At 41.7% G+C, this 224071-nt stretch overlaps 14 protein-coding genes, 1 non-coding gene and 1 pseudogene across 22 annotated transcripts; 7 read left to right on the top strand and 9 right to left on the bottom strand.

Annotated features, from left to right (window-relative positions):
- Positions 1-11993: 11993 nt before the first annotated feature.
- trnae-cuc (transfer RNA glutamic acid (anticodon CUC)) lies at positions 11994-12065 on the bottom strand. Its single transcript has one exon. It is a non-coding gene; the product is annotated as a tRNA-Glu (tRNA).
- A 241-nt stretch (positions 12066-12306) lies between these two features.
- Positions 12307-27279, top strand: ncoa7b (nuclear receptor coactivator 7b). 3 transcript variants are annotated; one of them, XM_075458984.1, is made up of 17 exons: positions 12307-12348; positions 13298-13477; positions 17773-17909; positions 20345-20415; positions 20559-20666; positions 20752-20853; positions 21668-21793; positions 22082-22266; positions 22701-22855; positions 23155-23721; positions 23856-24027; positions 24208-24355; positions 24515-24640; positions 24796-24948; positions 25203-25298; positions 25393-25466; positions 25567-27279. In XM_075458984.1, exons 2-17 carry the CDS (start codon positions 13440-13442, stop codon positions 25700-25702), a joined length of 2394 nt encoding a protein of 797 aa, XP_075315099.1. In that variant the 5' UTR covers positions 12307-12348; positions 13298-13439; the 3' UTR covers positions 25703-27279. The 3 variants fall into 3 exon arrangements, with proteins under 3 accessions (XP_075315099.1, XP_075315101.1, XP_075315100.1); XM_075458986.1 differs by having other exon boundaries at positions 22734-22855; XM_075458985.1 differs by lacking the exon at positions 12307-12348 and adding an exon at positions 12426-12776.
- Positions 27280-27941: 662 nt separating this feature from the next.
- On the top strand, positions 27942-31946 carry LOC142374961 (adenosine 5'-monophosphoramidase HINT3-like). Its single transcript, XM_075458844.1, has 5 exons — positions 27942-28116; positions 28742-28859; positions 29150-29219; positions 29868-29994; positions 30233-31946. Exons 1-5 carry the CDS (start codon positions 28015-28017, stop codon positions 30311-30313), a joined length of 498 nt encoding a protein of 165 aa, XP_075314959.1. The 5' UTR covers positions 27942-28014; the 3' UTR covers positions 30314-31946.
- A 2047-nt stretch (positions 31947-33993) lies between these two features.
- Positions 33994-38997, bottom strand: LOC142375461 (uncharacterized). The gene is made up of 12 exons (XM_075459485.1): positions 38670-38997; positions 37753-37815; positions 37447-37549; positions 37240-37356; positions 37002-37153; positions 36661-36801; positions 36333-36390; positions 36084-36212; positions 35833-35928; positions 35444-35538; positions 35251-35293; positions 33994-34508 (listed from the first exon to the last, which is right to left on the bottom strand). The coding sequence occupies exons 4-12, from the start codon at positions 37261-37263 to the stop codon at positions 34239-34241; spliced, it is 1008 nt and encodes a 335-aa protein (XP_075315600.1). The 5' UTR covers positions 37264-37356; positions 37447-37549; positions 37753-37815; positions 38670-38997; the 3' UTR covers positions 33994-34238.
- A 365-nt stretch (positions 38998-39362) lies between these two features.
- On the top strand, positions 39363-68738 carry ppp1r13bb (protein phosphatase 1, regulatory subunit 13Bb). 3 transcript variants are annotated; one of them, XM_075458501.1, is made up of 19 exons: positions 39363-39731; positions 40011-40182; positions 48917-49064; positions 50530-50649; positions 51946-52016; positions 56757-56858; positions 59036-59210; positions 59472-59671; positions 59778-59918; positions 60146-60338; positions 60781-60909; positions 62680-62813; positions 62982-63432; positions 63541-64325; positions 64448-64585; positions 64676-64809; positions 64908-65074; positions 65211-65410; positions 67725-68738. In XM_075458501.1, the coding sequence occupies exons 2-19, from the start codon at positions 40174-40176 to the stop codon at positions 67764-67766; spliced, it is 3339 nt and encodes a 1112-aa protein (XP_075314616.1). In that variant the 5' UTR covers positions 39363-39731; positions 40011-40173; the 3' UTR covers positions 67767-68738. The 3 variants fall into 3 exon arrangements, with proteins under 3 accessions (XP_075314616.1, XP_075314615.1, XP_075314617.1); XM_075458500.1 differs by having other exon boundaries at positions 39364-39731; positions 59778-59942; XM_075458502.1 differs by lacking the exon at positions 60781-60909 and having other exon boundaries at positions 39365-39731; positions 59778-59942.
- A 3995-nt stretch (positions 68739-72733) lies between these two features.
- LOC142375695 (disheveled-associated activator of morphogenesis 1-like) lies at positions 72734-112139 on the top strand. Of its 4 annotated transcripts, XM_075459839.1 has the most exons (27): positions 72734-72868; positions 73104-73257; positions 95111-95404; positions 97235-97324; positions 100855-100926; positions 101130-101224; positions 101453-101786; positions 101871-101981; positions 102091-102194; positions 102754-102820; positions 102917-103034; positions 103925-104063; positions 104294-104352; positions 104449-104636; positions 105003-105314; positions 105406-105513; positions 106254-106283; positions 106511-106608; positions 106701-106785; positions 106947-107053; positions 107755-107843; positions 108050-108218; positions 108357-108464; positions 108752-108812; positions 108942-109073; positions 110345-110515; positions 110687-112139. In XM_075459839.1, the coding sequence occupies exons 3-27, from the start codon at positions 95216-95218 to the stop codon at positions 110897-110899; spliced, it is 3249 nt and encodes a 1082-aa protein (XP_075315954.1). In that variant the 5' UTR covers positions 72734-72868; positions 73104-73257; positions 95111-95215; the 3' UTR covers positions 110900-112139. The 4 variants fall into 4 exon arrangements, with proteins under 4 accessions (XP_075315954.1, XP_075315953.1, XP_075315952.1 ...); XM_075459838.1 differs by lacking the exon at positions 73104-73257; XM_075459837.1 differs by lacking the exons at positions 72734-72868; positions 73104-73257 and adding an exon at positions 84898-85321.
- Positions 112094-116729, bottom strand: l3hypdh (trans-L-3-hydroxyproline dehydratase). Its single transcript, XM_075459841.1, has 6 exons — positions 116606-116729; positions 114938-115422; positions 114691-114860; positions 114059-114181; positions 113613-113750; positions 112094-112825 (listed from the first exon to the last, which is right to left on the bottom strand). Exons 2-6 carry the CDS (start codon positions 115413-115415, stop codon positions 112700-112702), a joined length of 1035 nt encoding a protein of 344 aa, XP_075315956.1. The 5' UTR covers positions 115416-115422; positions 116606-116729; the 3' UTR covers positions 112094-112699.
- Positions 116730-118140: 1411 nt separating this feature from the next.
- Positions 118141-134869, bottom strand: LOC142374676 (voltage-gated delayed rectifier potassium channel KCNH5-like). Its single transcript, XM_075458421.1, has 12 exons — positions 131331-134869; positions 129883-130006; positions 129443-129549; positions 129169-129297; positions 128392-128507; positions 127841-128233; positions 127489-127581; positions 126226-126655; positions 123459-123658; positions 122233-122485; positions 121897-122093; positions 118141-120209 (listed from the first exon to the last, which is right to left on the bottom strand). The coding sequence occupies exons 1-12, from the start codon at positions 131401-131403 to the stop codon at positions 119079-119081; spliced, it is 3246 nt and encodes a 1081-aa protein (XP_075314536.1). The 5' UTR covers positions 131404-134869; the 3' UTR covers positions 118141-119078.
- Positions 133708-141818, top strand: LOC142374677 (sphingosine-1-phosphate phosphatase 1-like). Its single transcript, XM_075458422.1, has 4 exons — positions 133708-133907; positions 134087-134772; positions 138831-138920; positions 139889-141818. The coding sequence occupies exons 1-4, from the start codon at positions 133895-133897 to the stop codon at positions 140438-140440; spliced, it is 1341 nt and encodes a 446-aa protein (XP_075314537.1). The 5' UTR covers positions 133708-133894; the 3' UTR covers positions 140441-141818.
- A 676-nt stretch (positions 141819-142494) lies between these two features.
- On the top strand, positions 142495-150119 carry abcd4 (ATP-binding cassette, sub-family D (ALD), member 4). The gene is made up of 19 exons (XM_075458497.1): positions 142495-142856; positions 143154-143272; positions 143558-143685; positions 144419-144558; positions 144714-144830; positions 145153-145278; positions 145682-145732; positions 146265-146359; positions 146466-146587; positions 147150-147241; positions 147348-147437; positions 147618-147823; positions 148127-148218; positions 148406-148442; positions 148563-148612; positions 148717-148769; positions 148861-148937; positions 149090-149205; positions 149552-150119. The coding sequence occupies exons 1-19, from the start codon at positions 142768-142770 to the stop codon at positions 149651-149653; spliced, it is 1902 nt and encodes a 633-aa protein (XP_075314612.1). The 5' UTR covers positions 142495-142767; the 3' UTR covers positions 149654-150119.
- LOC142374724 (acetyl-coenzyme A synthetase 2-like, mitochondrial) lies at positions 149963-160547 on the bottom strand. Its single transcript, XM_075458496.1, has 14 exons — positions 160077-160547; positions 159531-159627; positions 159254-159453; positions 158410-158585; positions 157804-157956; positions 157541-157688; positions 157283-157420; positions 155191-155283; positions 151909-152021; positions 151228-151354; positions 150989-151116; positions 150759-150822; positions 150548-150669; positions 149963-150455 (listed from the first exon to the last, which is right to left on the bottom strand). The coding sequence occupies exons 1-14, from the start codon at positions 160453-160455 to the stop codon at positions 150291-150293; spliced, it is 2103 nt and encodes a 700-aa protein (XP_075314611.1). The 5' UTR covers positions 160456-160547; the 3' UTR covers positions 149963-150290.
- Positions 160548-164531: 3984 nt separating this feature from the next.
- Positions 164532-166948, top strand: LOC142375663 (serine/threonine-protein kinase pim-2-like; annotated as a pseudogene).
- A 13767-nt stretch (positions 166949-180715) lies between these two features.
- Positions 180716-185956, bottom strand: LOC142375307 (visual system homeobox 2-like). The gene is made up of 5 exons (XM_075459292.1): positions 185521-185956; positions 184932-185019; positions 183795-183918; positions 181752-181932; positions 180716-181038 (listed from the first exon to the last, which is right to left on the bottom strand). The coding sequence occupies exons 1-5, from the start codon at positions 185954-185956 to the stop codon at positions 180716-180718; spliced, it is 1152 nt and encodes a 383-aa protein (XP_075315407.1).
- Positions 185957-202970: 17014 nt separating this feature from the next.
- On the bottom strand, positions 202971-206503 carry eif2b2 (eukaryotic translation initiation factor 2B, subunit 2 beta). The gene is made up of 8 exons (XM_075458794.1): positions 206222-206503; positions 205743-205863; positions 204746-204897; positions 203836-203999; positions 203650-203745; positions 203434-203571; positions 203291-203357; positions 202971-203159 (listed from the first exon to the last, which is right to left on the bottom strand). Exons 1-8 carry the CDS (start codon positions 206391-206393, stop codon positions 203002-203004), a joined length of 1068 nt encoding a protein of 355 aa, XP_075314909.1. The 5' UTR covers positions 206394-206503; the 3' UTR covers positions 202971-203001.
- A 693-nt stretch (positions 206504-207196) lies between these two features.
- Positions 207197-212872, bottom strand: tmed10 (transmembrane p24 trafficking protein 10). The gene is made up of 5 exons (XM_075459003.1): positions 212636-212872; positions 211623-211743; positions 211221-211294; positions 208681-208807; positions 207197-208481 (listed from the first exon to the last, which is right to left on the bottom strand). Exons 1-5 carry the CDS (start codon positions 212810-212812, stop codon positions 208360-208362), a joined length of 621 nt encoding a protein of 206 aa, XP_075315118.1. The 5' UTR covers positions 212813-212872; the 3' UTR covers positions 207197-208359.
- A 5146-nt stretch (positions 212873-218018) lies between these two features.
- LOC142375361 (protein c-Fos-like) lies at positions 218019-220474 on the bottom strand. The gene is made up of 4 exons (XM_075459360.1): positions 220165-220474; positions 219528-219755; positions 219312-219419; positions 218019-219193 (listed from the first exon to the last, which is right to left on the bottom strand). Exons 1-4 carry the CDS (start codon positions 220300-220302, stop codon positions 218534-218536), a joined length of 1134 nt encoding a protein of 377 aa, XP_075315475.1. The 5' UTR covers positions 220303-220474; the 3' UTR covers positions 218019-218533.
- Between the last annotated feature and the right edge of the window lie 3597 nt (positions 220475-224071).

Below are 224071 nucleotides of genomic sequence, written 5' to 3' on the forward strand. Positions count from 1 at the left end.
CCCAGCCCAGCTCGACCCAGTGGCCCCGCACGTCCACCACAAGAACACACAGAGGAGGACATGAGGATATGTATGACAGCATACTTTTATTTTTCTTCTTACAGTGTGCCTAAAATCAACATGTCAAACCACTGAAAACGCACAAAAAAACTGAAAACCCAACACATCTCAGGAACATTTCAGAGAACGAAAATATTTCAGAACGTGCAATATTGTACAGCATTGAAACAACAAATCTAAAAACGCAACATTTCTTCATTCTTAAAAACATGTTCTGCCTTCACGTTTCGGTGTTGCGTTTCCTGAAATATTGTTCTCTACATCTATAAATAGCGTGTCGCTTTTCCTCCAGGCAGTGACATTGCTGTTATTTGTTATCTTCCATCCTCTTTTGTCACATTATTTCACTTGGAAATAAATTGTACAAATTCAGAAAATCAGTAAACAATGTTATCAGCTTTTAGATTGTCAAGCAACATTAATCTCAAGCCCCTTTTCGGTCCTAATGAAACTGTAGATAATCTATTCAAAGTACAAATAAATGGCAGTGATAAAGCTGAGTTGAATTTCTAGCATTCATCAGTCCATGTGTCTCCAAAAAAGACAGCGTTGCTGCCATTTACACAAATACACAAATCAAGAAATGAATTTCCTCACATAAGGTTAAGGAGATACTTAGCCCAGAGTGGTGCAGTGGCAATTGTCAGGCCAGAATTTTTCAAAAAAGGGGTGTCTGTGTGAGAGAGAAAAAATTGGGCCCTAGAGAGAATGTGTGTACTTGTTGGTGCAGGTCAACAGGTGCAAGTTGTGATGTGAGGGGAGTGAGTGCAGCGTGGATGGCTGCAGCAGATGAAGTTTCCCATCATTAGTTGCAGGTGCAGCTCTCCCAAAACATGCACATACTCACACAGAAACACACACACACACATATCTCATGTCATCTAAACCTTGTTCATTTTCATCCCTCAACATTACTATTCACACCAAAACCACTAAATGCACCTCTATTATATTATCGTTTGGCTTATTTACAGTCACGGGAGGGAGTTGAGCCATCAATCTGCCATTTACGCATACATATATTTCCACATTTCCCCATGAGTGTCACAGATGTTTTCGGAGATGGATCTGTCGGATGGGGAGTGGAGACACACTTATCAGTGTATTGTCCTCGATAAGGCAGAGAAGATTTGTAACCGTTGCCGTCGGTCAGTCCTGGATTTGTTCGTATGTGTGTGTGTCTGTCTCTGACCTCTTCTCTCTACAGCAAGTAGGAGGAAGAAACGAGCGGCCTTGACAGAGAGAGGGGAGGGGTGAGATGTTGAATAAGAATCTGCGAAAGAAGGAAACCGTTGTTTCTGAGCTTCTTATTACTTCTTATCCACCTTATACTGTTATTTTGCTATATAAATAAAATAAGTGATAGACTGGGGGTGGAGGAGAATGGCTGAGCAAAAGGGAGAAGCGAATGGTGAACTTAAAGTGCACTCTTACTGAAAATTACAGTTTGCCGTGATAACGCAGGTGACTGTGGGGCCGCAGTTTGTGACTTAGACTGTGAAGGTTGTGTGGATCCATCAAAAGGAAATGATTGGAATTATGAACAAATGCATTAATAATTATTCACAGGACATTTTTATGAGCTTTGGCTCAATTCAAGTCTGTCAATATGGACTAGACCTGATGTATTCACTAAATAAGGCTTAAAAGGATCAAATAGATTGAACATGTCTTCTTCCTTTTCTTCTTCTTCATTACATAACTTGGCAGCACTTGAGCTGCCATCACACAGCCTTCAACCAAGAGTATTGTGGGGCTGGTGTCAACAGCAACATTTTCTGGGCCTCACGAACAGATGATGAAGTGTTTCCTCATTTAATCACCATTCTCTTAAAACTTCAAATGGCAAAAATGTACACATTTGTATTCCACTAATCATCTAGCCACAATGATCCCCTGGAAAACCTTGAGTTCTGCCGTTAGTGTTGATGTTAATTTGATGCTAATTTGTGAATTATGACTGATCCCGCAGCTTTCGGATATACAACACTGGTTCCAAATAAGTTGTGGAAAATGTAAACAAAAACCGAGTGTGATGACGCGCAAATCTAGTAAACCAACATCTTATTCACATCGCATCTATTATAACAGCATGGCTGTTATACATACAACACAGAGTCCAGGTGCTTGACTGGCCTATCTGCAGTCCAGACGTTTCACCAACTGAAAACATCTGGCTCATAATGAAACATAAGCTACAACAAAGAAGACCCAGGACTGTTGCACTGCTAGAATCCTATATCAGACAAGAATGCAGTAACATTTCAGATATCACAGCTTGCAGACACCTTTTGTATCTCTTTCTGTTGTCGATTTGAAAACTTCAGTTCACTTCAAAGGTTTCAGCTCATGTTTTAAGATTAAGTCCAGGGTTTAAATTGGGGCGGAGCGATCCGGAGCGCAGCTCCGCCTGCTCACTTCGGACGGACCGGCAAACGGAGCTCCGCTCCGCCTGCTCCAGTGTTCATATTTAAAAAATATATATTTTTTAATGTGATTAAATTAATTTTTCAAGTCTTCTAAAAAAATTACAATTGTCAGGAAGGTTTGTCAATAATTACGCTGAAAATAAAAGCAAGTTTAGGTGAATTACAGCACTGTGCACATGCGCAGAGCCACGACATCACAGTTAGCATTATTCAATCCAGCCAGGCAGGCAGTGCAACATGCGCGTCCGAGATTTTCTCATCAAGTCGTGTCATTCTGAGTGAAACGAGTTTGCAGTTGGTCTGTGCTGTATCTTCGTGCTAGTTAAATATCACATCAGAATGTTTAAAAAAAGAGTTGGCTAACTGATTGAACGAATGCCTGCTGCAACGTAGCTTTGCGTATGGAAACTAGCAAACTTCTCTCTTGCAGCCTGGATAGCGTGCTCGACTCCCAATCCTATGAGTTTGGCCAAAGTTATGAGGTCGCTAAACTTCGTTATTCGTTACAAATGAGTTATTCTAATGGAAAGGATGAGTGGTAGCCTACTTCAGCACACATGGTAAAGGGGTAAATGGCAGTGTTGGTAGGGTAGGCTTTTGAAAGACTTTTTTTTTTTTTTTTTGCTTCGCTTGTTAATAACATCAGATGGATTCAGTGCCACAATGTCTTTAGGTAGCTCAATTCTTTTTCATTCTTTACTGTAGCTCATGTTGATTTTAACTACATTCCAGTTTGTGAGCCAGTGCATAGTGGACCACCCCCACATACATTGGTATTTAACTTGATTTTTCTGTTCAGACACTGTAACTCTTGACAATGAAGCGGACACTGAGGGACTTTTTCAGTGGGTTATGTTGAGGTCATTTTGGCAAAAAAAAACAGCCATATTTAATACATTGGATTATAAATTCCTAAAACCTGTGTTTAGAATTGGTAACCATCATATTGTATGCATTTAACAGTACCACTGTCAGGAGCAGCAAAGGAGTGAGTGCAGGCCCAGCTGCTAAAAATGTCTATTTCTAGAAATTCAAAATGGTAGACATGGAGAAGATTAATTTTTTCATGTATGAAAAGTGCAATTTTCCCAGTCATAATAAATACTTAGAATCTGATGGTGGTGGTGGTAAGTATTTGTGAAAAAGGTTAAAATTGTGAAAGGGCAGCATGAATTGACCACTGCGAGTGAAGGGCTCCCCCACTTTACAAAAGCCAATTTAAACACTGATTAAGTCTATGCTGGAGTTTGTGATCTTCATGCTTTGGATCGCTGTCCTAATGTAGAAGCTAGTCCCTTTTACTTTCTTGACTGAAAGCGCAAAAACTGCAAGAAAACTAGATATTTTATATAATCTATTCTTCCTTCTAGCTATGTGCTTGTTTTCTGTGCTGCACAACCCCAGAACATGAGCTTTAAATGTTTGACTTTCCTAAAGGTGATGTTTTCATTAAACGCTGCTTCTCCGAGTGCTATAAAACAGAGGAACGTACCAATATAATCAAATAACGCTGTCTAAATTTTTGCATTGAAAGGGTGATTGAGCTTGAAAGGCGTCGCTCAGACCTTTGTGACCGACGGACCTGTTCAGCTCTCAGACATGTTAGTAGTTTACATTTTTGCTTGTTCCACTTCAGCTTCAACATGATTCCATGCTGTCTACTGATTTTTTTTTTCTTTTTCTTAACCTCAAGAAAAGTCCGAAGATAGCAGATTACTCAAAATATCTGTGGGAAACTTTAGGTTCAGTCATGGTTTTGATGTGTATACACCACTGTATATGTATGAAGAGTGTGTCTGTTTGACAAGTTGCTCTCTCTGCTCGCCACCGCGTCGACTGACTCGGTCACCCCATCTCAACCCTCTGGGGAACATGATAAGTGCCGGGCTCATTAGCCTTTTTAATTGGTCAAGCGCGGTTGCGGTGGGCTGGTCTGTGGTCTGGCTACACGCCAAGCTTAAGTAAACCAACCCAGTGGAAACACTGTGCAGACTGACCAAAAGATCACATAGTGCAAAGACAGAATTTGACTCTGACTAAAGCAGATAAATTATCAAGTTAGGTTTATTCTTTGAATCCTGAATTTGATTCTAAAGTTTGGCTGAACTTTAATGGGTTTTCAATTAAAAAACTGGTTTTAATTAAACTTTCTAAAATGCCACAAGGAATCAATTTCTAAACTCCCTCCATATGACAGCCTGTTTGTTTCCCAACAAAACTGACTGCTTTATGTGAAATAATTTCAGGCACCTATTTATCAGCTGTTAAAAGATATTTCAGTCATTTAATTTCCTCTATAACCTTTGGCCTCTATCAAAAGTATTTATCAATAACGTCAAGACTGACATTTGACTTTAAATGTGCTTCTGTGGCTGATTTTTGAAAACTGGACTGATTACTTAAGAGTTTCTTGTCAAACATAGCTTTAACTTGTTTTTTCCCCCCTGGTGTGTTCGTGGGCGCGCATGTGTGAAAAACATTGTGCATGTGTGTGTGTGCACCGTGGCGTCTATAGCTTGTGGAGAATCCATCAAAGCTTATCATTATAAGTAAACATGACAGAGTGGACAAAATGTCTTGTGCGCCGCCAGACCTACTATCTGACCACAAGCCATATCTGTGATGATGGACTGATGTGGCGCTGGCCTGGACGAACCAGAGTCTGAGCCTGAGAGTGGGAGTGCATGTGTGAGCACACACAGACACACTTGAGAACGCACTTCAAAAGGTGCACACACATGAGACACAACAAGCACACACTTATGTTACCTTATATCTTTTGCATCTTGAAGGAATACTGCCCTTACAGTAAATGACAAGCTGACTTATTGCTCAGTCACAAATGGGCAGACACGGGCATAATTCATATAGGAATTTATTGCTGTTATTTATTAGCCAGTGTTGAGTGGGGTTCATAGTTTTAGCAATTAGTTGAACACAGACAGGATCCTTTTTTCTTTCTTTTTTTTTGTTTTTCTTCCAAAAAGAGATCGTTACTGTACAGGACAAGCCTCATTTTATGGCAGATGAGATCAGAGAAGCGTTAAGGAGTGCTGAGAGAGATTTATTAGTAATGTTAAGTCATAGTTCATGATCTGTGCTCATGGTTTCTTAAAGTGTTGGCACGAGCTGCAGTATGTCAAAAAAGATCATCAAAAAAAAACAAAAAAGGTTTTGGAAGTGAAGATACATCCCTATGCCATAAGGGTTTTAGAGCCTTTTCTTTTTTTTTTTTTTTTGCATTTACCAAAGGTGAGGTTTCTTGCATGTGTGTGCAAGTGTTGAGGTCAGCCTGTGTTCCTCTACTTGTTACAACACCACTGATAAGGAGGGTAAACAACCATGCACTGTTTGCTCCCCTATCACAGTCACATGATCCAAAAACCCTGATGACACAGACTGTGCATTTTGGAGGAGGTAAAATTCTGCTTTATGCCCACCTTTCCTGCAGGTTTCAGAGCTCTGCTCCTTGCTCGGAGTGCGGCCCCAGCACTGTCTGGGTAGTGAACTTTAAGAACTAGAACTCCAACATTGATAACCTCTCCCCTGCTGTTCAATTCCTGGGTCAAAGGTCATGGCTGCAGTGCCTCAGCTGACTTGGCAGATTGACAGTAGGTGTAGTGGCACTGGATGGTATACAGTACGGAGCTGTTTCAAGCCATGTCTTCATCACTTTCGTTCGCTTGTGTGTGTATGCAGAGGGTAGCTCTGTGGGTGAGGAGGGTCATTAACCTCACAGTTACCTAGAAGGTGGTCTTTAAAGCAGTCTGGGCTGTCCAAGACCACCAAGAGAGTGATGAATGTCTCACTCAAGTCTAAAATATTCAAGCCTAATGCATCATTTACAAATATTTAAAGAATTTTTGAGATATCTGTGTCTCCAGTCAACCTCAAATCTCTCTGGCACGGATTGGGTTGTGCGATCATATATCCATCCGTCGTTTTGGGGTGCTACGGTCTACAATGAAAGGCTGTAAACTGACATTTTAGCAATTATCATTTTCTTTGTTTCACTGCACACAGATAGAACTAGTATCATTCTCATGTCTGTATTGCAAGTGTGACCCAAGCTCGGCATAATGCAAACACCAAAACTGGCTGGACAGCTGGCTCAGTCCCAACAGGCCTACATAAGCACAGTAATGGCGTTTCTCATATACGAAAGTGTGAACACATAGAGATGTAAAATCACTGTGGTAGACTGAAGTCCGTCATGGAAAATAGTTGGAATGCTCTTCCACAGCTCTATCAGCTTGTTTGAAATCATTTTGCCAAAACAAACTCACCAAATAACAAAAGCTTCATGGTTTGCTGGTATGTCCAAAAAATTGTATTTGGCTTCGTCAGCTGTTGAGCCTGTCCAGCTTCTTCTTATTGCATTGTTAAGAGTAACTAAAGCCTTTTCTACACCAGACTGAAAACCCAGCAATATCCAATATCATCCGACCTTTGTCTTCAGTTGGAAAGTGTACAGCTGACTTTAGTTTGTGGGTTAATTAACTGTGGTACACACAAGTCATCTCCAGCAATGACTGGCACAGATAGAACGTGATATGATAGCCAAGTGGACAGTACCCGGTTAGAAAATCAGCTAAATCTGCTCAAGGTTTTAAGAAAGTTGACATCTAACAGAGTAATTGCTGTTGGTAATTCCTTCTTACAAACTTCACTTCTGGTAACCAGTATATGTTAGCCTGCAAAATTAAGTAATATTACAAAAGATGCAATCCTGCATTCTCGGTAAAAGAGCTAAAGTTAGGATATTGTATGAAAAATAGCACTGTCTTCGGGAAATTGCTGAAAGGACTGGAATGCTAATGCGGGGTATTTTTCATACAACTGCTGAAGTTAAAAGGAAATCGAGCTAATAATTTTGTTTTGATTATGTGTCAGAACAAGAGTTCTACCTTTTTGTTGTTGTACTTTTCCCAGTAAATAATAGTAGAAGATCCAGTATATGTACACATTGGTAGTCATGATTTGTGACATAGTCTGTAAGTGCAGGAGTCTAACAGACTCAACCACTTTGGTAATTGGTATGATGCTACTGTCATCATGTAGGTTAGTCATTTCCGCCTCTTTGACTCTTTGTCATCTAAGCCACAAATCCCATTTGTTTTTGCTCAAGCAGCACTCTTAACAGTGTTTAAGTGGCAGTGAGTTTGAAGTGGTGAAGGATATTAAAAAGTAAGTCTCATAATACCAAAACTGGGATGTTAAATGTTGAACACATAAACACACAATTAGAAACACCTTTTTTTTGAGTGGGTTGGATTTAAAAAGGTAGCTTTTGAAACAAGGATGAATTTGGAGGAAGTTTCAAAGTTACAGTAGACACAATGTTTGATGTCAGACAGGTATGACAATAATGCCAGCTGGGACGGCAAGAAATCAGCTTCACCGATTACATTGAAGGTCTGAATGTCACAGAATGCAACATTTACGTCATTAAATCTTTAATTCAGTTGAAATTGAATTATACTTTGTTAATCCCTGAGGGGAAGTTACACTGTCGGAGTAATATTGCGGTGCAGGAATGGCCTCCTGCACCTGCGGGGAGAGTGTGGTGGCAGACAGATCGAACACATCAGCTGTCCTCTAATAGAACTGAGCCTTCAGGAAACTTGACTTTACTCATTTTAACTTGGATACCAACGTTGAATTCCCCTCTAGTTCTGCCACTGGCTTTTGTTCTCCTTTTTTAAACATCTATTCAGTTATGTATTTGTATCAAAGCCACTTTGTTAGGTTTAAGAAATAAATACCTGGTTATGGTTAGGGGAAACAATACAGTTAGACATGAAAATCAGGACTTGCACAACGCTCATGTCGCTCACAAGCTATGTCTATGTGACTATGTATGTCACCTGCTGTCAGAGACACCGGCATCTTTGGACTGGTTAATGTGCACATGAAATGTAAAAGAAAAAAACTTTGCAGGGGACTGCAATGGGCCGCCGAAAAAAAATTAAGCCAGTATAGAATCACCTTAAACCTGTGGTCTGTCTGATGGCCAGCAGGAGGTGACTTCTCTGTTACAAAAAGGAATGTCCGATTGTATAAAAATCCATGGGAAAAATGACCCTATTTCTATATTCTCAGTCACTGTCTAGCCCTCTTCAATACAGTATGATACCTATTTTGCAAATTGAATCATTTTCACATATAAACATTGGAGGTTTTCTGGTTCTGACTTTCTCCACCGTTGCCTTTCACACACGCACTTCACAGTCTATGGCTCAATTGCTCCCTTGGGCATATATTCTAGGATGAGGACAGTGGCTCAATTAAAGATCCAGGTCCATTGCTAACTTAGCTCAACTCGACCGTATATGTAGACTTACTGACTGTGGTTTCATCTGTCTTTCATGCAAAGTGCCTATTAAAGTTTAACATCTTGTTTTATAAAAGAAGTTGTTTGGTGTGTTTTTAAGCTTGCTCTGAAGACTACTTGAAAACAATTTTTTTTCTCTCTCCAGATATCTTTGCTCTGAAACCTTGTGCTCGCAATAACTTGATAATTATCACAAAGCAAAATAAGCAATTTTCCCCCAAAACATTGAACTATTCCTTAAAAGAAAGGGAACGTCTTCTTCACTAGTCAACACTTGCAAATATCTGTTCAGCAGAATAAACATGATATTTAGTAATTTGATGTACTTTTCGTTTCTTTTTAATGAAAAGTAACCTTAAAAGTTTAGATAGTTTTTAAAAGCATCATTTTGATAATGAGTCATATCACAAGTTTAATTTCCACTGACTATCTTGACTCTAAAATGGTCAAATTAGTTCATTAGTTCACTCAGTTAGCGACAGAAATATTTAATTTGTTAAAAGTAGGATTAAAGAACTATACCAGTGATATTATCTTCATAATTGATAGGCTGTTTTTATTTTGACAGTTTTAATCAGGTCCGAAAATCCCCATTGTAAACACAACTGAATCCTTCCAATAGTTTTAACCTTCTGAGACATTTGTTGTAATTCCAAACTAGCAAGAAGTGATATTCAAATATTGATGATTTAGGAAGTGGCTTAGTGATGGGTTTGCAACCTGTCGTGGGTGTAACCTGCCTTTTACCCACTGGCAGCTGGGTTAGGCCCAAGCCCGCCCCTAAACATGAAGCAGTTGGATAAAGCAGGTGCAGAAGATGAATGGATTGAATCCCAATGATGCAAACAGTAACTATAGATAGATTATACTATAATATGTGAGCTTTTGCTGAATCATTTCCATCTGTTTTATTAGCCTTTTAGGATTAATAAAGTTTCATTTAGTTCAATTAGATTTTTATGCCAACCACCTCGACACAAAGCTGAAATCTATCAAAGCTCTGAGCTGTTTGTGAAACCGTCCAACAACTGTTGTGTATTTCAATGACTAACTCTATTTTAAAGATTTCTTGTCCTAATTGGTTTATTGCCCGGCACACTCTGTCAGCATTCTTACATCAGCCTGTAAGCTTACAGATAAAGGTCACTTTTCTTTAGAATACATCTGCTCTTCTGTTACACATTTTGGCTCATTATAATGAATTATGAGCCCCATATTCTCTATCAATTATCATTTGTGTGACATCTCCTTTTCTCAGTGTTTAGGTTTTGCCTCTCCTTGCTGGCATGGTGTACTTGAAGTTATCAGTGCTTGTAGTCTAAGCAAGAAGTGTGACGTCTGAGCTAAAATGATTTTAAATCAATCCAAGGCCTGAGCGGGGTCAGACCTTTGTGACAATGGCTGATTAGGTAGATATAGGCGCCATATCTTTTTCATTTGCACTGGCTTACCAAAACAAGGCAAGCACCGAACAAAACAGGGAAGTATTTTAGTCTCTGCTCTTGTTTAGGATTTCCAACTCCGACACCAGACACAAGTGCAATGTGATAATGAATGTGCTGATTGGTATTCTAGTAGTTGGCAAAAACATTTACAGTTGCATGAGAACTTAAATGTGTTTCATATTTTTGTTTGTCTGTGCACATGTGTTTCTTTTAAATAATATTACTTTAAAAAAAAAAATTATTGACAGGCACATCTATCCTATTTAGCTCTTGCGGGTCATGAAAAGATTACATTGTAAAAATTGTAATATCAGAGGCTGAAATGAAATTACATGTTTTCTATACAGATCTTATATGACAGGAAGACCATAGACAACACAAGCTGGACTTAGACTTAATATTATAGCTCTGTCTAAGGCACACATATTGAAAATATTACTCTGTAAAGAGTCAAAAGTTTACTGTTGCTCGTCCTTGTCTTTTTTTAGTGCTCAAAGTTCTGTTACAATGTGTATCTTTACTCTCGGGGGGGGGGGGGGGGGGGGGGGGGGGCATACTTGTAGTAAAAGCTGAGGGCATAAAAAGGAAGACAGACTGGAGGTAGAAAAGAAAGAAAACCTAATTCAAAGACCGCATTTACAGAAAACAAGGGGGTGGAGGGCCACATTTTGAACTATCCTATATCCGAGTCACATGGAGGTTTTGATGGTCTCGAAAGAGGACGATGAGACCCAGAGCCACAGGGTCCCTGCCAACACAAATCCTGCTCCCCACCACCACCCCCACCCCACAATCCTTTGCTCCTTGCAGGGTAAAGAGAGGAGGGGGCAGAGGAGGGCTGACGAGAGTCTGAACAGGCCGGAGGAGGGACACACCGGCGCCATGGCGATCCCTAAGACAACTTATCTCCTCTCTCACAATGATAGCGGCTGTCAAAATAACTGCCAAGATACACAGCCAGCCAGGAACTGGTTAACTCGTAGGCTGCCCAATCAGGCAACCACTGCCGGGGTCTCTGTCTTTTCACAACAAAGAGGGTTTTCTATCATCTCACTGCTCTCTTAAACTCAAATTAACTTGGCTGACTTTACTGTGATGAATGCCAAAAAAACACTAAATTTAATTCAATCTAAAGTAAAAACAACTATTTAAAGTGAATTGTGAGTGTGTCCATGCAAGCTTTAGACAGTATGCAAAACAAAGATGTTTATCAATGTCCATTAATATTGACATCTGTACTCGTCTAGCAGACACCGCTTTGAAAGCACGTTGCTCGGAAGTTTCACTTCATAAAAAGTCCATATCAAAGTTTTCCCCAAGGGTTGATGGTGTTTTTAATCTGTAGGATCTTTTGATAGGGCTGCTCTTGCCGCTTCATTTTGCATGACATTTGTAGTGAAATGTCGCCATCTGGTGGTTACAATGGCAAACTGCCAATTGTTACAACTGATGGCAAATTTCTATTCCAACCGCGGATCAATGGTGAAACAACAAGCCCCTCGGAACGGATGTGTAGCCCTCAACTTCAGCAGCCAGGTGCCTCTCCTCAACTTGGCCAATATAAGAGCAAGTCAAATAGAAAGAGAGAAAAGTAAAGAAATTAAGAGAAACACAACCATGAGGTTAGATTTCACATCCATCCCTGCTGGGGGACTACAGACGTCAATACTAAATGTGATATTTTGTCTTTTACATCTTCAAATGATGAGAGGGAAAAAAGTATTGTTCCCTGACCGGGAATCGAACCCGGGCCGCGGCGGTGAGAGCGCCGAATCCTAACCACTAGACCACCAGGGAGGAACTGATGCCGCTTCTACCTAATTCGCATATTCAATAATCATTTAGCAGGAGAGAACCTGGTAATATGGTGGGTTTTTTTTTCTAATACGACAACTCAGGATACATCAAGGAAAGCTAATGTTCCCGAAACATTTGTCAGTGCTTTAAGAAAATGGCGAAGTCCCCTGTCTTTTTTTTTTTTTTTTTTTTTTTTTTTAACCCTGTAGGCTACGTAACACCAGAGGGCGTTTCAAAGGGAGGAGGCTTAATTTTCATGAAGCAGTTCGAGGATGCACGCAAGGTATGTGAGCAATCTCAGATACCTGTTTTTTAATGTTAAATTCAGCGTTTAACGGCATTGTTTCACATCGGGGTTTTTGGCGTCAGTGTTTTCGCCAGGTTGCATCAACAGGAATGCCTCGTGGAAGTGAGAAGGTTTAGGAACCGACCGCAAGATTGTTCCCACCACCGACACCGGGTTGCTATTGTCTGTAAACAAAGTGGCTAGTTAGCACGGCTAGCGTCAGCTGTCAAGTCAGCTGGAACGAGACATGGACCTTGTTCGATGTGTGCCTATATTTGCTCAGAACAAGGTGTCAGCCCACACGGCTTCGACACCAGCAGAGCTAGACATCAGTTTGTTTTGTTGGTGCTGCACCACAAAAGGTGGAGGAAGGCTGGTCAGCGGTTCGTGCATGGAGGAATTGCCATTTAGCGAGCTATTGTAAAGTATGGATTCAGCTAAATGCGATGATGTTGCTTGCAAATGTTGCCTCCCCCCCCCCCCCCCCCCCTTGTGTTTAGCCATTTACCTGTTATATAACGCAATGAACTGCAGTTGTCCAGATTCTGCTCCTTAAGGTGTTTGCTTGCGCACGACTGTTCGTTCAATTTCAGCTTAATCCTGTTGTGTTAGCGGGTATCTTACAGCTGGGATGACTGTTTACATCCAATGGATTCCCGTACGGTTACTGCTAATAATAGACACACGGGCTTCTGCCATATTACATATCAAAATACACATTCACCTCGAAAACTAGGAGCAGATGTGGCTGTATGGTGGTGCATTTCCACCCTTTAGGTTTGCCAGCTGCCCAACCTGGCGTGCTTATTATGGGATGCTTTCAACGCCCTCTACTTCAGCTGAGGGGTTTATGACTTAAGCGATCGGGCATTAGTCTAGTGAGTGCAGTTTGAGGGAGGAGGCAGCCTGAGAGCTTTCTAATTTGCTTATTTCTTTCTTTTCACAGGAGGAGAAGGAAGTGTGAGATCACAGCGTGAGACGTGATCTTCCCGAAGTTGTGTCCGCTGGCTTGGACACACGGAGTGGTTGTGGGTGGATGTTTGTATGGATGCACTAACCATAACTTTAAGATTTAGGACCTAGGCCTGATGGAAAAGAGAGACAGAAAGCCGGGATATTTTGCCAGGTAAGGGACTGTGAGTGTGTGTGTGCGTGCGTGTTTTTAAATTGCCACAGAGTAGTACTTTAGTCTCAGTATCTTTTGCTTTAATTTGTTGTTGGCTGCTACTTGTTTGTGCTTAAGAGCATGCACAGACAGTGACATTGATATTTAGTAATAAAGCGCCAGATCACATGCAGCAAAGGGATTATCTTTGAGTCTTTTTGCATTTTGTGCAACACGCAGCATCTTGAATTCGCAGCAGTCATGTGTTTGAAGAAGAAAAAGAAAATGTAAACATGGTCATTGTTATAGAACAGGATGCAAACCTTCATGCATGGTGCTCAGCAACCTTTGGTTGTATCAACAAAGCTGGTTTATCAGCACCAACGACAAAAAAAAACCAAATCTTGTCCTGACTCAGGTTACAGCCCAGCTGCAGTGTTAGGTTTCTTCCAGGATTATTCCTCCAATATATCAGAAGTTATCCATGACTCTCATTCCATTGCTGTAAATCTCAGTGAATGTCGGTGTGGGCATCAACTCTGGATCTCTCTGGATCTATGAAGCCTGCGGATCACATTCGGATGTGTAACCCTGTAAAATGAAATAAAAACAAACATTTATCTGGGCCATAGCTTGTTAAAGCGTGACAGCTTTTGGCTTTTTCATTGTGCTGCCTGGTCATTTGAGATACATTTACCACCGGTACATTCCCACCTCAATTAAGTTACCCGTCTCTGAGCTGCGCCCACCTCACAAGGCCTCATTAATCAGCGTAATGCATCGGTGTTCATGCAGGCACTGGGGCGATGCTGACTTTAAAATTGGATTTTGGCAGCATTGTGAAACGAGATATTGGGAAATGTGTGGAAAGAGGCTTATCGTGGAATATGGTGTATAGAGTGACAAGAACTCATCAGGCTATCAGCAAATTGCTGCCCTCGGCCTGTGACGTCTGCACAGGTCAGACGTCCTGTGCAGCTGAGTCTTTGAATGATCAAAGTGGATGAGTGGAACTTAGGGATGTCCTGCCGTGTAATCTTTCTTGAACGGGTGTAGAAGCCTTGATCCTCACTTCAGAATACAATAGGGATGTTTGCCTTCTGCCTCACATAATGGAACTAGATGGCTTGCTGTGCTCAGAGTGCGAAAAATTTCTGCAGAACTCGACATCACTTCCAATCCTCGCTGTGATCATCCACCTTGTCACTGTGCAGATGGAAGAGTGCATACTCCTGATAGCAAGATTTGTATTCCAAATGTGTGACGGGATGTAACCAGCTGTTTTCTCCTTCTTTTTTTGATGGTAATGTCAGCTAAACGGTCACAGAAGACCTGTCAGAAACCTGTCTTTTTCCATTTGTTTCCGTTTGAATCAGGAATCTAAAGCGATGGTTGTTACTGTTAACATTCCGCTGGCCATCACAAGCATGACGAGCAAAACAATTAGTTGCAACACAGGTTTTGGATTTCCCAGAGCAACTGGACCTGAATTTCTCTCAGTAAAGAGACCTCGATGACGATACGGAAAACATCTCCCCAGTAGATATCTTTCAAACTCAGCAACTGGCACAAGAACAATCGAGGTGTATTAAAGTCCTGAGGGTAAAGGTCGAAGTGCGTATCATCGGATTCATGCGGCCGACAGAAAGTCCGCTGTAAAGCCCAGCTGCCGCGCTGTGTGTTTGGACAGAGAGTGGATAGATCAGGAACAGAAATAGGCCTTATCGTCCGACACGGCTAACAAATGAACAACTATGTGTCCTGTTAGTTGTGGTGTATGCTGCCCCGCTTCATGGCAAGTAGATCAAAGGTTATACCGTTGAACTGAAAAGTGAAAGCGAGTTTCAACAATCTTATCTGCCTCAAGAATAAATGTTAAACACATTTTCTTTCTTTTTGCATTTGATCTCTCCTGCCACTCCTACGAGGCACTTTTTGATGTGCCGTAGCGTGAAAAAATGTCCGATCCAAATAAGGTTTGATGGATTTTTAGGGGAAACCAATGAGCGTCTGATAGGAAAATCCAATACGAGGCGTTTGGTTTCCATCAAAAACGACCCCGAAATAAACCGGGAACGGTCTAAAAACAGCACAGTTTAGGCTGAGTGCTCAACAGCATAAATATCAATTCACATGGGAATTAGTGGCATAGCTGGAACAAGACTACGTTTGTCCCGCAGCTTCGCTGAGCTTGAGCTTGAGAAATCACAGAACAGTGCAGACATGAAGAGCGCATGAAGACTGAAAGCTTGTTGCTGCCATAGCCGCTTGTTTCATAAATGCCACATTATATTCAGCCCGATAAGCACGTGCCAGGTAGTGTTTTTGTAAGCACTCAAACAAAAACGTTGAGTTTCATCTTCTCTTGGTCCTGGTGCTGTTTTCCAGAAAGTAGGCCTAACGAACTCCAACCTAACTGAGTCCGAACCCTGAAATCAGAAACTCGAGCTTTCAGTACCAGAACTGCTGATCCGGGTTGGCCGTGTCAGCTCCGTGTATGTTCCCTCTGAGTTAAGCCGAGTGTTTAGGTAATGGGAATAAGAAGTATTTGTGAAAAGAGGAAAATGGCAGTCATTCCTTATTTACACAACATGAATTTGCTGTATTAGAGGATTTGCTTGTGTAGATGAATCAGATTTTTTTTAAATTCTTTTATAGCTGTAACCTGGTGGAGCAAAATGCACGCTGCTGCATCTCAAACTGAAAACACATGGTCTACTCAAGGATCTGTGGTTGTAAAGTTGTAGTTTGACCCCAAAATAATGATGTGTTTAGTTTCAGACAGTCCAATTTTACATTTAATATGCATTTAATACGTTTGAGACATCAAATGTATACCGCCAGAAACTCGGCCTTGAGCTACATTTTGTCCTGTTATTAAAATCCTTGTTATTAAAAAGCACCACAGTCATCTTTGCCATGATTGTTCTGGCCCATGTGTTCAAGGCTTTTTTTAGAGTTTTGTTTTCTTTAAACGGTGCCAACTGTAGTGATGTACAATGAATGCATCAGTGCAGGGGAACTGGAGTTTCAGCAAGGCGCATGAAGGGGTACAATGTATATATCCTATTCTGAATTCTTATTCTGTGTTCATAAGATCAGAAAAGTGATGAGCAGTGATTGAACACAAATTTGTCTCTTTCAAGCTTAATATCATTCTGTTTGATTATGGAATTATTTCAGAATGACCCTTCATGTGCCACAGGAGGATCAGACGGAGTGACTTTGGCTTAGTTTTTTTATGAAAGTGAGGGAGTTTGTAGAAGCCAGAGATTGTTTTGGAGCTAGCTGCTGTATGCGGTAGTCCTTTTAAAGCACTTCCTCGTTGGCTTCATATTTCAAACCTGGTGGCTACGACAGTCTTTTCTATCTGGTTTTATCAGTTGTTTCACTCTCTGCAAGAGGGAAGAGTCAAAGAGAAAGTCAGCACGTTGAAGTGCTGACTGATCACGAGTTTAAGTTACTTTGTTTCGGGAACAGACAACTTAGCGTTACCTTTAACTCTGTAAAAAATCCGATGTCTGGAACATTGCCCTGGAAATGGATGAGCTGTTTACACACTGAATGTTCTGAGTTAGAGAAGAAGCGCTTAATAGTAGATGATGAGATGAAGGGGAGACTTTGATCTGAGATCTGAGAAATGCCCCCGAGTGAAACAGATGGTGCTGCGGAGAGCGTGTCTGCAGATTCTCGAGCTCACCACCAGATGCATGCTGCTTCGGTTAAAGTGGGAGAATGACTTAAGACTATGGGAGGGGACACCTGAGTTTCCAACCGTCTGCAGACTTATTGACCCAATCTCTCCTTCCATTAAAGCACTTCGACACTTAAGATGCTCCTCTTCAATTGTTCTGTTTTCGCTCTCTTTGCCTGGGGCTGTGTGCAGGGCAGCATTACCCCAAACCGTCAAAGTCTTACATAAATCATTAGGGGCTTGTCTTTCTTTGACATACTCGGATCCTCTCGGAGAGCACACAATAGCCCCAGCCGCACCACTAACCTCAGGTTCCAGTGCACTGCAATGCTCTCTTTAATGCACCCCATCGTTCCCTCTCTTATCAATGATTTAACAGGGGGAAAAAAGCCAGCCTGTGCAAACAGTAAAGCTGACGCAGCAAAATCAAGACAAACAAAAGTTTTAGATACCAGTCAATAAAGTCTGTGGTATTTGCTGCTTACAGAATATGTAATGAGAATCTGAAGATTTAGGTGAACCTAACTTCAGCCTCAACACTTGCAGAACGTTTCAAGTAGCACAGTATACAGTACTGATTTCAAATTAAATACATTTTTTGTTTTCTTCTGTGTCCTGTAAGGCTGAAAAGGCGGAAGCAGCTTAAGCAGAGCCAATCAGAAAAGAGTCCAAATGAGCAGAGCCCGGCAATCATCTCCCGTGACAGCGACCCCAACACGGACCCACAGAGAGTAACAGCAAAGTCACCTGCAGGTTTGGGTGAGAAAGTCTTCTCGTGCATTTATCGGAATCTGTACAGAAAATCTTATCTAAGATGTGGCTGTGAATGTATCCCTAAATTCCTATACGGCCCCAGATAACCGTCATATAGTCCAAAGTCTTTAATATATGATGTAGCGGATTTGAGGATTAATTAAAAGCCTCCTTTGACAGCTTGCTTTACCAACTCTGCTGTGTGAAATGGCTCTGTAAATGCTGATGTAAGCCACTCTGTTATCTCTGCTTGGGACACTTCTGCTGCAGGTTTCATTAAGTTAGTGGTTGGAAGAGGTAAGGTAATGAAAAAGCCATTAACATTCGTGACTTAGCTGACCACCGCAACTGTCCAGTTCCCAAAATTGAGATGATAAACCAGATGTATTTAACAGCACGATTCTCATTTTTTTGTAAAACTGCTGCAAAATCACAATGCAGCTCAGACAAAACATTCCATTCAATGCAATAAGAGTTAACTTTTGTGTCATGGCTTCATTTAAGCGTTAATGGACACTATATTACTTACTAGCATTGGTATTTTCTGTTCCCTTTATTGCTTAAAAAGAGAAAACAACGATCTATATTGAGTCTTCCACTCACTATCAATATTTCACATGTTCCTCTCTTATTTACAAATATTATTCTGTGACCGAGTAACACGGTACACTCCTGTGTTGGAAACAATCATTTGTGGTAAAACAACCTCAGCAGTTTTAAACGGGAAGTTGCATAACCATCATCCTGTGCTGTTTAACAATGGATGGGGACACCGAAGGCGCTTTATTCACAAGGTTTGTGGGCACAAAGATTTGCTGCAAGTCTTAAATCAGATTTAAAAAGATACACCCCTAGGAATATATATAGTCCTAGGAAGGAGGGCAGCCTCTTTGTCCCTCTGTATGATCCTATGAGGTGGAGAAGATAACAGCTCTAATTGGTCAGTAAGACTAATTTTAGATCGGCTATCTGTATCTAAAGTCTGTGGTTGTATCATTTTGTCGGTATGTAAGTGCAAGTATAATCTAAGCAATTCAGACTTCTGTATTTAGGGCTTGCTACATTATAAAATGTATGCACCGTGTTACTGAGATCGCTTCTAGCGTGTATTCTCATCACACGCAGTTTATTGACAGTGATGATGAACTTCAGTCAAATGCGCAGTGGATCAGCCTTCTGTGTAAACTGTGATGTAATGAATTGCAGGCTACACAATACACTTTATCACAATACACTGCCTGGTTCATGCTCTGCACTGCAATAAAAGACGGCTCCCTTTGCCATATCATGCAAAGCATGGTGTCAGACACTGCCCTGTACACACTCAATGAATGTAGTATAGTTTTCAGAGGAGTGGCAGCGGTCTTGTCTTTGATGCCGAGTACATTTGGGAGCTGGAGTTTTGAAGTATAATGCTTAGTCATGGCCTCTGATTCCATAGAGGGCAGCGGCATAATGAGGCAGACGGGGAGCGTGCACTAATAGCCTCTGTGTTCTTGTAGGAAAAAAAACACTGACTGTGAAACTCGTCTACAACAAGAGTTGTGTTATTTGTGTGTATTTACAATAACTGATTTGGCATTTGCTGTGTCTTAAAGTTGTATAATGACAGGGAACAAACTACTGGTACTGGATGAAAAGTATCCCAGGGGATTTAAGTCAAGTCAAGTCAAATTTATTTATATAGCACATTTCATGTACAAAACAAGTCAAAGTTGCTTCACATAAAATAAAAGCATTGCAGCAGGGAGTGTAAGAAGCATTAAAAATACATAAAAGAATATAAAGAGAAACAAATAAAATGATTAAAATGAATTTAAAAACAACAATCTAGATAAGTTCAAAAATACCGTGCAGATTTCATGCATAGACACATGAGAGAGATGTTTTTAACCTGGATTTAAAAATGTCTCCATTTGGTGAAAGTTTAATCTCCACTGGCAGTTTGTTCCACTTCTTTGCAGCATAACAGCTAAATGCTGCTTCTCCATGTTTAGTCTGGACTCTGGACTGGACCAGCTGACCTGAGTCCTTGGATCTAAGAGCTCTGCTGGGTTTATATTCTCTGAACATATCACAGATGGATTTTGGCCCTAAACCGTTCTGGGATTTGTAAACCATCCCAGAACGGCTTTTAAAATCTATTCTATGACTGACTGGAAGCCAGTGTAAAGATTTTAAAACTGGTGTGATGTGTTCAGGTCTCTTAGTCCTGGTTAAAACTCTAGCAGCAGCGTTCTGGATGAGCTGCGTTTAGAGGGATCGCTCAGTGAGGATCTTTCTTTATGCTGCCTTAGCCGGATGGTGATTCCATCTTTTGAATTACCAGATGGACAGAACTAAACAGTGTATTAGTTGTTGTTTTTAGCAGTTTTCCACTTTCAGTAATCTTTTTTTTTATTTTTGGTTTTTTTTTATTATTACATTCCTTGTTCACTCAGGTGATGGCTGTAAAAGCAACAATCAGACAAAGATGGAGAAGAAGAGGCCACCAGGGACCGTGGAGTTTATTGTAAGTAACACAACACTGATTGCACCGCTTAGTTAACATGCTGCAAACCGAAAGGTTGTTAATTGCCTCCTAAAGTGTTTTGATCTGTGTAAAAAAAAATAAAAAAATAAAAAAATCCTCAGAGACGGCATCTCTTGTTACAGGTGGGACCTGATGATTCCCTCAACAGCATAGCACTCAAATTCAACATCACCCCAAACAAGCTGGTGCAGCTGAACAAGCTCTTCACTCGCAGCATCTACCCCGGTCAGGTGAGAGTACTCTGACTGTATTGTACAGTGTTGTTTCATTCTCCTCATTGTGGATGTGCTGAGCATCGACTGTCCATCGTTACAGAAGCTGTTTGTTCCAGATTTGAGCCAATCCGAAACTGACCTAAAGTCTCCTAGTTCATGTGAACCCTCTTTGAGTAACGGCTCGTCTGACAAGCCATCACATGTAAGTAAATCCAGACTCGTGATGCTGCATAGAGAACCTGGTCTGTTGTGCTTTAATATACAGAAGACATTTAGGTCCTGGTGGCCTAATGCTCATATCCTACAAGGGGTTTCATTTTTTCTTCAAAGTCTGAATATCCTTTAAAATGTGGGGAAACTTTGCAGCGTCGGTGCTCTTTAAACTGATGCATCAGACTGTTAGAATTAGCGTGCCTGGTGATCCAACAGGGGACGCTTTAGTATCAGCCCGACCTAATACATACCTTACTAACCACTCATTAAAATAAGCTAATGTTGTTTGAAAGGGGCAAAGAAATTGCTAACAGAGCCATCCTAAAAGGACAGTTATGACACCACTTAATCTGAAAAGAAAAGTTTTTATTTTTTATTTTACACTATAAATGGTACAGTAATGATCGAAGATACATTTGAAGAATTTCTGGTTTATTTCAAATTAGTGTGAACTTCTTTTCGGAAAGAGTGACAGCTCTCTACCCCAGAACTGCTCTGACTGTTGGTTTTGATGAAATGTTTGATGAAACCCTGCAGTCATCTTGGAGCTACAGACAAGTAAAGACGGTGGAGCTCTACAAACTTTACTGAAAATGATCTGTCCACATTTTCTAGAAATCTGAGGCAGTTGTATTGACGTGAAGAATGGCTTTCATGTTCATGATTTCATTTCATCTTGAAATAGATTTTATATAAGGATCAAATGTTTTTTTCCCATCGTAGTTTGCTTTATGGGAAAAGTTATTCTAAAAATAACAAGCATGACACGGAGGCCTTTGATTTGTTCTTCCGACGTGTTTCAGGACAGCACGCAAAGCTGCCGGTCAGCAAAGTCCATCCGCCGTCAGCTCTCCCCAAACTCGGAGGACGAGAGCCCGGCAACGGTTAGATTCATCAAGATGAGCTGCAAATTCTTCACTGATGGCATGGTGAGAAGCTTGGATCATTCGGTGGTATCGGGTATTAATGTAGACGTAGATTAGTGATGATTTATTTTCACGTCATTATCTTTTACTGGTATTTACAAACAAGATTTTAGTACTTTTGTCATTTTATGTGCAAAAGAAGACACTATTTGTCAATGAATATTAAGTCTCATAATATATGATTAAAATATTGACCTGATTTGAGTTTGAACACTTTGTTTTTTTTCCTGGATAAAGTAAGCTCGTCGTTATCATTGAGTATTGCCTTCTCATGTGCCCCTCTCATTTCAGGGAGTGGTTGGAGGCGTGCTGATCGTGACACCCAACAACATCATGTTTGACCCCCACAAGTCTGACCCGCTTGTGATCGAGAACGGCTGCGAGGAGTACGGCCTCATCTGCCCCATGGAGGAGGTGGTGTCTGTTGCGCTGTATGACGACGTGTCACGCATGAACCTCAAAGACGCTCTGCCATCGTAAGGGCTCCCAACAACCTCACTGGCCACACTTCCCCTCTTCTCTAACCGTTCCTTCAGGCTTCAGCCCTTGTTCCTTCTTTCTTGTTCCTCGTTCCAGTTTCTATTTTGCTGGTCCGAACTGTCTGACAACCACTTGAATGTGCCACATTCCCCTCAATCTACGTTCTTCGCTTTCTTTGTTTACATTGAGAATCTCATCCACGCACACAAAAAAAAGTTTTAATCTCGTGTAATGCCGGTTTAACATCTTCACGTCTTCATTTTGACCTTTTTGATTTGTTCAGACCATTCCGTGTTTCATCACATTTGTTCTTTTTAAGTTATGTGACATGTTAATTTCTGTCGGACATTTTCTTTTTCTTTGTTTCCCCTTGTTCTGTTTTTTTTTTTTTTTTTTCCCCATCCTCGTCCTCGTCCCCGTGACCTCACAGAGATCTACCCCAGGATCTGTGTCCTGTGTACAGGCCCGGTGAATGGGAGCAGCTGCCGTCGGAGCGGGATCTCAACCCCTTCAGCCGATATGAAGCTATGGTTCCAAAGCAACCAATAGTTTTGGATGACATTGAATCTGCCCTCTCTGAAACTGGTGAGATGTCATCAAATGCTGATGTTTGAGATTCTGTTTCCTTGATTGGTAGTATTTCTGGGTTACATCTTTTAAGGTTTTCTTTAACAAGTAGATATTGGTGTTGATTTGATGACGGTTCAGCCTGAAGACGGGATGCTCTGATCGTAACATTTGTCCTCATGTTTCTACTGTTCTTTGACATTTTAAAGATGAGCCAATGAGTTTATTGTATAATTAGTGCTTATATTAATCCAGGGTCTGTCATGAATATATATTAACATCAAACAAAACCCATTCTTAACCCCCTGGGAGTACAGAAAACGAGCAGGCAGAGAAGTCTCCATCTGACGAAGGATTCACTGAGCTGGAGCCCACTGTTAATGGGAGCACAGAGGAGGCAGAGGGGACGTCCTCCACCACACTCTGCACTGTCGGCAGAGACCATCATGACATTGTAGGACCAACCGGTCCAAGCCAGGAAACAGTCCAGAAGAAGCAGATGCTTGGCCAAACTAAAGGGAAGCTGGATGATGAAGAGGATGAAGGCGTAGCTCAGAACAGCTCCATCGAGGATGGAGAGTCCATGCAATCCTCCTTAGAGACTGAAAAACAGGGCGGCGTGCATGATAAACCTGAAAGCCAAGAGGTAACTAAAACCAAAGATGTCAAATCTGAAGAGCTGCTAAATAGTGTAGATGACGAAGTAATCAGGAAGTTGAGTCTTAAGGAGGCTTCAGAGGTTCGTGGGAGGTCTGCACTGGAAAGACAAAGCCCAGACAGGCCAGCAGAGGGCGACGAACTCAGTGAGGAGGAGAAACGGAATAAAAACTACGAAGCAGAGATGAAGTCCTGGTTGCTGGAGAGAATGCAGGCTCCAATAGAAGGTACAGATTACACATTATATATGCTTGATTATACTGAGATATTCATATGTTAGATGTGTTACACAGTCCCAAAGTGTGGTAAATTCAATTTAATTTCTTTTCTCTTTTTTTTTTTCTTTCATATTTGTGATCAGACATGCTTCTCTCATCTGAGGAGAAAAGCAAAAACCCGCCTATGTTCCTCTGCTTCAAAGTTGGAAAGCCAATGAGGAAGTCTTTTGTCATTGGCATGACTTCCAGTCCTGCCCACTCATTCGGGAGCCGGGAGAAGCAGCCAGAGTATTGGTTTGCTGTGCCTCAGGAAAGGTGAGATGCTGACGAGACTCTATTCACAAATGAAGAAATATATATATATCTGTAGGTGCAGCTTTTTTTTGTTTTTGTTTTTTTATGGCGGTTTTGGTTCTTAAGTGAAATATGTTTGTGATACAGCCCTATCTATATATATATATATATATATATACTCTGTATGTGTGTGTTTTCCAGGGTGCACGATCTGTATTCATTTTTCGTTCAGTGGTCTCCTGATGTGTACGGGAATGAAGCTCGCGAGCAGGGTTTTGTCGTGGTGGAAAAAGATGAGCTGGACATGATCGATAACTTTTTCAGTGACCCTGCGTCTTGCAGCTGGGAGGTGAAGAAATAGAGCAAAGTCCGTCTCCCCCCCCATGTCTGTGTTTGTGCATAACAGAATAAACACTGTTGTGATTTGTTCGCTGACATTGTTCTGTCTTTTTTCACTTTGGCCTCGACCTTTCTACCATTGTTTACCTCTATACTTGTTGTGCTCCAGATCATCACCATTGATGAGGCTAAACGTAGGCAGAGTTTTGGCAGCTGTGACAGAGACTTGTCTGTGGACGCACTGCCCATCCTCATTGATAGCAGCGATCTGCTGCAAGACACTCACATTGAGAAGGTAATCATAAAATCCACGACACAGATTCCTAACCCAAGTAAATCAACCCCTTTATTTATAAGGACTTAGTTTGAATTCTGAGAACAGTTATGTCAAGTTCCCTTCTGTTTCTTAGTCTGAAGATCTCCTTTTCTTTTCTTTTTTTTTTCCTCCAGGTTGCCTGTCGCCTGCCAGCCCGCGTGCAGGGATACCCGTGGAGAATAGCCTACAGCACTGAGAAACATGGGACCAGTCTGAAGACTCTTTACAGGAACCTGGCAGAGGTGGACAGTCCTGTGCTACTGGTCATCAAAGACCTGGATCATCAGGTAAATACAGGTCACTATTAAAAGGGGCTTCCCTGTGGATGATGCAGTTGGTGAGTAGCCATTACATATCCTCATTAAAGTATTCTTACCTCTGGCAAGGAGGGTTGTTAACTTGTGTTGTTTAGACGGTTTTACTGAGTATTAGTTTTCAACACTGCAGCAGTTGTTATTAATAGCATATTAGCATGTTTAGATTATTAGATTATGATTTCCAGAATTTTAAATTTAATATTTAGATTTTACTCTCTTCACAGATATTTGGGGCATTCTCAACTCATCCCTTCAGAGTGAGCGAACACTGCTATGGCACTGGAGAGACTTTCCTCTTTAGCTTCTGCCCTGAAATTAAGGTTTGTGCTCCATCAGTTTAAGATCTCGGGTTTGATGTCCAACGGTATCTCTGAATTTCAGAAGGCGAGACATAATGTTTGAATATATTTTCAGGTTTACCGCTGGACGGGGGAGAATTCTTACTTTGTGAAAGGCAACACTGACTCTCTGCAGATGGGAGGAGGAGGGTGAGTACTTAAAGTGAAACGTGTCTCGGTTGTTTGAACCACGGAACAGCGAAGGGTTTTTCTAACTACTGCGTTCCTGTGTTTGCCTTCTCCTCTGCAGCGGTCAGCTGGGTCTCTGGCTGGATGCCGAGCTGTACCGAGGCACCACCACAAAATGCGCCACGTTCAACAACCAGCCGCTCTCCTCCCAGCAGGACTTCAACATCCACAGTCTGGAGGTCTGGACCTTCGAGTAGCCTCATCTGCTCATGCTCCTTCCACATTCACTCTCTGAATTCACAAACCCCAAAACCTTAAAGCACCCCAAGTCTATTATGCATCACTTGGAGGCCAACTTAGTGACCCACAAAAGACTCTGAGCATCATGTGAGACAGACGCAACCCGTGGAGCCGAGACGTCAGTATTCTGTGGGCTGTTTTGAGGTAGGCCTGATCATCGGGTAGGCTGACGAGTTTATGTTCAGTTCACAAAAAGGCAGAAGGGTGAGAAAAGGTCTGCTCTCAGTTCATTGGTTGCCTTAAATATCAGACAACAATTCCAGCTTCTAAAGCATGCAGGCTGCCTTACCACTAAACGCTTACAAGGAGATGAGATGAGAGGGGAGGGCTGCTTTTTCACTCTGTGACCGTCATCTGAAAAAGCCAAACTGTTGTTGTTAAACCACAAAGAGCTGGCTTTATATCTGTACCAAGGAATAAGGAGTCCCTCTGTGCTCTGAGCTTGACATGGCAGAAATGATAGATGATGTTGATATAGTTTGTATGTTCCACAGTGAATAGAATTATGTCATGAAGATATTTTCAATGGTAACCTCTGGAAATGACCAGAGATGCTTTTTAGATCCTCCTACATCAAATTGAGTCTCAAAATTGTTTACAATGGAAGCGTTCACTTCCGACCCTGAAAGCTGTGTTGTTGTCTTAGTTTGAGTTTTAGATGACACGAGTGAGTCCCATTTCATTTCCTCATTGTAACGTGTGACGTCTCTTCTCTCTGCTCAATCCAAAACAACTGGTGGAGCCAGAAAAAGTGACCAAATATCTTCTTTTTCACGTCATGTTTGTTATGAGCTCTTTGTATTTTATAGAAATATTTTTTCATTTTATTTTTGCATTCTGTTTTTACAAAGAATGTTCAGTTGTTTTTTTTGTTTTTTTAATAAACCTTATAGAAATGTTGTTCTAAAGATTTCATTTGTCTATTCAATATTTAATTCAAATCTCAACCCGCCCCTCCCCAACTGTTTTTTGGTCATTGTTCTTCAGCCAGCTGAGGTTGAACATGACTTCACTTTGCACTACAGGATGCAGCCCATGCTGTGTTTATGCCCTTAGTAATGAAGCGTTTCTTCAATGTAGAAATTGTTACTGAATGTTGTTGAATCATTAACTGCAGGAGGGAAGCTGCCTGTCCAAACCACAGCTCAGCCTGAGCTTTATACTTACAAATGGATGGAGAAGGGATCATCAGTTTTTTGCACTCTAAAATGCCACTAACTAAAAATTTGAGTATACTAACATGGAAATGAAACGTTCATTTATGTCCTTTGTATGTGATACAGGCTGGTAGAGCATGTACATGCAGAACAGCAAAAAAGTGCGACACCACTACCTGCCATACTCTTCACTAATGCCAGTTATCGCTTCATGTGAAAATGAGCTTTGTTGTTTGAAGCTGTTCAGTGTTGTAACTGTGAATGCTCCCTAAGTATTATTTCTTGTGAATCCAAAACTGCTGTGATCTGTGATATCACCAAGGATCTATTTATTGTGTTGTTATTGCAACCACATTTAAACCTAAATAAATGTTAAATATACATATATAACACTGGCTTGGTGGTTCTTCTTGTTGGTGGTCCAAACTGATGGGAGTTCAACTGGTCTTAATTTTCCTCCAATTCGTCAGCCACATTTAAGATGAGCACATCCAACGACTCCTTTCATTTGTAATTCATCTTAAGAAAGTTTTCAAAACCCATTCAAATACTGTTGAACATGTTCATACAGGGTTTATACCAAATCAAAACGGGAGGTAAATAATTTTCCATTCACTCAAAGCTATTTTTATAACAGGATTAAGTAGTAAATCCTTTTTTTTTTTTTTTTTTTTTAAATCTATATCTGAAATAGAAGTAAAAACTTGCCAGTCTGACACCACTAATTGTTACCTACATCAACTCTGTGCTTGTTCCCATGAAATTCCATAGAAATAAATGCAGGTCATTTTAGACCCACTTATGGAAGCTTGGGGTAGTAATACACAAAAAAACAATTGTAAAATGTATATGGGGTAAGTGGAAAGTTTTAAATGGCACGATATCAATAACATGATTTTTGAGGAATAGCTGGATATATGAAATGATAACAACTTTTTGTTACAAAGATATTACAAGAAAAAATTTTGGGTCATTTTTGACCCACGGTTAAGCGCGGAATATTCTCTCTTCGTTTTATAGACGATCTTCGGCAGAAGTGCATGACGTCACTCCAACAACTGTAGCGATAAGTCCAGAGTGGTTACTCTATTAGCTCTGGATAAGTCGTATTCATGGCGGAAAACGAAACGAACATTAATGAAGATACTAATGAGGAGTGTATTTTCTGCCAGATAGCGAACGATCAAGACAAAGAAGTGAATGTCCTTTATCAGGTATGGCGATTTAATATACCCTGTAAACTTGGGTTTCTTAAAGGGAACTCTCTGGATTCATCTAATCCAGGAAGTGTTGTAGTAGATAAATACAAAAATACAACAAATGTGTACGCGAGTGTACGCTTTGGGGTTTGACAAGAGTTCTCATTACGGGAACATTAAAGACACTTTAAGCAACAAAACCAGAAAGGCAACCCTTCAAAATGTGACCGAGGGTGGGGCAGAAGAGAACAGGAGGAGGAGGAAATCGGTTCTCACAATATATTTCGAGAACCGGTGTCCTCGTGCTCCCTAATTCCTACAGGGAGACCCCAAAAACTGACCAGGAAGCCGGAGCAGAATACAAAAAATAAATAAATAAATAAAATTAAAATAATAAAAACTAGTAATTTGATGTCACAAGTCGTATCATCATCACAGTGTTTGACAGCACTGTTTTCCTGATATCGTGCAGCCCCACTGAATGACTGAAAGGTGTACACACTTTCTATCACATCTGAAGCGCTGGGACACACTACACAGAGTGACAGTTTTGTATTTGCATCCTAAAGAAAATGTGGCTTGGATGACTTATGTGTCCTGTTCTGATGTCCCTCTGACCCACCCTCCCCGTTTGTTATAGAATAAAGAACTGGTGTGTTTCGAAGACATTTGTCCTGTAGCTCCTCACCACTTCCTGGTTGTGCCCAGAAGACACATTCACAGCTGCTGCTCGCTGAACAGGAGACATGTCAGCCTTGGTCAGTTGGAAAATGCATCTGTAACAATTCCTTTTCCTTCTACTACTTCTGTTATGGTGCTGCTTGACACTGGGGAGTAGACTCCTACAACTAGCGTCACTTGTACAGGAACTACAACCTTCTGCTGCTATTAACTTTCCATGTGTTATTTCTGAATATAGGTCAGTGTGTTTGGCTGCTATGAGTATCGCTTTGTTTACTGTCACTACTGCTCCCACGTGGTTTCTCCAACTCTAGTTTACAAAATTCTGCCTGTAAGACAATGCAATAACGAGCCCTGTATCCCACAGTTGAAAGAATGACCAAACTGGGGAAGGCTGTACTCCGTGACCGAGGCATCGCTGACATGGAGGATATCAGGTAGGTGTAGAGGTGGGAATTTGTTTGCATTTGAACAGAACCAGGCTCTCTTTTTCAAATCATTTCCATTCTTTATCATAAATATCACAGCGCAGTCCATGTGGACACAGGTTCAGGTACCCAAGGACTCAGGGAAGGGGAGGGGGGGGTTGTCCTGGTTTTTATCCCAGAAGTATTTGTCCCAGAAAGAGACACAAAACGAGAAAAATTATACAAAACGTTTACAGGTTACGAAGGGGACACAAAACCATAGATACACCATAATTCATGTCTGCATGTGCTTCAGTTGTGTCTGTTTCGGTCTGGGTGTCTTGGTCCTCTTTAGGATGGGTGGGGGGTGGGGGGGGGGATCTTTTCCATGTCTGTGCCCAGCTGCCGTTTATTTCATTAAGTACCGGTGGCGTCGATGATCAGCTGAGCTAACCAGCGTCAGTGTCCTCACTGGCATGAGAATGGCATCTGTCTTTTTCTCCAGAAAGCACGATTCCAAATATGTCACAGTTTTGCTATTTGTCATGAAAAAAATTGCAACTATTGCAAAGTATGAGAACATCAACAGTTAAAATAACTCATTTTAGTCATATGCTCATCATGGAGGCAGACGCAGAGACTTTGCTGATCTTTGCCTTGATGTGCTTCCCTGTCCAGGTTGGGGTTCCATAAGCCTCCCTTCATCTCAGTAGGCCACCTGCACCTCCATGTGCTCGCCCCCAGCAGCAAAATCTCGCAGTCCATGGAGTATAAATTCACTCCAGGGACCGACTCCTTTGTTACTGTAAGTGCTGATGGCTGCAGGTTCCCTCCTCTTCACTCACATTCCACAGCTGTCTCTTGAATACAAAGGTCCTGTTTTATGGAGGGGCTTGTTCCTTTTTTTCCCCTTTTATAAGTTGCTAGATTAAACCATCAGACAAATGACTCAACATGACATATAATGTGAAGCAGATCCAGCGATCTCTCTGTTCAGTGTCCTTTTCCCCACTCTGTTGAAATGAGTGTTTTTGTCCTTGCAGGCAGAATGTATAACGAAGCGTCTACAGAAAATGTCCCCAGCCGTCCTGTGTAATGTAGGCACTTGTTTGGGATTGAGGTAGTAGCTCCTCAACTGGACTGAGAGTGCCAGCAGAGCAGGAACGTGGCTGTGACACAGCGTGAGCTTTGCAGTTGTGAATCGAGCAGCAGGTTCGTAACCTGGAGAGAAGCCTGGAGAAAGATCAGTAGCACAGGAAAGTCAGGCTGTAAAACACACGCTCAGGGCAAAGAAAATGGAGAGCAATTGTGTTGAATTGGCAAGTTTTACCCCTGTTTCTTTTTTTTCTTTTTTTTTCCTTATCAGCACCTTAACAGTTGTGCTCACTGCATGCACTTTTTTTGTGTATGAACAACATGTAAATGAATGACATGGCTTGCTTTTATCTCATGAGAGACGGAGGAAATGTGGGGGAACATTGTAATAATGTGTTTGCTAGTTTGCGATGATACAATGAGGCGCGGGTGCAGGACACGTGTTGGAATATTAACTCGATCATTAAAAAAATTGAACACAAAATTGTTGTGTTGGTTTCTTTTAATGGTAATTAGAACTCCTTAAATGGTAAATTGACCGTCTTTGTAAAGTGCTTTTCTCTTCCTCGATGGCCACTCGAAGCGCTTTTATACTTCGATGCACTCGCCCCCTCGCACAGCACTTTTTACTCCATGCTGCTTTTTTCCTCTTTACTTGTGGAGAGCCTTTTCTCTACTACATGCTGACGAGTGCGTTGGATATGTGTAGGTGAAGTGTCTTGCCCGTGGACAATTCGACACGTCGAAATGTGGGAAACGGTGATCGAACCGCCGACCCTCCAATTGGCAGACGAACTTGATCTTCTTCCAGAGTCATAGCTGCGCCCAAAAACATCACCCAACACTGTTACACACTGACCTCAAAATGATGAGGGTTCAGCATAAAAGCATTCACACTTTTATTGTTTTAAAAGGTTAATGTACCAACTAGGACTGGGCGAGTTAACTCGTTATTATCGCGCTAATTATTTAATTAATGCGCGATAAATATTTTATCGCACATTAACGCATGTTTTATTATTTATTTTATTATTGTAAAAGTCTGTTGCTCACAGGCTTTTATTTTGTAAAAAGTCTGTCTGCTGCGGAACCGGAAAAGAAAGTAATCGGCGGATCCACCAAACATGGAGAAGGGTACGGAACTTTTACTCGGCCAATTTCATTTTAAAGTTCTTCCAGATGGCGTAGTCGACAGAACCAAAGTCATCTGTAAACACTGCCAAGTTGAACTGTCTTATCACCGTAGTAGATCCAGTCTAAAATATCACTTCAAGGCAAAACACACAATTGATACCAGCAAGTCATTCAAGGAAACAGACAGTACAGCGAGGCTTCTACATAAAAACTACATAAAAATGCTGATTAAAAGTGTGTTTGCACAACAAATGTTATGGCACTTTCATTCAAATGGCAGTACATTTAAAATAAAACTAAATGCTAACAGCTATACATTACTTTTGAATTAATTTTTGGATTTTGTGTACAAATGCGATTAATCGTGATTAATCAGGGAAATCATGTGATTAATTCAATTAAAAAATTTTAATCGTTGCCCAGCCCAAGTACCAACTATCTCTTAGACTGTAAAGCTTGATTTACAATGAATTTTATTTAATTTTGCTATTTTATTGTGTTTTATTGGTAGCAGGACAAGGAAGAATTTCACTGCACATTGTACTGTGTATGATTGTGTATGTGACAAATAAAACTATCTTGAATCTTGATTTCTCCAGTGTACAGTGTCTAAGTAAGGTGTGTCACCATAACAGCTTTATTGAGTGTTGATGTTAATTTTTCACGTAGTAGCAGTCGTAACTCATTGTCATTCTCATTTTTAAAAAATGACGCAAAAACAGTTAAGCAGCTCTCTTGGTATGTAGCACAAACCCTGTATGAACTTGGAATGTTTTTCATTTTACTTTTAATTTTAAAAAAAACAACTGTTAGCAACCAAAAATGTGTTTAAAAGGTCATTCAACTGGCAGTACTATTCACCCATGTCCTGACGGTGTTAGTTCTCTCTGTGAGCCACTTGATGTCAGCAATGTATTAACTACTCTGACACTGGAGGGCTCTCGTACAAAAAGGCCAACTCTTATATCACCAAAGTCTTAATCTGCGATGCTCATAAACAAAATTACACACATTGCCTTATAAAAACTACACATTTTAAGCTCTTTTAAGTGTTCCTTTGGAGGCTTCAACTCAGTTTAAAAGTTCATTTTCAGCTGTGATTGGGGCAAAACTAAGATGTGGATCGAATATTACTACCTTCTCTGTTTGAGCTTTTAAAACAGACAGGAACAAGGCCACATTTGCGTACATTTGAACGAGAATTTGAATCATCAATGCACTTTTTACATGTAAAGAGGCTTCAACAGAATGTGATATCTTTGCAAAAACATTTGAGGCTTTTAAGTTTGTGTGCTCCGAGTCTGAAAGAAACTGTCATAGACCACTCAAAGCTAATGGCATCATTTCTCAAAAGAGGTGCATTTTCATCTAAACCCTAATGATTCGAGCCATTGTCTCTGTTTTTGCAGATGTGCTCTTGCCTCAGCCTGGAGCCATTTTTCTCCTAAGCATCTGAAGATAATGATTTAAGTAATGATGTTTCGCGAGACAAAAGACTATAAAAGCCTCAAGATGGTCTAATGATGATCTAATCTAAAAAAAATAATTCAAAATATGCCTCAATAAGTCTGTTGAGTCAATCAATTTACAAACCCTTACCCTTACTTTGAAAATTCACCTGGTTGTGATCCCTGAGAGAGGGCTAGCGCATTCTGTGGCCGCGGCCGCGGCCACGACCGGCCATGACTAATCCGAGGACGCGGCCACGACCAGCCATGACTCTCCGTGGCCGCGGCCACGACCAGCCATGACTCTCCGTGGCCGCGGCCACGACCAGCCATGACTCTCTGGCCGCGGCCACGATCAGCCATGACTCTCCGTGGCCGCGGCCACGACCAGCCATGACTCTCTGGCCGCGGCCACGACCAGCCATGACTCTCTGGCCGCGGCCACGATCAGCCATGACTCTTCGTGGCCGCGGCCACGACCGGCCATGACTTTCCGAGGCCGCGGCTATGACTTATCGATGCAGCACTCACTATCGAGGCTGCAGCCATTACTGGGGCGGTACAGCAGAAGGTATTTTGGCACTTGCCGGTTACATCTCCAGGTGTTCACACAGCTGCCATTGAGTTGCCATGGTAACTGCTACTGTTTTACCTACACTAAAGGTGTCAAAACCTTAATATATTTGAATTAATTAATTTATTATTTTTCAGACCCAGATTAGTAGAACACCAGGAGGTCTAGGGCCAGAATACCACCTACAGGTACCGTACATTAACAGCAGAATGACAGTGTGTGATAGACTGGTCAGCTGCTCGTTGTCAGCTGACGCTGTTTTGGCAGCTCGAGCCTTGTCGTAATTTTGTGGTTTGAAACGGGTGTAATAATGAGAATGCAGCTTTGTTATATACATATGTATGTGTATATATTTCTAGTGTAAGGTAGAGGATGTTTGTTTTGTATGTGTATTTATTTAAAGATTGCCTATGGTGCCCTACGAATGAATGAGTAGGTATGTATACACATTGCTTGAAGATCATTCAAGCTGTTGACCTAACGAATTTTCCAATCATGTACTACAAGCTTTGTATCATTGAAGAGGAATAAAGACACTATACAGCTGTTAAGATTTGTATGTAACATCTTTATAAAATCTGTAATTAAATATTTCACAAAAATAGAAATACTATAATAAAATGTAAAATATAAAGAATATAAAAAACACTGAAGGTAGTTATATATACACAATTTTTAAATACGACTGCTAGATGCTGTATTGCATATTTTGGGAGGGAGAAGATTGTGTGGATATTGTGGATGTTGTGGACTATTAATAGCACAGTTATGGTCCACAAAGAAGAAAAGTCTGTCTTGTTAAAATCTTCCAAAAACTTTGTAGTTCTTCCCTTCTACGAGTTGTTCCCAGAAATAATCATAGTCCTTTTTATATTGAAAGATAAATGTGAACATTTCTGCTGGAGAATCCAGGTCATGTTCATCTTCCCAACTGTGAAGGTCCTGAAGTATTTGGGTTTGCTCCTCTTTTTCCATGGAAAGGACCTGTGGTATTTCCACTCTTCCTGTAAATTTTGTATTGCGACACCAGTCAGCAGCAGCTCTGCAGTCTCTCAAAAGAACGTCGCTCTGCATTAAACAAGAAGACAAGGTCAGAGTCTTCATCGTACATTGATATTCCCAAGTATTGATTGAAACTTGCTTATAATTTACATCAGAATAACAACTTGATCATATAAATAGAAATGCTTATTATTTCATTCTCAAAAAAACCCCTAATTTATAGATAATCTTTATTAAGTAGGCTAGGCTATCATTGTTCACCGTGTTGAATTTGCTATATTGCCTTACAATAAAACCAAGATTGTATATTTTATGTGAAAGTGGAATTCATAACCTTGGTTATGTTAACTATTTCAGTACTTCCTTCTGTGAACTGTTTTGTCTTTTTTTTAAGAAACGACTCTTAAATATTATTAAATTCAATTTAAATAAAATTTAAACCTCATGTATCTTCTTGGTTTGTATATAATGTAATTGTTATTTCTTTACATGCATGCAATCCATAGAAATAAAAAACCAAAGGGTTAAAATTTTACAATAATAAAGTTCCACCACAAGGTGTCACCGTTCTGCAAGTCAAGTAGGCTGTGCTGCAAAATAATAAGTTATAGTTGTGTAAAACATTGCACAATAAGAAGCCATGTTACTACCAGCAACAAAATATATATATTTTTTTTAAATGGATGAGATCATATATGCTTAGCTTTGTTTTTATTGTCTCGTGTAACTGAAGCCACTTTAATAATAAGATCGCACTAGCATTTAATGGGTCTATAGCTGTCAGGGTTAAGGATAGAAATGATCTTACCTCCTCCATGCTTTCTGAGTCATCCTTTGTTATGTCTTCAGGCCTGTAAAACAAACAAAAAAAAAAGATCTTTGAATTGCATTGGTGCCATCATTACAGTGACATCAATTTAACCTGCTTAGTACTTTGATCCATGACTGTCAGAATGGATTTATAGATTTAACACGTACACCTAAAACACAATGGCCTTTACCTTTTGTCATCCTTAGTTGGTGTGCTCTTCAGAAGCACAGATTCAGCTCGGTATCTGGAGATGCTGAGAGTTTTTTGCAGCCACTGAATCAAAACCTAACAAAGAAATTATGAGAAAAAATGGCAACTTACAAACAATATAGAATTTAGCCATGTATACATATGTTTATTCGTTATAGATTTAAGCACTATAATTTTGATTCCAAAAGCTACAATTGAATTATATTGAAAATGAATGGTACCATAGAGGAATAGATATATCTCTATATCTATATCCAAACTCTTTTGACATTTGCATCTCTAAGACACAAATACCATTACTCATAATTTCATGCTGTGAATTGTATTCTTGTACTAATAAGTATGTTGTTAAGGATCCTCTTAGCTCACCTCAGGCAAAATGACATTTGAAACGTAGAGCTGCTTCTCAGCAACGGTGCCGGGTATTGACAGGACTTTTTCGAGTCGCTCGATCATGTCTTCGGTCTGGTGTAGTAATAGACATTGGAAAAAAAAGATTTAGCTAACATTCTTAAATTGAATAACAAAAAAATACATAAAACCTGTGTTAAAGTGACCAATTTTAAACTTACAATGCTCTATTACTCCTTTCCTACATGCTATTTAAAAAGTCCACATACCTTCATGTCATTGAACAAAGTGAGATGTTCACTGTAGTGTTTCCGCAGTGCAGGATCTAGTCCTCTGTTTTTCCATAAATACATTCTGTTTGACAGAATTGTCCCACTCTGTAGATTTCTTTCCAAATCCTGTAATCATACATATTTAGCGGTTGATAGTGCTTTATAACCATGGGCTATTTATAGAGTTATTGAATGCCTTTAGTATATAAAATGCAGTACATCTCACAGGAGATTGTATGCTATTACCTTTATTTCTTCATCTGCCAGAATGTCTTCTGCTTTCACAGACTGCAGAATGTCATCTCTGTATAAAGAAAAGCATTACCTGAATGTTTACATGTCCATTTCGACAAGATACATACTCCCACTGTTAAGTCATACTCCATTGTCCTAATCTTGTCAAATGAAAATTATATAACACATTTTAATCTTTGTACATTAATGTAAAACACTGAAAATGATGAGAAGCATTAAGGGTAAAACCATGTTAATATTCTGTTTTAAACACAACAAAAACAATTATTATTTTGATCTTCATGGCAGGCAGGCTTCTGCAAAATGAAATTATTCTTACAATTCAGGGGTGCTGTTGCATCCACAAAAAAAATCCTTTGTGGTCCAGTCCCCCTCCACACCAGCACACTTGAAATGCAGCCAGCTTTTGCATGCTGTGCATTGTACCCAGGGGTACAACTTTATTTTTTCATGGAAAAAACTGTTGTAAAACACAAGTGGTACAATTCCAACAATAGTTAATAAGTTTTGATCTACTGTCAAGTTTGTACAGTTCAGTTGGGTCTCAAATAATTTTTTCATATTTCCTGTGTTGTTTGGATTTTCTGATATATAGACTGTGTTGTGTGTAAAGTACTATATAAATATAATTAATATAGTTTCTATTTATGTTGTACGTACCTGGTTGTCCCAGTTGCCCGTTGGAACAAGCAGGACCTTATTTGCCAGGCCAGGCAATGGCTGCTGGAGTTAGGTTTCTTTGCCTCTGCTTCTTGAAGTTTTACTTCTTTTTTCTCCATTTTGTGAAGCTCTTCAGCAGTTGGTGGGAAGTCCTGTGTTACAACGATCTGTTTTACATCATGTCTTTTGTTCATTGCAGATTTTGGTATAACATTAAAACAGAAAAAAAACCTCTAACCTCTGCGTTGACAGCCTTCAGCATTTCTGCAGCATGGTGAACACGAAGAGTCCTACACTGATTAAGGCTCAGAGCCTCTGCAGGTACCTTGCGGTTTATGAGCTCATTTTCAGCAGCCTATTTGTGAAACAAAAATGAACTTGATGAAATTATAAACAACATTTGCAAAGAAAAGGGGAGAAGCAGCTCAAATAATAAACAGCTTACAGAACACACAAAGGCTCCACAGTTAACAGTATCTTGCTGCTTCCACTGTGAAGGAAATGCCACTGTCCACCCTTCAAGGCCACCGGATGATTTGAAGACATTTCTGCATGAGAACAAATTTAATTAGTATATGTTATTTATTACATATAAGTAATTGTCATGCATACATGCATCCACACGCTTTTTACCTATTCATGTCGGCACCTGATGCACATGCACATGCACAGGGATAAATATTTCACCCCGCCCTGTAATTGATAATATTTAAATTTATGAATGCTAATAGCCTTAAAATGATACACCTACTCTTATTAGGTGAACCTGTAAGCCGAAGATGGAGGGAATAACATCAACTCTCAGTCGGACAATCTGTGGGGTGGGTATGAGACATGAGGTAAATACTTTTGTTAGGATGAAAGAATTACATGTGAATAATACAGGCATAATAAACGTTATTAATAAACCTGTGTAAAATCTGATGGTCAATGTTATAACAGTAATATTTGCATTATTTCAAAAGTAGCATTCTTGTGTTAGTTGTAATCTAAGCCTGTGTTATGGAATATATGATTTATGAAGTCTCCGTTGGCCTAATAGCCGTGTGAACAGAGGTGTTATGCAGAGAAGTGCATTCCCATTCACGGGAGCGCGCGTAAACCGTTTCAGGTGTGGATTATTACATTTATCCCAAAAAAATAATATTGAGCTGACAATGGTGTTTAATTCGTGCATCTTTTTTTCACATCTCTTCATTTAAATTAATAATAATACGTTTACAATTATGATAATCCGACAATTGTACAGTAGAGTATTCCTATTCCGAACTATTGTTATATCATTGGACATATATTCTAAAGTAAGGGCCGTGACTAATACTTTTGTAGTCAACAGAAAGACAGTTGGATACATTTTCTATTAACAATCTCAACTCATTATAGCCCAGATGAAATTACATAAAAATGAACCTGAAACTATGAAATTTGGTTATTTTAATTTTATATACAAATTTGGACTTGATCAGATTCGCATCCATTATATAAATCAGGTAAACAAATTATGATGTAGTTATATCATAGAATTCCATCACAGACTCACTTTAAAGTACGACCAGCAGGGGGTGCACTTCTCGGCATAACACTGGCTACGATATCGCCGGCAGACACAAATACAGTACAATAATATTCTATTGACACAATACAATCAATTATAATGTTGAATCCTACCTGTGAATGGTAATCCCCCGACTCCTGTTCGCAACGTCTGTCTCGGACTTATTAATGGCTGCTCCTTCAGTAATGGCCGCGGCCTCGGAAAGTCATGGCTGGTCATGGCCGCGGCCTCGGAAAGTCATGGCTGGTCGTGGCCGCGGCCAGAGAGTCATGGCTGGTCATGGCCGCGGCCACGGAAAGTCATGGCTGGTCGTGGCCGCGGCCTCGGAAAGTCATGGCTGGTCGTGGTCGCGGCCAGAGAGTCATGGCTGGTCATGGCCGCGGCCTCGGAAAGTCATGGCTGGTCGTGGCCGCGGCCAGAGAGTCATGGCCGCTCGTGGCCGCGGCCTCGGAAAGTAATTCGCCGCGGCCACGAAATGCGCTCGGCCTTGCTGTGATCCCTTCTCATTTTACCGTTGAAACGTGGCATCTGGATCAATCTCCTGTAAACAAATTCGAAGCCCAGTTAAACAGTATAGCTCACATAGCTAAAGAAAATAAAGTTTCTGTTTATTTCTGAGGCATATATGTCCGATAATGAACTCAACATGTAACACAGTGGGAGGGTTAGTTAAATTCAAACATCCATACTGTCAGTCAGTCACCCTCACAGCTTTATAACTGGTTTAATAAGCACGCGCTGCCTGTGACTACAGGTGTTGATGATAAATTCCTCACGTTCTACTTTGACGTAACACCGTCAGTGCTGCGGTTGAAGCCCCGCCCCTCCCGCCGTCAACAACTGGATTCTAGCTATTTGTATTTTCATCAGCTAGCATTGCTAGCTTGCTAACGACGATTCGTTGCGCTCGGGGGGAAAACACGAGTAAATTTATCTGGATGGACTTCTAGTTATTCATATTTGTTTGAAACGGGCTCCATATTTTGCTCGTGTTGCCTATGCAAGCCAAAGGACCGACGGCAGCGGAGAAATCGACTGGCGTGCTGTCTTTTAGCCATCTCTGAAACCAGCTAAAATTTATAGATAACGCTAGCTTGCTGGATGACAGTTGCCACAGTTAGCTTCGTGGCTTACCAGTAACATAGCCGAGAAACAATGAATCGTCCCTGACATTGGTGAGTATAACTATGAACATTATATAGTAATATCTGTTCATTGAAGACCTTTTAGTATGACACGCCTTAGCGTCGCTTCGCAGGCTAACTGTGAGTGGCTAATCATCAGCTTGTTTGTAGCAGCAGCTGCTCAGAGCCACGCCTGGGCCATTTAAATCACTGTTTGATCCCCATGACATTAGAAGAGATTTATTTTTTTTATTTTTTTTACAACACATCAAATACCTAACAGTAATCATATTGATAATAGTGAAAGTAATTGTGCTGTCTTGTCCACAGAAGGTACTGCGGCCCTGTTGGTTGACACGTTGGATTTATCAGAGCCCATTACTAGGAAGGTGGGTCTTGGTTGACTCTGCGTTGGTGCCATTGAAGATAAGTGGGGTTAGTCAAAAGTCAGCTTGCTGATGCACGCTGGTTTCGATCCACCAGAGCTGCCAATATGATGCCGGTAAGTGCACACAAACCCCGCTCCACTTGCTTAAAGGAATAATGTCCCTCCAAATGTATTCATTCAGATCGGTGGTTTAGCTGTTATTGATTTGACTGGCTCCTTCTGCACAAAATCCAAACTGTGTGCAAGGCGAAAATGTCACGTCTAGCCCTGTAGTACGTTTTTAAAATAATTATGTAATTTGGGAGTGTCTGATCTATCTTTGATATTTGCTGTTTGGTATCTGTATTTGATACGGGAAAGATAAGATTCTCTTTAACATGAACTCATGAAAGGGTTGATGATGAACACAGTTTGAGTCTTTTACAGTCCACATACACTGATGTTAAAAGTTCAAGCAAGATCTCTTATCTGTCCAATGTCCCTTGTCTTCTACAGTGTACCTAATCCAAATGTGATATTAGTTCCTAGAAATAAGAACTTGACCTTTTATCCTTTATCTCAGACCAGAGTCCATAGTTGCTGCACTCACATTTATGGCAGATGGTTACAATCATTAAAACACTGGAAACATAAAAAAGAATACAAACATTTAGTTTGTGCTATACTTCATGTCAGTTTGTAACCAATTTTATGTCCTCTAGCACAATATGTTTTATACTCTGCATTGAGTTTGTAATCCATTACATTAAAATGAAGAGCAGCTATATTTACAGTACTGCATGTCAGCTCTGAGCCTGTTGGTTTCAAACTTTATAAAAATAAATTCTTATGAAACAAAGTACTGGATATTGGTTGCTATACTTAACACAGTTAGAACACTAGGTATTGCTTTATGTCTAATTTTTCTTTCTATTGTTTTTCTCTGGACTTGTTCAAGACACTGTGTATTGAATGGAATACCTGAGTAGCAACTCTGCAAGAGTAGTGCGTTGTTGGGACCTCTTTTGTTGTCTCTAGGGCTCAGATGGCAGCAATGAATTGTGGGAGAAGCTAGTGCGTTCCTTTTGGTTGTCAAGGAGGGCAACGTGAACTCAAACACGGGATAAGTTTACAGTTGGCTCAGTAAGGCACCATCATAACTGGAGCTATATTTGCTGCAGTTGTCAAGTCCTCAGGATTGGCTGCGACCGTAGAGTCTGTGGACAGTTGTGTCCTGTGGCACCGACAGGCTTTGAGACTCAGAGAGTCAGTCGAGCAGAGATGCACTGCGTTCTCGCGTGACTCCAATAGCCAATGAGACCTTGGCAGATCTAGGTCTGTGTGGCTGCGTCGACTAATGCTCTGTTGTTAAGGGGAACTTTAGAGCCGAGTGGATTGTCAAGTGGCATTAATCTCACACTGTGGAACCGGGCAGAGCGTGACTTACAGGAAAAGTAAACATTGCATCTCATTGTATCGCTCCCATTTTTGTTGAGGCTTAAAATAACACCAATCAAGTCACCGTGGTTATATTTGAAAGTGCTTGTCATTCAAAAGTGAAATGGGGAGGACTTTTACTGTTAAGCCTTTCCCACACTCGATATGAGCATATTAAAAGAGCCGGGTATTGATTTTTTTTAACAACTCACACTTGTTTAAGACTCTTGGAGTCCTTTTTTTTTTTTTTCTCCTCTTTTCTCTCATGGATGTAGAAGTATAAATTATTAATCAGATTTTCTAAATGCTGTCCTCAAATGCACATTAGTCAGCTTTCACTCAAAAGGATCCTTTAATAACCTGCACATCAAATCTTCCAAGGCTCTGGTACTTTCCCATTAATCTCTTTTAGTGCTGGATTTTCTTTTAGTCGTTTCAACTCGAAATCAAATACTTTTCCCTGTGACATTTCACATTTTTATGTGAAATGTCAAAGGAGTTGCGGCTTGATGACGACCAAACCCGTTCCTGCTCCTAGACCAGTCTGTAATCAGCCGGTAATCATGCATCATCGTTCAGGTCCAGTTAAAGGGAAACATGCTTACATGTTTCTCTCTTGCTCATCTTTTAATACGAAATGATTACAGGGACCGCTTTTCAGTTTCAGACACTGGTTGGTCTGATGCTTCAGTCTATTTCACATTCTTAGTCTCCACAGTAGCTCCTCTTACCTTCACAATGTGCCACATGGGCAATAAATATCACATTTATGCAGCACTAAATGGGTGTGTTACACCACATTAGTTACATAGTTGTCAAGAATGTAATTTTGTCATGTTTCACTGAATGGTATTCTTGAATTTAGGAATATTTACGGTGTGTGTTTGAGTCTTGCTTGCCGACTGTGCCAACTCTTGGCTTTTACTGATTTGTTTCTCACATTTTGGACATCTGTCAGCTTGCTGCTATGAATACTCGAGATGTAATTGAATTGTAGGCCTTTAGCTTTATTTCTTTAGGTTCACCAGTGAAGAAAACGTGAACATAAATACAGATGCAAACCACTGCTAATACTGGTAATACAAGAACAGAATCACTAGTTTAGACAACACAGGAAACTTCTTAAAACTCTGCCTAGTTCTTGGACAGATGAAACCAACTGAATTTGAACCAGAGTGATAAGGAGACCTCATAATGGAGGCAATGTTATGGGATGATCATGTGCGGCTGCCAGTGGAAATGGGTCACTGGTCTTTGTGGATGATGTGACGGCTGATGGAGGCAGCAGAATCAATTCTGAATTTCTGCTCGGATTCGAGTCTGGAACTTAAAAACTGATCCGACAACGCTTCACAGCACAGCTTGACAATGACCCAAAACAAAACAGCCGCAGCAACCCACAGACTTCTATATGCAAAGAAACAGACTGATGAAAAAGAACAAAAAGAGCCTCTTCAGACGTTGCTCCTGGTTTTTTTTTTTAAACAATTGTGATTTGTGTCTTTTCCTTGCTTTTGTTTTTTTTTTTAAGAAATTCAATCAGCCACCTGACCTCAAATCACTGGAGCATGCTTTTCTTTTGCTAGAAGCAGAACTAAGAAGCCTGTCTGACATCAACAGACAATATGCAGCTTTATCATGTGGCCAAGACGTACTAAGGTGTGAGAGTTGGATGTAGTTGCGTGGCCATGGGTCATTAAAGGGAGGGAGTTGGATGTTTATGTTGTTTATGGCCACATCTTAATAAGATATGTAGATGTTAAAAATAGCATAAAGATATCTGCCTCTTGTTTGTGTTTCAAACCAACGAGATCTCAACATATGCTCGCAGAGCCACTTTGTTCACATTTCTACAGGTAATTACCTCCGCCAAGGAGGTTATGTGATCGCCCGAGTTTGTCTGTTGGTTTGTCTGGATGTCTGGATGTTCGTTCGTTTGTCTGTTCGTGCTGCAATCTTGCGACCTGCCACAAGGTGGCGCGACCTCAAGGTGCCACAGCCAAACAGAGCCAAAGCCAGACAGAATGCATAGTGCGCGGATTTGCTGTAATTAGCACAACAAAAGATTGCAACGGGAAGCCAGTGTGCATAACTGCATATATCGTCATAATAACGGCGAACACTGCTTCCTGACAGAACACTGCTTCCCCACAAAACATTATAATAATAATAATATTAATAATAACAATAATAATTAATAACGGCGAACACTGCTGTTCAATAATGAATAGGGAGAAGGGAATGCCTCTTCTGCTGACAGCGCCAAAGAACAAGTAGCCCACATCAGGAACGTATGTCCATACATGGCTCGCTATCCGTAGGTTGGCGGTTGGCGGAGGTCTGCACTCTCTGAGTGCATTTCTAGTTGATACATATTTTAACAGTTTTTCTTGTCTTTTTACACTATCATCTTCACATGCTATAGGATTAGGGTTTGGCTGCATGTACCCGGCAGGTTATCGCCCTAGTGAAATGACAGGCAAAACAAGAAGAACACTTGATAATGTATGCTATTTATGAGAGCGGATAACTGATACCTTTTTTTTTTAACTACTCTGACCGATTTCAGGATTTACCGGTAGTTCCGTTTCATCCCGAGATGAATATGAAATTAAATCAAATATATCAATGCTTTATGTGTGGAAATAGGTCTTTGGTACGGAGCTTGCTCAGTTTACTGCAAGACAGATACTATAGGTGGTCATGCATTATTAAGATGTGGCCACAGAACAATATGAAAAATGATTTTATTTTATTCCTAGAGCAGTTAGGAAACGTGTGTAATCGTTGAAGTCCTCGTGGACCTGTTTGATTCCTCCTGACTGGGAACAAGTCAGCCAAGATTTACTGTCACAACATCTCCGTATCTCTCAGTGTTTTACCTCTTGAAATCAATAATTAACAATAAAGGCTGAGGGTTTAACCTCTCAAATGTTTTAAATTGCAAATTTGAGATTTTGCCAGAGGCTGAAAAAGAGGTTGTAGTGAATAGCGAGAAGTCTCGAGTTTTTTTGGAGGCTGTTGTCAAACACTGTTTAGGTTTTAGAACACATTATTTTAAAATCAGCCTGCGGTCAGAAGGGGTTAAGACAGAAACAGTGTAAAACTGATCCCCTTCTTGCCTGTGCGTGATAGTACCTTGACCCGCCTGCCGGTTACAGCTGTGCCCAGACTGTTCTCATTAGCAACGAGCCACCAGCACATCCCAGGCGCACTTTTCCGATAGAGGCACTTGTCGTTACTCTCCAACGCCCACATCACCTCCTGGTGACTCTTGATGTTTTTTACACTAGCTCTCTCTCTCTCTTTCTCCCTCTCCCCCCTCCCTCCCTGAACTGCACATCCAGCTTTTTTTTTTTTTTTTCCTCCCAAGTCTCCTCTGCAGCACTTTTCTAATGATCACACCACTGTCGGGTTTAGAGATCTGCTCGGGATGGCATGACAATTAAGTCTCGTGACTGCAAAAGCAGCCTCGCTACGATGAAGAGGTTTGTGACTATAGTGCTACGTGGCCTTGTTAGCCTCTCCAAGGAGAGCCCAATGTGGGCAAAGGAGCATCACCGGCCACCAAAGAAGGAGATGAAGAGGAAACGGAGAGCGGTCAGGCGAAGCAAGAGCATGGGCAGACGCAACTTAGTGAGGGCGGTTGGTATTTCTCCGGTGGTTTCTGATAAAGATCACAGGAGATTCTGTTGTCTACGCTCTCATTATCTTGATGCATATTCACATCACTTCATATTTTGTCACTCTGTAAGGGTGGTGTTCAGTATATACTGTAGTGTCTTCCTTTTTTGGGGGGGTGGTTTACAATGAGCCCAAATTTGCACCCGTGTTGCCGGATTGGTTAGTTGGTTGTGTAATTTGATTAAGGTTTGTTGTGATGTGCGCTCGCTGATGCTATCTCCATGCAGATGTGGTGTTCTAATATTATAATTTCAGTAAAAGGTGAATGTCTAAGACTTGAGTGAAGCATATGTGTAAATATGAAAGCACAATGTTTCTACGCGTACAACCAAAGGCATCAAGCGTGTCTGTATTCTATTTGGCGGTCTCATTGGGTTGCTTTGTGTTTACTTAATTTTTTTTCCTGTATGTCTTTGCACTTTATTATGCTGCTGTTAGCCGCCCAGTGTCCTGTGGTTATCGGCAACGCAACAACACACCAGTAAAGACATAACTAGTGTCAAGCCTTTTGTCAAATTTTAAAATTTTAACTCTTTTACTTGCAGTAAGGCATTTTACAAATTGTGACAAAATAAATGTATCCCTTAGTTCTTATTGACATTGTAAGAAGCAGTGTGAGAGCTTGCAGGGAAATGGGTCAGATCTGTGAAGGGAAAGCAAGTTGAGGTGTCTGCATTTTCCTTGGCACCATTGTTTTAAAATCCTCAGCCTCCCGAGTTATTTGGGCTTATAGTCAAGAACAAAGCAACACAGGCTCCCAAGTGCAAGTGATCTCATTGTTTCATTTAGGCTGCTGCTGAAAATGTCAGTGAATGGCAGGGTTGCATCGCTCCAGAGCTTGAGTCACTTTCTCCCGGAGTCGCAGTCTATAGGTAGCTGAGTGACTAAAGCTTAATTATATATATGACAGTGATGTGCGCTGGCAGTAACTGCTGCTCTGAAAATGCAGCTTGCAGCTGTATGCAAAATGATGCACCTCACTAGTTTGGATGTGTGCATTGTTAATCATTTAGCTTTTACATTTTATTTTGTGTTTTGTTTTGTTTTTCCTTTTTAATCAGGCAAAGTCTTGAAGGCAACATGTTCCTGTAAGGTTAATGAGCTCTTCACTCTGGTATGTGGGTGTGTAAGAGTTGTTTGATGGCCCCATCCACACGTAGCCGGGTATCTGCTAAAACGAATATATTTTTCTACGTTTGGACCTGTCATCCACATGAAAACGCATAAAAACGCATCGTAAACGAATGTTTTTAAAAACGCCGGGCAAAGTGAAGATTTTTGAAAACTCCGTTTATGCAGCTGCGTGTAGACAGAGATAACCGGAGTTTTGCGTTTTCGAACGTCACAATATGCGCCAAAACAACAACAAATCTGCTCTAAAGTCTAAAGTGCGACCTTTGTTTACTGAAGAAGCATGGATGCCTTGAGAATTGTAGTGGTTATTATTGTGCAGGCGCTGTTTACTGCCTTGATTTTACACGCCCAAGTCGTACTCCCAGAGGAATGGCGTGACAATTTCGCATGTCCCGGTCCTCAGTCCTCTCGCTGTCGGAATTATTACGTCCTCATTTCGAGGGGCAGTCCACTGTCATGCAATCACCTGTCAGTGTGCTCAAAAAAGTTGCGTGCACACTTTATTATTTAGCTGACAAGGGCAGATTGCGCTAAACAGCAAATGCATTTGGGTTGTCAAGACAGGTGAAAACGCAGATGTTCGGTTATGTGTGGAAGGTGTTTTTTCGAAAACGAGGTAATGTGGATACAGATTATTTTATAAACGGAGGGGGGGGGAACATTCGGTTTTAAAAATACCCGGCTACGTGTGTACATAGCCTTAGGAACTTGTTGGTCTTTATCACCCCACCCCCCCTCTACATTCTTCTTCTGTGTTTTTATTTAACTCGAGCCTTCTCTGTTGACACTTTGTAGTGAAACTACACAGGTCTAACAGGTTAGTTCCAGTGAATTGGCTGGCAGAGATATGCATATTTCATTTTCCAGTGCCCAGTTTGCTCTGATTGGTCAGCAAAACCCGGCGTGAACACATTCTGTTCACTGTTTCACACCACCTCTCCTGTTTTTTTTTTAAAACCTGAGAACACGTTTCCTTGTATAAAAGATGACTATAACCCACATAATGCAGGATGAGTCAAAATCCTAAAATATGTCATGACCAATGAAACGGATTTGATTGAATTCGGGGTTTTTAGATGCAAATCTTACCTGAACTCAAATTGAGACACTTTTCAAATGCAGCTAATGTTTTTTCCCACTGACCAGCCTCCACAGAGTGCTCCGTGCCCCAGGAAACTCTGCCCTGCAGAGGGAAAAACATATTGCAATAAAATGACCTCCACTCTTAGTTTTCTGGTTTGTTTTCACCTCCCACAAGCTAAAACGTATGAACAATTTCTCATTGGTTAAAAAATATCTTGACGAAGACATCTCTGGTTTAAAGTTTAATATTCAGATCCTTTAACAAAGAACATTATTTCTCTGTGGAACTGAAAGCGGGGGTGCAGGTGTGTCAGCATTGCTGTTTCTTTGTCCATTTGTCTGCAAGATTACACGTAAACTGGAAAGTAACAATTTCATCAGACTTCAAGAGTTGCAGTTGGGCAAAGGGGGAGCTTTGAAAAATGTTGCTCAGGTTGGGATAATTTTTGTTAGAATTGTAAAATACAGGATTAACTAGGACGGAAGGTGTGTGGTTATTTATTTTTAATTATTTTTAATTGCTAATGTTTTACAAGCTAAATTCAAATAAGGTCTATTTCTCTAAGCCCCACAGATGTATTGAAATCAACAACTCGTTACTTAGCAGGGACTGAATCTCCTTAGATATGACATGGAAGCTTGGAACATCTGTCTTTGGTGATTTATTTATTCATGTTCATTTATTCATTGCCTGACTTTAAGCTCTCCTCATTTTAGGTTTATGTGCTCTCTGTGTGTGGGCATCACTTGATTAAACGTGTTTTCTTTTGTTTGATCTATAAACGATTTCTATTCATAAGTGTGTGTCAGTTTTGAAAAGCAGTGAAACATGAAGGTCGGTACCTGTGGGGTGACCACATGATGCAGATACACTCTGTGGGAATTGAAGCTTTGAATACGTCGCCTCGTTCTCTCTTTTTTTTTTTTTTTTCCCAAATCTTGCTTTGTGATTAGAAAATTAAACTCATAAGCATTACATTTGCAGACATTGTGCTCAGTAACCCTTCAATCTTAGGATATTGTCCAGTCCTTTAAATGTAGGGTAGAAAGAGCAGTTCAGACACTCGCAGGTTTTATCTAGAAGATAACTTGTCTGTTTATTTCATACTTTAACTTGACCTGTTATCACTATTCAGGAAGTTATGTTTGGGATATTGTTTATATCAAATTTGGAGTTACTAGAGACATCCACTGAGTAATTCAAACTGTTACTTGTTGAGAATTTGAAAAGAAGTCAATTATATATCTGCTTTCATGACTTTTATTCTTATATAAGTGAAGCAGACGCAGATGAGGGCACGCGTTGCTGTGTTTTTTTTGTTTTTTTTTTACCTTTTTTAGTCTGAACTAAATCGGGTCGAGAGTAAAAGCGTCTGCACAGTGAGCTTTGTACTCCACTGGATTGGATTAAACTTCATCCTTAAACAGCAATATCACAGAATGACGTATTTTACTCCCTGTTCTATATTTATTCTAATGTTGTGTCGTTTTGTTATTAGTTCTCCTACTTAGAGTTTTGTTCCTCACACAGATGATATTGACGGTGTACCTCAGTGACGGGGAACAGGCTGTGACCGAGGTGCCCATCACACCTGAGACGACGTGTCGTGATGTGGTCGAGTTCTGCAAAGAGCCCGGCGAGAGCGGCTGCCATCTGGCTGAGGTCTGGAGAGGCAACGGTAAGATCTGATGGGAAGCTATGCTTCGCTTGTTATGGAGCCTGTTTACCTGCTCATGTGCACACAGTTATTCCGAACGGCTTCTTTTCTCGTGTAGCGCAGCATCCAGTTACAGAGGAAGATGACGATTACATGATCTGAGGTCCCATTAGATGCTGAGCCTGATGCCTCTTCTTTTTTTTTTCTTTTTTTTTTTTTGCATAGTAATTTAATTTTGTAAAGCCTTTGGCTGTCTTTATTAATCTTAAAAACACACATTTTATTTATGAGGCATTAATTTGTTGAGTATAATGAACAGAGCATTATAAAGAGGAGGAAGGTGTGATGCTAGTGCGATCATTTACATCAAGTACGAATGCATAGGTCAGAATGGGGTTACGTTCCGGTACAGACCACAGCACTGTCATAACGGATTCAACTGGGTCTAAATGATTTGAACCCATCACATCGCTTTGCTGACATGTGTTCTCAGCGTTTTTTTGCTGAGGGCCCCACTCCTCCTGTTCAACAACATCCATCCCCGGGCTTTATTAGCCAAGTTATGCAATCATGTAAGGCCGGTGCCTGATAATGCAACTGCCTGACGCCCGAAACCTTGTTAAACATCAATATTTGTCTCCATCTCTTTTGATTGAATTGTATTCTCTTTGAATACCCTGGGCTATAATCCTAAAATGCTAAAAAATGTTAAGCTCTTACGGTTATCCGTTCATTTCAGCAGACTCTTCCTGACGGGTCGTGTCTTGTTCGCACAACAGCAGCCATACAGATGTGTGGCGTGCTGCATTGTGCTCAGAAACAGCCTAAAAATGTGAACTGTTGCATCTCTGCTCTTTGCGGTTGATGTGGTTCCATCTGCCTCCTCGAGTTGTGACCTTCAGCATTCACGAGGCAGTTCCCAGGCTGGATTAAAGTCCGCCCCTCCAAGTCTGAGCCCATGGTTCTCAACCAGAAAAGGGTGGAGTTCTCCCTTCAGTGGAGGAGTATCTCAGGATTTGTCCCCTTTATCGCCTCCCTTTGGAAGTGTGCTGAGCACATCCAACTGGGAAGAGATCCTGGGGCAGACCCAGAACTCGCTGTAGGGATCGTATATCCCCTCTGGCCTGGAAACAGCTCAGCATCCGCCATTTAGAGCTGAAGAGTGTTTCTGGTGAGAGCAACGTCTGAGTTTCTCCCCTGGAGCTGTTGCTTCCACAACCCAATGTCAGATAAGAAGATGGATGGATTGATGCTTTTTCTCATTTCAAGTCAGGAAAGATGAGGCTTGGCATAGCATTCGGACTGAAAGCTAACACAAAACCCTTATAAAAGCCCAAATGCCATCTTTACCCTTTAACTATTTGTATGAATTGAACTTGGCAGTTGGCAAGCTTCACTCTGCAACTAGGCTTTTAAATGTCACAAAGATCATAAGATCACATCTGATCACCCCGTTTCTTCTTTCCTAAACTTTTCTGCTGTTCAGAGCGAGCGATCCCCTTTGAGCACATGATGTATGAACATCTGCAGAAGTGGGGACCTCGGAAACAAGAAGTCAAGTTCTTCCTCAGGCATGAAGATTCGCCAACTGAGAGCAGCGATCAAGGTGCGTAGTGTGCAGAGCGCTTTCTCTGCTCTGTGTTGTCTCCTGATGCACAGGCTTGAATAGTTGAAGGTAGATTCAGTAGATGTCAGAAGGCCTCTTGGTGGTGGATACATTGCTTTCTTGCGTTCACTGCATCAAAGTTTTCTTCAATAGGGTTAAGATGTATCTCAACACCACAAATGGTATGTGGTCTTTGCTTTTTTCCCCCCCCATTGAGCCAGTTTCTAACTGTAAACAGTTTTAATCTCTAATCCTTTGCTGTTACGTATTTAAAATCAGTTGCAGAATGGGAGGAAAAGAAGTTTAATCGATGCTTAACAGGGGTCATTTGAAAGACGTTTAGACTCTCACTCTATTGACATAAAACTTTTGCAGTTGCATCTGATTGGAGCAAAGCCAGATAAAAAGGGCAGGTCAAGCATGCCTCCTAAATGAATAAAGAAAGCCTGCTCCGTACAAGATAACTACATCACAATCACTGATTTTAAGTTCCACATATAAGAAGTAGGGGTGCAGTAATTTGGCCACTAGCTGTGCTGGTGATTTATTTTCCCTTTTATTGCCAGGGAAACCATGAAATTTACTTTGTTACAATAAATAGGTCGTCCTTTTTTTTTTCTTTTTTTTTTCACACTGCTGCCACACCCTCTTTAAATGAACACAAATGGATTCATACAAATGTATTTTAAAAAGTTTTTGATTATAAATCTTTCACATGTGGAGATCCATTGAAGAAGAAGAAAAAACACTGTTTCAGAGGACTTTTTAGCTTGTTAAACCATTACTAAATCAGTGACGTCTGGACCAACAACATTAAATGCAAATCAATTCCGTCAGTTTCTGGGCAAAGTCGATGCAGCACAACCAGGACGTGCCAGATCAATATCGGTCTCTGCCATCAGTTGGTGTTATCCTATTCTGAATATATCTCAGTGCATCCCTAATAAGAACTGCACTCCAGGTTAACTGGTGACGGGTCTCGCAGATAAAAGCCTGGCCTCTCATTTCTGTGTCTAACTGAAGTTGTTTATGCACTGGAATTTATTTGAGAAATGTAGATTCAACCACATGGAGACTCTTTTTTAAGTGTGAAAACAAAACAAACGCTTGCGAACATTTATATATTTGCTCGCATATTTTCATAGACATCGTTCTTTATTAAAATCCTAAGTCCCTCTGACACGTACAGCCCTGTCATGATTCTCAGTATATTCCAGAGCGTGCTTGTTTTTGACCATGTTGTGTTTTTTTTTTTCTGTCCTGGGTTTCTAATGGCTAGTCTTCTTCTTTCGGCAGGGAGTCAACCAACTCAGGATCAAACAAGTCACAGAGGTGGAAATACTGGAGAGAAGCACAATGAGAATGGGGTGAGAAATAATTGTCTTCATTTTGTTATACACCGATGTCCTTATAAGTATGCCGTCATTATGGAGGACCCACCCACACTGTTGAGGTTATCTTTCACTCGTAAGCAAGAGGCATGAAAAAACTAGACCAACTTTCCAAGAGGAAGCTCCGCATTGATAACACCTGCTGTCAGCCTGAACCAATTTAATCCAGACATTACAATTTCAGTCTTGCCGTATGAACCATTTTTATGTGCCTGTATGCACAACGATAACTTCAGTCTCTGTTAGTGAAAGTGGCTGCATCAGTGGGCATATGACCCTGGTGTTTCCTGTTTGGTGTACCCGTTGTTTCCATGTTCAGCTCTTTCGCTTTAGGAACCGTCCACTAGAAGATGTGAATGACTCCTGATAAGAGCCGCCTCTGGCGCAGCGTTCTTTCTCTGTCAGACAAAGTGTCCCAGTTTTTGCACTACCAAAGTGTTGTGGTCAAGGAATTGTTACTAATTGAACCTTAAGGGGTTAAGAGAAGAAACACGGCTCAGCGGAGGATGGCGTGAGCGTAGTTTTTGTTTGAAGAAGAAAGAAAAAAAAAAGAGGAAAAAATAATCATGGCGCTGTGGTACAAGAGCAGCCAGGAGCCATTCCTTTTTATTATCCTAAATCTGAAACTTTCAGCTTTGTTTGGGTTGAGCTTTGCATTGTTCAGGTGCATTCAGTTAGAAATGAATTAATGGATTAAAAACAAGACTTTGCTTTATTTGAGAAATGTATGCGAGAGATATATATATATATATATATATATATATTTACGGCCTTCATCCGCGGGGCGCCCACTCACACAGACTCGATAACCAAGGGTTCAGTTGATTTCCTCAAAATGCAAAGAAATGGTGTGCCTGGAAAAACAGACGGGAAGGTTGTATGATATTAAAAAAGCACAGAGGTGTGAAATGAAGTTTGATGGACTGATGAAACGGAATCAAAATGTCAAAATGATCGGAAGGGACGGCTCATGACCCGAAGCACCACTACATCAGTGAAGGCCAGGGCTTCGGGATTAATTTGCCGCATTAGGATTTACGGAGGATTTCGCTACTGGCAGAAGTGCCAGGGTGAATTTAAAGGGGCAGTCTGTGTGCTCAGATTTAGACCCGTGCATTGAAAATCACTGGACGGCATTTCATCACTTAGCTGGCCAAAGATTATTGATATGCAGTTAAAGCAACCCAAGAGTATTTCAGGATGAGAAGGTGGACTATCCTTGAATCGCCGAGGCCTGTTAAATGATATGATGGTCCGTGAGAGGATCCTTCCTTTGGCTCTTCCTCAAGCCACAGAGGCCGTCTCTACACCAAGCAGAACTGAATATATCCACTGAGGGGATGCTGCTTCTTAACAGCAGACGGGGGGCCTCAATAGAGTACTGCATCGATTGTATGCGTTTGAATTTCATAGATCGGTTTCTGTGTTCGTAGATGTATTGACAACTCAAAAAAAGGTTAATTTTGAGGCTGGATTATTCATTCTGTCGTGTTGACAATGCTTTTTTTTTTTTGTTGTTTTTTTGCCCCAACAATAGAAGAAGAGATTCCAGGAATCAAGTCAGTGGGGTTACGTGGCACTGTAAAGAATCGGATTAATGGCTAAATTACAATAAGACTGAGTTATTAAGTTCATGTATTCACCTTAGTTTGACTAAAAATTGGACCGGATCGGGTTACTCACAGTTGGATTAAGGCCCCGAGAGAACTCGGTTGAAAGTCACACTAAACGTGCTTGTAGACGGGAAAGCATGTGGTGAATTGGACTTTTGAGTTCTACGCATGCTCAAGATTTTGTCCCGGGGTTGTGACCCGGAAGTTAAAGGAGACGATATTATTGTTGTTGTTGCCTCCGTCGGAAAGAAACAAACAACGTGATGGAGAATGCGCCTTTGTGCATCGCGTCTGTGCAATAAGCAGCTCACCACAAACAAAATGTAGAGGGACGTAGCTTCATCTTGCTCTTCATTCGCCATTTTCTCAAATCTCGAGTTTGTTGGTGGTGGTGAAGAGGTCAACCGGAAGTGGTTCTATTAGCAAATAAGGCGCATAACCCAATTATAGCTATAATCGAATTAAGCTCATCATGTAGACCCACTGAGTGACAAGAATGATCGACTATCAAAGGGCTATCGTGTGATCACAAAAACCTTTCAGGTGTTGGAAAATGTTTGTGTCTCAAAATGTTGTTGAAGAGTAGATCATGTTATCCACGGTTGGATCTTGGTAATAATTTGGACACAATTACCATTTCAGATATAATCCGTTGCACATCAATACACTTCTTAGATGGTTGTATGATCCCACAGAAGGACAACACTCATCAGTGGGCAAATGGAAGCTGAGTCTCCCTCCCTCGTGTGCTCATTCAGGTGCCCCCACCCCCTACATGCAGGCGTGTGCGTCTGTTTCTCCCTCGGGTGTATTGTCACTGATGCAGTGTAGCTTAAAGTGCATTTGAGCGTCCCTCTGTGTGTGTGTGTGTGTGTGTGTGTGTGTGTGTGTGTGTATGTGTGTGCCAGTAGCTTCCTCCTCTCTCCTCATCTCGGCTGCGGTTGATTCACCTCACCTCCCCCTTCAGATTCTTTCTAGACATTCTTACGTGAATGCCTTGAGTCTCGTGGGCGGGACTGCAAAGACTGTAAATGAAGCGTTTCATTCAGTTGAGGTGAGTCAGAGTAATATCTGCCTCCACTAATCAAGTTGGTGCAGTGCATAGTAGTTTTGCCCTTGCTTGTTTATCGCTTGTTTGGGATTATCTAAAACTGTAATGCATACACTTACACTTTGTAAGCCTCTTCTAAATCTCGTCACCAGTAAAGAAGGCTCTTTCTGAACCAGTAATAACCCACTCTGACTTTTCTGGCATCATCTCCTGCCTCTGAGTATCTTTTCTGAGAACATTTCAGTAATGCTTGTAGTTTAGAGGAGCGTGAAAGTTGTTTTTATCGGAAGGTGCCAGTGTACAAGACATTGGGAGGTCTGATTTTTAAAGGAAAAAGTCGAACTGAAAGCATTAGAGATGTCCGTTTCTCTGCAAGCTCTAAAACCTCATGTGGGTGCTGCAGTTTGGAAGGAGGGACCTTAATGAGGACTGTATTTTCACCTATTACGCTGGTACAGCTGAATGGAAGTGAGTTGGTCAGTTGTTTGTTTGTTTGATCATTCAAAAACTGCACATTTGTTCAACTAGTCCCAAAAATTGTATCTGGAATAATCACTGTTCAGTTTCACCACAGTTGTTTCTCTTTCTGAAAGCTCCTAATCTGGGGTAGGATTAAAAAAAAGACAAAGATAAATACATACAAAAGCAGATTTTTTTGTGACTTCCTTCAGTAGCTGGAACTACAAACAAGACTAAAAGCACCTAACCTGTTGAGATGTAGAAGGAATGAGCTGCGAGTTGACAGAGCGATTAAAACTGTCTCTTGACGGCAAGATGTCACTGGATTGCAACCTGATTGTCAAATAGAGCGTGTCAGTGTTGAGTTTGTGCCTGTGTGAGTGTCCTATGGATGCATCTGCTTGCCCTGCAGTTTAAAACATGCATGTTGGGTTAGTTTTATTGCGACTGGGTGCGGGCGTGCGCTTGCATGGCAGCCTGTCTCTCTATGCGTTAAGCCTGCACTGGCAGTTTTTATGTACTTTCTGTCCATCCCATCATCAAAATAATGCTGTACGCTGCTAATGGTGATCTTCAGTCTTCGGTAACAAAACCTTTACGGTCTTCTGGAGAACGTGGGAGAGCAGAAGTTTGTGTAGTTATATCTGATGAAGCTGAACCTCCAACAGGGTTCATGTTTCATTTTGGTGGATTAAAATTTGCCCTCTGGTGATTCTGTGCATTTGAATAATGCAGCAACCTTAGTCTGGAGGAAGCTTTGCTGTCCCAGTTTGGTGTTCTCTTCCCCATGTGATATGATATGAAGCCACCAAATGGCACATTGCACTCATAGGCTGAGATGTCTTGCTCACTGAGTCTTCATCAGATGTAATGTCTCCTACTTTTTGATCCAGAAGCTACTGAAATCAGACGTCTTTTGAAATAAAATTTCTGCGACTGGCTTTTGGCGCAACTAGTTTCTTTGTGGGTTTTTTTTGTTTTGGCACTTTTATCCTTATATAATGTTCTCCACTTATATAACTTTAGATGCCGGATGTATTATTTTGCTCTTAATGACCTCCAGATTGGTCTTTGACGTGCTTGCGTATCGTGACAGAGTTGTGCGTTGGCACGAAGAAGAACACAAAAATGCGGGACAATGACTCGGTGTTCAGAGGCAGCTTTTCAACTTGCGTAGCTTTTGCTCAAAGCCGATAAATGTTGATGTTGAGGTTGGAGGAAAAGTGGCGTATGTTCTAAAGTGCGTCATCCTACTTAAAGCTGTTGTAGGAGGAAACAAAGTGCCAGGTCACGGCCTTTTCAGAATCAAATAGCTTTTAGTACAAGCAAGATAAGCCCTAATTTTTAAACCTACTGTTCATAGTAGGAAGTTTGTTTGAGTTTTTTTTTCCCCCATCATTGGCGTTTGAATGAAGTCGGGATGACCCAGCACCAACAACCACACTTTTGACTGTTTGGAAGTCCTCATCCCTCTTCTGCGTTTCAGCATCTCAGTGGGTGTCAACATTAAGATCACTCTTTTCAGATATAACTCTCTTGACCAGTGTGTGTGTGTGTGTGTGTGTGTGTGTGTGTTGGTGTGTGTTGGTGTAGGTGGGGAATCAGCGTGTGGAGCTCACGCTGTCAGAGCTGCAGGAGATGGCCACACGACAGCAGCAACAAATCGAGGCTCAGCAGCAGATGCTTGTTGCAAAGGTAGCGCCTTCATTCTTTTATCTAACCCTTCTCTGAATGTTATGATGATATTTTAATGAAGATATGTGCTGTTTTATTAACAAAGGAGCTTCCTGCATTAATGTTTGATATATTCATGACTGTTCTTGGTTAGGCTCTCTACAAGTTGGAATCTCTTCCTTCTTTTCCATTTTATGTTATGAAATTAGATTTTCTTTTTACTTTAAAATGGATGTCAGTAAATTTGACATTGCTTTAAACCTTTAATGTTCTTATCTGCAGTTTTGGTAGAGCCCATTTTAAGTGGCTTTTCTGTATCGTATTAACAATGTTTGGAAGTCAGCTCTGGTTAGGGGTGTAATGCTCACAGGGAGTACATGTGTCGCCATTAGTTTTGAAACTTTTACAAATGAAGTGATATCTTATCAATTTTTTACAAACAACATAGATTCTTATTATTCTTACCTCAGGGGAAAAAAAAAGCTTTTTTCCACAAATTTTTTGTCTGTTCCCGCAGACAAAGTTTGGCAGGTGAGGTTCGAGTTCACATTTTAGAACATTTTTGAAAGGCTTTAGAAAAATAAACCTGTTTAAAGTTGTCATTTATGTTCACGTTGCTCCTGTCAGTCGTCTGGCAGGCGCTCTTCTTTGGGTGGTTTGTTTGCCCTTTTCTTTTCTTTTTTTCTTTTTTTTCTCACCGTGTCCAAGAAAATCTTCTTTGTCTCCGAGGGGATGATGAAGATTACCAGTGACGGTAAATTATAAGAAAAGTGCACTTCGTTTAGAAAATGAACTTAAAAGTGACTTAATTAAAAACCCAATGACGGTAGGGACAAACGAGTTCTTCAGTCTGTTGGTCCCTGCGTTTTGGCTTTATAAATCCAAGGCCTGATGGAAGCAGAGAGAAATGACCTTATCGCAGTATTTCCACAGTTGATGTGACAGACTCAGCTCTTTGCATTGTGGGAGACAATAGGCAAGCTAAAGTAAGCAGATGATTATTTTTGGCATACTGCAGATTCAGCATTCCCTTTTTAATCCCAAGTCTGTATGCTTCATTCTACATATTTGCTAAATCAGTACATAGAGCTAATGCCAAGCATGGCTTCACAGACAGCCAGTGACTGCAGTATAGAGTGCAGTAAGAGAAGAGGACGTTCTGATAGTAAGACCTTCTGGGTTCTACTGCGTCCACCAGTTCCCCTGCTGAAGTAACTTTGGGACATTGCAGATTGGCCATTAGTTGAGTTAATTTCAGGACACGGCCTTCAACAACTTTGTTGGATCCACTGATGCATTAGTCTCAGCCAAAGAGTCTGTCAGGACCTTAAACGGGGACAACCGATTCTGCGATAAACGAGCGGGGATGCAGTTTGAGTCATGCTGCTGGAATCGTCCACTCTGTCAGAAATGATCCTTCGGTCATGATATGAACACATACACGGATGCAGTGCATAAGAAGCACTCAAGCACGTCAAATCCTGCAATTAATTAAACTTTCACTTGGATTTATGTTTATTTATGCATATGTTTTTAGATTTATGATTTATGTGACTTACTAATTAAACATTTTTGATGATATATTAGTTATTTTAAAGCGTTCCGTCCTTTGGGCGTATCGATTTAGCTCTCCTGCTTTTATATTGTGGCAGAGTTGGGAGCAGACCTCCATATAAATTGTCTACGCTGTCACTCTGTGTCGCTCCAGTCTGACCTGCGTGCTTGTGGTTTGCTGATCAGTCATGCAAGATGAAGCCACTGTAAACCCGCTGATAAAGACCATTTATTGCCATTGTTATGGTGTCTGAAAAGTAGGCCCACTTGAAGCCCTGCAGTCATTCGGAAACTTGGGCCTGTCATTTCCTATTTTTGGACCCTAACTGGAGCAATTCTCAGTTGGGTTGAGATGAAGTCATTCGACCCTTTCCTCAGCCCTTCGACCGTCTTGACACAGCACAGAATATCATTTAATACACGCAATAAAACGATTGAGCCTAGTTAAAGGTGCGTCTGGCTTGGAAATATCTTTTTAGCTTTGTGGTGGGGACTTGTGCAGGTGTTGTCATTTTTGACTTGCAAATATCCAATTAGCAGCTAAAATTTGACCAAACTTGGCCTGATGATGTATCCTCTGAACTTAAAAGAGCACCTCCTTGCGTCTCCCTGTAAAATATCATTCCCCGTGTCACTATCTAAAGGAGCAACGGTTGCGCTACCTGAAGCAGCAGGAGCGGCGTCAGCACCAAACCGTGTCGGAGAGTGAAAAGCTGCAGAGGCTGAAGGAACGTGTGGACAGCCAAGAGGCCAAGCTCAAGAAGATACGGGCAATGAGAGGCCAGGTGGACTACAGCAAGGTCATCAATGGCAACCTGTGTATGTATACTTCAAATTACCGCCCTTTAGAGGCTTTTACCTGCTCATAATATTGAGTGGGAATGGGCTGATTCACAAATAGTTCACGGTTTTAGATATGAGCATCAGATTCTGGTGTGCAATTTTCCAAAAGTTCTGTTAAAACCTTTTGTGTAAGAATGATAGGATTATTCTTATGAATCACAGCTGTGATGATGAGATTGAAGCATTTCTCTAGCTGATGGAATTTGTTTTTTTGTTTTTTTTTTTGGTCACGTGCAGCAGCAGAGATCGAGCAAGTTAGCGGCCTGTTCCAAGAGAAGCAGGCTGAGTTACAGACAGCGGTGCTGAGGGTGGAGCAGCTAAGCGTGCAGCTGGAAGACCTGCGGAGGGGAAAACTCAATGGCATACAGTCCGGCCTGGGTGGCCAAGTAACAGGCGCTGCAGCCCTAGAGCTCCGTAAGCTGTACCAAGAGCTTCAGGTAATGCTCTGCCACTTCTTACAGATTCCATTCCGTTTTCTTAACCCTTGACCGCAGCGATGGCTGTGACTACACATTTGTTTAAGATCACATTCATTGTCCTCAGATTCGGAACAAATTGAACCATGAGCAAAACAGCAAGCTGCAGCAGCAGAAGGACCTTCTGAACAAGCGCAACATGGAAGTGACGCTCATGGACAAGCGCATCAGCGAGCTGCGGGAACGCCTCTACAAGAAAAAAGCTGAGGCACGTCAAAAAGAGAACCTTCCTGTAAGACTAGGACCACTTGACGCATCTTTGGTTGAAATGACTCTGACAGAAGTTCTTTCCTTTTTAAGAAATCAGTTTTGAAACATTTTTTAGCTCTTTTTTAATCTGTAGGTTCTCTTTGATAATATGAAAACGAGTTGTTTGTTCTCCTCTGTTTATTTCTCCTCACGTCAACATGTGAAATTGACTCTTTCCTCTTACAGCTGAATAGAGCCAATGGGCCTCCTTCTCCCCAGCCCGCTCCGGGCACTTTGGGTCGCGTTGCTGCTGTTGGGCCGTATATCCAGGTTCCTGTACCAAATCGACAGGATGGAGGCTACACCATGCCGCCCGATCCACTGAAGCCACAAACACTAGGTGTTAATAACCAAGCCAACCAAGGCCGCCCCAAATCAGGTTGGTAGCTGCTTTTATTTATAGGGCATCCGTTTCCAAAAGTTCAAGACAAACTTGAATACGTGCAATACCAGATGTAGACTTCTTAGGTCAGGGTTATGGTCTGTCCTTAGACACCTTAGATTGAAAAATGCAGTTCTTTCAGACCATAAATCAAACCTTTCACTACTATACAAGCAGCACATCCTGCATGTTTGACTGTTATCTCTTCATGGGCCCAAACCGTTTCTTTCCTACCTAAACTCAGTTGGCTCTCAACCAGGACTTAACTTCTGTGATTTCTTTTTTCCTTCCTCTCTAACCTCACTCTCTTCCTGTGTTGTGTTGACTGTGTGTTTCCTCCCTTTTCTCTCCTGGTGTCTCATGTGTCTGTGCTGTACTCTCTCTTTAATGTCTCTGTTTCAATGGGGGTGGGGTTGGGGGCAACTCTTCCCCTGGGCAGACGGTGTGCGAAAGCCTCCCGGCCCTTGGAAAGTGTCTGATTTAGACATCGTTGTGGACCCGGTTCCCCCGTCCCTCCCAGAATCTCACCCGGGCTCTGGAGCCTCCACTGGCTCTGACGGCACGTCCCGTGAGTGCACAGTGCTGCATAAGCAAAAAGACGGCACCTGCTGAACCTGTCTCTCGATTGTAGCACAAGATCCTCAGCATGCATTGAAGTTTTTACTTCCAAGTTAAAACCATGTCGGATCGTGTTTTTGCATCGATTAAATAATCTCAATAAAATCCCAATATATGACGAAATTCTGGCATTTGTACACTTTTAAGAGAACCGTGGCTGGATTCTTCCCAGTAGTGCCACGAGCCCCCAACACGATCCCTTCATGGCTGTTTTTATCTTCAGCAAAGTTGATTGGGCGGTAATGATTTGCTCCAACGGTCTCAGACAATATGAAGCTTACAAGCACAGCCGTGGAATCTTGACCGAATCCAACGACTGCTGACTGATGCCATCATTAAGCTCTGATGCCTGTGCAGCAGTGAATCAGTTTTTCTAAACTGGAGAAGAGTTCATTCTGTCATTCCTATCTGGAGTGTTTCGTTTGTTATGTGGATTGGCTAATGTCGTGCTGAAACACGTTGCTGCCACGTGCAGAAATGCTGCACGTTCGACTGCACCCGGCATCACAAACGTCTAGTGAAGCGCTGCTGATCCTGTGCGTGTTTGTACACTTTTGAGAAGGTTCGAACAGTTGAGTGCCTCGTGATTTTCCATACGCAAAGCAGTCCATAATCTTGTGGCTTTATTCTAATTTCATAACATTCCCAGGCTGTCTGTTGCAACCCTAACCCTTCACACAACATCCTCTAAACAGACGAGCTGTAAGAAGCACTCACAACTGTCGGCATGCACAAGTTAAAGTCCTCGTGCATGTTTAAAACCTCACCGGATTTCACTCCAATAATTTAAGAGTTATTTTCTCCTGATAATCAGTGAAGAGCCAGATCAAAATATTTCCTTTAAGACTCGCTTTAGTGTTGAAAGAGCTGCTTCATTCTACAGCTTTTCCAGTAATATTTTGGTGTGTCGTTGCAGCAAAAGCAAATGTAAAAGGAGTGCATTCCATGTAGATGTGCAATTTCCAGGATCCGGATATTGCACATGCTGGCTCACTGTCATGGTTGTCAGGAGTTATTAACGTTATTTCCCTCGACCTTTACCTGCCCTTTTAAGTCAGGCATTAAAAGATCTGTTAATGTCTGATCATATTTATATTGAGGACTTTAACACATCATTGGTCACCAGCATTACAGGTGTGTGACAGATTTTCTTTTTGTTTCAAAGCCCACCACATCTACTTTTGTTTTGTTGTCTTTCTTTTTCCACCCTTTCTGTTCACTCTATCCATTCTCTCAACAGACACAAATCCTTTTAGTAAAAGATCAAAATCTAAAGCAGTATTTGCTGTCTTTACCTGAATCATCTACTAGCTCTGTGTAGTTACTAATGGCATCTCAATTGCAACATGGCTCTGTATTAGTGCAGTAGCGAAATACTAATGCATATATGTGCATTACCATCATTGTGGCGAAGGCTCAGGATTTTTGTCCTCTTGATCACTTTTATAAATGTGAACGATGCACATAAACACAAAAGCAACCGGCAGTGTGTGCAAATGTCACTTTATGGTGGCTGGTTAATAGAATAGGCTTCTCAAAATCCTGAACCCTCCTTTCAATGTTGCATAGAGTTGTTTAAAAGTCCTCACTTATGTTCCACACCATATGGGTAATTAAATGAAAGAGGGGGGGCTGCTTATGCTTCCCACACCACCCCAGGCATGGAATATGATCTTCTGCTCTTTTGCAACACACTTACTTTGTCCTCTTCCTGCTCCAGCTAATGATACTGGTTGGCCTACAGTGGGCAAGGCCAGCACAACTCTAAAGCCTCCTGAGAGGAGAGACTCAGGGACCGACACCCAGGGCAAGAGCCCTCCCTCAGGCTCCCCCATCACTCCCAGTGCAGAGAAGGTAAGTCTTGTTTAGTGCCCTAATTTAACAAGACTTCTCCACAAAGTCAGCTAATTAAAGCAGATTTATTTAGTTGTTTAAGACTAATTGTTATTTTGAGGGCAAAGAATCGGTGTGGATTGCTGTTACATTATTTGTGATTTCTTGATGCTTTCTCTTTTTTTGCAGGTGCTCGACTCTAAACTTTCTGGCTCCTCCCCTGCCATAACCAAGCCACAGCCACCACCATATGGATCGCACCTCACCTCCTCAAACACAGCCAGCTCCTTAGAGCGCCGCAAAGATGCACCTCCCCCCCGCCCGCTCCCCAACCCGCCGGCTCCTGCGTGGCCCCGCGTCCCCCCTCCAACAGGCTCGTCCTCCCAGCAGATACAGCAGCGTATCTCAGTGCCACCAAGCCCCACCTTTCAGCCCAACGCACCACTTTTCCCTCCCGGGTTGAGCGAGCGTCTGGATCCTCCGCCGGCTGTGGCGGTGCGTCCCTTCATCCCAGACAGAGGATCCCGGCCTCAGTCGCCTCGTAAGGGCCCACCTACCGTGAACTCCAGCTCCATTTATCACATGTACCTCCAGCAGGCAGCACCAAAGAGCCAGCCGCTCAAGCCTGCGCTGAAAGCATGTAAGAGCTCCGAGAGATTGTTTGATTATTACGTTTGAGTAACTGAAAGCATAATCATTTGTTGAATTAATGACAGGAATTAATGTTGCCATATCTGTTTGCTTCTAGTATATGGGAAGCCTGTTCTCCCCTCTAGCTCGACACCTCCCTCGCCTCTGCCTTTTGTCCAGACAGGAGGGGCCTTCCCATTGCTCCAAAGCCAATCTGTTGGTGAAGATGCATTAGATGGAGAATTTGATGATCATGACGGCTTCCAGCACCTGGAGCCATCAGCGCCTCCTCCCAGTGTGGAGAATATCCCGCGACCACTCAGCCCTACGAAGCTAACGCCTATGGTTCATTCCCCACTGCGCTACCAAAGTGACGCAGACCTTGAAGTGCTCCGTAAAAAGCTGGCCAACGCTCCAAGACCGCTCAAGAAGCGCAGCTCCATCACAGAACCCGAGGGTCCCAGCGGACCCAACATTCAGAAACTCCTGTACCAGAGGTTCAACACGCTAGCAGGAGGTATAGAGGGGAACGGTGTCGGTGGATCAGGAGGGGGTAATGGCACAGGTACTGGGACACCATTTTATCAACCAGCTAATCCTCCGGGATATCTGGGAGGCGATACCCTGACTGATACAGACAACGGCAACCTCCTGTCTGAGACACAGCTGGCACCACCACCAGGGGAAGAGGAGGCAGGCTCTGAGGCTCCACCCACCACCACTGATGCCAATGACAATGAGCCAGTGCCCCCTCCATCAGAAGGACCTGTGGTGCCTGCTGAGGCAGAGGGACCAGAGGATGACAACAACAACAATGTGGGAGGCTCTGAAGCATCTTTGCCCAGTCCCGTTCCAGAGGTTAGCACTCCGGAGGAGAGCGGCATGGCGGTCTCGCAACAGCTGGTGAGAAACTCATACAAACAGATTTGTTTTATTTTTATAGATTTAGAAAAAAATAAAAAAAATTCTCTGTTTGATGAATTAGATTCTTGAGCGATTCATGCCTCTTCTCTGTGTTCTTAAAGGAGAAGCGCACAAACCTTAAGAAGCCAAACTCTGAGCGCACTGGTCATGGCTTCAGAGTGAAGTTTAACCCTTTGGCCCTGCTGCTCGATGCCTCATTGGAGGGAGAGTTTGATCTGGTTCAGAGGATTATCTATGAGGTATGTCATGACCGCACATGTCTAGGCACCAGTTATACTTGCATGCAGGGCAGTCATTCATCTTTTCATGGGGGTTCTCCCTTTTTCTAGGTGGAGAATCCCAGCACTCCAAATGATGAAGGCATCACACCGTTGCACAATGCAGTGTGCGCGGGGCACCACCACATAGTCAAGTTCCTGCTGGATTTTGGTGTGAATGTTAATGCTGCTGACAGTGATGGATGGTGAGGATGAGCTGTCTTGACACGCGAGCGCTGAATGACGTCTCCCGCTGCATCTCCTGCAATTACTGTGTTGTGTTTTCTTCCGTTTGCTTGAGCAGGACTCCTCTTCACTGCGCCGCCTCCTGCAACAGCGTTCATCTCTGCAAGGTGTTGGTCGAATCGGGGGCCGCCATCTTTGCCAGCACCATCAGTGATGTGGAGACTGCCGCAGACAAATGCGAGGAGATGGAGGAGGGCTACATACAATGTTCCCAGTTTCTATATGGTGAGAAGCGGGACATCAATAAGTCGGCATCTAAAACTTGGCGGGACTTGATCCCATCGAAAATGGCAACTCTTTGTGTTACAGAAAAAGTCTTTAATTGATTCATAAAAGTGTTGATTTGGACTGTTTATTGCAGGAGTCCAGGAGAAGTTGGGTGTAATGAACAAGGGGACAGTGTACACTTTGTGGAACTATGAAGCCCAGAGTCCAGATGAGCTGTCATTCAGGGAGGGGGACGCCATCACCATTCTGCGACGGCATGACGACAGTGAAACGGAGTGGTGGTGGGCACGGCTGGAGGACAACGAGGGCTACGTGCCCCGCAACCTGCTGGGGGTAACGACAGTTTTTATCAGCTTACCGCTTGTGCATCCCAGTTTAACAAGCCGTATAGTTAGTGTTTAGCTTTTCTTTTCCTATCTTTTGATTTGTTTGTTCCGATTGATGATAGAGAAGCGTCAGTAATAAAGGGGTTATTCACTGAAAAGCGATGTTTAACATGCTGGAAGTTTAAATCTCTCTTCCAGTCTTAATTCTGAGAAATGAATCAGCAGATTAATGGACAGTTGGACACTGGAAACATTAGCAAAAACAATCAATTGTTGCAGCACTTTGACAGTGTGACCTGGTACCAACACTTGATGTACATCACCGGTCAGAATTTTATATTCGTAATGAAAACGGTTTTGAGCAGCAGTTAAATGTTTTAATTGCATGGAATATAAAATATTTTGCACCTTTTTTTTTTGATTGATTTGAATCCGTTACTCAATCATGGCGCAAACTAGACTCACTTCTGCTTCATTTTTACTTTACATAACCTGAATTAACCAAAGAATGAGGGTTGTATTGCATAAAAGTGGGCTGATTTGTTGTCTGAGAGCATCAGAAATGTTAAGAGGCCACAAGGCAATCATCAAAACTCTCAGAATTCCTGTTTTATCAATTAATTGATTATGTTGTAAAGATGTTCCACAGTCATGAAACACTGATGATGCTTCCAAACACCATGCAAGAGGCGAAGAGCTTAAGGCTCACCCAGAGCAATCTGGATTGGCAGTCTCTGCCCGCACCATCTGCTTCACGGGCGCAGGCCAAGCAGGACACAGTTTAGGAAAGGAAAGCACAAAAAGGCAGGACTTAAATATGCAAAAATATTCATACATAAGCAACAGCCCTTTTGGGAAATGGTCGTATAGACAGGAAAACAAATTAAAACTCCAAAGGGAATGCTTTGCTTCACTTTGTTCCCAGGCAAAAAGATAGTTAAGCCTATAGAAAACCGAACCAACTGTAAAACATGTTGTGTTCCATCGTGCTGTGAATGTCTGCATAAAAGGAGCAGTGAAATCAGAAGATCACAAAGGTATTTTTAAATAAAATGTGTAATCCAGCAATTTACACAAGCTCACACCCAGCAGGAAAAGCCCATTTTCAAAAGGAAACGAAGGTGCGTTTCAAAGTAGCCTGGAAAGAATCCTGATTGTAAACCATAGAAGAGAAGCTTCTAAAGGAGACATTTAGTGACATTAAAGGGGAACTCCGGGGCATTTGAAGCGTGTTTCCATTGCTAGGGGTTGTCAAATACTGATAGTAGGACACAGAGAGGTGCGTATCTGCGCTCCCTGTGTGGAGATCGCTCTGTCCGCACAGCATGTCATGCGAGGCTAATACGTGGTGGCTAAGGGGCAAGCGCTAACCCTTCCACGTAAAACAACAACTTGCACACTGCAGAAACGTCACACCACTTTATAACCCATCCGACAATAAAGTCACAAGCCTTACCATCAAAACCATATGCATGGTTCTCACATTACTGGCATGGGGACGTTACAAAACAACTTTATAAACAGCATGTAACTCACCGGCTGGTTGTAGGCTCGCGCATGTGAAAGCCCAAAAGAGTCGATGGAGAATAATCCCATATACAAAACAATTATCTTCTCTAGAAAAACTGCGTTCAAGTATTTAAAACATTACAACAATACATGCCCAGTAATATTGTTGTAATGTTTTAAATACTTGAACGCAGTTTTTCTAGAGAATATAATTGTTTTGTATATGGGATTATTCTCCATCGACTCTTTTGGGCTTTCACATGCGCGAGCCTACAACCAGCCGGTGAGTTACATGCTGTTTATAAAGTTGTTTTGTAACGTCCCCATGCCAGTAATGTGAGAACCATGCATATGGTTTTGATGGTAAGGCTTGTGACTTTATTGTCAGATGGGTTATAAAGTGGTGTGACGTTTCTGCAGTGTGCAAGTTGTTGTTTTACGTGGAAGGGTTAGCGCTTGCCCCTTAGCCACCACGTATTAGCCTCGCATGACATGCTGTGCGGACAGAGCGATCTCCACACAGGGAGCGCAGATACGCACCTCTCTGTGTCCTACTATCAGTATTTGACAACCCCTAGCAATGGAAACACGCTTCAAATGCCCCGGAGTTCCCCTTTAAATGCTCTTTCTATTCTCTGTTAAGTTTTAGAATGTGATACGTTATCTATAAGAAAACATTCATTGTAAAGACCATGATAGAATTATTATGCATGTTATTATAAGTAATGGGACCTTAGTGGAGAGAGAAAAAAAAATACTGAAATGCAAATGAAGTTGGTCAAAGAGTTCCCCTCTGTTTGTTTTCCTTGCAGCTCTACCCTAGAATCAAACCTCGTCAGCGCTCCCTGGCGTAGTCTCGCGCCTCCCTGACCTGCGGCTAAAAGCTGGACTAGTGACACAACCAAGATCTGAGAACAACGAAGGAGCCTGGCGCTCCGTCTTCTCCCTGTGGCCATAACCCTCCCTGGCCTCTAGCTTTCACAAAATCCTTCTCTCTGAACCAGAGAACACTAAACTCCGATACATACTTACATCTGAACACACAAGCACTACGAAGTCACTCCAACAACCCCCATCCTTACTGCCCTGCCTCAAACCCCCACCTTCCAATTTAAGGCTCCATCGCTGTCTCGACAGATGTCGATTTGAAGAGTAAAACACTATCCCTTGTCTCAGTATTTCTCGCAGTGTTCACACTTTGTCAGCCATGTTCATCTCCCTATAGTGGTTCTGGTTTACATGAAACTATATAGTGACTGGAAGTTCATCTTTAAGGGTGAGAAGTTGCTGATTTTTGTCAGTGAAATGTAATTTGAGTTGTCGCATATTAAGTATTTTTTAAGGCCAGTTTGAAAAAAAGAAATGGATAAATCAATTGCAGGAAAACTGACTGTAGCCTAACCACCAAAGAATATAAATTTAAGTTTTAATTCTCTAACTCCCTAAGAGCTTGCAGACATTTTGAGGAGCGAGATAATCAGTTGATTTGCTGCTGTCTGTAATTATGAGTGGTTCCCAGGTGTTGAAGCCCCTTTAGAGATTCTCAAGTGGAGATTTGAGTGGGAAATGGACAATGTAAATTCTCACTGTTAGCCACAGAGGTTAGTCAAAAGAGTTCCATGTTTATCAAAGAAAAAGGTTATAGACGGACATCTCCCACATGGTCATGAGTTACATTTTACAAGCATCACTGCAAGATGTTCTCTTTCTTTCTTTCTTCTCTTTTTTTTTCAATTTGGTGTCATCTCTTCAGATTCTGGATGCAGGAGTATTGTGGATGTGTGGCAAGAACGTGAATAAATTGTAAGCGAGCCTTTGAACAATAAGTGTGTTGTGTCTAATGTGATTTCAATGTGAAAAAGCACTGTTTAAATGAGCACACCAAATATTCACAGAGGCTAGAATGCTGATGTCAAGTCTGTCTCAGTTAATCCCAGAGGAAATTGACTCATGGTGACTCAGGAAATCCCAAATTATTCATTCAGCTACTGAGGGCGAGTCGGATTTAAAATCTCTGAATTATTGACCGTTGGAGCTAATGAGGACGACTTTTTAAATATTTAACACTCGACCTTTTGCACTTGGGGACATGCACTTAATGTACATTCTAGCTATATGTCCCACGTAAAATGAACAAAAGACAATATTTTAATGTAAAAGTATGAATTGGAACATTATTTTGACTCATTTCTGATTTCTTGTATCCGACGGTAAATCCTACAAACTTTGCCATATCACCAAGCTCCTGTAGAACGAGTGCCTATCTGCTCCCAAAAGCAACACGTTGGCGTTTCTAAGAAACCTTATTGAGCTCCTAAACTCACTCGGTTATCACCAAACCGCTCTCAAAGTGGCTGTAACTTGAGTAATTATGCGTCGACAGTAAAATGTGTGATTTCTCCCCTAACTAGATTTATCATTTACCATTTAAAGAGGCCAGAAAATGCACGTTGAGTGACGGACTACACATCAATTTTCAACATTGGTAGGATTTTTTTTTTTTTTTTTTTTTAATGATGTGGCAAGAAGACCCTGCAGCATTATCTCTGTAAATAAGATCGTCTTGCAAAAACTCAATCTAGACGTCGCACCTCCAAAAACAGTCTTACTTTGTTTGCTCTGTGAGACGCTCTGATTGAATACTCAAATTCACAAAGTAATCTTCCCCCCCTAGCTGCTTCGTACCTCATCAAATGTTACAGTTGTGGGTTTTTTTTTTTTATTATTATTTATTTATTTATTTATATATATATATATATATATATTTGACAAACTCCACTAAAATATCTCAGGACCAGTGTAGTGCTGCTGACACATTTAATCTCAGTTTTGGTGTCGTATTCAAATCTGCTTCTCCATGCTGAGGCGGATTCTGGGCCGTCATCATCCATCATAACCGCTCCATCCTTTGGCTGTGCCATAAATACCTTCAAGTTAGTGTGTTGATATTTTTTAAAATGATCCTATTTGTTTGGGCTTAATGTTGCTGAAATGCAAATAAGACCATACTTGCTCTATTGAACGTTTTATGGTATTTTGGATCTGTAAAGCTCTTTCAACTCTTAATTAAGAGTTCATCTAGTTTCTTGTTTTCACTTATGTGTTACTGCAGTATAACGGCAGCGTTGATAACATTTCCCAGTTGTCCAGTGTGGTAGCAGATTGTAACATGGTCCCATACATGCCCATGTACGTGTTTTAGTGAAAACATGTTCTCAGGAGTGACCACTGTGGGATCTGAAATAGAAAGTTTTAATAGGATTTTTTTATTTTTTTTAATCTCCGAGTCAGTCCCCCCCCCTTTTTCCTGGAAATTATCAATAGAAGATGATGCTCTTTTAGGGAATAAAGATTTAATTTCCCCAAAGCATCAGGTTATTAATAGAACAGAAGATGCCATCTGTTCATGAAAACGCCACGTGGGCCATGCTTTGCATTAAAAAACAGATGATGTCGTGATGTTGGCGGCTTTTCTGTCAGTGATCGCCCTGTTGCTGGAACCTCGATCAGCTTTAAATGGTGTATCTATCTTATAGATCATATAGTTCTTCTGAGTTCCACCAGAAGGAAATCAATAACTGCTGTCCATGTGAACTCTTACTTCTTTGCAGATTCTACTTATGGATAGCAAAAGGATCACTTTGTCATCTCAGTCATCTGTTGCCAGTTGGATATTTTTTTTGCTTTCAATTTCCCAGACATCGCCACATCTGTCTGATGTTTAATTCCGACACAGTAGTTGTAAAACTGATTTGTTTTTGTCGCAGTTACAGCAGCAAACCAGTTTCCCTGTTAGTCACACTGCACATGTTTTTGTAGCGACGCATCTTTGGTAGTTCCTTTGAAAACTGTGGTAATAATATAACGAAGGCATTGTTGCTGTTCCGTCCTACCTGATTTTACGGGCTAAGTAGTTTGCAGCCTTATCAGTTGCCTTGCAGAGGATGCTGGGACTCATACAGAGGAATTGAATATGTAACAGACACCATCTCAGCTATGGGATTTATAGTTATAGGACTATGGGATTTGGCAAACATGGAATGTTTGACTGGTTTAAAAAAAAAAAAAAAAAACTGGCTTGTTGCAGTAGCAGCACGAGTCATCATGAAATTGATATGTTTACGCAGGCTGTCAAGTTGAGGGTTGAGCAAGCTTTGCGCTGTCGTCTGTTGAGCAATCAATTTTTTTGTTGCTGTATTATAATTAAAACATTTTTTCACCCCTTACCTCATCCCCATCTTCTAAATCTTTCTTATTTTTGGTCAGGATCATCAGTGTCTGCCTCACTGACCTCGGCCTGACCAGTGCACAGATCCTCAGGGTTTTCGTAGTTTTTGGTTTTAAACGGTCCTCTTGCCAACTATGTCCCTATCCTATCATCTTAACTAAGACGGCTTACAGTAAGTGGATGGCTGCGTCATAAATGACTAACACCTGCTTTGAGTCATCCAAGTTGAATGGTAAAATATAACCCTTGCCAAATACACGGTCCGCCCTTAATACCATGGTGGAGTGAAAAGTTAATCCAGATATTACCACCATTAAAACATTAAAACAGCAATCCTGTTTATAGCCTGAAGTCCCACTGATTTAAATGTCAGAATGTGCAACCAATCACCCACTATGGTTCCTAGTAGAGACTTGGCCATTGTCCACATGACCGTGTGCCTACAGAGCAACACCACTACTGCTGTAAGGCCTGAGCCTGGATTGCTGTATGTTGGTTGTGCCTTTGTTCCACTGCTGTGTAGATGAGAGGATGGAGGAGGGAGAGTCCTCTGATCCCGGAGAGGGCATGGCAGTTCTGGAGAAGGATTATGTTGATTTTGGATTTGATTCTGTTGAGAGAGGGAGGGAGAGAGAGAGAGAGAGGAGGACGGGGGTGAGCAGTATAGGAGCACAATGGCGAAACAGTCCATCATGACAGATACAGTAGCTCAGCTCTAATGTGGGTTTCAAATACTTTAGAAGTTTTTCTGCTAAAAAAAGAACAGGTTGGCCTTGTTCAGAGTGAAATTCCTGCAATGTTAGTTTGTGCTTTTGTTCCTGTGACAATGAGGACAAGAGAGATTCATATAGATTCCAAAAACAACAACATGAGCTGACGAATGAAGAGACAAAGCACATTTCTGTCTCAAAGCGCCGAAACTTAAATCCAACTCTTACTCAACAAAGTCTTAAAACGTTAATCATAAACACTAAACTATACCGACAGCATTGACAGTATGGTTTCCAGTTTGGAAATGACAGTCGGCTTTTTTATTTTTTTATCTTTGGCTGCGTTGAACTGTCACCCAGAGTTATTGTTTCCAGTTTCTCAGCTATAAAAGTAAAACGCTGATCACAAAAAGCTGCGTATGCACTGAATGTTTATACCCATTTAGTCACCAGATGGAGACATTTTATAGCTTTTTAGTTCTGGACAGGGTTATGTAGGATGACTAATAGCCCCAGACATCAAATTAATACCTGCTTAACAATTTTTCTTAAAGGAACAAATAATTTTGGCAACAGCATAGTCTTGAGCTTTCATGTCTTAGCTGACTTGACTGAAAGAACTTTAGTTGGGATACAAAATATTTACAACAAATGTTTAACACCGATATCTATTAATTATTTTCATTCAGGGTTTTTGTCCCTGACATGTCAGAGTATTTAAAAATCTAGCTGTAAACCATCGAGACTCTGCAACCTCACAGCATTTACACGCGTGTCCAAGGTATTTCGCGAAAAAACTGTCCCAGCACTACAACCTCCATCAGGCACTGGATTAAAGACAGCACAGCGCATGCGCATTACCTGTTCGAGTAAACTGATGACCTCACGCACAGCCCGGACCAACCAGTCGGTTGAATTACCTCCCCAGCCGTCTGGACTGTGTTTATCTGCTGCTCTAATTTCCTTGCCTGATGAACTCGTGGGCACAATTACCGAGAAAAATGTTCACCCTGACGAGGTAAGTGAGTACGCGTTACACGAAAATCTGTCACTACAACGACGGCAACAATAGTCGCGCGAGCAGCCACACCGGGCCGTTTGGCCGTTGTGCTGCTGGTGACCTCCGTACCGGTGTGGCCACTCAATGCAACAGTAATGGTAGCCGAGGCGAGCATTTGTTTTTATTTATTTGTTTCGCACGTCGTGTCTGTTGAGTTTCCTAAGCTTGTTTATTGAACTCTTGTGGATTTCAGAGGCATGCTTTGACAAAGACAAGAGTCGGAGGGGCAAAGAGTGGAGAAAATTTGCATGTCATTTGCAAACTGTTTTTGTGCGGTCGGCTCTGTGTGTCTCTGAAGTTGAACTGAGCTGACCTGACCTGTCCACACTTGGTGACACGCCGGGGAGGTAAGAAACTGAAGTCCAAAGAACTCCAAGGTCCTAGAGGCTCGTAGGGATCTCCCAGCGAGGCGAGGAGGAGTTGCACCATAATCTATATAAACTATGTTGTGATTGAAAAGATTTCTCATATACATGTGAGCTCTTTTAGATGGGTGTAAAATATCACACCCTGCCTGGACATTTACAGGCAGCTTTGGTAATGCATGTGGGTCATTTTGACTTAGTAGGTGCAGTATTGTCTGAGTTAAATTTGTTAGTGGTATGTATATATCAGTATTTAGGATTATGAGTTGTGACTTTGGCAAATCACAGTGACAATTTAATCTTATCATATTGGGTAATGCGTTGTAGAAAAACTGGATTTATGAAGTATGTTTGGTCTCAATGGACATATAGCTCCGAAGACATTTATGATATTGAATTTTTTTGTGTTTGCGTTACATAATTATTATTATTCTCTTCTTTCAAAAGCGATTTTCAAGCGAACGATGGGTGTTTTGGGACGTCAGTGCATCACTGGTCTTCCCAGGTTAAAGCTTTAAAAATAAAGGATTGGCATGTCCCTTTACGACAATAATAATAATAATAATAATAAAAAATAATCTAATATCTAGTTTAGTTTCGTTGAAAAATGTTTGATGAAAATGTTTGTTTTGTTTTTTTTCATGCCCGTAATCTATAAGAAAGCAAAGTATTCTGTTTTAAGCTTCCATTTGCCAAATAAGACACCATGGGCCGTTAATTACTTTACTGCTGCCAGGCTACCCTTTTATCAAACCAGCTGCTTTGTGGAGCTGTCAGACAGATGATGCTGCGCACGTTATGTTCACGTATCATGAGGAATAAATCGCCTCAAGGAGTTACAGGTCGCTCAGAGAGCACAACAGAGATTATCGGAAGTCTCGTACCCGGTTTGACACTTATCAGAAAAGCATTACATTCCAGAGCATTTAAAAAAAAAAAAAAAAAAGCTCTAGATCATTTAAGGGGCCTGTGTGTGCATGTAAGGCGGCTTACTGCTGTGGTGCAATCCGCAGGCGTGTTTTTACTGTAAACACGGGAGAAATCTGACATGATGTACCATGCTGTTATTTTGTCCACAGCTTTAATGCTCAGCTCGGGAGGTGACAGATCAGCGCTGACAGGTCGGGACATTGGAAATTACATGTCTTGTTTTTCCGAGTGGGCGCACATTGCAGATGACTAGTCCGTGTTGTAACTTCATTCTTCTTCCCCCAAAGCGCTAACCTGTTATCGGAGCCTGAACAATGGATGTCCACAGGGTTCGATAGGATAGGCTGGTGGTGACTTATCACAGGTGTAACTTCAGCATTTGCATAACATTTGGCAGATTGGCAGCCCGTGTCCTCTACAGTCCAGATTCATTTGAAATCGGCCTGGTCCTTTAAATCATGGCAGACGTCCATCTTTTCATGTTGAGACAAGTTGCCCCATGTGCCGAAAGGATGAGCAACTTGGCCGCAACTTTTAATGGCTTTGTTTATCTGTTTGTGTAAAGTGCTTATTGTGGGTTTGTTTTGTTGGGTTTTTTTGTGCTTGTGACATAAGCAAGCGCAACAGACAGAGCACGTGCCTTGACTGGTTTGTTGCTTTTTCGGTTCACCTTGTTGTTGTTGTTGCTGCCTGATACGCAAATAATCTTTGGGCAATCTCAAGCACGCCAAGTAATGCATCGTGGCGTTATTTCCTCGTCAAGCACAGCCTCCAGCTGTAGCAGCTGCCATGTTGTTTTTGTTGGCACTGTTTTTCTTTGTTGACGCTTTGTGTTCCTTTTTGATGCGGGACACGCGCACACGATTGATTGCGCTGTTGCAAACAGAAATTTGGCGAAGATCACCTTGGAGAAACTGTAGTGGGCGTGGTGGCTCGATCTCTGTTCGCTCTGGTGGTCAAACATTTACCGTGGCTCAGCTGTGTCTGACAACGCCAACACTACGCTGATGGGTTTATCTGAAAAGGATGGATTAGTCATCCCAAATAAAAAACTGGCAGGAATATTCAGTCGTTCGTGCTTCATTGAGCAGGGCATCGACATCAGAGTTGCCACTCCATAAACACGGACAGTGTATTGAATCTGCTACTCGTGTTTGTTTGCGCACACAACATGAACAGAGTGTAAAGTTTCACAGGACAGGCACTATAGCAGGGAGTCAACCTCCCTGGACAGCTCACGGCAGCACTAAACAGGCAAAGTAAATGACCGCCTCAACAGCAGGGGGGAGGAGTTGACTAATGATTTTCGCAATAGTGGATGTCATTTAGGAGCTGTTGTAACACAGCTGAGCCCATAACGCCACCATCTGTCTGCATGGCTTCTGGATCTGGGACGGTGGAATCAATATAGAGAAGCAGGTGTTAAACCACAGCCCTGTGGTGTCCTGGCAACAAAAACAAGCGTAGATCATTGTTCAAGGTGTCAGTTTTCTCCTGGTCTCGCTTAGAAATATTGCTCTGATGTAAATCACTCACTTTGGTTAAGCATTTAGTGGATGTGCACTAAAAAAAGCATGTTGGCCTCAATAGGTAAGGCTGCAAATCCAGTTGGTATACATACCATAGTTGCTTAACTTGGATTAGATATTGGCTCATACATACTCCCTCTGTCACAACTTAATGTCCTCTCTGTGCTGTTACCTGACAGTGGTTAGGAGTGTGGTTGTCTACTCACAGTAAAAATCTTACACTTATATACTTTATATCCTACACATAAAGCTGCAGCTCATTTTGTTTAGTAAATAACTGCATTTGCCAAATATTTAGGTTTTCAGCTCAAATAATCTCCTGTTTTGTGTCTAGATGAAACATTTGGTTTAAAGACTGTATGTTTGGCTTTGTTAGTTAGTTGACCATCAAATAGTCGACACGTTTTTTGCTGGCTGACGACTCTCTACTGTGATGAGCCTGAAGAGCAGAGTTTTCTGTCTAACAAAGAAATGCTGTGCAGTGTTTTTGGTTTATGCAGCTCCATATAACAATGCAACCTCCTGAATCAAATGACTTCCAGCAGCTGATTGAGCTGCAGCAGCTGCTTCCTGGTGGATTCATCCTGTCATTTTATGGATGACGGGACCTGAGAGGACCTTGAATAGATAGAGGCAGGGGTTCTTCTAGGTTAGTATCGATTCTGAGTTGAGTCGAGCTTCGGTTTAAGGTTTAGCGTGGCCATTAAATTGGACCACCATACTGCTTCCAGCATACATGCATGGGAGAGATATTGAGTGACTGACTGAAGGGTGCCAGATGTGTCGTCGTGGACTGTGTGAGAAAGTGTTCAGGACATTCTGCCTCTTCTAACTTTTTAGATTTTTATTGGAGTAGAGGGACAATCTGGAAATGCTTATAGTGACTCTCTGTCATGTTAATGCGCTGACTTTCAATCACAATATCTGTGTTTAGCCATCTGACAAAGGAAACAGAAAAATATGTGAATGAGAGCAGCTTCAGTGGGAATTTGGCTGCATTAGTACAACTTTACAATTTACTGTTTTAATAAATAAAAAGATTAAAAAAAGATGGAACCTTGGAGCATGTGTGAAGTCCCATATGAGTCTGGTTGAGCACATTGTTTTTGGATTGTTTTGATCCTCAGCCGAACTGTCTGGTGTGTTACTCTGGTTTTGAGAGGCTCGGTTTGGTATGATTTCGGTTGACGTGCGTTTGAAAAGTGCAGCATTGGTTGGACTAACACAAACATTCTATTTTTTTTTTTTTTTTTCTTGTGTCGTGTAAATGTGTTAATTCTCTGCACGATGAGTAGTGGATCCTGTGAGATAAATGTGGACCGGCAGCACTCGGCTGGACCGTCACAACAATAGGCCTGTATGACTGTTTGAATGTGCTTTTCTTTGTGCGGTGTGCTTCACTTGGGCCAGACAATAGCTTCATTTAGCATCTCTTCTCTGCTGAGGCCAGCTCTGTCACCATGGCACCCCTGCCATGCCACACCCTGCCCCCAGTCTGGCCTGGCTTTGCACTTGTTCTCACTATTAGGACAGCTGGGCTTAGATGACCATTGTTGGCCACACCCCCAGACCCAACCTCACATTTGGAGGATTGTTGTGGACATGCTGGAAACCCATTCTGAAGAGGGAAATATTCCAACCAATGTAATGCAATGTAAACCATTACTTTAAGCCTGGTGAAGACCTGCTGAACATCATTGATGGGATAGAAAATCAGAAGAGTTTAGAACGTTATAGCAGAGGAAAGCCACTTTCCATGAAATCTGATTTATTTTCTTTTTTTTTTTCTTTTTTTTTTTTTTTCTAAAGACGAATAACATGTTTTTAATACAGAAAGAACTGTGCTAAACATTTACGTTGGTGAGTGAGCTCAGATACCCACACACTGGTCCATTTCCATCACCGTTGACACTTGACCTTCCTGATTGTTCAGAGGTGAAAAGGCAGTGCACATAGTGTCCAGCTCAGGCACTCAGGGGTGGCAGATGTTTCATTAATGTGCTTTGTGCTGACAGACTTCAGACTTAACGCTGAGTAATGGATTGTTCATGGGAGGTTCTTCACTCCTCACTCGGTTCGATTAGCACTGAAAAATGCATAACAGCTCATGTGAATCGCATCTATGACAACAGCAGAAACTCTCACGATCGCAGCAGATGTTGCGCAGTCTCAGAATTTGTATTGAAATCAACAAGTATATAAAATCTGAAGATCCTAATGTTAGTGTTGCAGTTAAGCATATTTTGCATCAACAGCTTTCTCAGAATCCGTTGCGGTCACTGTCCATGCGGTGCAGACTTGCCTCCACAGAGCAGCCCAGCATCCAGAGATAAGAGTCTTGTGGTTCTATATGTAGAACTGGGTGACCCATCAAATTGTATTTCGGGCTATCTGAACTTGTTACAGCTGCACCCATGAGAGTATCCACAGTACAAGCTGTGCTACTTCTGATACATGGATAGTTTCCTCTTGGAGACTGTTCGAGAGGTAAAGACCTGTTATGTTTAAAAGGCATCGCATCATTTTGAACACTCATGAATGCATATTTCTGTTGAGAGGCCTATCCTCAGACAATTGAATGCAGCATTGCGATGATGTGATCTTCAGTTTTAATCTTTGAAAATGACTCATCCACATATCAAGGTGTTTCTTAGTTTGTACATTGTACCATTCTTTTATCAATTAATAGCCTCGCTTGGCTTGTTTTGGTGTTCAGTTATATTTAACTAAGTTGGAACGTTACTACTATCTTGGCAGACAGGATCAAATGAGGCAGCCCACAGATTATCATGACAATGAGCATAAAAATGGATCACTTTTGGGAGGAGAGGATGTGGCCATGGAGGGGACTGGAACAAAGGGAGCATGTGGGTCCTGTCCTGTATATGTCTGTGCGCACGTGTGAGGGGGAGTCCCATAACCAAGATGTTGGTTTGAGAGGGTGGGAGGAGGTTTAATAGGCCAGGAGGGATTCATGTTTCAGTCTGTGCTCGACCCTTATCCCCTTTGTTGGGTCACATCATGAATGTGAAATCCCAAAGTGCTGGGATGTAGAATTGTGTTGAGGTCAGAGTTTCTGTGGGTCTGTGAGCTGTCTGTTTGTTTTGTTTTTTTTATTTATTTTATTTTGGATTTGTTCTTGAAGCAGAGGTTCCAGCTGGTTGGATGCCAGCGTTTTGTTTGACAGCGCTTTCCATGGGTTCAGGTTGCTACTTGATGCTCTGGTAATTTTGGCTCAATTACTAAAAGCTGGCACATGTTACAGGTATCAAAGTTAACGATGGCATGCGCACCAGTGCACCTTCACTCTGTTCATATAACAGCACGTCAACCATCACATATTACAATTACCCTAACCCTCGAAAATATGATTGGAGCAGAGCTTTTTTTAAACACACTCCACAACTCCACCAAGACGACCTGACAAATAGTAGTTGTCTCATTTTAGGGCTTAAGGGTACATTTATATTTAATGGACCATTTCAGAAATGACAGGTGGACTTGCAAAATATGCCATGCATCATGTTTTAGTCTTTTCTTTGACCGGAATAGGTCGGATGTCAACACGTGTCCCTGTGTACACAAACCAAAAGACGTGCAGCAGGCGCTGATCGGCAGAGATACGAAGTTCAGCAGCAGACCGTGCCAGAGCCCGGCATGCTTTATCCTGCTCTTAAAATGCTGCCCTTCCCTCTTGAAAGTAACGCTCAAGTTCTAACATGTGGCTGAGCGAAAGAGCAAGGCCAGAGAAAATATGTTTAGACTATATTACTTATCTTTCTTTTATTCATGATTTCGTGAACCGAGGTGTGCTAGATCTAAGAATGTTAGATTGTTTTCGGCTAATCGAGGATGCACGTAGCGTGCCTTGATAATCCTCTGCACACTGTGTGAGAATAAATGCAAGCTTTGGTTTTCTTTGTCATTTGTGCACCTCTTACACTGAGATGTTGTTGATAAATTTACCATGGTAATGTAATTTCCTGTTAACTCAGTTGGCGTCTCAGGAGTCGGTAATGTTAGTCATGCACATTCTTATTGAATTAGAAGAATTTGTGATTGTTTAGAAAGAAAAAAAATATATCACTGTTGCTTTGTCAAGCCCATTGTTGTTTGTTACAAAAAAAACATTCACAAGAACTCAAAGACACAGCCTGCTTATGCAGTCTTCATATTTCCTGAAACGGTTCGTTGACGGGTGCAAAATGTTTTCTCTGAATCTGAAACATTGTCCTCCTGGAACTTGAGATGTTCAGGTTCGCTTGAACTACGCTTTAGGCTGCTGCTGGGACCAACAGGTTCCCACAGTATATCATATCTGTGTGATAGCATTTCTGAGGAGTAGCCAATGTGACAGCCCTGTTGTATGATGAAACCAGCTGCGTCAACAGCTAAATGTTCCTCAAGAGTGATTGTATTACAGCTTTAAGCAGCGACCATTGTCCACATCCATATTTCTTTCTTTTCTCACTCTTACGTAACCTGTTGGGGTTTATCCCAGTGTTAGGACTTTTAGGCGATCCGTTTTCTGTTTTCAAAGTCTAATTTGTTAGTTTTAATCATTATTTGGCAAAAATTCCGTAATATTTGAAAAATAATAAGTGATTAATTATTCGGCAAGCAGTCCCAGTGTTTCCATATTCGAGTGGAGTGCTGCTCTCAGCACACTGTTTGTGTCCCAGTCGTTTGCATTGTGCAGCTGATTGTTGCGACGCCGCAGGACAGAAGCTGCCAGGTCAGTCCTGTTAAACAGCAGGTGTCCTTGTTAACCTCGCCGAACATCTCCTTTCTGCCGTTTCTGTTCTATCATTTTCTCCTTTGAGATACCCAGCTTTTGGTTACGAATTTCCTTGTCTTTAACGTATTGTTTAGTCTCACTGTTGTTTTTCCTCTGTTGAGATTAGTACAGCAGATAAGCAGCTTGTATTGGAGAGGTTATATTTTGCGAAATGGCCGTGTACCGTATGACAACTTGGTTTCGCTTTAGACCTTTCCCCTGTACTGGTAAGTCAGTCGTGCATCCAGCTGGCCGTGAGCCAGTCTCACATCCGTGTAAGTTGTCAAAGAGGAGGTCAGAACCTCGCACCTTTTTCACATGGATTCAGCTCAGTGAATTTACTCGCAGAGCATCCGTGTATGACAGTAGCTAATAGGCACAGAGTGCTTTGAGGCTGTCTTCACCCTCAGAGCAAACAGGATGCTGATTGGATTATGTTGGGTTACCATTACTCTATTTGATTGTTTGTATGCTACCGCTAATGTAATGTTCTATACGTTATGCTCTTTCTGCTCAAAACCTTAACCACTGATTGTTTTAGTCCACTGCTGGCCTACATCTGGAGGTATCAGCAAGTTAAGCCCCAGCCTTTTAACCCTTAAAGACTGTCAGTCTGTTATAAGCACATTCACCACATCAGAACATTTCACGTCATGATGTTTTTGCATCCAGGAAGATCTTTTATCTTTAGCCCTAAGAACTCCAAGCTTCCGTGTAAATGCAGAGATCATTTTACAAGAAAAGCACCTTGAAAAACTGAACACTTCTTGGCATGACCAATAAAAATAGTAAACCTGTTTTAAATAATGATTTAAGAACACATTAAATGTGACATTAACGGTGTCATTAAAAGCTAAGGAATAGCCGTGCTTTTCTTTTTCACAAAACTAACTTGTGGCCCATTAAAAGTATTTTTGCTCTTCAAACCTGGGCCACTGTGAATTACTGTAAGTTGTTATGGGAAACGAGCTTAGTGAGCTCTGTGAGATAAGTGAAAACATCATGTGAGCACTCCAGTCATGATTTATAAAGTCACAACACTCACCCCTGCCATTTAGTTAATGTTATTATCTGCCTCTGCCTCTGAGCTTGCTTTGTTGGCCACGTTCTCTTTCAGACACATCTCTTCTTCTGTTGTTTTCTGCCACCTTTTTCTTTAACATCTAAACTGTAAAGCGTTTTATTCTTTCTTGGACTTCCTTTTCATGTTTACAATTGCTTAGCCTCCGCCTAGAGATTAGTGGATGCAGAAAGTTGTGTGGGCCCTCTGGGATGGACCTGATTCAGGGAGTAATTACAAGCTTTCTAAATGGTGGGTAGAGACCACTTGGACCCTTTTTAATCTTGGCATTTAATTTGTGAATGACGGGGTCTCCTACAAGGGAAGGGCTGCATGGTTGGAATTTATAGATATTGCCCCACCCAGGTTAAAACGTGTGCGGGTAGGGTTTAGCTCTTTTACCCTCCAGAACATGATACGAGCCGTAATTTAATGCGCTCCCCCTTTGCACATCACATTCCTGCGCTGTAGATTGCGGAGTATCTTAAATTTTGCTTTATTTTCCAGATGTCCTTTGAAATAGACCTCAGAAGAAATGTGTCACTGTTGTGCAGCTGAACATAAGGTCCTTTTGATCAAGCGTCTTCTCCAGGATTTCTGTCATCTCCTGTCTGTCTCTCTGGTTTGACCCCACATTTCACACTGTAGGCTGCACAAACAGATATTCACAAATGTCCTTTCATTTTCTGCATAACCGGAAGAAGTCCGTCAACAAGCTTGTTATCTTCGCTGCGCTTTTCAGGGACAAACCAAAGGCAATCACATTTCCATGCTGCCTGGTCTGACCATTGATGGATAGCAAACCCATTTCTAAACTGTAGTATCTGTAACTTTAAGCTTGATTCCTCATTGTTGGGACCAGTTTCTGTTGCCGCTCTGCCTGTGAGGTTAACATGGGATACAAAAGCATGAAAGTTTGTTGAGTAATGTTTATTTATTAACAGAATGTTACATGCTCTTGACCAGTACGTGCTACTCCCTTGGGAAAAAAGAAAAAGTCTGTCAAATGGAAAATGTATTGGTTGGTGGAGTGCTGTTGATCGATATCTTATCCAGGAATAGAGCCCACGGTGCCTCATCCAAATCGTTCTCTGGTTGTGACCATCCCGATGTCTTGCTGGTGAAAAAATGAATATTTTACTCAGCTGCGTTTGGGTGATTTGCAGAACCAGGCTCAGACAGTCCAACTTAGACTTATCTAGTGTGTATGAAACAGCCATGCGGGGCCACATTTGTGCTCATGAAAAATGTCCCCACCCTCTGTCTCCGTACAGTTTCTGATGTACCTGATGATTGTGAGGTCAACGAAATATCAGTCCTGCTTTTATTGACACAGGAGATATGTCCCACCAGGACAGAAGCCCTCCATGGGAACAGGTCCTGTCTGTTATTCCAGCTGCATGACATTCTTTTCAGAGGCAGCTATCCAGGACTGTACAGCTTCCACTGTTATCCATTCATGACTGCACCGGCGAAGCTCGCCACTGATCTCTGTAATATCAGCCCGGTTGAGATAAACCTTTTCACACAGGCCCAGTTATGTGCATGCACAGTGCAAACTTATACGTGGAAAGTTGCAGCACTTTATAGGATGAAGTATTATATCAGCTAGCCACAACATGTGACTTGGAAGTGGTTCAGTAATCTTAAAGCTGCAGGCAGCTTTACGTGCTGGCATCTCCAAATGGCAGGGAAAGGCAGCTGTTCCAAGTCTTTGAACTTTTAATAACCCAGAAATCATGGAAAGTGACATTACTAACCCCTCCAATCAAAAACTCCTGTGGAAAGTGGCGGTTTCTTAAGGAGCGGACGACAGGCAACATTTCTAATGCTTCTCCCGGTTACTCACAGATGTAAAGGAAGAGATTTTCATTCAGCTCTAAGCTTTGATTTGTGACTTCCTTTAGGCTGGCAGCGTCCGATGCCACACCTCTCAGTTAGTACGGTAAATCCGTCATCTCATTTACAGCTTTCCCTACAGGGGATGTGACACAACTGCGTCTCTAAAACATTTTTTGGAGGGTCGAATAACCAATGCCAAAGCTTTTTGCCATGATATTACGCAGTAATGTTTGACTCATTTCTGAAGAAAAAGAAGTGAATGACTGTTTGGATGACACCTGAGTTGTCAACACCTGCTTTGAAAACTGTAGGGCCTGAATCAGGCAGATGACATCTCTTCTCCTATGAGAACACGTCTGATTTTCTCACCTTCGAGATGAACAAATCTTGGCAAAATAGTCATTAGTATAGATGATGTGGCCTCAGTTCAGTTGTTACACCAACTAGATCCTTTCTTATATAGTTTTGATAATATAATGATATTGTTTTGGTTTGGATTGTGTTTCTATCCTAATAAATAAAAATAAAAAACCTGTCTTAACACTATGAGAGTAGTTAATGATGTATCTTATAGAAAGTTGGTCTCTTTTTCCATGAATCCATGAGTTTCACAACGATTTTTGGTAGCTGAATTGTCTGTTTCAGCAGTTTTATGGCTTAAAGATAATCTGTCCCGACACTTGGTTTAACTGACTGAAACCGTTTTTCATTTATTACATTACAGATTCTCCTCGGTAAGATATCACTGTGAAGGCAGATCACGAAGACTTTATGTGAAGAGATCTACCAGTTTGATGAGCGTAGCGCTCATAGCAAATCAAATTCCTTGCACAGTTTTATTGCTATGTCGTTTATACAATAAAATGTCAAAGTGTTGCTGCGTAGAAATGTTTATGGATTTTGGATTTTCTTTGTCAGCAATTAGCTCTGATGCATGTGTTGTAAATCATCTGGGAGTGTCTGAGATTGTATAGAATAAATGCCTTTGGATATTTCTCTTGCTGTGACATCATGTGTGACTGCTTAAGTGAATTCTGGGCAGTTTTATAGGCTGAGACTGAGAGTCTGTTATTGTGTGCAGAAGAACTTCAATATAGAGAATGAGACATAGCTAAACTCCCCGGTTTTCCTCCTCATTTATGTTACTGACATTATTTAAATTCCCCTGTAGCTTTGTTACACTTTCCATCTCTCTCCTACCCAAAGCTACATTTACCACACACATTTTACACCTTAGTTTTGTTTCCTCCCTGCAGCTTTCCAAACAAGAACTCTTCAAACAAACCTTCAACAAGCTGCCCAAACCATGTATAAGGGGAGGGGGGGAGGGAGGGAGGGAGCGGGGGGACGGGACGGGACTGGACTGGACTGAGCTGGGCGGTGGCCACCGCTCGGCTGCATCCTATTAGGACTCGGAGTGTTGAAAAGGGGTGTGGCCTGGAGCCTGTAACATCTGTGCCTGTCCCCTTTGCCCCCACGGCATTCTGCAGAGAGAGGCAGGGAGAAAGAGACTAGGGAGGGAGAAGATCTGCTGAGAGGGACTCGCTGGCCAGCTGGCTCTTTGCAAGATCTCCAACAGTTGCTTAGTCTTTATGGCGGGTTTATCCCTTGTTTTCCCCCCCAGCCATCAGAGAAAAACGTGCTCCATCTAGCTGGGATTTTCCTCTTGGCTACGTGTGACAGCCTGTGGAAAGGTATATCCTTTCTTGAACTTCCTTTTCTCCAACCCCTGGCAGATGACTGTGAACCTGCGTGGATTTCGTACCTTGCGCAGGAAATGCTCAGCTGTATGCCGTGTACAAGCATAGCCTTTTCTGTCGACTGTGCAGAAAGCTGGATACTGCAGTGAGCCCGGGATATAGGGGGAATGTCCAGAGCGCAACAGAGGCAGGCTCACTCCAGGACAGGGTAAGACAAGCTCAATGAATCTGTCTATTCTACCCTATAATCAAATGAATGCAAGGAAAAGGAGTGCAGGAACTGAAGCCGGCTATCTGCTGACTGGAATGTAAGTGTGTGGACTGCATGTGACCAGCAAATAGTTGGAGGCTATCAGTGTGAGAGTGTGCATGAAGGGAGTTGTGGCTCCTGGTTTGCTTTATCACTCCCCAGAACTTAAGCTGGATTCCTCTCCCCAATACGTAGGTGATTGTGTCATGTCTGTCTAATTAGGAGGTGTTGGTGCAGAAAACGGTGTTGCCGTAGTAACCGGGGGGAGGGGAGGATGACATGGATCTTCGACTGGGCCCTCGGGCTGATTTCACGGTGGGAGAGTTGTCCTCTGTATGCAGGGAATGCCCCGTAATAATGACAAGGCTGCTCTGGCGATAGGGTGAGGTGGTGGTAGAAAAATGTGTTCTCACATACACACAGGCTTCGAGCTGCTACCTCCCACCAGCTTCTCTCCCTGGTTTGGCGAACGCAGCCCATTATCAGTGTCAAGTGAGTGTGAGAGAGGGAGAGGATGGCATACTTTTTCCATGATGGGGGCGGACTGCGAATAATCAGGTCAATGAAATCAAAAGTCACCTTGAGCAGGGAAGGGTCTGCTCATTCTCTTCACTCATTTCCTGCCCCTGCCCATCCTTCTCAGGTTCCACTCTCACTTCCGTAGCCGTTCTCAGAGGGTTGTGTGTCCTCTCCATTGATGTGTTACAAAAGATTGACGGCTATTCTTAGTAATTCAACCGGATTTCATGGTGCCTCTCAGTGATGGCTGGCTAGAGTTTTCGCCCTGTAATCCTTAATGGTTTTGTTATTTGTTTTTGTCTGCTGAATTAGAGAGGCAATCCTATTTTCTTCCTTATAAGCATCCAGAAGAGATTAAATTGGAGGGTAATGTGCATTGCAAGGGGCTTACATTAAATCACCTACCCGCCCAGCTTCCACCAGTCACCCTCCGTTATGGTTACCATAGCAACTGAGGAAGAGGCAGGGATTTTTAAAGGACAAGCTGCAGCTAAAGGTATCCTAGAAAAGGTTACAATGCTCTTCGTGCTTCTTTTATTGACGATGTGTCGGGTTGCATATTTTATTAATTCGAAAAAGATCTGAGTATTGTTGAACTGTAAGCAGCTGCGCACATAGTACTGTTTACTATCATATTAACATTTGTGATGTACATTGTGATGACAGCTTTTTTGGAACTTCATGGTGTTTTCAGACATTCAAAGTCCAGGTTTTATTTTTTAACTCACTAAATGTTCTTTGAGCTGTCTCTTTTCTCTTTTTCTGTCACTGACTACCCATTTTCAGTGGTTCTGGCTATTTTTAAAGATGACACAGACAGCTAGGATAATAGTAAGCGAATGATGTTACAGCCTGGCTTCCCTTTCTAATCGTGGCTGAGGACATATTGATCCTCTAATTCAGAGGTTCCAGACCTTTTTTTCCCCCCCTTGTCAATGATATGCCGATAGCCCAATCAAATTTGCTAAGTTGCCCCTTCATCATCTGACTGTTGACTTAAGACAATGTTTTTTTCTTTATAACTTTAATATCCCAGCCGTAATGACCATACAAATCATCATGGTGTGTATGCTGAATCTGTTCTGGTTTATCTTGGTCCAAACAAGGCAGAGATGTTCGGACCTGCACATGCAGAACATCCACGACAAGGTGCGTTTAAACACCTGAGAAAAGCTGCATTGCAGTTTATGAACCAAACTTGAACCTGCCTTAGGAAAACAGGACTTAAAAGTTATCTGCTTTTGTAAGAGACGGGGTTGCTTAAAATATCAACCTTTTTTTTTTTTTTCAGTAGTTAGACGGGACACCATAAGAGCCGCTCATTCCTTTCTTTGAAAACTAAACTGTTCTTTTTTCTTTTTTTTTCACCTCATTTCTGGAACAGGGCCAGCAAGTAGTACTCAGATAACTTAAGTTGAAACCCTGGTTCAAGTATTTTCCTTCTTTGCCCCAAGTCTAACCTCCACTTGAAGGCCTGACCTGTGGAAGAATGCTAACATGAGTGGGGGGTTGGAGAGTCTCTCCGCAAAACAAGTTTGACAACCTTGCCTGTGAAAAGAGCAACAGCCTTTTAACCTGCTTTTTAATCTCTGTCCTCCCTACATTGCAGCCGCACACTCCCTTGCCCTAAATGTATATTTCTATGTTTTGCACTGTTTTTCTTTCACAAAGAATGAAAGGAAAGTGTCAGTAATTCTTTTAAATACCAGGAACGGCTCATCATCCTTATCAGAGAACTTTTGTTTATTTTTTCTAAAATGAGGCCTAAGGCAATTAAGACAATAAACATGTCATGGAAATTAATTTGGGAAAGAACTTCTTCATTTAAATCACAGTTTTGCTTATCTGTTTTAGATCTGTTCCCTCTCTTCAGTATATTTAAGTGTATTTAAAAAAAAAAACAATAGGGTGAGCCTGTCATCAAAGGGACTCTCCAAATCTATCTCACCAATGATCGATCTTTCCAAGGCAACAAACAAACAGCGTCACTGATGAACATCTACTCACAGCAGTGGGTTTGCATAACCCTTTGCTCATGCAATAATGATGCTTCCTGCCAGACAAAACATGTCAACAGGTCATATCACAACAGTCTGCTCTTCCGGCACTCGGTTTAACACGGACAGTGAACTCAGTAACTGAGTTAGCTTGTATCACAGTCCTTATCTTTTACCTCTTCCTCTGATGACTTTTGATCAGATTATGTGACCGTGGTGCTGTCTTCAAAGGAGATGTTCGAAGATCACGGGTTTGTGTAATGAGGAGAGATGTGGAACAAAATATTAGATTACCTTCATGTAACGTGGTCAATGGTGTTTCCTATTTTTAGCCACAGCAAACATTGCTGTTGTGCATTAGCAGCATTAGAGTGCAGTATGCGTTCAAATATAAAACCAAAACAGTTTTTTCCTGTCATTCCATACTATCACATGTAAGCCACCACACCAGAAAATGTATAATATATTCTTGCAATAGGAGCTTTGCGTTATGATTTGAGCTCAGGCTGACTTTTACTTTTACAGCTGTCGCTACCTCAAAGTCCTAAAAGAGAAAACATTTTTATAACCCCTCAGCCTCGTAGACAAAATGTATTTCCAGTTGAAGAAATGCTTTCTTTGTCTGCCTCGGTGCCGCTACCCTCCTCTCTTCGCCCATTCTGCATCTTTGTATGTTAATCCTGTAATCTGAGAGCCACTTCAACACGGCTCACTCGGCCATGTGGCATTAATGCTCCAGAGTCGTGGCCTGTGTCATGTCTCAGCACACAGACATGTTATTCAAATGCACATTAGCACATACATATCAGAGCCAAACAGCTCTACTACTGTAACAACGCTGCTCTCACAATGTGGACAGTTCTGACGGCTGTCTGTGGACTTGCTGCCAGTGAGAAGTGATGATGCTAATCTCCTTTTAACCTGCCAGTCAGCATTGCTGTCATGGCCCAGTTATTTTCTGATGAGTGTCCAAGTCTGCGAGTGTTTAGTCATTTTTGTATTTAGTCCGCCATTAAGTAATTGGCCGTACACTGGCTATGTTTGTTTTCCAGCTGTGCAAAACAATTAGGCTCCTCTTTGCCATTTGTACCACTGCTAAACCGTAGAAAATCGATCTGAAGCCCCATTTTTAACGGGAAAATGATTCCCAAATAAATACCACATTTCTATGAATTACCGTGGCTTATCTAGAGATCGGTTTACTTTCTTAATATCTGTTCTCATAGAGTGTGTGTAATACATTTATGCTTACATGTACTACAGAGTCGATTGGGGGGAAAAAAAATAAAAAAAATAAAATTTTTGATAATCGGTTTAACACAGAGGAGCGTGCTTGTACTTCATAAATTCATTTTTTGTGGCGACATGCAGCAGTGTGTGGTGGCTACTGCTGGTTACGCCCCTGTGGAGTTGAACATACTGTGGTGAGATGATGATCAAATCGTACGTCTGATCCATCCCAAATCCTAAATCAGAAAAGAAGATTAAACTTCTGTGCACCAAATATCTTTTTGGTCCGCCCATAGCTCAGCTACAGCTAGACTCTATATGCAGCTGTGTTTTTTCTACATGGACATCTCATGGAATTATTTGGATTTGATTTACCTGCTGAATTTTTGTGTTGGAGCAGAGCCCACAGCATGATGCTAAAACTGCTATTTTTATTTAGCCCGCCTACACAACGGGATAAGATATGTTTCTGAAGCATTTCAGTGTCCTGCTCAAGGACATTTCACAAAGGTTCACTGTTGTTAACATCGGTTTCAGAACACAAGCGAGATATTCTTCAGCCCTACTCAATCAAATCAATTATCCTGCGTATTATGTATAGCCGTTATCCTTGCTGTCTTAATACTGGCATTCTTCCACCTTTGACACTTCTTTCCTCTCTTTGAAACATTAGAGAGCTCTTCATCTGTATCTCGTTCCAGCCGATATCAATGCAGCCTATGTTTTAGGCAGATTTTAGTTTCTGTAGACGTCAAAAATTAAAACTACATCTCAGAGTCAGAAACTGTTGAGAGATGCCAGCTGGGGCAGAGGAAGGTATTTGATACATCTGTTTTTAATACACAGCTGTCCACTGTGTTTTCTTTCCAAGGTTGAATTTCTACTCCAAGTTTAGCACTTGCTGGATAACTACCGTCAGCCTGAAACTGACCTGTTAGTACTTATGAATTGCAAACACTAACCTGCTTATTTGTGACATAATCTCTGTTCGGTTATGCAATTTTCTAAGGATTTCGTTTAGGTTGAGATTACTTTTTTTGTTTGAAATTATTGGCAGTTTGAACTTCTTGCCCTGCACTTCATTCTCCTTTTGCACATGTTTAGTAATGTGAGCATCCCTGTGTTTAGTTTAAGACGCGCCTCTGAGCTTCTGCCTATCCTCCAGTGGATTTGACAGCCCTGCAGGTTTGAATGTAGAGTTTTTGAGCAGGCATCACGCACAGGCTCACACAAACACCGGGGTTCTTTTTACAGTCTGGACTTCGGCCAGGTCACCAACAAACCACACGTTCAAGAAAACAACAAGGCCATCTAAAGACCGAAATCTCCCACAAACAGAGAAGTGTTTGAATATCGGCAGGCGGCGTCTAATTATTGAATGACGGGAGTAGAAAAGAATGAGTCTCGCACTGTAATCAGAAGCCTACAAAAGGGATGATGTTTCTCCTGTAGTCCAGTCCAAGAGTGGAGTTATGGTGGTATAAACAGCATTCTTCTTGATTATATGGAAAGTGCAGCTGTTGCGTGGCATTATCATCAGCTATCAGACTGTTCATGCTTTCAACAGGCCTACTACAAGGGTAATTCCTGTAAAACGTCATTAATCCTAAGGCTCGGTGTGAATGGCCAGGCTGCACATTCGTGAACTACAGTTCAAGTTGATCTGTGTTCTCTTCAGTAACAGCAGGTGAGAGTGGGAGCTGTTGTTGCATGGCTGTTGTTCAGGGTCACAAGGCTCACCTGGGTATGAGTGGAATGTCCTCCTGTTGCAACAAGCCTCTGTTTTGTCGGGAACTTTGACCGCCTGACAGACAACCTGCAGGGGCTAATGTCGGGCAGCTCGGGTCTCGCATGTTAAACAGTTACAGCGCAAAAACAAAGTCTTCACAGCGACACAGCCTATGTGTTTTATGCAGACTTTCCCTTTAGCCTCCTTACACGGCGGAGTCGTGGTGCATCCACAGTTCCTGCAGCTGGATGGAGACCAGCATTGTCCCTCTCTGGCTCACAAGTTTATACAAAGTTTTACAGCCGGCTTTAGCTAATGGAAAAGATGGGCAGTTTTGTGGACTAATATGGTCAAAGAGGGCTTTGAATTGTTTCTTCCTTTCATGCAAGAATAGATGGTGAGTGTGAAGCCAAGCAGCTGCTGTTGAGGCCTCCGGTAGTCAATCTGGAAACATCAAGGATGTGTCAAAATAAATACACTATTCAGGGTGTAAGTAGGAACGAGCTGCTGTGTACTTTATTCCACGTGTGGCCATTTGGCCGCAGGCACCTCGTCTTTGTAGTACAGTGTGTTTCGTTCACTGCACCATGCATATACATTTGCCGTCTTTATTTAGAAGAGAACTTTTCTTTTTATTGGATATGTTTGACTATTTTTAGGTTTGTTTAATAGTTTGCCCAGTTATTATAAGTTTATTGACCACCCTGAAAGAGCGGTAATATTGACCAACGTCTACTGATTGTGATAAAACGCTCATTGCAGTTCACTGTTGATTCAGCCTGACTTGAGACCAAATAATACATTGTTAAATTATTACCTTTGTGCTTGTGTTTTTTGTTTTTGTAAGTGTGAGAGTCGTTTGGGCTTTTCCATTTCCACTGGCTATTTTGACTTTTGTAGCGTCTCAGTACACGTAAGCGTGCAAAGTTGCAGAGGCCAAAGTCCACACCAAAGGGAGCTTTCCACAGAAAACACTGCTCTTGAATTGTTTAAGGTTTAGCATTTACAAGTTCATTCTTTATGTCTCTTACTTGTTGACGTCATCATGCAACACAATCTCATGAAGCCTGCTTTGAGGCTAGTTTGGCATGTCCTTAAACAAAGCAAGTTGGAACAAACAGCTGCTGCAGTCTGCCGTCCCAAACTCTAAAATGTCTCAGCCATGAGCAAAGCTAACTGCTGTAACCTTAGAGAGCAAACGCATAACTCTGGTGCACTTGCAACCAAGTCAATTACTTTTACTATTGAAATCAATGTGTCCCATCCCAACAGGTAATCTTCAAATTTGGATTTGGATATAGCAGTTCATTCCAAGTAGAGCTCTCACGTACACTCATTCTTCTGTTTCTGTTGTCAGAAAGTAGGTATGAAATAGTCACTGAAACATGCCGCAGTGAGACCACATGTTAACCAGCAGTGAATTCTATTAGATATTTCATTTCTTCCACCGTGCTCCGAAACATCTCCATTCTCAAAAGCAGCGTTTTCTCCCATAATTATTCCTGTAAAATAATCACTCGGAGCGAAAGCGACAGAACTTTCCACATTTTCATGTAAAGTCAAAAAGCATTTGTCCCTTACTAACATTTTACAATAAATGTCGTTAACATTGCTGTTGGCTTTGGCTAATCCTTGCCTAAACAGCAGAGCCATGTCAAATATGATATGGGTGTGGGTCGCTGTGCTTTTTTAAAATGAACAAGATGAGACTATTTTTAGGGAAACGGTACTAAAACTTTAGAGGTTGTGTAGAATTCACTGTAGGGATTTCTTTGTTTTGATCCAGTTCTGCTTCAAATGTGTACAGTTTCACTGCTGGGTTTGGTGAGTTTAATTAAGGTGTAGTAGTTTAGCTCCACACACTGGAATAGGGCTTATGTAGCCAACCGAAGTGGCTCATTTTTATTTGACCTGTTTACCAAACAAAGTAAATCTAGAACGGGGCATTTTAGATGGATTTGCTGCAGCAACGTACGATAAGAGAAACTGAGATAAAATACAACTGTGAATCTGTATGATTTTGTAATGAATTGAAAAAAGTTGCTGGCAACGCTGAAATATGTTGGAGGTCATTATAAAAATGTTGCTTCTGGATAGAGGAAACTTCCACGAGCCAAAACCAGGCATCTGAGTTTATTTAGATGTTGTAGGCCGCAAAACGTACTCTTTATATTTGACTCTATTAAGATGAGGTTGCCACAGGAAATGTCCTCACTTTCTCCTTTGGTCGGAATAGTTGCAGTCTGTTGCCTCAGTTCACTGAAAATAGTGTCCCACAATTTTTGACTACAGTTAAGGACGTGACCTGACAAGACTAAATTTAGAAAATGCATCTCGCTGCTCATGATGCATTCTGTCTGGGTGCGGACGTTGATTTATAGGACATCACTGTAAAAAGGTCAAGTGAATGTCCTGCTCAGTGGGCCACCAGTCACCGGGAAAAAGACATGCAGAAGTTTCTGCGGGTCAGCACAGTCTCCGTGGTTTATGGCGGTCGGCTTCACGCTGCTGGTCGCAGCCAGGAGAGAGACTGTAGGGCTGTGCTTTTGATGTGCTGACGACAGCATCCTTGTGGATATCTGGACATCGCATCTTAACTTGTCTGACAACAGAGAGGTCTTGCGCACTTGATGCCCTTATTGAAGTAGAGCCAGCGGGCTGCACAGCACACCCTGCAGCTTTGTGTTTGCACAGGTGTTTTTATTTTTATCAAAAGTGTAATGGTGTTGTTGTTGTGTTTTAGATTTTTATCAAGTCATAATTGCGTATTTTATATTATATATGTATATATATATATATATATGTGTGTGTGTCCATTTGATGCTTTGACACAGTGGTGAAGCTGGAGGTAAAACAAGTGTATGTATCAAAATGTAATGCCAAATGCTAGATAACAAGACATTACAAGCCACAAATGTATTCTTCATATCATAGCTCTTCTTTTTGATTTGTTTCTGTCCTCGCCTTTAGTTATTTGTCAGTAACATTCCAAAATATACAGCAATAGTTAGCATTTGTCATTCTTGTCAAATATTGTTAGGCTTGCGTCTTCATCTGGTAAAATTAGCGGAATGTGCTCAACCCTCCTCGGCAATGCTGTTCATTTTATGACAGCTGAAGTATGTATTTTTATCCATCACATACAGGCTGGGCAGATGGCGCAGGATTTCACACATTTCCTACATTACTGGTGAAATTGCAGCTGCCAGAGGCCAAATGAAAGGTGTAGTCGTGTTGATAAAGAGAGGAGGAAAAGAAAGTGCTTGAGTTTGACCTGCTTTCTGAATGTTGCAAAGCTCACCCTCATTTGAACTGTATGCAGGGTGGCTTGCACTGTACGCTATCTCAGGTTTTACAGGAGGTCTTGTTTTGGGCCTTTTACCACATCGACCGGTGTCCAAAAACGACAAGAGGTCTCACACACCTCTCAACACGGTCATTGTAAACACACCCCCCTAATCATCATTACTCGTTAGAGCTGTAGCAGAAAGCTGATGCTGAATAGGAAGAACGGGGAGATGAGAAGGCCTGAGTGTACTAATCCAAGCAAATTATGGTCTCAGTTTCAAGCATCATGCTCTCATGGGAGGGCTCTATTGTATAAACAATAGAATTAAATCTTTCAGTCCCTGCTTTGTGATGGAGTTCATTGGACTCTTCCTTTCAAGAAATCTGACCCTGCATCATTAACCTTTTCCAAGAGCAGAGATTCAGGTTGTAGTTGTGCAAAACTCTTTCTAGACTTTGTGTTGTTCAGTTGGAATAAGTAGTATTTATGTGGGACTGCTGAGGAGCTCGTCTTTGCGAACAGAGCCTATAGCCTTTTGTATTTCGCACTATTCAGATGGTATGTCGTAAGCCGGCTGTATTCACCGTCTGAACTGCTCGTTGAATAGTTGGGTAGCTTTGGAAAGCGCCTTGCTCCACGCCATTCTGAAGTGGGATTAGCCGGCTTAGAGGCCATTTCTGTAATTTTCCAAAACCAACAATCTGAAATTCATACCAACTTAGCATCATTACCGGGGTGTTGAGTTTGAGCCTCTTTCACGTGCAACACTTTCTGTAGAAACCGTCTGAAAATGTCCTGGTCGGACAGCACATCCTGTGAACTTGTTCTCACTGAAAGTGAACCTGTCATTAGTATTTACAGACATTGTCTTCGATTACTCATTTGAGAAACCTCTTGTTCCTATAATCCGTTTTAGTGAGTATCTGTTTATAAAGGACAAACCAAACAGGTCTTGACTTGACAATGTTTCTTTTTTCCTTCAGGACTCTTTGACGGAGGCCAAACTCTGAGGTGGAGGAGGCTGTAAAGAGGCCCTGAGGGAGCCTCCCACCCCTCTCTACCTGACCAGCGATACACGTCAGACGGCCATGGCTCCTCGGAAGCGTGGGGGAGGCAGCGGCCGCGGTGGTCTCTCCTTCATCTTCTGCTGTTTTAACAGCAACGATCACCCTGAGATCACCTACAAGCTGCGGGATGACTTTGCCCTGCAGGCCATGGAGCCAGCGCTGCCGATGCCGGGATATGATGAGCTGGATGGCATGTTCTCAGAGCTGGTGGTAAGATGATATTCTTCTTTGTCTTGTTTTTCTGTTCCGTTTTTTTTTTCTTCAACATGGTTTCTTGATGAATACTCCATGCAGTACAGTGACTTGAAGGTTCAGTTTGTGTGTCAATAATGAACCACAAATCTGATGATGCGCTACATTTTATATTTTATACATTTTAAACTCTAAAGATTCTTCAAATGTGACCGTAGCTCAGTGTTTACACTGTTAAATTTTAGGAGATGAACCGTAAACTCCTCCCATCCCGTGAGTAACGGGGCCAGGCGGCTTTTCTTTCTGTCTTATTGTCACCTCTAATTTGTTTTGCCCTCCTCTCTGTTCTGGCCCCATTCCCGCCCTCGTAGTTGCCACAGTAATCTGAGCATGACATTTTTGCACATCAATAGGCCTCATTCAGGAGCTCTTTATGTCTCAGCCCCCTCCATCTGCTAATTGCTTGTTTTTGTCTACCAGTCTTTACGAAGACATAATTGAGTAAGTTGAATGTGACGACAAGGAGGCTTTCTGTTGCTCTGTTTACAAAGAGAGAACAGCCACGTGTTTCTCTTTTCACCCAGAAGCCATCATGTGCGTACGTAATTGTAATGGGTTTTGCTTGGGGGGGGGGGGGGGGGGGAGACTATCGGAAATAAACTCTGGACATCTGCTTTGTTACGGTCGGTTAAACCCAACCTTTGAACTTTACATTTTGACAGTGAGTCAAGCTAAAGCTTCTTTTCCCAGCCTATGTTACAGAGATGGTCATTTTCCCTCAGTCAGAAGACTAAAACCAACAAATCTGCTGCATCTGACTCAGAACTAATCCTTATGATCAAAAGAAGAAAATATAATTGAATCTAATACTCTCTTTTCAGTGCTAAGTACTTAGGCTGTGCATTTAATTGACAGAATCAATCAGTAGTCCACTTAACGATTGTTGGCGATTTGATCATTGCACATATTGACTTCCAAGTCTTGAGATTGCTTTAGCAAATGAAAAAGGCGCTCTATGATGTCATAAAACACTTTGCAATCAATCTATTGGGTAAACCATATCAACTTAATCACCAGTCGTTGCCTAAACAACTACAAAGCAATCAGCCTGTGTTTAAACTTTTATTTTATTCTTCTTAGTATATTGTGTCTCCTTGCCTTCAATTGCTTTAAGAGCCTTCTCATGACTTTCATCACCTACTTCACATGAAGATAATTTAGGTGCAGTTATCTCCGGTCTAAAGCACGCAAATATGTTAAATAAGCACAGAGGTTTTTCAGATGGGTTGCAGAACTTGTTGGTATGTCTCAGTTTCCAAATTTGCTCTGGTATTTAGTTCAACACTTCCCGACTGCACCCTTTATGTGCCTCTGTGAAGGTTATACATTGTGACGCATGTTGTTTCCAGATGTTTGTTACCACATGTCGAGCGCACACAGACCACGCCTTAACTTTTCCCCCCATTACTCACACGTCTAGAGCCTGGGAGACATCTGATTTGATTTAGAATCTTACTGAAGTTATGATGCCACCAACCAGAGATTATCAGCACAAACTCATCTCAAACTGAAAACAGAGATCTGTTAAGGCCTCTCTTGGCTCTTCTTTTTGTTTTGGGAACAAACCAAATTGATTTATGTCGATGTGTCTAAATTTGCAGCAGCCTGTCGGTGTTCAGTGAATTATATTTTCAGAATGATGCTCGACCGAGCGCTGGATTTTATCACCTCCATGCAGTTAACGATGCGGTTAAGGATTGTGAAGTGATCTTTTTTTTTTCCTCTTTTGAAAGCTCTACAGCAGCATTTCTTAACATTAAGCTTTTTTTTTTTCTTCCTACTTTACAGGATGAGCTTGACCTTACAGAGAAACACAGAGAAGCCATGTTTGCCCTGCCTGCAGAGAAAAAATGGCAAATCTACTGCAGCAAGAAGAAGGTAAAAGATTAAGTGCATCACTCCTTGTGTTGTCTTTCTCCATCATATATTTATCAATTCCTGAAGGAGCAGGTTTCCTAAAGCCCATCTTTTATCGTCACATCACTCTGCTCAAACCAAAGTGTAATTTTCTAAGTATATGTTGCTGCTTATGTGATAGAACTACAGTTTTTAACAGTGAGGTCAGATATTTGCTTCTCAAAGCTAGAATTCATTCAGTGCTCAAACTCCAGATGAATATTTTACAGGAGAATGTAATGAATGTATTGCCAGGAGCCTGTTCCTGTTCTCTCTTATGTATAAAACATATTTCTTTCTTTTTAAATCATTGAAATTGATCTTTTTAAATGACTGCACAGCATCCAGATTTTTATCGGAAACTGCCTGCTGGAAACCAGTTAGCTTAGTGTTGAATTTAGTAATCACATTCACAAAATATGAACTAGTAATGTAATTATAGAATAGCTTTTGTCATGCATATATTTAAAAAAACTTGATATCTAAACCAAACTACTCCCCCTCCAAAGGCACACTTTTCCTGTACCACTAAGTACTTCTTTATTACTTTATTCCCCATTCTTGGATTACAGTGACTTTCCTCACCACCGCATAATTTATGTTAACTGCCTGAAAAGGTTCTACCCTGAATAAGTCACTTAAGTGGTTGTTACACAAGGTGGATATGAAAAATAGTGATATTTAGAGGGACAGAGTGAGTATAAGGCTAAATCTGACATTTTCCATTTGATAATCCACTAACAGGCCAAAGACTCAGAAATTATAATGTACAGAAATAGTGTTTATTTTCAGACTGAAGAGTTCAAAAGTTGCATCGTGTTTGACTAAATCCAGACTTTGACTTCAGATTTTCTCCTACGCTATAAGGCAGTTGTTTCTCTGTTCTAATTTCCAACCTAATTCAAAACAGAAAAGTCCTAAAAACCACACTTTTTATAGTCCTGTGGTTATTCCTTTTAGATATTACACCTGTCCCCTCAGAGCATTCGTGTAGCCATAACATACACTACTGCTCTGTGACAGTGTCATGTTTCATTATCCCCCTTTTTCCTGATAAAAGGCGCCTCAGCTGTTCCTCTTTTCTCTGTGGATGCACTCACCCGCAGCATACAGGCAAAAAAAGACGCCTGTTCTAGTTTAGATCAACGCCAATCAAGCTTCCACTGAATTGTGCCCCTCATATTTTTGCAGCAGTGTTTCGAGGGCCTTAGGTATGAATGTGCAGGATATCCTGTCCGGACTAATATGCAGAAAGGACATGCAGATTTACTAATCTTTTCCTACATTTGGTAACAAACTGGAGGGTGAGGAGTATTGGGAGTTAGACTGAAGGATGGATATTCAGTGGATCAGCGTGTGCAGCATAAATATTATGTCGGCAGGTGATCTCTATTGTAAGTTTCTGATGACTGCAGAATATGACAATAAGCTTGAAAGGCCACATCACAACAGCTGAACACTCACTGTGTTCACATATAGATGCACTTATGGTACACTTTGGCTCTAGAACACACCCAATCGCCAGTAGAAACAAGACAAGTGCCTGAGAGCAGAAAGTTGAAATGAAACGCTTGTCTTCTCCTAATTCCTCTCTTCCCCTGTTAGTGGCCTTATTATAAATAGTCCCGGAGAACACAGGAGTGCTTTGAAAATAAACCTCAAAATGTTTTTTCTGCTTCTGTCCTGATCATGCAGGATTGTTTCGCTGTTGATGTAACGGTGGGGGAGGATTTAGATGAATCTGAGCTGTGAGTGCAGCAACCTGCAGAAGGGGGGGGGGGGAGGACAGATATGCATCAACATTGCTGACTCTGCATCAGCCTGCCTCTGGCTCTAGCCCAGACAGATACAAACTCACTATCTGAGCTCAGAGGGGAAGTGTGTGTGTGTGTGTGTGTGTGTGTGTGTGTGTGTGTGTGTGTGTGTGTGTGTGTGTGTGTGTGTGTGTGTGTGTGTGTGTGTGTGTGTGTGTGTGTGTGAAAGGAAGTGCTCAGTTGTCCAAGGTAAACAGGAAGGTTTTCGCTTCCACAGGTGCAGTTTTTGTATGAGAGCGGTGGGTTGGGGTAGCAGGGGTGATAAGGATTAAGGTGGGAGGGGTCACTTTGGGGCGAACATAAGTGATGAGAGTGCTCTTTTTCTCCAATTGTTTCTTGGCTTTAAAAAGCAGCCTGGATGTGGAGGAGATAAGTCTGTCGAACCTTCAGCTGTTTGCTTTGGCCAGACACCTAACTGATTAAATCATTCTGTAGAGAATCAGTCTTCTTCCTGCCTCTTGTCAAGCTTTCCTTGAGGCTACATCACCCGCCAAAGGGGAAGGTTTACTGATCCGGTTGTTAGCAGAGATTTTGTGCTCTGGGTTTTCATTTTCATCAGAAAAAGCAAAACTTTTGAGCTGTAACTCAACTTTTCAGGCACACTGTCCCGCTACAAAGCTGAAACCGATTCCTGTTTCCTCGGGGATCTTTGATCTTTATTTTCCTAAAGTGGAAAAAATAAATTCCCCTGTACGTGCACTCCCAGCTTTTCTCTCTCATCTTGACCCTAAATAAACTGTACAGTCTTTTGTAGACTGCTGACATCCAAGTGAAGAAAATCAACTCTAAAGAGAACGTGGTCCCACCTCTGTGTCTGGCACTCTCATAGATTGGACTCTTTCCAGCACCCGCCTGGTCAAGCTGGCGCTTGTCATGAGTGGAACAGCAGGATCAGGCCTTCCTATCACTACACGGCCCGTTCAGACCAGCCAAGGCCCACAGTTTCTCTCAGAGCAGCCAAGGCACTGCAGTCCGCTTTAATAACTGACGCCCAATTAGTTTCTGACGGTCACAGTTCGCTTGTGCTTAATGGAGCAAGAATTAAACTGAGAGCAGGGGAGGCCTTTTATGTACCAGCCAAGTTCAGGGCCAAGTTGCTTTCTCCTTTGTGTTTTTGAAGAGTTTCATTCAGTTAGAAATGATTTGTTTATGTTCTTTTTCATGCAAATGTGCCTGTGAGGAGATTAATGTTGCCACAAGTCGGGCCACATCCGTAATCCTCAGTTTTAGCAATCATTTGCTAATCTCTAGATGTTCACAAGCAGCTGTGCTCTCCTTTTCTGGCACTTCCACCACCTCCTGAAGCACAGAAGCGAAAAATAGGTTGAATATCTGTGTCGTCCTACTTTGAGTTCTTGCTTCATTTGTTGCTATTTGTGTCTGTTCCCAATATGTTTGCTGGTGTTTGTGTCTTTCAAAGCCTATTGATCTGACAAAAAATTGAAAGCAGGAGGAAAGAGGAAACGGATCTCCGTCTGGTTTGATGTATTCAGACATGTGCCGTGAAAAAAAGACGACAACTTGTTCTTTCTTTTGACTTTCTGACCCCTTTTTCCTGTTACAGATTCTCTTCACATCCAGTCTGTTCTGTTAAAAGTATATATCATCTTTAACTCTCGTGTTGTTTTTTCTCATATGATCTTTAAAATGGCTACTTTCAACACAGCCTTGTGCATTTTCTGTATTTCTGTTTTTCAGGAACAAGAGGAAAACAAAAGTGCAACTAGTTGGCCAGAATATTATATTGATCAGCTCAATTCGATGGCAGCTGTAAGTACCAACACAAACTTGATTTCTTCTTCTTGGCTAAAGAATGGCCTGGGAAGAAGTATCTGCTCTTCCTCAGGCTTTTTGTGGTAACTTAGTGAGAATATACAATTATTTTACAAATTATGCAATTCTGTATATCATCAAGAAAATGTCTTTATTTTGTCCTGCCTATTGATGATGATGATTGATGTCTTGCTGAGCAGAGAACGACACTCCTTGCTTTGGAAAAGGAGGATGAAGAAGAGAGGAACAAAACCATAGAGAGTTTGAAGACAGCTCTCAGGACCCAACCAATGAGGTGGGCAAATTCTTACAGCCGGTCCCTGTCCATCATCGTCTTGTCCTTTATTTGTAATGTCAGCTATCATCACATCTCCTTTCATTTAACCTCCTCTCACCTTGTCTGTCACTCTGTTCAATTCCTCACAATAGTATGGAAATGTGTCCTTTAAAAATGACCAAACGACTTTTCTCTGAAGCACTAAGATCAGGTTTCTTTAAAACCGGATGACTTCTCTCTCCACAGGTTTGTGACTCGTTTTATTGATCTGGACGGCCTGACGTGTATCCTGAACTTCCTCAAGAGTATGGACTACGACACCACCGAATCACAGATCCACACATCTCTGATTGGCTGCATCAAAGCTCTGATGAACAACTCCCAGGGCCGGGCCCACGTCCTGTCTCACTCCGAGAGCATCAACATCATCGCTCAGAGCCTGGCCACAGAAAACATTAAGACTAAGGTGGCAGTGCTGGAAATAATGGGTGCTGTATGTCTGGTGCCTGGCGGGCACAAAAAAATCCTGGAGTCCATGCTGCACTACCAGCGTTTTGCCTGTGAAAGGACGCGCTTCCAGGTGGGTGGGCGCTAGTGAAGCGCAGAGATAGATCAAGCAGTCCGTAAAGATGTTAAATACCTCTCATGGTTTGTCATTCCACAGACACTTATAAACGATCTGGACCGGAGTACTGGGCGATATAGAGATGAAGTCAACCTGAAAACAGCCATCATGTCCTTTATTAATGCTGTGCTGAGTCAAGGAGCTGGAGAGGTAGAGAATCGCCTCACTTCTTTTTATCCTGGGCCATTTAAATTTCATCCAGCAGAATTTGGAACAGCTTTTGGATATTTTTACATATTATTTGTTTTTACAACTATAGACCAGTCTGGAATTCCGTATCCACCTCCGATATGAGTTCCTGATGCTGGGGATCCAACCTGTGATCGATAAGCTTCGTTCACATGAAAACTCCACATTAGACAGGTGAGATGCAACCTCTGTCCTGATCACACTGCCTCACATGCTCTAGAGTGATGCCAATGCATAGTTATTGATCAGGGTTTGCACTGAAATATTTGCTACATATAGGGAAGAAGGGTTCTCACCAGAAAGAGGAGTCGCACTTCCTAAGTATGTGCTGCAATCCGACCTGTTCACTGTATTGATAGCCTAGCATGAGCTCCTGCCGTGTGGTCCAGAGCAGGCAGACTTCCAGGTTTTCCTCCACTAAACCATGATTTTTGGGGGGGTTAAATTGTAAATATCAGCGTCCAACAACCTGCTTAACAGGCTACAAGTTTGGCTTTGGTTTAATTTTTGGTTCCGTTTGATTTACAAAGAGACGCTGCTGCTCGGGTGCAGTGTCCAGTATCCTCCTGAGTTAAAGTTAGAAAGAAAAAAGATGATTCCAACTCTTCTTTTTCATGTAAATAAGATTAGGCATCATTATTGTCTGCAGAGGTGTTTCTAAATAAAACTACAAGTATATTAATGCTTCACATGTGCATGTCTATAATTCAGTCATTTCCTGTCACCCTTTCAGACATTTAGACTACTTTGAAATGCTGCGGAATGAGGATGAGCTGGCTTTGTCAAAGCGGTTCGAGTCGGTAAGGAAGAGACGAGCCTTCCCTTACTCCTGCACCTGACTTAACTGTTTTCCATGTAGTGATGAAGCTGTTGGTCTTCTTCTTCTTCTTCCTCAGGCACATATAGACACCAAAAGTGCCACGCAGGTTTTTGATCTCATCCGGAAGAAGTTGAACCACACTGACACATATCCGCACTTTATGTCTGTGCTGCATCACTGTCTTCTAATGCCACGTGAGTGTTTCTTTCAATTTAAATCAAAGACGGGACAAGATTTGTAGAGTATAAAAGTTAGTGGGAGAAATATTTTCAACATCACACAACAACAAAAAAAAAAAGTACATTTGTAACATGTGACTAAAATGTTTCTAAATACGCTGATGCTCCAAACTAGGCAGCAGTATTACTTCCACAAAATACACAGTATTTTCACCTTCCATTTTATTGCCAACATGATAACAATGTTGATTTTGTCCAGAAACTGAATAAGCACATTCCCAGCCAAACTGAACACTGCACTCTTTCAGACTCAAATATTTACTTGAACTGTTTTTCTGTAAAAAGTACACAAACCTGATTTCCCACATCATGTGTTCTCAAGCGAAAGAGCCTCTAAGCAAATGACAGCAGTATTGTTTTTCTCTACTACCCCTTTTCCCTGCCAAGTGGCTTTTTATTAAACTCCCCTCAATCCCTTTTTCTAAGGGATTGTAGGTGAGCGTAAGTAACCCACAACCTCCAGAAATGTGGTTGTAAATCCGTGTTAACAAGGTGCAACTTAGAAAGAGGGAACAAAATACTATTTCAGACTATAATGGGGTCCATTGGAAATTTTGAATACATTGTAAAGAGAGAGAAAAAAGTAAGATGCATCTTATCAATTTTGTGTTTCTGAGGCCTTCACTAGAAATAAAGATGCAGTGTCCCTGAATGATGGATGGAGTCTTACTATTCAGCAACAAAAACATGTATCTTATTGTAAACTGCTTGTAAAGTGTTTCTCTTGGCTTATAGAGTCACTGTGAAACCAACTTTGATAGATAATTGTAACATATCTATGTAAAAGAATGACTCTGGTCAGAGTATTAAAAGGAAACGTGCACTCTCTCTGTGTCTGTTTCCAGATAAGAGAAGTGGTAACACGGTGCAGTACTGGCTGCTGTTGGACCGTATCGTTCAGCAGATGGTCTTGCAGAATGATAAGGGTCACGACCCCGACGCTGCACCGCTGGAGAACTTTAACGTGAAGAACGTTGTCAGGATGTGAGTGCTCCGATCCCCCCCCACTCCCCGAACACGAAGACACGTTAACGAGTACATGGAAGAAATTACATGACTGTGAGGAGGAGGAATGTACAACAGTGTTGTTTGGTCAAAAGTTGAAAGCCATTTACTTCACAGTGTTGGCTGGAAATAGCTTCCCTTTTAAGTTGAGAAAAACAACCAGTTGGTGTACAGGCTGTGATTAATTATGTGTGTCATTCCCTCTGCAGGCTGGTCAATGAAAACGAGGTCAAACAGTGGAAGGAGCAGGCAGAGAAAATGAGGAAAGGTGTGTGCGATTGTAATTTACTCACCCAAGTTTGTTAAAGGGGGCTTTAATTTGACTCTTTATGATGAATCTGTTTCCTCTGATTTCCCACCGCAGAGCACCACGAGCTGCAGCAGAGGTTTGAGAAGAAGGAGCGCGAATGTGATGCCAAGACGCAGGAGAAAGAAGACATGATGCAGACGCTCAACAAAATGAAAGAGAAGCTGGAAAAGGAGAGCACCGAGCACAAAAATGTCAAACAGCAAGTGGCTGAACTCACTGCTCGACTGCACGAACTCAGCACTGTAGGTTGTCCTTCTTATTTGTCGTGTCAGTTTACAATTCTGATAGAAATTGGCAACTGTTGTTCTAGAGCAGTCACACAAGTAGATGAGGTGTGTAAAATCCCTCCACTTGCATGCAAAGGAGCTTTTTACATTTTTTCAGATGGATTATGATCTGAACATAATGCATTGAATGAGAACATAGAAATCACAGAAAACTTAAATGTTATGAAACGTTAAAGGTTGGTGATATTCAACAGTTTTTATTATAGTCACCAAATATAATGGAAATTCTTTTTTCTCTCAGCTCTCATCTGTTAGTGTAGGCGTGTAAAATGAGAAACTTGTATTTTAAGCCTCTGTGGTGTTTATAATGTGTCCCCACAGAGGCAAGCAGCAGCCGTGGTTCCCGGTGGTCCTCCCCTCACTCCCGGCCCCCCTGGCGGGCCTCTGCCTCCTCCACCAGTGCCAGCATTTGCAGGCATGTGTCCACCTCCTCCACCACCTCCTGGTGGTATGATGCCTCCTCCTCCTCCCCCACCACCTCCGCCAGGTGGCCCTCCACCTCCTCCTGGACGCCTGCCTCTCGGAGGCATCCCTCCACCGCCAGGAGCGCCCCTGGGACCATCTCTGAAGAGAAAGAACATTCCTCAGCCATCCAATGCACTCAAGTCCTTTAACTGGTCCAAGCTGGCTGAGGTGAGAACAGTCCGCACGCAAAAGGCGTAAATGTATTCCTGGCTTTAAATTCAAATTGGACTTATAAGATGACTAATTCTCCTCTGAACAGAATAAGCTGGAGGGCACTCTTTGGATGGACGTGGACGATGCCAAGGTTTTTAAAATCCTGGATCTGGAGGACATCGAAAAGACCTTCTCAGCCTACCAGAGACAGCAGGTACTGAGGAAGATAGAGTTTATCTGTCGGTTTCACCAAATGCTGCCGTCTATGATCAGAGAGTCAATTGGGATGAACCGAGGGGTCAGCTTGCTGGCGTTTTTTGGATTTAGACTGGGTTTGTGTTCAAATTTTCAAGATTTTCTTCTGTTCTGCCATTTCTGATTCTCAAACAGAGTTTGGGAAAGCAGAAGAAGTCAGATAATAGGATAGATAACGTGGCTGTTTTGTGCTGAACTTTGATGCTTGAATTAGGCTGTGGAATGCAATTTAGTTTTTTTGATCATTCTGCTATGTGTGGTTGAAAATGCATGAGTTGGCCGCTCAAAACCAGCTATTTCTTTCTTGTCGTTTTAAGATTAAGATTACCTTATTGCCATGTACACACGAATGTTAACACGAAATTACTCCTCCACATTTGACCCACCCAGGTTTAGTTTTATAGTATTGTGTTATTTTTGTAAGAAAACCATCTCGGCCTTGTTAGTTTAAACGTCACAGTGACGCACCGTAGAGAAACTGATTTCTTATGTGCACAGCATGTGACGGGAAGCACGTATTGATCAACTGAAAACCCACTTATGTCTCACTGCTGCTCACTTAACTACTGAATCATTGCCATTGAACTTCTGAATGAGCTTGGATTAATTTGCTGTCTGTTCTTATGGCTGCATTCACATAACTGCTTCACTTATTCTAATGAGTGCTTACATCTTCCCTGCTTCTTGCCTGCATTTTAGGACTTCTTAATGATCAATAACAGCAAACAGGTGAGTTCACTTACAGTACTGCATTTATACAGTCATTAATAAGACTTTGTATGAGTGTCTAATCCTTATCTTGTGTCCAACATTATACGCAGTCTTTAAGACTTTATTTGGCATCAGCTGCCTTTATTCGTGTCCATTTTTTTCGCATCTGTGGGAATCCCTTGTACTGTTTTCAGCCCTTCTGTTTATGTGACTAAAACACGTTGCCTGTTGATTACTCTCAACAGAAAGAGGCAGAAGATGACACGTTGGGCTCCAAGAAAGTCAAGGAGCTGTCGGTCATTGATGGCCGTCGGGCTCAAAACTGCAACATCCTCCTCTCGCGGTAAATTCAGTTATAACCCTCATGGAAAACTGACTCAGCAGAGCATGTGATGTATTGTATTGATAAATCGAATGGACTCGTCTGTTCTGTAGACTGAAGCTTTCAAATGAGGAGATCAAGAGAGCCATTCTAACTATGGACGAGCATGAGGACCTCCCCAAAGACATGCTGGAGCAGGTACGGCATGTAAACGCGTGCTCACATGTGGTTTGATTGAGGGAACTGACTTGTGCTGTTCTCTATAAAGCAAAGTAATGGCTGTCCTTCTACCGCATGGAAAAGTTACAGCTGTCTGGGTGCTCAATATGTGATCAAAGAGTCTCTTTCTGCCCCATCAGCTACTGAAATTTGTTCCAGAGAAGAGCGATGTGGATCTCCTGGAGGAGCACAAACACGAGCTTGATCGAATGGCCAAAGCCGACCGCTTCCTCTATGAGATGAGCAGGTAATGCGCTCTTCTGTGCTGCCTTTTCAATTCTGCATATTAAACAGTCACTAATCTCGGAGCTAAAAGCTTCAGGTCAGTGCAGCTCAGATGTGCTGACAAACAATAGCCTTTGTTTCAGGATGATAAATGCAATGACACATGGGTTTCTGCTTAGCAGGGAACAATAGCTGTTTGTGTGAATCTCTACTTTTAAATTCAGGTGGTGAATAATGTAATAAGAGTACTTGTTGGACAGTTTTGTAAACAAAGTGTTGGGAGATAAAAGGAAGGGAGACATGTTACAACTGAGCCACTAAGATCTGATGTGAAAGTCAGCCAAGTGGCACTGCTACAGTACAGAGGTTGTATAAATGTACAGTTTGCAGCACTTAAAGGATGAATTATACACATGGTTTCTAAATATTTTAGTTTTAATAATTTGCTGTAGTTTTTAGTATAGAGTATAGACTGGAAGACAGATGTTCCTGTGGTATTCATAAGCCTCAGAGTCAGTGGTTTTATAGGCTGCAGAAATCATGAACTCTGCCAAAAATAAGCTTTTTTTAACCACAACTAAACTTTTTTTAATGCCCTCAAGAAAGATCACTTGCTCTGGTTTCCTAAAGCACAGCGTCTGTGTTTGTGGCTTTTGTCTAAATTTGTGGATTTCCGTGTTTATAATTTATTATCTTTATCTGTTTTTTCCGTCCTCTGCTCAGAATAAACCACTACCAGCACAGACTGCAGTCTCTATACTTCAAAAAGAAGTTTGCAGAGAGGATAGCTGAGATCAAACCCAAAGTAGAAGGTGGGGAATCTTTTTTAAAACATTTCTTATTTTTACAGGCCTGAAACCATATATTTTTTAAAACCTGAAAAGTACATTTACTACACCACGACCTAGTCGATTGTAAGAAAGAAAAAAAAAAAAACACAATTTGCCTACAATCTTCGCTTTTGATATGAATCAAGTCTATTGAGTCTCTTAGAAACTTTCTTTTTTTGTTGTTTTAGCTCTGGCGAAGGCGTCCAAGGAGATTTTACACAGTAAGAACCTGAAGCAGCTTTTGGAGGTGGTGCTCGCCTTTGGCAACTACATGAACAAGGGTCAGAGGGGCAATGCTTACGGCTTCAAGGTGTCCTCACTCAACAAGATCGCAGATACCAAATCCAGTATTGACAAGTAAGAATGTCATGGAAGATTTCTAATGGATGGTGAAGCTCCATGTGGTGTTTCATGGCCTAAACTTTCATAATAACAGCAATGTTATGCAAATTTGACACTTTCTTAACTCATGATTATAAAATTTCGGGTTTGCAGAAACATCACCCTGTTGCACTACTTGATCACCATCCTGGAAAAGAAATATCCCAAAGTCCTGATGTTCCAGGAGGACCTGAAGAGTATCTCAGAGGCAGCCAAAGTCAAGTAGGTGAAGCTTAGAGCGTGGGTTGCCATCAGAGGGAATAGAATGTGAGATCATTCAGTCTAAAATTGATGAGGGGGGTTTCAAATTTTATTTATTTATTTTTTTGCCAACTCTGGTTTTATTTGAGAAAGGGCATCTCACCTTCCGAATGAACTGTTTGCAGCCTGACAAGTTCAAGAGGCTGTGAGCCGACAGTTTTTTAATTTTTGGGGGAATCTCTGCAGTGTTATTAAAGCTATTGCTTCCATTCTGTAGATGATGAACACCTTTTCCTCTTTCACTGTAGCATGACGGAGCTGGAAAAAGACATCGGTAACCTGCGCAGTGGCTTAAAAAGTGTGGAGAGCGTGAGTCATAAATATGTATTTTTTGGCCCATATTTATTTTATCCGTGGAGCTAAGCGGTGTTGTTTGCAGATTCCCCAGCTTTATTATTTTTTTTCTCACAATTTCCTCTCCTGGATTTCCGCTCGTAGGAGCTGGAGCACCAGAAGAAATGCCCGCAGGAACCGGGTGACAAGTTTGTGTCTGTGGTGAGCCATTTCATCACTGTGGCCAGCTTCAGCTTCTCCGATGTGGAGGACTCTCTCACAGAGGCCAAAGAGCTGGTGAGTCAGCGACACTGCGGGGTTTCAGCAGATAGAAGTGCACCGCTGTCGCTCGAAGATACGGGTGCTGAAAGCTTGCTTCCGGTTTCCCCTCCGCGCAGCTGTTTCTACATGCCTTGTTGACCTCTCCTGTCACCTCTATAGGAAAGCTAACAGCGGGGGTGAAGTGTTTCAGCTTCCTGCTGTAGTACCACTGACTCTTTATCGGTCAGCCTGCTTTCTGGCAATATGTGCAGGTCAAGAGTGAAAGCTGGAAAACAAGCTTGGATATCATTTCGCACAGTGCTGTACACGGTGTGTGAGTGATGGTTTAACGGAAGCTGATTACACCTGCTGACTGTGTTAATTCATGAATGCTTTTTCATACTTGGTTTGTAGTGCAAACACAATAACAGCGCTTCAGGAAAGGAAAAGACTGAGTTTTATAGGGAATGGACTCCATTAAACCACTTCTGCTCGAAACCTGAACATGTTCACCTTTCAAAGGATTTACACCCTCATGTTGACTTTATGTCTCTCTCTTCCTGTAAGGCAGGAAGAGTTTTTATCTAGAGCTTTGTGCCCGGCTGGTCACATGGCAACCATTAGTTTAGTTTAATCATTCACAGTGTCCCGTAGCTAAGTCTTTGAGGGTGTTTACAGTGGTGCTCCATCACTGGGAACCAGAGAGCCTGCTTTTCTTCTCAACAGCTCACTGCTTTTGCATTATCTGCATTTATATTTAACAATGATCTTTTAAAATACCGACATGTAAAGAAATAAAGTGACAGTGACATTTGAGCCTTTTTGTCATACATCCCTTAAATAATATTGCCTTTCCTTTTAGTGAACATGTAAAAAAAATGACACATTAAACTACGAAACAGGCGGTTTTTAGACCATTCAAATGCACCTTTACCCATTTGCGTGTCACAGACATAGCTGCTGTTAAGATAAACATTTTTAAAGGTATATATTCTCAGCATGACCTCGTATCTGGATGTTCTCCCTTTTTAACTCGCCATGAAAAAGACCCACCAAACACGCTGCCTTAATTTGGGCTCTGGCTCCAGTCTCCAACCTCTGCTACAATCAGCAGTCGGTCATATCTGGGTTAACATGGGCTTCAAAGCCCCGACTATTGCAACCCTGCTCTGATTTCAAAGAGCTGCAACCTAATGAGTCTCCTGTAAAACGGTAAAAGACGGGAGTAAAAGAGTTTCTGCTGAGTCCTGCTGTAAATCTAATCCCATGTGTCCCTCTCTGTGTGCCCCTTCTCTTTGGTCCTACAGTTCCTGAGGGCAGTGAAGCACTTTGGTGAGGACGCCAGCAAGATGCAGCCAGACGAGTTCTTCGGCATCTTTGACCAGTTCCTGCAGTCGTTCACAGAGGCTCAGCAGGAGAACGAGAACATCCGAAAACGCAAGGAGGAAGAGGAGCGCAGGGCCAAGATGGAAGCTCAGGTATGTACTGTATTCAGACATCTTCAGCTGAAATATATGAGAAGATTGGCCAACTTGTACAGCCAACAGCTTGTTAGCATAGCTCCAGCCATGGTAGTTTATCTTCTTAACTAACTCAAAATATTCGAGAGAATTCTGAATTTTGAATTCTGAATTTTTGTGTCTCACCAGCTGAAAGAGCAGAGGGAGAAAGAGCGGAAGGCCCGGAAAGCCAAAGCAAACGGAGAGGACGACGGGGGTGAGTTTGATGACCTGGTGTCAGCGCTGCGGTCCGGCGAGGTCTTCGACAAAGACTTGTCCAAGATGAAACGAAACCGCAAGAGGATCAACAGCCAGAGCACGGACTCGAGCAGAGAGCGACCGGTCACTAAGCTCAACTTTTAAGCTCGATTGCAGTCGTCATCCCTCCTGCTCCCTCCCTGCCCTCCTAGCCATTAGTTTCACTTTGGGTCGAACTGACCTGCACATTCCTCTGCACCCTCCTCCTCAGCCACCCAGCTCGGCTGGGATAAACCGTGACCCGAACCACACACAGCACAAAATGTTTAGTTCTTTCATCCTCTGAAATTTTGATACGAGGGGGAGCAGAAGCCAAAAGTCGATTAAAGTTTGACCAAATCAGATCAGTTCGTTCAGATGGAGCTGCCCTGCGGGAGAAGAGCTTCCCTCCAGGTGTGGGAGATGCTCGTGGCTGTTTGATAGAATCCTTTGTGTGCCGTTTTTGTACGTCAGAATCTATGCACAGAGGGAAATGTGCAGCTTTTAGACTCCTGAAAGGCTGGATGCTTCATCCAAACAGCATTTATTCCATTAAAAAAAGAAAAAGAGGGGCCATTTTGTACAGACTGATTTCATAAATTGAGAAAGGCTGCTTTCACCTGCCTGAACTGTCCCGGAGAGACTGAACCTGAACTTCCTCTTGACGCTGCTGCTCTCTTGCAGTCAGAATCGACACGGGACTGAGACGCTGCGATGTTAAACAAACGTGGTTTTAACTGCAAGTGACCCAGCTGAGAGGCAAGTTGTTGTTTTTTTTGTTTTTTTTCTATTCATCATCATTGACGAGCAGCATTTATATATAAATATATCTCTGATCACTGTACGTTTTATTTGAACTTTTTCCTGTTAAGAGCTGGCCTTAACTCTGTTGATTTTAATTGTTGAGTTGGTACTCTCACAGGCCAGGGCCTAACATGCGGTTTCTCAACAAATCTGGACTATCATGTCACGGATAACAAATGTTCAGATATAAGGGTGTGTGCTTGTTCTGCATGCACATAGCAACCTATAGTTATTATGCTAGTTATCATTAAAACCATACTCAGTTAAGGCAATACATTGTACCCGTGTCCTCCCTGAAGAGAGTGCCCCCCCCCCCCCCCCCCCCACTTTAATGTCTTTATTTGAACAGATGAAACATGTTTTCTGCACACTGGCTGGATTTACCCTGCATTTAAAAAAAACGAGAAAAAAAAACCCTCACATGTGGTGTGGAAGTTTAATTTGTCCTCCAGCTATGTGAATCCACCCAGTGTCGGGACACCTCCTCTGACCTTTTATAATTTAAATACTGCCTTCCATTGTACAATGACCTGATAATAATGAAAATAAATGGGAGAAATCAGTTCCGAGTCGTGTGTTAAGTTGCTCCACACGGTGACGTAGCACATTTATTCTGGGTTGTAAAGTCTCGTTACCAACACGACCGAATGGGAAGTTATAGAAAAACCTGACGGAGGAATCTTTTTAATTCACCTCTTGCGACCAGGCTTATGGCGCCATCTGGTGATCAGTCGGCCCTTTACAACAGTTTTCTACCAAATTTAAGTTATTAAATGAGTTATTTAATTCCACATACGCTCTACATCTACAGCTCTGTAACCATTTACTGATTCATACAAACAATGAGGATTTTAGTTGGTCTGATTTGAATTTCATTCAACTTTCTTCACTAACATCACATCACATCTTTGGTTGATGATTTCACACACAAGAAAATTAGAAAAAAAACAACTTTATCACTCAATTTAATACTCTGGTGTAAAAGAGGACGGGATGGCTCTAATGATCACTTGATTACACTGTAGATGCTCCAAGTCTCTTCTTGGACATGGACGTTTTTCTGTCACCACTTGTGAGTTAGCGTGCGACCCGCTTAAGATAAAAACTGTTTGCACTGGATGCTCATTTCAGCAGAAACCCGTGCTTCAGCTCGTCTTCGGATTCCCGGACAAAGCGGGAAACTCCGGTGTAAAAAGCTCTGCCAGCGACTTCCACCACGACGGCCTTGAAGTTTCCACATTTGGTCTCCTGAAGAAAAACGACAACAAAAAAATACATTTTTTTAAATAAAAAATAAATCACAAAACATACATAAGTTCACTTCTATCTGTTGATAAGGGGGTTTGTGGAGATCAGACATGAATTCATAGCACTTGATTAATTAATGCAGAGGCTAATGAACGGTGTTTGTGACAGTGTAACTAACACCTGTGGTGATAAATGCAGTCCAGCTGTCCATACACTACATGATATGATCTGATCTAGTCTAATTTAAGAAGGTGACAGCTTAAAACTACAAATGGAACAATTAAAATCTGTTTAAGGTTGGATTTCACTGTAAGGTTATTTAAATATTAGTTTAGATTCAGTATCAAAGAGTCATTTCAGCCCGTCTGCTGTGTTTGAGATCCCTTTGAATTTTGCGTGTCCACAACGGCAACAGGCCGACTTTATCTCAAACTACCCCTGACCTTTGGTAAAGGACACAGCTGACCCAGAGACCTTTTAGCTTCTTGTGCACACATGAGGAGGCGGGAACACGGAGGTGGTTAATCTGATTGGCCAAAGAGTTCACCGCACCACGGACCTGAGTTTCTGGGAAGTCAAACTCATGGATTTCAAGCGTGACACACATTTTGAACTTATAGAACTTTACTTCTTGCTATTTGTTATTACAAAGGCTGATACAATAATATTATAAGAGTCCTTATTGTCTACATTTTGAGACGCATCTGAAGTAATTTAACAAATGTGAAGCTCTTGCTCCAGCATGGGTCCCCCCCCCCACCGCGAACATCACTAAAGTTCCTGATACCTCAACAGCTTTTCCTGTGAACTGAGATCCCGTGGCCCCGCTCTGAAACGCCCGGGTCTGGTTCAGCTGGATGAGACCTTTGTGATACTGAAGAGCCACTCGAGCTGTGACACCTGAGCCGGTGGGGCTTCGATCCACCTGAGGACACAGAATTCAAACCCCTCAAAGCTACGCGTTTAAACAGCACTTTAGTAAGCAAATGGCCATTTTCGTGTGCTTTTGCATTTCATCTTTTACAAAAATCGGTGCCTTTACTGATTTATACAACTGTCAGTCTTCTCATAACTTCTTTATTTCTCTTTCCGTCTTCATTCTATAGCGTTCATTACTCACGGCTTTGTGCCATATGCACTTATCCAACTGTTCCTATTAGAACCTGCGTTGCTTTCAGGACAAGCATCACTGCACGCTGGGTGGTGCTTATCCAGGACCAGTCACTCACATACCTGAGCTTCTGCAAACACACAGATATTGGCGGTGGGCTCGGGAGAGTAATCGTCTTTTCCGTCTGTGAGAATAGTGCCATACAGGAAGGCCAGATCATCACTGGTTGGATGATGCAACTTCACCTACGATATGAAAAGAGAAGAAAAATCCCGCACAAATCTCAAACCAGAGTGCGAGTCGCAGCAGCGGTGTTGGACGCTTCTGCGAATGAATGAGAGCAGCTTTTTGCAGCCAGCTTGCAAAATGTGGCACAGAGCCTTTCCCAGGAGAGCTGGAGCTGTTGACCGTGATGGGGTAATATCAAACTGTGAAGTCATGTGGCGCTCAATTTTACAGCTACGACTCCGGGCTTTACAATCTTGCACCGTCTGCCACGTAAATATTACCAGATGTTGTTCTTGGTGAGCAACAGGCCTCCAAAACCACAGTGTATATTTTAGTCACTGATTTGTAGCTCAGTACTCCAAATGCACACTTGATTTATAAGAAACAGTGCTCCTGATTAAAAGAGGAGATCCTCTTTCATACTCTGAATATATAAGTAGAAGTGAGGTGCCTCTACTCATGCCTATACATTATTTTCGGATGGGTTTTTTTGTATGAAATATCAGTAGTGATGCGAACTTCCTACTTGAGATTTGACAGCTTTGGTCACTGCTGTGGCTGCATCTACCAGATCTCGAGTCCTGGACTTTGTCACATCTAGGCCAAACCTCTGGGCATCGACGAAGGCATAAAAAGCTCCTCCATAGCTGATGTCAACCGTCACTTCGCCGAATCCCTCCACCGTCACCGTCACATCTGGAGCAAAGTTATTCAATCAGTCCTGCAGGATGTAAAAACAGACAAAAAAAAAAAGGTCTCAACAGGTCTCCTACCTGTTGCGAAAGCAAATGCTGGCACACTTAGAAACCTCACTCCTCCCGTTTTGCCGTCAGAGTACTCAACAAAAGCCTTCACCAGACCACAGGGGCAGTGAATGTTCACTTGCGTCTCTGGTGACCGCGGCTCCTTCACCAGCTTGTAGTCTACAGCGAAGCGTCCCAAAGCTACGACGGCGTGCCCGCACATGGTGCTGTAGCCCTCGTTGTGCAGGAACAGTACGGCCAGGTCGGCCTCCGGGATCTCACTGTCCACGATCAGGGCCCCGTACATGTCGTAGTGTCCCCGTGGCTCATACATCAGCACCCTCCTGAGGTGGTCCAGATGGTCCCGGACGTAGCGGCGCTTCGATAGCACGCTGTCACCTTTGACCTCTGGGTAGCCACTGAGGATGATCCGCAATGGTTCTCCTCCGGTGTGCATGTCGACCACAGAGAGTTGGTCTCCCTCGTGAGGTGGAAGCTGCATTTCCATCTCCGCACTGATTTAACACAGATTAAAAAAATAAACCACAGCACTGTGCAACAGTCTTGATCCATCCCTCGTTTTTTTTTTTTTATTTCACCAGGAAAACAGGAAGTAGGTGCAACAATTTGTAGAACTGTGTGCAGACACAGATGGAAATAAAGCATAAAAGAGTCTAAACAGAGTTTGTAGAATTCTAATGAGCCTAAAAGTCAATATTTGGTATGAACGCCTTCATTCTTCAACACAGCCTGAACCCTCTCAGACAAGCCTTCTTCTAGTTTCTTCAAGTAGTGTTGAGGGCTTAATATTACCTTTTACTATACATATTTATGCATTGTGCTTATACAGAGTTGTTACACTCCTTTTTGATGGGAACAAGCATTGATCCCACAGTGTGAAGGTTTAAAACAGGAAAGAGACTTAGTTGAGTGTTGAGAGAAACTGCTACATGCTTACAGGGGGAGTCAAAACGGGTGGGATGAATCCGATGGTGGAAAAGTACCGGACACAGGGAGATGGGGAGGAGTTTTCCCCACACAGGGAGAAGACATCAGAATGGAGCAGGACCAATTGGACCAATCAGGGAAAGCAAAGTCTAAACCACTGCTTCTCCCCAACTTTTGGACCACTAATATTTACATCATATTTGTATGGAAATATAAAAGTTTATTTTGGAAAAGAGAGGTACCCTTTTTCTGATCGGACTGCCTGGCAGAGAGAGGTCCACGGCGCTGTGTAACTTGAACCATTTTAATAAATTCTGATCTGAACTTGGAGTTTGTATTTCCTCTCTCAGACAAATGAACACCACAGTAGAAACCTGAAAAGCTCCACAAACTACAGCTAAAAACAACAAAAGCGGGACACTATAACCTTCCATATACCGCTGCAGGAGTGCTGCACGAGATTTAATCATCTTTAGCAAAGTTAACTATTATTCAGACAGCTGATAACCAGAGAGTCTGCAACCAGTCTGCACAGAGAGAAATCTGAGCTTGGTGCTTGGTGATGTTTCCAATGAACTAAAAGACATTATCTGCATGGAGTGCGGCTTTAATTGAAAAGCTGCTCAATGGTGGTAAAAATCATAACGTGAAAAGTTTTGGGAGTTTCGGTAAACGGTGCGAACAGTTGCATCACGCAGTAAAACAGCCCCAACCAATCCATGCAAATCCACCAACGATGGAGGAGCTCACCTGATGTGAAGGGAGGCTCTCTGCGTTTTGGTCTCAAACTTCTGCACAGCTCCGTCTGTTTACTTCATTTTTCCCGTGAATGCCTCTGCGCGTGTTCTCAACGTACAGAGACGCTGACATGAAGCATGAGTGATCACATGAGTGCCCCCCTCTGTTCTGGAGGGCTGCAAGAGACGTTCCACGGACTGAGGAATCATTCGGAGAAACGAGTGAAAAATAATCATTTATCACTTCCTCACCTTTTTTTGGTTTGGGTTTTATGCTGAAATGTTCTCCTTTCTCTCATGCAAGTCAGCTATTCATTCACTTCCTGTTATGTATGGAAGTTTTTCTGTGCCATCAGAGTTTGAATACGAATTTCTAATATTGAATTTTTACAGCATCAAAATCAGACTTTGAATTTGAAAAAACCAACAGTGTAAAAATATATATATAAATTTCTAAAAACAAAAATCAGTGTAAAAAAATTCAACATCTAAAATAAAAATCACTGGAAAAAAAATTCAACTTCTAAAAATTCACTGGAAAAAAAATTCAACTTCTAAAAATTCACTGGAAAAAAAATTCAACTTCTAAAAATTCGGTGGAAAAAGAACCAGACTCAACATCCGGATAAACAGGGAGAAGCAATCGATCCCTGCCTCAACTCATCAGCCAATCAAGTTACGCTCCATTGGACAGAGCAGCCATGTCCACCAACGCGGGTGATGGTGCTTCGGTGAGTGAGTTTACTTTATTTGCCATTTGTGTTAATAAAATTGACTAATAGCTTTTCCTAATATCTACTGAGCTGATTTTATGATTTTTTAAAATTTATCTATTGAGGGATCGATTGCTTCTCCCTGTTTACCCGGATTTACCTGTTTGAAGTTTAATTTTTTTCCACTGAATTTTTTTTTAGATATTGAATTTTTTTACTCTAATTTTTGTTTTTAGAAATTGTTTTTTTTTTTAAACTGTTGGTTTTTCAAATTCAGAGTCTGATTTTGATGCTGTAAAAATTAAATATTAGAAATTCGTATTCAAACTGATGGCACAGAAAAACTTCCATAGTTATATAGTTAACTTTCCATAGGGAAACCTGATCTATCTATCTATCTATCTATCTATCTATCTATCTATCTATCTATCTATCTTGAAAGACATTTCAGTGTAGGCCAAGCTGTTTTTGAGATGATTGTGAAAACATAAACAGAGTAGTGGGAAGTATCAAGGACCATGATGTGAAGGTTCATGTTTGTAAGCCTAACGGATTTACCTGACTGTCATTTTTAAGGGATTTAAAGAGCAAAAGCATCAGAGCTTTTTTTGTGGCTTTGCTGCTTGGGACCCTGAAAAAAAAAAAAAGTCCCAGCAGGATTTACAGGCTAAAACTGCTCCTCTACTCCCCCTCGCAGGCGTGAACAAAGACATTCCCATCACTCATAATAACTGTGTGGGGGGTGTAGCTTTCAAGTCTTCTAATCAACATCCAATAAAGATGGACTGCAGTGTTGCATAAGAGACCAAACAACAGACGGTGATCGGTTTTCATTATTCATTTCACAGCCGACAGGTTCCCTGGGATGCATGCAAAGTGATTAAATGCATAGAACTGAAAACAGGTGTACAAAATCAACAAACAGTCGCATGCTGACATCCTTACAAGTTCGTATTGAGGTTATCTGTAGTCACACATCTACCAAACAAATTTACCTGAGCATTTCCTGTTATCACCTGCTGAGATACTCGCATCTTTTTCAAGAAAGTACATCTCGTGTGAGAAGGGAAAAAAAAAAAAAGAAGCTAAAATGACAATTCTTGGACTGCAATCCTATTCCTTGTTTACGTGCATGTGGACGTTAGTTTCTGAGCAGTTCATTAAATTAATTCATATCTCATAGATGTTTTCATTATCCTCTGGCTCTAACAGTGCTTTGGGGAAAAGAGGGACGACACCAACAGGATTTGCATTTGTATTATAAAACAGTTCAAAACCTGAAAGGGTTCGTTAATCTTATCAAAGTAAGGCACACATAGTTACCTGACTGTAAAGATAGTCGTTCCACTGAGCCAAAAAAAAATCAAAGACAAAGCGAGTCATTTGTTTAAAGTGAGGAAGATAATGAAAAGATCAGTTTTAACTTAAAAGTTTGTTTCCTCAGGCTAGCGTGTTTCAACAAGCACATTCGTACATTAAAGTTGTAGACGTATGTTCTATTAAAAATACTTCTAAAACATACCAATTTTCAAGCAACAGCATTATATTTGACTTGTTCATCATCTGTTCCTGCTCATTCACGGCATTCTCAAATGTAAAAAGCACAGTCATGAAAGTTAGAAAAATCCCTGGGTTTCTGTGATGTTGGGGTTGAATAAAGAGGATTTGTGCATGCAGTCAAGTTCTCAATGCAAGAAGCTTCTTCCATTCCAGCAGGACATGCAGGGCGCTTATCTCCATCAGTTCTTCTGACAGATCCCAGTTCTGAATCCATCAAAAACGCTCATCTTCTGTTGTTGTCACTGAGTCTTGATTGTTTATTCTTGCTTTTGAAGAAGTCGGAGGCAGTGAGAGTCTCCTTTTCATCGACAGCAACCTGAGGATTTCGCTCACCTGCGACTCCAGGAGCAACAACCGGCTGCTCAGTTTTGTAATGTCTCCCTTCAGCTCCAGCTTGGCTTCATGCAGCGCCGCTTGAAGCACAGCTTGTCCAGACACTGGCTGTACGAAGGACTGTCTGAGGGAGAGCTCAGTGTAAACGCCCGGACTGTGATCCAATAGATTTCTCTCCAGAGGGCTCCTTTCCATTGGACTTCGCTCAAATGAGCTCCGTGGCTCTCCGGCTCGGTCGATGCGCAGGTCACTCTTTGTGATGCCGCTGTCGCAGGAGTCCGTTTTGTGCAGGATGCTTGTTTCTTCCCCCGTCTCTCCTGCGGTGCTGCCGCCCTCTGTGCTCCCCATCTGTCCGCCCTCCTTTGTTTCCTGGTTCTTCTTGGCAGCTGCAGACTGCTCTGAGTGCTGCGATGCTTTGGGCCCCGGCACTGCTTTCTGTGGCTGCTTGTCTTCCTCCACAGCGGGACGCACCAGGACAGCAGATGTGGCGCTCTTGAACTTTGCCCACCCTCGGGCACCTCTGCTGCTGTGAACACCACCTGCGGCGCCCTCTGGACCTGCTTCTCTGCTGTTGCCCCTCTCACAGAGCTGACTCTCGCCACAAGGCCTTGATTTAGACTCCACAGTCACTTGTGTGCAGCTGTGCTCGGATTTTTCAGCATGGACAAACACTTCTTGAGGAGCAGCCACGCTGGAGCCGCTGCTTACACTCCCCCTTCCCGCGCAGGGTGTGTCGTTTTGCACAGGGGAGCTGAGCTCCTGCTGCTGAGAGGATGCAGACTGACGCCGAGGGCAAGCGTTTGCATCAGTGCGGTGATGACGCTGCGGCTCCACCCGAACGCAGTTATGATCAAAGAAGGTATTTGACTCTCCTGGTGTTTGAGAGTCTCTCCGCTGTCTGAATCTATGGAACAGCTTGCGAACTGGGTGATCTTCAGGGATGGAGAGCGCCACCTCGCTCCGCTGGCGCTCCGCCTCCCTCTTCAAATCAGCAATCTTTCTGAAGATGATCTGAAAGACAGTTTGTGTGTGCGGAAAGTGAAACATTTAAATCACAGAGAAAATGAGTGCTGAACTTACTGCAAATACATATAATGTAAGGTGAAGCGAGACAAATGTATATGCTACAATACAGCTTTACTGCAATGTCAACCATCTAGAGCTGCTAAGTACATTGAAATAAAGGTGACTGTGGTGCACAAGGGAAACTGTTAATGAAGCACATTTCATAATGAAGCTCTATTGAGGCCCTGAAGCAACTGAATTCCTGCTGAAGACAAAGACTTTAATAATGTTTGTTTCAACTATCTCACTCCTCTCATTTTGACATTTGACAAACATGCTGCTGAAACATGTCGATGCAAAACACTTCAGCTGTCTTTCCAAAAACTGTATTAGTGGCCAAATGTTTGGAGATGAACTTTTACTGCAGTTGATGTTTTCTATGTATTTGTTTTATTGCGCTGACGACGGGCAGTTTATCCCCAAAAGCTCCAGGGCATAGTTTTAAACTTGATCATTTGCTTTGATAAATATTACCAAGACAACATGTAACGAATTGAAACGAATTTTTAATGCTTTTGAAATCATACTAAATGCTCATTTAGACTGTGATGCCAGCAGCAAATCTTTACGAAGCTGGGCCAGAGGCATGTTTTCCACTCTGTTGTGTCACATCTTTATTTCACAAACTTACTTTTCATAAATTTATACATCCTTTTCAACAGGCGACAGGTCTGGAATGCAAGCAGGATGGAATAACACCTGAACTTTTAAGTAGAACCTTTCCAGAGAAAGACATCATCTGCATGGTCATGAATACTGCTCACACTTTATTGTGCCTTCACAGATGCATAAGTTACTCAGGCCATGCGTGTTAAACCATCTTTGCAGACTTTCTGCTGACCCTGCCACCGCTTTTTAAAACATGCTGCTGGCATCAAACTCAAAATGAGCGCATAGTTTAAAAAAACAACAACTATTCCCTTTCAAGATCTGACACGTTGTCTTTAAAGTATTTACAATTGAACATCAGATGTAAAAGGTTTGAAAGTCCTGCTGTTTTACAAAACGTGGTTGTTTTTCACACACAAGCAAAATGAGGCTTACGCATGCATGGACAGCTCCTAAAGCTGCTCGAATGAATAATGAATCATTTAATTTTCACAGAATGTATCTGAAGCATCATAAATCTTTCAACGAGAAGCTACAAGTTCTTTAGATTCAGAGCTGCTTCACTGAGATTGAGTTCAGGAAACTATTCCATAGTACTTCTTCTAAGAGAGTTATGTTGCATGAGAAGACAGGAAAATGAAAGTATGCAGTTACTTAGAGAATTTTAAATCACTATAAATGAGTTACTCTCTGTGTAGAGCTGTTTGTTTTAGTAAACTCACTGTTACTCGAGGAGCGCAGTTCTAATATTCCTGAAGGGCAAGCTTAGGTTGTTGCTCTTCGCACAATGGTTCTATTAAATAATTCTGAGTCTAATAAAAGTTAATGTTTCAAACAATTCAGAAGTTTTTCATATCAGCGAGTCCTGAACAAAGCAAACCACATGAGCTGGATTGATTTTGAAGAGAACATCCATTAAGAATGTATGAAATGTTGAACTCAAAGGTTGATATCACGCAAGTGTGCGAGCAACTTACACTAAAGGCTGGAACACAATACATCTCAGTTGAAGGCTCATTTTTACCCTTTTCCGTAGATTACAGGTGAGGATGAGGTTGCGGGAGAAGGAGTTGGCGAAGGCCGTGTAAAAGTCCAGCACCCTCATCAGAGCTTCTCTCTTGATGACGTGCAGGTCGCAGTAAGTCAGCGCTCGCACGTTTGCACAGGCTCGAGCAGGCGTGGTCTCTTTCCAGAACACATCTCCGAACACATCACCTTTACCTGAACAGGACCAGACATTGTCTGAAACTTGAATTATGTCAGGAGTAAAAGTGGATCTTTACTGTAGGGAGCATCAATTGGATCTTACATTCTTTGTGCAAAGACAATGTCAGAAAAACAGCATATTGCTCCGTATTACCGAGTATTGCGACGACCTCGTCGTCCTGAATGACTTCGAGTGAACCACAGACAACAAAGCAGAGCGTATCAACGCTCTCTCCGATATGGAAGATGAGGTCTCCAGGTGCACAGTGCGTGGTCTGAAACTCCACTGCGAGGGAGCGTAAACAGCCGTCACTCGCCAGACGAAAGGCCGGGTGGTCATTGAACACCTGTCTGTTGAGGTGCACACAGATGTCCGCACGCATGTCTTTGGGACAGATGGAGAGAACCTGAGAGAGATTTGACGGCAAACGGTGTATCTTTAAAGAAAGTGCATCTGATCTACAGCACAGTATCTGGTCTTTTACCAAATATGAGTAGACCTCTGTAAAAGTAACCACGTTGTTAAAGTTAGATTTCTATCAAAGCCGTGTAATCTCCAACTTTAAAGCAGGAATGCAGCTATCTCAAACAGAGAACAGTCCAAAACACTCTTTGTATCAGAACTAGAAATTCCATGCTGACATTAAATTTAGTACATCAAAACACAATGAACATTTTTTGAGCATCTGTGAAACCTTAGTATGAACCCAGCTGTGCACAGGGTGCTTACTTCCGTTATGCATGCACCGGTCACCGGCATAAATTTCACACAATGCAATGCAGCCGTGATGCACATAAAAACATTGGTAGGTGGCTCAGCTGTGAAATCAGTAACGCTTCACTTTAAATCTAAACGTAATGTTCCGGTTTTCTCGGCATACCGTGGTATATCTTCTGATTTAGTCCATCAATGGACGGGGATGCAATTTTGATTGGTTACCACAGCGGGTTAATTTGAACTGATACATACTGCTGTTAAGTCACACAAACGTATGCTGGACAATAGACTGAGGATTCAGTGACCATAATGGTATTTTGCAAGCAGTGAAAGTCTGTGAAACCACAATGTGCCATATTTACTCTAAGAACAAAGATGAACAAAGATGAACAAAGCAAACATTTCATAGACTCTATGTGGTTAATTAAGCCACTAGCCACTGTTACAGTCACTGGTTTGTGGTTTTCTTCTCTGAAGCCTCGAGTTTGACGGACCTGACTTCTGACAACGCAGATTTATATGGAGTTAACTGACAAAAAAAAAGGATCTATTTGTGGGATTGTTTTTTAAAGCAATCTCACTTCACTTTTACCTTTCTTCTTAATCTTTAACACTTAAAAATGAAACCATCCCACCCCGGCAGTGACCAGCACAAACGATACCTTGTCCGTGTCTATGCCTTTGGACATGGCCCAGGTGGAGACGATGAAATCCATGACCCTTTCGCTCAGACCTTTGGGAACCTGATACAGCTGGAGGAAGTCTCGCACGTTGTTGAGCATCTCATGGTAGCGGTTTGTGTTGGTGTACATCTGCTGGAAGATGGTGGTGACATTTCCGAAGATGGTTGCATACAGCAGAGCTAGCGAAAAAAAAAAAAAAAAAAAAAGAAAAGATGAAGGGGTAAACTCAAGTAACTGTGAGAGAAAGTCTGACGTGACAAACTGACATGCAGGTCAACATGAGAAGGGAGGATGCTTTGTTCTAAGGAAACCTTTTGCATCATAAGGGTCTGGGTTTATATGAAGGTCTGAAATGAGAAAAATGAGGTCAGCAGCACCATTAATTGTATTTGTTGGAACAATATTTAAGTATTCCTTCTTCATATTCCTGAAATCATTTTAAAAGTAGCAAGGTTTTTTAATGGATCATGTTTTGTGTTAGGGAGTTTGAAAGAGGCAAAAACACCTACAAAACCTCACACAACTGTAGAAGATGAGTTTTTATTAAGCCTTGCCAAATGGAAAAATTGTTTTATTGATAAACTAGTTATGAAACAATAATGCATTTTACCAGTATAAGGAATATCCATCATTCAAAAGGGACAAACTAAGAGATATATTCCCTAAGTACAAATACAACAATCATATTTAACTGATGGCTTTCATTTGGCAGTACCTGTTTAAAGCAAACTGTAGTTCAAATAGCGCTTCTCTTATAAAGAAAACACACACAGTGAGGGGTGTATCAAGTGTCTATAATATCATTTATATTGCACATTTCCTCAGTGAGAGTGGCGTGCTGCAGTGGCCTCAAAGAGTCAGTCAGGATCTCATATCGAGAGGTTTTATCCACTCAAGGAGAAAATGTCTCCACTCGCCACAGCAAGATCACAGAGGTTAGGACACATATCCAACGTGATGGCTCATTGTCCACTTCCTCCACTCCAGCCTGCAGGCAAACTCTCCCTCTCCTCGAACACTCTCTCTAATCGAATAATTACCGTATCTGTAGCAGGACACGTATCGGCCACCATTGAACCGGACACGGCAGCGTGACTGAGGGGTCTTTGTGATTAGGGCACCATCAAAGCAATGGCTGTTTACTTTTGGAAGTGCAAACCTTGGAGCGTGGCTGTCAGTTTCTGTGTCCTCACTGGTTTTATTGCATCATTTTCCATGCTGTTTTAGCGGGGTGGGCCAAAGGTTAATGCTTGCAGGCGAGACATGACAGATACTGTGGAGGAGGTGACACTAAGGTGAAGCTATCAGAGAGTGGTGAAAATAAAGCAGAGAAATAAATGTTACATTTATTAATGGTTTTTATTAAGTTTAAAAACTACAATTTAACTTAACTTCCAATATGTTAGCTGTATTTAGGTAAGCTTCATCTCATCACATCCCTGAATTACATCTACTGTTACTGTAAGGACAATGATCTGAAAAGACTGTTAGGGAGCATCTACTATGTTAAACACTCATGATGTTATACAACCGTACTGTACATCAGCTTCTCATTCGAGAGTTTGTAGAAAATCACAAAAAGGGGGATGGAATCTTAGTAAGACTGAATTAGCACATACACCTTTCTTCTCTGATGTGATGAGCAGCCTTCAGACAGACACTCGTAGAGCAGGCTGTGATGGGCGCTGAATATGTCACTTTTTATTATCGACAAAGCCGAGTCCTAAACTCTCAGCTGTGATTCAAGGCTGCAGTGAAATGTGAATTGCAGGACAGAAGACGAGGCTGTGTGTGCATTTGTTGAGCCTTTCACAGCTAAAGATTTACGTCTCTTACTAAATGCCAAACTCTGTCATTATCAAAGTAGTATATTGAGATAGTCAATTGTCTCTGTGCTAAAGTAATGACGCTGAAGCGTATTCAGCTCTTTTGTATCCATTCAACGCATGGGTCTGAGTTTATGTTGGTTGTACAATTAAAACTTCGACGAGAATGAAAAGAGGAATGAGCTTCTTCACTGTGATGAAAATGACTTGAAGTGCAGAAAAATACACCAAGTCTAAATACAATATTAATTAATTTCTTACAGATCACACTATGAACTCACATATGTAAAATATGTTGATCAAAGCCAGGAAGGACTTATTATCACGCATGTCTGTGACGATCTTCCTGATCCCACACAACACATATGCCATATGTTGCCATACCCACAGCTGTTACATAGCCAGCAGGGCTGTGGAGAGCACACTGTCTTGACTTGCGTGCAAGTAAGTGAGTCCAGATTGTTCAGCCTCCTGCAAGGTTCTGCTGGCACATTATGAATGGGTGAATGCATGAATGAAATAAAAAGAGCATCAGAAGATGTATGTACTTTTGTCTGGGTCAAAGGGATGGGGAGATGGAAATGTTTCTATTGGTTGGCGGCTGTTGTTCTTACATATAGTTCCTGCTGATGATGTTACTGAAGACATTTGACTGACATGTTTAAACATTTCATTTCTCATTCGGCTCTGATTAAAAGTCATAGCTCACGACATTACATCACACTGCCACTGATTGAGTTTCTTGTTGTGATGATGTCGTCTCAAAGTTCTGGTCCTGAAATAATGTTATGTAATTTCAGATCTATTAGATTAGTTTCCACTTCAGCTGGCGTTGAACATCACATCAACATGTATTTGAAGGGGCAAAGAAGATTCAAAAGAGCTTCTGCAAACTTTGGAATAATTTGTGAGTTACTTACAGCCCACCATCATCATAGCCACAGAGAAAATCTTCTCGCCATCTGTTGTCGGAGCGATGTTCCCAAATCCGATGGTGGTGAGACTCGTCATGGTGAAGTAGAGAGAAGAAATGTACAGGGTGTCTTTGCTGGGACCACCTTCCCACTGGCCTGTTCCGCTGGTGTTGTAGCGATAAGGCGTTCCGATACTCAGGGCCAACTGGTAGAGCCAGCTGTCCGTCTTGATGCTGTTGGTGGTCTCGTCGATGACTTCGTAGTCCCCGATGCTGTACCAGATGCAGGCGAGCCAGTGGGCCACCAGGCCGAAAACGCACACCAGCAGAACCAGAACGGCCGCCCCATACTCCAGGTAGTGGTCCAGCTTCCGGGCAACTCGGCCCAAACGCAGCAGGCGGATCACTTTTAGGGACCTGAAGAGGCTGCTGAGACCCTGCAGGGGGAGAGGGAGAAACAGTGAGCCAGGCAGGCAGCAACTCCATGGTAAAGATTTCATTTTGAACTAGTCTGAAACTTATTTGATAATGATTTAATAACTAAAGGCACAATCATGGCAGAAACTCTAGTTGTAAAGAAAAAATATGTGACTATTTGGGGAATTTAGGGAGATCAACCAAACAAATTGATAAATTGATGTTTGGAAAATAATGCAGTTTAGCTGTGCTGAATTGTGTGAGATGATTTAAACCTTTCAATCAAAATGCCTAATAATCAACCATTCATGGCCAACTGGTGAATGTAAGCCCAATATTTACTTGTCTTTTAGCTTCATTTACTGAGCATCAACATCTATAAGAAATATGTACCTGGCTCTCTCAGCCTGTCTTCTTACTTTCATAACCATCTGCCATCTGTCCCCAGTAGCTCGTGCATCCTATAAAGTATTTCTGGAGGACATTTAGGAGTGTTTCCAGTTTGACATGTTGGAAAGCTTCATTTTAAATGTTATCAGGATGATAAATCCAGATGTGATACACAAATAACCAATGTTGCCTGGACAGGACAGCTTTTCTGTTTTTTAGCAACTACAAACTCTTTAATTACTGGTTAATGTTGATTCCAGTGGCGGTTGGAGGAGGGGTATCATTTTATTCTAAAAAAGTTCTGATTTAGAAATCAAAACAACAAGCTTAAAGAGAACCTCTGAATTTTGTAATAATCCGGTGTGGTTTTATCACAACAAGGAAAATTTTAAGCATACCATACATTGCAAGTGTAATGTGAGCCCTATCTATCTATTATGGCAGCTCCATTAGTAAGACTTACTGTGAGAACAGAGTCTTCTGCCCGAGTAGTATTCCTGTGGAAGTGTGAAAAGTCCCGAAGATGACTTGCTTGAGAGGCATGTGGGACAGCATCCTTTATAAGAAACAACAAAGCAGAAATTTTCTCTGTTTACATAAAGTTTGAAGTAACACTGTTTAAGCTATTTTAGTAACAACTGAGTCCTAAATTAACATAATCCATTCAAGCAACGTAAAGAGTGAATAGCGTACTAATTTAAAGGCTCATATTGTTCTACTCAAAGAGGTTTAATGGGGTTTCTGCCCTGGTTTCTGTCATCCTCTGTCTGAAACGCTCGGTTTTAACTCAGAAGGCCCCTTTAGCTCTGACTCACCTCTTCTATATTTTCAAATGCGTTGATGACGTCGTAGGGCAGACAGGACAGCAGGTCGATGACAAACCATGTTTTCAGGTAATTCATTCGAATCAGGCTCGCGTCTGATATGACCTCTCCAGCTGGACCCACAAAGGTGGTGTGGAAGTTGAGCACAATGTCAACCAGAAAGATGATATCGACCACGCTGTCCACCACCAACCAAGCCAAGTTGTTATGCTTGGTCCGAAAGGAAACGTTATAGGGGACCATGATGGCGGTGTAGAAGGTGAGGATGAGGATGACCCAGTCCCAGGTCGTCTTGAAGGTACAGTAGTGGAGAATGATGTGTGGAGGGGTCTTAGGGGCCTCCTGTTTGTACTGAGGGAGAATGTCTGATCCTAGCTGAAGAGCCTTTCGATGACAGGAAACATTTACCAGCATGAGTTCAAAATCATATGGAATGTGTCTCCAAACTTGTGCAAGTCTACTGTTCAAATTTGTGATTTTAAAAAAAATGTTTTTTTTATAAAGATGCACTATTATCAGCTTCTTCAGTCAGGCCTGCTCACCTCAGCCAATCTGGAGGGCTTGTGGCTGACCTCAGTCTTACTCAGTGGTGCTAACTGCGGCACCACATTGCGATTGTTGGTCAGCGCCCTTGTGAGTCGAGCAAACTTCGTCCACCCTGCACACAGACAGAGATTTTTACGAAGGCGCATGATGGTCAAAGGCAATATTTGATTGGTTGGAAGTGGAACATCACATCATTAAAATTTCAGCTCAGAGTGGTGAAACTGTTTTTAATATCTAATACATTTACAATATCAAATATCTAATAAATCTATATTGAGTTACTACAATATCATGTACTGCTACAACATGTGTAATTCAAAATGATCATATACAAATCTCAAGATAATGAGGATGTGACAGCACCTAAATGCGCTGAGAAGACATACTGGTGTTTTTAGCTCTTACTGTAAAACCTGTCCTTTGTGCACAAGCAGCATTTTTATTCTGCGACATGTGGCCTGACTGTCTTTTCTTTCTACTTCATGTCTATATAAAGTCCCTTAATCCCCTGGGACATGGCACTGCATAGACGCTGAGAAGGCAGACCAGAACACACAACACCTGGACCGTCCTACGTTACACCCCGGGAGACAAATGTCTGTTAAGTCACAGCCACTCATGTGCACTGCAGTTTTGGCTGCACTTCATCCTCCACTTCGGTCTTTCACTCGACCGGTTGGACTCCCTGAGATAAACCCTGACAGTCCAGTATCAAATACAGTGAAATGTCGTCAAGTTGAACCCATTAGGTTTTGATGTAAGGTGTCTCTCACCTCTGGCGGATTCTTCTTCAATGGGCTGTTTGAAAAGTGTAATGTCTTTGAAGGTGCAGAGGACAAGCACCACCTTGTTGTTTTCATTTCTAATTGGGGCAATCTGCATGTAAAGCCATATTGGTTTTCCTGTTCGAAACAAACAAAATGCAAGATTTGTGTTGTGACATGACAAATGGAACAATAAGTAATTAAGTAAATATCACTTTAAATGGTGGTTTTAACCATTTAAAAAAAAAAAAAAAAAAAAAAAAAAACATGTCGTCATACTCACTATTCTTTGTGTAGAGAAGCACCTCATGGAAATTGGACTCATAGTTGTTGAAGGATTGTCTGATTTTGTCCACAGTCTTTTTGTCAGTCAGGTCACCGTACATGAAACTGCAAAACATTTGTAGCCTTTTAAGAATCTATCACCCAGTGCGGGAAAGACTGGCCAGGACACTAAAATAATTTAAGCTTTAACAAGACAAATATGATGTTTTCTTTATCTGAAATTGTGTCTTCAAACTCAAACATTTTGCTCTGATAAATGCAGTTTAGTTGCAAGAACAACCTCTGCATAATTGATTCATGCATGCAAGTTCCCAGTCAGGCATCAACAAAGACAGTCTTGACGCAAAACGTGTTGGCTCTGGACTATGTGAGCAAACTAAAGAAAACATCCACAGTAACTTTACGTTTAGGTTCATTAGAGCACAAATGGCATCTTACTTGCATGTGCTGCTCCTGTGCATAACTTCAGCTCTGTGGTATCCAGACAGCTTGCAGAATCCATCGTTGCTGTACACGACCGGCCACTCCACGATCTGTGCGTTCCCCAACAAGAAACTGGTTTCTGAGAGAAAGCACAGGAAAATACAGGACTGATGACACAGCCAGGTGGGCAACTGCACCTCTTGACATTTAACATGCATAACATCAGGAGTACTGCAGTTACAAAACCACTGATGTCACATTGAAAACCTCTGTGTATGTCACACGTGTGTTTAACTGAAAATCACATTTGAATAATCACAATAAAGCAAACTCGCCAACTACTACCATTGTTTTAATTGCCTAGTATATTAGCAAGAAAACACAAAGTCATTCATCTTTAAAGCAGAAATATGGTAAAGTACCTGCTGAATGAGATCAGATTCAAGACATCATTGCTTGAGTTTCAGAGAGGTGAATTTTCTAAGAAAGTCATGCATTCAGACAACAATGACTACATTTCAGATTATCTTCAGGGCCTAAACAAGCTTGGAATGTGTTACCAAGCTGAGCAAAGAACATTTCCAGGTATTTAATCCATTTTATGAAGAGGCTGACCAGTTGTGTCCCGCGCAGGCTGCCAGTCTGACAAAAAACTTATAAACGGTAGTACTGCTGAGACGCATCACAGCCACTCCACTGAAGGGCACATGTGCACAGCCAGAGGTTAAACGGCACAAACGAGGCACCGTGAGAGCAAATCATATTAAAAATCCCCTAAAAGAACAGAAATAAGTCCTCTTTTAGAAATGGCTGCAAATCCAATCTTCAAAAGAATGATAATGGAGGTTCTCATATTTACTGTCTGAGTGTCTTTGTTCCTATGGGTGCTGAATAAAAAAAAAATCAATAAAACAATGTCAAAGAAGAGGCCCATGCCTTTTATCTTCTTTTTTATCTTATCAGCAGTAGTCTTTAACTACTGCTATATTGTTAAACTTTCTTATTTATTGTCCGCAATATGAACCTACATAGACTGTAATGTAAAAAAAAAAAAAACAATTAAAGATAAACTTGATCCTTTGATATAGAGGACCTTAAATTCCGTGTGGCTATGAAACGACCAAACATGGTTCCTTCTGCAACTAATACAGTTGTCAACATTAACGCAACTTTTTATTGATACCATGAACATACACAATATTACAGACTGTAGCTTGATATATGCAGGAAATTTGAATATGAGTCGATTGGGCGATTACATAATTCATCAGTGCGCAGAAAGATTTATTGTCAGTAAAAACTGTGTAACTTAGAAAAGAGTTGTTTGCTGATTCTATACCCGTTTTCCGGTAAATGTAAAAAACATGAAATTGCACCCAAACCCTGACCAAATGTTTAAAATAATAACAATTAAAAATAAAAAAAAGACTTCATTCTTTAATGTAGTTGAGGATGAAACTCACCGCTGGAGCGCCGGACAATATTTTCCAGGAAAGTGTTCTGCGGAGCCACCAGCCCTCTCTTACCCCCATGCATGGTGGAGGGTTCGGGACGGAGACTCGGTGCTGTGCGCTGCTGGTCGTGCTGGCATCAACAACTCCTCTCCGCGGACTGACCCACAGCAACTCGCATCACAAGAGTCAAGCCAACGTCAGCGGCAGCACGTCCGGATGACATGAGGGTTACAAAATTTAAAGCTTCAAAGCAGGGTGAGGATTTCCACTCGGCAATCTTTTTTTTTTTAAATCATGAATATACGGTTGATTGTGAATATTATGTCCAAAGGGTCATTTTTACTTGGAATAATCTATAAGAGCCCAAAAGCCTGTCACTGGGCTTTAAACTGGATCACACTAAGATCTAACCACCATGCTAAAGACCGGTGTTCAGCCAGATCCAAATATTAAACTAATATTAGGTGACATCATATTAGACTATTTATGTGCACACAGACTACAGATATAGTACATTTCAAAGGCTTGACTTTGACTTTTACTGTAAAAAAAAGATGAGTTAATTTTGAAGGAAACTCCGTTGATTTTCCAGCACTGTTCTGATCTTATTATCTCTGACTTCACAGACACTAATTCAACTACTTTTTTTTTTTTTTTTATCATTCTGCATGAATCATGTGCTTATTTATCTTATCGTTATTATCTGAGATCTACATACATCCTTATCATAAATGTGGCTTGGAAGTGTTTGTATTTGAGGTGTTTTTGAAATCATTATAATCGTCTGATTCATTAACGATAGTTGAAACATCTCAGTCTGTTAAGTCATCAGTATGTAAAAAATAATCAAGGAAATGTCAAGTACTTTCAAAAGTGCTTGCTTCATTACATCTTTAACAGGGTAAATATGACAAAGCGGTTTACAGATGAACATTTATCATGTCAGAAGTGAGGCTTTTGTTATATAAAACCATCGAGGCAGAGGGACTTACAAAGGGAACGCAGGCATGTATTTCCTGTAGACTGCAGGAGATCCAGCACAGTATGTTTGACAAGCGAGAGGAAAGTTCCCACAATATAAGATACACAGAGACATTACTACGCTCCATCAAGGCTCATATGATGAAGAACAATTCATGTTGAAAATGTCTAACAAAGGCTGGGCCTTTCCAGCACTGAATGCACTTTAATCAAACCATTCTGGGTTTAAGTTGTGGATATAGTCACTGGTATATTTCAGCGTTTCCATTTACTTATGTTCTGTTTCTGTTTGGGGACAGATCCTAAAGTATCAAAAGGCTGATTTTCTGTCATTGTGGCTCAGCTGATCCCACCATTAGATAGTAGCCACATCACTAGATTTATTTGAGAGGGTATTAAAGGGCAACGTAGAATAGAAGGTGACCTACTCGGGATCTTTTCTGGACAAACATAAAGACGGATGGAGATATTCAGGAAGAGTCAGATAAAAAGCTTTTGGTTGTGGCTAATGTTTATTTTTGTTTTTCCTCTCCTCCACAGTGGGGTTGAAACTGAAGTGACGGAGGAAGGAGAGGGAGCCTACAGTTCAGTGCACGTTTAGCAAATATTAATTACAAGAACCAGCAGGGCCATTAGACTGCAAAGCAATGCTGAGGTTCCTCAGAAGATTATGCTGCTCTGAGCTTTCATCTTCCAGTTTCACTGCCATGGCTTCTTAAACCTCATCTCCTGACAGCTCTGACTCGCTTAATCCTAAGTAAAAATTCATGTTTCAGAGTTGTGCACTCACACTGCCAGGTTTCGGAAGGTTTTTGGCCCGACTGAAAATGAAAAAAGATTTTAAAAACTGTATCAAATGACGAAACTGAAACTTTTTTTTTCACCTTAACCACTAGGCTGCATCGCAGCTGGCTTGTTATAGGATTTCTGCTCCTCGGTTCAGTCTCTCTGTTGTCATGTTTCTCATATCATGACAAGATGTGTTTCAGTGGGCTGGTCTGGCCTGCAGGCGGGCCAGTTTAACACCAGGACACAATGTGCTCGGTATGCACAGAATGTGGTTTGGCTTTGTCTTGATCTGATAGCAGTCAGGATGCTCCGTGTCCTTTTTAAAGAAAGACTTCCAAAAAAGAATGAAACATTTTGTCAGAACTGTGAGTGCAAGGCCTTTAATGGTAATGCTATAGTAGCCCAATACCACATCGACATGGTACAGCTTTTTGAGTATTTCATATTTTGTTATCCATCAATAATCAATATAGTAGTCTAACTGACTCCTCAACCCACCAGTTGTCATCCACACGTAGATAGAAGCTAACTTTTGAGGCCGTTTTGGACATCTGCCATGTGTTACATGCTCAGCAGTAGGAGGTACTTTCTCATTTTGAGCTTTGACCGACTAACATTAAGGCAAACGAAGAAGAAATGTAACCACAGAAGAGGAAGCCGAGCAGACGCTACTAACGGCCTGACGCAGTTAGACGGTGGCTCAATTAACGCTACTAATCTTAGAGTAATGGTTAACTGTAACGGACTTTGGATGCTACCGTCTTGTACGTCTACGCTGTACATCCACAAAGTCGGCGTTTTGAATGCAGTTACCAGGTATTACCGAGGTGTTACCGCTCCGCGCCGCTAGCTCAAGCTGTCGTGTTTTTAGGAGGAATGAACCGGCCGCCGAGCTTCACTTCTGCTTAGCTTCCTCGATGATGAACATATTTTTTTGCGACAGAAAACTACTTTGTGCTGTAAATTAATCACGTTTTTTTTTTCCTTTTCTGAAGACATGGCAAGCGCTGTCGTAAAGACGTTTGTACAGACGTGTAATTATCTCCAAGACCCCTGCCATGTAGCGAGGTTTCAAAATTTCTGCGGCGTCAAAGGAACATTTCCGGATAAACGAATCAAGCCGGACAGTGGACGGTCGGAGCTGGACCGTCCCGGGCTGAGGAGGAGGGTCCAACAGGAGGGCCAGAGCCCAGATGAAGGTGTAGGGAACGGAGATGCCGCCACATCGCAGATTAACGGGATGCAGGGCGACGACACCGTCAGGCCCGAAGGTCCATCAGCGGCGGAGGACGACTCAGACACGACCAGAGCGAAACCCCTCCGGAGAAACTCCTTGACTGGAGATGTGGGTCAGGAGTTCCTCATCCACAACAAGTTCCTCTTCTACCTGTTCACGTTTGGGACTGAGCTGGGCAACGAGATGTTCTTCATCATCTTCTTCCCATTCCTCTTCTGGAACATCGACGCCGTGGTCAGCCGGAGGCTCATCGTGGTCTGGGCTTGGAACCTGTTCGTGGGACAGTCCACCAAGGATATGGTCCGCTGGTCCCGACCGGCCTCCCCTCCCGTGGTGAAGGTGGAGGTCTTCTACAACTCCGAGTACAGCATGCCCTCCACGCACGCCATGACGGGGACGGCCATACCTTTCTGTCTGTTCATGCTGACCTACGGCCGGTGGCAGGTGAGCATGTTTGTAAACACCAGCCTGAAAAGCGTCTTTTCCACAGAAGGGAATGAAGACTCTGATCCAAACCTGAGACCAAAACCACATTTCAGTGGATATGATCAGTTCAATTAGTCCATGTATGGGATGAAATGTTTAAATGTAGTTGAAACAGTGCAGTTTGGGTGCAGATGCAGGGAGTGGGTCCTATGGGCTTCAGACCCTCAAGGGCCCCAGAGGCCCCAGGCCAACTGTTTGGCATGTTTCAGAAATTGGGGGGAAATTAAGATATTTATCTCTAGGGGTGAAATAATTAGCTAATAGTAATAATTACTAATAATAATTACTTAGAATTTCTCAGGCTGTAGCTTTTCGATGGGAATGTGTGCTATTTTTTCTTTGCCAGCTTTTATATTTCAATAATTCATCTTCGAGTCTTCAGAAATTGGGACGTGTGTTTTTCTTATACTTTTCCACGTAACCGCATGAGTTGCGGAGCATCGCGCACATAAGTCACGTTTTCACAATTCCTCTAATTCTATTGTTTTGTTTTAATGCCGTTTAATGGCTTCAATTCATTCCCATGCATGCCTGTGTACTCATCCCTGAAGCTGTCGAGCAGTAAATATGTTTTGTTTCACAGGGCGCAGCCTCGTGGATCTACTCCTCTTTTCTTTTTTTTCTTTTCTTGTTACCTTGGTTTTCATCCTGGCCCGCTGGGTATGAACCCGCTTTGATAAACCCACAAGGAAGCTGAGCAGATTTTCTAAATGTCACAGATATCACAGATGCCAAAGTGCCCCAAAAGCTGCATTCCCCCCTCCCCACCACAAACACACACAGGAATATCCGGCAATACTTACTGCATTTCAGGTATAATCTACCTTTAAAAAGATCCGAGTTGAATAAGCAACCACACAAGGAACCTAATCTAATTAAGAGTGAAAAGAGCAGCATGTATTTTCTTGCCAGAGCCTCTCGGTAGGTTGGTCTGTCTAAAGGAATGGAAGGAAAACTCCTTGTTGCCCAGTGTTGTATGAGGAACAGCAAAAAGGGCAAAGGTGTGAATGCATAAAAGCTAAAAATGCCACTTACAGCCCTCATACAGAGCGGCACACAGCACTTTTGTTGAAGTGGACTAACAGGTTGTGTCAGAAATAGCTACAGTGAACAAAGCCCTCTATCAGACACAGTGAAAGTTTAGTTGTTTTTGCCGGCGATCAGCGTGTTAAAGGCCTCTCAAGAGAAATGTTTTTGTTTTTTTGAGAAACTTCTTCGGACCACAACGAAGATTTGACATTTAAACGTTGTCCTGATGTAGGACATTTAAATGAAACTGGAAAAAGGTGTTAGCCCGATTCTTTCATTGGAAGGCCAAGAACAAGCTGGAGAAATCTTAAGTTAAACAAAGTATTTATTCGTGGGCACTTGTACGGCAGCGCTGGACTCGGAGTGACACAGCTCTCGCAGGAAATCCGTCAGCCCGAGCCCCTATATCCAGAAACATTTCATATTTCTGTTCACCTTTATCTCACAGAGGTAGGACTTACACTCGACAGAATATAATTGGACAGTTTTTAGTGGCATGAGGAGGCGTTGTTTTAGGCGTGTACAGTGTATCTACTGTACCAGACCTATCTGACCCAGTTATTTTGTCCCACCATGTCATCTTAAAGTCTTGGACATACATTGCGTTTGTATGAACAGAGTGGAAAAGTAGGAATATTGATTATTTAGTAAAATACATAATGTCTAAGAACAAAGCCAATTATAACAAAGGCTATGAATATGTCCTAAATCTTTCATTGGGATATGCCGAAGGACTGATATGATTAAAGAATAAATGACAAAAATACACTCTGAAAGGTTTGGACTCTCATGAGTGAGTTTGGCTGTGCAGAAACAGATACGATCTCCTGACGAGTTAAAATACCGCCCACACATGAGGAAAATGAAGGCAGAAGTTGACACAGAATCAGTGGCTGGGAGAGAAAGAGGAAGTCGCAGAGGAACAGACACAAAGGAAGGACATGCTGTGTTGGGTGGGGAGAGAAAAAATGCGCCGACAGACAAAACAAGCGGCCACCACCAGGAAGGAAGAGCTCAGTACCTGAAATTAGCTTTTTGTTGTTGTGCGTCTGCCCGAGGGGCTTTGAACTGAACGGACACAGCTGTATGAACTGCCTGAACTTTCTTGGCGTGGCCTTCACGTGAGAAAAACTAAAACAATTTGGAGAAAGAGGTTGTAAAAGATAAGATGCCGGCCATAAACAGATTTCAAGGTTGGAATGATAGTAAGAGGGTTATCTGTGCGGTTTGAAGCTTGTTAGTTGAACTGGAGGTGGGATTTTGGTCGGTCATTCGATCAGTCCACCTCACAGTTTATATTAATAGATGACTGTGTGTTACATTATTAACTTGACAGCAGCTGTTGGTTAGATCCCCGTTGTCACACACGTTCATGCCCGTTCATTAAGGCCTTTTACCCTGATGTTTTCCCATTTCACAATGCACCGCAGCTGTGCTTAAGCTCATGACACGTTCTGTGCACTGCCACTCAGCAGATCTTCAGATGGTAATCATGTCAAACATACTTGCCAAACACTCTTGTTGTTGTGAGTGTGCTGATGTTAGCATTTGGTGTGATGCACTGCAGAGCCAAAGTACATCGTGACAGAGTTGGGGGGGATTAATGGAGACTTTCACACAGTGAACTTTGTGTGAATTCTTTCAAAGACACATACGGGTCATATATACACAGTGTCAGGAAGCAAACCTACTAAATGTTCCCACATACAAGTTAACCATGATACCCCCTGGGGAAGCTGTTACACAGACCCTGCCCTGTAGGGCTGTAGTGATACACTAATCTCACGATACGATAAGATACACGATATTCAGCCAACGATACGATTCGATACGATTCGATACACTTATATCATTTTCTGGGGGGAAAAAGGGACAGTGTGATTTGACATGAATCGTTGCTGATTGGACTGGTGGTCCAACCTTTGAACCGGGAGGACAACACAGCCAGACAAACAGAAACAAACGAACATGTCACAAACATGAGAGCTATGCACTTTATACAACATTTTTATGAACTAATTTATCACTGTTTTGTATAATGTGACCCCCTGGAATTGTATTGTATTACCTTAAAGGATAAGATCGGTTTTTTGACATTGGGCCCTTGATTTCACATTATAACATGATGTTCTACTCACCCCTGCTTGTTGTTGAACATTTGGAGCTGTTCCGAAGATATTCGAGAGGCGTCAGGCTGCTCTCTTGAGATATTCGGCCATGAAACGGTTTCCTATGGGCAAGCTTATACAGGCACAAACTATGCTGTTTATAATTTATTAATTACTCTACACTAGCACTGATAACGTGGAGGTGCGTCGCTTACTTAAAAAAATCCGGGTTATTGTAATTTTGAATTTTTGTCGTAAAGTGGGTGTTACTGACGTCCTCGTGGTGCTACTACCACAGACAGCCCACAGACCTGCTGCCTATTTATTCATTCGGCTAAAATTCAAAATTAGTAACCCGAATTTTTTTAAGTAAGCGACGCACCTCCACGTTATCAGTGCTAGTGTAGAGTAATTAATAAATTATAAACAGCATAGTTTGTGCCTGTATAAGCTTGCCCATAGGAAACCGTTTCATGGCCGAATATCTCAAGAGAGCAGCCAGACGCCTCGCGAATATCTTCGGAACAGCTCCAAATGTTCAACAACACGCAGGGGTGAGTAGAACATCATGTTATAATGTGAAATCAAGGGCCCAATGTCAAAAAACCGGTCTTATCCTTTAATGTTCTGTGTTTTCACGAATTGTAACGTCTGACTTTTCAATAAAGTTTGCTTTAAAAAAAAAATATATATATATATATATATATATTTATTTTAAATTTAAAAAATCGATACTCGCGGCTGTAAAATCGATACTTTATCGGGAATCGAAATATCGATATATATCGCAGTATCGATAAAATTGCTCTGCCCTGGAAGTTTTTATCAAACTTACATGTACTTATAATGCTGTGATAACTCTTATGTGTTCTCTTGTAGTACCCTTTCCTCTTCGGCTTCTGTGTGGCTCTCGGCTGGAGCGTCCTGGTCTGTGTTAGCAGAGTCTACATGGGCATGCACTCTATTCTGGTAAGCAGCTTAAATAATTAATATCAAATAAAAATATCCTCTGAAATATGAATGAAAACGGAGAATATTAGGTGATGCTGCGACACCTGGACCATGTATTTTGTCCCTTATTGTTGATTTAGTGAAATATTCCTTTGCCTGGTCAAAGATGTTCTCTAAGAACATTTGTGGCAAAAATATTCACAGCCTTGAACTTCTCATGGATGTTTTCCAAAAGAAATAAGCCTTTACGACTAATTTGTTTGTTGTGTCAGGAGCGGTCGGACCAGTAGTTTAAAGCACACAAAGCACATTCCTGTGAGCGCTTTGCTCTTCACAGTTTAACTTGCTATATTTCCTGAGGCATGTAACTTTAAAACACGATTAAATTGATTATATTTTTTACTGAAGTTATTTCTTAGCCAGTCGTTATTGTGTTTTTCAGAAAAATGGAACATTCAAAGGAAAGCCAGGGGACTTTGTGAAGAAATGGTTCTAATTAATAGAAACTCATTCACAGAGAACTTCTTAACTCTTGGTTTGATTGATGTATGGAGACATCATGAGCTTTTACTGAATTTAATTGCCCTTATTCTTTATAGGTTTTAATATCATCTCTGATGTGTGGTTAGATTAATGAGCCCTTGATAACACTTGAGCTTCTTTGGACATTATATGAATGTAAAGCTCATAATCAAATGAAAGTCGGTTGATAAGACCAGATTAGATTGTGTGACCTGGCAACTGCTTTTAGTGTTTATGGTAACACCCGTTTGACCGTCAGCAACTCACCTGATTTTTCCGACAGTTTTTATAACTATAAGGAAAACGGCGCCTCCTTCAGGCCAGAATAAAGCAGGATATTTGTTTGTTTATGTGATGATGTAGAAATGTTGTGAAGGAAGTCAGACAATGTATGCTCTGCTCTGTAGGATGTTGGGGAAGAAATATATTACTGGTTTTCAATCATTTCTGTACTGTTATTGCAGGAGGTAATCACGGGCTTCCTGTACAGCCTTCTGGTTCTCGCCTTCTTCCAGCCAATCTTGGAAAAGATTGACAACTACTACATGATTGACCACTACGCTCCGCTTGTGATCATCGTGTCGCACGTGAGCCTCGGACTTGTGGCTTTCTCGCTGGATTCGTGGAGCACATCTCGGGGCGATACCGCTCAGGCTCTAGGCACCGGGGCCGGGGCCGCTTTGGCCACCCACGTGAACTATCAGCTGGGGCTGCTGCAAGATCCACCACTCTCCTCACTTCCTCTAACTTTACCACCGGTCACCGCAGGCCCGGTGTTACGCTCCCTTCTGCGCTTCCTCATCGGAGTCGCTGTCATCCTCGTCACGAGAATGGTCATGAAAGCGGTGACCATTCCGTTCCTGTGCCGACTGTTCGGGCTGCCCTCGGATGACGTAAGACGGGCGAGGCAGCACATGAGAGTGGAGTTGCCATATCGTTACATTGTCTACAGTGTTGTGGGTTTTAGTTGTGTCTGCTTTGTGCCTGTCCTCTTTGGGATCTTCAACCTTGCCTGAGTGTTGTGTACAAACAGTCATGTCGGACTGACACCGTGAAGGCCAACTGCACTTGGAAACATACTGCTTATTTTTGACACAAGATAGAAGCTCTGTTTCTGCACGATAGAAGCCGAGCAAACGCTAAATCTGATAGTATCGTTTATTTCCACTGTCGATGAATCCCACTAAAAGACTAAAACCAAAAAAAAAAAACAGAGTTGATCCTAATCCGTACCGTTTCCACCAAAGATTATCAGTAGACTATATGAAAACACAACAGCGGGCGACACCGCTGCACATGTTTGTGTGTTTTGTTATGATGAGAACCATAATAAATTATTTGGGCTAAATCTAACTTGTGCAGTCAGGGTGCTATAAATATACCGTAAGTATTAATTATGTATTAATCTATGGCTGAAAATACAGTTCCACTAACGCAATCTAGTGTTTTTGGTCTGAAAAGAGCTGATTCCAGCTGTTTTAGGGAATTACTTTTATATAAATGAAAGAATGTAAGATATCTGTGGCCAGTTTTTAAATATCCGCCGAGGGAACACAGTAGGGTTAAAGTCTTCAGAGGGATTTGTTGCTGCATCGTTTACTCACATCATCACCTGTATTGTCCTTTAAAGATCCCCCTACGTCTTAACCGGACCCTCGCAAATACAAAGCGTGTTAGATGGACTGTAATGATGCTCGAGTTCATCATTGAAAATCTGTTGTGCACTTCCCTCATTTATGAGAATGTTATTGGAGAGTTTCATCCTCCCGAGAAGAAAATAAATGCTGAGTCTGTGAAATCGGAAGACACCCAATGTGTCTTTTGTTTTCACATTTAAGTAAGCAGTAAAAGATGATCAAATGGTGTCAGGATAGTTTAGACTTGAACTTTGAGCAGGTCTTTTATGTAACTTCTGTTTTTTTCACATTACCATGGTCAGCATTATCTCACCGCCTCTTTTTTAAAAATCTTTTTTTTTTTTTTAGCCCAAATACAAGTTAAGTGCACTCTGAATCAAGACAAACAAATATTTTTGATAAATTGTTTTGTCATTACGATCTTGATCTGAAAAATTTAACGTTGTAAATGTTTTTTCTTCTTTATTATCATGAATTCCAGAAGTTTGACCCTATAACTTCTGTGATTGATGTATCTATTTGTAATTTGTCATAATGTTTTATTGATGATTAATTTCTTACATTAATGTCAGAATGTTCATATCCAACTTTTGTCATAAGAACCTATTGGTCTTCTGTCATGATCAATTCTCCCAGATTTTTGCCCGTTATATAAGAGTGTGACTATTGACAATATGTTAAAGCAGGAAGAATAAAATCACAAGAAAAAGAAGGTTGCTCGCTTATTTTTGCAATTAAATATCATATTTTAAAGCAGTTTGTGTTCTGATTTTGGTTTACAATATTGTCTCTGTGTCTTTTAAGGCCATTAAAAGGAATGATTCAGTAGTTATCTGAGATTCTCTCCTACAGTACAGTATTGATCTGTATAAATAAATGTATCAAGCAGTAAGCTACAAGAATTTTCCTCTAAGACTGACAACTATGATAGAAACTTGGCTGTTTTTGTTACAGATATTTCACAGATCACTCCTTAACAACTGGCTATATGAAGACGAATGCTGTTATAAAAGTTATTCAACATAAAGTACAACAATCGCCACCGTCTTCACATTAGTGTTGAAACAACAGAGCGTAGAAGGTATTTTAATGGTTTTAGCCAAGATGATGAAAACAAAAGCAAAATCCAGCACAAATGAACAGAGTTTTTAATGGTTCACTGCAACCCTGTTTGGTTAAAATTTAACTTGTGCACCCACTAAAGGTCAGTCAGTAAATGGCTTTATACATATCTTTGCTGTTTTTATATGTAAACTTATGTAAAGTTACGTATTTTATAAAGTGCTTATGGTAGTATTTTTCAGTACATAAAAAAACTGAAGAAAAAAAATAGTAACCGAATTTTTTTTCAAACCAGAAAGATACTGAAACTTTTATTTTGAAATGAAAGAGGGAAACCGGTTAAACCGGAAGTCCGTCGTTTGGCAGCCGCCGTACAAAACATTTGCTAACTGTGGCGACCCGTTTGCAGCGCTGAGGGGCAGAAATGACTGAGCCCGTTTCTCGTTTAAACATACCCGCGGAGCCTTGAAACAACAATGAAGGCCGTTAATTTGGGGCATTTTGTTTAACTTTGTTTGCAACAATCCTTGCTTACCGCTGTCATAGCTGACGGGTGTTACAAATCTGCTGGCTCCGCTAGTTACTCAGAAGTTAGCTCGACCTGCTGGAGAATATTGTCCCTTTATGAAACACGAACATCGTTTATGAACTTGGAGGTGGGAGCAGAATTAAGTTCCCTGAAGCCAGTGCAGATGCCTCGCTTAGAGAAGTCAAGTGGAAAAGGGGCAAAAAGGTAAGAAAACCGTATCACGCCTGCAAGAAAAGGCGCTTTTAAAGATCAAGACGGCGAGAGGTTTTCTTGGTCCTCTCTTTATTTAGATTAGATGTTTTCTCTCAGGTTTTGAGAAATGCTCACTCATAATTAGGCATACAGTGAAATCTTCCTGTACTGCACTGACAGCTCAGTTTTTAGGCTTTATGCTTGTTCTGCAGGATGTGCATCATGAATGAACACAGAAAGTAGATGTACAAGATTCACATGTCCCAGTTTTCAAATGCAAACGTCTCAGTCGTTCTCTCTGTAACTCAGGCCAAAGCTGGACTGGAGGTTTGTTCAGAGGCTCTGCGGCATCCAGAGGGTCCTGTTCCCATCATGGACCAGTCAAAGTGTTCTGATGTTTGGGACTCTGCTTGGAGTCACTCTGACAGGTAACAGCTGCAGTTACAGAGACTTTTATGCAAGAGTGGAAGAGTACAAAAAGAGGAAGTTAATCGACACAGTAGGGGTAAGCTAGTGATGAAATGTTTGACATTTGAGTTTAATGTCTCTCATTTCCTCCCCTGCTGGTTAGGGATTTTGTGATATTCTAAAGCTGTGCTTATGACAGCAGCCGACTGCATTCAGTACTTTCTTGCTGACCATCAGCTCAAACTGTTTTTTACGAGTCTCCATTTAAACTTGGTTCTGACAAAGCAATCCTCTTTCCCCATCAGAGCAGCTGATCATTTACCAAGTGGGTGTCCTCCCTAGTCGCTTCTACAATGTCCTGGCAGATAAAGATTTCTCCGGCTTCAGGAATCTGGTGGGAGCAGCCGTGACGCTCATCTTACTCAACTCCACAGTAAGTTGATGCAACAGTGAGAGGTTACAGAGGCGGACCACGTCTTACTGCTCCAGATGCTTTTATCTCAGCCTCTCGGGAACAAATAAGATCAGTTCCATTATTACTGCGCAGAATCTGTCCTTTGTCCAAAGTTGTCCCTTTGTCCCCTGAGCTTTTTTCACAATTTGCTCTGCTCTTCGGATCAGTTTGCAGTTTCTGGGTATTGATCATTTTAAAGGCCGCTCTTCGAACAACCGTCCACAAAGTCCTCCTCGTGTTAAACAACAGTGACACAATTTAAGTTCTCTATCACAGATTCTTATCCTGCAGATGGTGCCTCCACATGCTGTATATCACTGATCAAAAGGTTTGGTCTTTGTGATCTCATCTCCTCTGCAGGAGTTTGTATGTTTGACTTTGCTCTGTTGGTGTGTGTTACCAACACTAAGCTATTTGTTAAATAACTGCTAAGTGTGGACCGTCGCAGCATTGATTGTATTTGATTAAAACGGCATTTTTGTCACAACTCGGACAGATGCTGTGCTTCCACTACTCCAGATGTTTTTACACAGCAAATCTTTGTGTTTTATGGCACGAGGTTTTATGCCTTTACAAGGTCAGCCTGACATGTTGATTTTACACCCGCACACACTTTGGTTGGTTGTGTTTACTTGGAACCTTGGCTGAGGAGCCTTGGCACCTGTCGGCATATCTGAAAACCACAGATCATTGCTGTCTTTCTCTGTCGCAGCTGAAAAGTCTGGATCAGTACATTTGCAATCAGATGTATGTTAGCTGGAGGAAGACGCTGACAGAGAGCCTCCATTCGGCCTATTTCCAGGGAAGAGTCTATTACACCCTCAATGTTCTCAGAGAGGACATCGATAACCCGTAAGCATGAACATTTTCTCAATCAGACATAAATGCAACTTCAGTTCATCAGCGAGTATGTCCGAACGAATGTCAATCTGCTATATGCGGGATATCCATATCAGGTGGAGTTATGTTTTGGTTTGTTTTCACTTTTGTTTGCGTGTAACCTGCAGAGACCAGCGGATCAGTCAGGATGCAGAGAGGTTGTGTAAGCAGATGAGCACCATGGCCAGTCGCCTGATTGTCTCGCCATTCACACTGTCCTACTACACTTATCAGTGCTTCCACAGGTGAGCATAATGCATGGAAACATTGCACTTTCTATTTCTTGAGGAAGATCGTCCAACTTTTTACATCTACGAGCGGCAAAAGCGGCTACTGTGAAAAAGAGTCGGAGTCGGGTGTTTCCAGTCTGTTGGATGACAATGCGGGGAGTCGTTTTTTATTTAACAAACAGAAATCCATCAGAGACTCCTCTTTATGTTAAGTCCTGACTTTAAACCGACCAAAGATAATGTGGAAAGACCTGAAGTAAGCTGTTCATGTCAGGAAATTGCTGAATGCATTTTAATGCCTTTGTGTTTACCTAACTAAAGCTGCCTTGCTTTGCAGCACCGGTTGGATCGGTCCTGTGAGCATCTTTGGATATTTTGTAGTTGGAACCATTGCCAATAAAATGCTAATGGGGCCAATTGTGTCCACCCTGTTTGAGCAAGAAAAACTGGAGGGAGACTTCAGGTAACTTCAATACATGTTACTGTATCCACGGTGCGTTTGTGTAATGAGAGAATTTGTACATGGGATTGCTTTAACTGGCCTGCTGTCCCAACCGTTTGCAGAGCAGTTGGGTGTTTTGCAAGCTTCATTTGATGCTGTTTTTTTCCCAGCGGTTTTAATCAAGGAAGTCAGTCCTATGTTAAGAGGAAGTATGTGTTGACTTTGGCCCGTTGCCTTTTTCCTTCCAAATAACACAGGATGGACATCAGCTTTGAACTTTTATTCCTGAGTTTATTTTATTCCTGAAGGGGAATGTGTGACGAGCATGGACCACCAGATATTGTATCAGCTTTGGTTGTTTTTATGCTTTAAAACGTGTGTAAACGCAATTTTCATACTTCTATATATTTCTTTCATTTTCCAGATTCAAACACATGCAGATCCGAGTTAATGCCGAGTCTGCAGCTTTTTACAGGTGAGGAGCTATTGACAATTCTCATGTGCGCTGGTATAATGCCTCCAAAGGAAGATGTACCATAGGCTTAGATCATCATGTAAAACTCAAACTTACAGTGCAGACTTTGTTTTTGTATTACAAACACTGTTTGTGCTGACAGGAGCTCCCCAACAGCAGTACTCTCTTCAGATCTGCCCATCCCTGTTTTTTAGTGCATTCCCTCCATTCTTATCTGAAGCATCAGACAGTTTTAATGGGCACTTCATTTTGTTTCCCCGGTTGCTCCCTTTCAGCCCGAGAAAACTAAAAACACAGCAGTACGATGCTTAACTCCAGTCAAATCCAAACTACAGAGACCTACCTGCTGCTCGTTGACTTAATCAACATTGTGGGAACCTATCTGGCGATGGACTTTTGTTCATATGTAAAAGTCCCGTTCTCCGCATTCATGCAGAAACCCTACCTTTACTGTGTTTGAAGACATGCACGATGCAGCTCATGAAATCCCCAGAAAGCCAGGTTGAAGAAATGCAACTGTGTCTACTTTCAGAGCTGGGAAAGTGGAGCACATGAGAACCAACCGACGACTGCAGGCTCTGCTGCAGACTCAGAAGACTCTCATAAACAAAGAGCTCTGGCTTTACAGTAAGAAAAATCTGCGTTTCATCCACCACACTGACGGAAATCTATCATTGTAAAGTCTTATTTTGATTAAACCGGCTAACTTAACCCATGGCCCCTGCTCTCTCAGTTGGGGTTAACACCTTTGACTACCTCGGAGGTTTCCTCAGCTACATTATAATCGCCATTCCGATATTTACTGGTGTTTATGACGGTCTCACTCCTGGTGAACTCAGTGCACTCATTAGTAAGGTAGGCACGTGTTGTTGTTTTTGTCGATTTAAACTGGTCTCTTTTTGGGGAAAAAAAAAAAAATATTGAAAAACATTTTGCTGTACGGCCAAAGGGGGAAAAAGCTAAATAATTATATATACAATGACTTGAAGCATCTTTGTTTGTTGTTTATGTAATAATAAAAGGAAACAATGTTTGACAGAAAATTGTTTAGAAAAGATATTACCACTTATAAAATGTTATCAAATGGGTGTACAGTTTGATTATGTTCAGAATTTAGATTAAATCCATTGGTGAGCTGCAGAAATTATGATTTTGGTCTCTAGTTTGGCCACTAGGTGGCACCAAAACCCATTTTTTCCTCCCAAAAAAACCAACAATGCGCTCTTTTTCAATTCAAGCGCCTGTTCTTAAATGTCTTCATAAGTTACATTAGCATCACAGCGGACAGAGTCCGCTGACATGTTCAATTTAAACTTTCACACGCCTTATTCAAAGCTGTGTTCAGTGGAGCTTGTTGTTGCAGTCTTTATATCTGCATCTGTGTCTCATTTACTCTCTGCTTGGGTTCTTTATTCAGAATGCCTTTGTGTGCATCTACTTGATAAATGGCTTCACTCAGCTAATAGACCTGTCAACTACTCTGTCAGACGTGGCTGGATACACCCACAGGTATCACGCTGCATACTTAAACTCGCCTCCTGCCAGATAAATGATGACAGCAGGATATGTGCGCGCCATCTCCATCACTGAATCTGTGCGTGTTTGTTGTGGACAGGATTGGGGAGCTGAGGGAGGTGATGGATGACATCCTACGCAAGCAGTGCGACTACGACCCTGCGTCAGGGGAAAGCTACGACTTTGACAGGTTTGTGGGAGCGCTCCTTCATTAATCCGAGCTGCAGAAAAGGGAAGATGATTTAAGAAACAGGCTGTATGCAAAAGATGTAGAAATAGAAACAAGACCACGAGGAGAAAAGAGGATGGTGAAAAAAAAATAGTTTGCCAGCAACCTTTTTCCTCCTTTTAACATGATTGTGTCAAACAGTGACTTCAATGTCCACGCTGGCCCTGTGGACACTGCCTTCATCCTGGATCATCTCTCGTACAAATCTCCATACTCGGACGAGCCGCTGGTGGAGGATCTGAGTCTGAAAATCAGCCAGGGAAGTCATTTGCTTGTGGTGGGGAACACTGGCACCGGCAAGACGTCGCTGCTGCGGGTCCTGAACCGTCTCTGGGAAGCCGACAGCGGTGAGACGGCCGGAGGGCTGGGCCCGGAGTTATTTTTAATACAGTTTTGTCCCGCGCAGGAAGCATGAAAGTGTTTTCTGAGGGTAATCAGTACTTTGCGTGCAGGATAAAGAAGGGATCAATGTGCAATTTAACCCATTTCTGCATAGGAAGGAGAAGGTTCTAGTCTTTATTTCTCTCGCCAAGCTAAAACATCAGAAGAGATCACCGAATATAAGCCAACTGGGGACAATAAATTGAATAATTTGTGAGGTGTGTACACACCTGTGGCCTCATCACCCTCTGTCCGTTTCTGTGTCTTAGGTTTTGTCCAGATGACCACGTGTTTCGGGCCCAGAGGAACCCTCTTTCTTCCACAGAGGCCCTACTTGACTGATGGCACACTGCGTGAACAGGTTGGTCTTTGATGCTTCCTTCAAGGGATATGCCTCTTTGGAGCCTACAACTTCTCAAATTATTAATACACGCCTTCCATTCTTGCTGAAAGCAACGCCAAAGATGCTGTGCTTGTAACAGTTGCTAAACTCTATGACACAAACACATTTCTAACGAATGATTTACAGGAACTCTTCTTCTCAACAGGTGATCTACCCATTGAAGGATATTTACCCTGCATCAGGTATCCGACTCGGTAGTTACAAGCAATAAATATCTGTTATATAATTAGCTCTGAAAACAGTTGCATCTTATCTTGTTTTACCTGTGGAACCTGCTGTTAGTGCTTACTAATGATTTTCAGGGTCAGTGGATGATGACAGAATTATCCAGTTCCTGGAGCTGGCTGGAGTGGTGGGTACCAATCATCCATTTGTAGGCTTTCTGCTTAAACCTTAGAAAATCATTGTTTTTTTTCCATATACTAATGCTGAATTAAATGTGATTGTGTGCCACAGTCCAGTCTCCTGAAACGGACGGGTGGGCTGGATGAAAAAGTGGACTGGAACTGGTATGAACAGGAGCACAAAGACACTAAATGGAGAAAAAAAAATGTAAAAACCTTATTCTGATGTTTTGGGGGTTATTTTCCCCCTCTACAGGTATGATGTCCTGTCGCCAGGGGAAATGCAGCGTCTCTGCTTTGCGCGACTCTTCTACCTGCAGCCCAAATACGCCCGTGTGTTTCTTTAGATCCTCGCTAAGTATTTTAACCAAGCAGGAATACAAAACTTTGATTATTCTGGCCGGATTACGTTTTGCCATTTAGATGCACTGTAACACCTTCCAACCTGCTGATGTTGATTTCTTTTTTTTTCCTTTATCCATCAGTGTTGGATGAGGCCACCAGCGCTTTGACGGAGGAAGCTGAAGCACAGCTGTACCGAACCTGTAAACACCTGGGCATGACACTGGTCAGTCTGGGACACCGTAGCAGCCTGGAAAAGGTAGGCTGAAAGCTGACGAAACAACCTGTAAATTCACTTGATGTAATGGGTGGAACGGTTCCTGGACTTGGCAGGTGCCTCGGATCATAATATATTTTTATTAAAATGATTAGTATTTTAGGAACTACAGATGATAATCTCAGACCTGTGTGAGGGGGAAAAGTATTTTTGATTTTCTAACAAAACCAGTAAACAAATGGGACCCTACAGGACTGCTTTATCAGAGTGTCTTCGGTGTGATAAAGGTGATCACTGATGATCACCTTTACTCTAAAACTGTTCTTGCTCATTTTCCAAATCTACTGTCCCAACTCCTTAAGGTTTTTTTTTACTTTGTTTTTCTCAGTATCACGATGTCCAGCTGAAGCTGTGTGGAGGAGGTCGGTGGGAGTTAACCAAGATAAAAGGAGCCAGCGGGAACCCCGGCCTCAGAGAAGAAGTCATGTGACCTCACAGGACACGCAGGAAGCATCAGCGTGTGAGGCGGGAACGCAAAGACTCGGTTCGTCAGCTGGTATCAGTTACGTGCTGTTGACAACGGTACTTTCAGCTCAGTCCGGCAGTTTTTCGGACTAAAGTACGCACGCAGTTTTTATGTTTCTATGTCAACGGACAGTTTAAAAAGGTTCCGATTTTATAAAAGTTGATAAATATTTGGTGGCTTGGGGGGGCGAATCAGACACCGATCAGAATGTGTTGGACTCTGATAATTCACCCATCAAGTCGACAGTTTGGACAGAAAAGACACTTATGCAACTTTTATGTAAATTCATGTGAATATAACTGTAGTTTATTGCATTATGTTTACAACTGCAGTGTGGTGTGAAGTTTGTTATCAAACAGAATGTTCCTGTAGGAATACCTACTGAGAACAGAGCACATCTGTGGATTACACACTGTTTTAAATCATTTTATAACCCGATTGTTTAAAATGTTCATATATACAATGAAACCAATATATTTGGTCATTAAAATCATTATTTCTAAAAAAGGCACAAGTGTGGTTAATGGAAACGGAGTAAAATGCAGGTGCAACCTTCACATTCCTCTTTAGATATGATTCAGGAAGATCGTTACCATGGTTATTATTTACTTAAGAGCTTCTGGTGGCCTTGAATAATCTCCTGAACTGCCGCCGGATCATCCAGCGTGCTGAGGTCACCCAAACCGCCGAGATCGCACTCCACGATTTTGCGCAGCACCCGGCGCATAATCTTACCCGAGCGTGTCTTCGGCAGTCGCTTAACAAACTGTGACACGGACCAGAAATATTACCAAGTTTCAGAGTAAAGTCAGTCGCAAATGTAAATCTGATATTTAAAAATGGCGGCGCAAAATTTACCTGAATTAAGTCTGGACAAGCATACTTGGCAATCTTTTCAGAAACCATACTGTTAAGCTGCCTGGACAAGTCCCCCTCTTCTGAGTTTACACCCTTTTTCAGCACCACAAAGGCGTACACACCTGACAAAGCGAAAGAGACGGACGTTTATCTGTACTTATAAACTGCAAAATACGTATTTGACCGATTTGCACATTTGCAAAGAACACACCTTCTCCTTTGATGCTGTGTGAGTATCCGATGACTGCAGATTCAGCCACTGCAGGGCACTGATTCTGTCATAGAAATCACAGTCAGGACCGTCCGCCATTTTATGAATTTGGGCAGTTTTTGCAGAAAAGAAACCATCCATCATCACCAAAAAGCCAATGCTGAATTTTCATGGAAAATTGACAAATTTAGCGTATCCAGTGAAATAACAAGTGTGCAAAGTGAATCTACCACAACATCCTCGATCTCGGCCGTCCCAATCCTGTGACCGCTCACGTTGATGACATCATCAAGCCGTCCTGTGATCTGGTAGTACCCTTCCTCAGAGCGATATGCACCATCACCAGTAAAGAAGTAACCTACAGTATGAGAGGGATTTAGAGTCTTTCTCCTCATGGAGAAAACAGGGATTTTGAGAGAAAAAAACTGAAGACAAAGGCTGTTTGTTCCCGGAACACAACACACTGTACCAGGATAAGGCTGGCAGTAGGTCTCAATAAATCTCTGGTGGTTGTTATGAATAGTTCTGGCCATACCAGGCCAAGGCTGAGCAATGCACAGAGCTCCAGATGTGTTGTTGGTAGTCAGCACTTTGCCCTGGTGAAACCAAACAGTGTTAAATATTAGCAGACACAAACGTGACATAAATAAGTTAGAATCAGTGTTATTCAAATCAGTCAGTTCAAGTATTCTGTACACGTTATTCCCTGGATTGTACAATCAGCTTACAAAATGACAGAAAAAATGTACAGTTAAGAGTGTTAGAAATGGAACATTAAAGCTCCCTGTTCAAGCTCTCTAAATGTTTTTGTGTGTGTTCACATACTGAGAGAGGAAGAAAGATCAGCTCAACGACATCACTCCAACTGTCTGCACAATCTGTGCATTACAAAAGCAACCCCAATGGCAACAAATCAGCATGACAGGTTTTTAGGGGACTTTGCACGCACAGAGTGGGACTGACGGGTGAGAGCAGGGTGGGTATCAAAAGTGACACAGCTGGTGGCTATTTTATAATCCTAATCTGACCCTCGCACAGGGATAAAGCGCGCGCGCGCGCACACACACACACACACACACACACACACACACACACACACACACACACACACACACACACACACACACACACACACAGCCAAGCACCTTACCTCTGTATCCATGAGCACCGGCTTAATGCCAAAGAAGGGTCTCATGGCCATTCCTGGAACGATCTCTGCATCTGGTTCTGATGGTTTCGGGGCGATGCAGATGCCACCCGTTTCTGAGGGCACGCAGCAAAACAAGGCAGATGCACTTTCACAAATAAAATTTAAAAAACAGCTGAATTCATGAAAAAAGTTTTCACACTATCCAAAAAAAAAAAAAAAAAAAAATATATATATATATATATATAAAAAAAAAAAAAACAATGAGTCAGTTTTATCCCCTTCACCTGCTTGAGGTGCTGGATAGCTACAGAAGATTCTTTTCTTTAAATGTATATCAAAATCTTACATTGGAGTCTAAAAGGCAATAATAAAAAGTAACTAAGAATCCTTATTGTTTTGGGCTACAAAATAAAAGTTTTCTTTCAACAATGTGATGTGAATGTGGGACCGATTTGAAAATAAACAACAGTAACCACGTTTCTTTGTATCGACTGATTTTTTTAGTTTTTTAATGGCTATGTAACACAGACGATAATCTTTTGAATGGGGAACTGAATTGTGGTGTTCCTCAAGGCTCATTGCCAAGCCACCATTGTTTTCATGAAGCAGTATATTTACCCGCTCCCACCTCATTTAGTACAATTGTGTCTGTCAACATGTCTAGAAACCTGACATGCAGTGACATGTCTCTTTCCAAACAAACAGCTCAATCAGTCAAGACATGAACTCGCTTAGCGATATTAGATATTGGATAAGCACAAATTTTGTGGTCTTTGGCTGCTGCATCAGAAGCTCGACTTCTTGAATAAAATACGCAGCAGAGCACTAGAAATCAGTTTTTGGAGCAGATCTCTGTTTGATGTCCATCCTTTGACATCAAATCTCCCCGTCCCAGTCCAAATGAAAGGAGTCTGCTGGTTTTTACGCAGAAAAGCAGAAGGGCGATCCCAGTGGGTCACCAGCTGGGATCGCCCTTCTGCTTTTAGACTGTGTAACATTCTGCCTATTGAGATCTGGCAGGTTGCATCCTTTAAAACATCCTTTCATAGGATTTTTTTTTTTTACGATTCCATTGTTTTGCATTGATTTCACAACATTTTCACTCGATAAAATTAAATTTTTACAAAAACATTAGTACAGTGCAGGAACAAAAGTGAAGCATGTAAATAACAGTGCCATGTAACTGTTTGTGAGTCCCGGCATAATCCTTTCTCATGACTCCAGATGCAGACTGTGGAATTACAGCCATACTAAGTAAATTAAATGCTATTAGCTCTACCAAGTCCTCAGGGGCTCTCGTAATCCGCCTGGTGGTGTTGGTGGCACCAGAGCCGGAAACAGCAGACCCGTTATAAAGTAGGACACAACAGATGATCCCACAATAGCATTAGAGGCCGGCATCCCGATCAGACAACTCTTAACTGTGAGACTGGAGGATGAAAAGCCCTTCCAAAGATAGCGTCTCATTTATCAAAACAGGCCTATTAGCTTTTTTTGTATAGAGATGCAACTTTCGATCACCTGCTGTTGTCTTATAATAAAGACTGAGGCCCGCCCCGCTTCCACATTACATTTTTTCTACCTCTGTCCTGATGTAAACTCACTGCTTTTCAACCCTCCGTGCTCATCCATCCTATCACCTCTCCTACCCTGGATAATCCAATGGCGGCCCTTTGCCAACAACAGATCAAACTCTATTTTTCTTTCTAAATGGGCTACTTGCATCCAGATCAACCAAATGTCCTTTATGAATACTGCCACTTAGCCCTAATTGAAGCAAAATAACATAACAACATAATCCTTTTTACTGAAGTCGGATATTTGGGTCATATCTGTGTCTGTAATTCTCAAGCTCACGATGCTCTGATGTTTAATTATCATCAATTAATTATAGATTTCTGCCATTTGTATGGTAATTAACACGGCTTTGCTCCATTTACTCAGTACTCAAGCTGATTAGGATGGACCGAGGATAAAATACAGTGTCAGTCCGGTCCAGTGTTCATCCGCAAAATTGAGGTTATTAGTAAAAATCTGCTGATGTACAACATGTTGTCATTATGTCCCATTATAAGCTACAGTTGTGGAAATGTCACATCAGAAGTTATCTAAGTGTGGAGGACAATATTCCTGCATTCCCAAATAAATAATCTGATAAGGGCAGCAAATATAAGTTGCTGCGTTTCGGCTCGATCGAAGTTACAACATCCACATCCTGCTGTTGAAATCCATCCAACTGTTAGCCAATAACACAGAAGTGCGCAGAAATCTGTTCCACATGACTTTGCTTCTACGTGTTTTTAATCATAAAAAACTATCAAATGGCTGAAACTTTATCAATAAAAATGTTCACAATGTTTCCTCTGAATTAATGTACTGCTCTCTCAATGATGTTTAACTCCTCAACAAGAAAACATCTGGTTTCCCTCTCAGGTCCACAGTGGACAGAAAATCTTAAAATGTGTACACGCCCACGTGCTACAATAACGTGTGTGTGTGTGTGTGTGTGTGTGTGTGTATGCACACACAACCACGGTCATGAATGTTATGCAGCAGTGTCATTAAAAGGCACGTATCTGACTCTGCTTTTCCCTTTAAGACGGACCGCTTTAGTGCAGACGTGGACGTTTTTGGGGGAAGAGTTCATGAACTTAACTTCCCCTTTAAAACTAACAGCATAATATGAGTTGTGCAAACCCAACACTGCTGACATTTTGCAGACCAGTTAGAGACAACACACCGTACAGAGCCCCACGAACAGAACACACTGACGCATTCACAAAAGTATCTTGGCTGAAGAAATAGTTCAGTTCTGCCAACAGCAAGACAAAGTTGAATTTTTACAATACTGCTTTACAGTTCAGCAATAAGTAAAGGGATGTCTTAGTCCTTTAACGAGCTGGTTTTTATTGTTTGTTTTGTTGAATGAGTCAATTTTGATAACCAGTTGTACGAATGAGCTGTTTATCATGTGCTGGTTGTTGACTCTCAAGTGTAATGAGTGTAAATGTAATGTTTCAGGCCCAACCGATTGTAATTATAAGGTTCTAACATAGAGGTATAATGTTTATGTGCGGATTCATCCTTGAGCAAACCAGCCTGCTCCTATCTTAATTATCTTTAAGAAACACTTAAATAAATACGTCTTCTTCAGCTGAACATCTGGCACCAGACCACTGCTCATGTCTTCTTAAAATCAACTGCTTTATTATCAACTGTCATTCTAACATTAAAGTGGTGTTTCAAAAGCCAACATATTCCCCTCAGGGTGTTCACAGTTACCTGTTTGCCACCAGGTGTCCACCACAGGACAGCGTCCTCCCCCAACCACCCTGTGGTACCACTCCCACGCTTCAGTGTTGATCGGCTCCCCCACTGCAGGAGAACAATCATGGCTTTAATCATGTGATCCAATCATGTTGCTTTAATGTATTTGATCAAACACCATGACTGTTTCGGTTTTTTGTTGTCATGGGGTCAATGTTTCTATAAAACCATGTAAAAATATATTTTTTATTGGTTAGGAGGAAGAAGCTTTAAGTGTTTTTGTGAGGCATACGTTAAAGAAAAATTCCACAATATGGGGCCAATGTTCCCTTATACAGCCACATAAAAAGAAAGTACACCCTCTTTCAAGTCTCAAGTTTTATATACTAGGGATTTGTTTTAAAAACGGTACCTACGAGGTCTTAAAATTACGAAAGATTATTCACAAGTGGAAAACATTCAGGACAGCTGCTAATCTTCCCAGGAGTAGACGTTGCAGCAAGTTCACACCAATGTCAGACCGTGCAGTGCAAACAGAGAAACTGCAGAAAGCTCAAGAGCCACACTTCAGACTCTAAAGGCCTCAGTTAGAATTTCAAATGTTAAAGTTCATGACAGTACAAATAGAGAAAGACGTTGGAAGGGTTGCAGGAGAAAGCCTCTTCTCTCTAAAAAAGAACATGGCAGCACAGCTGCCTTATGGCCATTGAATCAAGCATGAACTCATCTGTGTAAGTATTATAGAGTCAAATGTGAGGCCATCTGTCTCACAGCTAAAGCTTGACTAAAAACCAAACTTATCAGCAACTCGATGATAGAATGGTTGGAAAAAAGAAAAGAATCAAGGTGTTACAATGAAATGCTGTACTGGAACCTTAAGAAAGCGGTGAATAAACAAATATCTGCAAAGCTCAATGAAATAAAGCAATTAAGTGAGGAAGAGTGGGCTGAAATTCTTCCACAGTGATGTGAGAGAATGATGACCCCTTACAGATAATGTCGTTGCTGATAAAGGTGGTTCTGTTAGCTGGTGAATCATTAACACTGAATTAGAAAGGCGATGCTTCCTTTTTTAAAATGGCTGTATTTGGGTGGAAAACCCTGCAGGTCATAAAAATCTTCGATCGTGGACCCATCACAAGCAGGAACACGATGAGAAACAGCTGCAGTGTGATATTACATTCGTGGCAAAGTCAAAATGCTGGAATGTGCCAATTACAGACTCAGATAGTTATCATCGATATCTGAAAGTAATATAGCAAAGGTCTCTACTGACGTTTTGCCAAAGAAGTCTCACGCTGAAATCTTCAGTACTCATCTGACTGCCTATCAGTCATTGATTCCTGATTACAAAGAAGAATGGGACCAAAGTTGAAAAATCACAGAATTTTCCTTTAAGCTTCAGTTTTCGGTCAAACAGATGCACGAGTGCTGGCCTTGCTGCGACTCAGACGTGTTGACACAACAGTGCTGTGTATACTATAAGTATGTCGCACGTGCGTGTCTTTTCATGCCAGGAATTTGCTGCATGACTCTTCGCTACATGACAAAAACCCATCAGTGGGCAGTCTTACATGGGACTTTGCACATGTAAGCCTAGACCCCTGTTTTACACGACACACGGACGTTTTTTATGGAAGCATAAATAATGGAAGTAAAAAGGGAGCTTGCAAACTAACAAACCGACAACAATGGGGAAAAAATAGCCACTGCAGTTGTATTTGTATGAATGATGTAAATGTATCACATCCTCACATCTAGTTTTAAGTTAGACTGCACAACACAATAGCTAGAACACATCTGGGGTTAACCCAACTGCGAAATGAATGCAAATTATTTAGAGGTGAGGATAAAAATGGCTGAGAGACAAAGGTGGGCTGAAACTGAACAGGGGAGGAGTTCCAAAAATTCTTAAAAATGAGACATTTACTACACTGCTGTTGGAAGTATTACAGATAATATGGTCAAACTGTGGAGATCCCAGCCTGTGCTGCTGCCTAAAGGATTGTGCTGCTTGTCGGCATGTGGCCGAAACATGTTAACTAACCAGCCACACAGACGAGAACCAGGTGCCAAAAAAAGCTTCTGGTTTGAGAGTTTCACATACCAGAGCCGAGAGTTTTGAGGGTGGAACGGTCGTATTTGTTCACCCACTGGTCCCCGTACTTGAGCAACAGGCGTATTGCTGTGGGGGCCCCGTAGAACTGGTTGATCTTAAGCCTCTCAACCATGTCCCAGTATCTGCCTGCGGGTCAGACAAAAGACAGGTATGCTTTAAAGACACCCTCCCATTTGGGGGAAGCTTATTAGGATATAGCATCATTTTAAGGCTGATAAAATCAGGCCGCGTGGCTGACCGCCATACCTGGGTCAGGATAAACGGGAGTGCTCTCAAACAAGACAGTGGTTCCCCCATTGGCGAGGGGCCCGTAGACCGTGTAACTGTGTCCAGTTATCCAGCCAATATCTGCCACACAGCCGAACACGTCCCCGTCATGGTAGCTGAAGACATACTGGTGACGGGAGGGAGGACTGATTAGATGAAAACATCTAGTAAAAACAGTCTTAAGATCCAGCGTCTGACACATTGACAGCAATGAAAATGTTCTGCCAGTGGGTTCCGTTTACCCTGTGAGTGAGAGCAGCGTACAGCAGGTATCCAGCCTGAGTGTGAACGAGGCCTTTGGGCTTCCCCGTGCTGCCGGATGTGTAAAGCAGGAACAAGACGTCCTCACTGTTCATAGCAGCTGGCTCACACACCACCTCCTCCTTTAGCATCTCCTGCACCACACGGTGAGTTGACAAAGAAATGTCACGAGTGGAAACATGGACAGCAAGTTAGCTTTCTAATAATCAAGCGGAGAGGCCTTTTGAACGCAGAAAAGAATTAACCTAATTACTTAACAAGACAATCTCACACAGCAGAGCCTGATTTAATCCCTTCCCCCCGTTTCTTTTTCAGTGGATGGGAGTTGGCTCAGATGTTCTCTTCATTTTGTATTGTTAAATGACTAAAAGTTCCAGAACAGCTGTAAATACACCTCATGGTAATACTGTTCAGATGTTGAGCTTTCAAACAAATTATTGATTATTTGATAAGTTGATCAAGTCAAAAATGAACTAAATATTTTACCAGATTTATTTTTCCGTTTAGGACCTTATTGGGTAAAAATAGCAAAGTGAGTCAGTGTGTTATGTATTAGAATTGTTTTGATTGGCTCTCCGCTCTCTTACCTCCTCCATGGCAATGTCCCTCGTCGTCATGGTGACCGGTTTATCTGTTCTCATAGCAACAAACACCTGTCGTACTGTTGGACAGCTCTGCACGGCTGCGTCCACTGTCTTCTTCAGCTCTGTGAACTTTCCCCCCCTAACACCCTGGTTCACTGTTATGACGGTGCTGGACTGAGCTACAAATGGAATGAAGCAGAGAAGTTATTATTACAACTCTGTTGTGACGTATAACTGTGCCATATATAACCTGCCTGTCTGGATAATAGCACAAGTTGGGTTATGTTATATCAGAAAAAGTCCCAACAACAGACTTCTTCTATGATAAAGAAGAAGAAACGTACAGATGAGGCATTAAGGAGTCATACAGCAGCTACGATACGACAGCAGCTATCGTTTTTCAATTTGGATTTAAAACTGAAAGTGATTTCATTTTTCTACTTACTTCCAAGCACGTATTGCTGCCTTGCTTTCAAACCTGTGAGTGTGATGAACACTATCTACTAATAACAATACACTGCCTAAGGCAGAGTACATACCGCCACCTTCAAGGAAACCGTTATATCCCTTCATTCAATTTTCAGCCATTGTGTCCTCAAAGTGCTTGCTATTGACACACCTGACACAGACATACTCCATTCCACCTGAGAAACTGTAGGTTTCACAGCTTTTTAATCTTGCTCTGGGAAATCAAAACGGAGAGCTGAAAGACGACAAACCCTCCCCAGAGCTGAGATAAGCGGCAGAGTTGAGTGACACTTAACGACCCCTTCCAGGACAGACATTTGCTCCGTCATTGATAGAAAACAGAGTCCGGCTTTAAAAGTTGTTGTGAATAAATACTCACCATCTCTGATTCGCTCTGCGAGGGCTTCTGCACTGAAGCCTGCAAACACCACATTGTGGGCAGCACCGATACGGGCACAGGCCAACATGGACGCCACAGCCAGAGGACAGGTAGGCATGTAGATGGTGACGCAGTCCCCTTTCTTCACGCCACGCCGCCGTAACAGGTTTCCCACGCGGCACGTCATCTCCAGTAACTCTCTGCAAAGACATTTTAATGAACTACACCGTCGCCATAGGAAATAAGGCAAGTGCAACACTGACTCCAAACTACTGACCTGTAGGTGTACCTGACCTCTGACCCCCTCTCATCTCTCTCCCAGATCAGGGCCACCCTCTCTGGAGAGGTGTGAACGTGGCGGTCCAAGCAGTTCACTGCAAGTGGCCACAAACACACAGAGAGGTGGAAAATGTAATTTACTGCTCCACTCATCAGCACGTGGTGCGTTCAAGGCAGGGGCGCCTGATACTGATACTCTGATTCTAAACTCTAAATTAGGCTACCTGAAAAATACAAAACATAAACGTAATGTTTCCAAAACAAATAAAGTTATTGTTACCAGTAAATTGTAAATAAAATATATTTGTGATTATAAGTTAGTTAATAACTTAGTGTCATATTATTTGTTGTCAGTATTATAATTTTATTAGGGCCTCTCTGGGCCCCTAGACTCCTTCCCCCCCCCCCCCCCCCCCCCCCTTCGGCGCCCCTGGTTCAAGGTACCGTTTTCGCAGATTTGTAGATCAGTGTGCAGATGCAGACAGAGTAAAGACATCTGATCCGATCATCCGATCAACTAAAGTTTAAGGGAAGATAATCTCACCAGACACGTTCAGCTCTCCGCCCTCAAACCACTTTATCTTCCCATGGTTCAGGTCGCAGTCCTGCACCGTGCGGAAGGGACGGATCCAGCTCAGCCTCTGGCGCGCCACAGCGGCCCAGAAGCTCTCGCTGTTGGAGACCGAGTACTCATGCAGCGCTGCGCGGCCCGACACCCCCTCAAAGCCCGCAGCCTCCGGCATGAACGCCGCTGTGTTGCTGCTGCTGCTGCTTCGACGCAGAACATGGAGCCAAAATGCGAAGACGCCACGACTGAAGGAAGTGGCAGCGTATTTCGAAGTGCATTTGCAAGGAAGCCACATGGTGTCAACCAAAGTGTTCTGTGCTGTCCGAATGACGTGTCCGAACCATTTCCAGGACATATGTTAGCCTATATTAAGATAATTCGGACATGCCCCGCTCGTCACTCGTGAAGTTGAAAACTTGGAAACCCCAAAGAGGATGGGCTTGAGATGTGATGCGTTAAAGGGCGGTTACAACCCAATCTGCTGACTCCTTTGTTGTTGTTGTTGTTCTTGGAGAGCAGGCAGCAGACTTCAGTGGGCTGCGAAAGAAAGCGTTTCTGTTTGCGCGAAACGTGCCGTTCCTTTCGCTGATTAAATATCCCCTTCATCAGCTTTGCGCGCGTTACAATTACATTTTCCAAAGTGATTTTTTTGGGACTTGTTAGCAGCTCGAATCTTAACAGTGTACCGCCTTCATGAAAGAAATGCTCATAATAAGCAATGAATGAGAGTGCGATGTGTCCCGTTTGTTCTACAGTTTAACTCTCGCCATCGCAAACTTGAAATCGGTTAACACTGCCGTTGTTTTGTTTTAGGTTTATTCAAGTATGTAAAATGGGCTCAAGGCATACAGAGACTTGGCAGTGACCATCATGGAGCAAACAAAAAAAAATACGGCTGAAACGCTTCATTCACACACACATGGGAGCCGTTGCATTATCTCAAACATGAAAGGGTGTGGGGACTTCAGCTACCCCCTAATCACCCCAGCGAAAGGGAAACTTCCGGGTCTCAGCCAGTTGCACCAACAATTGTATATCAGAGAAATATTACATTAAAAGTGACTTTTTTAGGAGCCTATCTCGGCTTTAAAGTGTCATAAGGTAATACTATAAATCTTGAAACCGCAACAAATAGCTGCTTGCAATGTGAAAAAAATATGCATGTATTCATGTTCTAAGCAGCGTGCAGCCTCTCTCCAACCAATGATTGTAGCCTATTTGGGGATCGTGGATTATAATTTTTTTTTTTTTAAACTGAACAATTGCCCCTATGGTATTATCCACAGGCCCTATGGCCCCATGTGAACTGCACAAGTTCGATTATTCAGTTGGCCCAAGTGGGCCCCAGATAAGTTGCCCATTCAATCTATTCACAGACTACTCATGACCAATCAGGGCAGCTCTCATTGGGCCAAGATGGAAAATCTCATCTGGGGCCAAGTTTTCCGCTCATTTATAACCTACATTGGGCCCCACTTGCAAATGTTGCCTGGTTCTCCCGCTGTGTTCCCAACCCCTGGCAAAAATCATGGAGCCATCGCTCTTGGAGAATTTTCAGTGAGATGTTTTATATTTGTGAGAAAAAAATAACAAATCGCTGCTCAGAAACTAAGACAATTTAACAGCTGAAAATGCTGGCTTTATAAAACACAACTGCAAAAAAAAAATCAAATAAATGTGTCCTGTTTGGTTTTTTTTTTAAACACTTTTTCAGATCAGGTGGAAGGAATCATTATATAATCACTCAGGAGGGAAACAAATCAAATATTAACAAAATAAAAAAGTCAAAATGTTGTTCTTTGTTTTAGTTCCTCTTAATGTCAGCTTGAATTCTTTGAGGACTTTGCTAATTCAAAACAATATTTTTCATCAATTAGGCTCCAACTTTCTTGTATACCAGTTGGAAGATCAGCTTGGCTGGATAGAGTCTTGCCATGGACAATTTTCACCATCAGTTTTAAATCGGATTGAGATAAAGACTGTTTGAGGCTGTGTCACTGAGTTCATATGTACCTCCTGTAGAAAAGTTTGAATGCTCTTTGCTCTGTGGCAAGATGGATTATCATCTTCAAAAATGAGCTCAGTATCACTACATCTCCTTTAAATCAATAGAGTGAGAAATGTGTCTAAAATTTCAACTTACACCTGTGTATTTACTGTGAAAGTAATGACTCCCATCTTCTCTGCTCTTTTACCCAACATCAGCACCATATCACCAACGATTGTGGAAATATGCTGTTTTTTTTCTCACATTCATGTTTCATTGGACCTGCACCAAACAGAAGATCCAGCATCATCTCCATGTCCAAAGCAGACTGGTGGTTCATCGCTGGATATCACTTTTATTAAATCATTATTTGTTTTAGACTTCATTGTCCTGGACTGCTCTTCTTTTGCTCAATGTCAAATTATTTTCCCCTGTTTAGGTCTTAGAGATGTTTTACGTTTAGCTTAGGATGGAACTCTCATTTGCTTCAGCTAATGTTTTACAGTTTGGTCACAAACATCGACTCCTGTTTCTGCCCACTTGGTTTCCATTTCTGTTTCTGTGCATTTTCTATTTTCAAGGCATATCGTCCTGATGCCTTGACATCTTGCTTGGTCAATCTGTCCGTTTCCCTTTTTGCAACCTTCCCATTTTGTTTGTAATTAGTCCAAATTTTTGAGACAGAGATTTTTTTGACAGAGAGATTAATGAGCTGTTTGACAGCCTGCACCTCAGGTTTCACTTTTGATTTTGGCTTGAGTTTCTTACACTCGTTTTCCAACATTATATATTACTCTTTTAAGTTTGGAAGGATTACTGTCTAAGTTGTATATAGTCTTCCATGGGAGATGTCCACAGACTGGTCTGATTATTCATGTGACTGCAATAAAACTACTGTTGCCTCAGCTCTTTGTTATTTTCTTGTCTTCCCTCCTTTTTTTCAGTCCAACATGTTTGGATCCAGAAACAAGGTTTAAAACTTAAACGTTATGTATATTGGGAGATGTGTGCCATGACTTTTGGTTCTGATATACATATATAATGCTGCATTTTATAGTTATACCTGCATTAAATTTAAAAGGAATGGTTTTCAGTCAGTAGAAACTGAAACATGCCCCAGAGTCTGATTGTTTAGTTAAGGTAATGTATGTTAAGTTAAGGCTCTTGCAACTTTTTTTAAGCTTTCAGTGGTGTGTCATGTGACCTAGCTGACCGCAAGGGGGTGAATTATTTTATGCCAGGGGAAAAAAAAATATCTTAAGTGCTCAAAATGGTCCAAACTTTATGTTAAAAGCACACAAAATCAGTCTGAATGTAGCCACAAACCTTTTCTCTCTACAACATCCAACTCAAGTGAAGTTTAATATTGTTGTTTAAAACGTATTTAACAGGAAAGTCACTGTCTTCATCCGAACAACTCAGTTCTTCAACTTGTCTTTTTTTCCTTTGTTTGACTTTGGAAACGTGATATATTTTAAGGAAAAACCTAAATATAGGTGAACACTCCTGAAGACAGAAGCACTGGAGTACATCAACAATGCAACATCGTTTTAGAAATGTTAAAAACTGTACTTTCTTTTTTTTTCAAGCTTTCGTAAAAAATGTGATCGATTTGTTTCTGAAAAATTAAAATATTAAAACAAGAGCACAATTAATCTCATGTGATATATGTATTGTAAGCTTTGAATGGTATTTTGACACATGTTTAAGTGTACAATGTGTCTAAGGGTGGATCATTGTGTGGAAAACTGGGACTGTGAGTTCAGCATGACTGTGGTGACTGGAGAAAGATCTCAAATACTTTAAAAATACATAAAAACTTTGAAAATAAATAAGTTCAGTCTGGATGGAATTTTGAATTAATACTAATTTGTTTTAAAAATCTCCTTTTAGAATGTGGCGTTTATGATGTCACAGTCAGGGAATCTTTGCAGCCTTCAGGCAGCATTCTGCTGAGCTTCAGAACATTCACTCACTGCAGCAGCAAACACAGTCTTCAGGTGTCTGAGAGCATTTAAAAAAAATTATCTCAAGTGAATCTTCAACTTTTGAGTTTTCAAAAGCGTCTCCAGAAAAGACCAAGGCAAGTATGAAGTTTGTCCTTTTCAAAAACTAAAAAGAGCTATCTGTGATGCTGTGCTGCAACCTGATAGCAGTTAGTTTATCTGCGTTAAACTCACAGTTTACATTAATCTGGAAACTTTTAGTGTCAAATATCAATATTCCTCCCACTAATGATCAGTGGGTTCAAAGGTTTGCTGAGTGAATTTGTATCAAGTTTGAATTTCAATAAGTCATCCCAGATTAAGTTTAAAGTAATAAAGAAAACACTATTAAGATTTCGATTTCAACGATTTCAAGAAGGTAAGATGATGTTTAATCTTTTACATTAATTTCTTTTCTCATTTTTTGCTCTGGACTTCTATTCATTTGTAGAGAGAAACATGGGGATTAATTCAAACACCCAAAGAAAAAATACTGGTGTTGCAGAGTCATCCAGTAAAACAACTCAGAGTCTTCAAATCGTCAGCGATGCCACTGGCCCCAGCATCAATAAGTCAGAGGTTGTCAGTGTGAGAAAGAGGAGGGCTGATGATGAAGAACAGAGACCCAGCAAAAAGATGAGACATGAACTCATCACCACCACTGAACACAGCGAGGATGTTGTGGAGGTTCCAGTGGAAACAAGGACATCCAACAGCTCCATCCCCTGTGAGAGGAAAAGAAAGGCCGACTATGATGGAGAAAGTCCAAAGAAACGAAGCAGGAGGGAGAACATGAACACCTCTGAACCTCCAGCTATGAAGGTGGAGAACGATTCTGCAGAGACAGAGAACAGAAAGGCCAGAAGTAACGAGGACACCATCAGCAGCACCAGCAGCAGCACCATCAGCAGCACCATCAGCAGCACCAGCAGCAGCACCAGCAGCAGCACCAGCAGCAGCACCAGCAGCAGCACCAGCAGCAGCACCAGCAGCACTGAATTCAGTGGATCAATAGCCTGGATTTACAGGGAAGGCGATGAAAAGATCAGAGTCTTCAAACACATTTTTAACAACGTCTCACATGAGGAGGAGAACATCTACAAGATGTCCTCCATGGCCAAAACAAGTAGAGGTAAGCTAAAAGTGTGAAACAAAAGGAGACACTGTGTTAGCGACTGTAGATCAAAGCACTCTGCCAACACTTTCTACAAGGCATCACTTTAATCTTGGTCTTTCTTGGAGAGGAAATAAATATGAACAATGAAACAGCTGTGTTCATTTTCAGCTCACTTTGAGGGCAAGTATTTGGAGCTCCAGCCAATCGGTGAAGGAGGCTTTGGCTGCGTTTACTCCGGCTTTCGTAAAGCTGATGTTTTGCCAGTAAGTGTTCCAAACACAAAACCTTTACGTTCTTCACTGGTCTACAGAAGGAACCAACTGAATGACTTGTGTTTGTGTCTTGCAGGTCGCCATCAAGCACATTAAGTCAGATGATTTGACAGTGACACAAGTGGTGAGTCCTTCCAACTGATGTTGAACACAAAGTGTTCAAACTAAAACCCAAATGTTAAACATTTCATTACTTCACCGTACCTTCTAAAACTTCCACTCATTTATGACCTGTGTGTGTGTTATTTATTTCCTGTAGCTGTGCAATTGGGAAGGCGTACAGCATCATACTTGAAGTGGCCTTGATGCTGAAAGCTGCAGGTGCACCAAAAAAGGATGAACAGTCCGCTGTTGTGTCGCTTTTTGACTGGTACATTCTGGATGATGAGCTGATACTCATCATGGAGATACCGCCCATCTCCGAGGACCTCTACAAATATCGCAAAATGAAAGGAGCCTTGAGCGAAAAAGAAGCAAAAGTACCAGTTTGTGTTTCTTAATCAGTTTTAATAGATTCAACCTGCAGCCAAAAAGTTTATCAGGGTTTGTTCATTTGATTGCGCTGGCTTTGTAAGCACGAGGATTAAAGATAACAGAATCAACAGCGATCGAACCTTTCAGGCACCTCTTTATGCTGCCTTTAAGGGATGTCACTCAAATTTGCTAAACTAAATTTTGAGTAACCGATTCAAATAAAAACAAGGGAGGGACAAGGTGTCTTATACTGGTTTTCCACCCTGTCTTTGTCTCTTTCAGATGATCATGAGGCAGCTGGTGGACGCAGCAGTGGACATGCACTCCAAGGGTGTCTTTCACCGGGACATCAAGCTGCAAAATGTCCTTCTGGAATCAGTCTGTGGTGACAAGAGAGTGCGACTGATTGACTTTGGCTGTGGCCACTTCCACACTGACCAGCCCTTTCGCAACTTCTGTGGTATGATATCTGGCTTCTGCTCCTCAGTTTCAAACTCTGAAATAAGGACTTCCATGTTCTAAATGAAGCTCTGTGTCATCTTTCTTCTCTGTTTTCTCTCCATCTCCCTGCCTACCAGGAACCCGTGCGTACTTTCCTCCAGAGTACTTTGACCGGGGGACGTATCAGGCCTGTCCCACCACTGTCTGGCAGCTGGGAGCCCTATTTTACTCACTGCTGGGAGGACATGGCGGGTTCAAAACATCGGACTTCATTCATGACAAGATTCATATCAACCCGATGTTATCTACAGGTAGGAAACATCCACAGTTTTATACTAGTGCGTTTATCATAATGGATAAAGATCTGGTCATTTTTTTCACTGAACCTCTGCAGCTGCTCTTGGAAACATTTCATCACATCTTTCCTTTTTTGATTTTCAGACTGCAAACAGTTGCTAAAAATGTGTCTGACCAGAGATCCAGCAAAGCGGGCCACTCTGGAGGAACTACAGAGCTGCCCCACCCTCAGACAGACAAGCCATCGAACCATCCAACACTACCTGAACAGGTAGTGCGTTAGGTTCAGGTATCTTCCTCCAGCCGACCCTCCTCCTGTCAGAACAGTCCCAGTGAGTGCTACGCATTATTTCAGCTCTGCATGTAGTCATAGCCCTCATTTAGTCCTGAATATCTCCAACTGGACTCAGAACACTTTAGGCCCGGCGACTTTAGTTCTTATCATTTAACTTAACAAACAGCTGTAAATACGGAAGATGCACGACTGAAATCATGCTAACATCCCAGATAAATCAAAATGGCATTTCAATGCTAATTTTTTTTTTGTTTTAAACTAGTTGAATCACAATTTGAACATCAAAGACCTGTTTTGTCCCACTTCTCAGTCTGAGAAAAAGTGGTTGCAATATCAGTATTTCAAAAACCCACATTTGTTGTGTCCTGCTTATATTAAACCACATCTTATTTTCTTTCTTTGTTTAAGGTGAGAATTGAATCTATTGGCTAATATTGTGTTTCTTTCTTTTCTTTTTTTCTCCCATCAAAGGTATTTCTGGCCTGGTGTTTTGGTGCTTTTTGGTGCCTCTTTCCTGACCTCTCAGCCAACCAACCGGTTGAGGCAGATGGTCGTCCCTCCTGAGCTCTGGTGCTTCTTGCTAAAAGGAAGCTTTTCCTCTCTACTGTTGCACGCCAACAGTAGCACGTCAGCACTGCTCAGGACGGGAGATTGAATCAAACTCTAGATCTTTTTTTATGTATTGACATTATATAAATGAAACTAAAAGGAATTAGATTAACTGTATTTCCTGTACTGTATCTCAATTTATTTGTGCTTGACTTGTTTACTTTCTTTTTAAATGCCCTAATGTGGCTTTTTCTGTGAATTGATGCAACATAAGAAAAAAAAATCATAGAATTGAATTGAGCTGTAATTGTATTGTAAATAAAGTTTGTTCACATTTTTTCAAACATGTCCATGTTCATGTATGTATCTGGTATTATTTTTCCCATTTGTGCAAATAATCAGACTTGTTTTAATGCTAGAAATGTGAACTTGTCTAACTGATTGTTGAAATGAGTCTCAAAAGAAACTTGACCTATACTTTGGGATTAAATCCTGTCAGCACAACAGTCATGGTAACAATAAATCTCCCCAACAGAAACCGATGCAGAACTCGTACAGAAATTTAAAAAAAATATATCAGCAAAAGTCAAATGCAAAGTAACCAGTAACCATATTACTACAGGACATCATAAGCAGTGACACACAAACACTTTGTAATCCCAAAAATCTCAATCATGTTACGCATGTTACCCTGACATCCCGCAGAAACTGTTAGAGGTGGATTTTCATTCAAACATAAGCGTATTCAAATGTTGTAAATTGGTGCTGCTCTACAGCAGGCTGTTGGAGGGCTGCAGACATCTGGGTGTTCGCCACAACGGACTGATCTGGAAATGTGTCCGTCAGCTATTTGTGTTTTTTTTTTTTTCAGTGATACATGTTGATTTATGTGATTTAAGTAGATTGCTGCTAAAACCCTGCAGTTTCACGATGCAATACTTGGAGTTAATGTATTTTGAATGAAGTAAGATTAACTAGCATTTCATTTAGTGCTCCTTCGTGTCTCCTGTACAGAAATTAACCTGGTGTTTTTGCAGCTTACATAAAACAGATATCCGAGTCCTTTTGAATGTCAAGGATGTTCAATGTCATCAAACACAGCATTAAACCTGCATGAATTTAGGAGTAATGTAAAACACAGTTCTGTTCAAAGTGGGCGGGGCTTAGTGAAAGGTCAGACGTTAAAGCTTAGCCACGCCCACATACTGTGATGTAGCCAAAAATGATAGAACAGTCATCAAAATAATGTCATCACTGTGATGTCATAATGAGATCAGACACATCAGTGTGATGTCAGCAAACATTCAAACAGTCATGACATCATTAATGATGTCATACCCCAGCCAAATAGTTGGGGAGTTGGTTTTTGTTTTAATTCCCCAGCGACGTGAGACGGACACATCTGGACTAGTTAACAGTGAATACACAAAGATCATAAATCTGAGTGTTTGGAACAACAACAACAACACAGTTGTTAGTTGATAGAGACGTTTTTGTTTTTACAGAAAGTGAAAAATGGCAGATTCTCTCCAGGCTCTCTCAAAAGAGAGTGAGACTCTCAAAAGCGAGAATCAAAACTTTATGAAAGACATAAAGAATTTGTACAAGACGAACTTTGACTTGGAGAAGACGTTACTGTACATGCAAAATAAGAATAGGAACTTGACGCAACGGATTCGGACAAACAAAGCAGAAAAAGAAGCAATGGAGGTAAGTTTACAAGTGGATAAAGAGAGCATGAAACTGAAAGACAAAGCTCTGCAGAAACTCAAGGATCAGATAAAGGAAATCAAGCAAGAGCTTGAAGTAACAGCGCAGACGTGTCGAGACATGACCCAGGAAAATGTTTCTGTCCGTCAGGAGAATCAGGCCCTGAAACAGGAAGTTTGTGAGCTCCAGGAAAAAATGAAAAATAAGAATAAGATTTTGGAGCAACATATTCTGACAAACATTGCAGAAAAAGAACCAATGGAGACGTTACAGTACAGTAAGAATAGGACTTTGGAGCAACAGATTTTGACAAACAAAGCAGAAAAAGAACCAATGGAGACGTTACAGGACAGTAAGAATAGGACTTTGGAGCAACAGATTTTGACAAACAAAGCAGAAAAAGAACCAATGGAGACGTTACAGGACAGTAAGAATAGGACTTTGGAGCAACAAATTCTGACAAACAATGCAGAAAAAGAACCAATGGAGACGTTAAATATGACCTTAGAGCAACAGATTCTGACAAACAATCCAGAAAAAGAACCAATGGAGACGTTAACTATGACCTTAGAGCAACAGATTCTGACAAACAATCCAGAAAATGAACCAATGGAGCAGACGTTAGAGGATGACACGGAAGCAAAAGAGAAAAAGCGAGGTGCTTTATATGTTTGTTTATTTCAAGGGGTCATGTGTGTGGCGGCCATTGTAGTCATGCTACTGCTTATATGACAGGACAGTTGGAGAGAGACAGGAATGCAAGGGACAGAGAGAGGGGGGAGACAGCAAAGGGCCACTCGGTGCGGGACTCGAACCGGGGCCAGCTGCAGCGAGGGCTATAGCCTCTGTACATGGGGCGGCTGCTTAACCCACTACGCCACCGACCGCCCCAGAAAATCAATCTTTAAGACAACAAAAGGATGATATCCTGAGGGCAAAGATTGAAGTGGAGGTAAGTTTACAAGTGGAAATAGAGAGCATGGAACTGAAAGACATAGCTCTGCAGAAACTCAAGGATCAGATGAAGGAAATCACGCAAGACCTTGAAGTAACAGCGCAGACCTGTCGAGACATGACCCAGGAAAATGTTTCTGTCCGTCAGGAGAATCAGGCCCTGAAACAGGAAGTTTGTGAGCTCCAGGAAAAACTTAAGGCTGGAGAAGAAACGATAAGACAGAGGAGGTAGGCCCAAGAAAGTCCTTTTAAAAAAACAGTAGTTAAAAAACTTGAGGTGGATGAAAACCAGCTGTGCATCATCAGAGAGCAAATGTTAAAGAAAGATGCGCTCCTGAGACAAAGTGGATACTTTCAAAATTCTGTTGATGTATATAGCAAATTTCTTAAAAGCACAAATGAAAACATTGAAAATCTTTTGGAAATTCCCAAGAATCTGAAAGAAAAGCTGAGATCATGCCTGAAGAGAACGAGTCACTACGCCAAAAAACAGAGGCACTAGAGGAAGAACTTAGCAAGTCAACAAAGAGTTGATCAAAGCCAACAACTCCATCGATTAACTATATAAAGAGAAGCAGTCACCACGCCAAAAAAAAAGAAGAGCCACAAGAGGAAGAACTGAACAAAGGAAGGAAGGCTCTCCTACTACCAATCGATGAGCTTAAAAGAACGCTCCGATATCCTGCTAAATTAAATTTACAAATAAAGTAACAACATAAATTTTATCTGCTGTTTCCGCCTCATTCCTGTGATCAAAATGTTTACCTGTAATTTGTAAATGATTCCAACCTTTATTTAAAAAGACGAAGAAGGTGTTTTCAGAGCTTCTGACTGAAGAAAATGAAACTAAATGTAGAATGTGATGCGTCAACAAACTCAATAAAAGTTGTTCTAGTCAATTTTCCCTTTGTGTTCCTTTAACTTCCTTTAATGACACTTTTTAATGCTTTGGGAACTGAGGATACTGATTGTTTTTCAGAGGAATCTGTGTCCACTCTGGTTGAATCCAAGATTTCAGCTGCTCAACAATTTGTGGTTGTTGTTGTCTGATTCTCCAAATTTTCAATAGCCACATCTGTACTGTTGGGCCAAAAGCATTTCCACCATCACTTCCAGAGCTTCTTCGGGGCTTTCAGCTCTCGATAAATTAGGCTTTGACTCCGAACCATCTCTGGAACTGCTTTGGTGGATAAACCCACGAAAAGATGCAGATGAGGAAATCCAGGTTTTAATAAAAATGCTTTGAGGGTTTTTAGAGAGTTTTTTGTGTTTAATATAGATTTGCATTGTTGTGCCAAGCCAATAAGTATGAAAAACTGTTAGTAGGACAGTGATGTTATTTACTTATCTTTCTAACGGTCAGGGTAGCAAAGTATGATCCGTTTTTCTGTCAAAACGAAAAAACGGAAAAAGCTGTCCTTTTTCCGTTTTTCGTTTTAAACCAAAAACGGAAAAACAGATTTTGCTGTCTTCATAAAAAAAAACAACGAAAAAACCCAAATCAAATAACGGCCAAAATTTCTTTTTTTGGAAATTACTTTTTTCATTTTTCGTTTCAACTCCCGGCTGGGGCTTTTCTGTGTGGAGTTTGCATGTTCTCCCCGTGTATGCGTGGGTTCTCTCCAGGTATTCCGGCTGTCCTGTAGACCAATTTCCATTTGAAGATGACGCCATTTGACCCACCATGCCGCTCTCCTTAGCGATCCCTGGTTGTTGCTGGCAGCAGGGCTGTTATCTGGAAGCTCGGAGCATCGCCATCCACAACCACAGTGAAACTTAGCAACAGCGGCCCCTAGCGGCAGTTCGTTCGCTTGCTTGGCACATTTGTGAATGGGCTGCTGCATTTGTGGGTGGATCAGGTGCAGAAAGGCAAAAGGAAAGTCTCAAAATCCAAAAAAACACGAGAGAAAATTAACAAAAATACGGCCCAGAAAACAGGCTTGTGACTTAATCCACAAATGCAGATGCACCAATTTATAAACACATTCTAATGTTGTAACTTTGATTTTACAAATCTATGCAACAAAATTTGAAACAAATGCGTTCACTTTCACATCCAAATCATGATGTATATATAAAAACCAAAATGAGTATTAATGAATTTAACAATATTTGTATAAAACGCAGACTGTGAGACACAAAATGAAATATATTTATTTGTAAATAATGAAACGTATTTGTGATGTATGTGGAACTAGTGATTGTCATTTACACATTTGTCAGTAGTTTTGAGACTAATCTCTCTCCATAGACTTCCTCCCACTGTCCATAAACATGCGTGTTAGTTTAATTGGTGTCTCTAAAATTGTCCTTAGAAGTGAGTGTGAGCGTGTGTGGTTGTTTGTCTCGTTTGTCTCTGTGTGGCCCTGTGATGGACTGGCGGCCTGTCCAGGGTGTACCCCGCCTCTCACCCACTGACCGCTGGGATAGGCTCCAGCCCCTCCGCAACCCGACCGACGGAGTCAGCGGTATAGAAAATGGATGGATGGATTTTTCATTTCTTACATTTGAACATGACGGCGGGCAGACCGGAAGCGGAAGTAATGCCAAAATAAAAGTAGCGTGCTAATTTCATATCAAACATATTTACCGCTTTTTATACACCCATTGTAGGTAGAAGGCTGCATTTATTTTAGTTAAGTGAAACTACAACTGCATCTGACTTTATCATATGTTCAGATCCATCTTCCGGAAATATATGCAAATGTACGCATATTTAATGAGATAATGCCTCATTTGCATAATTAAACATAGAAATTTCTAAAAATTGTAATACATTTTTTTTCATACTTGTATAAGTAATCAACTGAGGAAGTTTCATGGTGATATCTATTATTTTAAAATATTACCCTATAGTGTCTCGCCTTAACCTGTAACTGAAGAGGTGAATGAAAGTGGCCGCTGTTCGAGCCAGCGAATGTTAAACTTTACGTGTGGTTCTTTTATGTACCTCAGTATATCCAGTCAAGAAGACTCACGGTTACATTATTTTAGCTCATGCTGCCGCAGCCTGATAGATTGCCGGGTCTGCATTGAGCAGTGGGTGGCCCATGAGCCCAGCTGCCCGAGGTGCCGCGATGGGGACTTTGAGGTCAAGAGCTTCCCAATAATGGGGATTGAGAAGACTGTTTCGGTCTTAAAAGACATGATGACGTGCGGGATTTAGTTACGTCAGAAATGTACCACACGAATGTGTCAAGCGCTGCTCCGTAATGATGCACAAAAAATATGGTGCCGATCGGATGATGTCTCAAGGAGATATAGCTGTTTAAATGATCTAGGGGGCGCAGTGGAGTCACACTTCAATATAATCCTATTGGGCTCTTTAGAGGTTAACAAAAGTCATTCATGTCTAGTTTGGTGCAAATTGGATGATGCATAGAGCCGAACGTATGCAAACGGCGAGGGATTGGAATTTGCCATTCTGCCACGCCCACAGGCTTCAGCCAGCAGCCAGTGTTATGCCTGATTCTTACTCGGCGCAACCTCGCTTTGACCCATTCTCACTAGCTGGTCGCAAATGGCGAAACGGTCACGTGACCCAAAATTCCGACACGCCCCCCGTCGCAAGCTAAAAAAAATCCTCACACGTCGCAAGGGCGCGCAAACAACTTTTTTTCTGACTTCGCGCGAGCTCAACCGGAAACAGCTGACCAAGAGAAAGGAAACATGAACACAGCAGAGATCGTGGTGACCGAGAGGGTGCGCCTCTACAAACATCTGTACGACACGTCTATGAAGTTACACTGGGACAACGTTGTCCCAAAGGACAACGTTTGACAAAGTTCGTCTTGTTGCAAAGGACGAACATTCCACCTTCTCTTCTGTTTTTGCCGCAGCCGCTTTAGCTCTGAGATACATATACAGTTCTACACCCAGAGTAAATTCATTCCGCATCCGCGTCAGATGTGCCAGCCTCTGCTGACGTGACACCACAGGTGGCATTGTGTATGCTTTCTTCGTATGCTTTTCTTCGTCCGGTTCTTCAGCTTGTTTCCTCAACAGTGACGCCCGCTGGTCCGGAGAGAACTGCAAATGTGACGCATACTCGGTGCAAACTGCGCTTATGAGCTGAAGGAACTGTGAAGGGGCTGGCGCTTTCGATGACGTCATTAATGGTTCTCGAGCCAGGACAGTTGCGCGGTTGCGCCGAGTAAGAATCAGGCTTTAGAGGATTCAGCATCATGCTGTTGAATGTCATCAAACACAGCATTAAACCTGCATGAATTTAGGAGTAATGTAAAACACAGCTCACTGCCTTTTCAAAGGGGGCGGGGCTTAGTGACGTCAGCAAAGACGATGTGAATGTGATAACAGCTGGTCTGTTAAGACACACAGAAAGTTTCATCAATCCACGATCTTGCATGTGGAAGTTATTCCATCATGATGTTTCATGGCGAAAGGTCAGACTTTGAAGCTTAGCCACGCCCACATACTGTAATGTAGCCAAAAACCTTTGATAACTTTTGCTCTTCAATGCCTCAAGACTCTGCTCAGTGAGTATGAAGTCTGCACGTTAAAAGCTGTAGGAGGAGTTAGCTCAAATACAATGTCTGTTTAAGAGACAAAATGGCAAGTTTGGCGGACTTCCTGTTGGGTCCTGACAAGACGCACAGGTGTGCTGAGTTTCATGATTGTCGGTGAAAGCATGAGTTTCTAGAGGGCGCTGTGGAGGTATTAGGCCACGCCCATCAGATATTGGACTGCACACCTGTTGGGGGGTGGATTAGAATTCGATCCCAGTGAGTTTGGTGCATCTCGGCTCAAAACTGTAGAATTTTCTTTTCAAACGTATGGTAATGGCGTGCATACATGGACCTCGCCACCACGGCCACGCCTTCAACTGAAAACTGTTTGTGCTTTAAAGCAGGTTAGACCAACTTGTTATCTGTATTTTGACACAAGATCATGTTGATTAGATGAAGGGGGCCAGAGATGGAGCTTTCCAAGGAAAGAAAGTGACTTCCTGCTCTGAGGGGGTGGAGCTTAGATGCCAAACCTCCTAAACATGCTCAAAAAAAAAAAAAAAAAAAAAAAAAAAAAAAAAAAAAATCAAGACTTCTGATAACTTTTGTTCCCCCATCCCTTAACTGCATACCAACCAAAGATGAAGTCCGTAGCTCAAAATCCCTTGGGCGTGAAAGTTTTTATACGAGGTGTGTAAATCTGAAAAATGGCCAAAATTCGCCCTTTGACCCAAAATGGCCGCCTCCTTGTACGTTTTAGAGCATACCTGCAAGAGACTTTTGTTCTTGATTTGAGGCGTTCTACATACATACCGAGTTTCACGTCTCTACGATGAACGGTTCGGGCTATCTCACGTTAGGTGGCGCTGTAGAGCAGTTTGGCGACGCCCACTTTCGACTCCATTAAAATCATGGGATTTCACAAAAGTTGGGTAAAGTTTGGTGAGTTTTCGAATACTTTTAGGCCCCCCCATTCGCGATTCCGTGTGGAGAAGAAAATCCTACAGAAACAATAGGCCTTCGCAGCGCTTAGCTGCTCGGGCCTAAAAATGGCTCACTGTGACCTGCCATACTGCTGATTGTTCAAACAACCAGCTTCTCAGTTAAGAAGAGGTACATCAATGAGAAAACAAGTGCTCAGTTTAGGGAAGCCATAGCTATGTTACCAACAATGAGTCTGTTGAAGGACTGCTGGATCATTTCAACTTAAAAATTTTGAATGTAATGGAAGCTGTTGCACCGATAAGAATCAAGAGCACCTTGATCAAACAGAAAACCCCATGGAGAAACACCACTACGGTCAAAAACCTGAAAAGAGGATGCAGGAAAGCTGAACGTAAATGGAGGAAAACAAAGCTTCAGATTCACTATGAGCTGTACAAAAAAAGCCTGCGTAGTTAAAAACAATGAGCTGTGCAAGGCCAGACAGCTGCATTTATCTGAAATGATTAATAAGAATGTCAACAATTATCAAACTCTGTTTGCTATGGTTGAAAAACTCACAAATCCTCCTAAACAGTCAAACCCAGACCTCCTCTCCACTGAGACAACGAATTTGCCAATTTTTTCAGCCAAAAAAATCAAAACGATTAGACAAAACATTCACGCAACACAGACAAACAAGAAAACTAATCTGTGTCTAAAACCTAGAAATAACTCTGTCGTTATGTCACAATTTAATATTGTTGATTTAAAAATCCTAGAAAAAACAGTTCGGCATCTGAAATCAACAACTTGCACTATGGACTTAATACCATCCGACTTTTTAAAAACTGTTTTTACCTCAGTAGAAAGTGATCTCCCACAAATAGTTAACAGCTCACTGGCATCAGGCATTTTTCCCAAGCCACTAAAGACAGCTGCCATTAAGCCACTCCTAAAGAAGAAAACTCTAGATGCCTCTATGATGAACAACTACAGACCTGTCTCTAACCTTTCTTTTGTATCTAAGATTATTGAGAAAGTTGTACAGTATTTAACCAGCTCAACGACTTTCTGAATGAAAGTGGACATCTTGATAACTTTCAATCAGGCTTCAGACGTCATCACAGCACTGAAACAGCTCTGGTCAAAGTGTTAAACGACATTAGGTTGAAAACTGATTCTGGTAATGTTTCAGTCCTGGTTCTGTTGGATCTCAGCGCTGCGTTTGATACTGTAGATCACAGAATCCTGTTGCACAGGCTGGAAAACTGGGTTGGACTTTCTGGAGCGGTCCTTAACTGGTTCAGGTCCTACTTAGAAGGCCGGAGTTATTTTGTTACAATTGGCAGCTATGAATCTGAGCAAATGGCCATGACTTGTGGAGTCCCCCAGGGGTCAATTCTTGGATCTCTTCTGTTTAACTTGTATATGCTCCCTTTGGGCCAGATATTGCAGAATTTTAACATCAATTATCACAGTTATGCAGACGATACACAACTTTATGTGTCTCTGTCACAGGACGACTGCAGCCGAGCAGACGTACTGTGTCAGTGTCTGGAGGAAGTAAACACCTGGATGAGAGAGAATTTTCTACAATTAAACGAAGCAAAAACTGAGATCATTCTGTTTGGGAGCAAAGAGAAGAGGGTCAGTGTTGGTAAATATCTTGAGACTCGGGACCTTACAATCACTGACCAAGTTCGTAACCTCGGAGTGTTGATAGACTCAGATCTGACTTTCAGCAGCCACATCTAAGCTGTCACCAAGGCAGCTTTTTACCATCTCAGAAACATCAACAGAATTAAAGGTTTCCTCTCCCGAAAAGACCAGGAGAAACTCATCCATGCATTCATCTCCAGTAGACTAGATTACTGTAATGCTCTTTTAACTGGACTTTCCAAAAAGAGCATTAAACATCTGCAGCTCATCCAGAACGCTGCTGCTAGAGTTTTAACCCGGACTAAGAGATCTGAAGACATCACACCAGTTTTAAAATCTTTACACTGGCTTCTAGATTTTAAAAGCCTGCTGATGGTTTACAAATCCCAGAACGGTTTAGGCCCAAAATCCATCTGGGATATGTTCAGAGAACATAAACCCAGCAAAGCTCTTAGATCCAAGGACTCAGGTCAGCTGGTCCAGTCCAGAGTCCAGACTAAACATGGAGAAGCAGCAGTTGGCTGTTATGCTGCAAACAAGTGGAACAAACTGCCAGTGGAGATTAAACTTTCACCAAATGTAGACATTTTTAAATACAGGTTAAAAACATTTCTTTTCTTTTGTGTTTATGCATGAAATCTCCATGGTATCTTTTAACTTATCTTGACTGTTGCTTGTTTTTAAATTCATTAAAATTGTCTTATTTGTTTCTCTTTATATTCTTTTATGGAAGTACAGCCTATATCCACAAAGCCACAATTCAAGCTGTGCATTCATTTAGGACATAGGAAGATAACGTATTAAGTTGAATTCAGATCACCATTAGACACTGGTCTGTTTAACTGTGGCTACTCTACCGGGAGTCCTTGCATTTCAGTTTTGATAAAATTGTATTGGACAAAAATGGAACAATTCTGACGCCTCTTTATTTTAAATTCACAGTTGAATTTTGGTTTTCTAACCTCAGTAAAACCAAATGGAACCATTTGTTTTGGTTCGGAATATCCTTCTCAATTGCCAGTAAAAGAAGCTCTGACAACCTCTCCTCTGTGCAAAGGGTGCACACAGAGGGTTTGTTTTCACCAGTCAGACGCGCACACACAGGATGCTGCTCACCTCACTAACTTCGTCAGTCATCTTGCAAGAATACACAAACAAACACCGCTGCAAAACCTACTCACCGGACCGTCAGTTGTGCTCTCTCCGACTCCAGCAGTTGAGCAGCGTTTAGCTGCAGGGCGCGTCAATGTGGATCATGTAACCGACCGAGGGTAGATCTAAGTTATTATTATTTTGTTTTATTTATTATTTTGGGCCACACAGACAGAATTCCACACACACACTTACCAAAAAAAAACACCTTTTGACAGAAGGGCACTTTGGGCAGAAAGCCCCGCCCCTGCACGTGCCTGCTTTTAGTGTCTGATAGGCTTTTTAAATTTAGCCGATAAATCGTTGATGATTTGGACAAATGAAGGGGAATTTGCTGTTTTACCACTAGGGGGAATTATACCGAGAAGATGAATGTTCCTCTATTTAAACCAAAACTGCAAAAGTGTGAAGGACACAAACATGTACATATTGATGCACATATTGAGTTATGACAGAATTAAGTGCAATCACACTCCCAATTTCTTTAGAAATAACACATTAGTTTTAATCAAATAATCAATCATAGAGTTACAATTATTTCAGCTTCACAAACTTTTACTCTTTGTTAAATTTTTTTGTCATGTCTTTGCTGTAAACCTTTTTTCTTTTTGATATGACTTCTTGTGCATCCTGCAGACTTGCATCAAAACAAGCTGAAATATGTTTTAATGCTTAGAAACACACTAAAATATAATCTGCTGGTTTCCTGTTTTTCTACTGTGACCTACAGTGTCTTCTGGAACAGATGGCTTACAAAATCTTTTTGTTAGCCCCAGGTTGGTTTTTCATGTCATATATGAATTATGTCCAGCCAGCTTTTTGGTGTAGAAGTGGCCCTCACCTTATCCCAGTGACACATAAAGCACTGGTACACGTGCTGTAGATTACATGTGGCACCACGCAGGTGTAACATTGTCTATCTTGTCTTTAGGTCATCTCAACTTGTTTTCTAGCATCTCCACAAATACATAAGAGCATTTGTCACACCATCAATTTGACAGCTGTTGAGATGAATGTCTCTTGTTCTTGGAGTAATTAAAAATCTGTTAATAGTTTTCCAGTAAAATTCGAGAGAAAATATGTAAACTCTGCACAGACAGGCCTCGGCTGAGATTTGAACTGATAGCTTTCATGCCACCCCACCCCTGCACTGTCCAGTAAAGTTTTATACTGACTGCCGATGTGCTCATTGTTAAAAAGCTATGATTAAGAGTTGATTATTTGAATTTGGTGTTGGTGTGATGAGCCACGCAACCGTAAACCTTTATCTATGTGCTCTATGGCAGATCAAGTCTTTCCCCATTTACATTGGTCTCATTTGAACATCTGCTGGTCCACTCATAAACATCTGGATTCGGTTTGAGGATCTTGCAGCATCAACAACATTGCTTTGATTGTAGGGTGTAAAACGCTGTTTATCAATACAGGTTCTCCTGTTAAAACTGCCTCTAAAATCACAAAGAAACTCCCTCTTCACAGATTCATTTGCATCAAGCTCCACATCTAACACACACACGCACACACACACACACACATCCCTGTGCACAGAGAAGCTCAGTCAGCAAAACATTAGAATTTTAAATACAATCCACTTTTAATTAGACTACAGTTACATTTATACAGGGACAAACAGATAACTGAACATACATCACAGAACAGTATTAACTATTGGACACTTTCAATATGTACATCACAGTTTCCCGATTATAATTTTCTCAGAGTTTGGTAACAACTGTTTGCAGTCGTACATGAGGCAGGAACCAGCAGAAATCTGTTATCATCCAGGGGTCAGAGGTCAAAGAAAGTTCCTAAAATGCGTGTTGACTGAGAGTTTTAATCCAGGTTCTTCTGGTAAATAAAGACAGTTTCTCTTTACTGTCTCTCCGCACCAGTTACCCCAGAGTGAAAAAGGGTGTACTTTGTATCTTAAAAAAGCTGCCATGTCGGAGAATCTATAAGTTGAACCATGTGTTTTAAAGAAAATAAACATTTGCTTTCCAATGCAGGATCGTGTCTGGGAGACATTTCTGTGCTCAAGCCTCCTCCACCTCCTGTTGGAAGGAGAACGGATTCAAATGTTTTGAAGCCCAAAGAGGCAGAAACATTCTAATTATTTCAGTTATTGAACCTAAGTCACTGAAGTCAAAGAGCAGAAGTTACCTGACAGGTAAGCCCTAAGTGCAGGTTAGGGATTCAGTAGGAGGTCGGCGGTTTGTTGGTGACATATGCAACAAGGCACAGTTCAACCAACTAAAAAGACTTCTGCCTCTGAGAGACGTTGCAGGCTCCTCTCTGCAGGCATTTCACCATCAGTTTGCATCCTTCAGCCTTTCTCAGTTGCTCTTCTCCACATCTGCCGTCTCCTCATCTGTCACCTGATCCTCAGCCTCCCCTCTCCGTCTTGGGGTACTGTGTGCTCCGTCAGAAACGGTCCCGAGCATCTTGGCGCTGTGCTCTAGCGCCTTTGCTCGGAGCACAGCGATACTGTTTTCCCTAAGTTCCTCTTTTGAAAAGGATGAGCTATTGTCTTTACTCTGTTTCTGCTTCTCTTCCTCCATCGTATTGTCCCCCGTTTTCTCTTGTGCTGGCGGCGGCGTGAGGCTGCAGGCTTTTCCTGGGGAGGTGTGTGGAGTTTCAGCAGATTTCTTGTGCATACCTGGACAGGAAAGAGTTTGTGTGTTTAATTCAAGTCTAAAATGGACAAGAATATATTTGTTCATGTTCTGAGGAGCTTCACATTCGGAAAAACGTGAAACGGAATAACAGCCGAAGGGACCAATAGGTGAATTGGACCGCTTATTCAATTAGAGTTAACTAATTGATTTAAACAAATCGATTGACATGAGGTGAGACAGGAGATCTGGACTAATCTGCCCTGATGAAGTAGGATTATCACTGTATTGACTGCTACATTTTAACGACATGCTGCTGCCCTTATTGAGCTTTATATGACACAGGGTTACTCTCACCATACGTCAGAATACAACTTAGTCTCTACAAACAGGTGTAGAGGCTATATAAGGGGCTAGTTTGGTTTTTAAAATGTATTCATAAGTGTCCAAGGACAGTTGTTAACAATTGATATTAATGAAAATCATTAAAACGGGGCGCCATCTGGTGGACCAGGAGCTGAGATTTTTAGCTCTTGTCCTGGTATCTGAGATTGGCACTCACTGGAGGTATATTAGAAAATGAAACACGATGGATATAATAACAAACAACTGCTCCAGTAACATTACCCCAACAGGACAAGAAAGGGACAGAGAAGTCTTTTCTTTCCTGGGTTTTTTTTTTTTGTGCTTCTGTGAAAGAAGTCCTGGCACTGCAATTTAAACAATTTCTCACTTCCTTTACAGTATAGCAACCTACCCAGTAACCATGGAGCATAAGACTCTGTGATGCCATCCTTGGCTGACTTGAGGATGGACTCAGGCAGCGGGATGGAGTGGCGGACCATGGCTCCATACAAGCCGTACTCTGCCATCACGCTGCTGCGACCCCAACACTTCTCCCTCTTCCTCCACTTGGCCCTGCGGTTTTGAAACCACACCTGCAGATACAAATCACGTTCAGTAAGTATCGAACACAGGGAACCCATAATCTGTTCACTTAGTTATTCCTTAGTTATTTTGTTGTTGAAACACGATTTCAAACAACTGGCATTCCTTCGTGTGGATATTCAAACTTTACTGAAACAAGAAGGCCATCAAATGCAGACATTTTGATATTAAAACTAGACTAGAAATCAGTAGCCAACAATATATTATGTATATATATATCTATAGCTATATATAGATATATAGCTATATATCTGCAGATTATTTAGTAATTTACAATACTTTGTCATAGCCACATGTTGCAATTGACTCCAATATTAGATATTAACTTTGCCTCATTAGGCTTATTTAATTATATAACTTTGATTATTTAATTATATTAAATAATTCCATAGTTTATCCAATTACAGTTATCAAATAATAGTTTCTCTGTAGAGCTGTAGTGTGCAGATGCAACAGATGCTGCTTAAAACTGTCTTTTCGATGCAAGACAGGAACATTGGATTGCTGCAGTGCAACAAAAATTTACAAAACATATTCATTATCTAAGAAAAAAAACAGACACTGAAGCTGTTTTTAAAACCCGATTCCTCTTCTGTGAATGTGAACATCCAGCTGCAGTTTTTGAGAGAAGAAATGGACAATGACTGCATTTATACATCCTAAAACACACGTGGGTCCCAAACTGATTTCAGGACCAAATGTTGCAGCTTCTCTAAGTCTTCATCAAGATGTAAACATCTGGCAGTCAGTTTTTAATATTTCCAATGTTCCCCTCATTGCATCATCCCTGGAATACATATCAGCAGTGTGAGTGTGAGCTGAGCATGCAGCTTCTGGCTCCTCAAGTGGCTAAATTGATTTCCACCACCTTGTAATAGTCTTGTGAATATGGATGAGCGGGGGTAAAAAAAAAAAAGACCATCTTAAAATGGCCATGAGATTGAAGGGATTGCTGTGTGTGCGTGTGTGTGTGTGTGTGTGTGTGTGTGTGTGTGTGTGTGTGTGTGTGTGTGTGTGTGTGTGTGTGTGTGTGTGTGTGTGTGTGTGTATGTGTATGTGTGTGTGTGTGTGTGTGTGTGTGTGTGTGTGTGTGTGTGTACGTGTGCGTTTGTGTGTGTGCGTGTGCGTTTTGCAGACCTGGAATTAAAAACGATCAAAGCCAGGCCTGGAAAGCTATTCAGGTAGATCTTACCATAACCTCCATCTCATAAAAAGATTGGCCTCAGATGAGCAATCAAGCTTTTTTTTTTTTTTTTTTTTTGACAGCAACGGTGTGAGTGTGCATGACAGCGTGTGTTTCTTTGCTTCCTGTGAGAGGATTTGACCCGGTGGGGAGGAGGAGGGGGCAAAGAGGCTGATTGAAAAATAAGTTAATTTCCAAGCCCGGTCGATGGCAGACAGGCGCTCAAATATCACGGGAAATTAAAACCCTCGTAGCAGCCAGGCGCAGCCCTCTGCTGAGCCGCTGACCTCTAATTAATTTCTATGTAGTTATCGTTTCATTTCAGAGATGCGGCCTCTGCCTCTTCCGGAGCGAGACGCCATCACTTCTCCTCTATGAACTCATCACGGTGTGAGGCTGAATTGGCTACAAACGTGGAGGCAGAAGTGAGAATGACTGTCGGCTCTGGCTGTTCATTTTTAGAAATCTGTCTTTATCTCAGCGTGACTGAACTCTGAGTTAATGCTCATCCAATACTGCCTGAATGCGTACATACCGTCAAATTTATAGTGCGAAATATATATATATATATATATATATATATATATATATATATATATATATATATTTTAAAGAAATTAAATCAGGGTTTAAGACAACGGTTTTTGCTGCAGTAATGAGCACACACACCTGTATTCTGTCCTCCGGCAGCTCAGTCTTCATGGACAGCATTTCTCTGGCGTACACATCTGGATAGTGAGCTTCATTGAAAGCTTTCTCCAGCTCCTCCAGCTGATAGGACGTGAAAATGGTTCTGCGGGCAAAACAAGAGAACGCTTGTGTCATTCATTCGTGTCATCTTGGTTCCCCTCTTCTATACATCCTTTAACAAAATGACAACAAAAAAGTTTAAATTAACTTTTTCATCTAAAATACATGAGGGGGGGAAAAAAACATCCCTCAGTTAATCTCATTTGTCCATTTACCCATTCATTTTTGCTGGTTTTACTTCTTGGTCTTTATTTCTATTGTAACTTACTTGTTTTGTCTCTAATTTAATTTTATCGATAAATTAATTTATTTTAATTTCATTGTTTTACACTCCAAAGTCCTATACTGAAGGACTTTGTTATCAGCTGTGTGTGGTGGACTGGCTTAAGGTGGCTACCCCTCTGGCTCCACCCCGGTTTGTAATGTTTACACCAAATCCCCTCTTGCTTTTATAAATTCACAGATATCATACAATATATATACATATAATATATATATATGTATATATATATATATATATTAATTGTATATATTTATTTATTTAAGATTTTAATCTTTGATACAAAGTACAGTTACCTTCATCTAAGGGTGTGGAGTAAGGCCACAACATCTAAAACAGATGATGGTTTTAATAATTTTCCAGCTGTACTGGATTCAAATTCAACACTTTACTGGGTACAATGAGGTCAAAAGTATTCTTTACTTTTTTTTTTGTTTGTTTTTTAAACAAAACAGTCAATGTTGAAGTTGTAATGCAAACATGGAAATTGTACACAAATCTATCTGTCCTTGGCCGGATTACATTTTTAAGAATAAGTCTTTCCATGTTATCTTTCACACATTCCAAATCATTCACAACAAAAATAACAACAACTTACGATCAAATTTTATCATGGTGAAAAAAGAAAAAACTAACAATTCCATTGTACATTGCTAAATATTAGAACTAACACCAGAGCTCTCTTCGTGAGCATCACAAGACCAGAGATGCGCTAAATGGCACCATGACAGGCAGCCATAAATAAGACGATATCTTGTTTTTACTCGCGGTTTTACCTGTGCCGCCTTTTCTTTCTTTTCTTGCTCTGACTCAGCGCTGATGTGGGGAATTTTTGGTCACCGGAGAAGCTCAGATCATCCGAATCTGTGAAGAAATGTACACCTTAACACGGGCAGCAGTCGAGTCAAAGTATGGCAGCAAAAACCTTTGAAATATTAACACGAAAATAATAGCCTACGTGAATATCACAGCATGATCTCATCTCAACACTATTTCAAAATATAAAATAGTTGATATTTGCGCACACATTTGTCCCAAATTTAGACTGAAAAAAATAATCTACATTTATCAACACATGAGAACACATATTTGGATGAATTTAAAGGGTTATATTCTGGCCTCTGTTCATTTGAAAAACTAAGCTTCATTCGCTTAAAATCAATGTGATTTTAACTTAACTTGCACCCTTTTTCTGTAAAGTGAAATATTTTTATTTGCTGCTCCTCTCCTAAAGCTCGGTTGAATATATCAGCCAAAAATGGGAGTATTCTGGCCTTCAGTGAGTTGTTGATTCAAAATTCTCGCGAAACACCAACAATGTCACAGTGGCTCTGAAAGGTTATCTTAGTGTTGGAGAAAACTCACCGGAGCTGGCACCGGAGTGGTGTGCGTCCATCTGTGAGTCCATGTGCGCCGTCCTGTGCAGCGGCTGCAGGTGCACATTCTGCGCCTCTGACAGCACCTCCAGAAAAGCGGGCTGACTGTAAAACGAGTGTATTCCCTCAGGCCCCAGTAAACCCATGCCAACCCCGAGCCCTCCGTGTCCCAGGGCCGACCTGGCAGTCAGGACGTGCGCCCTGTGCGGCAAAGCTTCCAGCGGCCGCCGCGGTGAGACAGCCGGCGGCTCCTTGTTGAGGCCCAGCAGCTCCTGGATCCCAAAGCCGGTGCGCCGCTGCACAGTGGGGGCCATCTTCCAGACTGGACAAGGCTGGTGGGATCCCTCGTGGTTCACGCTGGTTTGTGAAGATGATTTCTGTTTGTTTTCAGTGTCTGAAAGCACAACGCCCTCCTTCCCAGTCATGGCGATAGGGAATCCGCTGTTTTTGTTTTCCACTCCCTCCCAAGGAAAAAAAAAAAAAAGAAGAGCTCCAGCCCCTGGTGTAATGGACAATGTGGTGCTCTCTCTTTTATCTCTACCCTCATCTCTGCTGCGCTTTTTATGCAACAGGCGGCAGGCGGCAGCCAATCACAAGAGAGACGAGACTGCTCCGTGAAGTTTCTGTCAGTTCCATGAAGGTCAACGAAGCAGAAATACGACAAAACAGCTGAATATTCGCACCTTTATCGAGTAAACTGTTTTATAACTTAACAAACAGATATTCAAGTGGAATTCCCTTTGAGTTGTTGATCACAAACCGTGTCTCCATAATTAAAAAGGCCAATTAAAACAATAATTAACACTGTTTTCACAGAAAAGTTGAAGATTTGCCATACATTTGTATTCATAAGCAGTGATGTTTCACAGCAAAGTCAAAGTTGTCTGGTCAGTCGGACTGGATCTTTTAAAGAGCTGTTTTTCAATCAATCCATGGGCAACTAAGGAGCTACTTTCACTGGAACTCTTCATTTTTATTTTCATTTTTTTTCGCTTATCATCATGATCCGAAAGTCAAACAACTTCAGCCATCCGTATTAATCCCTCCCGGACCAAGAAAGCTGCCCGGACTACGCCACCATGTCACAATTAGACAGAGATAAAAAAGACCTTCAAACAAATAAATAAACAAACAAAATTAAAATGTGAAAAAAAGAACAAAAACAGACAAAAAAAGGTCAAACATCCACGTGAATATTGTGTTTCCCTCTTCTAAATTAAAGTACTTTCACGTCCCCTAAGGAGGCTTATCAGCATTTAAAAAAAAAAAAAATTCTGCCAAAAATATCAGTCGAAACATTAGAAAGAAAAATAAATGATAAACGACTTTTTAAATTATTATTTCGATTCTGCAAACTGAAATGCATTCAAGAACGAGGTTGGACGATTATTACGAGATCACTAATTACACCACAACTCTGAAAACTTAGCCTATAGGCTACTCTAACGTAGAATCTGCTTTTTTTTTTGGGGGGGGGGGGGGGGGTACAGACTCCAGCCTCTTTCCCAACGTCCCACATACTCTCAGTCTGATTTGCATATTGTAATTAGGTTTGCGCACTGAGCGTTTGTCTTTGGAAACTGTCTGCGCATCTGCTGATTTTTTAGAATACAATGTCCCAGTTCAGGGTATTTAGGACACACCGGGGTGGCAATTAAATACGAGACAAACAGCGGAACAAACGCGGGTTCCCCCTGAGGTTCAAGTGTGATTTTTTTAGCTTGGGGTCTGAAATAGAAAAAAAAAAAAAAGAAAAAATAGAAAAAAAAACAAAAAACTATGACACGGACTAAAAGGTTACGCAATGTTTCGGCAGGTTAATCCGATTTGGAAAGTGAGAGCAAATGGGGAAGACATTTGGGATGCCAGGGGAAATCACCCGCGGCTTCCCGTCATTCATCACAGAATAAACCTCAGCTCCAATTCACAGCCGCCGGATTGCGGAATTGACGTGGAGATAGGCTACTCTCGTTTTTCCCACTTTTACCTCAAACCTAATCTTCCGTAATCGGCCTGTGATTCAATTATTGCCGAGTTTCAATCGTTCGGAGATAATTTGCGGCACGCTTTTGGACATCTGGACAGACATGGCGCGGGGGAGAGTTTATGGAGATGAGGGGACGCGCTGGAAGGAAGCGGGGATGCAGCGGCAACAATGGGACATGTGTGCCGATGAATAAATAAACAAATAGGTGGCTCCCGTGGGAGCGTTTGGCACCCGTGCATCAGGCTGCCTGTGACGGACACAACAGATCCGCTGGTGGTGCGTACTCTGCGATACGATCATGACATGTGGCATCGACCTGATCGAGTCAATTATTGGTTCGCGGTCGTTTCTGTGCGTTGGGTTTTCAGTCTGAAACGTGTTTATCAAACCTCAGGTCTGGGGTCCGACACAAACAGTTCAGTATCCTCGTGTCACTGCTCCAAAAATAAGAAACCCAAAATGAAACGTAGGTGTTGTAAAGAACTGAGGAGGGTGGCGCAGCATTTATTACCCTCAGCATTTCATGAGAAGCAGGGCATTTCATTAGGGGTGAATGAAGAGATCAATGCAGCCATGCTAATGAGGTTTTTACCGCGTGTGGATGACTTCCACCAATCACACCCTTTCCCTGCAGAAGCCTTTTTAATTACTGCCCATCTCACTTTTAAATCTAAAGACAGATGAACATCATTTCTCATGAAATGAGCCTGATGTTCAGAAAATCTCAGGAGCTGTTTTGTGTTGTTCGCTTTACAAAATTTCTTTTTACTGGAACCCTTTTCCACTTTTCTAAGGGTACGACGCCCAACCTCCTGAGCTGCATATTTTGGACATAAAAGTAAAGTTGATGTTCTGAAATGTCAGTTTATTTCATTCATTTTTTGTATCTTTATCTTTTCCACCACACACTGCTGGCCTATTAGCCCAGAATGGATATCTCCCATGACGAGTACCGTCTGTTTAAACAGCAAGTTATAATCTGGGCTGGATATTATTTCAGCAAATTTAGAGACCTTATGAAACACTGGCATGGTTTCACGACAATTTTATTATCTTTTGAGCCGTTGTAAGTGAAGGAAAAACTAATGAAAGAGTAGAAAACACTTGCTTTCCACAGAGGAGCCCTAAATGGTAGGCTACAATTAAAGTTGAATCGGCCAGCGGTTCGGGGATCCTCAAAAGTGGATTCCTCTTCAGTGAGATCTTACGACTCTTCTACTAAAACTTTCATCCACTTTCATACACACATCTTTTGGAGAATTGATGTTTCCACTCGCCGACAGAAATTCCACAGAATTGTAGAATTCATATGTGATTACTTATAAGTCACTTGTTGACAGAAATGTAATTTAACCAATCCACTCACATAGCATTCAGTCCACAGCCTGAATCCCGATTAATATAGTTCTAAAAGCCACAAAAACCACATAATGTTTTGGGAGAGACGCGTGAAGCCTGTTGGAAAAACACGGTTGTGTTCCAAGCATTGATTTGATGAGAAAAAAAGGGACCAAACTGAACCTTTGTCAGTATCAAGCCACTGGGTCTGACCTCCTGGAGATATTGTGAAAATAAATGTCATAAAGTTAAAGTAAGTGACAACTCCGTCCCAGTGTGTGAATTGAAAAAAGATCCAGTCTGGGTCAGTCTAGTTCTGGGTGAGTCTCTGAACCGTGCCCAGTTTCTCTGTCTCTGTCTTTGTTGGAGGCTCCAGAAATGGCTCCTCTAATCTAGCTAATTGCCATTTCCCAGAGCCTGGCATTTAAGAAGAGGAGCTGGGTCACCAAACAAGCCGTTGATCAAAACATCCTATTAGGGGGAAGAAACAAAAAGCTCTCACAGTCCTAACAATGCGCCACCGGTGATTCAACAGTTTTCTCTTTGAGCACAAAGCATTAATTAGGGCAATAATTTCATGCTATTGGCGTTCTATAGTCTCCATTTCTGTATGAGTGCATCTATTTATGCTCTGAAGTTTGTCGGGGACTCTGACTTGCCACATTCCCCTGTTGCTCGTGCAGATGTGTTATTGGCGTAATGAGGAAAATACTCTGGGAAACATGGGAGAGAGGCCCCCCGACACCAAAACTTTCTTGACAAAATAATATTCCTCATTGTGGCCGCTCCTAACAAGAGCTGACATAATTACTTGGGCCCATTTCTTGTCTAATTAGCACACTTCCACAGTGGACAGGGACCAGCAGTTAGACAGGAGAAGGGAACTGGACAGGCATGGCAGTAGCAACACAAAAAGGGGCCCCTGGTTTCAACGTAATTAGGTGAGACAATGCCCCCGACTGTTTTGAGGTATGGCAGCGACTCAGAGCTGGGGCCAAGCCGGCGAGCGGACGCCCCGTGAGGTGCAGCTCCCCAAGACCCTAATAAGCCCCTAATTGTCTTTTTTGATTCACATGGGTTGCACCAGCAGACATGAAGACAGTCTATTGCTGGTGTCCTGCAGACGGCGTGGTCCCAGTCCAGAGAAGCGGGGTTTAAGATGTCTAAAAGCTTTTGGGGGCATTTTGCTCCTCAAACTCCAGACAGTTATGTTTAGGGTTGAAAACAGAGACACAGTCATGCCTTTCAACACATACGCACACTCATCCTTCTTGTTTGGTGATGTCACAGATAAATTTCGATCCCAGAGAAACACGAGCAGATGCCCCCCTTCGCACAGACATGCACAAGAGCCACAGGCACACGATGAGCATGAAACTGAGAGCAGCCATGTTGTTGTTTTTGTGGTCTTTCTGAGTCTTTTTGTTTTTTTTCTTGTCTCTTATGCAGTCCCTGCTGTTGCTTTGTGTCTCTGTGTTTGATTCTGGTCTCTATGGTCATTTCAAAACTCACCGCAGAGAATTGGTTTTACAATATTTGCTAATTATTACATCAGTTTTTAATTATATTTTACACAGTGTCCCGACACACGATCTAAGCTGCACGCTGTTTGATCAATTAAATTGAATAGATTTATCTATTAAATTAAAAGAAAAATGCATTGCACTGACAGAACTCTCAAGTCAACCAAGGGTCATGTGACACACTTCATTAGTGTCAGGTGTACGCTGGTCATTGGTGCTTATTTACCGCAGTAAATGAGAACCGTTTGCTTTTAAAGTCGCTCAAGTTATCTTACTCTGGTTTGGATTCGTACGTCTAAATCACTTTCTGATTCTTCTGCCTGTTAATGAAAACCTCATATCACAAACAGCTGAGCTCTACAGGCTGCATTTCAACACTGTGGGGTGAGCCTGTTCAGCTAACACACACACACACACATATACACACACACACACACGCACACACTCACTTGTCCATATGTTTGGGGCCACATCTAATAGCAGGTGGTACTCAGAAGATTCAATATTTCATAATTCCCTCTCTTTAACATCCCCGGCAGTCAACGTGCAGCTCAGAGGGACTTCAATTCGGTGTGCCCTCACTCCTTTAATTAGCTGTCAATTAGTGCAAACAAATCAACTCTTCGCCTAATTAAGCAATGCCACCAGGCAGCTCCCATATACGGACCATTGTGCTGCCAGTATGAGAAAACCACAGCTAGCAAACTCGTTTCGGATCACAAGTGCAACTTAACGATCACAATGACAAACTGTTTTTATCGATCTGTGTGTGTGTGTGTGTGTGTGTGTGTGTGTGTGTGTGTGTGTGTGTGTGTCTGTCTACACAAAATATGCGGGAGGCTTAAGTCAGACTATTCTCCTTTGGTTGGGATCTAACATCTTGAACAAAATCAATACGTGTGAGACGTTTGTCCACTTCCTTTTTCGGATATTTTTTTTTAAAAACCTGTAAATATCTCTAAAAGCAGCCGTGGTGAAAGAGGTCTGGAGTCACAGGGTTTTCATGCATGCTTCAGAAAAGACAAATCAACTGAACGGCATGGCCCGCAAACAGTCCTGATTTCAGTCCGACTGAAAATTTATGGTGGAAAATCACCATCTAATCCATTTCATTTAATCAATGAAGTTTATTCCTGATAGAATTCGAGCTGTCGTAAAAGCAAGACAAGATGCAATGACGTAATCATGGTATTCCTTTTCTTTTTAGCTGTTTATTCCATCATTCTTTTCTGCTTGATATGAAAAAAACCCATAGAAACAACATGAAAGTCAATGATTTAATTTAATCAATTATTAATCTTTTAGACAGCCAGAATGTTTTTTTTTTTTAATGAAATAGTTTTCTGTCAGATTTTTAACCTCCTTCCTTTTTTTATTTAAACAACGGATTCATATTCCTCCATGAATGGGAATCCCATATTTCATGTTAAGGGTTGTAACGTCTTGTCAGATTCAAATGTTCACATCTGTGGAAGGAACTTTATAGAGGTCAACAAAATATATGGTGTCAAACTTTCCTTTTTAACTTAAGACAGCTGTGATTATTTTCAGCACAGGTTTCATTTTCCCTTCTTTCAGTGACATAAGTAAATTATCTCGCTGAGGAGTCACACTTTGGGATCATCTACGTAACCTTCTTCTGCTTTACATTCACGTGAGTGGGTTTTGATTAGTTGGCTGTGCTTTTTTTTTTATCGGTTTCTCCCACTTACAGCTTAAGACTCGTGACAGAGTGAAAATGTTGTCACGCAGCCTGCATACTTCATTGACAGTCCAAGCAGAAATGCAATTATTTTCAAACATCTGCTCAGCTCTAACTCTGCAGACCAGAGCCTGGGTCAATGGATATTTTTATGAATGCTTGAACAAAACATGAGCACCAACTATGACTGAAGTTCATCTGACACGAACACATAGTGTGAGAGTTCAGAGTTCAGCCAGGCTTTTACAAATCATTTCACATTTACTTTGTGGTGCTGGCTACAGTTCCTAACGAAGCAGTTTCACATTGAAGGCGAGGAAACTGTAGAGATGCGACACTTTCTGGCCTAGAAAATCGTTATAAACCTGTATCTGTCTGTATGTTTTTTAGCACATCAAACTGACAGACAAGACCAAAAATTGTAAAATGTCTACATTTTCCCAGCTCCAAAAGCATTACATGCCCACAGCTTCTTTGGGAAATTGTAACATGTCAATGTGTTACAGAAAACTGTCACAAATGTATCATTGCACAGCTTTTACATGTTCAACAAGAAGGAAGTATGAGAGGCTGGGCGGAGGCTCCACACTGAGAACACCGTCCAACAACTTTTCAAATTTACACTCGGCTGTCAGCAGCCGTTGGTTAGGGTTATCAGGGATTAAAAGCTGTGGTTTGGTTTAAAAGTTGATTAAAAACATGGTTAAAGGATCACGTCACTGGACCATACCAAAATTCAGGAGACGAAAAATGTTGCAATCTCCCATTTTCTGCACCTCTATTGTAACACTACTACATGTTGGACAATCAGACAAATGCATCTATTACATGATTTCTTGAGAAGCCAATTAAGTAAAAACAGATAATAAATTTGAGAATAAATCAATAAAACAAAGGTAGGTTATAGATAATTCATTCCTACAGTTAGTTCTTAGGAAATCGATTAAGGAAATTGAAGACCTCCAAACAGAGGTACCCTGTCATTTACCAAAAATAAATGCCAAAAATCTTGTCTCTGTTAACGCAATTCATTAAAAGAAGCAGGAGGAGAGTTCAAATCACACTTTACTCCTGTTGAGGCCAACATAGATCACTCAACACACGAACGAGAACGGAAGTGAAGGAAGGAGAAGGAACGTTGCCTAATTTTTCAGAAGAATGACTCAGTTCTGGTCCAAAACAAGTCATTTGCTGTGTATTCATTTCAGTGGACCATTTGAGTCAAAAAACGCAGAAATCAGCCTAAAAATAAATGTCCCCAAAGGAGTAAGAAAAAAAAAAAACATTTCTGCCAGACAAACAAATGACCTCGGTTTCCTGTGAACCTGATCTAACCTGAGCGCAAAACAGAGAATCCATAAATGATCATTTTCTCATTCTCGCAGCTTCATTTTGTCTGCATGTGTGTGGTGCCAGTCATGTTTAATCAGTGTGATGTGAGGAGACGCACCAGTGAGAGGCCTGTGAGCAGCTCAGTCATATTACTCCCCCCTCCTTCCACCAGCCACTCTGCACCATCACAGGCTGTAATTGTTGTTTAATGGATTAAACATTTATCCTTCCTGTGCAAGGCCCCTCAGGGCGGGATGACAGCATCACCATGTTCACACAGCCCAACATCCCCCATCACACACATGCACACGTGCACACACGCCGACGCTCCTTTGATGGCAGTGTTTGTGCTTAAAATTCAATTACCCACTTATTGATAGCTCTCAGGGGTGCTAAAGGAGTGGACATGGTGCCAGTGGAGAGGTGTGGATGATTTCCCAGGAGGCTTCGGTCTTCACCGCACATCTCCAGCTGGATCTATTTCGTGGCTTTACTCATCAGCAGCAGACGCAGATGGAGCACGAGCAGCCGCCGTACGCCTGCACACACCAGCGCACGCAGGTTCAGAGGCAGAGGCTGCAACACGCGCACACACACACACACACACACACACACACACACAAAGGCAAAAGTGATTTGTAATTCTAGGCAACACGCTAAGAGCGTAAATGCAACAAGCCATCTAGCGAGCCACAACTAAAGATTACCTTCATCTTTATTTATTTTGTGATTTCTTGATGAAAATTTGGTCAATGAAATTTAATAAAATTCTCAAAAAGATACTATTCTAAGATACTCTGTCGAACCTAGAGCAAAGAACAGAAGAAGCCTCCTATTTGATGAATTGTTTTGTCTCGCCCTCCACTTTTATGCAGCTGCTCTGTGAATACGGTGATGTTAGGGAAGGCAATTCCTCATGTACATTTTGGGATGACGGTGCTGTCCTCGTTATGGCTCCGGTCTTTCAGAATATTATCACACAAACTTGTCTCTTTCACCAAAAAAAAAACCAACGATGTCATAGTGTAACAATGGCTCTCTCACAGGTTATTCAAGCGAATTAGTGAGCCATGATGGCATTACGCAGAGCAACCCAAAAGCTACACCGAGTTCAGCCTTCATTCATTTTCTTATTAGCACCGGTGCTTCGGATGCTGTGAAATGTGACAATAGGCTAATTTTAGTCAAAAGTCCAATACTATTACCATTTCCTCTTGTGGTTAACTGGTGTTGGTTTTCGGAGCTCTGAATGCGACCAATCGGCCACAGGTAGGTCCCCACAGGTTAGCCACGCGCCTCAAAGTCCCCTGAGGCCTCCAGGGGATGCTTGGCTTGCCGCTGGCCTTGTTTCGCGCTAATTACAGCATTGATATCTGCTTGCCCGTGAGACGCCGCGGCTCTGATAATAAGACACCGCAGTTTGACGCTCTGCATCACCGAGAAACAGCTGGGCCTGCTGGCTGCACGTCAACACCCTGAGGGGGTTGCAGAGGGTGCTGATGCTGTGTGTGTATCTGTATGTGTGGGCCGGGATCTGATGCATGCATCTATCATTCTGTTGCTATTTTGCAGGCACGTCCCAACCTGATCTACTGAATGTTACTTGGCTGTGTTTGATGTTTCTGCCCATGAGACTTAAACAGTGACGTAAACACATGATATCTCAGGTCAGACTACAAAACTACACAATTCCCAATTAGTTCTGATCAGAAAATCAAGACCAATCTTGTTGTTCTTTGGTGCGACAGGGTTGGAGTACAGTCGACACGTCCCTTAGAATGACTCTGGATCGATGAGCTCCATAGATAGGCTACTGTACTCCTCTTGATGGGATTGTTCATTAGCGGAGCACTCAGGATTTAATGGCCTGCACGCTTTCGTCCGTTGTAAATCTCCAGACTCCACCCAGGTTTGCTCTCCTGTCTCATCAAAAGGCTGTGGAGAATGAAGTCAGTGTGATGAAAAAGAGGACGAGATTTATCTTTTTACCTCCTCCTCGTCCTCGTCCTCCAAGATGAGCTCGAAAGCACAGAGAGAGAAATCTGGCCGAGACACACCCATAAACACGGTGATGCCACTGGATGTGTGCGAGATGCCGACGAGACTCCAGGACAAAGACAGAGTTTTAGCGTCTTTTTTTCTGTCTGCAACATTTGCTATGAAGTCAACACAGAGAAACACAGGTGGGGGTTACATGAGAATGGAAGATGGAACACTGCTCAGTGGGGGAAATGTGGCTGAAGCTAAAATAAACAACACTACAGGTTGCTTTGTTTCATTGACGCTCCTCTCAAGCTACTTAACAGGGACTTTTTTCATCTTTAAAGGGAGACCACATCTGCTACATGACTTAACATGTGAATTTCGCCTTTATATATTGGCTAATCAAAGGTACGCCTCTATGATAAATCCTAAAATAGTGTTTGACAGCTGGATTATGTCATGGTCTGACGAATGAGTGTGGGGCAGTGGGGGGTGATGACATTGCCGCCGCGTCCAATTCACTTTGACCTTTTTCCCTTCAGTTCCATGTCATGAAATTTAGGTCAGAGAACAATGCAATCTCCCTGCTAGACCGTAGCGTGGTGCCAAACCCCTTCGCATGCTCCCAAACCCCTTCGCATGCTCCCCTCTGACCCTCATCCCTTCAGCATTCACGGCCAACAACTCCACACAATGTCACACTTGGTAAAATTGCATTGCATGTTTGATGTAGGAACATATACATTTGTAGTAATCAATAATACAGTTATAAACAGGATTGTAATATAACATTTAGGGTAAAAGATCAACTGTCCATTTTCTGGAGGCAATCAATCTTTTCCATGAAAGTGTCTGAGAGCAACTGGACATAAAAAAAAAAACCCTCACACTGCAAATGAAAAATAAACCTGGCACCATATACGCTACAGCACACAAACGCCTTCCTTTCTAAAACTGATGCGTGAGATTTTTTTGTGAATGGATGACTTTTAAAACAAATGTGTTGATTCAAATGCTGTGTCTATCCTGATCCACCACACACACACACACACACACACACACAGAATGACAAGGAATCAATTGATCGAACAGCGGAAAATTGAATTTTCTAAGAAAAAGGCATCTCATAACAACAGGCCTACAGAAACATCAGGTGCTTACACTGGACCATGTGGCTCAGGGGAAATCTTCACAGCAGCCATTTCTACAAGACACAGCATGTGAAGCCGATAACCGTCATTAATACAGATTAACAAAGATGTCATCTGTAATTAGCAAACAACAACTATAGGTCTTTATTAGTAGGAGTTTCTTGTGATTAATTTTAAACAACAATCTACAGATGAATTTGATGAGTTTAAACTTGCTGAAGAAACAGCTGAAGAAAAACTCTACTTACTATTGTTACTTTAATGCCCCCCAAATCAGTTTTTTGTTGAAAACTTGGACTTGATCCTTTCCCACCAGCAGAGGTTAAGCTTGTGCGTGCGAATGAGCATCTTCACTGCCTTGCTTCCAATTTGGAGAAATTAAAGGAGCTCCAACTGGATATTTCAAGTGGAGGCCTAAAGACTGATTTACAGAAGATAAACATACTGCAGACACTTTAAACTGGTGTTGACAACAATTATTTAATCCGGGCTTTCTTAATTGTGTTCGCACGGTCAAAGCCTCTGTATGAACTTCTGCTTCTCGCCGGGTGCTGTGGCGCGCGCCTGTAATCCAAGTTACCGGGAGGCTGAGGCTGGCGGATCGTTTGAGCTCAGGAGTTCTGAGCTGCAGTGGACTATGCCGATCGGGCGTCCGCACTAAGTTCGGTATCGATATGGTGCTCCTAGGGGAGCCTGGGACCACCAGGTTGTCTAAGGAGGGGTGCATCGACCCAGGCCGGAAACGGAGCAGGTCAAAGCCCCCGTGCCGCTCAGTAGTGGGATCGCGCCTGTGAATAGACGCTGTAGTGCAGCCTGAGCAACACAGCGGGACCCAGTCTCTTTTACACTCATCTTTAAGCTACTGTCACGACACACACACCGATGTGTCTTTATATCAGACATCGCCAAATTTACCAGCCATTTTTTGCCTTCTTATTCCCATGAAAAACCTTCATACAGCGGCTGCACTGCTTGTCCTACAGCACCTCCTGCTGGAAGACAGCTGATACTACATCAGCCTCACAGAAGCTGCAGGTGGAGACGAGCAACTACAAAGAGTAAGATATGTTGGTTTGCACTAATAGAGCACTATTTTCACAATATAAGTGGTTAATGTGCACTTATCTTACACCTTGCAGGTTGAACCATATATACCCTAAAGTACCTGTTGTTTGTGTGAAATGCAGAGAAGAAAAGGGTACGTTAATTCATTGCTTGTGGGAATGTTCAAAGATACACAATTCTGGAAAAATGTATTGCATTGTATTGGCCTCGTAGTTGGAAGGGAAGTTCCGTTGCGAGCAAAAAATATGTTTACTGAGAATATACCCAGAGAACTTTGTTGTGTCTCAGCAGCAGTCACTGCTCATTGACTTTGGACTCTTGCAAGCCAGGAGGATAATTGCATTATTGTGGAAAAGTATGGACACACCTTCTATTGGAATGTGGACAAAAGAATTGATGTCCTCTCTCGCTTTGGAGAGACTAACATATATTGTAAAAAAGAAAAATAATTTTGCTCACTTATGGAGACCTTATATGGACTTTCTGGAGACTCACAACCTTGAACTGTGATTAATTGTACAAGTTCTGCAATTTGTGCACTGCTGTGACCCTATTGGAACGTAATTTTGTTTTATTAATTATTATTATTCATCTACATTAGTATAATTTTATTTGTTTTATTCTATGCTTATCTGTTTATTTATTTTTATTCTATTTTATTTATTTATTTTTATTATTATCATTGCCAGATTGGGGTATAATGTTCATGTTTCAATGTCAATGTTTAAATCAATGAAAAATCATGATAAAAATATGTTAAAAAAAAAGAGCACTACTTTCAATTCCCCTTTATTTTTGTAGTGATCGTTTGGACTAATGCACGAGCAGTAACTGAAACAAAGATATATGTGTATATATATATGTATATATATATATATATATATATATATATATATATATATATATATATATATATATATATATATATATATATATATATATACATATATAAGAAACAATGTTTCTGAGCTATGAACGGCTTCAGCAAATTATGGTATTTTCCTCTAAATTTGTTTTGATTTCAATACATTTCCATATGACCCATTTGACACCTCACTACAACTTTGAGACAGTCCAGAAGTTGAAACATTTTTGTGTGCCAGAACATTGTTTTGGTGAAAGGGCTGCTTCAGTTTGAGCCTTATAATTTAATTATGTCCTATATCATGATTTTTCAGTCAGAGGGAGGTCAAACCTCCACAGATCCCCCTGTTATTACAATCATGCTCTCCTGTTCTCAGCTGTTCCTGCTGATCTGCAGAGGGACAGAGTTCAACCCTTTTCCAGGTTTCAATCAATTTTTCTCAGTCTTCAAATTTTGAAACCAACAAGCCAGAGACTTTATTGGGATACAGAGCATGAGACAGAACAGTTCCAACCCAACACCAATCAGCTGAACAAACCAAAGACAGTTGATGAGTAAAGCTGCTTCACAGGAAACACGTTGGAAAAGATAGTGTCTGTGGTCATCAGTCTCAGGTAAAAAGTGCCAAGAAAGCAGCACAAACAAGCAGAGTCGTAGCTCAGAGGGTCAATAAACTGCTTTGGGACTCGGAGATCTTATGTTCGAGTGCAGCTTAAAGAGTTTAAATGTCTCCAGGTTTTAGAGGCCAAAGTAAAGAGTGAATAGCTTTAAGTTGTAAAGTTTCATTCTCTGATTTAATGGCTCAAACTGTTACTGAGCAGCTTTAATTTGTCAAGATGAGGGATCAAAGCTCTTAAAGAAATTAACTCTACAGTTCAGCATCCGAACAGAAGAATAGAACCAGCTCAGAAAGGAAGCTGAAGCTGTGATTTGGTGGTTCAGGCAGACACAGAGCAGCTTCTGGAAGCAGAGGGAGGGGGTTCAACTCCTGTGGATGCTGATGGCTTTTAGAAAAGGAAGGGCAGGTTGTTCAGCTCAGAGTAGGGTGGGATTTTTGAAGCCGAAATGAAAGGAGAAACTTTAGGATTCAACAGCTCAGGCTGTTGGATAAAAAACTTTGAGCCTCTCAGAACGTGGAAACTATGATTACAGGACTTTTAAAGTTCAACAAAGTTGTTCAGAAAGAGTAGCTCAAAATGATGGGATGCTGCCTGGGGTTGGAATCATTATGGGTTCAATTCCCTCAAGTGCTCTGTGGGCTTCCAGGTTTTATTCTTTAAGGAATCGAATCATCATTTCTTTCAGGGAGAGAGACCAACAATCAAAGTAAGGTTTGTGTGAAAGATAGCTCAGATTGATAAAACAGTGAGGTGGAGTTTGGGAGATAAATCAGCAACGCTGTGTAGCTAACAATGTAGCTATGATCTGTATATAGTTTACACTGTTTACTTTGATTAGTTTGGTAGCGGTACCTGTCGATACGCGCCTAGTTTCCCTTTCACATTACAAAGAGACTGACCTATCCTTGTGCGTTTTCAGGTGCCTGATGAAGTTGGACCTTGTTGAGCCGGCATCATTTATCCTGATAGCACACACTTTGCAAGTTGCTTGTTTGCTGTCTGTGTGAGGTCCGTTTAAAGATTCTAATGTTGCCAGGCAACTCCACTCTGGGAGTTTCAGCCAAGGAAACATTTTAAATCTTCTAAACCCAAAAAAGAAAACAAAGGGAGGCACTCAGGTTCGTTGAAGATGAGGCAGAGACGCAGTTTAGAATGCATTATCCAAAAGATCCAAAGAAAGGGGACCCAAGGAGCACCACACGTGAAACAAGTAAAAGTGAAGCAAACTCAAACGACATGCAAAACACAATCCACCACCGTAGCCTCAGCACATGAATGGGTGGAGATGAGAGCAGCAGGTTAAAAATAGAAAACTAAACCAAAAGTAATACAGAAAGAAAAGAAAACACCTAAGGTGGCTCCTTGTCACGGCCGAGGTGCCCTTGAGCAAGGCACCGTACCCCCATGCTCCCCGGGCACTGTGAAGGGCTGTCCACCGCTCCAGTATATGGCATCTGTCTCTATGGGTGTGTGACTCTGTGCATGTGCATGTGTGTCAACAGGTGCCAACCTGGATGGGTTAAAAGCAGAGGACAAATGTCGTGTGTATGCATGTACGAATGACCAACAAATCTGATCTTAATCTTAATTCAATTCAAGCAACAAAAAAAACTATAATATAAAACACTGATAAATGGCTTAACTAAAGCTCTACAGAATCACAAATGGGGAGAATAACAAATTGACAAAACACGGATGATTAACAAAGGATCCAAACAAATGAGTACCGCCTGTCTCTCATACACACACAGTTAAAATGTGGCTTGACCCAGATAGGAGACCCACAGCGAAGCCCGCAAAACGAAGCAACGAGGCAGGGGCAAAACAAAGCAAACTCACAAAAACAAGGCCCAAGCAAAGCCAAAGACCAAGCAGCAGTTGTCTCTCGCAGGTTAGCTGGTGTGCTGCTGCTGCTCGGTTATAGAATAGAATAGAATGCCTTTTATTGTCACTATACAAGTATGAGATTAAAAGCATCTCCTTTCTCAGTGCAGACATGAGCATATGAAAAATATAAAATATAACAATTTTAGACATAAAAGAATAAAATATAGTACAAAAGGGGTGGGAATTGTCCTTGACAATGTTTTCTCCTCTGCTGAGGCAACGGGAAGTGTAGATGTCCGTCAGGGAAGGGAGAGGGCAGCCAATGATTTTCTGAGCTGCCTTGACTACCCTCTGAAGCCTCTCCCTATCTGCCATGGTGCAGCTGCCGTACCATACTGTAATGCAGTATGTTAGCACGCTCTGGATGGATGAGCGGTAAAAGGTCAGCAACAGGTTGGAGTCTAAGTTGTGCTTCCTGAGGACTCTCAGGAAGTGAAGCCGCTGCTGAGCCTTCTTGATGACCGCTTTGGTGTTTTCTGCCCAGGAGAGGTCGGCGGAGATGAGGATGCCGAGGAACAGAAAAGAGTGGACCCTCTCCACTCGCTCGCCGTTGATGTAGAGGGGGGCAGGGTTGGTGCTGTGCTTCCTGAAGTCACCAATGATCTCCATGGTTTTCTTGGTGTTCAGAGCCAGGTTGTTCTCTGAACACAAGTCTGTCAACTTTAGGACCTCCTCTCCTCTCTATAGGCTGCCTCGTATCCTTTGCCCTGCAATACAAAACAGGCACGAGCACCTCACCATGGCTGGACGAGGAAGCCAAAGCCACAGCGCTACATACCAGTCAGGCCGATCAGGTCCGCCCAATATATTTTTACAAATTCTGTTAAAAATGTCGGTTTACGTATTATTGTGTGCCTAAATGCAATATGAATGATATACACTACATTTCCCACGTACTGGCATTCATTCACCGGCGAATTTCCGCAGACAGTCGTTTCTGTCATGGGGCGCTGGTCAGAGCCCCCAGCAGTGCAGCCAAACAGCCAATCGTGTACTGTTGCCAGGGCAAATTAATAAATATTTGGCCTATCAGTGTCGCACAATTTTATGGTCTTGGGGCACTGGAAATATTGCCCCAACAGCAGATTTCAGGTTAAAAAAGCAAGAGATTGAGTGCAAGTCATGGCTGACAGGCAGTGGAATAGCCAATGCACTTTTCTGTTTTCCCTGCATTATTTCTAAAAGTGACAATTGTGATTTAACGTGGACAAAGTCAGGACAAACCGACTTGAAACACCTCTCCGAACGCATCAAGAAACATGAACAATCAAGAGTTCATATGGAAAACTGCGTCAAACTAGCTGCGCTCGGAGCTGTGCTAAAACTCCCAGAATGCCTCAGATCAGCTGTAACACTCAGTGCATTTAAGTCCAGGTTGAAGACAACCCTATTTTCAGCTGCATTTGAATAAACTCAAAACTTAATCATATTTCAACTACTAATTTTATCTATTGTTCTTATTCCTTTCTTTTTGTTTAAAAATTAAATCATGCTTTTTATTTCTACTGTTTTAATGCATCTGTAAAGCACTTTGAATCACCTTGTTGTTGAATTGTGCCATACAAATAAAGTCGCCTTGCCTTGCCTTGCCTTGCCTCGGAAACAGTAGCAGCGCAGCTGGATGACGGACACCGCCTGATTAATTATTCCCAGTAAAAACATTCATAAAAACGGCTGCACTGCTCGCTCAACAGCACCTCCTGCTGGAGGACAGCTGATCAGCCTCACTGAACGCTTCTTTTCAGGTTTTTATATTTTATATTTCTTGTGCAGAATGTAGAGGTTTATGAAGGAGTGTTTCTTTTCAAAGTGCAATAACCTCTAAAAGTTTTCTCTATCAACACCAGGCATTTCAAATTTCTGAAACCACTATTTTTCAAGACTGTTCAGCTCCTGCGGGACTAGAAATATTTTACGTACATTTCAAGAAAGAGTGGAAAATTATACCAGATTATTACAAACGGAAAAAAAACACAGCATCAATCATTTAATTTAATTCATTTATTAATTACACTGACTAAAGCTCGTGGTCCTCTGGGTGGTAAAGCTCGCTCATCAGTCGATAAATATATGACGGCGCATGTCCTCCGATGTTAGAGATAAACAGTGTGATGAGCTCGGGAGGGACGTAGTCAAAAACCGGACAGTGCACGTTCACCTTCGACAGGATCTCACCTGTAATGGAAAAGATAAACTGTGACTTCTTCAAAATATAACTCAAGGATATTATTCTGCAAAAGGTAAAGTTTTAATTTGAAGGATCAAAAGTAGGAGCATGTTATGCAAGCGTTTTGTTGAAAAGATACCTTCAGTGAAGGGAAGCACCTCATGTGGTGAAACAAACTTATGGAAGGTATCCTCTTCATTTGGGAACTGCAGACAGAAAATAGTTTCATCATTTGCATTAAAAGTAAAAAGTAGAAATCTAACAGACTGGAGTATTTCTTACCTGAGGTGAGAGCTTGAACATTGGAGCGCAGACAATAAGTGGTGTTGAATGGTGCTTGGCTGCAAGGGCGAGGGTGTGCGTCCCGTTGACGGCCCTCAAACCCCCATTAGCAAGAACTGTCTGCGTACCGATGATGACCTGCAAAGAGATGATCACGCAGGTTAGCCTGCATGCCCTCATGGGACCATCTTTTAATCTTCTGTTGGGGGTAAATACCTTATTGACCCGAGACATGACTGCAAATATGGCAGCGTCTGCAATCACAGTCGTTTCGATGCCAGCTTTTGATAGATTTGTTGCCATTTCATGTCCCTGTTAGGAGGGGAACCAAAATAGTAAGTGTGTAATGTCTTTCGACACAAACAAATTGCATTTCTTTCCTCTTTGAGGTGCATGAGCTACCTGACAGAAGGGAGCACACTCTGCCACGATGACATGGAACTTGCGTTTGCGTGCGGCGTCTTTAAGGAAGGCCTCCACTGTACGCGAGCGCCCGACTGTCATGATGACCTCATTGGAGTGGATATGCTCCAGGGCCTGCATGGCAATGTTGTCAGTTGTTCCCTCTGAAAAAGGCAACAGTGACAGGGCAAAAAAAAAAAAAAAAAATAAACTTTTTAAACTCATTCATTTTGCTAAAAGGGGACATATTGTTGGAAAAGAAAAATCACTTCCTGACCTTGAGAACACATATTTGGGTGTATGAAGTCAACTCAGAAACTGCAAAAGCACAACCCTGACATTTTGTTTGACAATTTCCTTACAGTGAGCATAAATATAATTTACTCAATGATGTATTTTTTGGAATGTTTTATATCGCTGCTTTATGTTGGCATTTACCCATTTATCAGTTAATCCAGCATCAGTACCACAACAGCCAGTTCCACACATGACTCGCGGAAAATTAAACCTAAAAGAGTGACCAGTACCAACTGGACTTTATTTCTGGCATAAAATACGTTCATATACTCATCGATAACAAGTTGGTGAAAGTTGGCGTCCTTCGGCCGCTATTTAGATCAATCGAGATCTGCGTATATCTATATAACGAGAGTGAACGGGGCACAGACAATACAGCCTCTAAAAAAGGCAATATCTGTTTTTATTTCACCAATACTTAAAGACGAATGAATTAATGAACGCATACTATTAGTTAGTTCAGAGCTGCCGTGTTGTTGTTATTGGGGGCTTTCTACACCCGGGTCACTTGGGATAAAGTCATCGACGCGCGCCGCTGCAGCACAGCTTATTTACTTCGTGCTCTGTGACGGTCGGCTATCGAACAAACAAACAAAACAAAACAACAGCTCACCCAGCTCAGTCAGTAGCTCATTGATGGCCTCTATGACGTTGGCCTTGAGGGGAGCGAAATGCTGCCTGAAGTTCTCCTCACTGAGCCCTCCAGAGGTCAGCAGCTTGTGGAGAGACTCCTGCTGGTCTGCCTCTTCACTGCTACCACGAGACCTGAAGGGAGAAAATTAACAACAACAAGAAGAAAATTGAAAAATAAATAACAGGAATCGGTTAAAGTCAAGCTACTATGCATAAGTGCTAAATTTCTAACATTGTGTGGTGGAAAGGCTATAAGTGGGACAGCTGTAGCTCAGGATGTACAGTGGTCGTCTTTCAGTTGGAATATTGGTAGTTTAATCCCCAACTTGAGCAAGATATTGAGCAAGTTACTTTGGATAAAAGCATGTGGTGAATCAATGGAATAAACCTGCAATTCTAAGCATGAATCTTTCTGTATGCACCTCACACAGATCACTCGTAACACTGGAAATGTTGAATTAAGTTCGACAGGCTCCTCGAGACATAAGAAACCAACTAAAATTAAATGTGTGAACACCCAGCGAGAATAGTTGCTGCCTGGGTAACAACCAATGGGCATCCACTTCAATTTAGCCTAATCAAATTTAAACTAAGTGAGGTTCAATACATTCACTTGTTAAGGTCTCAACTTCCAGATACACACTGTTCACAGTTTATGAACCTGTTGTGGATAACAGACTTAAGCAAAGCAGATCGTATAAAAGTAAAGACACAGCAGGGTATTATGATGAGAGATCTTAACAAAAGGAAAATGTTTGAAGAGAGATGTAACAAGGAGCTAAAATTTTTAATAACGGTTAAAAAAAAAAAGAATTTATAATTAGGGTAGAACTTTTTAGGCTTGGATGGAAAATAGGGAGCTGTCATAAATTGGATTTATAGTATTAACCGTTTTGGAAACAGGGATGTGTAACCTTTCCAGTTCAGAGATTGATCTTCAGTGGCTGTCCTTCTATTAGACCTGTAAGGTTCCTCACCTGGCGTACTCCTCTCTGATGATCTTCAGCACCCTTCTGATCATTTTACCAACTGTGGTCTCCGAAGGCTGAGCGGCAGACATTCTCCTCCCCTCTTTCCGGATTATTTCCATCAAATCGCCTGAAAAAAGAAAACGTTCAGATGCCACAGATGATGACAACTGAATCCCGTGGCTTCTCGCGTCTTTACCGTTTTTAATAAAGATCCAACATGCCTGTATAAACATGTTACAATAAAGATACTAATTATACTGAGCAAAATATTTAATTTGAGACTTCACTTAGCTGTATTAAGACTACCATACTGCCCACTCCCATGATTCAATCCTTATCCTTCAAACCAAAAGTTGACATCAAACTGCTACCAGACTCTTGGCAGCTGTTGCAACAGCTGTTCAACAGCCAAGACAGATTTTCATATTACTTTAATGCTCCCTTGTTATGTCAGAATCAAATGTAAACAGGGTAGCATGAAGCACCTGCGCTGCTCCACCGGGCCTGGGCTGTAATTTTTCGGAGCAGGGCCGTCGTTTCTCGGGCTGTTTCCGACGAGGCCCGCAGAGGTCCCATCCCGCTGCCTCCACGCTTCAGGTCGGATAGAAAAGCTTCGACTCTCTCCGTCAGGTCTGTTTCTTTGTACGGGCCGGGCATGGTTGTTATTAAACCCGCCTCGGTGTCAGTATAAGAACTAAAAGTGTTCCCAGCATAAACTATTTCGACAGGGAAATGCTTGTGAATTACATCCGGGTAACTATGCTCATGCTTCTATCTGATTGGTGGACTGCTCCACATGGTATTGCATCAACGTTACAGTGCGTGACAGCAAGCCGCAGGGATCAAATTGCCGTTGTGCAAAACAATTTACTACGAGTAAAGCTTTCGTTAACTCACCACAAATGATGGCCTTGCTCTGGATTTCACTCGTCAAGTGTCTGCACAGAACAGCCTGACAACCCTCGTGTTTCTCTTTGACAACATTGAGGCAAACTGTTATGAAATCAGAGATAATATATTGATTAATTTAATCAATTTTGAACATTTCTATTCTGACTGTGAATACTCTTTTAGATAATATGTGCTATTGAAAATAGTACATGTGGAAGTTCTTGACCAGCTGTAAAGCAGTTATTTTACTGTCAAAACTAATGTAGTCCAATGCAGTCATTTGTAATTTCCTTTAAATGGACGTGTTCGGTATTTTGGAGGCTTTATTTAGTGGTGCAGCATAACAGTAACTATAGTGGTGCATTAATATCCTAATAAATAAAAAAAAATGAATTATTCTTGAAGATAGGGAATCATTTGCCCTTATATTAGCTATAGTTGGAAATCCTACTCTCATTAAAGGCTCCAGAAAACAGTGAAAAGTACTAGATTATTAATTAAAAGGTATACATTAACTTTTCTTTATCTTGAAAACTAGGAACCAGTAACATACACATGACCCACGTAAATCCATCCAATATTTTTATTGAATAAAAGCCCAACACAAATTTACAAAATTTATCAGTCAACATAAAAATCATTGACCGCGCACAACGCGCATGTTCATTGTTAAAAATGTACCCAGGACAGCCTTAATTAATCCCCGTCAAAAACAATATGAATATCTGCAACCACCCACACTCATGTGACCCAAGCCTCAAAACATCTCAAAGGAAAACAACGCTGGATGGATCTGCAAGTACTGTTATCGGAAACAAGAATTCACAAGAAAAAATTAAGTGTACCAGTGTAAAGAGAAGGGCATATTGTTTGGATAGCTTTTTCCATTCTTGTCACAACCACCAACCACTGCGCTCCCGACAAGAGAAACTTGCATAAATATATATATGTGTGAGTATTATGATACAAATCATGTGGGTGTATGAACAAGATTTTTGGTTTCTGGATACTTTTGATGGGCGTTTCAAAAACAACACCTGAACATGCGAGAGCTCAAAGAAGTGACCTAATTTACAATTAAGAGAATATCACTCTGCCAACTCAAAACCTCCCAGAAATATACCAGTAGAAGCAACTAAGTGGCAATTACGATATGAAAAACTAAGGACAAGGTTAAATTTAGCTACTGAACACGTATGCAAATTAAGTGACAACACAGAAGTTCAGTGGTTGCAAATTGTCTTAAAGTAACAACAAACCACATTTTCAAAGAGCCTTCACTTGATAAAAGGGCACCAAGGATCTAGTTTTGCTTGGCATGACAAAGAATGTGTATATCAACAGAAGGGCAAAGACATTCACTCATGGCACATCCACATTCACTCAAACTGAGCTCAAAACCAAAAAGCCACGGTTCAACTGATTGACGGAATAAGTTCTTATTGAGTAAGTCGCAACATTCAAAGACAGTGCAGAAAGAAACGTGAACAGCTACACGTCCTCCATGCCTCGCAGTGCATTTCTCCCTGCAGAGCTTTTCATGTTTCAAACCACTGAATAAGCAGGTGAATCTTTTCTTGGTGCTTTCTCTCGACCTTGAAAACTAGATTTTGAGCCCCTCAACCCCACTTGCTGTTGTTTGCTGAAGCTAGTCCAAGGAGGGTGGATGCTGGGATGTGTTGGCTGACCGGCAGGCAGCGGTCCCTCGAGGCTTTGAGCCGGAGGAGTCGCTCTACTCGATCAGCTTCTTTGCCTTGAAGAAACGCCGCAAGTAGAAGACCTGCCATGTAGCCAGCCCGATGAGACAGCACATGGAGAATACACTGAAGTACAACACACGCGTGTTGGTGGACTCTGAAGTGGTGAGAGAGACGAGTCATGTTACTGGGCCACGAGTTAGACTTTTGTCAACACAATGAATTACAATTAAAATTTCCATTAGTTTTATTTCCTTTAAATCCTTCCTAAGACAACAGACCATCTGCTATCAGTTAATAATTAGAAGATCAACAAATTGCTCCTCGCTGATCAGGTATGTGCTGTGCCTTCATACCATTGGTGTCCCGCATCTCCTCTTCTCTCTTCTTCATATAAGCAAAGTCATTCACGATGGACTCCGACAGGTCTTCCAGTCGCCTCAGCTCAACCTCAAGAGGTTTCAGTTTTTCCACTTTTGCAATCTGGAGGGACAAAACAGAGGCTACTGAAACAACCGAATGACTCGTATGCAAACGGCAGAAATGGGTAAAGTAATTCATCATTTGTCCAGCAGGGGTCACTCTTAAGCTGCGAGTGCGTTAAACACAGTGCGTTAAACTCTGCCCTGCATTCCTGCTCACATCGGAAGGCGAGAACGCTGCCATTTGAACTCTGTGTGAACCGGAGCAGTCCTACCCAAGACCGTTTTGTGGCGAGCTCACAAACAACAAGTCAAACTGTTTAAAACTAATCATTTTAAAAATTGTTCTGAAAAAAAAAAATTCAGGTCAATTCACCTACATAACTTGGATATTCTACATTATAGCACAATCCTCCTTTCTGTTAAGGAAAAACTTCTATATAATATAAGCAGCAGCAATCAATTAGCATGTATAGCTTATGAAGAGTTCATTTGGCATTAATCTTACTGGAAAATGTGACATCAAACTTTGGAGACTGGAGAACCACATCTCAGACAACCGGATAATGCCAAAGGAAAATCACTCGGATCCACAGTTTTACAGACTGAAACTCTTGTCAGTGTTCAACACTTCCAGGGAAAATGGTCATTGCACAGAAAGCTTTTAACAGAGATTAGAGCCACAGAGACTGCGATAAAAGTCAAGGAGAAACAATATAAAACAAGATTAAACATGGATAATATCACATAACCGATAAGATTCCATACGTGAAACAAAGGCAGGAAACGCTACCATTGCAGATGGAAACTAATGTTAGCGATAGCTGGGTTAAAGTAATGGAGGTCCTGAGTCACTGGTGTGTTTCAAGGTTTCTTTTGGCTCCAACTCTATGTTTGGAAAAACAAAGTGTGCCAAAAGGTTTTATTTTTCTATCACCTTGGTTGGGTTTATCACAGCTTTCAAAATTACTGGAAGGTAACAACAACTGGGGTAAATGTTATGGTCGAGGAGAGTTTGTGCCGCGCTGACTGATGGTCAACATAATTTGTGTCACCATCAATATTTCTTATGTGCATCTTGAAGCAGCCCATTAGAAATGGTTGACTGAAACGGCAAAATTTTGAGATTCTCCAAACAGAATGCTCTGACCACCACTGTCACGAAAGGCTTAGACCCTCCCCCGCATGTGTCCCTTTTGTCTGCAATTTTTGTTTCACTTTTGTTTGACCAACCATGTCTTAATATGCATGTGTACTCTGACCCCGCAGGTGTGTGGTACTTAGTTTTGTGGATTTTCTGTTTCGTCATCATTTCTATCTTGAAGTTTTAAATAAAACATCCAAATCACAAAAACAAAGACCCCTATGGTCCACTAATACTCATTATATGCAACAATTAAGCTAAACTATCCAGCCAACAGGTTACCCCTCAGTCCGTGTGACTGACCACTTTGCAATAAATATGTATAAACTCCAAACATATCTAATAATGTAAGTTTAATACTTAATTTCTCTTTTGATATGGAAAAAAATGACCTTAATTATAACTATAAATGTTCAATGTGGTCTGAATAAAGTTCAAATGTAAAGAGCAAAATAAATACGTAACTGCTTGCATTTGTCAAGCTGAGATTTTATGATGAAATCTTTTAAGTAATCACTCCACTGAAAACCTTGCAAATTTGTCCAGAGTAATGGATCCACTGACGTAGGAGACACACGCGCAGCTTCAGCTCCACACTCCTGCCCACAGACAGGAATGCCCTCGCGAGCTCCGAACATCCACCGACGCATTCGTCTCGATGAGCAGAATGGAAGGTTCGCACATTATGTGTGGGTGGGGAAGGTGATCCTCAGCTCAGTGACTTATCATTTCGGTACTTACTGAAATTTGCCGGAGGCAGCCACATTCTCAACAGGACTCCAAAATAATGTTATGATGCACAACATTCGGTCACTATATTTTCTGACGTAAACAGTTCATGATTCTCACGCTCTGACAACGGAAACAAAGGCACCACTTATGTTGCGATAACGAGCAAGTAAATGAGTGACTGGACCTGATTAACAAACTTACTAACAAACATTGATTTACTAAAAAAATATTCTGAATTATTTCAATATTGAGCAGCATTTAGAGGGAAGTGGTTTACATATCTTCGGTATCTTTTCATTCCATCGAATAAAATGCTGTTAAATGAGGGATGTTATACCAACTTGAAGTATTTAATTTACTGGACATTTGAGCACCAGCCAGGACTTCAATCATCATTGAAAATATTGGCATTTGATTAAAAAGATCCTTTAACCTTCTAATTAATCAAGCGGGGAGGACTCAAAAACAGTTTCCTGGAAAATCCCTGCCGCATTATCGATTTCCTACGTGCAGTGAGCTCGTCTACAATGCACTTCTTATTTTGGCATGTAGCTCATTCCACAACAGCAAGCGGACACTTCAGCCACCCGACTCTTACCTCTTCGTAGTTTTTGGCCTCGACACCATGCTTCATGTCCAGATTGACCAGCTGGTCAGGCACTCTTCCAGTTCCTGCAGATTTTCATATCGCATACGTTTCAGTGAAACACAAAATTCAACACAGGGTTGACATAATGCACTATGTAAACAAACACAGCACAGTTGCTTTCTCCTCATTACTCAAGATGTCTTTAATGTTCTTCAGAATCACTGATCACATAAATCATTTCTATCAAGCTGCATGTCCATAACCATAATACAAAAGTTATTTATTGCACGTATAATCTTTCTATTTGTCTAAGATTGCCTCCAAACTAAATGCCTTTGGTGTATGCATACTTAAATCATGTATAATGGAGTTTTCTGTGAGCTGCAGGGTTGTTAGGATTAACACACTTACCCATGGGCGACTTGCTTTCAAAGCAAACCTCAAACATGTCATAGTCCTCTGTGGTGAATGCAAACTTTCCTTTTGTTGCATCTTCCTTGGAATAAAGAGTGTGGCTGGAAGAGTCTGTGATCTACAAAGTTACATAAAATGATTTTATAAATAATAGCTGAGCAGACCGTTACAGAATGAAGTGCCAATATTTTCATACAAGTGATTTGGGGTCATTTTTAAAGACAATCTTTTTTGTGGTTCAAGGATCTCCAATGCAAAATTTACTTAATCCCCCAAAATGCCTGCGAATTAAATCATATCACATAGCCAGTGTTTTGCAGTTATAACATCTGTCTACATTGCATACAAAGCATTGAACTGGCAGCTGTTAGAAAAAGGACGTCACCACCTTTTCATAAAGGCATTTTTCTGTGATGTTACAACGTGAGGACCGACGCCCTTGTCTGTTATAAGGGGACAATCTTGAGACCTGCTTAGTTTAAATAATTTGTCATACAAGCTGCAGTTGACGTGTTAGTAGCTAACGCCGCTAGCTTGTCTTAGCCAGCTGAATGGACGGTAAGACTGACGTGTAACAGCAGCAGAGCCGACACGATGACACCAATGAAACCATTTTAAATAAGACACACAAATACTATGAAGTAAATGCACACAACTGGTGATAGAGCAGGTGTGTTTTTATTTGGCAATTATTGTTTGAGTTAAAAGGCAAATTGCGTTCAAATAACCAAACAGAAAAACGTTAGCGAGTACTGACGACTGCTAGCTAGCTTATTAGCTGGTAAAAGCAGGAAGAAGAGGTATCCGGGCCTAGCCTAGCATCAATGCTAACAACAGCTGCGACACATTTCACTTGCTCCCATTGACAGTTTAACCATCACTTATTACAGGAAACGACTTGTAATTGTGGTTGCAACATGGCCTCAGCAAAGGCGCATAACGAAACAAGCGTTTACGGCCTCAGTAAACTTGGTCGAGTTAAGCGTAGCTGGCCGCAGGTCTGTGCTCACCTTCAGATGAGTTTTGGTGTTCGCCTGTTCGGTGATCTCATACTCCCCCGTGACGAGGACGTCTTTATGGATCTCCTCTCGTAAACACTTTCTTGAGTTGACCGGTAAAAAGAATGAAATTGAAAACACCGATTCAATAAGAACCGGTAGCAGCAGTAGCGCAGTGATTCGAGCCATGGCTACCAGAAACCGACCGACCAACCAGCCCGTGCCAGCTAACCAGCTTAACACCGAGCTCCAGCTCCCACAACCGGTCTCACTAAGAGCTCCAGCGCCGCCCCTGACGTGGAGTGTAAACTACGCTCCGGTCCATCCGCAAAGTCCAGATGTCAATTGAATAAATTCGTTTGGCCCCCGTAAAGCTTTTGACACATGATTAATTTTGCAACTTATGAAACATACTCATTGGTTGTGGTGTAGTGGCCAGTATATGAGAGTATACAAAGTACCCACTTATCTTTCAGTCAGCACCCAGTATACGCACATCTAAATCCCCTCTGATGTACGTTTTTTTTTCTCCCAGTGATGACAAGAGAAGAACCCTCCTTCTATGTTTGGTTTAACGTACTCATTTAATGATGATGATTTCTCCCTTAAGTCAAGCAGCAAATACTTAAGGCAGTAAACTTAATGACTATCTATTAAAGTTGTTGTTGGATGTGCCATTTTGAAAAATAAAATGTCAGGCAAAGAGCACTTACTTCTTCAGGTGTGACTACATTGTGATGAGATTAGAGCATGGAAGCTATCAAGCCTACGTAAACAGAACCTGAAACTGTGCAAAATGGGAGAAAACCTCCTCTGGAGACATGTTTACCGTGGTGAGGAAGAGAGGAAAAAACTGATTGCAAGTATGGGGCAGGTTATATGTTGTTCTGGTGTAAACCAGAGGAGAAAAAAACTGTCTCCAGAAAATGTTCAGGTCTATGTGGATGAGCTAAGCCAGTTTTAAGTAAAGAATGTGCACAGAGACATGCCAGCATCTTTACATTTTATATTCATCATTAAAAGAGCAGGCCCACTGGGACACTCATTGTGATTTTTTTTTTTCTTATTCTATTTGAAACTTTTTCTTGTGCTGCTAACACAGAAGCTCCACCTCTTGATGCTGCCAAGTCCCTGTTTTTCCTTCATTATGCTCGTGTGTGGAATGTGCTGATGTTACGGATTGTTATGGAATCGGGCGCACATCTGCAAAGTCTCAATGCTAGAACTTGTTTTAAAGAGGAGGAGGCAGCTCGGGTGCAGTGGTTAGAATGCGGCTTGGCTTTCAGATTGTACAGCCCAAATCTTCAGCATCTCTGAATATGAACAGCTTGTTATAAAGTCATGAATATTTAATATTTCTCATTTTCACAATATTCTACATCAATGAAAATGTAAGACTAAATGGAATTTGCATTTCTGCCTATAGATCACGCTAGATTCGCGCTCCGTATGTAAGTTTCAACCCTCATGCCTCTTTTAAGATCATGCTGAGGAAGCACTGATTTTGAAGGGGATAAAAACTATTAAAATTGAAAAATATACACTTAAAATATTCTTAAAAATACACCATGTAAAAGTACTTCTTCTGCAGAGTAGCTACTCTGAAAGCATACATTTATACAGTTTCATATGGCTGGAGTATAAGCACTGATTTATTAACATGTATGGTATTACTTTTAAACGGTGGCTGGTAAAGGTGCACTTTGAATTACTTTGTGAATACTCTGTGAATTTCTCTTCCTAACAATGATAAACAATGACTAACAATTGTTATGGTTGAACAGGTTTGATATCATTCATCTGAATCCACTGTCTGTACCTGATGTCAGTAGCAGCTGAGTGACACATGCCTTCTCAAATCTTATACAGTAACAGGTACAAGCAGGCTCTCTGAGGGATGAGCTGAGCGTCAGATTTCTGGAGAAAGTTCAGGTGTGATCGGGAATGGCATCCTTTCTACACAAAGCTTAAAAGACATCCTATGAATCTCCACTCTTATCTCAGGGATAATTGAGTGCCAAATTTTGTAAGCAATAGGAGAAACAGTTTAAAATCTTTCTTTTTTTTTCTTTACAAAATAACTGAGCCACCTCAATGAAATTATTTTGAGGCAACCATAAGTTTTACACTATTCTGGTGGGAGTCTTACATAAACTGCTGATTTTTTTTTAACCTGGGCCCCCTAGTGGGTCTGAATGGCCATTTTTGTGAGACTAACGTTGAGTGGCAGTGTGTGGGAAGGCTTGTGCATACACATCAGTTCAAGGTAGTTGAAACCACAGCCCACTTTAATTTATTCTGCGGAATAAAGGGCAACGCTAGATGGGAAGTGGCTGGTCTGATTCTGAAACAGTCAAACAGCTGCCAGTTCTCTTACTGATGACTAAATATTTTATAAAGACATATATTCTATAATTGCATAATGATCCATCGTAAAATCCGGATTACTAAACAGACGTACGCTGTGTTGGCTGGGGGTATTTTGAACATCTCAAAAGCTAGTGTTTTTTCTCTCAACAGCTTATGGATAACCTAATTATATATGATGTAGCTGTCCAGTTTCCAGGGAAACATCCTTGTTACTGATCCCATGAGACACGACGAGGACACGCTGCTGTGAAGAGAGTGTGGCACTAGGTGAACAGTAATTATTGGACAGCGAAATCTCTCCAGTATTGTAGCTCAGCACGTCAAATAACCTCCGAGAATAGCATGTCACACACTCGCTGTGCTGCAGAGCTTTCAGACTGGAAAGGAAATCTATATTTTTTAACGTTTGAACTATTCTGAAATAAAACTAACACATTTAATCGTCAAAACCCATTGTGACTTATTGTGGGTTAATTATTTCACCTACAGTAGGCAACCTGTACGCCACTTGTAGAATTCCTCTCACTATCGATTGACCAACCTTTTTATTACTTCTTGGCTCCGTGTCAGAGTTGCACGCTTGCTTGACTTCCCAGTGTAAACTACTTCCTTAAAAAAAAAAGCCTGCTGACGCAAGTGTACACACCCTTCAACTAATTGCTGGCATTCTATGAGTGGTGCTCGTTATCTTCGAGAGACTGAATGGATAAACAAACCGAGACGACGTGCGCAGATAACAGCACAAATTCCAGACTGAGTTTAGACATAAATGTGCTTTGTCATGAACTGCAATGAATGACACACAGGTCTTTAGAAATGCCTGCATTGTGTCAGATGAACTTGCTCATGCCCATTGAACACCGAAAAGAAGCTCGTACAGATCCTTAACTGAGATTTGCTTCTCTGGGAGGGTGATTTGACTTCACTGTAAATGCACTACTGAATAACTGTCACCTTGTCCCCGCAGACAAAACAGACCACACGGGGGAAAACTGAAGTATTTGTGGTTTACTAAAGCTTTCATTTCCTCTCTCAACTGAAGAGAAGCACCAGGGGATGGGTTTCTGTGAAAACAAAGCCTAGCTGAGCACTTGTCGTCTCGGCTCTTTTATCGTCACCGTTCTCTCAATTACACGGAGGCAGGGATCTCTGTCTGTCTCCTTCCCTGCTGTCCTCTTCTGCTCATCGTTTTCTCCTCTCCTCTCCTCTCCTCTCCTCTCCTCTCCTCTCCTCTCCTCTCCTCTCGCCTTGCTTTATTTCCCTCCTCTCTTACTGTTGTCGGCGAACGCTGCCTGGTTACTCCCCTGGGTTGCAGCACCGACGCAGGTTGGCGTCACAGTGGTCTAATTTTACTGCTGTTGATGCTGATGTTAAAAGAAGCAATAGGCACCTGCTATTTCTGCAGCTACCCCATCTCCCTGGGCCCTGCAAAGAGATATTAATAGATATGTTTGGCACTGCATGGTCGCACATAGAAGCTCGTCCTTTGTTTTGTTTTTTTGTTTTTTATGAAGAAAAGGAGCTTTTGCTCAAGTGAAAAGGAAAACAAATACTCAGAATCTTGCTGTTATGCAACAGCAACAGCAAAATTAGAGGATCTGTTAAAGCACAGGTTCATCAAAGCATTTTAGAAGTGTTCTGCAAGCACGAGCAAGATAGTCCGTGAGCTTTCTAGTTGAATCACTCCAATTGTACCAAACATGTTCGATTTCAGGTTGGGCTTTGATGAGCAGGCCTGTGTCCACATAGGAAGCATAATGTGGTGTTGCACAAAAGGGTGTGACCACATTGGAAGGGCTCCTACGTCACAGCTGGTTAGTTATTGTGTGATACTAGTCTTCATAGGAGTGTGTCCCTTACACACCCATCACGCAATTCCTGTGCCATTGGGCAACCTGTCATCTGGTGATTCTGTACATGGTGAAATACTGTTAAAAGATTAAATGAGCAGGTGTGGTAAGCGAATGACAAGTAAAAGCGGTGGAGAAACCGCAAAAAAAAAACAAAAAAACACGAGTGTTTCACAAATGGAATAATTTCTTTGCTGAATGGAAAAAAAAACTCAAGATTACAATGACAATGAACTGCGTCTTTATAATATTTCAGGTTCTCTGCAGACCTTCACTTTTAATATATGATTGATGCACAAGCAGAGCAAAAGATAACACTCATGATCAAGTGTGTTTGCAAATTAGGTCAGGAGATCACCATATTTCCAATTAGATATCTATATCTGTGACCTTTTCCTAGACGTTTTCATGAGCTGCTGCACATCAAATTTATGTTGAAGCAGCCGATCGCAAAAGAGGTGCATGTAAAGAATCTGGGATTTTACATTTATCAGAATTGTTCTGGCTTGCACCGCGCTTTAACGGCTCGTCTCTGACTGACGTGTGACAGTTTGACGTGTTCACACGTTGTAAAGTGCACCACCTCCAGCACGCCGACGTAAATCGTGGTTGAAACGCCGCTTTCGGATGCTCTTGCGACTCCTCTTGAATGCGTGTAGCGTGTCTCGCAACGAGTTATGGCCTCAAAACGGAAGCAATGCAACATGTCTTCCTCTTTTCAGCGGACACGCCAACAGTTAAAGCGTCTTCCACTGTGAAGGAAATCCGCACACAAAGATGCGTGTGTTGTTTTTTTTTTGCGGAAGAACATGTCCGAGCCTCTCGCAGCGCAGTCTACTCTGCTGCCGTCAGACAGCAACAGCGGCTCCCCGTACAATTCTATATTTGGGCGAGGAAGTAAAACGTCATCACGCATGGCTTGCAAATTAGAAAAAGAAAAAAAATGGAAAGAACGCACTGACGTAAGAGCCCTGACGTACACTTAGCCTTGGCAACAGACGGAACAATAAATAGAGCTAGTGGAGGTGCAGGGAAAAATACTGCTATCCCTATAGGCTAATTTTAGACATGATCATAATTGTCTTTTGAAGGCTTGGGTCTCGGTTTGGCTGTTCTATCACACATACATATATTGAGCGTGAAAGGAGGGGAACAGATTCATTCACACAAATGACTGAATTTAAATATCTCTATCTTTTATTTACATGTCTTACAAACAACATTTGTCTATGCTTTCGGTGTAAAAAAATAAATTGAAATTTCATAAATTAAAAGCATTAATGTTTTCACAGAAAACCTCATACTCCGATAGACCACTCAGACCATGGTTAAGACAAAGCACGCCAGTTTCAAAGGTTCACAAACATTTCACATTCCATTGACCAGAAAAAACAAACTGGGTAAAATAATAACTATTGCTCCGAACACACATCAATACACAACGAGTTTTGTTATCTAGCACCATGAAATCATATAGGAACTCATAGAACGACTAGTTGGTATTAGTTGAAACATGCTTATTAACTTGCTACATTGGTGTAATAGGCAAGTATAGATAAAGGCAGATAAAAATCATAAATAATTTGCTTCCTGGTACAAGTCCGCTCCATAGCCCTGTGATCTGCACATCTATCTCACGTGTCAAGAAAATGTGCCCGATAGGAAGAATTTAATCTTTCAGGAAGAGTCTTTAAAGAGCCAGCAGGGTTGGTGAGCTGAGGGAGTCAGACGACTGATCGTTGCTGTTGCTTCCTCTCCTGTGTGCAGTGCCACAGGTGGGGAAGGTGTCAGCCTCTGGAAAGGTAAACGCAAATGAAGACGTGTAGGTGGTGCAGGCTGGAGTGCAGGTCACAACAGGTGTGCACAGGGGCTCAAAGTCAGTATTGTTGGTTGAGGCATGAAGCGGCTCCCAGTCCTGACTGGTGTAGAGGGAGTTGGACAGGTCAACCTCTGGCACTGACCGGGCCGTCTCCATCTCCGTCTTTGCCAACAGGTCCAGGGACTCCTCCAGGACGGAGGCCTCCAGGTCTATCATTTTGACCGTGCTGTCGGAGACAATGGCAGTGGAGAGGATGGAGCTGGTGCTGGAGAAGATGGAGTTGGAGGTTGAGGTGAAGGTTGGCTGGCTGGAGGTGATAATGGATGTCTCTGGCTGGGATGTCACGGCAGGAGAGAGGCAGGAGTGGGTGGGAGAGATGGAAGACATGGGGAAGTCCATCTCCAGCTCTGAGGGGATTTTGCAAATGGGTTGGTGGGCAGCCAGAATGAACTCAAGCCTTTCCTTCTCCTTCAGCAGGTTGGCAATGTCATTCTGCAGACCGGATTTTTCATCCTCCAGATGATCAGTTTCCTGCCAGGGAGAGAGAAAAAGAGGAAGTGGCATTTAGTTGGCTGTTGGATCACACTGCTATTAGCTCTGGCAGCAAAGACATTTTGATGAGCGACAGTAAATCTGGTGAGATACTTACAGCTTGCAGGGTGTCTGTGAGCTCTCGCCTCCTGTTGCGGCATTTGGCCGCTGCCTGCTTATTTCTCTCTCTGCGAACTCTTCGCTTCTCTTCCTCCTCAGAGTTTATCTGCACATAAATGAAAGCAAAGACGTTAGAGACTCCAGCTCTGTAAATGTACAGTGAAACTGAAAATCATTATGCAACACTTGGGGTACATGATCTGCTCTTAATCACCTGATCTACTCTGCCCCTCTTGGTAGAGCTGTGAGCTCTGGATGCTGCAGACTTCATGGCTGATCTGGGGTAGGCAGGGCTGGGGCTCAAGCTGTAGGGCTGAGCTCTGTGAGAAGGGGCCACTGAGGAGATCAAAGGCTGGACCATCCACTGCAGATCGGGGCTCTTCGAAATAGCAGTGACGGTGGGGATGAAGGAGGCACTTGATGCTGTCAGGTCAGTGAATTCCTGCAGGAAATAAAGAAATAAAGATCATTAGGACGTTTGTCTGGTTATTTATTATTTTATTTGCAGCAGAGGTTCTAAGAAAAGCCGGACTGTTTAAAAATATCCCTGTGATGTCAGCTATGACGTTACACGCTCTCTATGGAGTTTCCAGGTGGATGGATGAAGATTGTCTTGCGCTGTGTGCAGCGCAGGTCAACATGCTATTTCAAGTACAGCTTGACAGAAGCTGCACCTCTATGTCACGCATCCTACATCTGTCACTAACAAAACTGGCATCCAAGATGAATGAGTTTGAATATTTAGCGAATGTTATAATCAGCTTTCGCCCATCGCAGCAAATTATTGTATGCAACAACACATTGAAACGTCACATGTAACATGTAAATGTTTGATATTTGACTTGACATACCTGAGACTGGGGGGATCCCATGCTGGAGTAAGATCCTGCCGGAGACGGGTAGTATCCCAGATTGTCTGCCCCAGACGGGGAGGCGGTGCTGCAGCGCGAGGAAGAGTCGCACTCCGTGTTGAAAGCGGTGAACATCATCGTTCCCAGAAGAATTTTTTTTTTAAAAAAGAAGCAGGAAGATCCAAACAAACTCTGCTGAAGGTGGAATGTAAACTTGAGCTGTGGGAAATCCCTTCAGTAAGTTTGTTAGAAACTCTTTAAGGTGCTGCTCCCGTTTTCCTGTAGTCGTTGCTGTGCTACTCAAAGTTAAAGTGCCAACTCTGAGAGCTCAGAGCGCTTTTATAGCGGAGCCTTGTAGAATGACGTAGGTAAAGGGGCGTGTTCCATACCGGACCGAGTGGAGAAAACCAACCAAACACTCACATGACAACGCCGAAATAATATCCTACCACTCTTACTTCAGAACACCCGGTCAAACTTGACAACTTGAGGCATCGTTTTCTATATTTTAGTCGCGAAAGCGAAGAGTTTAGAATATTTTTAAAGCTGCTGTCAAGAAATGGAATATTCCAGAAACGGGATCCCCGAAACGTCATTTACCATATATGGTGCATCCTGTAAAAATGGGCGGATCTTGATGGGAAATGCACCATCTGAGATTGGCCGGGCAGCGACCTGACGTAATCTAAGACAACAAACACAGAGGCCGTTGTGAACACCGAGAAACTGGGTTGATGGCCAGTAAGGGTGCAACTTATTCACACAAGAACATCAAATATGACACCAAACAACCAGATCAGACTGTTCTGACCTAAATGTACCAAACCGATGCATAGAAACCCATTCATGTTTTTTGTTTTTTAAATGTTTTTAAAATTTATTTCAACAATCCAAGGCGTCTGTCCCAGCTGTGCAGCTGTCCCCCTTTTATTTATTTTTTTAATTTAAAATCAACATCTCGTTTTTATTAAATCCTACTGCCTAGTTTACTTACAGAGCAGTTTATGAAGTAAAACACGTTAATACAAACCCAGTGTCTACCAGCTTCTGAGTTCTTTATTTGGAACATGCTTATACAAAATATGCCACTACAAAAAAACCCCCAAACATTTTAGAGTAATGAATTAGATAATAAATGATGGGTTAAAATATGAGGATAAACAAACCAAGTGAAAGTGCTATAAATGACTGTTTTAAATCTGTTTTTTTCTTTGTAGCAAAAAAGTTACTTTATTGGCATGGTTCACAAAAGTATGCCTGTTGCAGTCCTGAACAGCTCTGCATGAGCTTACAACAAGAACTTTAAAAAATGCATGTCAGGGCAAAAGAGGCTGCATGCGTGTTTTCTACCTGGAGGCTGTACTTGTACCTTCTGTGTGCAACACAAGGGTGTGTTTAGTCGCAGAGTGAGCTGATAACTGGTTTGCTGTGTGTACTTTTCCACAACAGCAGTTCGGAGCACGTTTAAAGATGAACACATAGGCTAGTTCTTAAAGGTCTTTCCCCTACAGCTGTGGTTGAGGGAACCCTCAGCCTCTTCCTTTGTGGTTTACATAAAGCAGCTGCACGGAGTCTGTGAGATGCAGGGTTGACTCAGCCAACATTTAGACTTTATTTTCCCCTCAAATTCACTGTTAAGTGGGTTATTCTTGTGTTTCAAGGAACATTTTAGTCTCATGTAGGCCTACATTTGACGGCATTTTTTGTGTGTTAACTAGAAGTTAATTTAAACTTGGGTTTATAGAAGTATTTCTAAAAAATGTCAGTCAGATTATACTGGACATTCGTAGAAGGCTAGAAGGGTGTAAAACTATTTTTTTTTTACAATAGTTTTCCTTTTCTTTCTTTAGCTACTTTCCAAAGGGTCTTCCGGGAGGTCCCTGAAAGCAACTCCCTAAAAAGAATACAGGCCACTGACTGTGCTGTTATTTAAATAAAGTAGTTCTAATCAAAGCCAGCACTCCATTATTTAACTTAGAAAGGGTTAGTAAGTATGTTATTGTGCCAAAGTGCATCAATTCAACTTCGAGGACTCCTGTTTTGTTTCCCGCGCTCTTGTTTTGTTGAACATTACTGGTCACCATAGCAACGCCCAACCTCTTCGCGTCAGTGACGTGCTTGTTTTGCATAGTAACGAAGATCGTTTGTGTTGGAGATTGTCACTACCACAGAAAACAAAAGTTAAACCGGATCTTCGGCGTCTCCCTTGGAGAGGCCCGCTACAACACGTCATGACGTCGGCGAGTGAGCCGAGAGGCACGGTTCCAAGAAAACACCTCAGAGTGAGCGCTCTGTTTGTCAAGATGATCTCTCCATTGGAGCCCGATGAGCAGCGGAATTGACACAGGACACCAAACAACCTTTGTGGATTGTTTGAGTTAAGCTTTCTGTTTGAATTGTTGGCAAAGACAGAAACTTCCACTCCAGCTACGCTGATTATTTGTTTTACTGTAAGTGTTTTTCCCCCTTCAGATCATTGCATGTAAAAAGTAAGCGTATGCATTTGGTTGCAGTTGCCAACCAAGGCCTATAATGTTTTTTTTTTTGGGGGGGGGGGGGGGCGGGGGTCACTTATAAGTAGCCTAATACAATATAATTCAAAGTAGTATTAGACGTCACATTGGATCGTCAATAGTTAAAATAATCCATTTTGCCTAATTTACATCAACTTTGAACGCTGATGCCACTCAATCTAAAAATAAACTGCGCGCATTCACGCTCAAGTTTCTCTGATGAAAGCGACCCGTTGAGCGGTGGTGACAGGTGTTTGATGTTATGTCCGACCTTTGAACTCTTCTGGTCTTTGGCCGCCGGCGATTGAATAGAGGGAAGCTGACCACCCAGTGATATGCCGGTAAGAAGGGGGGAAAAAGCCCAGAGGGGGCTGCGACTGCCGGGAAGCAGCCGGGAGCGAGGCCCCTCTGAGGCTACAAAGGCCCCCTCCTCTCTATTCACCATCAACCCGTCTCACATCAGTGGGCCTGTGAGGTCATGTGAAACCTAAATATATCCTCAAGCATAATAAAGGCCAAATTAGGCCACGGGGAAATTTGCTAATTAGCGACAACAAAATGTCATTAGCAGGTGAAAGATCTGAGCGTGAGAACGAAAACTGTGTTCTTGTCTCATCCATTAGTGCACGGAAATATCATAGGCCTACGGGGAAGCATATATTTAATACCAACATAGAATCTCGGTGTTTGCACATAAAAGCTGATGTCCTGCAACACGGGTCAAGAGCAGGTTCTGTCCTCTGCGTCCTCAAAGTAGCGCCTCCAACCCCTCAAGACGCCGCTAATGACGCCGTTAGCAGCTGAAATGCGTGACGGCCGAAGTCCTTTGGCGCATGTCTCACTTTCTTTTGTCGAAGTGAGTGAGTGGGCCACAAACAGCCGAGCGGCCGTCTGCGCGCTCTCTCCACGCGAGACAGCTCGCTCCGGTTCCCCGGAAAACCATATATGGCTCGACCGGTCCATTCGGCTATTGGCTGCTTTACTACAGCGACGGTTTTGTTGCTGGAGCGCTCCTCTTATGCAAAGACAGGTGAAAGGCAGTGTGGTAAAGAGTTGACACTTCCTTTTTGCGCATCATAAATATTCATCCAGCTAGCGTTGTAGAAGGATTAAATCACAGGAGTTCACGGGTGTAAATAAGTTAAGGAATATTTTTGGGGGGATCATCAGCGTTGTTCTAATGAGGTGTTTTAACCGGTCAGATAGTGGTCAAAACGGCTGTCCACAATCTGTCAACAACCTAAAAATACAGAGTGTTTCGTGATTGCCATCAAACGAAAGAGTTGGTCTATTTGTATCACCGTGAATTCACAGGGGGAACATTATGTCGAGCTATATGATGCAGATGCTGCATACATGAAATGACGTAGTTCATTCATGTCGGTGGGCTCCTT

The sequence above is a fragment of the Odontesthes bonariensis genome, chromosome 24 (genome assembly GCF_027942865.1).
Source record: "Odontesthes bonariensis isolate fOdoBon6 chromosome 24, fOdoBon6.hap1, whole genome shotgun sequence".
Lineage (NCBI taxonomy): Eukaryota > Metazoa > Chordata > Actinopteri > Atheriniformes > Atherinopsidae > Odontesthes > Odontesthes bonariensis.

What these genes read in the sequence shown, in the direction of transcription:
- ncoa7b (XM_075458984.1), top strand. Translation starts at nt 13,440, where the DNA reads ATGGAAAAGAGAGACAGAAAGCCGGGATATTTTGCCAG. An exon ending in CGTCTGACAAGCCATCACAT is followed by an intron (nt 20,854 to 21,667) that starts GTAAGTAAATCC and finishes GACGTGTTTCAG; the next exon opens with GACAGCACGCAAAGCTGCCG. An exon ending in CTCAAAGACGCTCTGCCATC is followed by an intron (nt 22,267 to 22,700) that starts GTAAGGGCTCCC and finishes GTGACCTCACAG; the next exon opens with AGATCTACCCCAGGATCTGT.
- LOC142374961 (XM_075458844.1), top strand. Translation starts at nt 28,015, where the DNA reads ATGGCGGAAAACGAAACGAACATTAATGAAGATACTAATGAGGAGTGT. An exon ending in GCTGACATGGAGGATATCAG is followed by an intron (nt 29,220 to 29,867) that starts GTAGGTGTAGAG and finishes TTCCCTGTCCAG; the next exon opens with GTTGGGGTTCCATAAGCCTC. An exon ending in GGACCGACTCCTTTGTTACT is followed by an intron (nt 29,995 to 30,232) that starts GTAAGTGCTGAT and finishes TTGTCCTTGCAG; the next exon opens with GCAGAATGTATAACGAAGCG.
- LOC142375461 (XM_075459485.1), bottom strand. Translation starts at nt 37,263, where the DNA reads ATGCTGAAGGCTGTCAACGCAGAG. An exon ending in TGAAGGCTGTCAACGCAGAG is followed by an intron (nt 37,154 to 37,239) that starts GTTAGAGGTTTT and finishes GTTGTAACACAG; the next exon opens with GACTTCCCACCAACTGCTGA. An exon ending in CGGGCAACTGGGACAACCAG is followed by an intron (nt 36,802 to 37,001) that starts GTACGTACAACA and finishes GTTTTACAACAG; the next exon opens with TTTTTTCCATGAAAAAATAA.
- ppp1r13bb (XM_075458500.1), top strand. An exon ending in CAAGCCTGCGCTGAAAGCAT is followed by an intron (nt 63,433 to 63,540) that starts GTAAGAGCTCCG and finishes GTTTGCTTCTAG; the next exon opens with TATATGGGAAGCCTGTTCTC. An exon ending in TTCAGAGGATTATCTATGAG is followed by an intron (nt 64,586 to 64,675) that starts GTATGTCATGAC and finishes CCCTTTTTCTAG; the next exon opens with GTGGAGAATCCCAGCACTCC.
- LOC142375695 (XM_075459839.1), top strand. Translation starts at nt 95,216, where the DNA reads ATGGCTCCTCGGAAGCGTGGGGGAGGCAGCGGCCGCGGTGGTCTCTCC. An exon ending in CCAAAGACATGCTGGAGCAG is followed by an intron (nt 106,786 to 106,946) that starts GTACGGCATGTA and finishes CTGCCCCATCAG; the next exon opens with CTACTGAAATTTGTTCCAGA. An exon ending in GGGCCAAGATGGAAGCTCAG is followed by an intron (nt 110,516 to 110,686) that starts GTATGTACTGTA and finishes GTGTCTCACCAG; the next exon opens with CTGAAAGAGCAGAGGGAGAA.
- l3hypdh (XM_075459841.1), bottom strand. Translation starts at nt 115,415, where the DNA reads ATGGAAATGCAGCTTCCACCTCACGAGGGAGACCAACTCTCTGTGGTC. An exon ending in AGCATTTGCTTTCGCAACAG is followed by an intron (nt 114,861 to 114,937) that starts GTAGGAGACCTG and finishes ACTTTGCTCCAG; the next exon opens with ATGTGACGGTGACGGTGGAG. An exon ending in GTGTGTTTGCAGAAGCTCAG is followed by an intron (nt 113,751 to 114,058) that starts GTATGTGAGTGA and finishes CTGTGTCCTCAG; the next exon opens with GTGGATCGAAGCCCCACCGG.
- LOC142374676 (XM_075458421.1), bottom strand. Translation starts at nt 131,403, where the DNA reads ATGCATGGGGGTAAGAGAGGGCTGGTGGCTCCGCAGAACACTTTCCTG. An exon ending in CACAGGAGCAGCACATGCAA is followed by an intron (nt 129,550 to 129,882) that starts GTAAGATGCCAT and finishes AATGTTTTGCAG; the next exon opens with TTTCATGTACGGTGACCTGA. An exon ending in GGCTATGATGATGGTGGGCT is followed by an intron (nt 123,659 to 126,225) that starts GTAAGTAACTCA and finishes TTTTTTCGCTAG; the next exon opens with CTCTGCTGTATGCAACCATC.
- LOC142374677 (XM_075458422.1), top strand. An exon ending in TGACCTACGGCCGGTGGCAG is followed by an intron (nt 134,773 to 138,830) that starts GTGAGCATGTTT and finishes GTTCTCTTGTAG; the next exon opens with TACCCTTTCCTCTTCGGCTT. An exon ending in TGGGCATGCACTCTATTCTG is followed by an intron (nt 138,921 to 139,888) that starts GTAAGCAGCTTA and finishes CTGTTATTGCAG; the next exon opens with GAGGTAATCACGGGCTTCCT.
- abcd4 (XM_075458497.1), top strand. Translation starts at nt 142,768, where the DNA reads ATGAACTTGGAGGTGGGAGCAGAATTAAGTTCCCTGAAGCCAGTGCAG. An exon ending in AGTGGAAAAGGGGCAAAAAG is followed by an intron (nt 142,857 to 143,153) that starts GTAAGAAAACCG and finishes TCTGTAACTCAG; the next exon opens with GCCAAAGCTGGACTGGAGGT. An exon ending in GGATATTTACCCTGCATCAG is followed by an intron (nt 148,443 to 148,562) that starts GTATCCGACTCG and finishes AATGATTTTCAG; the next exon opens with GGTCAGTGGATGATGACAGA.
- LOC142374724 (XM_075458496.1), bottom strand. Translation starts at nt 160,455, where the DNA reads ATGTCCTGGAAATGGTTCGGACACGTCATTCGGACAGCACAGAACACT. An exon ending in TCCCGTTTATCCTGACCCAG is followed by an intron (nt 157,421 to 157,540) that starts GTATGGCGGTCA and finishes TCTGACCCGCAG; the next exon opens with GCAGATACTGGGACATGGTT. An exon ending in GGACACCTGGTGGCAAACAG is followed by an intron (nt 152,022 to 155,190) that starts GTAACTGTGAAC and finishes GCGTGCCCTCAG; the next exon opens with AAACGGGTGGCATCTGCATC.
- LOC142375307 (XM_075459292.1), bottom strand. Translation starts at nt 185,956, where the DNA reads ATGACTGGGAAGGAGGGCGTTGTGCTTTCAGACACTGAAAACAAACAG. An exon ending in CCACTCCGGTGCCAGCTCCG is followed by an intron (nt 185,020 to 185,520) that starts GTGAGTTTTCTC and finishes ATTTCTTCACAG; the next exon opens with ATTCGGATGATCTGAGCTTC. An exon ending in TGCCGGAGGACAGAATACAG is followed by an intron (nt 181,933 to 183,794) that starts GTGTGTGTGCTC and finishes TTGTATCTGCAG; the next exon opens with GTGTGGTTTCAAAACCGCAG.
- eif2b2 (XM_075458794.1), bottom strand. Translation starts at nt 206,393, where the DNA reads ATGCCCGGCCCGTACAAAGAAACAGACCTGACGGAGAGAGTCGAAGCT. An exon ending in ATCAGAGAGGAGTACGCCAG is followed by an intron (nt 204,898 to 205,742) that starts GTGAGGAACCTT and finishes TTCTCCCTTCAG; the next exon opens with GTCTCGTGGTAGCAGTGAAG. An exon ending in AGTGTGCTCCCTTCTGTCAG is followed by an intron (nt 203,746 to 203,835) that starts GTAGCTCATGCA and finishes CCCTCCTAACAG; the next exon opens with GGACATGAAATGGCAACAAA.
- tmed10 (XM_075459003.1), bottom strand. Translation starts at nt 212,812, where the DNA reads ATGGCTCGAATCACTGCGCTACTGCTGCTACCGGTTCTTATTGAATCG. An exon ending in TGAAAGCAAGTCGCCCATGG is followed by an intron (nt 211,295 to 211,622) that starts GTAAGTGTGTTA and finishes GAAAATCTGCAG; the next exon opens with GAACTGGAAGAGTGCCTGAC. An exon ending in AGGCCAAAAACTACGAAGAG is followed by an intron (nt 208,808 to 211,220) that starts GTAAGAGTCGGG and finishes TTGTCCCTCCAG; the next exon opens with ATTGCAAAAGTGGAAAAACT.
- LOC142375361 (XM_075459360.1), bottom strand. Translation starts at nt 220,302, where the DNA reads ATGATGTTCACCGCTTTCAACACGGAGTGCGACTCTTCCTCGCGCTGC. An exon ending in TGGGATCCCCCCAGTCTCAG is followed by an intron (nt 219,756 to 220,164) that starts GTATGTCAAGTC and finishes TATTTCCTGCAG; the next exon opens with GAATTCACTGACCTGACAGC. An exon ending in AGAGGGGCAGAGTAGATCAG is followed by an intron (nt 219,420 to 219,527) that starts GTGATTAAGAGC and finishes ATTTATGTGCAG; the next exon opens with ATAAACTCTGAGGAGGAAGA.